This window comes from Aotus nancymaae, unplaced genomic scaffold (genome assembly GCF_030222135.1).
Source record: "Aotus nancymaae isolate 86718 unplaced genomic scaffold, 86718_ANA_hifiasm-v0.15.2.pri h1tg000007l, whole genome shotgun sequence".
NCBI lineage: Eukaryota > Metazoa > Chordata > Mammalia > Primates > Aotidae > Aotus > Aotus nancymaae.
Genome location: NW_026988418.1, coordinates 53,899,385 through 54,187,742, shown reverse-complemented (window position 1 = coordinate 54,187,742; position 288,358 = coordinate 53,899,385). Strand labels below are relative to the sequence as shown.

General features: G+C 37.8%; 3 protein-coding genes, 1 non-coding gene and 2 pseudogenes across 15 annotated transcripts; 3 read left to right on the top strand and 3 right to left on the bottom strand.

The window, feature by feature from the left end:
- Positions 1–36,497: 36,497 nt before the first annotated feature.
- On the bottom strand, positions 36,498–61,683 carry CDC7 (cell division cycle 7). 2 transcript variants are annotated; one of them, XM_012434266.3, is made up of 12 exons: positions 61,579–61,683; positions 60,712–60,889; positions 53,531–53,614; positions 53,076–53,211; positions 49,513–49,606; positions 49,280–49,422; positions 47,849–48,098; positions 47,114–47,209; positions 46,167–46,345; positions 45,276–45,358; positions 41,930–42,079; positions 36,498–38,222 (listed from the first exon to the last, which is right to left on the bottom strand). In XM_012434266.3, exons 2-12 carry the CDS (start codon positions 60,824–60,826, stop codon positions 37,825–37,827), a joined length of 1,728 nt encoding a protein of 575 aa, XP_012289689.2. In that variant the 5' UTR covers positions 60,827–60,889; positions 61,579–61,683; the 3' UTR covers positions 36,498–37,824. The 2 variants fall into 2 exon arrangements, with proteins under 2 accessions (XP_012289689.2, XP_021523999.2); XM_021668324.2 differs by lacking the exon at positions 61,579–61,683 and having other exon boundaries at positions 60,712–61,554.
- On the top strand, positions 61,554–107,803 carry LOC135272293 (uncharacterized; annotated as a pseudogene).
- An 18,196-nt stretch (positions 107,804–125,999) lies between these two features.
- Positions 126,000–126,395, bottom strand: LOC105704808 (excitatory amino acid transporter 1-like). The gene has a single exon (XM_064372621.1). It carries the CDS (start codon positions 126,195–126,197, stop codon positions 126,000–126,002), a length of 198 nt encoding a protein of 65 aa, XP_064228691.1. The 5' UTR covers positions 126,198–126,395.
- A 5,582-nt stretch (positions 126,396–131,977) lies between these two features.
- On the top strand, positions 131,978–132,118 carry LOC135273554 (U4 spliceosomal RNA). Its single transcript, XR_010341333.1, has one exon. It is a non-coding gene; the product is annotated as a U4 spliceosomal RNA (small nuclear RNA).
- Positions 132,119–135,256: 3,138 nt separating this feature from the next.
- LOC135273544 (U2 spliceosomal RNA) lies at positions 135,257–135,416 on the bottom strand (annotated as a pseudogene).
- An 8,032-nt stretch (positions 135,417–143,448) lies between these two features.
- HFM1 (helicase for meiosis 1) lies at positions 143,449–269,184 on the top strand. 11 transcript variants are annotated; one of them, XM_064372612.1, is made up of 39 exons: positions 143,449–143,498; positions 147,027–147,124; positions 152,110–152,222; positions 153,640–153,952; positions 158,488–158,747; positions 159,090–159,131; positions 162,949–163,019; positions 163,910–164,042; positions 164,908–165,059; positions 165,643–165,720; positions 165,941–166,099; positions 168,378–168,578; positions 168,658–168,746; positions 184,121–184,164; positions 184,268–184,369; positions 184,767–184,912; positions 185,127–185,221; positions 185,877–186,010; positions 189,304–189,351; positions 193,630–193,710; positions 211,962–212,053; positions 213,509–213,615; positions 213,708–213,755; positions 217,257–217,354; positions 217,439–217,570; positions 219,869–219,954; positions 220,171–220,254; positions 220,384–220,541; positions 222,365–222,468; positions 222,928–223,074; positions 251,475–251,555; positions 251,797–251,912; positions 253,416–253,495; positions 254,415–254,518; positions 262,194–262,304; positions 263,921–264,011; positions 267,418–267,520; positions 267,628–267,779; positions 268,656–269,184. In XM_064372612.1, exons 2-39 carry the CDS (start codon positions 147,054–147,056, stop codon positions 268,723–268,725), a joined length of 4,296 nt encoding a protein of 1,431 aa, XP_064228682.1. In that variant the 5' UTR covers positions 143,449–143,498; positions 147,027–147,053; the 3' UTR covers positions 268,726–269,184. The 11 variants fall into 11 exon arrangements, 10 of the variants coding, with proteins under 10 accessions (XP_064228682.1, XP_064228683.1, XP_064228681.1 ...); XM_064372613.1 differs by lacking the exon at positions 143,449–143,498 and adding an exon at positions 143,538–143,609 and having other exon boundaries at positions 268,659–269,184; XM_064372611.1 differs by lacking the exon at positions 143,449–143,498 and adding an exon at positions 143,538–143,609.
- Positions 269,185–288,358: the final 19,174 nt, after the last annotated feature.

Sequence of the window (288,358 nt, the reverse complement as noted above, 5' to 3'; positions counted from 1 at the left end):
GCAATGGTGCAATCTCTGCTCACTGCAACCTCTGCCTCCTGGATTCAAGCCATTCTCCTGCCTTAGCCTCCCAAGTAGCTGGGATTACAGGCATGCGCCATCACACCAGGCTAATTTTTGTATTTTTAGTAGAGACGGGGTTTCTCTATGTTGGTCAGACTGGTCTTGAACTCCTGACCTCAAGTGATCCACCTGACTCAGCCTCCCAAAGTACTGGAATTACAGATGTGAGCCACTGTGCCCGGCTGTTTTTTGTTTTAAAGATCTCTCAGTCAGAGTACTTTTATTTAAACTGAACTTGAAGAGAGAAGGAAAAGGGAAAGCAGGAAGTTAAAGTTTTGTGATTGATTTCCTTTTCAAGTACAGAATGCAGGAACCATCAGAGGGGCCTAGTTAGTCAGTACTTCCAGGAGCCCCTGCAGCCCAAATCTAGCCAGACTTAACCCTGGGACTATAACCGGAGCCTACCTGAGAGGCTGACAGTTTGGTGAGGCAGGGAGCAATTTACTTTAGCTGCATTGGTTTTCTTTTCTTGGGGAGGCGGGGCAGGGTGGGGGATGGGAGTCGGTAGAGGGAGGTGTGGAGGAGTAAAACCACACATCCTTAGTTTAATCAAGGTGTTTGTACTACTAAAGATAGAGCAGACATGATTTCCCCTAAGGAGGAATGGTGGTAGTTTGGGGGATGCTGTCTGTTTGTTTGAATTGGGCCAGAACCCTCAAATAGACTGACTCCTTCTGTTACTTGGCAGGAACTCCAATCCACTCATCAAGGAAAAATCAAGGTGTACCTTCAAACAACAGCTTTGAGATAATCTCAAAGATTTTAAAGTCAATATTTGCTTATAGAACCCTGTGTACATTCCAGACACTTCATACTTGGGCCTTTTAAAATACCTTCTTTCCAGTAGGGTCTAGGTTGGAGATCACCACTGGCCAGACGGTCTCCCTTTTCCCATCCTCCATCCTGTTTTTTGGATTAAGCATTATTATATTTAACCCTCTAATGATTGGTATCAGGCTATAGTTGGAGCTCTCTTGATGAGAGAGTGTCTTGGCATGATTTTGTTTATTTGCTTATTATTTTATGAACTGGAGAGAAACAGCACAATTAGACAGTGGAACTTCTAGATAAAAAAGATTTCTTTAAAACACTTGAAATTTAAAAGCCCTTTTTGCCTTGTAATGAGTTCTTTGAAAGATAATCTGTTTGGGGCCCTGTGGGGTTTCCTAAGAAACAGGCAGCTTTGAGGGGAAATGCTCTCTCTCCCCTGGTCCCACGAGTGCACATTTCTCAGCCTGCACTCTAGCTGGACTGCTCTGCTTCCTAATGCAGTAATCAGATATTTTGGTGGAGGAAATTTTAAAGCCTGATCATGCTGTAGTGAGGAAGGTGGGATTTCTTTCATTGCCTGCAACTCAAGGGCATATTTTCCTCAAAAACCATGTATTACATTTTGGCTTCTCACAAGATGCCCAGCCCATTGCTATGAAAGGGCCCCCAGTCTCTGCCCTTGGGGAGGTTACTATCCAGAGCAGAGGAGAGGCAGCCAGCCTAATAATTTACACGTGTGGTAATTGCAGTAAACTTTTACTAGTGTTGTCGGTACATTCAACACATTTATTACATTTATTGAGCTCAGTGACTGGGAACACAAGGACAAATACCAACATGTATCCAATCTATGCCATATGCTTTCATGATCATACCATTACTTTTTTATTTTGGTCTCACCAAGCGAGAAAAAAACAAAACAAAACAACAACAACAACAAGAAAAAACACTGCCAATTGTAACATAAATGCACCCTGATTTCAGAGACACTTAAAGTGGAAATTCTGTATCTTAGAATGAATGAGATACAGCAACCCCTTGCAGATTCACCCTGGAAGACTGGTAGGGAAGCAATCACAAAGCAAGGTAAGAAGCACAGTTACAGAGGTTTGAACAAAGTTAGGAGCTGGTCCAGAGCCAGGAACACCCGATGCTTCCTAAGAAGGAAGGTGGTAGCCTTCACAAAGGAGGAGACATTTGGACAAGGCCTTAAAGAATGAATAAAGGGAAGGAAAGGGTGGGAGGGAAGACAGCCAAAGATTGGTTAATGGATACAAAAATACAGCTAGATAGGAGGAATAAATCCTAGTGTTCTGTAGCAATATAGGGTGAGTATAATTAACGACAATTTATTGTATATTTTTAAGTAGCTAGAAGAGCAAATTTTGAATGTTCTCAACACAAAGAAGTGATAAATGTTTGAGATGATGGATATGCTAATTACCCTGATTCAGTCATTACACATTGCACCCCATAAATACATACAACTATTATGTATCAGTAATAATAAAAGCAAAAAAAAAAAAAAATAGATTAGTGATGCCTAGGATTGGGGAGGGGGAAAGGGAACAGAGAGTGACAAAAACATTTTGGACTTAGACTATAGTGATGGTTGTACAACACTGTGAGTATACCGAAGCCACTGAATTGGACACTTAATGGGTGATTTTTATGGTATGGGATTTATATTTCAATAAAAATCTTCTTTGCAAAATTGAAATTAAATAAAAACAATGAATAAGGATTTGCAGGTGGAGAAGAGAGGGCATTCCAGGCTGAGGAAATTAGATGTGCAAAGGCAAAGAGAAATAATGATCTTATTCAGGACTTCAGCTATATCTCTCAGTTTAATGTTCACAACAATATAAGTGAGGTTGTATTATTACTTCTCTTTTGTAGATAAGGAAACAGGCACAGGTTTAGTAATTTGCCCAAGGTCTCTCGCTGGTAAGCAAGAAATATGACCTACTGTTATGATTTCAGTACAGTCATTTGGGCCATTGTACTAAAGCTGTGCTATTTGATATGGCAGCTTGAAATGTGGCTAGTACAAATTAAGGCATGCACTAAGAAAAAAAATACACACCATAAAGACTTAGTACCTAAAAAGAGGATGTAAAATATCTCACTAATTTTTTAAAAAGTTAATTACATGTTAAAATGACAATATTTTTGATATATTTGGTTAACATGTACATATTTTTAAATCGTTTTATTTATTTATTTTTTGAGACAATGTTTCACTCTTGTTGCCCAGGCTGGAGCACAATGGTGTGATCTCGGCACACTGCAACCTCTGCCTCCTGGGTTCGAGCGATTCTCCTGCCTCAGCCTCCTGAGTAGCTGAGATTCAGGCACCCGCCACCATGCCCGGCTAATTTTTCGTAGAGACATGGTTTCACCATGTCCACCTGGCAGCTCTTAAACTCATGACCTCAGATGATCCACCCACCTCAGCCTCCCAAAGTGCTGGTATTACAGGTGTGAGCCACTGCACCCGGCCACATGTATATTATTAAAGTTAATTTCTTGCTATTCTTTACAGTGTTTTCTGGGAAAAGAGTTAATTCCAACTGTTTCTTTCCATTTTTTTGTAATTGAGTTACCAGAAAGATGTTAAATTACATACATGGTTTAAGTTATATTTCTGTTGTGTTGTTCTGCCATGAATTGGCATGGTGAGGGTAAAAGATATGTGAGGGAAAGGAAAGTATTTGTGCCCACGTTCTCTGCACTCTGCCACTGGCATCTCTATGTGCTCACCTCACATGTGGGTGCCTCACTGTCACCTGGCTCTGAGGTTAAGTAGCTTGCCCCAGGCTCCATGGCCGCAAGTGGCAGAGCTGGCTGTTGAATGCAGGCAGCCCAGCTCCAGAGCCTACCTTTGAGTTCCAGAAATGTGAGTGATTTTAGGTAGTGACATTAAGCACAAGGAAAGTGGGGTCAGCTGGTGAATGTGTTACCCCTTTGAGGAAGTATGCATGTACACATTTCCAGAGCCTCTGAGGAGTGAGTGAAATGCTGGGAATTTCTGGCATTAGTGATGAAGGCTCCAGGAAATACCTTCCATCCTAAAACAGTCTCTTGTGAGATCTGAGTTGCTTGCACATTGCGTTCCAGGGCCACCAAGTTTTGGCCTGTAGTAGTAAAATTCTGCCTGAAGCTAAGTCCCAAGCAAGGATCCCAGCCCCTTTGTACCCAAAACCTGCCTGCCTGTTACAACATCATTGTTCTAACATCTGCCTCACTCTCCATCCAGCCACACACATCCTGGCTTTCATTCTACCCCATGCACTTTTATGCATCCAAGCCTATGCTCTATGCACCCACTCAGCTCGTTTGATATTTCTTGTCTTGCCTACATGGTCAACTCATCCTTGTAGACCCAGCTCACACATCACCCTCTCTATAGCCTTCCCTAACTCCTTTGAGACAAAATCTATCACTCCCTCCTCTGTTCCACATCGTAGTTCCAGTTAACTATTTGTCTATGTCTCTGTGTCTCCAGCTTGATAATGTGCTCCACCTGGGAAGTGGCAGCATCCTCCTTTTCCTTGCCCGTTCTAGCAGTGTCTAGTAAGTGTCTGCACACATCAGATGCTCAGCACCTGCTCTGGAACTGAATTAGATGGAATCACATTTAGACAACTAAAGGAGAATGATGACAGCTCACTCACAATCGAATTCCCCTTTGCAAATCCTCAGGGAGACTAATTGCTCCTGCTCTTTGCCTGTCTGTTAAAATGCAGGATTAAAAAGAGAAACAGGTAGCAGGTTTTTTGTTTTGCTTTGTTTTGTTGGTTGTTTTTTTTTTAACTTCTGAAATGACTATTACAGAAGAAAATCGTGCAAGAGGGAAACCTTGATAACTCACCAGCATGACTCAGCGATGGGGCACACTTCGGAGGAAAGGAAGATTGGTTTTGCTCATAGGCTCTTTATCTGTGAAACTCAATCACTCTCCCTCACTGGTGTTTCATGCTCTGATGTCTTATGGTTTGAGGCACGATCAGGGGCCTATTTCTGTGACACCTGAAGGCTTTACACTTGCTTTCCTCATTCGATTCATTTGCTTCTCACAGCAGCCTCATAGACTGCAGTGAATTTTTTCAATATTTTCATTGGTCTTACAGTTTTGTCTTAGAGATTTGCAACTTGTGACAACTTCTCCCACCTTCACATGGTTTGATGATTTCCTTTCACGCCTACTACTAATGGTTACAGTGCTCTGGATCACACCTCATGAATCATCGGTGTCTGTCCTCCCCTACCACAGCCAAGGTGCGGACAGCAACAACTAGGTGCCAGCAGTATTTTGAAGATGGCAGTATGGCCTGAAGGGTATGCCACAGGCCCTGAAAAGGAACCCTGAGTTGGACCCAAGAGCCAGTCCACCAGAGGTCAGATGCACCAGAGGTCAGGATCTCCCTTGCTTCACAGGGCTACCCTGACCACTCTGCTCCCACTCCCACTCTCTCACTAAAGGATGCATGTCTGGTATGTGTGGATGAGTTATCCTCCCACAACTGAACCTGCCCACCCAAACAAAAGTGACTCATATTCTAAAAAGCAAAAATTTGACCTCACAAACACACTGTTATTCCATCCTAGGAGCCTACCCCATTCTCTGAAATATTATTTTGCAAAAAACTTTCAATTAATTTTCTACAATGTTCAGCAAAGATCCAGCACTTTGAAGCCAAATGACTCAACAGGAAGAGCTTTCAGTTTTCTTCCTGATTGCAAGTTTGTAGCCTAAATCTTTGAGTAGGTAGAATTTAGAGAAGCTTCCTCCTGCTTCAGAGAAGTCTTCCTTCTGCTCAGGATAAACAGGATTTTGCCTATACAGTCAATGTATGAAGAGCTGTGTAGTAGAATGATCTGCCAATATTTAGCTTCTATTATAGTGTTTTCTTCATTCTTCTTTCTCCATCTCCCCCTCCAGTTTCTCTTCTCTACTGAAAAAAGGTGTCAGAAAGTCTGGGAGTACAGACTGTCCTAAAGTACTACAGGTAGCTCCCTCCTCCTGAGGGCAATAGAGTGCCCTAGAGACCATCCGGGTGACCAGTATGAACTGGGTGGATAGCCGTATTTGCTAGAAGTGACAAATAATGAGGACTTTTTATGTTTCAAAGACGGAATAGCAAAATTTGCCAGACCTGCAATGTAATAGTCCCAGGGGATGAAGAGTATACAGAAGTTTTGTGTCTGTAGGGCTGGACAGCCTGATACAATCTGATGCAGCCCCTTTGGATGACTGGATCTTTGCAGAAAGGTCACATAAGGCACTGAAAGTTAGCACTAAGAGCTAACTTTCTGCAGTTCTGGGAACTTAAGCAAGGGGCCGTCTTGGCAAGCTGAACACAAGGTTGATCGTTTTCTTGCAGAGACCTTGCTATGGTTTGAATGTGTTCCCTACAAAATTCATGTGTTGAAGCTTAATCCCCATGTAATGGTATTGAGAGGTGGGTCCTTTTGGGAAGTGATTAAGTCAGGAGAGCTCTGCCCTCATGAATGGATTACTGCCTTGTAAAAGAGTGGGAGGAATTAGCTGAGACCCATGGTGCTCTTCAACTCTTCTGCCATGGGAAGACAGTGCTCCTCCCCTTCAGAGGATAAAGCAAGAAGGTGCCATCTTAGAACCAGACACTGAACCTGCCAGTGCCTTGACCTTAGACTCCTAGCCTCCGGAATTATGAGAAATAAATTTCTGTTGGTAATAAACTAACCAGTCTCAGGCATTCTGTTATTGTAGCACAAACAGACTCAGATAGACCTTCAATAGCCTGTGCAAAGTCTTGGACTTACGTCATCTGAAAGCTCATGTGGGCACTTTCCACAGCCATGTGGCGGTGGTCAGCAACACTTCTCCCCATGGAGTGTGAAACTCAGGCTGACCCTTCTTTCTGAATTATGTAAACCTCTGGGATTTTGGATAAGTTATGGGAAGACAGAGGGTCCCAAGACAGAGATGTTAGACTTTCTGCTAATCCCACAATCTGATAAACCATGGGAACTTAGACTACTTATTTTGTGTAAAGAAACTAAATGTGACAGTATTTGCCCCCTGGGTTTGTGGAGCAGTCCTGTTGATTACACTCAGGGTACATGTATACACAAGCAATTTGAAAACAGGAGGTTTCACCACCAGCCCAAAGTTGAAAGCTGGTGAAGGGGCTGATTCCCAGCCTCTATCTTGATGGTTCTGGGATTCACTGAGTCAAAAACATGCAGCAGAAGCCACTTGATAGATATTTTATGTTTATAATAAGAAGTGGAAATGATCACTCTTGGGGGAAATGATGCTAAAACAAAACAAAATAATAGCCTGAGCTTTGAGACAAGGTTTGCCCTCAGTCATTCTGCATGTAAATAAATATTTCCCTGGTACCTACTCCCTGTCATGCACTGTGCTAAGTACTAGGGAATACAATGAAAAACAAAGCAGACATAGCCCTTGCTCTCTAGTATTGAGGTAAAGAAATACATTAGTCAAATAACTGCTCAAATAAATAACTAACTGCAGCTAGCATTGAGGACTAATTATTATCTATTTTCAGTCCAATTAATTTCCAGCTAAGAAACAAGACAGATGAGTCTCTATGTAAAAAGCTCAAGATAGAAAAGAGTTAAACCCTACATGGGGCCCTGTTAAGGCTGTCCCAGGGGGAAAAGAGGAATCCATTCATCAGTCCTGGGGCAATGGGTTGGTTCTTCCTCTACTGTCATTTCAGAGAACGAGCGCTCCCTCTGGCATCCTGGCTGGCCCGGAAGGTCACTGCAGGCTCAGGATGCCACAAATACAGAATTGTTCACTCTCTTTGGCTGGGGAACTGGGCTGGGGACCAATCTGGCCCACAGACACAGGTTTTCCCACTTTATTTCAAGGGCAGCCAATTTCAGAGCCTTAAAAACGGGCTTATGGCAACACTGAGAGTGATGGTGAGGGGAGCCAAAGTCAATGCCATCAACAGGCCATGTTGCCTTCAGAAAATTTCCCAATCTTTGAAATAACTAGAGTGATTGCCAGAGTAACTCAGAGGGGAGGAGAGTTGGAGTGACTTTGGCTACTAAGGTTGTGTGTTGAAATAATAAAAGGAATTTCCCAGGGATCCCCAATCTAGTCTATTTTTTTTAACAGTGTGGTTTCAATTTCTTCCTATAATTCTTAGGCATACCTTGAAAGAATAATTTCCTTTTAATTAGCTAATCAATTCAATACAGATTAATTCTAGTTCACTCTTTTAATAGATGTAAGATCTTAGGTTACAATTAATCCATCTTTCCTTTAATCTAACTAACAAACATATTTAGTGCCTATTATATATTAGACTGTGCTACAATCGAAGATGGGTACCTAAGCCAGACAGAAGAGGAGAATAACAGAGAAGGGTGGCTTCCTATAGCAGAGACAAAGCTTTGGGGTCACCAAATCTCATGCCATTCATCTCTTCCTAAGTGCATGCACAAACTACATTTCCCAGACACCTTTGGGAGTCCTTTGGTTGGGGCCACATGACCAGATATCCAATAGGATAGAGCAGAAATGATGTATGCTACTCCCAGGCCTGGCCATAAAATTCACTGTGCAACTGTCCATGTTCTCACTTTCTTACCCTTCTGTTGTAACCTCTGAATCCAGATGGCAGCAATATAAGATGAAAACAATATGGATCTCTAAGTCACTGCTTAGAGGAAAGCCAGAGAAGGACTATGGGGCTTATTTGTTATAACCTAGACTTGCTTACCCTAATATGTATTCTGTAAAGGTGGGGACATTTAAGTTTAGTACTGAAGAAGAAATATCTAGGCTAAGTCAGGTAAGATGACCAGCTTTAATGATCTTATTCCAGCTACATGGGGGAAAAAAAAACTTATACCAAAAAATAGCCAGATTACCAAGCAAAATATCTTGATCAAATACCAAAGTCTTGAATGAACCCCAGTTTTCTGCTTGAGAAGAACTGGGTGTTATGCTTCCAGTCACCAAAGTAAAGACTGCAGAAGTCTCCTGAAAAAGTCTGATTCACACCTGAGACAGTTTTAACAAGAAAGAAGGAGGTAGTAAGTTTGTTGAAGGAATCACTTTCTCATAATAAAAATGGATTGTCCAATTCTCAACCCACTGAAATTCACAATTTGATGAAGTAGAATAGAGGAGACAGAGACAGAATGTCAAGTTTATTCAAGCCCTAGAACCTGCGATCCAGAATTTTTTCTTTCAGGAAGTCTCTTCTGCTCAAATGTTAAATGTGTCCCTGCTTAAACGTTGCTTCCTCAGAGAATCTTTCTGATAGCTTGATACAAAGCAGTCATCCAGTTACTCTCTTTTAAATCTCACTATTCTAATTCTCTGTGTAGTGCTTCCCACTCTCTGATATCTTTATGAATTTTGTTTGTTTGATTATCGGCCATCTCCCTTCACTAGACTAGGGGAAGGAATACCTTGTTCACCTCTCTCTCTAGCATGTTGCACAGTGGCTAGCACATAGTAGGAGCTCCATAAATGTTTGTTGAATAAATAAATGACAGGAGGTCAAACAAGACTAAAAAAGCAAACGTTTTGTTTTGAGACAGATAGGTAAATATACTGAATGGCCAAGTTGGGATATGTCTCAAATGAGAACTACAAGATGGCCATATTTGTCATTCTGCATCAAAGAAAAACCAATGTCAATTGGCATCAATATCTTGACTCTTTTAAAATTAAATTTTCTCAAGTGGTCACATGGGAGCAGGTCTATTTCTGGAGAATACGTTTTCTAAACTCAACAAAATCCCAGGGCATTAAGTAGTTTTGATATAATGGAATTTGTATACATTAGACTCCTTTATTTCAATTTGTCTCAAATCACTTGATGCCCTAGATGCAATTATTGCTTTAGAAGCTAAAGTAAGCAAATTCTTTTTTCAAAAGGAATATGAATTCTTGGACTTGGGCCTCCACTACCTGCCCTAACTTCTTTGGACACTGAGGTGTGGGCATTTTAGAACTGAGTTATCAGATTATAAGAGCATGTAGGGGGTCTGTTCAGTGACTTAATATTATCTTCAGAAAATCAACTAAAATTTGTTTAAATATCATGTCTGAAATAAATGCAAAGACTAAAGGGATGTGGTTGCAATCCTGAAACTAGAATCTATAGCCAGAAAATAGGTTATGAAGAAAATAGACAAAAATTGCCTGGATCTTGGCCCTAAAGGTCAAGTATTGCTGGTCACAAAACAAGGAGCAATTTGTCAGGGAAACTGAGGGACTCACATAATAGTTTTAGTAACAATTACTACAACTAACATTTATTTAGTGCTTACTATGTGCCAGGCACTCTGCCAAGTGCTTATCATACATCATCTCATTTAATTCCTTGGAATGTGTGCCGCTGGGGGCCATGTTAGTAATTTCTATCTACCTGTCTGGAAACTTAGGTTAATTACTGTGTTAGTCCATTCCCATTCTGCTATAAATAAATACCTGAAACTGGGTAATTTATAAAGAAAAAAATGTTTAATTGGCTCATGGTTCTACAGGCTGTACAGGAAGCATGATGCTGGCATCTGCTCGGCTTCTAGGGAAGCCTGAGGTAACTTTCAATCATGGCTGAAGGCAAAGGGGAAGCAGACCTGTCTTACTTGGTGGCAGAAAGGGCAAGAGAGAGAGAAGCAGGGAGATACTGCACACTTCTAAACAACCAGATCTTTTGAGAACTCACTCACTAGCATGAGAATAGTAGTAGGAGATGGTGCTAAATCATTCATGAAGGACCACCCCATAATCCAGTCACCTCCTACCAGGCCCCATTTCCAACACTGGGGATTACATTGAGACATGAGATTTGGTGGGGACAGATCCAAACCATATCAATTACCTTGCCTGAGTACAGACAGGTTTTCCTGACTCTAAAATTCAAGCTATTAATCACAATCTCTCCAGCTTTACCATTCAAACTTCCCATTGTGAATGTTTGAAAAATGCTTATACTTCCAGAGTGTCCAAAAAAAAGTGTGAAATAAGAAAATATATAGACATATCTTATTTGAGTCATTTTATAATAAAGAAGATCAAAATGTTCAATTCAGGAGATGGTATGTGATATAGTGGAAAAAGTAAAGCATGTTAAAGTCTCTGCGCCCTGCATCCTGCCATAACCATTAGCATGACTCCAATGCCCTCAGTCACCTTCTGTCTCAGTTTGCTGGATTATAAAATGAAATTAATCCCTACCTTATATTTTGCAGTCCTGAGAAAGCTTTCTGAAAGGCCTACCAAATGAAGGATTCTAATAATTCAGGTGGTCTAAACAGTTTTTGTTTTTTTGAGACAGAGTCTTGCTCTGTCACTCAGGCTGGAGTGCAGTAATGTGATCTCAACTCAGTGCAACCTCTGCCTCCCTGGTTCAAGTGATTCTCCTGCCTCAGCCTCCCAAGTAGCTGGGATTACAGGTGTGCTCCACCATGCCCAAATAATTTTTATATTTTTTTTAGTAAAGACAAGGTTACACCATGTTGACCAGGCTGGTCTCAAACTCCTGATCTGAGGTGGTCTAAACAGTTTTAACACATTTTAGGACTTTATTTCACTGTGGCCCACTCACTCACAGAAAATAGAAATGCCACAATATAATCAAATTCTCATCTGCACCACAGGAAACTTAAGTCAGTCTCTGTGGCCTATATTATACTTTTCTTCTGGCCTATATTATACTTTTTCTCTTAAGAGGAATAGAAAAGGGAAAATCCTATATTTATGCTGAGGAGGCAGCATGAGTAGCTTGGAAGAAGGGTGTGTACCAGGTTCTGACCTCACAGCCATTGTGGGAGGCAGCTGGCATATTGTGGCAGTCTGTAAAACATCAGGAGAGCTGAGGCTGTGCCACATCCATCTATTTAAATTCCTTCAATGTTTTTATCACTGCCATGTAAACTATAAAGCTTCAGGATGTGTGTGTGGGTTCTAGGTAGAAAGCTTGGATCAACTTTATATATATTATACTGCAGACAAGATGAAGAAGGGTTTCTTGGTCTGGCTGGCTGCCCCTAAGAGGCAGGGATAATATAGGGAGGGCCTCAGATGTAGAGTAGGGGCTGGGGGAGCTGTGAGGCAGGAAGATGTGGTGCCCAGAGGTGTTGAGCAACCTCAGGGCTGGGTTTGAGGTGGCTCTGTGGTTGAAGGGTGGAGCCCAAGAGATGGTTCAAAACAATGTCTTTCTTCTCTTCCCTTCCCTTCTCTCCCTCCTTCCCTCCCTCCCTTCCTTCCACAAATGTTGATTGTGTGATACATACCAGGCACTGTCCTGGGCACTGGAGATACAGTGATGAAGAACAGTCTTTTACAGAGCAGTTTAAGACATGTTTGAGGCAGATTAGAGGCTAGGGGACAGGCTAGGGTCTGGAATAGGAGGCAAAGTCAAAATATCAAGAACTAATAAAAGCAGAAACAGGATGTAGAAACAGAATATTCATAGTAAGTAGGTTACTGGGAGGGGGCCGGGGGAAGCCTCTTCATGGGGTGGTGGGTGTGCAGGTGAGCAAGCAATAAAGGCACAGGGTTGTGACAGATACAGGGATTTCCCTATCACACTAGACCCATGGGCTCATTAACACTCCCCCCTGCTCCTGTAAACACACCCTGCCCCACTTCCAGCAACCACTGATGATTACGATAATAACAAAGGCAACTAGCAGGCAGAACAGACAGTTCAATTACTAGATAGTTGTCTACAGTGAAAACTGGGGACAGAAAGATAGGCTCTTGAGACCATATTCCTAAATCATGGTTTCGGAGGGAGAGGACCCCAGATCTGTGGCTGCTCAGATTTCTTTTCACCATCTCCCTAGCCCACCACATTCCATCTCCCTGATAGGATGGGTGACCATAGGTCCAGGTTGCCCAAGTTTAAGCTTGTGTCCCAGAGCAGTCATTAATAAAACAGGGATTCTTACATTTAGTGTATATACCAATCACCTAGAGATCCTGTTAAAATGCAAATTCCTATTTAGTAGGTCTGGCTGGGGCCTGAGATTCTGCATTGCTTAAAAACTCCCAGGTGAGGCTGATGCTGTTTGCCTGAGGACTACACTTTGAGTAGCAAAGATATACCTACCCCCGGTTCTCAAATGTAACTACATCAGCATCATCTGGATTGTTGTTTAAAATTACAGATTCTGGGGCCCCAGTCACACACACACACACACACACACACACCACACACACATACACACACACACACACACGCGCGGTGTGCCTCAAGGGGGCTCAGAAAGACCTGCTGTGAAGTAGCCCCACTTCAATAACTTAATCTGCCTTTCCCACCAAATGTTTTTTTTTTTTTTGGATTAAGGGAGCACAAACGGAAAATCAACCTGTTACCTTTAATGAATACATCTCAGTCTACACACAAGAGAAGGCATCATGGGAGCTGGCAGCTCTCAGAGGGCATTGAGAGCGTAGTAGCTCTTTCTAAAAGAGCCACTCTAGAGTTTTTCCTTCAGACGTCCTGGTGTTTAGTTTTGTGGCACACATCAGGCTTTGTGGCAGTTGGTTAATATACTGTGAGACAAGAACTGAAAACTAGGCACTGTGCGGGACAGGGAAAGATGCACTCTCTGTCTTTAGAAGATTTGAAATTAAATGGTAAGATTTCAGATTCTTTCAAAGCCCGAGCTAAACACATAAAAAAAAAAAATCAAACAGAACACCAGAGTTCTGAAAACAGAATTGCAGTGGATGGGGTTGGAAAAGAAAGGCTTCCTTCCAGTTAGAAGTCAATTTCACACCGTGTTTTGCAGGAGCGGGTCCAGCAGATTCGTGGAAATGGATGGAGGCTGCTGAGTTAAGAGACTGAGAAGTGGAGGTACCTAGGAAGGGCCTCCCTGAAAATACATCGGGTTGTAAATCCCGGGAATAAAATAACCTCCATTTGTCAGGAACTCACATGGCACTCCCCTCTGACAGCTCTGATGTTGACCGCCCAGGGCAGCAGCCAGACCGCGTCCTGTCCTGCACAGGGCCAGCACTGCATGGTCCAGCGATACACCGTGCCTGGAGCTTTAGAGGCCTCCCCAGGAGTGCTACTGCGGTTTTTTTTGCCCAGCAGTAAAATAACACCTAATCAGCGAGTTGCCAGCTGCAACCTGTTCCGACCCACTCCTCCCTCCCCGGCACCATTCCCAGCTATGCCAAAGTGGCCCCACGCGGGCAGAGGCGAAAGACGGACATGAGGTGGGTCAAAACTCGGAATCTGCGCCAGAAGCAGATTTTCCACGCGCCTCAGAGCAGGGTCGGGGAAAGGCACACTTGGGGCTTCTGAGACAGAAGGGAAGGGCAGGGAAAGGGCTGCCCCCCAGCAAGACACAGTTGGGTGAACAACTCAGTCTTTGCCTCGTTGACAAAGGCGAACGAGGGACTCGCGCCAGGCTGGCTGAAACTGACTGGTGAAAAGCGACTTCTGTAATTCAGGGCCCTCCTCGTGCAAAGGAAACTTTGGCAAAGCCGAGAGACAGGCATGCTGTCTCCAGGCGAAAAGACGTGAACCGTGGGACCTGACGGGCTCCAAAGCCTCGGATACAGTTGCCCGAGGCCCCCAGCCCGCCCCCGGAAGGCCAGGACTGCCAGGGACGCAGCGTGAGGGCGCTGACTGCAGCTCCGGGCCTCAGGGTCCACGCTCTCCAGCCGCACCGGCTCACCAAGCTCCCAGCCCACTTCTATGATCACGAGGGCGCAAGGCTAGCCAATCCGGGGTGGCCACTGCCCGGCCCTGCGAGGAGTCGAGGAGCGCTGGGAAACTGCGCGGTGCTGAGAGGTACAAAGAACAGGTCCTAGGGATGGGGGCAGTAGGAGGGGACTCGGCACACCCTATGTCAGTTTGTCAACAAGGATTTGCTGAGAGGTCGCACTGTGCTCAGTATAGCGGCTGAATTTGGCTCCCACTTCCTACCTAATGGGCTTTGGGACATACATAGTGAATAACCTGTCAGTGATAACAGTGTGCTGAAAGACTCGCCCCGACAGCTACTACAGGAACCTCAGAAAGGAGGGGGGCGTCCCTGTTAGTGGCTAATACTGGATTTATTATTAGTGTTCGTGGCTGGCGCCAAGCCAGAGATCATAATATAGAACAAATAAATGTGAAATTTCTTACATCCAAGTGGCCAGGGAAAACCTATACTAATTACATGGTACAAACCTGCTGTGATCATGTGCTAAACTGAGTGGCAGAGTACAGCCGTAGAGATATCTCTGAAGGCCAGAGTGATCAGGAAAGCCTTTGTGGAAGAGGAAGAACTGGAGTTAGGTGCTGAATGACTGCAGGATATGAACAAGCAGAGGAAAGTGGGAAGGCATTCCAGGAGGGAAGGGGCAACATAGCCAAAGCCCTGGGGATGAGCATGGTGGGATTATGGAGTTTTGGAGGGATTAGCCTGTTTGGAGTTTAGCAGGTGTTCTGAAGAGCATGGGAGAGAAGAGAGCACAGGCAGCTGGAGTGTAGAGAGGCGGGCTAATTGCAGAACACCACAGTGCCTAGGAAGGTCTCAGCTGTCAGGGTCTTCTCCTGAGACTCATTTCCAGCTCCTTTTGAGGTTTAGGAAGATCTTTCATCAGAGTTTCAAACACTGTAGTTAATGTTTAATTCTTTCTCACTGAATCCCCATGGAACGGGACAAAAAGCAAGTGCTGCTCCTCTGAGGTACTAAAACTCTGGTGCTGAGGATGAGGCTGCTCCAGAGGGACCTTTGAGAGAGAGATGGGTATCTTATGAGTTTCATAAGTCTTTTAGGCAAGAAAGCAGGAGGAGATGCTGAAGGGACCCACTAAGGAAGCAGAAAAGGTTTTCCTTCTCCTCTCTGCAAGAGGCATCAGGATTCCCTTTGAAAACAGAACATCCAGGACAGGTCAAAAGGACAGGGCAGAAAAAGTCAAGAATATGTGCTCTCACCACTTCTCTTTAGCTTTATACAGGAGATCCTAGCCAGTGCACAAGGGCAAGAAAAGACATTAAAAACATACAGACTGAAGCAGGAAGAAGTAAAACTGTCCTTATTACAGGTGGCATGAGTTTGTATGTAGAAAAGCCTAAGAAATCTATAAAAGTCTACTAGAACAAATAAGTAAACTTAGTAAGGTTGCAGGACACACTATAACAAACAGTCCAAAAATGAAGTTAAGAAAACAACTGCACATATAATAGCATAAAAAGAATAAAATACTTAGGAATAATTTTAACAAAAGAAGTTTAAGACCTATATACTGAAAACCTCAAAATATTGTTGAGAAAAACTTAAAAAGATCTAACCAAATGGAGAGACACACAATGTTCATGGATTGGAAGATTCAAAATTGTTAAGATAGCAATTGTCCCCAAATCAATCTATAGTTTCAACTCAACCCATATAAAAATGTTTTTTTTTGTAGGACTTGACAAGCTGATACTAAAATTTATATGAAAATGCAATGAACCTAGAGAAATCAAAACAACTTTGAAAAAGAACAACGTTGGATTTTAAAATAAAGCTACAGTAATCAAAACAGTGTGGCATTGACTTAAAGATAGGCATATACATCAATGGAATCTGTAAGAATAGATTCCAGAAATAAACTCTTATATTTATAGTCTATTGATTTTTGACAACGGTGTCAAGGTAATTCAATCATCTTCAATAAATGATGCTGGAGCAATGGATATTCCTGTGCAAAAAAAAAAAAAATTCTTACCTCACACCAACCATATGTAAAAATTAACTGAAAATGAATCACAGCCTAAATGTAAGAGTTAAACTATAAAATTCCCAGAAGAAATCATACGAGAAACATGGATTAGGCAAAGGTTTCTTAGATGTGATACCAAAAACATGATCCTTAAAAATTAATAAATTCACCTTTATCCAAATTTAAAACTTTTGTTTTTCAGAAGATACTATTGAGAAAATGGAAAGGCAAGCCACAGACTTGAAGAAAATATTTGCAAATCATATAGCTGATAAGGGACTTATATTCAGAAAATATAAAGAATTCAATAAGGCCGGGCGCGGTGGCTCAAGCCTGTAATCCCAGCACTTTGGGAGGCCGAGGCGGGTGGATCACGAGGTCAAGAGATAGAGACCATCCTGGTCAATACGGTGAAACCCCGTCTCTACTAATACAAAAAAAATTAGCTGGGCATGGTGGCGCGTGCCTGTAATCCCAACTACTCAGGAGGCTGAGGCAGGAGAATTGCCTGAACCCAGGAGGTGGAGGTTGCAGTGAGCCGAGATCGCGCCATTGCACTCCAGCCTGGGTAACAAGAGCGAAACTCCGTCTCAAAAAAAAAAAAAAAGAACTCAATAAGACAAACTGATTTTTTTAAATGAGTTAAATGAGCAAGATTTGGATATTGCACCAAAGCAGACATATGAATGGTCACTAAGCATATGAAAAGATGTTCAACATTATTACTCATTAGAGAAATGCAAATTAAAACAATAATGAACCATTAATACCCACTGACAATATCAACTGTCAACAAGGATGTGGGGAAATTGAAACCATAGAATGATACAGCTAATTTAGATAACTATTTGGAAGTTTCTCAAAATGTTAAATACATGTTTACTATACGATCAAGCAATTAAACTCCTAAGTATCTACACAAGAGAAATGAAAACATAGATTCACATAAGGACTTATATGCAAATGTTAATAGCCATGTTATTCATACTACTCCAAGCTGGAAATAATCCAAATGTCCCTTAGCTGGTGTGTAAACAAAATGTGTTATATTCATACAGTGGACTACTACTTGGCAATAAAAAGGAATGAACTACTGATACATGCAACGATATGGATGAATTTCAAAAACATGCTAAGTAGAAAAAAATCAGACATAAAATATGCTTTGTATCTTTTTTTATGTGAAATTTCTAGAAAAGGCAAAAATATAGAAGTATTCTAAAGTTGAATTATTATAATTGTCATTATTGTACAAGTGTATAAATTTACTTAAAATCAAACTGTATCCTTATAATAGGTAAACTTTATGGCATATAAATTATACTTCAATAAAGCTGTTAAAACAAAGGACAGAGAGACTGCTAGATAGATCTTTGGGGAGAAGGGGTTTGTGTGCGTGTGTGTGTGTATGTGTGTGAGTATATGTATATGTGCGTGTGTGGTTATAGGAGGACAGGAAACACCTATGGGAGACAGTAATGGATTTAAGTGCAATGAAAAAACATAGGGACTCTGGAGCCAGCATGCTAGCTTTGAATCTTGATTCTACTACTTACTAACCATATGAACTTGAGACATTTTAATTACCCTCTTTAAGCCTCAGTTTTTCCCTCTGAAGTGAGGCTAATGGTAAATCTCATGATAGTTGTACCATTAAAAGTAATATACATATTGTCTGGGTGCAGTGGCTCATGCCTGTAATTCCAGCACTTTGAGAGACCTAGGTAGGAGGATTGCTTGAGGCCAGGAGTTCAAGACCAACCTGGGCCACATAGCAAGACCCTGACTCTAGAAAAAATAGCCAGGCATGGTAGCACCTATAGTTCTAGCTATTTGGACTGCTGAAGTTGGAGGATCAGTTGAAGACAGGAGTTTGAGGCTGTGGTAAGCTATGATTGTGCCACTGCACGCCAGCCAGGGTGACAGAGCAAGACCTTGTCTCTAAGAAAAAAAGAAAAATAATTAAAAAAATTAAAATAATATATATTGAGGGTAATGTACGGGATGTGAGGGAAAATTCTGAAACCAATTACTTCTAGAGAAAAGTCAGAGCTTTGTTTTAACTGTAGAACTGTGGTTCTCTGGTCATATTATAGCAGAATTATAAGCCTCTCACTGTACTGAATAAGCTGACTTATTAGGGAAAAAGGCTGGGAATGTGGCCAGAGCCTTAGTTTCCAATACTGTTCTGCCACCATTACACCGTGTGACTATAAAAGGGTTCCTTAACCTCTCTGGGTTCCTAGATATGCCCCCCTCCCAAAAGTGGTTGTTGGGATACTTCAGAAGCCAGAGCTTATTATCAACATTAAAAATGCCGGGTGTAAGGCAATGATGATACAGAGGACAGGGTGGTGGCTGGGGCCCAGCATGAGAGGCCAACATCTCTGTGTTTGTGAACTGGGATATGAGAATAGTAGCTTAGCAGGAGGCCATGGAAATTTTCACAAACCAAACTTGGCATTTGGAGCTGAGTTGGAAAATTGTGAACACAGGATGTTGCTGAAAATGGTGCCCGACAGATCTGCTACCTGAGGTTTTGGCAGGCTTCACCCCCTGCTAGTTGATTGCAGAAGGATGTTGGGTCATCAGGAAATAGGGGTTTGAAATGATCCCACAGGAAGGTGTGAACAAAAACAGAAGCAACAACAACAAAAAAACAGCCTAGTCAAGTTAGCTGGGGGAGGGTGGGTGTTGGATGGGAGACAAGTGAGTTCTCACTTTCTTCAACACTTTAGAAATTTCTAAGGAGGAGCCTTGCTGGCATTCAAGGATGGCACTGTGATAGATCCCCCATTTACCCCTCCATCATCCATGAACACCTCCTGGGGGTGGACAGGAAAGCAGCAGCTTGAGGGGAGGACTCATTTCTGGTTTAGGATGCTGGCAGTCTCCATGTAACAGTTTGCAGTGGACACTGCTATTTTTTTTTTTTTTTTTTTGGATGCCTTGAACACACTCCCACTTTTTTATGGTAAGATCACTTGGATTATTTGGGGGGAATTTCCTCTTTCCCATTACATACAGTCTTGGTGGGGCTGTCAGTAAAGCATTCTGCCCTCCTTTAGCCAATTAAATTCTCTCTCCTGGACTCTGAATTGAGAAGAGTGATGAAAAAGAATGAAAAAAACCTGTTGGAGAAGACCTGATTCCATGGACTTCACTCAGCCTTTACTCACTCCTGCTCCTGGAATCTCAGCTCTGTCCCAGTTTCTTAATTGTTCTTCCATTCTGTGAACCCCTGATATCATCCATTAAACTCTGTTTTGCTTAAGTTATCTGTGGCCCATTTGTGTTACAAAGAACAGACACAGAACATGACTGTGAAACTGCATGGGAGAGTTTTCATAAGGGACTTGTGGGGGAATAGAGGAGCCTGGCTTCAGGTAGCCACTTTCAGTCTTCTGATTTTTCAACTTTCTAGCCATGTGACCACAGGCAAGTCGCTGTATCCCTCTGAGCCTCAACTTCTGTAAAGTTGAGATATTATTACTTTGCATCACTGTCAGGATTAAATGTGTTTATTCAATTATTCATGTAATACTTACCCAGCAGCCACCATTTGCCTGGAACTCTGGGAGGAACCAGAATAGAGATGTAAATAAGACAGACATTGTATAGTCTCTGTCTTCATGGAACATACATTCTAACCGGAAGAGAGATACTGAATATGTTTACAACACTGATGATGTTAAAATTGAAGTTCAAGGCACTATCGGAGTGGTTAACACAAGGACCCAGGAAATCTAGTAGAGAGCCATGTATGGAAGACCCTTAAAAACTGTGACTTCCTTTCCCCCTTCCTTCTCTTGTTTTCTTCTTCATCATACCACTTTACATTTTGCATGTATGTTTTATTTGCCATTTATGGCCCACGTTCTTCTTATACTCGAATTAGAATGCTCCAAAGAAGTCCTGAATTGGTTCAGTGATTGACATCTGCCTGTTGTGTTTGAAGTATAAATTGGAACCTACTCACCCCAATAGAGAAGCAAACTTGGTGGGGGTGCCTTGTGTTGGGCATAAGGGAAGAACAAGGTTCAGAGGATGGGGAAAGAATAGAGTTTAATACCTTTAGAATTAATTGTTTCTCAAGTTAACTAGGTCTAGTAGGAGTCAAGATGAAAGAGGCTTGCCTAAACTTGATATTGACATAACTAGGGTAGGCAATTTCCCTGATCTGCTAGGTAGCTCTAGGTACCCTTCTAGCATTACAATATCCCAGAAGTTATTCACAGAATTTTGGCACTAGAAAAGATCTTAGAGAACATTCAGAAAGGGTTTTATGTAGTGTGAGGAAACCATGGCTCACTAGAGTTAAGCCTTAACCATGTCCTGAGTGTGCAAACTCATGACATCTTTAGACCCCAGCCTGGCAGTCAGAGAGCCCAAAGTGGTTCTTCTCTCATGTGGACAAATTCTGGTAGATGTGCCCCCTGAGAAATAGCCTGTGCTAACAGTTACTACAAAGGATCTCGGCAAGGACCAGAGGAATGTGGCACTGCACTAGGTATGAGGCAGGGACAAAGACAATAAGATACAAGTCCTGTGAGGTTCTTCTGACAGTTTGGGGAGTTGAGACACAAAAAATGCCAGATAATCACACAAGCAACACTACACGAGAACTCCTATTGGACATGGTCACGTCAACATCTCTGAAGCACAACTCATTATTTCTGCCCACTCAACTCTTAAGTCTCCTGTTAGAGATGTCTTCTTTGCAGACACATGTATCTATTAATAGTAGCATTATTCTCCGGTTACAAAGGCTTGAAATTTTGAAGTTGGTTTTTATTCCTATCTCTCCCTCAATACCACATCCAGTATTTACTGGGACCTGTTGATCTGGTCCTTAAATGCTACCCCATCCTGTCCAAAGACACCAGAGTAATATTCCTAATATACAGCTCTTGTATTATTCCTCTGCTCAGAATCCTTTAGGGTGCTCCAGAACATTATTTGCAGAATGAACACCAAACTCCTTAGTTTAACGTTTGTGGTCCCTTATGATCTACACTCAGCTTCCATTTCTTCCTTCTAATCCTGGTACTTTCCTACAGGAATGTGTTAACCAAGTTATTTATTTTTTGTATTATAATGCTTTGACATCTGGGGATTTGCTGACCCTGGAGTGGCTGCCCCTTCCAGGGCTAGCCAATTCCTAGAGACCATAAACAACTTGCCCTTGAGCATACCTTTCAAAGGCAAACCAACCAATCCAGAGCCCACACCTGCAAATACCTTCTCTGTTGGGCTGTCATACTTAGGACCATAATCTCCTGCCCTAATCACTCCAGGGCCAGTTACCAGACAACTAAGGGTAGTCCCTACGCCCCTGAGCTAGCTGAAATTATTCAAACTAGTCAATCCTTAATCTGCTTAATCTGCCTTGCCCATTCTTTCCCATGGAAACCACCATAAAGGCTCTTGCTCATGTTTTCTCATTTCCTTCTGCCTCCTGACAGACTCTGGTGCTTCCTTGAGTGGCCCTGGTGGTATGGCATGCCCGCTTCTCTTGGCATCTGTGAGTACAACTGTCTTTTTGATAACAGTCATCTAATCTGCTGGCCTGGCTATACCTAAATAATAATAAAACCATTACATTTTAAGACAAGAAACCCTATGCTCCAGAGGGGTTCTTTCTACTTTCCAAAGAGGCCCCTGCTTTCCTATGCCCATGTCTTTTCCTGTGCTGTTTGTCGTTCTCAGAATGTACTTTCTCTGCCACATCTGCATCTTACAATTCTATCCCTCTTTCAATATATTCTTGCTGGCATGGTCTTGAATCTCTGTTGATAACATGTATTTAAAGATGACAGTGTGAGGTTCAAGTTGGCTTGTAACTTACCACACAGCAAGTTGAAGGTGGCATCAGGCTCAAAGCCTAGAAGACTTTCTCTGTGCCCCTCCCAATCATTCTATTGGCTTAGGTCAACTGAGTGTGTGCAACAAAAATGGGTATTAGTCAACTTGACAACAGAAGGGATTACCTAGAAGGATGCTGGGGCAGCTCATAGGATTTGAGGAGCTGAAAGACCAGAGATCAGGTGAAGTGGGAACAAGGACAGCCCTAGTGATAAGCTTTTGTTGATTTGCAGTAGCTTTGAAGGTCTCTTAAAAAAAAAAAAGAAGAAGAAGAAGAAAAAGAAAAATGAAAAAATAAATAAATAAATAAAAAAGATAAGCCTTTGAATCTTCTCTCAGGATCCAAGTCTTTACTAGAACTCAGCTTAAGCCCACTCCCTTAAGGTTTTAAATATCTGGAAGTGACAATTTGAGGGACCCAACCTGTTAGGTATATTCCCTGGATCAATTAGCTATGGTAGGATGTGTTGGTGAGACAAGGTAGGGTCCCAGAACACTGATGTGATCACTGGGGACCACTCCTGTGTATTAAGAGTTTCCCCCCCAAAATGCAACTGTTGAGACCTGCTAATCTGAATCCCTTAACAGCCATCCTTCTAATATATAAAATACTAAGTTCTTCTAAATAAAATGAGACAGTGGAAGGGTTAGATAAAAACAGCTTCAAAGCAAAGCTACTTTAATAGTTCAATAAATAGTCATTGAATGCTAACTCTGTGCATTCAAAAGACTTATGCGAGATGCTGGGTGAGTAAAGGGATGAAGTTGGAATGTGAAAATCTGAAGGACCTGGCAGCTGCTCAAGGATAAGATGGGGCATGCAAATCATGACACTGAGAGGCAGGATAAAGGAAATGATGCTCCACAACCGATACAAAATGCTACAAAGTTTTACAGCATGGAGAGATTCTCTAAAATTTATATCCAGAGGAAAACCCAAAAGCTAAAGTCCAGATTTTCCTTCTTATTGCAACTTCCTCATATGCTGGAAAAACTATACATGACTTCACATGCAAAGGAACACAATGTTCTTATTTCCACCTACTGCAGTCCAGCTGCCAATTCAATGTGTGCCACCTGTTAATTGTGCAATTAAGGAAGTATTCGGTTCAGTGGACTCATGTGCCGCTACTAAACTCCTGCTTGGATGGATTGTATAAACATGGTATCTGGGAAGGAACCAAGGCTATGGTGTTGCAATATATTTGAATCCATCTCACATTGCGGTGATGAGAGTAAGAAGAATTTAAACATCTTAGTCTCACTGGGCTTATTAAAACAACTTTTGCTTTATTGAGAGCACCCAGGTGCATCTCATGCCCTCTCAAGGTCAGGGAAGGTGAGTTTAGGATATGATGTGGGGGTAGGGGAATGCAATGGCTTCTTCATTTACTACCCAGTGGTTACCACAGGCACAGGAGGAGGCAGAGGCAAAAAGGATGTAGAGAAAGGGAAGGCTGGAGAAACAAGTGGGCAAGGAAATTAAGGAAGGAGGACGGAGGACGGTGTATGTTTGAGATCAGAGCAAAAGGAAAAGAAAAGAGCTTGGAGTTGTTTAACACTGTTTTCAGTGTCGAAGTTGGGAAGAATGAGTAAAACAGAACCGATCTTTTTTTTTTCTGAGACGGAGTTTTGCTCTTGTTATCCAGGCTGGAGTGCAATGGCGCGATCTCGGCTCACCGCAACCTCTACCTCCTGGGTTCAAGCAATTCTCCTGCCTCAGCCTCCCAAATAGCTGGGATTACAGGCGTGCGCCACCATGCCCAGCTAATTTTTGTATTTTTAGTAGAGACGGGGTTTCATCATGTTGACCAGGATGGTCTCGATCTCTTGACCTCGTGATTCACCCGCCTCGGCCTCCCAAAGTGCTGGGATTACAGGCGTGACCGGTCTTATCTTTAGCAGTAGAGAGTGAGGAGATAGTCAGTTGAACGAAGGAGAAAATGAGCCTGTTAATATTTCTGTAGGCCCACTATGCATCAGGCACTGCTGCATTTTCTTCTTGGGAACTTAAGAACAGAAGCCTCCAGCATTTGTACTTGGAAAAACGTACAAAGATATCTCAGACATTTCCTTCTCCTTAATATATACTATAGGCTTCTCTAGAATTTAGAATTCTAGATTTCAGTTTTCTTTTAGCCCAGTATTCAGTCTCCACCGCTTGGTCAGAGGGCTTAGACCCCTTTTGTTTAGAGGTTGAACATTCACACTTATACGCAGTTGGGATGCCCTCAGTATTGGGAGAGTTGGGATGGGCGGCAGTTCACTTAGCTAGGGCCTCACAGACACTAAAGGCAGGGCCTCAAATATAGACTTCTAACATTTACCTAGAAATGAGGTTGTATTAGGTTGAACTACATGACATCATTGATTTTCTAGGTTAAAAAAATAGTTGAGGCCGGGCGCGGTGGCTCACGAGGTCAACAGATGGAGACCATCCTGGTCAACATGGTGAAACCCCGTCTCTACTAAAAATACTAAAAAATTAGCTGGGCATGGTGGTGCGTGCCTGTAGTCCCAGCTACTCAGGAGGCTGAGGCAGGAGAATTGCCTGAACCCAGGAGGCGGAGGTTGCGGTGAGCCGAGATCGCGCCATTGCACTCCAGCCTGGGTAGCAAGAGAGAAACTCCGTCTCAAAAAAAAAAAAAATAGTTGAATATCAAGTTTCATGTGGCTCAACTTAATACATACATTCATTATAAATTATGTGTTAAAGGTATTAATTTGTTAAATGAAAATATTTAAAAACTATCATTTTCAAAAATCTGCTTTGTCATTCAAAAAAATAACAGAGCTGGGCATGGTGGCATGTACCTGTAATCTGAGGTACGAAGGACGCTGAGGCAGCAGGATCACCTGAGCCCAGGCATTTGAGTCCAGCCTGTTCAACATAGCAAGAGCCTGTGTCTAAAAAAAATATTTAAATATATATATATATTGGGATCCGCTCGGTTTCTGCCGGTCGTCTCAAGATGGCGGACACAATGAGCCGGCGCCGCGCCGGTTGCCTGTGAGGTGGCTGTGAGGACGAACGGTCGGCGAGGCTCCACAGTTCCGCCAGAAGACCGTCGTCCAAGCAGGCGGAAGGGAGGAGGCGGCCCAACAGTGAGCCACTTTCCCGAGGCGCCAGCGCGTCGCCCGCCTCGCCCGGGTTGGCCCCTCGGCATCCTGCCCGCCCCGGCCCTGCACCGCCGCCGCCTTCCCCGGACGCTGACCTACCGCGTGCTGCGGAGCTTCCACGTTGCCAAGGTGTTCTGCGAAAACTCAGACAAGATTAACTGTTTTGATTTCAGCCCCAACGGCGAAACGGTCATCTCAAGCAGCGACGACGACTCCATCTTGCTCTATGATTGCCAGGAGGGCAAACCCTGTTCAGTAAGAAATATGGCGTGGACCGGGCCGGGCGCGGTGGCTCACGCCTGTAATCCCAGCACTTTGGGAGGCCGAGGCGGGTGGATCACGAGGTCAAGAGATCGAGACCATCCTGGTCAACATGGTGAAACCCCGTCTCTACTAAAAATACAAAAAATTAGCTGGGCACGGTGGCGCGAGCCTGTAATCCCAGCTACTCAGGAGGCTGAGGCAGGAGAATTGCCTGAACCCAGGAGGCGGAGGTTGCGGTGAGCCGAGATCGCGCCATTGCACTCCAGCCTGGGTAGCAAGAGAGAAACTCCGTCTCAAAAAAAAAAAAAGAAATGTTTTCATATATCTTGGGGTCAGAGAAAGGAACAAATACAGAAGGACCTTGCTTGCAAGAAGCCATGCAGTTAGTCACTGCAGTTAGTTGTGTGAGGCTAGGTGGTCAGACAGGCCTCAGGCTATAGTGTTGGGTGGGAAAAGGGCCTGAAAGGGAGGAAAGGGGGAGGGTAGCAGGTGAGTTCCTAGGGCTGGAAGGTTTAGCAACAGCCTGGTGCAGTGCCCTGTCATTAAGACAAACCCATGGTCCTCCTGGATGCCTACCAAGCTTGGTTTGTATAAAAGCAAGGTGGGGGTCTATTTTTGTACATGAGATATGTCACACTTTCCTGTGGGCCAGTATTGTGAAGTGAGTCTGAATTGTTTACACTGATGCCTTCCCTGCCCACCACAGATTTTGTACATAGTCTTCAGATGATACCACCCCTTTCCCCAGTTGCCAATCAAGAGCTGCTTCTAGGCCTGTGTTACAGTTAGCTTTTTTATATATGACCTTTGATTTCTGTTGTATTTTAGCACAGTGTATGAACCTTCATTTAAATACATCTGTGTGCATACAGGTATGCATATATGTGTATGCGTTTGCATGTATCTCATCTGTAGTTTCTGAGAGTTCAGCTGAAGCAGATGGAGTCCTGCAGCCCAGGAGACAGACTGCATCCTTGCTGACAGTGTTTGCCACAAGTGTTAGTGAGTTTTCCCTATTAACGTTTTCATTTTGGAGGACTGAATGAAGCAAAGCTTATAGTGTTTGCTGTTTCCATGGCAGCTAAGGGAGGGTCTTGGGATGTCTCCTGTGTTCCTCAAGCCGCACTTTAGGGTCCTCTCTGCAGTATTAGACCCCTTTTTGCTTGGTGGTGCTCTGTCTGTGCCTGTGTGTGTGTGTGTGTGTGTGTGTGTGTGTGTGTGTGTGTGTGTGTGTGATAGTCACTCTTGCATGGCTTCTGTGTCTGGCTTGTGGCATTTGGGGATAGGGTGCTGGAGCAAGAGCATTTTCAGTTTGAGGCCTCGCTGCAAATGATAGATCACTCCCGTTTACCTGGTATGTCTGCTTGCTTGCTGCTTTGCTTTGCTTTCTCTCAGAAGAGGAAGGGACTCTAGTCAGGCCCAGGCTGAGTGAGGAGAGCTGCAGCTGGCCGATGGCCTTCTTAGAGCAGAAAGAGTGGTGGTATGTCATTTTACTAAGTTCCTAAACAAACATTTATGCAGGCAACACTCCTTGCAGATCCAGAAACTGAGGCACAATAAGGTTATGACTTGCTCAAGAATACGTAGCTGCTAGGGAGTAAATCAAGGCATCACAATTTCTGTTCAGCGGCAGGAATAGGCTGTGAATTGCTAGCACTTTTTCTTTTTAAAGCAATTACTTTTTGACTTGTTCCTTCTCAAACTGAAAGTGCAAGAGGTGTACACCTTTCCCAAATGTAGGGTAGAATCTGCAGGATGCTACCCACTGTATAGCTCTGCTTTCCCAGAGAGGAAGGACATTTAGAAACCAAATGATCTTAATTGTTACTGCCCACCCCTGGCTTTTCAGGGTAGAAAATTCATGATAGGAATAATTGCTAAGAGAGAGTGCTTGGAACCGTGAGTTAACAGGAAAGGCTACATAACCTCACATATCTGAAACCAGAGCAGCCACAAAACATGACTTATCCAGCAGCGGGAAAAATGATTTGTATTTGAGTTCCTGTGTATCCCAAACTGAGGCACCATGTTCTTTGAAAACATGCCACCTCATTTTTTGGGCCCTGTGGTTGCAAAACTGCCTCCTGAGTTAAGAAGGAAAGGGAAAAGATAAACCTGGATGTGGGCGGAGATGATGTGGTGGGCGATAAGGCAAAATAAAAGAAGAAGTTCTGAGGGCTGGGGCTGCATGGATTCTCTTAGCAGAGCCAGAGGTGCTCAAGCTCTCTTGGGGGTGGATGGGGAGTGGGGCACCAGTGTTTGCCACCCTCTTAGGAGTCAGGGCCAAAGCCACTGATGTGTATTTGACAGCAGCACTGCACTGCTCAGTCAGAGGGATACTTAAAAAAAATTGTTTCCCATTGCAATTATAATTACTGCTTATTAATGAAAATTTGGGAATTTTAAAAACAATCAGTTTGCCACCCAAATGCTACCACTGTTAATCTTCTGGTGTTAAATGTTCCCCTAGACTTTTCTGTGCATAGATTTTTGGTGTGTTTACATAGTTGTTATTCTACTATATATACAATTTTATGTCCCTTTTGTAGTTACAGTCTTTTTTTTTTTCTTTTTTGAGACAGAGTCTCATTCTGTCACGAGGCTGGAGCACAGTGGGGGCGATCTTGGCTCACTGCAACCTCCGCCTCCAGGATTCCAGCGATTCTCCTGCCTCAGCCTCCCAAGTAGCTGGGACTATCGGTGCGTGCCACCACACCTGGCTGAATTTTGTATTTTTGGTAGAGACTGGGTTTCACCATGTTGGTCAGGCCGGTCTCGATCTCTTGATCTCATGATCCACCCACCTCGGCCTCCCAAAGTGCTGGGATTACAAGTGTGAGCCACTGCGCCTGGCCTTTTTTTTTTTTTAGACAGAGTTTTGCTCTGTCACCAAGCTGGAGTGCAGTGACACAATCTTGGCTCACTGCAACCTCTGCCTCCTGGGTTCAAGCGGTTCTCCTACCTCGAACTCCCAAGTAGCTGGGATTACAGGCGCATGCCACCACACCCAGCTAATTTTTATATTTTTAGTAGAGACTGGGTTTCACCATGTTGGCCAGGATGGTCTCTCTCTCTTGACCTTGTGATCTGCCTGCCTCGGCCTCCCAAAGTGTTGGGATTACAGGTGTGAGCCACCACGCCTGGCCCATGTTACAGTCTTCAACAGAAAAAAAAAGAAAAAACTCATATTGGAATCCTTTAAAAAATGGAAGTGACCTAGGCCCTTCTTGACTCTGAGAGGCTCTGGCTGGAGCCATGTTCTACTTTTTTCCTGGGCCCTTCACAGAGGAGGCCTCATATGTGAACATCATTTGCTGCTCAATACCCTGAGCAAAAATTAGCTGGGTGTGGTGGTGCAGGCCTATAATCCCAGCTACTCGGGAGGCTGAGGCAGAATTGCTTGAACCTGGGAGGCAGAGGTTGCAGTGAGCTGAGATCGTGCCATTGCACTCCAGCCTGGGCAACAAGAGTGAAACTCTGTCTCAGACAAACAAACAAAATGACCCAGAGCAAATCTTGTGTTTCAAATCTGAGTATTTTTCTGTTACATTTCAGCCCGTTTGTTATAGCTGACTGTCTAAATCCATATAAGTTATCCTGTTGCATATTTTTGTATATTTTATATATATATATATCCTGTTGCATATATTTTTTTTTTGAGACAGAGTCTTGTTCTGTTGCCAGGCGCCAGGCATCAGGCTGGAGTGCAATGGCGCAATCTCAGCTCACTGCAGTCTCCGCCTCCTGGGTTCAAGCAATTCTCCTGCCTCAGCCTCCCAAGTAGCTGGGACTATAGGCACACGCCACCTCGCCCAGCTAATTTTTGTAGTTTTTAGTAGAGACGGAGTTTCACAATGTTGGCCAGGATGGTCTGGAGCTCTTGACCTCGTGATCCGCCCACCTCAGCCTCCCAAAGTCCTGGGACTACAGGCGTGAGCCACCGCGCCCGGCTGCATGTTTTTATATCACTGTATCTGTTTGGTCACCTGGTGGCTGCTCAAAAACATCTGTTTTATGTCTTCAGACCTTCTGTGTTCTCCCAAATTCTGCTCTGCAAGCCATGTTCAACTTCCTACAAAGTTTGACATTAATTCTAAATTCATTCATTGAAAATTCAGATCAACATAAAACCTACTTAGCGGACTGGGTGCAGTGGCTCATGCCTGTAATTCCAGCACTTTGGAAGGCTGAGGTGGGCAGATCACCTGAGGTCAGGAGTTTGAGACCAGCCTGGCCAACATGGCGAAATCCTGTCTCTACTGAAAATACAAAAATTCGCTAGGCGTGGTGGTGGGCACCTGTAATCCCAGCTACTTGGGAGGCTGAAGCAGGAGAATTGCTTGAACTTGGGAGGCAGAGGTTGCAGTGAGCTGAGATCACACACCATTCATTGCACTCCAGCTGGGGTAACAGAGCAAGACTCCGTCTAAAAAAAAAGACCTTGGGAAGCCAAGGCAGGTGGGTCACCTGAGGTCAGGAGTTCAAGACCAGCCTGGCCAACATAATGAAACCCCATCTTTACTAAAAATACAAAAATTAGCTGGGCATGGTGGCCTGTGCCTGTAGTCCTAGCTACTCAGGAGGCTGAGTAGTGCTCATTTTTCAAAAATATTCATTGAGGACTGATTCTGTGCCAGGCACTGGAGACGCAATGGTGCATGAAATAGACCTAATTGTTGTCCTGGCACTCACAATCTAGTAGGTGTTATAGAATAGAGGACTGATAATATAGTGCTATAAGTGCCACAACAGGGATGATTGGAAGCTACAAAGTTCTGGGGGAGCAAAGCCATTTCTTAACATAGGGTTGAATGTCTACTTGTCCCCAGCACTGCTCTATATGCCAGAAAAAGAGACAACGAGTCAGAGTAAACTGGGAGGCCTGTGTGAGGAGGCAACATTTGAGCAGGGTACTACTATATGATGAGCAGCGTACTATACAATGAGCAGGACGGGGTCAAGGAAGGATATGGTATTCTGAACTCAGAATGAGACGTAAAATAAGACTTCCTAATGGCAGTGATGCTGAACTGAGACCTGAAGGATGAAGAGGAGTTAGCTAGGTGAAGGAAGCTGGGGTTTGGTGGAGAAGTGCTCCAGGCAGAGGAAACAGGATATGCAAAAGCCCAGAAGAGAAGGAATAGAAGATATAAGAAATCCGTGGTTAGAAAAGATGAGGTGGGTAATAGATTATTACTAGCTCTCCCTTTGTCTGGTAAAATTGTTTTACTTATGTAAGAGCCAGTTTATTTTGTCTACCTTGTTTTCCCTTCTAGCAGTGTAATGTTGGGGTTCAGGGGAGCCCTGAGTTCCCCTGAGAGGACGTTTCTCCAGGTTCTTGGTCTATCATTCCCCCAAGAATGGGAGAGGAGACTACAGCGCAGTGCGCAGTAAATGCCGGACTCAAAAAATGGTTGTAGAAAGTCATTTATTTACGTAGAGAGAAAGAGAGAGAGAAACACCTAACTCTCACACTGAGTGAGAGAAAGAAAAGCTGCTCTCACACTGAGTGAGAAGGCTTACCAGAAGGGGGAAAACCAGAAAAAGAAAGCTCCTCTCACACCGAGTGAGAGAATCCAGGAGAGGAAAGCAGTTTCCACACTGAGTGGAAGAGAATAGAGACATGGAGTTTAGGAGGGGAAGACAGGCTTCCACTAGAGAGTGTGGAAGGGGACTCCAGAGGGGAAAGCCAGGACAGAGAAAGATGGCTTCCACGAGGGTAGAAGGGGATCCAAACATGGAGTCCAAAGGGGTGTGGAAGAAGGGAACTTTTAACCTAGGAGGAATCCCACCTTCTTTAAGACCCCTGGCCAATGAAGGGAGTTCCTTGGAACTTCTGCTGTAGTGATTGACTTTGGTTCTTCCAGCGCCTGCAAAAACTGTTAAATTTCCCGGATGGAGCGAGCTGGGGTGGGGGCATGTTACTGGGAAGTTCTTGCCCTTAAAACTATGCCCCCTTGTGGACCCTGAAAGAGAACACATTCCCTCAGTAGCCTTACTGATACACCAGTCCAAACGTGTTAGGGCAGCTTCCTCAAAGAACATGGCCAAAGGAACTCCTGCCATCTAATGGACAGAGAGAACATCACGATTTGCAGAAAATTAGCATTACTACGGTGTTAGGCTCACAGTATCTCAAGTAACAGCAATTTTCCACTCAATGGTTTAAAAGCCCTAATGTACTAAAACAGGTTAAGAAATATACAAGAATATTCTCAGAGAATGCTCCCCTGTAGGGGGAGATGAAGGCAAACCAGAGGAAGAAAGGAAGGAGGGAAGCTTAACAATTAGGTACTTGTGTCAGCATTGTGTTTAGTGAGTATACTCTCATTCCTCTGAACAATGAGGTAGGCACATAAACCCTGTTTCCAAATGAGGAAACTGCAACACACAATACAGGGAAATTGGCTGACTCTTTTATGTTATGCTGCCTCTGGTCAGGATTTATTTCTGAATCAACAAATGGTGAATAAGGAGGCATTAAAATGTTGCCCAGTTGTGACATCCTTACATTTACATTTAAGACCTCAATGAAAGTACTTAAGATCCCATTTCATTCTCAAGACATTAGAAGAATCTCTGTCTCACTGAGTAATGTACACATCAGCTGGTCCCCAAAGCAGAAGGAGCCTCTGATGCCACATATATTAGAATGGACATATTTTCAAAGCTAAAAAACTGACATGCCTTTTTTTTTAAGACAGAGTTTTGCTCTTGTGGCCCAGGCTGGAGTGCAATGGTGCAATCTCGGCTCACTGCAACCTCTGCCCCCTGGGTTCAAGTGATTCTCCTGCCTCAGCCTCCCGAGTAGCTGGGATTACAGGTATGTGCCACCACGCCTGGCTAATTTTTATTGTTTTGTAGAGACAGGGTTTCTCCGTGTTGGTCAGGCTGGTCTCGAACTTCCAACCTCAGGTGATCTGCCTGCCTCAGCCTCCCAAAGTGCTGGGATTACAGGCGTAAGCCACCACACCTGGTTGAAATGCCTAACAATTTTATACTACTTCTAGTTGAGAGAGACATACTTAAAAATGCAATTTGGATGCAGAAACATTGGCATTCTCAGAACACATCGAGTTTTTGGAATTGAAGCTGTCTCAGAAAAATCCAGATGAATAGGGTTTCACACGTATGAAGATGAATTGCATTAGCAAAGTATAATCAAATGTGTATGTTATGTTTTCCTATAGTACTTTATACATATTTACAAGTCCTTAAATTGATTTTTTAAATTGTTATGGTGCTTGGTACACAGTAGGAGTAAAAACATGACCATAATGGAAAATTGTAAATTTTTGCTCACCTCTTATACAAGGTTGTAAAAAGTTATTACAGATTAAATGTCCAGCAGCTTTTCTCCATCTTCACTGAGGTCAAAGTGATGGGAATGGAGCATCAGCAAATTGGAGTGGAGAGAAATTAGAACTAAGATGGCTGGGATGGGGGTTGCAGGGCTGAGAAGCCTTAGGACACATGACCAAAGAAAAAATGGTATAATAGTTTAGATATTTTAAGAATGATAGGAGCTGCCCTTAGAATGAGATTATTCTGGTGGAGCTTGGAAAACCCCATGGTGTCAGATTCCTGGTCAACTCCAAAGTTTTGACTGAGTACCTGAGTCTCTAAATGCAGTGATGGAAAATGTGGAGGGATATATAACACAGTCTCTGCTTTTCAGCAGCTTATAATCTGTGTATAGAGAAATCAAGGAGATGATCATTTGGACTGATCAGGGAAGGCTCTGTAAAGGGAAGTGGGATTTCTGCTGGCCTAATAATGAATACATTTGGGATATACAGATTGGAGAGAAAGGCATTCCAGGTAATGGTGACTACAAAATCCAAAGGCCCCTTTGGGGTCACTCTGAATCTAAAGCATGGCATTAGAATCTTGGCTTCATTTAAATTACATTTAATGGGGAAGTGTAGTGGTCTAATGTTAAGAGATTATGTAAGAGGAATGAGGCATTTCATTTTTCTTACCATTTGGTGTCAGTCTCAATCAAATAAATTGCACTGAACTTAGGAAAATAGGCACCCTTGTTAAAAGAGGTTTTGGCCTTTGTCAAGAAAGCAAATTAATTTTTTAAAACATAAAAGTGATGTGTTTCCTTTTTATAAGTATACAAGTGATATGACCATTTACCTATGGAGTTTCAAAATAAAAAATTAAAATGACAGAAAGGACACTCACAGAACATCAGGCATTCATTTCACAAACTGTGGGGAAAAGTAAAGATGCATTGTTAATACTTGCCTAAACATTACTCTTACATATACACAGTGTGACTGCTTTTTGTTTTTTTAAATCAGAGCATTTGATTGTAGAGACAGTGGCCAGCAACATGCCAGAAGAAATAAATTTCTACCAGGTAAAAAAGCATGAAGATGAGCGTCTAGAGAGAATTGGAGGTGGCTGGGTTCCCCTGGCCCTGCTCCTTTTTAAGGACAGAGCTAAAATAACAATAACGTGAGGCTACAAATACATCTGTTTCTGATTTATTTTCTTGGTCTTGTCCTAGCTAAAGTCATTTCTAGATCATGTGCTACAGTCTTCAGAGAAGTTATGGAAGGAATTTACACAAAGGGCAAATACATAATTGAATACACGTATAAAAACACATCAATAGAATGTGGATAAAGAACATAGGGAAAAATTCTGATTAGAAGGGAATTGATGGATCTTTCATTTTCTGATTTGTACTACTCACTCCACAGCTGTGTTCAACTACTCTTCTGATTTCAGTTTGTCAAAAGCCCATCCCTTATCTATCCTTCTTGGTTACCTACTGGAGTAACACTGGCATACTCTAAATCTAAAACCAGAGACATATCTATACATTATGTATTCCCTATTTTCCTTCATATGTTAAGTTTTCTAGTGCTATGCCTGTTATTTTTCTTAAAGAATTGCTTCAGTAGGGTCCAAGATAGAATCTGCTAATGGCTAAGACATGATGTGTTAAATTCGGAAGAGTAATTTTGCACATAGTTTATGCTTAAATAGAAATTCGAAACCATTTACATCTGTTTTCTAGTCATTGTTCTAGCTTTATAAAAGCCATGCGTATGCTTTCTAAGTAAGTTTTTATTTTGCCCATTTTTAACTCTTCCATATATGTTTTTTAAAGCACTCAAAATAGAGATCAAGAAAAATTGTGTCCTTTTAGTTCATTGTCTTCTACAGAGAAAAAAAATCAGGTCATATTAAACTCTTGAACTGTTAGAATTACTTTTGTTTTCCAAACTTCAGTTTTATAATTTTCAATTTGTAATCGCTTTCCTAAGATCATGCCTTTTTACTTTAGATATCTAAAACATCAGTTTACTAAATACTTGCCTTAGCACTGACCTTTGTGGTTACTTTGTTGAAAATTGTGCTGTAACTTGACACAGTATTAACTACTTCTGATTACTTATCTGGATGTTTGATAATATCTACCTTTCAAGAAAGGAAGACAGTTCAGACACATAATTTGACAAAATTAGGAAACAGCAACATCAGTTCTATGAACATAGGAAAAAATCTGAACAGAGTTGACATTTCTGCCTGGTGTTAGACAGTGTTCCTTAAAGACCACAGACAACATGCACAAATGTAGGCGGAAACAATACATCTGCAGATACTGGCAGACGGCATTACCCGCCAAATTTGGCTAGTTTCTTAAGATAAATAACTTTTCAGTGACGTGCAGGGCTGAAATTACATAAACAACAGAAAATTACTAAGACTTAAGTCTACAAGTTTTGTGGGTTTCAAGATTTTATGCAATCAATATTCTGACATCTGTAACACTATTTTGTCCCTAAAATGCTGATGCCAGAAACAGTAAGATATTAATGTTTTACTTGATGACTTTTGTTCAAATCTTGAAATAAACTATGATTAATTCTCTGGAATAACCATTATTGAGCCACATTTTTATTTAGGTCATTAAGACAACTATAATCATCTCCTTATAAGGAAAAGTTTCATTAAAAATGCTAGAGAGCTCAGCCTCTTTAAAAAACCAATACTTGTAGCTTGTTATATTAATAGTTCTAAATGTCTAAGGCTTATTAAATGAAAATACCCTTCACAGTTTTATCGAGTCTGAGCACTAAGAATTTTAAAAACTGACAATGAAAAATAGCTGAATATTCTGGAAACTTCCCTAAGAGGAAATGGCATTATCTAGTTACCTTCTTAGTCTATCCCTAGAAATGACTATTTTGCCTAATTCAAATCTTTTAGAGACATCTCCCATTATAAAATGGTCTTCAGAAGGCTTAAAAACCTGAAAAGTACGCAAATAGAAGCTCCCTGCTAATTCTGATTTAGCACATTGGGAATATTTGTCCAAAATTGAGGCAGTATTCTTCAGTGGGATTGAAAATCCCTGATAACTAATTCGTAACACTAAGTATCTTTAAAAATACTAGCTCCCCTTTACTTCCCCCTGAGTATCAACCAAGTTCTGTGCCACTAATGGGAAGTTAAAACAACAGCTCTGAATAAACTTTGTTAGATTCAGAATGTCTCCCTATCTACCCTTTTGGTAAGTTTTTCTTCCTCTTAATTTCTGAGTATATGTTAACCTGACTGTTTTGTTAATATACTACCAGCTTACCAATTGCTGAAGAAATATCATCATTCACCCATAAAGAAAAAAATATTCCCAGTGGTCAATTTAAAAAAAAAAACTATCATTTTTCAAATAAGTAGTCTGACATAAAAAAATATAAAAGGATAACTTTATTAAATATACAAATTCAAGAGCATTCAATTTTTAAAAAAAGATTATGGCATAAGAGCAGATGAATGGTAATGGTTTATATAGATATATCCTATATTTACCAAATAGGTTAGGTACATATACTGACCTATCAGTTCTCAAAATAACTAAATGAATATATGTCTCTAAACTGTATCTGTATTCTATGACTACTAAATAGGAAATATGTCAGCTGACCCACCCACCAGACTTTTTCTCATAGGAAGTTTGATACGCTGTCACTGATATATATCATTTCTGAATATAAACCTCTATCTTGGGTCCTTTTCTACTTTGCCTACTTCATTATGTCTCTTCCCAACCCACCTAAGACTCAGTCAAAACAGGATATAGAGATCTGGATGGCTCTAGGCAGAGGAAAAAATCTCCAACAATATTAGCAACTCTCTATTCACTTTTCCTTTCAGCACCTACCTAGCTATATCTAAGATGGCATGAAAAAACATATTAATTCAAAAAAGAAAAGCATCTGGACTATCAATCTTCACCTTGGTCCTGCAGCTTCCCTTTATCAACCAGTGTATGTATTATTTTACATTCCCAACTGTAAACACATGCAATATTTAATAAAACATCCAGAAACGTGGTCAGCACCATATAATTTCTGAGGAGAATGTTTTAGGTAGGGGCAGAGAAGAAGAAAAATCAAAGAGAAGCCATTAAGAAAAAATGGCAATTCACACTAAAATGCTTTCATAAAATATGTTTTAAAAATGGATAAATTCAATTTTAAGTGATATTTTGCCCCATGACCAACATTTCCTCCTTTAGTGTTCATAAAAGGCATAAAATGTACCTCTAGAAAAGGAAATTATTTTACTTAGAAAATTGTTAGAGCACCAGCACCAGGTTGAGTTTTCCCAAAGTATACATAGCTCGTAACTCTAAAACAACCTACAAACTGTCTTTTGATTCATTTAATCCTCATCACATCCATTAATTTTAATTAATTAAAACTAAAACTGCTATTTTTTCTGCATATGTCAGTGAAAGGTAACTAGGGAAACTAAAAATGTGACCTAAGAGGAACCCACCTAAAATCTACTTAGGTGGGTTTAACTCAAAGAAGATCATGTTAGTCCCAAGAACTATCCCAGGCATTTTAAGTAATCTTAATCTATATTTTAGAATGTGCCACCAAACACTAAAATGTTAAAATAAATTATTCATCCTGCTATGGTCTCTAAACAAGAACTTATGGCTATTACAAAGTATTCTTTTTTATTTTACCCCTTAACAGTCAACTTTAATTGAAGACCCATCATCACAAGCTCATATCTTTAAAAAATGGATGCAACAAAGCTTCTTTTGCTGTTATTCTTGAAGCTGGATTTAGATCTAGAAGTTTATCAAGCAGATCGTAAGCTTCATCAGGTACATCATTCCAGCCTTCTAAACTGCTAGTATACTCATCAAAACAACACCCACAGCTGTTATTATCCCCCTTTTTAAATGAATTCCCTGAGTATTGTCCTGGAGGTGTCTGTATGAGGTGAGAAGCTTTACGGTCAGTCTTCTCTGAAAAAGTTGGTTGATGAGAAGCAGGCCCTTGTAGTGCATCACTTGTTAACTTGGGAGTGTCAGAATCCATACCCCTGAGTCTCTCACAGAGTTTTCTCAAGTCTTGTGCTGGAACTTCTTTGCTACATAATACTGATTTGCCTAAAAGCAAAAGAAGAAAAAAACAACAACAGAAAAAACCGTTTTATTACTTGAATATATCAGAAGCCTCTCTCATGAGGAACATATGCTTTATGGACAGACACACACACATGCACACGCACACAATGTGAGACAAGAGTACCACATGCTATATTTAAGTTGTATTTTAATTGCATAGTGGGAGATAAAGTGGGAGACAGTAAGTAGAAAGCAGTGATTTATGAGCTATGCCAGGCACTCACTTGACTCTGCTAATTTCTCCAGCCTCAACTTACCATTCTATAATCTTTAACTAGCTGCAGCTCCCACACCCCCAACTCTACTTCCTTTCCAGGCTTCTATGCCTTTGACTACATGACTCCTGTCTTTGCCTAGGATGCCCTGCATGCCTTATGTGTGCCCAGGACACTCTCACTGACATCACCACTCAGTTCAAGAATCACCTCTGAGGCCTGACACCCTCAGAGAAAGTTGACCAGTTTCAGCTTCTATCATATCTTGGAAGGAGTTCCATTATTACTTTTGCTATCCTATATATGTCTGTCCACATACTATACTGTGAGCTCTTTGAAGATAGGAACTGTCTTATTTATCTTTGAACTCCCAAAACCCAGCCTATGCCTGGCACATATTACATGCTCAGTTAATGTCTGTTGGACTGGATAAAAAGGCCTTATTCATTACAACAACTCTGTTCAAATGACACATCCTTAGAAATGCTGTTCTTGACCAACCTATCCTAAATGAGCCTCTTCACTACCTTTTTCCTTTTATCTTTCTCAGTACCACTCATTTCTCATAATATTTATTTGTGTTCTCTTCCTCACTAGAATTTAAGCTCTGTGAAAGCAGACTCGCAACAGTACCTGGCACACATAAAGCCCCAGTAAATATTTCTGAATGAACAAATAAACAGTATCACAGTTTTTAAAAATATGTTTTTGAAATAATTTCCTGATGTGTTTATTATCAGATGTACAAAAATAAGTTAATCACACAAATGGAATCATGTATTATTTTTGCCTTGCATTTCCTTATTAAACAGAAATGTACTAAATGTACTAAACAATAAGTACAACAGCATTTAGATGCCTTTCTGGGAATGCTGATTGTCAACAAAGTCATTATTACCTTTACATTTTCTGAACTAACTATTGGATTGGTGTATTAAGCCAAGAAAAAAAAGGGCAGGGGGGAAGGAAACAAAAGGGGGAAGGGAGAAAACAGAAGAAACAAATTACCGAAAACAAAATTTGCTGAGGGTACAATATGCCAATCCTTTTTCACTTTTAAACTGATTCTATCACTCCTATTCTCTTTAGAAAATTATAGCCAGAGGGGAATACTCATAGTTTTATTCCTTTATTAGCTTGTTCTGAAGTCATAAAATAATTAGTAGTATATGTTATAGCATGCCACCAAGTTACACAATATGATTTTTTTGTATGACCAAAAAGAGGGTTCATTTAAAATATTCAGGAAAAATAACTTAAACTAACACGATCAGGCAACATATTTTGCTACAGACTACTATGTGTCAAGAATTTGTTTCAGCTCAAGACTTTTCTTTTTAATTTATTCCACACAATTCGCTGTGTACTAAATGACAACCCACAATGGAGCCAGGTCTAAGGGTTGAGGACAGTGGAGTAGGTTACAGATAAGAGAAGTAAAGGTGCTCTCACTGCTAATCTCAGCCAAGTCATTTCTTTAGGTTACAAAGGGGAACACAGTGGTGTTTGTTGAAATTTTGAGGCTTTTATACTCAGTCCAAAGTTATAGTAAGATCTGACTAAAATAACTATAGATATCATACTAATAGAACTGAGACAAGTGCTATGGCATTATTTATTTGAGATGGAGTCTTGCTCTGTCACTAGGCTAGAGTGTAGTGGCATGATCTTGGCTCACTGCAACCTCTGCCTCCTGGGTTCAAGCCATTCTCCTGACTCAGCCTCCTAAGTAGCTGAGACCACAAATGTGTGCCACCATGCCCAGCAAATTTTTGTATTTTTAGTAGAGATGGGTTTCACCATGTTGACTAGGATGGTCTCAATCTCCTGACCTCATGATCCACCCGCCACGGCCTACCAAAGTGCCAGGATTACAGGCGTGAGCCACTGCGCCCAGCCCTATTTTTTTTTTTTTTTTTTTTTAACATATGAGAACAAGTATTACAATGATAAATCTCTAAAAGCTCTTGCTTGCTGTCATGGTACTTGATCTGGAGTATTTTTGTGTCAGCTGTTGTACTTCCATTGTTGGCCCTGATTATAACTTGGATTACCAATGGGAGAGATTCAAGCTCTTCAATAAAATATTTTGGTGTTGGCTGATAGACTTCATGTTCATAAACATCTCACAAAGTTAGTTAATAGTAGATGAAAGTTTTCTCAGTTGAGAATAAACAAACTTGTTATGATTATTATTATGTAAGAGCACCATTTCTAAGACATCAATCTTGCTTTCCATTCATGGTTACTTTTCCCTTGTATGTCCTACAATAGGTAAAAGATAGTTAAAAACTGTGGACTGACTTTGCTGTAGAAGCATATTTTGGCAAGCCTCTATTAACATGAGGCTTTCTTCACAACCACCACTAATTTTTTCTTGTTATATTAGACCATAGCACTGGTGCCTAAGCAAGGGTAGTAATTTTTGCAGTGGTTCTTAAAACACCAGTAGTTTCTTAGTTGAAATCACTTGTTTTTTTCAAACTAACAAGACTGGAGCCTTCCTAAGTATCTTACTTTTCTGAATCATATTTTCCAAGAATGGGTAGAGTGGGCAGGCATATGTATTTCTTAAAGATTCACAGATAATTCTGACATACAACCCCAGTTAAGACACAATGATCCTGGGGCTGAGCACAAGGCAGCCCAGCTACTCTAGAGGTACGCTGGCTGAAACTTTGTCCCCTGAGGTGTTCCATATTGTGTGGTAGTAAGTTGACTCAATCATACTTATTCCTTGGGACAGTATTAACTATAATTGAGCTTGGAAAATAAACATTAAATGGGCATTTGAGTTCAGGTTGTTGGCCAGAGCAAGGCTGAGATAATTCTCACATGCCCTATGAAGTACACTGCATCTCCCAGTCTTGAAGAACTTGCATGGCTGAGTTGACATCCATGTCCAATATATGCTTACAATAATATTCCATCAGTTGAGACCTTTTATGCATTTTGCTTCTCTGCTACCCTAAACCCACACAACCTGACAACACACATTTCTATTCTCTTCCCCAGTCCTTATTACACTATATTAACAATTAACTATTTACTTGTTAGTATAGCCTATGATCATTTTGGGCAAGAACACTCTTAAGTACCAAGACGTAGTGCATCTGATGCTTAAAATACGATAAAAAAGTAAAACATATTATTAAAGAAATTTATGTAATGGAAGTGAAACCATAACTAAAAGGAGTTAAGATTTTACTCCTTATTCTTTTAAGATTATAAAGGCAAACTTTAAATATAGCAATAGTGTATTAGTTTGTGTTTAAAAAGATTAAATGATTATATGTATAGAGGAGAGGTGATGATTAATTTATTTTTAAGCAATTGAAGAATTTTTTACTTAATATTAGAACTTTATCAAGACTGAATGTTTATTTGTAAAGAGAGTTTCATAGTAATTTATTAAGCAATTTGTAGGAGATAATCAAAGGCATTTGTTTTGTTCTATAACACAAAACTGCTTACCAAAAGTTTTAGCAGCTTGGATAGTTTCTTTGGATCCCCGAATTGTCATAATTTGGGCCAAAGCAGTTAAATCATCACTTGCTTTATAAAATGGATATCGTCCACTAAGCAAAGAAAGAAATATGACACCTGCAGACCACATGTCGATTGCTGTAATAGAAGATAAATTTTAAAAATAAATTTCAAACTTCAAATATATAATTTTATTATCTAAATCAATAGTCCTCAACATTTACTATGCATTAGAATCATCTTGGGAGTCTTAAAAAATTCAGATGCTCAGACCCAGAGATTTTGATTGCACAGTTCTGAAGTAGTTCAATGTTTTAAAAAAGTTCCTCAGGTGATTTTAATGTATAACCAGGATTAAGAATCCTCACTGCAAAATATAATGTTTCCTTCTAGAGCAATATTTGGTACATTTAAAAGGATATTTAGTCATTAAGAAACACTAAGTAAATGCACATTTTATAAGATCAAAAGGAATCCAAAAATAGCTATGTGGGAAAAAATCTGGATGATCCTCGAGTATTACATACCATACCGGTCAAAGTGCTTTCATTTTAGTGAAAAGTAATGAACGTTAGAAGCTCTTCTTCAGCTGACACTAGCACTAACTACTGCTCTAGAAACTTTTAAAAAATTGTATTTTTGTGCAGTTGTGAAGACTTTAATTTTTGTGAGTACAGAGTAGATGTATATATTGATGAGACATATGAGATGTTTTGATACAGGCATGCGATGTGTAATAATCACATCCTGAAAATAGGGTATCCATTCCCTCAAGCATTCATCCTTTGTGTTACAAACAATTCTATTCTTTTTTTTTTTTTTTTTTGGACAGGGTCTCGCTCTGTCACCCAGGCTAGAGTGCAGTGGAGCCATCTCAGCTCACTGCAACCTCTGCCTCCCAGGTTCAAGCAATTCTCGTGCTTCAGCCTCTTGAGTAGCTGGGATTACAGGCACGTGTCACCATGACCAGCTAATTTTTTTTTTTCTTTTTGTAGTTTTAGTAGAGACAGGGTTTTGCCATGTTGGCCAGGCTGGTCTCAAGCTCCTGGGCTCAAGTGATCTGCCTGCCTCAGCTTCCCAAAGTGCTCTTTTAGTTATTTTAAAATGTACAATTAAATTATGATTGACTATAGTCCCCTCATTGTGCTATCAAATACTACGTCTTATTCATCCTTTTTTTTTTTTTTTTTGAGACGAGGTCTGGCTCTGTTGCCCCGGCTAGAGTGTGGTGGTGTGATCTCAGCTCACTGCAACCTCCGTCTCCCAGGCTCAAGTGATCCTCCCACTTCAGCCTCCTCAGTAGCCGGAACCACGAGCGTACAGCTACTTTTTTGTATTTTTGGTATAAATAGGGGCCTACCATGTTGCCCAGGCTGGTCTCGAGCTCCTGAGCTCAAGCAATCCACCTGCCTTGGTCTCCCAAAGTGCTGGGTTATTCATTCTTTATAACTAGTTTCTGTACCCATTAGCCATCCCCACGTCCCCAACACCCTCCCACTACCCTTCTCAGCCTCTGGTAACCATCTTTCCCCTCTCTACGGGTTCAACTGTTTTGATTTTTAGATCCCACAAATAAGTGAGAACATGCAATGCTTGTCTTTTGGTGCCTGACTTATTCCACTTAACATAATGATCTCTAGTTCCATCCATGTTGTTACAAATGACAAGATCTTCTTTTTCATGGCTGAATAGTAGTCTGCTGTGTGTAAGTACATTTTCTTTATCCATTTATCTGTTGGTGGACACTTAGGTTGCTTCCAAATTCTGGCTATCATGAATAGGGCTACAACAAACATGGGAGTGCAGATACCTCTTTGGTACATTGATATCTTTTCTTTTGGGTATATACCCAGCAATGGGATTGATGGATCATGTAGTAGCTCTATTTTTTAGTTTTCTGAGGAACATCCAAACTGTTTTCCATAGTGGTTGTGCTAATTTACATTCCCACTATAGGAAGTTTAATCTTCTGACTTCTGGCAATTAAAGATTATGACCAGCTCAACTTCTTGTTAAAAAGCTCCTTTTTTTTTTCTTTTAAGGGACGTCTCTTCTAATTGTTGACCTCCTAGTATCACCAGGTTATATGCTCTCTATTCCTTTGGCTACTGTATCACTTGCCTGCCTTCCTTTCTTTTCCTTTCTCTCTTTGAGATGAGATGAAGTTTCGCTTTTGTTGCCCAGGCTGGAGTGCAATGGTGGAATCTCAGCTCACCACAACCTCTGCCTCCTGGGTTCAAGCGATTCTTCTGCCTCAGCCTCCCAAGTAGCTGGGATTACAGGTGTGCACCACTCATACTTGGCTAATTTTTGTATTTTTAGTAGAGAAGAGGTTTCACCATGTTGGCCAGGCTGGTCTCAAACTCCTGACCTCAGGTGATCCGCCCATCTCAGCCTCCAAAAGTGCTGGGATTACAGCGTGAGAAACTGCACCCAGCCAAAATTAAACTTTTTTAGTTTCTTGTATGCTGTTTCTTGAGTTCCTTGGCTCATGCCTCTATGCTAACTTCCCAGCCCAATTTCATTCTAAGAGGTCATTGCTTTCATGAATTTCCTTCCATAATCTGTTTGGGTTAGGATAGTTAGATATTCCTTAAATACCCTGTGTAAGTTTTATTACCATACTCAACAAGTTACTTTGTAATTATCTGACGGTGTGTCTTGACTAGAATGTGAACAGATGATCTCATTTGTTTGTTTATTTTATCATTAGCAAGCAAGAACAGACATACAATGAATGAATGCATTTCTTCAAAGCCCAGAACTCAAGTGAATAGCAGGATTCATCTATTCATTCAAGATGTTTCCTGGATTCCAGCTCCATGATAACTTTGTAGATTGTGGAATACTTTTTTCTTTTTTAAAACCTAATTGGTATTATATTGTTTATATAATAACAAAAATTTAATCCAACACAATTGTATCTACATCACAGGAAACTTTTGTAGTATTAAGCAAGCAAATAAAATGCTTTAAGTCTTTGGCTGGCAAAAACTAATGAACATAATTTTTCCCCCACAAAGGTGATGTCAACAAAATTCCACAGTTACATTTTGCATATTTATTTACAAGATGGTAAGATCATCTTGTAAATAAATATGTGAAATGTAATCTATGGAAAAAACTTAAAAAACAGGCAAAATTAGGATTAAAAACCTTCATAAAAAATAGCATTAGTTCAAAAATAGGAATGCCACACTGCTAGAAATGTTTACGTAACTTAATTAAAAGCAGAAGAGCTCAAATATTACTTATAAATAGACAGATATCATAAAATAAAATAAGACTGGGACAATCCATTTTAATTGGGTTCTGTATTTCCAGTACAACATACCTGTAGTTTGATTGGGGCACTTTGTCAAGACCTCTGGTGCTCTGAATCCTGGTGTACCTGCCCTAGGGGCAACCTGCTGACGCCTTATAATGAAATAAGATTTCTCTAGTTATGTTATAGTTGAACTATTTAAGTCTAAAAAATAACATTCATCAATTTAGTTCAGAGTATATTTTGCCTTGCTAACTATATAATAAGTATTACTATAAAGTAATAATCTAGTGTGATAAAAATTCTAGATTTTGCTTCTACTGTTTTTTACCCCCTCTACTAATTCCCTAGACTTATTCCAGAAAGATTTTAAAATAACTTCCAAGAATAAAAAGTATCAGTAGATAATAAGAGCCATAATAGAAAAATAGAACCCAATAGCAATTCGCAGGTATAAAAATTCATTTCCATTTGGGGTAACTGATCACAGATACAGTTATATATTTGAGTTAATCAGGAAAGGCTTTATGAAAGCCAAGTCTTGAAGAAAAGGGAGAAATTTATGAGTCAAAGAGATGGGGGTGGGAGTAAGAGAGGAGCTCTACTGTTTGGTTCTGGTTACCACACATAAGTGAGAATAAAGAGAGAAAACAGGAAAGATCACATCAGCAAGCAAAATGTGTGATTCTAAGCTTCTAAAAAAGACACTCCCTCCCAGTTATCTGCATATAAGAGCAAATGTGCTTTCCAGAGTATATCCATATTAAATGAATAATATATGAAAACTGTTTATCATTTGCTCTTCAAGATACTACTGTTCTGCATCGAGGCCCATTGTAGTTCACTGATCTGTGTTGATCTCCTGCACTCACTAAATCAACTATCCGCCCAAATCAATGCAATTTCTAATCTTGTCTGGCAGCATGCTGGTGATTTTATAACACCATCAAAACACATTACCTTGAAAGGCAAATACTACAAACTTTATCTGTTGCATAGCAGTCACAGGTCAGGCTAGCTGGGCAAGAACTGGCAGTTTTCCTTATCACACCGCTATTCATAACTTTTGTAGAAATGGCCTTCTTTTTTGTTGCTAACTTTCTAGACAGTACATCCACAGTCTTTGACTGCTTCATGAGCTGTAAAAGAAAAGTCTTATTTTTCTATTTTTATGACATTTAACATGATGTCCTAAAATGCTAGCGTGGCAAAAAGCAATAGCGGAAGCATAACTTTAAAAACTGCTGAATGGCTACTGGACTGCAAATAAACAGTTGTCTGTTAAACAGTTGTATATTAAAATATTTAACTTCTTCTTGGGTTTTTTCTGTAAAGTCGCCTTATATTAAAATTTACTAATTAGTCCTGGCTTGGCCAACATTTTACTTATACTTATTAGAACTTTTCCTGATATATTGTGAAAATATAAAAGTTATGTTCTAGTGTCTAACTCCATTTCAGAACTGTAAACTGCACAAGTACATTGGCTAAAATCAGTTTTTATTTGTTGCTCATGCTGTCTAGCTATCACAGATATCATAAGTCAATCTGAAATCATCTACGTTGTTGACAATTTTGTTAACTTTACAAACATCTTTACACTAACAACTATGTGTCAGAAGAGTTAGCTAGATGTAGGGAGCTCACACTCTAGCAATGACAGAAAAGCCCTTAATGTTCTAAATGTTCCTCTAGAGGAAGAGCAGTAATAGCTGACCAAAAATGAGGAAAAATTCCACCAGAAAAGTTCAGAAAAAAACTGGAGAAAACAAGTTTTGACTAAATGCTCACAGCAGCAATAAACTCTACTTTAAAAAAATTTCTGATAATGTTAATCTAATTATTACCTAAAATTCTCTTCAGCGTATGACTGTCTGACCATTGCACTATTAAGCTACATTACTTACTTTCACTGCAGGGCTCTCATGTGAAATGGAGCTGTGTATATTGAAATTTCTTTCTCCAAAAACAGAGCGCTGGACAGAAAGGCCTACAGATCCCTCCTACAATACCAACAAAAACAAGGAAAATAAGGATTATATCTGTTAACACTTTCTGCCAGCTGTACTCTGCCATAGTTTTGAAAGAGTTAAATGAGATGAAACAAAAACAGCTGCATCCAAGTCATTATCAGGCACCAAACCACTTCTGTGAAAGGAGAAATTAGTCTAGACAGAACTCAACACCCATACAATGTTATCATAGTCCACAAATATATATAACTAAAAAAAATTCAAAAACCACCTGCATGGATGTTACATTTTGCTGTGCAGCTAAAATGGAGATAGACACTTCAGAATTTCTCCCCTGTAACTAATCCTTTCTTTTAAAAAGGATAATTAATATGAACTTTTTAACATGCAGGGAAAATGTAATATTTTCCATTTTTGTCATAAAATAATAGTTTCATAATAGTTAAATGTCAGATATTATAAATTGACAAAGTAAATTTTAGTTTTAAAATGGTAAGCAAAATGATTCAGTACAAATCTTAGTGAAAATTTAATCAATACATATAACAAATGTAAAAAGAAAAGTGTTTTAAATTACAAGTAGTATCCTAGTGTTGTATCTCCCTCTGCTGGTTGAAGGAGTACATTTCTAAAACAGTGTCAGTACTTAAGAAGTAAAAGAGAGAGAACCTTTCCATCTTTTCCTTGTTTAATCTGAATTTGTGCATTTGTGTAGGGTCTTTTAACAGAAGCTTTTGTGGTGGACTGCTGATCCAGCTCCTTAGGTACAGGGCCACTCAATGGAATCTTGTTTCCCGTCATTACATGGGATTTGTTTTGTGAACACCTTTCCTGCTGAGCTTCAGACTGGACAAATTTGAGAAGCTCTATTTTCGTATCATGGGTTCCTTGGGCCAAACCAAAGTCTACCAAGGCATACCTAAGAGACAAAATTAAACATTTTTACTTATCTGTAACAATTAAAGCTTAGTAACATAGTAATACTCTCAAGCCATCCTCATAAAAACTGTAATTTTTTGGGGGAATCAATTAGGAATTTATAGCATTCTATTGTTTTTTGGGGGGAGGAATTTATAGCATCTGAAAAAAAGAAAAAAATTAAGTTTTCCAGACAAAGTAAGAATTTAATCGCTAACTAGGATTGAAAATTAAGATGTATCCCACAAGCAATCAAATTTTCTTTTTCTAATGGTCTGTGTTAATAAGGCAGAAGAGGAATACATAACATAAACACAATCCTTTGTTTTGATGGTGGCAGAGATGGCATCATAACAGATAATTTCTAGTTAAGCAAGTTTAAAAAAATTAAAATCATGGTTTTAAAATCTGATTCTATTAAAGAAAATTAAAAAGTCAGGGGTATAAAAGCCCAAGAAAGAAGTTATAATCTTACTCTGTTCAATACGAACCATTATATAAATAGAGGTATTTATGTTGTTTTCAGCTTATAATTTCTCTATAATTATAATCAGCATTAAAAAGTATACATAAAAATAAAACCTTTGTGTTAAAATAGGAAACTGGCTATCATGTGGTCCAATCCCCTCACTTACTAGAAAAGAAAAATGAAGTCCACAGATAAGAGACTTGTCTAAGGTCAAAAATTACTAGACTCTTTCTAAGTCTCTTAGTTCATTGCTATTTCCCTGAACCATGGTACATCTAATAATGTATCTTGTTCCACGAATAAAATTTTAATTATCTTATTCACCACATTTCCCCTCCCCATCACAATGAAACTTTGAAACAGAAATAATGTGTATGGCTGTTGTAGTATGTTATGTTAAGTCTAAGATATAGGTCAGAGGGTACAAAGTAGCAGATATGTAGGATAAATAAATCTAGACCTAATGCACACTCTGAAGACTACAGGTAATAAAACTGTACTGTATATGGAATTCATGCTAAATGAGTAAATTTTAGCTGCTCTTGCCATAAAAACAAAATGGATAACATAAATATTTGCTTCACAATAGTAACCTTTTTACTATCTTTTTACTTTTTTACTAACATCATGTTCAGTACCTTAAACTAGACAATAACATTTTTTTAAAAAAAGAGAAACAGGGTAAATATTTTCTGGTAACTCTTCATACTTACTTTTTCAAGCGCCTATTATACAAAAAATTGCTGGGCTTAACATCACGGTGAACAATACCAAACTGATGAATGCGCTTCAAAGCCTTGAACAGATTAAACATATATTCTCGTACTTCTTGAAAGGAAAGAGAATTCAAAATGTCCTAAAATAAAGTTATGAATGAAATGAGTTATAAATACTGTCTGCAATTAAATATTTAGCTAATAAAAATTCAAGAAATATTAAAACTTACCAAAAATGACTCATGCTCCAGATATGGCATAGCAATAACGACATGATCATTCTTCCTAAAGCAGTATTTAACTCCCATGACATTATCTTGCCCCCTAGTGGAAAAAGGTACAATGAACTTTTAGAGGAAAGGTCAGAGGAATTGAAACATATGCCTAAACAATATAATTTTAGCAATGCATACATATTGGTAGAAAACTGACTTAAAATCATCATCACATAATATAAACACAAGTGACTTGTGTTCTTGTGTTAAAGTTTTCTTTTAAAACAAAAATAGCACCAGTTTTGAGGTTACTATAATAATTCAAATGAGGTAATTATAGTTTTAACTGGGGAAGTAGCAGAGTGAGAAAAAAGGGAAAAGATGAATAAGAACAAATCAATAAGACTTAGCAGATAAGATGGTAACAGTAATAAATAAATAAAGGTCACTAAACTAATAGAGCCAGGATTTGAACTCAGGCATTTTGCTCCAGATATATGCTCTTCATCACTATGCTACACTGCTTCATAAAAGAGGAAAATAGGACAAAGGTGATTTCCATGATTTTGAACCTGAGTATGAAAACAATAGAGATATCAACAAAATAAATAGAGAAACTAGTAAAAGAAGCATCTAAAATCAGACCTTATCATGTTGATAGAGATATCTAGATAAAGGACAAATCTTAAGTGAGAAGAGAATGAGCAGTCAGTATTTGAAGAGAAGTGATACCTAGAGATATGAAAATTAATAGAAAGAAAACTCTCAAGCCTGTAATCCCAGCACTCTGGGAGGCCGAGGCGGGTGGATCACGAGGTCAAGCGATCGAGACCATCCTGGTCAACATGGTGAAACCCCATCTCTACTAATACAAAAAATTAGCTGGGAATGGTGGCGTGTGCCTGTAATCCCAGCTACTCAGGAGGCTGAGGCAGGAGAATTACCTGAACCCAGGAGGCGGAGGTTGCGGTGAGCCGAGATCGCGCCATTGCACTCCAGCCTGGGTAACAAGAGCGAAACTCTGTCTCAAAAAAAAGAAAAAAGAAAAAAGAAAAAAAAACTAAGCTTGGAAGAAGACAAGTTAGAGAGCAAAATAAGAAAGGAATTTTGACGGAAGAGTTATCAGCATGGAAGTCAAAGAGAGTAACAACTGAGGGAAGGTTTTTAGTTTGGCAAAGAGTAATTAACTGCTAATTTTTTCAGAGAGCAATTTAAGTGGAAAGGAAGAAACATAACAGAAGAAAAATGTAACACAGTGGAAGGTGAGCCTAAAGACAATTTGCCTGACTGCATTGTCAGATCAGAGGAAGGCATTTTTAGTGTGTACTTTTTTGAAGCACAGAGAAAGAAAAAGTGGTAGAGGGAGACAGTTAAAGTATGGAAAAACGGTTGATCACATTTAGGGTATAAGAACGTATGCAAGCATTCTTTACAGAGGCCATTTCATTTTCTGGTCTTCTATAATATGCAGAAGGTGAAACAAACAGGTTTATTTATTCATTCAATATTGAGTGGGCACTGTTACTTGCTGTTAGGGATTATAGACATTAATGATGCAATGGTGAATAAAATTTACACAATTTTTGGCCTCATGGAGTTTACTATCTAGTGACAATACAGATAATAAGGTAATTTATAATGACAGATTATGGTAAGGGCTTTGAAAGAAATCAAAAGACGCTGTGACAACAACAAAAAAATAGGAGAATCTAACTTAATTCAGAGAAGACATCTTTCAAGCAGTGGTACTCTTTTTTTCTCCTTAGAGACAAGGTCTCGTTTTGTTGACCAGGCTGGATGGAGTGCAGTAGTGTGATCACAGGTCACTGCAGCCTCGAACTCCTGAGTGCAAGTGATCTTCTGACCTCAGCCTCCCGAGTAGCTGGGACTACAGGTGTGTGCCAGTATGCCTGGCTAACTTCTAAGTTTTCTGTACAGATAGGATCTTATTATGTTGCCCAGGCAGGTCTCAAACTCCTAGCTTCAAATAATCCTTCCAAAGTGCTGGGATTACAAGCATGAGCTACTGAGCCTAGTTTCACTCTTGCTCAGATCAGAAGATGAAGGGTCAGCAGGCAAAGACTGGGAGAAATCTTCCCAAATGAGGAAACAGTCTGGGCAGTGGCCCTGAGGTAAGAAAGCTATTGAAACAAATCTGAGAAACTAGAGAAATGGAGCACAGTGAGGGAGGTGGGAAGATGGGCTTAAGAAAGTTGAATTTTTTTTCAAACTACACAAGGAAACACCATTGAAAGATTTTAAGTGGTGGAATTAATGACCCAATTTAAGTTATATACATATGTATTTTATATTTTGAAGATCATTCTGGCTGCTGTGTGAAGACAGAATTAAGGGGAGAAAGAAGAAGCAGGCTACAGTAGTACTCTACGCTTCAGCTGAGGTAGTGGCAGAGAAGACAGAAAGACATGGATGAACTTCTAGATATATTTTAGAGGCAAAACGGCTAGGACTTAGTGATTAATGTGGTTTAGGAGAGAAATAGAGAAAATGACGATGATTTCTAGGTTTCTGGCCTGAACAAGTGTGTAGATTGGGTCATCTGCAGAGATGAGTAGATAAAATATTGCTGTGGTGGGGCTTTTGTTTTTTGTTTTTGGCATGTTAAGGTTTAGTTTTAACATATTAGGTTTGAGCTATTTATCAGGCACCAAGTGGAAATGTTAAATAGGCAGGTGGATATATACAAACCTGTAGTTAAAAGGTCTGAGATTAACTATATACTTTTGGGAATCATTACTTTACACCATGTGGAAATGGAGGATACTAAAGCGAATACAGAGAAACCCAAGAGCAAGCATGAGGAACTCCAACATTTAGGGGTCAAGTAGAAGTGGAAGAGCTGGCAGACACTGAAAATGAAAGGCCAAATGAGGGAAGAAGAAAGCAAGGCGGGTGTGGCAGTACCAAAGTCAAGACAAGAGTTCAAGTTTGTGTTAAATGATGCTTAGAGTAATGGTTGACTCTATAGTTTCCAATTTAGTATAGAGGAGAGCAGCTGCAATGACTATGTAGTGAAAGGGAGGTGTGGAATGAAAACAATGTATGTAAATAATTTTTGAGAAGTCTGGCTGTAAAGGGGAGCAAAGAAATGATGGAGCATGTGGAAGAAGGAGGGCAGTTTAGGAGGATGAGATACTAGATCATGTCCATATGTTGACAGAAATGACCTAGCAGAGAGAAACCATATCAGATGATTCTGGTATTCTAAATAAAATATTAGATGAGGTTGTCAATAGCTGGGGAAATGTGAAATATGAGTTCCCTACATTTACAAAATAATGTAAACCATGAAAGCCAAGGTTTATGATTTGGCAGGAAGGTTACAAAAAGCAGTGATAAAAGACAGGAAATCAAGCTGATCCTCAAGGGAAATCCAATCTAAAAGAAGTACTATAAATTTAACCATTGCGAGGTTAGAAGGAAAGTGCTAGCAAATTGCAAACGCTTGACTGAAAAATGTATTTAATTCACATATAATTTCATCATCCCTGCTAAGTATCTATTTTAAAATCTTATAAATTATATACAAGTTCAGTTAAAATGTTTAAATTGCCTACCCAGCCACTGTTAGGCACTGAAGTTCAGCTGCAATTCTTATAGGATGACTTGTTGGAATCAAGTGTTTCAGAGCAATTTTCTCTTCAGGTCCTACTTGTAACTGTGCTGTGGCCAAATAAACAGAGCTGAAAGTGCCTGTAAAACGATTTATTAGATTTTCAATATCTGGTTTTTAAAAATGTTAATGAAACAATTCTAGGATAGATTGTAAAAACTGTTTCAATGGCATAATAGATTAAAACAGGACTTCATTTTACTGTAAATGTTTATTATTTATTCTTTCTTTGAGGTTGAAAAAGAAAAGTTGTTATCATAATTGGTAATAAAACTGTGGTCTTAATAATCTAAAAAGTGGTATATATTTTTAATAAGAAATAGTAATGAAAACCAAGAAAGATTACAAAAGGAAAATAGGAGGGGAAAAAAACCTTGTAAAAATAGTAAAGCATATTACCTTCTCCAATTTTGTCCTTAATCTTAAACACATTACTAAGCTGTGGTACAGCTTCATAAAGCTTCTCAATATCTTTTTTAACACCTTTCAAGGAAACAAAAATTTAAACTTTTAATCAATGACAGTGTATTTTATAGTTTCTTAAAATTTAAAAAGCTCAATGAAATAAATTCTAAAACATGAGTAATTAATTATAAATAAGTTTTAATAAAATTGTGATAAGATTAAAACCCTATCAAGTTGCTATAACTCACACACACAACTCTTGAACAGACAAAAAGAACAGTCCCAGAATTAAATACACCAAATTTCTAGTATACTGAAATTATATACTAATAGATACATTGTTACTGTATAAATTACAACACGAAAAAGCAGCTAAATTTTTTAAATAACTAAACAATCTGTGCTGTGATCACTAGATGGCATGCCAAGGACACAATGCGACACTCTTGAAAACTATTTCCCGTAAAGGCACGAAATCTTAAAAGCTTGGTAAAATTTTATGTTTTGAATATTCACACTATATTTTCAGAGAGAAGGCCTACTAAAGCTCTCAAGCTATAAAAAAAAATTTTTTTTAATTTGTCCCAATTGCCAGTAGTATCCTTTATCCTTCACTGCAGATAAATTGCTACTTTTAAATAAATATCAGTTATTTATAAAAATGTACATGGTTAAAATAAGAGAGGCAATAATAAAGACCCAGTAAACTATGGGATACAGAAGAGAACTACCCAAGAGTCTTCAGATTTTATTACAGTACCTAGGCTTTACTAGCCCTACATAGCGTAGGTTTAAGACATTTTCAAAGCACTTGCACAAGCATTATCTTTACAGATCTTCCCAATAGTACTGTGAACTTGGCAGAACAGGAATTATTATCCTGATTTTTCAGATAAGGAAACTCAATTCAGGGAAGTTAAATCATTTGCTCACTTTCACAGAGGTGTTGCTGATGTCTGCAGAACTCATTCTTTTATTTTTATTATATATATTTTCTAGTTTTCTTTTTTTTTGAGACAGTCTTGCTCTGTCACCCAGGCTGGAGTGCAATGACGTAATCTCCACTCACTGTAACCTCTGCCTCCCGGGTTCAAGAGATTCTCAGCCTCGTGAGCAGCTGGAATTACAGGCGTGTGCTACCACGCTTGCTAATTTTTGTATTTTTAGTAGAGACAAGGTTTCACCATGTTGGCCAGGCTGGTCTCAAACTACTGACCTCAAGTGATCACCCTACCTCAGGCTCCCAAAGTGCTGGGATTACAGGTGTGAGCCACCGCACCTGGCCAGAAATAATTCATTTAAATAAACACTGTTTTAAAAAATGCTCGGCAATGGGCATATTTAAAAAACTAATAAATTTGGTGCAGCCATTAGGAGCTTAGTCCTGTAGAGGAAACGTTCACTCTTAATACAAGGTGATACCTGTAATAAAAGAATGCATAAACTATTAGGTTGGGGAGGATTTCTGAAGGTGCTAGGAAGGCTTCAGTTGACAGCTAAGTTTTGTTCTGAACTATTAACCAAGTTGTGAAAGTGGAAGAAAACATTTTAGAAAAAATTAACTGTGTCTGTAAAGACAGAGAAAAAGAAAAAAAAAACGGCTTGGATGATTAGGGTTGGGGAGAGGGCTGAGAGACAATGATATACAATGTGGCCTGGGGTGGTGGCTCAGGCCTCTAATCCCAGCACTTTAGGAGACCAAACGAAGAAGATTGCTTGAGGCCAGGTGTTTTGAGACCCATCTCTTAAAAAAAAAAAAAAAAAAAAAAAAATTTGCTGGGCTTTGTAATACATGCCTGTAGTCTCAGCTACTGAGACTGAGGCAGAAGGATACCTTGAGCCCAGGAGTTTGAGGTTACTAAAATATGACTGTGCCACTTTACTCCAGCCTGGGTGATAGAAGAGCAAAACCCATATCAAAAATAATAGTAATAATAATAATAAATAAATAAAAGAAATAGAATGTGGCTGAGGAAGAGAAGAGCAGAGAATGCAAATGAAAGCTATAGAAAGTTTTTAAGCAGAAAAATGACAAGTGAAGAACAGATGTGAAGGGGAGGAGAAACATTAAGGGTTGGAGAATAAGAGGCCAGGCAGATCTACTCCTGTGTTCTTTCCACTGTATCAACTCGTCAAAGGAAATGGGAAGAACTTATTTAAATCACCCTCTCCTTCCCATGTATTTCATATGTGGACTGGAGAACCTTCATGGATTTCAATGCAAGAGGCAACATAAATAGCAATTATGTGTACTACTTTAGAGATGGGGGCCTAAATTAGAATCCTGGCTCCACTATTTACCAGCTAGTATGACTTTCCTTGAACACACAGCTTATCTCTGTGAATCTGCTTTCCCATCTATAGAAAAGGAGTAGTAATAATAGCCATGCTACAGAGATACTGTGAAGATTAAATGAAATAATATATAAAAGTAAAGCTTTTAATACAATGCCTGGCACACAATACATATTAAATAAATGACAATGGTAACTTATTGTTGTGGTTATCGTTATTTCTGTAGGGCTTTTCCTCTTATTAGGCCCTGTTTGATAATGCTTTTCCCTTATAACTTAATAAACTAGCTCAATTGTCACAGCTTCCTCTGACATCCTACTTAAATTAGCCTTCCTTCCATTGTCCTACTGCCTTCAGAGTACTTATCTACTATAACATTGTCCTCTTTATTTATGTGTTCACTGTCTGACTCCTCCCACTAAAATATAAGCTCCATCAGTACAGGTTCCCTGCTTGTATAAATCACTGCAATTTATATTCAACTCCTACTCAGAACAGTGCCTGGCATACTTGTTGAATAAATGACTTATTACAGTCATTATGGGCATCCAGAGATAGCTGGAGCAAAAAGAGCAAAAGTTCAGAAGTCACAACAGAATGAAGACAAAGTATCAGCTATCTCACTATCAGCTATTACACTACTTCACCCTACAACTAAAATCAAGGCCTGAGAGAAAAGCTGGCTTTCTTGCAGTCATTATGACATTGCCATAGTCAATTACAACCATTCTTAATGAGAGTCAATTCCAAGGAGCTTCAAGTTCCATAAAGTCACAGGAAAAGTACCATGAATGGGCACATGTTCAATTTGATACTACCTTTCTTTGACTCTAAGATACAATTTTAACAACTCTGGAACTGGGATGCATCTTAACAATTGTTGTCAGCCAGCATCAGAACTCAAAGAATAGGTGTCAGTGACTTAAAGAAAATCAGAAAAGCATTCCTTTAACCCCTAGGAGCCAAATGGTTGTAGGGAGGAGCAGAAGAGATGGTGAAGCAGTAACATGCAGGCGAGCTCCAAATATTGAGCTCTTGTTAAAAATCCATTAACACAAGGCAGGCAGATAACCTGAGGTCTGGCTAATACCGTGAAACCCCGTTTCTACTAAAAATACAAAAAAAAAAAAAGTCCATTAACAATGGCTATTTTTTATTGGATTCTTCAAGAAATTCTGCATCACACTAATGTATATAGAACAACACTGTGAGGGAAAAACATAATATTGATGCATCTAAGTAAAAAAAGTAATTCTGAAGAGACAGACCTGAAATATTTTCTTTTTTATGTATGTACCAGAAATATACAATTATTTGTCCAATTAGGTATAAAATCACTCTTTCAATAAGTACAAAATTAAACCAAGTCTAGATGTTATTCTGTTAAAGCTAAGTCACCATGTCACTATTTCGCTCAAAACCTCTAATGATTTCACATCTCACTCCATTTACATCTCTCTTTACATCTTTACATCTTTACATCTCTCTCTGACTTCACTCCAATTACCTTCCCCATTCTAGCCACAGTGACCTCCTTGCTATTCTTGAATGCTAGGCACACTCCCATCTCAGGGCCTTTGTACTTGCTGTTTCCTCTGTTTGGAATGCTCTTCCCCAAATATCTGCACAGCTCACTCCTCACCACTTTGAAGTCTTAGATCAAATGTTACAGAAGGTTCTAACCAACTATACTTACTAAAATTACAATCTTCTTCCCCAATACTTCCTATCTCCCTTTCCCTTTTGCATTTTCTTTGTAACACTAATCACTTTTGAACATAATATTTATTTATTCTGTTTACTGTCTATCTCTGTCTACTAGATTGAGGGTGCTAATTTCTGTTTTATGTTTTGCTTTATCCCTAGGCACCTAGAAAAGTACCTGTATATAATAGACAATAAATATTCATCATATAAATGCAATGTTTTCAATATCTTATCATGGAATAAAACTGACACTCTAGGAATATAGTCATGGTTATTCTGGGGCTTCAGGTACTGTCTGGTTTACACCTCCTGTAACTAGGGGATAATATATAATGTAAGCCCAAACTGGGACACTCCTGAGTGAAAAGAAGGCACGAATAACAATTACATTGTGATAGTAGTCATTAACTAGATTTGTCTCGGGCAAACAAAGACCCTTTAGCCCATGCTTGGTATTGACATCCTATGCTTAATGGGTACTGAGAGCCCATTTTAGAAGCATGGGCTAAGGGCATCATTGTAACATACAGAATGAAGCAAGCCTTCCTTCCAGTAGAGTTCACCAGTATGGAGGAGGCATTCAATATACAGTTCACATGTCATTCTTTCACTGAACAGATCTTTCTCACTTATTAAAACTTGGTGTATAGTAGATACTTAAAAAAATAAAACAAAAGCTTACTGGCCAGGCATGGTGACTCACACCTGTAATCCCAGTGTTTTGGGAGGCTAAAATGGGAAGATTGCTTGAGGCCAGGAATTTGAGACTAGCCTGGGCAACACAGCAAGATCCTGTCACTATAAAAAAATTTTAAAATTAGCTGGCTGTGGCCGCATACACCTGTAATCCAAACTACTCAGGAGGCTGAGGGGGTAGGATTGCTTGGGAACAGGAGTTAAGGCCACAGTGAGCTGTAACTGCACCACTGTACTCCAGCCTGGGTGAGAGAGAGAGAGAGAGAGAGACCGACTATGTTTCAAAAAAAAAAGGAAACAATCTACAGGGTCAACAATAAAAGCTGATTAAATATATTATAATATGCAATGGACTTTAAATCCAGTTGTAGAATATTTACTACATAAGCAATATTCAAGATATATATTAAAAAAATGGAAATCAGAAATAAGATCCCATACTCCAGCTCTCTTTTGGAAAAACACACACACACACACACACACAAACAAGATAGCAATTTAGTTTCTAAAAAATGTAGCTATGTAAGCCTAGGAAGGCTAAAGGAATATAACAAAATGTCAACAGTGGCAGTATTTCAATAATGGGAAAAGATTTTATTTTGGCTTTCTTTCCTTCAAAAATTTCAATAATCATGTTTATCAGAAAAATGTTATAAAAATATGACAAATTTCTCAAAATAAAGAGACATGCTGTTTATCCATTACACTAGGTATTTTACTTTATATCCTTACATTAAATCATTCGTTCGAATACTTTCAAGCACCTACTATGTGCTGAACACTGTTAAGCTCTGGGAGATATATAAAAAATCTAATCAAAAATATAACTTCATAAGGAGTAAAGCTGATGAGCTGCAGGCATATACCTGTCTCATGATCTAATTTGATTTACTTTCCCAATTAGATCACAAGACCGTTATGTGCCTGGACCTCATCAACTCTACTCCTTATTGAAGTTATGTTTATATAACTTTAGTTGTTATTAAGGATCATATTAAAAAAAGAAACATAAGAGTAATGTGTTAGCATGTTTTATAATTTATCATAGGTATTATTTATAATGTCTAATGTTCTGTTACATAAATGCTACAAAACATCTGAAATCTGGAATAAAATTCACCCCATTCTTTATTTTCCAGCAGATTTTCAGAATATTAGAACAGTGGCATTCTTCTGAACACTATGCTAGAACCAAGTCAGAGTCATCCATTCAGATACTCTGCTGAAGTCACAACGTATTTCAGAAACCAGAGGAGATCCTGCCGCCAAGGGGCTTACAAGGAGAGACAAAATGCAGAGTCCTAAGCAATAGAAAAAGAATACTATAACGACTGTGTTGCTGTGCTATGTGTCCAATGACTAGTAAGGGAAAGATGAACTAAAAAACAGCTAACTGCTGAAAAAATGGAAAGGAAGAGGAACAGTATCCATGAAACTAGATGAAAGTGGCATTTTAAGATTATTTTAGCACCAGCGTACAAGATGAACTGGAGAATGGAAAAGTGTAAGCAGGTGGTGTAGTTAAGAAAATCAAGAACAAAATGTAAGGAAATGAATTGACGTGGTAAAAATGGGAATGGAAAGAAGACACAATGCCATACCTATTAAAAAGAAATAAAGTTGGTAACAATACGGGGAACAACTAAAAAGCATCAGCTGAAGATTAAAGTTTCAAGTTTAGGTAACTGGGATAACTGACTTCCATCAAAGCAAAAAGTATGTGATGTCACATTTTTCTAGGGTGGAGTTATAAGGAACATATGGACAAAAGGTCAAAATAAGTATCTTTTGGACAAGCGGACAAAATTCACTTAAGACAAAGATGGAAACGATGATCTGGCTACCTTTTCAGGAAAAAAAAAAAATACAGTCAACTGGAACTCCTCTATTTAAGAAATATTTATTATTAATAAATGCCTACTATGTCCCAGGTCCTGTGCCACAGCAGAAATGAAGATACACATGTGAGTGTAAAAAAGCAGGCACCGCTTGACCTTGTCCTCTTCACCCCAAGGTCTGGGTTATGGTTAAACAACATTTCATGCTGTACAGTTAGATAAGTGCTTTATTATTGCTACAAACATTTCACATTTTTTTTGTCAGTGAGTTTTGCTTTTAAATACTTAAGTGATGATTTCCAATGTCAATTTCCAAATTTAAGTTTAACGCAATACGGTGAGTAGAGATAAGAACACAGGTACAGAAGAGAAATTTAATTTGGGCATCAACAAACTTCTGTGTTCTTAGTTACCAATATTGAGACCATAGCAACTCCGTAAAACAGGTTGTATAACGGTCCTCCAAATTGCAATTCAGTCCTAAAATCTAGATCATACGAAGCTCTGTAACACTGTCCTACGGAAACATACAACTCACTTTTAAGATTCAATCCACTTATTTTTTGAGAGTAATTGAAAACACGGAACTGTTGCCTGAAAAATCTTTGCAACTGCACATCTTTAGAATTAAACACATACCTGAAAGTTTAAAATTCTGCTCATTTTTTGCTAAAGAGCCGTCAGCCTGAAACAAGTCACGCTGGGGAGAAAAAGCCATAGGCTCATCCATCTGAATCCCCAAAGACGCCTCCATCACAAGACAAAAGGGATGCAAAATGCCAGCTAAGGGGTTACATCCACAGGGGGAGCAAAGCAGCTGTGAAAATTAGAACACTGGAGAAGTTTAGATCACTCGCTAAACCACGCACTAAAAACATACCACTGCCCTCAAAGGGGCAAACATTTTTAAACGTACCATGTGTTCAAACCTCCACAGTAGGGCATACTGTGGCCATTTCTAAGGAATTCCATGTGCTTTACTTTCACCTCCCGGAAACACTGGCAGGGGGCTGCAGGGAGAATTTCTCGGTCCGGGCACCCACGCAGCAGCAGCCGCGGTGGGGACGGCGAGTCCGGCGTAGTCTCCGGGACCGCGTGGGGGAGGGGCCGGGGGCAGTTTGAAATCAGGAAAAGGGCTGAGGGAGGAAACCGTTTCGCCACTGACAGGGAGCGCCAGGAGGCTCCTCCAACGCCCCACGCAAGTTGATGGAGAACTGATACGACCCTGGGCCACGAGTACCGGGCGGAGGAGGGGAAGGGGGAATGAATGGGAATCCTTCTGCCAGCCTTGGTCGCGAGCGCAGCCGGGAAGGACCGGTTACCCTCAGGCCCGAGACCGAACCGGATGCTTAGTGCGCAGGCGCGCGACTTTCCCGCCGCAGGTCAGAGGGATCCCAAGGGGATTGAGGAACGGAACTGCACGGCAAGAAAACCGAAGTCACTATCCAGAATTCGTTCCTAATCCCTCACAATCCCGCGACATGGAACATACCGTCGGAAACTCACAGTTTAAAGGAGTACGACTTCTGTGGCCCCCCACATGCCTGGGTCGCCGTCTCCAAGAGCTCCCCACCTACCGAGTCGATAGTATGCGCCTGCGCAACACTTCCCGCCGCCGCTCTGGTTGCACATGCGCACACTAAAGCCCTAGACGCCGCGGATTCCGCTACTGGGCGCTTGCGCAAGAGGGTGGGGCTTCTTTCCCCGGCCTTGACCTGTTAGAAGAGCGGTTACTGGAATGAAGCCCGGGGATGATCTTAAAAAACTGGATGAACCGTAAGGTTAAGGGCCCAACACGATTTCCAGGAAAAAAGCTAGCTCAGAGAAGGAAAAACCTCAGGTGCTGACACATCCCTATATATCGTGAGCGCAAAACACATTGGGCACGCCATGGATAAAAGGCATTTTCTTGACTCTGCTTTTATTTCCTTTTCGTTGAGTGCCCTACTTCCCCGTTAAAAAACATGCAAAAAAATGTAGTTCCTGATTGTTTGTGGCTGTATTAGTAGAAATTAGCACAGTGGCAAGCAGGCAATGTGTACCATTTACTGAGACCTTGGCTATGAGGTAGGCAGGTTTCTAGGGGCTGGGATCATAGTGGACAAGACAAACACCATCCCTGTAGGAAGCTAAATTCCAATGAAGCGATGACAATAAACGGATGAATAAATAAACAGTATTCTTTCCGGTATTGATTACTACTTGAAGGAAATAAAATGAAGAGATGTGATACTGACTGGGAAGGTGGTATCTTGATGAGATGGTCATGGAAGGCCTCTCAAAGAGACCTGGATGAGAAAGACCTGGTAGGGAAACTATTGTCCTGGCAAAGAAAGGACAAGGCAAAGAGAAAGAGGAGCTTGGTATGTTGAAGGGAGAGGGCAGGGAAGGCCAGTGTGGGGGAAACGTAGTGAGCGAGTGGGAAGATAGTCCCAGATAGATGAGGTTGGAGAGTTAGGCAGAAGCCAGACTATGTAGGTCCTTGAAAACCAGGGTAAGAAGTTTGGCTTTTATTCTGAGTACAATGGGAAGCTCTTTGAAACTTTTAAAGCAAGGGAGTGATATCTATGTCTTTTCAGAGAATGGATTGTAGAGGGGCAAGAGTGGAAGCAGAGAAAATAGGATGCACTTCATGTTTAGGAGGAAGATAATGGTAGTCTGGACCAGAACAATGGCAGGAGAAATAAATAAGACAATGGGGTTTGGTGATTGGCTGTGGAAAATGAAAAAAAGGGCATCATCAAAAGTCAATCTTAGGTTTTGGGGCGAGCACATGTGTGGGTGGTAGTGCCGCATGGAAGGGAAGTCTGTGAGGTAATGGTTTTTGAGTGAGGTGGAAGAGAGTAAATCAAGAATTCTAGTGTAGATACTGAGAAAGAGAAAAGCAGACCATGACATCCAGGAGATGGCCTGGTACTACCAGTTTGGCTTGCTGTTGCTTTGAGCTGGCCTGGCAATCACAGCTAGGCATTGGTATTCTTCTATTGAAAGAAACAATTTCACAGAACATCAGACAAGACCACTCTGTGACCATGATAGATCAAGACAAAAGTAAGATCACTCTGTAATCATAACTGAACACAGACACAACATAAACATTGTCCAAGCTGTAAAAATGATCAAATATCTCTTTATCCTGGCTAATAGGCATGCCTGCTGCTTCTTTACCAATTATAGTTTTAGCCTCAGTCTAGTCTTCCTTCTACATAATACTTATTAAAATACCCAATTATAGAATTATCTTTGCTTCCTTATAGCTTCCAATCCAGGCCAAAGTCCCTCTGTCTTGAACCCTTCCATAAATCTCCTAACACAAACCCAAATTCTATAACAAGTCCTTTTTAACAGCCTCTTCCTGAGACATCTCATTGTTCCCCATGGTGTATTCTCACATACTGAGACAAGCAATAAATCCAAGTTGCTGAGCTATAGTTGTGTTCCTGGTGGTCACTGTCTGTAGGTCATTAACAATAATCAAGTCCAAGATACCTATTTGATATGCAAGTGATGATGTCAAATAAACAGATGAATATATTGGTCTGGGGTATAGTTCAGGGTGAAGAAATAAACTTGGCAGCTATGAATTTATAGATGAAACTTAGTCTTGGACTGTATGGTATTATCTAAGCAAAGATTGTAGATAGAGAGCTGGGCTATGATGACTTCCAACATTCAAAGTTGAGCAGAGGAAGAGGAAGAACCAGCAAGAAACTTAGAAGGAGTAGTCTGTGAGGTAAGAAGGCGACGTCATAGAAGTCAAGAGCAGAAGGTTTTACAGTTAGAAGAGAGGGGTCAGCTATAGCAAATGCTTCACAGATGTAGTGAGGATACAGAATTGATCAGAGATAGTCATTAGAGCCTTTAGAAAGAGCAGCTTTGGAGTGAGACAGAAAGACCATTGAAGAATTTATTGAAGAACAAAAGATCTACAAATGGAGACAACTATTGAAATTTTGTTTGTCTCTTAGTTTGGTTTCTTGTCTTTATTTCGGGGGAAGGGGACACAAATAGAATGGTGGCTACAGTATCAGATTGTTTATATGCCTTATACTAGCTATGTAACTTCAGCAAGTTATTCAGTATCTCTTGCACTCAGTCCCTTTATTTCAAAAATGTAAAATGGACAAAATACTTGCTTGGTTTTGCTATAGTGATTAAATTAGATAAAGTGACGTAAGACATGTAAAGTGCTTGGTCCCATAGGCCTGGACATTGTTAGCTTGTATTAGTTAATTTATAGTAGGTATTTTTCCCCCTTTCTCTATAACACACATGGCTGTTCACATAGTATGGATTTAATAAATGGCTGTGGAATTAATGTACAACGAGAAGTTAGGTTTTATTTATTTATTTTTATTATTCCATCATTTATGTATTTACTTAGTAGAGACAGGGTCTCGCTCTGTTGCCCAGGCTACAATGCATTGGTATTATCATGAATCACTGTATCCTCAAACTCCTGGGCTCAAGTGATTCTCCTGCTATAGCCTCCCAATTAGCAAGGATTACAGATTTATGCCGCTCAGCTAGAAATTAGGTTTAAAATGGTTGGTTGCACTTATGTCTCCTGTAAGCAGATTGGAGGTAGATTGTTGATTAAAAATTATTTAGAGATTTTGATAACTACATACACAAAGTTGTCTTTAGGGTTAGACCAGTGCTGTTACCATTTTTCCTTCCTAACATGTTCATTCTACCTCCAGGTCTGTTTGAGCTGCGTTTGTGTGTGTGTGTGTGTGTGTGTTTCTTGTTTTTATCTTTTGTTTCTATCTCTTTGTCCTCCAAAGTCAGTGAAATTTTCATTAAATAGTCTATCCCAGAATCTGTCCCTTCCCTAACTCATAGCTGACCCATTATAGACTAGAAAAAGTTATTAACTCAGAGTTAGCAAGAGAAGCCATGGAACTGTTTGTGCCAGTGAAATTGTGGATCTATGCTGTTGCAAAGGGATCCTGCCCTCCTAAGTGCCCTTCTTTCTTAGAGGGAGCATATGAGAACAATTTTGTTAGTGGCCTTTAAACTGCTTAGGCACCAGGTAATCTGCATTTAGAAGCCAAGTGATTGTAAGAGTTGTCTGGGAAAACCAGGTGCCCAGCTACTGGAGACCTTGGGGCCTGTGGAAATTTGAGTTGGGTGCATGCAACTTCTTACTCTGGGAGAAATGGGGAGTCTCTGGTCAGTTGTACAGTCAACTCAGAATAAGTTCCCAGAACAACTTACAGTTCTGCTCTTCTCTCCATGAAGGTCCCTACTAAAGGACACAACACACACACACACACACACACACACACACACACACAGAGAGAGAGAGAGAAAGAAAGGAAAGAAATGACAAAGGAAAAGTTACTGGAAGTCTTATTCCCCTCCCCACTATTATTTATGTAAATAGCTGACACACTCTTTTAGAACCTTCTGTCTTTGAAGAGTTTATTAACCTAGGATAGAAATAAAGCAGGCCAGGCATGGTGGCTCACACCTGTAATCCCAGCACTTTGGGAGGTTGAGGCGGGCAGATCGCTTTAGTCCAGGAGTATGAGACCAGCTTGGGCAACATGGTGAAACACTGTCTCTAAAAAAAAAAATTACCAAAAAAAAAAAAAAAAAAAGGATTAGCCCAGCATGGTGGCACACACCTGTAGTCCCAGCTAATTGGGAGGCTGAGGTGGGAGGATCTCTTGAGCTTTGTAGGTGAAGGCTGCAGCGAGCTGTGATGGCACCACTGCACTGTAGCCTGGGTGACAAAGCAAGACTTTGTCTTAAAAAAAAAAAGGATAAAGCAAAAACATAGCTTTTGAAACTGAGCAGAAATTATTTCTTAGGGCAATATCCTGGTAAATGAAGAAATTCCCAGGTTGTAAAATGAAATTCTAGCCAGTCATTATAAAGTATACCAGGACAAAACACTTGGAATTTAATGGGGAAAATTTTTATTTCAAAAATAAAATTGCAAATTATTTAAAATCAAAAAGCTATGAATCAATTCTGAAACTACAATGAAACAGTGAGACAATTAGAAATACACAAAGGTCCATATATTCATCAAAGTTCGATTTCTCAGTTAATAATATAGGACAGAAAACAATTGCCTTACAGGATTATGATACAAACCAAATAACATTTAAAGCTTCTGGGAGAACTCGTGGAAAACACCTAACACTTGAATTTATTTTTCATTCAAAAATAAACTAGGAGGAAGAGGCTATATGCTGAGTGACTTAATAAATGTTTAGAGCTGGAGAGTGACATATTCTCACTTGTAAGTGGGAGCTAAATAATCTCTACACATGGACATGAAGTGTGAAATGAAACACACTGAAGAGTCAGGAGAATGGGAGGGTGGGAGGGGTGTGATGGATGACAAATTTCTTAATGGGTACAATATATATTGTATGGGTCCTGGATACACTGAAAGTCCAGACTTTACCACTATGCGATACATCATGTGAAAACACTGTACTTGTACTCCTTAAATTTATACAAATATAAAAAGAGAGAGCAAGCGTGAGAAAGAACTTAAAATAGATGACTTGAAATGGTCTCTTTTGGAAAAGCTTCAATTTTTTTAGTCTTCACTTCAAGAGGCCTTCTGCTGCATATAGGACGTTTCTATTCTGTGTTTATTTCTCCTTAAGAGATGATGAAAAGAGACTAAGCACCTAGTTTGATTATGAAGTACAAAGGTTACAACAAAGCAAAAGTAGCAATCCTGGTCTCTTCATTGCTGATTGACAAGAATGTTCCTTCTAGCATTACCAAATGTGGTCTCTTTTACAAGAGAAAGCAATTGAAATAATAATAACCGGGTCAGTGATTCTAACAAGTGGATCATAGGAACAAATTAACCAATGAAAATACATCCCTTTCCCTCTGATGTAGCTTTTTTGGAGGACGTGGATTAGTGAGCACTGGGTCCCTGTTGGATGAGGGGTTAGGGAAGGGATAGCCTGAGCTCTAAACATAGAAGGACTTCCATGCATATCCTACATGTCTGGATGATGGATTGAGACTTGAGTCTGCCATTTTTGGCTTCCCTCTGAAGATGATAGTCAGTAGCAGTCAAAATCATGGTCCAAGAAGGGTCAGTAACATAGCTCTTGCCTCTAGACACACCTCTTCTTGGAAAAACACCCAAAAGAGTATTCTGCTTTGGGGCCAACAGTGGGAGAGTATGAACAAATAGATAGATACTTCCTGCACACAAGGTATGGGCTCACAACAAGAGCTAGGCAGCTGGTGACGCTACTTTCTTTGTGACCCACTGCTCCTCTAATAAATAGGCCTGTTTGTTTATAGGAACCTGGTGAATTATTGAGAGGGAATTGGGGTAAGCCGTTCTGCCCTCCACCCCTTTCCTCAGGGCACAGCTGGAATTGAGGTAAGTACGTAATATCTAAGTTTAGGCCTATATTAGAATAATGAGGGAAATGGACACTTTTGGCCACTTAATGAGCTAAATGGACACTGAATGAGGTAAAAGAACATAGTACTGGCATTGAGGGACATAAATTCTAGCAACCAAAATGGAGGGCTTCCTTCTCATCCAAGCATCCTCAACAAAAATGAGAAAAGTTCAATAGCAGTGCTAAAAGGGAAAACCTCCGTAATTCCTTCTCAATACCATTTAATGTATTTTTGAATTACTGACATAATGATTGTAAGAGAAGGGGATGCATTTAATGCACACTGCCATAGGCATTGAGTTCGGCACTGTAGTAAGATATTTTTATGTATTATTTTATTAATTCTTTAATTATTGGACGTATTTTATAGATTATGAAAATTAGCTTTAGAAAAGACTGGCCAGGCACAGTGGCTCACGCCTGTAATCCCAGCACTTTTGGGAGGCTGAGATGGGTGGATTGTTGAGCCTGGGCAACAGGATAAAACTTCATCTCTACTAAAAATAGTAAAATTAGCTGGGCGTGGTGGTGTGTGCCTCCAGTCCCAGCTACTTGGGAGGCTGAGTTGGGAGGATCACCTGAGCCTGAGAGGTCAAGTCTGCAGTGAGCCGAGATAAGGCCACTGCACTCCAGCCTGGGAGACAGAGCAACCCTGTCTCAAAAAAAAAAAAAAAAAGACTAAGTAAATTACTGATGACAACCAGCCAGTAAGTGGCAGAAGTGAAATTGGAATCTAGAATTCTTTGAACACAAAGGTCTTCATTTGGATTAGACCTCAACTATTTTTTTCCTTTATTTATTGTGGTAAAATACACATAACATACAGCTTACCATCTTAACCATCTTTAAGTGTACAATTCAGTGGTGATTCAAGATGATTTAAGATTTTGAAAAATCCCTAGAAGTTTCAAGTTCAGGCCCTTCATATTGGTGCCTTTTGCTGGAAAAAAATATGCTTAAGAGCACATTTTTAAAATGCTATATCAATACTGTATAAAATTTTTCATATTCTTATGTGTTTTAAAATTACAGAATAAGTTTGTAATTAGCCAACTTTTATTTTTGAAAACATAAAGATGTGAATGTCCATTATTTAAGACAAATAGTTGTGCAACCATTACCACCATTCATCTCTAGATCTCTTTCCACCTTGTAAAACTGAAAAATTGAACAATAACTTCATTCCCTAGTCCCCCAGACCCTGGCAACTACCATTCTACTTTCTGTCTCTATGCATTTGACTACTAAGGAACTCAGGCAGAATCATACAGATTTGTCATTTTGTGATGGGCGCATTTCACTTAGCATAATATCCTCAAGGTTTATCTGTGTTGCAGCATATGTCAGAATTTCCTTCCTGTTTAAGGCTACATAATATTTCATTGTATTTAGTTGCTATGTGTGCATATACAACCTCTGTATCTGTGGGTTTTATATCTGTGGATTCGACCAACTAAAATTGAAAATATTCAGGGGGAAAAATAGATGGTTGCATCTGGACTGAACATATACAGATGTTTTTCCTTGCCATGATTCCCTGAACAATACAATATAACAACTATTTACGTAGCATTTACATTGCATTAGGTATTATAAGTAATCTAGAGATGATTTAAAATATATGGGAGGATTGCATAGATTATGTGAAAATATGACACCATTTTATATAAGGGACTTGAGCATTTGTGGATTTTGGTATTTGTGGGGTTCTGGTAACCAGTCCCCCATGGATACCAAAGGGCGACTATCACATTTTGCTTATCCATTTGTCTGTCAATGAAGAGTTGGGTTGTTTCCATGTTTTAGCTATTCTGAATAATGCTGCTATAAACATGGGTATACGAATATCTCTTTGAGACCCTTTCAGTTCTTTTGAGTATGTACCTAGCAGTGGAATTGCTAGATCATATGGTAATTCTATTTTTTAATTTTAATGAACTACCATACTGTTTTCCACAGCAGCTGCACCATTTTATATTTCTACCAACAGTGCACAGAGTTCTAATTTCCCCACATTTTTGCCAACACCTTTTTTTTTTTTTAACAGTGGCCATCGTAATGGGTATGAGGTGGAATCTCACTGTGATAATGATTTGCATTTCCCTAGGAATTACTGATGTTGAGCATCTTTTCATGTGTTTGTGGCCATTTGTATATTTTCTATGGAGAAAAGTATATTCAAGCCCTTTGCCAATTTTTTGACTTTTTTTTAAATTGTTGAATTTTAGGAGTTCTCTTATATGCAGGGTATTAATCCCTTATCAGATGTATAACTTGCCAATATTTTCTCCTATTGTGTGGGTTGACTTTTTACTTTGTTTATAGTGTCTTTTGATGCACAAAGATTTTGTTTTGTTTGTACTCCCAAACGAGCCCAAAAGATTTAAATTTTCTTAAAATACAGTTAGTCTATTTTTTCTTTTGTTGTCTGTGCTTTTGGTGTCACATTCAAGAAATTATTGTCAAATCTAATGTTGAGAAACTTTGGCCCCTTGTTTTCATCGAAGAGTTTTATGGTTTTAGCTCTTTGTTTAGATCTGTGATCTATTTCGAGTTAATTTTTGTAGATGGTGTTAGGTAAATGTAAATGTCCAACTTTATTCTTTTGCATGTGGATATCCAGTTTTCCAGGAGACCTTAACTATATATATTTTTAAGCTTTTTAAATTTGGCTAGCAAATAAAAATCGCTCAGGCTGACTTCAATTAGAAATTCCATTTTCAAGTACAGGTAACTTCATGCTCTATTATTGAAAAGAAAATACTAATTTTTTTTAATTGCATTTTAGGTTTTGAGGTACATGTGAAAAACATGCAAGATTGTTGCATAGGTGCATATGTGGCAGTGTGATTTGCTGCCTTCCTCCCCTTCACCTATATGTGGCATTTCTCCCCATGCTATCTCTCCCCAACTCCCCACCCCCTGCTGTCCCCCCAACTCCCCCCTAACAGACCCCAGTGTATAGTGCTCCCCTCCCTGTGTCCATGTGTTCCCATTGTTCAACACCCATCTATGAGTGAGAACATGCGATGTTTGATTTTGTGTTCTTGTGTCAGGAAAATACTAATTTTTGTCCTATTGTCTTGTAGCATAAAGAGATACAAATCTCTCAGGAGTAGATTAAAAACATTATTTTTTAAAAAAGGAAGCCAACCAGTTTAGTGTAATAATTATTTATCTATCTAGCGTTCTTGTATATCTTGTATATATATTCATTTATCCTTTTTTTGTGGTACCTGTGGATAGTTGCAACCCAACTTCAAAAACTAAAAACATGAAAAATGGGAAGCTTTGTAAAAAATAGCTGCAAATCTACCAAGGGAGAAAAAGTATTTATAGTATGAAATAAATATGTTGCACCTGAAGATAACTGCAGCATACAAAGGAAACAAATAACACATATTTTCCTCCTAAAATATACAGATTTCAAACACTCTGAGGAAAAAAAATCCTGCTATTATTACTAAAATTCAGAGAGACTCACAGGACCAAATTCATATTTTAAAAATTAAATGGAAACTTATGAAAATTGAGATTTCTGTACATTCCCAGGGCTCCAATATATAGTAAAATACTATTAGGACTGGAAGGTCAAGGAGCAAGTACTGTGATATGTCAAGTTTCATCTCCAGGGACTGAAACTCTGAAATGTGCTGATTATTTCAGTTCAGTTATGAATGGGAAAAATACCCACTATGATGAAATCATAATGGCTTGACTTCCAATTGTTCATTATCTTTAAAGATTATTGAAGATTTTGAAAAATCCCTAGAAATTTCAAGTTCATGCACTTTGTGTTGGTGCCTTTTTACAGGAAAATAAATAGGCTTAAGAGCACATTTTAAAAATGATATATCAATACTGTATAAAACTTTTCATATTCTTATGTGTTTTAAAATTACAGAATAAGATTGAAATTAGCCATCTTTTATTTTTTAAAGACATAAAGATGTGAATGTCCATTATTTAAGATATTTACTAAGATATAATTTAATACAGCAATATTAATTTGGGTTTAGTGCTAGTGGTTTTTTGATTTAGAACAATTATCTTCTCAGTTTTATGTTTTAAATACAAAATTTTATCCCAAAGAAGAATTTTCCTGTTAGGCTATGTATCACTGCCCCTTCTCTAAAATACTAAAATAAATAAATGTATTTGTTTATTTATTTAATTTTATTTTTTGAGACGGACTCTTGCTCTGTCACCCAGGCTGGAGTACAGTGGTGCTATCTCGGCTCACTACAACCTTTGCCTCCCAGGTTAAGTGATTCTCCTGCCTTAGCCTCCTGAGTATCTGGGACTACCATGCCCCTGTGGGACAAAGCCAGCCTGACACCTGTTACCCACCATTCATGGCCCTAAAATAAATTTAAATGGAGGCATAGGTACAATTAACTTCAAAGCTTTAAACACAGTGATGATAAACAACCTCCCATAAGTTTGAGGTTGGAGCATCACAGGGATCTGAGAACAACAGACCAAATTCCCTATGAGACAAATCCAGCCTGCCACCTGTTTTTGTACACACTACAAGCTAAGAATGGATTCTACACTTCTAAGTTATTGAAAAAAATGTATAAAAGAATATTTGGGACACATGAAAGTTATATAAAAGTCAAATTTTAGTGTTCATAAATAAAGTTTTATTGGAACACAACCATATTCATTTGTTTTGTATTGTCTATGGCTGCTTTCACTCTACAATGGCAGAGGTGAGTTGAGTAGCTGTCACAGTGACGTGTGGCCCACAAAACTGAAAATATTTACTAGCTGGCCCTTTATGGGAAAAGTTTGCCAATTCCTGAGCATCATAATTGCAGCTTGCATTGTGAAGTCAACATGCAAATAAACCAAATGTCACTAAAGCATGCAGAAGAAATTTTTACCATACAATACATCAGTTGTTTAATATGGAGAAAGCAAGCACACAATGTTTACTTAGTATTTGTTAATTACAACAGCTAAGAATTGTGACTAGTGTTTTCTAATGGTTGTTTCTTTTTCTTGACGAGAGAGCATTAGTTTACTCTTTCCTTGTGAAAAATATACTTATCTCATGATCCTCCATGAGGCAGAGATGGAAGAAATATTGTATGAGTCTCTATACCGAAGTCTTTGTTAACAGCATGAGTATGGACGGACTGTGACTGGCATTTAATTTGGACTTGAGGAGGGAGGAGAAGCCAGCAATACTCAGTACCTCTATTGAAGTGAAGGGAAAGACACACAGAGTCTTTTCTTGCTGCCGCTTGTGTAGCTGGAAATGGGTTGTAGTGAAGTCAATAAAATTCTTCAACATCCTTCAATAGCAATGATTCTAGTCCTTCTGAGTAGTTCAAATTCTATGTTGATACTTATGTTTTCTTGCACATTCTTCTCTTGCTAGCCACATGAAAAGGCTAGAGTAGCACAAATATCTAAAAATGTAGAGCTCCAAATTATGACACCTCTTTAGAGAGATGACAGGTCCTCTGGGTATTACAAAACTAGGGCTATATCTTCACTACCTGGAAATATCCCCTTTTGGTCATCTCTCAAAAAGAGTGACTGTATTCTCAGAGAATATGTTATAGGGAGCTAAAAAAGATCTCTTGCCTTCTAGGCACCCTGAAGACTGTGAGCTGTACGTTTTAAGACTGTATAGCTGGCCAGGTGCGGTGGTTCATATCTGTAATCTCAGCATTTTGGGATCCTGAAGTGGGTGGATCACTTGAGGTCAGGAGTTGGAGACCAGGGTGGCCAAAATGGCAAAACTCTGTCTCTACTAAAAATATAAAAATTAGCTGGGCATGCTGGTGAGCTCCTGTAATCCCAGCTACTGGGGAGGCTGAGGCCTGGGAATTGCTTGAACCTGGGAGGCAAGTTTGCATTGCAGCGTGGGTGACAGAGTGAGACTCCATTTCAACCATGGTTTCTTCCAACCATCACATAGCTAACAAAAGGGCTGAGTGTGGCTACCAAAACATAAAAGAGAAGGTAAAACAGAGGCTCAGGAATGAGAATGAATGGTGTCTTCTAGCATGTGATGTATAAAGCATATCATCCCAAATAAATAGCAGTCTTACCAATACAAAATAAAATTTAAAAACAAAATTATATTCAATTTTTAGATATTGTAAACAGACAAAATTATATTCAATTTGTAGATCCTGTGTTTAGATGAGTATTATTTGAACACTCATCTTCTATATAGCAAGAAATCACATCCCTATGATCTATATTAGGTTCCTGTATTTCAATATTTCTGGTATGAAGCACATCTGGAACTTGTCAAGGCAAGTTAACTTTACAGGATAGTTCCTTGTAGCAATACCCCTGGCCAATGAGTTCTTTCTAACACATTTTCTTTGTAGTTCACTCATGAGTAGTCACCATGAATATTAAAAGTGAAGGATAAGTTATCTTAAACTTTACGTTTTGCTTCAACAAATTGAGCACTTTATCATAAAATTGGTCTAACAACATGCATTCCAAAATTTCTTTTCTTTCTTGTAAACCTTGAGTAGACAGTTTTAGAAACATATGTGATCACATGATATGCCCACTTCCCTCTTTCATGCACTTTGTGTTTATGATTTTATATTTCATCGTTTTCAGTATGAGGTTAAGAAGTCCTATGAAATAAATTAACATAGGACCGATAATAGGGACTGATATAATTTGGATGTTGTCCCCTCTTATGTGTCATGTAGAATTGTAATCCCCAGTGTTGGAGGTGGGGCTCAAGGGGAGGTGACTGGATCATGGGAGTGGATTTCTTATGAATGGTTTAGCATTATATCCTGAGTGCTGTCCTCGTGATAGTGAGTTCTCAAGAGATCTGGCTGTTTGCAAGTGTGCGGCATGCTCCCTCTGGCTCTCTTTTGCTCCTGTTGTTGCCATGTGGCATGCCTGCTCCTGCTTCTCCTTCCACCATGAGTAAAAGTTCCCTGAGGCCTCCCCAGAAGCTGAGCAGATGCTGGCACCATGTTTGTACAGCCTGCAGAACCAAGAGCCAATTAAACTTATTTTCTTTATAAATTACCAAGTCTTGGGTATTCCTTTATAACAATACAAGAACCTCCTATAATATGGGGAGTAAACATTCTTCTTAAAGCACCTGAAAAGTTTTGGGATTCTATCAAAACTCAGCATCCCAGACTTTCGATGCTATTCAGTTTTGGGACATCCAGCACTGATGCAGTAATAACTCTTCAAGCATTCAGAATATGAACTTACACTAAAATATGAATTGCTAAAGTTAGGACGTATAAGATAGTGTCTGTCTGGGTTCCCTGAAGGCCAGCGAGATTTATTTAACAATGTGATTCCAGGGAGCAGGCATACAAAACAGGAAGGAGGAGAAGCCAAGATGAGTATGTATTAAATGTTAAAGGGTTAGCCACTCCTGTGGATGGCTGGCACACAATCCTGCGGCGTCTTCTGAGGAAGCTTTTGAAATGTGTTGTTGAATTTTTCATGTCCATTTAAAAGGAGAAGCAAATATTTATCCATTAGTTTCTGTCCCTCCTGGGTCAACTCCCTCCCCCTTGCCAGAATACTGAGTGGGTTCCTATGGGTGTTCCACACAGGGGTGCCAGAGGTTCTGCAGGGCAGACAACTAGAAAGACACTTCACAGGTTGAAGCAAGAATACTATCCAATTACTTCTGCACAAACTTAGTTGAGGTCTACAGGAAACAAGTTGCAGCAGCAGTGGCTGAAGTGAGAGGTTGGCTGGTAGGATTGAAGTGGTGCACTGTCCAGAGCTGGGAAGGGTTTGAATTTTACCCTACTTGCAAGCTAAGAAGTTTGCCTGTCACAGTTTCATGGGCACTGGCAGAAGACATGAAACTGCTGAATCAGGCAAAGGACTTCATTACATGTGATACAGCAGGCAGCCTGAATTTCATGTTCATGTTAGCACCTCTTTCCTCCTACTTCCACTAGGGCAACACAGAGGGGAGTCCAAGTGAATGTGGCGCATACAGTGTGATAAATACCTGAAATATTCCAAGCTTATCCTCAATCTTTTGTATGATGGCCCCAAGCAAACCTGCCTAGCCCTTTCCCTGGTAGAAACTTGGCCTTTATTTTACTGGTGCTATGGTTTAAATGTGTACCCTACAAAATTCAGGTTTTGCCAATGTGGTATTATTAGGTGGTGAGGCCATTAAGAGGTGATTAGGTCATGAGGGCTCCTCTCTCATGAATGGGATTAGGTACTCTCATAAAAGAGTCTGATTAGAGAGCTTGTCCCTTTTGCCCTTCCACATTATGTCATGTGAAAACACTGCATCCCTCCTCTCTGGAAGATGAAGCCCTCACCAGACGCCTAAGCTTGTGTCTTGATTGTAAATTTTCAGCTTCTAGAACTGAGAAAAAATTCTGTTCCTTATAAGTTACCCAGATTGTGGCATTCTGTTATAGCAGCACAAGCAGACTAAGACAACTGGCTAGCAAGCAGATCTATTCTCTGAGCCAGAGATATATATTATCTTATTTTTCCAAAGCTGTCTGCTATGCAAACATCTTCGAAAAGTTAGTCTGGAATAAAAGCTACTCATAAGACATGCATAGATGAGAGAGATCAATAGAGAACAATCTCCCAACATGCACAAGAAGTGTTCAATACCACTGATGTTTAACTGGTTTAAGTAATAGAGTTGTTTAGTCTTTTGACACTGGGCACCTTGCTTAATTAGATACTCTTTGCAGAGCCTCTTGTTCCCAGGTTTGGAGAATTCACACAATAATCTGAGCTATCCTAAACTGTGAAAAATGTAGAAGTTCTATGGGTCTGTCTTGACTCTCATCCATTGTCCATTTTGTTGTCATGATTAACTACATGTACTTATGTCATACTGCCAACTTGTCTCAAGCATATTGTATAAAATTGAGTTTATAGAGATTTATGTTTGACATGAATGTGGGGAGTTTTTAGTGTTTGAGTGGCAGTATAGAAAAGAAGATATATGAGTTTTAGCAATTTTGCCTCACTGATAAAAGTATTTTAACTGCCTATCCTGTACTACCTATAGGTTGTAACTAATTTCACTTTTGAAGTAACTTGAAGAAGGGAATAATATCATGTTCATTTTTCATTGTCATCTAGCACAATACCTGGCATATTATAGATACTCAAAAAGATATTTATTGAATAGATAACTAAAGGAAAACACAAAAGACTAAAGTCATCTACAAGAAAAGACAAAGACCAAAAATAAATGTAAATACCAATATTGAAATATAGCACTCCATGGTATACTTGTTAGGGATATTGCTATTTTTTTTCCACTTGCTGTGGTTTGAATGTCCCCTTCAAAACTTATCTTGAAATCTAATTGCCATTGTAACAGTATTAAGAGGTGGGGCCTTTAAAGAAATGATTAGGTCATGGGGGCGCCACCTTCATAAATGGATTAATGCTATTATGGAAGTAGGCTGGTTATCATAGTAATGGCTTTGTTATAAAAGGAAGCTCTCCCTCACATGTGCTGTCTTGCCCTTCTGCCTATCTGCCATGTGATGTACAGAAAGGCCATCACCAGATATCAGCACTGTGCTCTTGAACTCCCCAACCTCTAGAACCATGAGCTAAATAAACCTTTCTTTATAAATTATCCAGTCTGTGGTATTCTGTTATAGCAACAGAAAATAGACTAAACCACTATTTAAACCCTCCTGACCATATCAAGCGGACAGTAAATATTTATGAGCACTTATATGGTGAAATTATTTTACCTTTATGGGTAAAAGAAGATCCTTTGAGTTTGTTTCAATGTCACATTCTCTATAAAGGGCCATGGTTTGGCCAGGCATGGTGGCTCTTGCCTGTAATCCCAGCACTTTGGTATGTTGAGGCAGGTGGGATCACCTGAGGTTAGGAGTTTAAAACCAGCCTGGCCAAAATGATGATACCCCATCTCTACTAAAAATACAAAAATTAGCTGGGCATGGTGGTGTGTGTGTGTAATCCCAGCTACTTGGGAGGCTGAGGCAGTGGAATCGCTTGAACCCAGGAGGCAGAGGTTGCAGTGAGCTGAGATTGTGCCACTGGACTCCAGCCTGGGTGACAGAGCAAGACTCTGTCTCAAACAACAAAAAAAAACAAAAACATAATTTATTTGGCAGGTAGCATATTACAGTAGATAGCTCACATGAGTTTTATAATCAAACTAATTTAGTTTTAATCTCAGCTCTACCACTCATTAACCAAATGACAGTAGATTTCTCATCTAAAAATGGGCATCTAAATCCTGCCTTACCAGGTGCTTCTGAAGGCTAAATGAACCAACATGTTTGAAGCTCCTAGAAGCGTGCTAGGATCCAATAAATGTTAATTTTTATATTAGTTTCCTGTGGCTTCCATAACAAATGACCACAAATTAGGTGGATTACAACAATAGAAATGTATTTTCTCATAGTTCTAGAGGCCAGAGGTCTGAAATCAAGGTGTTGGCAGAACTGTGCTCCTTTTGAAGACTCTAGGGGGAATACCTTCTTGCCTATTCCACAGCTTCTGAGGACTTCAGGTATTTTTTGCCTTGTGACAGCATAACTCCAATCTCTGCTTCCATTTTTATGTGGCCCCTCCTTTTCTCTCACTGTTTCTACTCTGTGTGTTTCTTATAAAGACATTTGTCATTGGATTTAGGGTCCACTCAGACAATTCAGAATGATCTTATTTTGAGATACTTGGCTTAGTTACATCTGCAAAGACCCTTTTTCCAAATAAGGAAATTTTTACAAGTTGTAGGGGTTAAGGCTTGGACATATCTTTTTTGGGTACCATTCAGCCCACTACAGTTCTTGTCCCATTTCTTCCTCTCCATTTAAATGTATAGAGCAAAAAATCTGAGTACGTTAAAAAGATTTTAGCAAATTATACCTGATGAGTGGGAGCTGAAGTGAAATCTCAACAAAAAGAAAAAACAAATGAGTAAAGCAGTCAAGTGATGAAAGACTACTTGTTATGATTGATAGTAAGAGGTTTCATGTAGACAATTAGGGAAGAAGATAGTATGGAAAAGAAGCAAGAAAACGCCTATGCCTAGTTATGAACCAGACACTGTGATTTGTGTGTTTTTTTGTTTGTTTGTTTGTTTTTTCTGAGACAGAGTCTTACCCTGTTGTCCAGGCTGGTGGAGTGGAGTGGCATGATCTTGGCTCACTGCAATCTCCAACTCCCAGGTTCAACTGATTCTCCTGCCTTAGCCTCCCAAGTAGCTGGGATTACAGGCATGTGCCACCATGCCTGATTAACTTTTGGTATTTTTAGTAGAGACGAGGTCTCACCAGGTTGGCCAGCCTGGTCTCAAACTTCTGACTTCAGGTGATCCTCCTGCCTCAGCCTCCCAAAGTGCTGGGATTACAGGCATGAGCCACCATGCCTGGCTTGTGCTTTGTTTTTTAAATACAGCTTTTTTTTTTTTTTTTTTTTTTAGACAGAGTCTCACTTCGTCACCAGGCATCAGGTTGGAGTGCAGTGGCGCGACCTCGGCTCACTGCAATCTCTGCCTCCCGGGTTCAAGCAATTCTCCTGCCTCAGCCTCCCGAGTAGCTGGGACTACAGGGCGCGCCACCACGCCCAGCTAATTTTTTTGTATTTTTAGTAGAGACGGGGTTTCACCATGTTGGCCAGGATGGTCTCGATCTCTTGACGTCGTGATTCGCCCACCTCGGCCTCCCAAAGTGCTGGGATTACAGGTGTGAGCCACCGCGCCCAGCCTTAAATACAGCTTTTTAAGAGAAATATTCCAATAATCCTATTAGGCAGCAATAAAACAGATTCACAAAATGTATATTTACAAAAATTCAGTTCAGAAGGATTATGGGTCTTGCCTAATATCATACAGCTATCAGGTACAGTGCTCTTTTTATTATATCACAACATCTGACATATTGAAAGAAGTGGGAAAACACTTGGCTTGACATTAGAAAACCCATGTTCACATCTCAAGTCAACCACACAGGAGGGGTAACTTTATGCCAATGCTTGTCTATTTCTGCCCTTTCCGACCTGTTTCAAGTGTTAAAGACAAACAATCTGCAGGCTCAGCCTACCTGGTCCACTGACAGCCCAGCTGGGCAGCATATTAAGAATGTCCCACCTTGTGTCTGATCATTTAGGTGAACTATTGTGATTTAAAATAAATTGCTTAAAATATTTTCCTTTTTAAATTTAAAAATAAGTAATTATATCACTTAGTGATAGAAATAATAATTTATATCCATGTAGCATATCTTTTTCTGCAAAAGTCTTTGAATAGTAACATATTGGTGAGATCAGTATGTTGAACTGACCAGCCCATAGGAACTAAATAATTAATCTTTAAGAGTGGCTGAGTGTGGTGGCTCACCCCTATAATCCCAACAATTTGGAAGGCTGAGATAGGTGGATTGTTTTGGTCCAGGAGTCTGAGACCAGCCTGGGCAACATGGTAAAACCCTGTCCTTACAAAAACATACAAAAATTAGCCCAGCGTAGTGGCGTTTGCCTGTATCCTAGCTACTTGAGAGGCTGAGGCAGGAGGAATGGCTTTGAGCCAGGGAGGTTGAGGCTGCAGTGAACCATAATGTCACCACTGCACACCAGCCTGGTCTATGTGTCTGTTTTTATGCCATTACCATGTTGTTTTGGTTACTATAGCTGTGTAATATAATTTGAGGTCAGATAATGTGATTCCTCTAGTTTTGTTATTTTTGCTTAGGATAGCTTTGGCTATTCTGGGTCTTTTGTGGTTCTATAGAAAAAAATGTTTTTTCCATTTCTCTGATGTAACAGGATTACTTCTGGAGAGAGAACTGGGTTGCACAAAATAGAGTAGAGAGGAAAATTTACCTTTGATTGTATGCATGTTTGAATCTTGTTCCACATAATCATATTTTTCTATTCAAAATAATAGGTGAAAATTAGAACAAATTATTTAAATATTGTTTCCAATTTCCAACTGTGTGGAAGTCTGTGTGTATATATTGAAGGCTAGGAAGAAAATATTACTATTCATAGTGGTTATTTCTATTAATAGTAATGAGATTATTGATAATTTTTAAAAATTATCTTCATTTTCTAAACTTACAATGAGTGAGAATTACTCCTACATTAAAACCATGTAAATGATGTTTTTTCAAAAGAAAATAATTATTTATAAATGAAAAGCTGTGAAGAGAAGCCAGAGGCTACCTGCTAAGGGTAACAGCTTGTAAGAAGGGTAGGTCAGACTTGAAGGGACCACCCATGCTCTTCAAGAAAGTACTGTGCAAGTTATGAGGGCAATGAGGGTGCTGCTGGGGACCCATCTTTGCTGATTGTGTTTACTCAGTAGTTGCAACAGCTCTCAGGATCAAATGGATCATATTTAGTCATGGAGACCCCCAAGGTAAAGGAGTGGAAGCTCCCAGAAGGAATTATCCTTTTATTACTGTTATTATTATTATGTTGAGACAGAGTCTCACTCTGTTGCCCAGGCTGGAGTGCAGTTGTGTTTTCCTGGTTCGCTCACTGCAACCTCTGCCTCTGGAGTTCAAGCGATTCTTCTGCCTCAGCCTCCCGAGTAGCTGAGATTACAGGCATGCGTCACCACATGTGACTAATTTTTGTATTTTTAGTAGAAATGGGGTTTCACCATATTGGCCAGATTGGTCTCGAACTCCTGACCTCAGGTGATCCACCCGCCTCAGCCTCCCAAAGTGCTGGGATTACAAGTGTGAGTCATGGCACCCGGCCAGAATTCCCCTTTAATTCCCAATACTTGATACCAGTAGTCTCTCAACAAATATTGAGTAAGTGAGTGAGAAGGCCAGGGAGGAAATAGAAAGCGCTGGTCTTGTGGCATCAGAAGACATGGTCTTAATTCCCTATCCTGTAATTTAAAAATTGTTCAGTGTTGTACCCTAAAGATACTTAAAATGGTAGGTCTCAGTTTCTTCAGTCTTTAGAATGAAAAGTTTGGACTTGATCAATGATGAGCAAACGAAAGTTTACAAATCAAGTGACTTTTCAATTAACATCTGGTTATTCAGGGTCTTCCCTCCTAATCCATTCACTTCTCAATAATTTTACCTCTTCCATAAGGTTACATCTAAGGTCACAGGACCAAGATTTGCTGACTTGTCAAGATGTGCCTTTCTGTGTGCACATGTACAGATGGTAGCATCTGGTTTTTGTTTATTGTCTACACATGTTGGCATTCACTGAGAGGTGCAGCCTCCCATTCTGCCCTTGGCCAGCAGCCCAGGCAAGACCCTATGAGTCATTCTTCGTTCCCATCCACGGGGTCTCTTTGGGTCCAATAGCTCTTTGTTTCCACAACTATGTCACTTATGGGTACAAAAAGAAAATATGCAGCTTCCCCTGACACCTTGGAGTGCAGGGAAACTCAGTAAACGTCTCTCATCGTCACTAATCTAGACACTACGCAGCTGCTTCTGCCCCAGAGGGTCTGTCACCAACTGGTTTCTCCTTGAGAAAGGAGACCATAGGCACATGTTGCTCCTAAATCCCTGAACCTATTTGCCTTAGATTTCTCCTGTTCCCTCCCTCCTCTTCCTATTTCTTGGCGTTGGAAGAGGGGTTGTTGGATCCTCTTCGCAGACTCCATTTGCATCTAGAACTCTTTGCTTCCGACTTTTCCTCCTCTTGGTCCCAGAGTAACCTTCTTACTCATTCCTCCGAATCTTTTATGTGACAGAGCAATGCAGTGTAGGGGGTAATCACTCAGGCTGCCACTCTTATGTCTTGTGACAATAGCAAAGCTGCATAATACAGTGTGCTTCAGTTTTATTATATGTAAAATGGGGTTAATAATAGCACCCACCTGTATTAGTTTTTGTTTGTTTTTTTTTTGAAATGGAGTCTGGCTCTGTTGCCCAGGCTGGAGTACCGTGCCACGAGCTTAGCTCACTGCAACCTCCGCTGCCCGGGCTCAAGTAATTCTCCTGCCTCAGCCTCCCAAGTAGCTGGGACTACAGGTGTGTGCTGCCACGCCCAGCTAATTTTTGTATGTTTAGTAGAGACAGGGTTTCACTGGCCAGGCTGGTTTTGAACTCCTGACCTCAGGAGATCTGCCCGCCCTGGTCTCCCAAAGTGCTGCGATTACAGGTGTGAGCCATGGTGCCCAGCCAGTTTTCTATTGCTGCTCTAACAAATTACCACAAAACTAGTGGCTTAAAACAACACAAATGTATCTTACAGTTCCAGAAGTCACAGAGTCCTCAGTGTTGGCAAGACTGTCTTCCTTCTGAAGCCTCTAGAGGAGGATCTGTTTCTTTGCCTTTTCCAGCTTCTAGAAGCCACCTACATTTCTTGGCTTGTGATTCCTTCCTCCCCCTCCAAAGCCAGTAGCAGAGCATCTTCAAATCGAGCATTCATGCACACTCTGAGGCCGGTCATCACCTCTTTTTCTCACTCTAGCTCTTCTGCCTTATAAGGACTCTTTTGCCTTATATCAGACATAACTTGGATAACACAGGCTAATTTCCCCATCTCGAGCTCCTTAATTTAATCACATCAGTAAAGTTTCTTTTGCCATATAAGGTAATATATTCACAGGTTTTGGGATTAGGGTATGGATATCTCTGAGGGCCATTATTCTGTCTATCACACCATCTATTAGGATTATTGTGAGGATTAAATAAGAGTATGCATGTAAAATGCTTAATTTGATACAATATTATGTTGTTAAGCCTAGGCCTAGTCTTTTGAAATTCCTGAGCTGAGAATTATTATCTTCAGCCTGTTGTGTTAGTTTTTCTTTGAGGCAATGCATGCTTCATGTTCCATCCACCACCTGAATAAAGAGGACAGTTATAGGGTATGAGGAATTGTGGCATAAAAAATGTTCATTAAGTTGCAAACATCCATTCCTGCCACTTCTGTAAGCATTTTCATGTTTCCTGAATTGGCTCACATGTAAAGAAGTTTACTCACCAGTGAACTAGATGGTCTCCAAAGTCTATTCCTACTCTATTATTTAGGTCCTCTTTTCTGAATGAGTATGAACTTGTCTGGGACCCCCTCCAGGCTTTTCTTTTTACTCTGCTTTCCTCTGTCTCTTCCTTCTCACCGAAATCCCCAAGGAGTTACATAAGTGCCAGGCGGGGGAGTATGTTGTCAAGGTGGGGCGTAGTTGGGACTAGCACCCTAGAAAGGACTGCCTATTTGTTTTGGGCATTGGAAGCCCCACTCCACAAAGGGAAGCAAATATTTTATGGTACTTCATTAGCATCAGAGAGCATGATTGTTTCCAGGTGACAACTGAGAAAAGCTGGAACATGAAATTGAGTTTGAGGGAGTCTTGCTTGGTTCATTTGAGTAGAACCATCTGGTCTTTCACAGGCCTCAGTAGCTGTGCTGGCTTGACTGCTCAGGCAAGGCTGCAACCCATCAACTCAAAACGACAAGCGGGTAGCATTCAGTTCCTTAAGGCCAGGAAGGAAATTCTTTTAAAATGCTGGGAAAAATGTAAGAATGTATTCCCCAAAGTGGGGTCAGGAAGTCCCAGAGGGGAGTTATATCTCATTTTGTGAGATGACCTCCAGAAATTAGAAGCATGGACTTTGTGGGAATTGAGGGATTGCACCAAGGATTAGGATGAACATTGAAGAAAGGAAGTAATTGTCTTCTTCTAGGAAAAAAAGACAAGTCGTTGATTTAAAGTTATGAGCAGCTGTGGTGCATCTGGACCAGCACTGACATATAGTTAAGAGACACTAATAAGCCCTGGCACTTATCACCGATCAATAATTGTAAGGGTCACCAATTATTGAGTTATTGCTATGTTTGGGATTCAGTACTTGTACTTATTTATATTATCTTTAATTTTCAAAAAATTCTGCAAGATAATTTATTATCCTGTTTTATTCTCATGCACTCTCAGCTTTAGCTTTCTTTATCTTTAATACTGGATGATAATGTATATCTTACAATATTGCTAGGAGAACTGCATTTAAAAGTCTATATAGGCTGGGCATAGTGGCTCACGCCTGTAATCCCAGCACTTTAGGAAACCGAGGTAAGCAGATCGCTTGAGAGCAGTAGTGTGAGACCAGCCTGGGCAATATGATAAAACCCCATCTCTACAAAAAATACAAAAATTATCTGGGTGTGGTGGCACATGCCTGTAGTTCCAGATACTCAGGAGGCTGAGGTGGGAGGATCACCTGAGTCCTGGGGAAGTCAAGACTACAGTGAGTTGTGGGCACCACTACACTGCAACCTGGGTGACAGAGTGAAATCCTATCTCAAAAAAAAAAAAAGGCCAGGCAGGGTGGCTCATACCTGTAATTCCAGCACTTTGGGAGGCTGAGGCGGGCAGATTACCTGAGGTCAGGAGTTCTAGATCAGCCTGGCCATCATGGTGAAACCTCATCTCTACTAAAAATAAAAAAAATAGCTGGGTGTGGTGTGAGCGCCTGTAAACCCACCTATTTGGGAGGCTGAGGCAGGAGAATCATTTGAAGCCAGGAGGCAGAGATTGTTGCAGTGAGCCAAGATTGCACCACTGCACTCTAGCCTGGGTGACAAAAGTGAAACTGTGTCTCAAAAAAAAAAAGTCTACATCAAAATGCCTGGCTGGCATTTAGCAGATGCCAATTTATACTTATGAAATTATTGTTGAAACTGTCAAAAAGATGAAGATATTAAAGATATTTTTATCGATTATATTGTTTGTCAGTTCTACAGGGTGGCTGCGACATTTCAGGCCTCAAACAAACAGTATTCAAATATAGCCCTGACTTTAGGATGCTCACAGTGTCATGAGGAAGACAGACCCAAAAACCCTGATCAGACAAGAAAATTGTTAATGAGAATTTAATAGAATATATTTTAGGACAGCGTGCTGAAAAAACTGCTTCCAAAACCAGGATGAACATCAAGTGGACTCTTAAAAGTAAAGAGTGGGAATCGGGATGAATGAGAGACAGAGAGAGAGAGAGAGAGAGAGAGAGAGAGAGAGAGAGAGAGAGAGAGAGTGTGTGTGTGTGTGTGTGTGTGTGTGTGTGTGTGTTGTGTAGTGTCCTACCCATTTATTTGGGGCAGGGAAATACTGCCACTAGTTTTATACTGCCAGGGAAATATGCCTATGGAATAGGACTGAACAAGTAGGCAGGAGCTGAATCATACCTGCTTTTTTACACCTTTCCAAGAAGTTTAAATTTTAGGCTAAAAGTGATGGGGAGCCATTGAAGGATTTTATGAAAGGTGTACTCTGTTCAGACTTATGGTTTAGAAGGATTATTTAGGTAATAGTGTGGAGGGGAGCGACTCAGGATGCAGAAAGAGTCAGGAAACTAAAGAGACAGTAGAGTACAGAGGTTTAAAGTATGAATTCTGGAGATGCACAGCCCAGCCCAGGTTTTCTGACTTCACCATTTTCTGGCATATGGTCATGGAAAGTTACTTTTTTGTGACTCAGTTTTCTTATCTGTGAAAGGAAAATAAAAATAGTACCTACCTTTTAGGATTGATGTGACAATTGAAAGAGTTAATAGAATACAACAAACGCTACTACAATATCTCCCACATGATGAGTCCCAAATAAATGTTAACCTGTTGTTGTTATTATTAATAATATACTAGTGCAAAAGAGGAATGAGAAGGGCCGGGGCTAAGCCAGCGGCCCAGTGGAAATGAAAGGAAGGGGAGAGTGTCAAGGAAATGGAATTGGAAGGATTTGGTAAGTGTATTAATGTGGCTTTAAAAGAAGTGGAAGCACAGGGGGGCTTTTTGAATTCCCTGAATGAGTGGAGGAGTCTGGATTCAAAGCTGTTCTGGTGGATATTCTTTCCCCCCTGTTCTTTTTCAGTAGATGGCACTATAATTCTGTCATCCTGCACGTCCTTATTTCTGTGTACTGGGTTCAAATCTCATCTATAAACACAGATGCAGAAGAAATATAAATTTTTCTGTAGCTCAACTTAAGTTCTGTTTTGAGCCTTCCTCTTGGATGGCAGGAACACAATTTCAATTAAATTGGGGTCTTCCTTTCATTTTTCCCATGATCGTACCTATGTTCTAGGAGTGCCAGGGTTCAAAGTTGGGCCTGGACGTTAGGTCTTTGGTGTCATCTGGCCAAGCCGACATCCCCTGGGACTACTATTGCCTCATTGGGTCCTCAGCCATGTTCCACTTGCACTGTCCTCAGGTCACCTCTCAAGCTCATTCATAAAGCTCTTTTAGGTTCAGGCTCCTCCTCTTGGGAATGCAGTGATTGTTCTGCTTCTCAGTGAGGTGCTCCTATGACACATGGGGCAGTGGAAGCCTTGGAAGGGTGTTAGGGTCATTCTTCATTTCCGTGCCCTCTTGGACACATAGAAGTGATTCCATGCTTTCTGCACCACACTGACATGTGAGTGAAGCTGTCTAAGACATCAGCTCTCCAGGGTCTTGCCACCTGCAGGACATTATCTGTGTTCTTGGATCTCCTAAACCTAGCCAGGGTTTCTGCAGATTCCCTAGGGTCCCAACTCAACCTGAGGGATGGAGTGAGGAAGCCAAGATGCCCTTTTCTCAAGGACCCCAATCATCGAAGCTCTCCTCAGGTCACCATGACTCTTCTTTTACCCTTCAGGCCTGAAGCCTGGTTCTTATCCTATCTTTTCTTCTTCTTTAAAAAAAAATTGCCCGGAGTCTTTTCAGATTCCCTCAGGGCCTAGGTTTTGAAACTCAAAAGCTAGGAAGAGACTCTTTTTAAATCTGCTTTCTTTTGTAACAACCCTTCCCTGAGGCAATGAAGGAGGGGAAGTGCTAAAAGATGAGAAAGTGTCAAAGAAAGATAATCCATTAATACTTCATAGACATTATCCCACCACATTTTCAATAGAGTTATCAGGCAAGACCTACAGTCTCTTTTGTCTTTAGTCTTTGAATGTCTTTTATCTTGTCCCTAGTTGACAGATATGATATAAGTAATTCTGATAGTCATTTGACTTATCGATGCTGGACATGTGGGCAGAGCTGAATTTTACAGATGAAGAAATCTCTTAAAGACTAGATAAAGCCAGTCTCTTTCAATTAGGGGGAAAACTAGGGTAGAAATGAAAGACAGACTTCTCTCTCAATACTACCTTAGTGCCATGGGGGTGGGACAGGGCTGAAATTGGGAAATATTCTGTGAAAAGCTGAGATGGGAGAAGGGATTTATCTCCAGCTAGATGTGGAGGAGCATAAACACTGGTTTGCCTGGGACGGCACCGGTTTATGCCTCTTTTCCTCATGTGCCACCTGGCTGGTGCCCACTTTCTAAAACCTATCACACCTTGGATAGTAAAGTATGTGGCCATCCCATTTCTGGTTTATATAAGCCTGTTCGAATGTTCCAATTTGGAACTAGGCTGGAGACGTCAAAAGCCTTAATTACCAAGATTTCTCTTTATGCAATGAGGTCAGTAAAATCACCCAAAAGCCTGCGATCAAGGAGGGTGTTTGTTTTTAACTCTAGGACTATGTAAGTAGATAGCTACTTTGATATAAAAATTATAATTTCAGTATTACTAAATAAGGGTATATTATGTAGCCATCTCTCCTTTGTTTCATTGTTCACATCTAGTACTATGGTTTTATAACTTTGTAGTAGCAAAGAGAATCTCAAATCGTTTGCTACTATATGTTTCATTCCAACATTTTTAGAGTTCTTAGTTATTATGGTAAAATTAAAATACATGCTGCCTAGATAAAATCATCCTTTTCGATCATTGATGTGATCTTGCATTAAGATAGTTTCTAGCAAAATGGTCAAATTTGTATATTTTGTCCATAGATGAAGTTTAGTAGATTCTGAAGGCCAAAAGTAAGAGGACTGAAGCCATGTTGATTTCCAGTAAACACAAATTCCCTGCTGCAGACCACTATTCTGATCCCCTGAACCTCTCCCTGTCTTCTTAGGAGTTAGATTAGATTTTCAAGAACAGCAGCTGGGTCAACCAGGCATCCTAGAACCTGATGAACAAACTAGAGTCTAGAATAACTCCCTACCTTTTCATCCTTTCCTGTTACTAGAGTGCCTTAGTCCATTTGTGCTGCTGTAACAAAATACCTTAAACTGGGTAATTTGTAAAGATGAGAAATTTTATTCCTCATCATTTTGGAGGCTGGAAGTCCAAGATCAAGGTGCCAGCAGGTTCAGTGTCTGGTGAGGGTCCTGTCTCTCTGCTTTCTTGTCACTGTATCCTCCAGAGGGGACGAACTCTGAGTCCTCACATGGCAAAAGGGACAGAAAGGACAAAAAAGACCTAAACTAGTTCCTTCCAGCCCTTTTATAAGGCACTAATTCATCCATGAGGGTGCAGCCCTCATGACTTAATCACTTTCCAAAGGCCTCATCTCTTGGTATCACCACAAGGGGGATTAAGTTTCAACATGAATTTTGGAGGGAACACATCCAAACCATAGCATTCTACCCATGGTCTACCAAAATTCATTCCTAATACAAAATACGTTCATTCCATCCCATAGCCATAGAAGTCAACCTTAAGGTCTAAGTCCAAAGTCTCATCTATATATTGTTTAAATCAGATATGGGTGAGATTCTAGGCACAATTCATCCTGAGGCAAATTCCTCCTCCAGCTGTGAACTTGTGAAATCCAACAAGTTATGTGCTATCAAACTGCAAAGGTGGGGCAGGCATAGGGTAGACATTCCCATTTCAAAAGGGAGCAACAGAAAAGAAGACAGGAACCACAGGTCTCAAGTAATTCTAACACCCAACAAGGCAAACAACATTAAATCTTGAGGCTTTAGAATGATCTTTGACTCCATGTCCTGCCTTTCGGACACACTAGGGTGGGGTTGGATCACCAAGGCTCCAGGGACGCTGTGGGGTTGGATCACCAAGGCTCCAGGGACCCTGCCCCCTGGCCTCACTGGGCACAGCTCACATGGCAGTTCCGAGGTTAGAGTCTTGTGCCTGTGGCTCTTCCAGGCTAGAGTTACATGTCAGTGGCTCTACTGGTTTGTTGTCTCAGGGGGTGACCCCATTCCCATGGCTCCACTAGACATTCCTGTACTGTGGGGCTCTCTGAGATGGCCCTGACCCCATGGCTCCACTGGGCATTGCCCTAGTAGGGGACCTCTATAGCAGCCCCACCCCAAGGCAGTTCTCTCTCTGGGACCCAAGGCTATCTGAAGCGTCCTATGAAATCTAGGTGTAGATAGGCATGCCTCCATGGCTCTAGTACTCTTGCATGCCTGCAAGGTTAGCACCATGTGGACTCTGCCAAAGCTCACAGCCTGTACCTTCCAGAGGGGCCATCTGAGCCACATCTGGGCCTGCTTGAACTACAGCTGGGACAGCCAAGAAGCACTATGCCTGATGTGGGGAATAGAGATGAGGTGGTGCAAGGCAGTGAATACTAAGATCCTGAGGACACCCGAGGTTCTCTACTTCCCTTTTAATTATGAATTTCATCTTTAAATCATTTATCTCTTTACTAGAAGCAATCAAGAGACACTGTGCAGCCCCTTCAATATTTTGCTTAGATATTTCTCCCATGAGATATCTTAGTTCATTATTCTTAAATTCTGTCTTCCGCAAAGCCCCGGAGCATGAGCACAATTCAGCCAAGTTCTTTGCCACTTTGTAACAAGGATGGCCTTTCCTCCAATTTCCAATGAGATAGTTCTCATTTCCATCTAAGACCTTATCAGAATAGCCTTTACTGTTTATATTTCTACCAACATTCTAATCATAACCACTTAGATAATTTCTGAGACGACTAAGGCCCTTTCTATAGCTCTCCCTTTGTTTTGCTTTAATCTTAGTCCATTTCCTGCTTATTATAAAAAATGCCTGAAACTGGGTAATTTATAAAGAAAAGGAATTTATTTATTACAGTTATAGTCTGAAAAGTCCAAGATGGAGAGGTGGCATCTGGTGAGGGTCTTGTTGTTGCTGGGGATTTTCTGCAGCATCCCAGGCCAGTGCAGGGCTTCACATGGTGAGAGGGCTGAGTGTGTTATATTAGATCTCTCTTCCTCTTCTTGTAAAGCCACCAGTTCTACTCCCATGATAATCCATGAATCCATTAGCCTATTAGCCCATTCATCCATTCATCCATTCATCCATTAATAATCTATGAGTGCAGAGTCCTCATGACCCACTGACTTTGGGGCACTGCCCCAAAGTTTGCAGCACTGCCACATTGGGGGTTAAATTTCAACATGAGTTTTAGAGGGGACAAATATTCATACCATAGCAGAACCCCACCATAATTGCCCTTGATGCTCCATTCATAGCAATATGGGATTTTTCTAGCCTACTCCTCCAGACTCTTCTAGCCTCTGCCCATTACCCAGTTCCAAAACTGATTCCACATTTTTACATATTTGTTATAGAAAATACCCCCCTTCTTGGTACAGTTTCTGTCTTTGTCCATTTATGCTGCTATAACAAACAAAATATCAGACTGGATTATTAATAAACAATAGAAATGTATTTCTCATAGTTCTGGAGGCTGAGAAGTCCAAGATTGAAGCTCTGGCAAGATCAAGATACCTGCAGATTCAGTGTCTGGTGAGGGCCTGGTCTCTCTGCTTCTAATATCCCTCCCTTCCTCCCTCCCTCCCTCCCTCCCTCCCTTCCTCCCTTCCTTCCTTTCTTCTTCTTCTTTTTTTTTTTTTTTTTTTTGAGATGGAGTCACACTCTGTCACCCAGTCTGGAGTTCAGTGCCACGATCTCAGCTCACTGCAACCTGTGCCTCGTGGGTTCAAGCAATTCTCCTGCCTCAGCTTCCTAAGTAGCTGGAACTATAGGCATGCACCACCACGCTTGGATAATTCTTGTAATTTTTAGTAGAGACAGCGTTTCACCATATTGGTCAGGCTGGTCTTGAACTCCTAACCTCAGGAGTTTCACCTGCCTTGGGCTCCCAAAGTGCTGGAATTACAGGCGTGAACCACCACATCTGGCCTATTTCTTTATTTACTTAAGATGGTGCTTTATTGCTGTGTCCTTCAGAGGTGTGATGGTTAATACTGAGTGTCAACTTCATTGGATTGAAGGATGCAAAGTATAGATCCTGGGTGTGTCTGTGAGGATGTAGCCAAAGGAGATTAACATTTGAGTCAGTGGGCTGGGAGTCAGACCCACCCTTAATCTGGGTGGGCACCATCTAATCAGCTGCCAGAGCAGCTACAATATAAAGCAGGCAGAAATACATGAAGAGATGAAACTGGCCTAGCCCTCCAGCCTACATCTTTCTCTGGTGCTGGACCCATCCTGCCCTTGAACATTGGACTCCAAGTTCTTTCAGTTTTGGGACTCAGACTTGCTTTCCTTGCTCCTTAGCTTGCAGATGGCCTATTGTGGGACCTTGTGATTATGTGAGTTAGTACTTAAAACTCCCCTTTATACATATATATATATATATATTTCCAGGCTTGAGTCAGTTTACAGACCCTGAACCCCTTGAATGAAGGTGAAGCTGGGTCCCCATGAGGAAGGAACAACTCTATGTTCCTTCCACCATTATCCCACCCCTTAATATCCATTCCCATACTACCAGCAATTTATGCTGTTAATCTTTCTCCCATCCTTCCCCAAGGAGACCTCTGGCCTTTTACCAGGGTAACTGTGCATTGGGATAAGGGAAATGATCAGAAATTTTGGGGACCACTGGACACTGGCTCTGAGCTGATGTTGATTCCAGGGGACCCAAAACATCATTGTGGTCCTTCAGTTAAAGTAAGGGTTTATGAAGGTCAGGTAATTAATGGAGTTTTAGCTCATATCTGACTTACAGTGGGTCCAGTGGGTCCCCAGACTTATCCTGTGGTCATTTCCCCTGTGCCAGAATGCATAATTGGCATAGACAGCAGCTGGCATAACCCCCATGTTGGTTTTCTGACTGGTAGGGTGAGGGCTATTATGGTGGGAAAGGCCAAATGGAAGCCTTTAGAGCTGCCTCTACCTAGAAAAATAGTAAATCAAAAACAATACTGCATCCCTGTAGGGATTGTGATTAGTGCCACCATTAAGGACTTGAAAGACGGAGGAGTGGTGATTTCCACCAAATCTCTGTTTGACTCTCTTATTTGGTCTGTGCAGAAGACAGGTGGATCTTGGAGAATGACAGTGGATTATCATAACCTTTACCAAGTGGTGACTCCAATTGCAGCTGCTGTACCAGATGTGGTTTCATTGCTTGAACAAATGAAAACATATTTTGGTACCTGGTATGCAGCCATTGACTTGGCAAATGCCTTTTTCTCCATTCCTGTCCTTAAGGCCCACCAGAAGCAATTTGCCTTCTGCTGACAAGGCCAGAAATATATTTTACTGTCCTACCTCAGGGCTATATTAACTCTCTGGCTTTGTGTCATAATCTTATCCGGAGAGACCTTGATCACTTTTTGCTTCTGCAAGATATCACACTGGTCTGTTACATTGATGACATTATGCTGTTTGGATCCAGTAAGCAAGAAATAGCAAACACACTGGACTTATTGGTGAGATCTTTGTGTGCCAGAGGATGGGAAATAAATCCAACTAAAATTCAGGGAACTTCTACCTCAGTAAAATTTCTAGGGGCCCAGTGGTGTGGGGCCTGTCCAGATATTCCTTCTAAGGTAGAGGATAAATTGCCGCATTTGGTCCCTCCTACAACCTAGAAAGAGGCACAACACCTAGTGGGCCTATTTGGATTTTGGAGGCAGCACATTCCTCATTTTGGTGTGTTACTCCAGCCCATTTATTGAGTGACCCAAAAGGCTGCCCGTTTTGAGTGGGGTCCAGAACAGAAGAAGGCTCTGCAACAGGTCCAGGTTGTTGTGCAAACTGCTCTGCCACTTGGGCCATATGACCCAGAAGATCCAATGGTGCTTGAGGTGTTGGTGGCAGATAGGGATGCCTTTTGGAGCCTTTGGCAGGCCCCTATAAGAAGCCTCTAGGATTTTTGGAGCAAGCCCTTGCCATCTTCTACAGATAACTATTCTCTTTTTGAGAGACAGCTCTTGGCCTGTTACTGGGCTTTGGTGGAAACGGAATGTTTGACTATGGGTCATCAAGTTACCATGTAACCTGAACTGTCTACCATGAACTTTCTGACCCATCTAGCCATAAAGTGGGTTGTGCACAGCAGCATTCCATCGTCAAATGGAGATGGTATATACATGATCAGGCTTGAGCAGGTCCTGAAGGCACAAGTAAGTTAAATGAGGAAATGGCTCAAATACCTATGGTCTCCATTCCTGCCACCCTGCCTGCTCTTCCCCAGGCTGGACCAGTTGCCTCAGGGGGAGTTCCCTCTGATGAGTTGACAGAGGAAGAGAAGACTAGGGCCTGGTTCACAGATGGTTCTGCACAATATGCAGACACCACCCAAAAGTGGACAGCTGCAGCACTACAGCCCTTTTCTAGGACATCCATGAAGGACAGTAGTGAAGCCAAGTCTTGCCAGTGGGCAGAACTTCAAACAGTTCACCTGGTTGTGCACTTTGCATGGAAGGAGAAATGGCCAGATGTGCGATTATATACTGATTTATGGGCTGTAGCCAATGGTTTGGCTTGATGATCAGGGACTTGGAAGAAGCATGATTGGAAAATTGGTGACAAAGAAATTTGGGGAAGAGTTATGTGGACTGACCCTTCTGAGTGGTCAAAAACTGTGAAGATATGTGAGTGCTCACCAATGGGTGACCTCAGCAGAGGAAGATTTTAATAATCAAGTGGATAGGATGACCCATTCTGTGGATGCCATTCAGCCTCTTTCCCCAGCCACCCCTGTCATCGACCAATGGACCCATGAAAACAGTGGTCATGTTTGCAGGGATGGAAGTTACGCATGGGCTCAGCAACATGGACTTCCACTCACCAAGGCTGACCTGGCTATGGCCACTGCTGAGTGCCCAGTTTGCCAGCAGCAGTGACCAATGCTGAGCCCTCAATATGGCAGCATTCCTAGGGGTGATCAGCCAGTTACCTGGTGGCAGGTTGATTATATTGAACCTCTTCCATCATGGAAAGGAAGAGGTTTGTCCTCACTGGAACAGACAAACCCATTGCTCTGGTTATAGGTTTGCCTATTCTACATGCAATGCTTCTGCCAAGACTACCACCCACGGACTCACAGAATGCCTTATCCACTGTCATGGTCTTCCACACAGGATTGCCTCTGACCAAGGCACTCACTTTATGACTAAAGAAGTGTGGCAGTGGACACATACTTGTGGAATTCGCTGGTCTTCCCATATTCCCCATCATCCTGAAACAGTTGGATTGATAGAACAATGGAATGGCCTTTTGAAGTCACAATTACACCACCAACAAAATGACAATACTTTGCAGGGCTGAGGCAAAGGTCTTCAGAAGGCCATGTATGCTCTGAATCCGCATCCAATATATGGTACTGTTTCTCTCATAGCCAGTATTTATGGGTCCAGGAATCAAGGGGTGGAAGTGGAAGTGGCACTACTCACCATAGTAGGTCACCTAGTGACCTACTAGCAAAATTTTTGCTTCTTGTTCTTGCGACATTATGTTCTGCTGGCCTAGAGGTCTTAGTTCCAGAGGGAGGAATGCTGCCACAGGAGACACAACAACTGTTCCATTAAACTGGAAGTTAAGATTGTCACCTGGACACTTTGGGCTCCTCCTACCTTTAAGTCAACAGGCTAAGAAGGAAATTACAGTGTTGGCTGCAGTGATTGACCCAGACGATCAAGATGAAAATCAGTCTACTACACAACAGAGGTAAGGAAAAGTATGCATGGAATACAGGAGATCCATTAGGCTGTCCCTTAGTATTAACATGCCCTGTGATTAAAGTCAATAGGAAACTACAGCAACCCAATCCAGGCAGGACTACAAATGGCCTCAGGAATTAAGGTTTGGGTCAGGAATTAAGGTTTGGGTCACTGCAACAAGAGAAAAACCACGACCTGCTGAGGTGTTTGCTGAAGGCAAAGGGAATGCAGAATAGGTAGTAGAAAAAGTCATCATCAATACCAGCTATAATCATGTGATCAGCTGCAGAAACAAGGACTGTAATTGTTATAACTATTTCCTCCTCCTTTTGATAAAAACATCTTTGTGCATGTATATACTTGTACTGAGAAAATATCTTCATTTTATTTCCTTTATCATGTGACATAAGATTTATTGACTTCATATCAGCATTTAAGTATTGTTAACTTCATGTAACAGTATTTGGGTTGGCCATTGGTGGATTTCTGGTTGTATGAAGGATAGTTGTATTATGTTAGGTGTAATTATTATTGTCTTTATTGAAGATTATGCATGATCTCAGGAGTTGTGTATGGGTTCAAGTTGACAAGGGGTGGGCTCGTGGTGGTTAATATACTGAATGTCAACTTGCTTGGATTGAAAGATGCAAAGTATTGATCCTGGGTATATCTATGAGAGTGTTGCCAAAAGAGATTAACATTTGAGTGAGTGGGCTGGGAAAGGCAAACCCACCCTTAATCTGGCTGGCACCATCTAATCAGCTGCCAACTCAGGTAGAATATAAAGCAGGCAGAAAAACATGAAGAGATGAGAGCTGCCCTAGCCTCCCAGCCTATATCTTTCTCTGGTGCTGGACCCTTCCTGCCCTTGAACATCGGATTCTGAGTTCTTTAGTTTTGGGACTCGGACTGGCTTTCCTTGCTCCTCAGCTTACAGACAGCCTGTTGTGGGACCTTGTGATCGTGTGAGTTAATATTTAATAAACTCCCCTTTATATGTGTGTGTGTGTATATATATATATATCTCCTTTTAGTTCTGTCCCTCTAGAGAACCCTAATACAGGGAACAAATGCTGTGTCCTCATGTTGTAGAGTAAATGGAAAGACAAAAGGGCAAATGCTTTGTGAAGCCTCTCTTGTAAAAGCCTTCATCTCATTCACAAGATAAGAACCCTATTGACCTAATAATCTCCTGAAGGCTCCACTTCCTAACATTATTGCATGGGAGATTTATTTTCAACATATATTTGAAGGAACACAAAGATTTAAACCATAGCATGGAGGGTTCCATTGGCTGTCCTTATTGGAAACCTTTAGTTTGGAAACCTTTAGTTTTTTTTGTAGGAAATGCTGTTTTTCAGCTGCATTATTAGAAAATGCAGTTCTTTCCATTTTTGTTAATTTAAATTAGTTTTTTTGTGTATACATGACATTACAGTTCCTCTTTCAAATGTATCACTCTACTTTTATAATAAACTTGAAAGTCAATTTTGATAGAAAAATATATGGACTCCTGTCAAATTTATGCAGGCACATTATTCAAACAATTTTCAGTGATCTCATGAGCTTTATTAAATAATTTTTCTTATAATTTATAACATTTCAAAAATAAAATTTAATTGTTGCTTTGATGAACTTGTGGAACTTGGTAAAGTTGATAAAGTTGATAACTATTTCAAAGTTATAAATAATATTTGCAGTGAAACAGGATAATGTAACTTGTAATCAAAATGCTATCAAGATGAGCATATAAAATGATATAAGAGCAGGTTTTTTTTTTTTTTTTTTTTTTGATGGAGTCTTGCTCTGTCTCCCAGGCTGGAATGCAGTGGCGTGATTTCAGCTCACTGCAAACTCTGCTTCCCTGGTTCAAGCGATTTTCCTTCCTCAGCCTTCCAAGTAGCTGGGACTATAGGCACCCACCACCGTGCCTGGCTAATTTTTTGTAATTTTAGTAGAGATGGGGTTTCACCATGTTAGCCAGGATGATCTCCATCTCCTGATCTTGTGATCCGCATGCCTCGGCCTCCCAAAGCGCTAAGATTACAGGCGTGAGCCACCGTGCCCGGCCAGAGCAGTTGTTTTTTAAAAAGATGTGTATTCATGTAACTTGTTATCTTTTGGTTTCTATTATTAGAAAACATTAGAAACATGCAGAAGCTCAATTATTCCTCCAGGACATATGTGAATTAGATAATATATTTCAGTTCCTAGTGAAGAGATAAGAAAACTGAAGATCCTATTGGGCCCTCATTAAATGTTTCTTGCCAGTATTTCAAACACTTTGGGGAACAGTCTCAGGAGACAGTAGACTCTGCCTAGGGGGAAAAGAATGGGAAATTAGACCAGATGTCATATTTTCCATTGCAAATAAGACCAGAAAATCTGTTTTATTGGCTGAATGAAGCAAAATCATTCTACTGAACCCTTCTGACACTTTGCAAAACTGGAATCAAGTCAGTTCTTTCTCTTCAAAGACAAGGAAGATAATAAAGTAACAAATATGTGGGTAAACAGATGGCAGGTGTGAGGAAAAAGCCTTGTCTTTTGGCTGATCTGTTTATTAACAGGATGAGGTAAACAGGCAAAGAAAAGGTAAAACAGTGCTTGTTAAAGGCAATGGAAAGCAGGTTAGATGACATAGTCTTTGTGATAATATAGCATTGACTTTTCTCATAATAATAACAGCACTACAAAGCATCTTATGTGAGTCCCAACAAAGTACCAGGTGCTCTGCTAGGTGCTTTTCCATGCATTACTTGACTCCTCACAATTGTCCATTGTAATATAACCTGAGTTTTGCTGGTGCTTGCTCTTACCTACTAACATAGGAAATCAGCTCTTAGAAGCTCCCTCCTTCCCGCACAGTATTTCTGGGAGTCCTCAGAAGGGACTTCACGTGCATTCACAGACAGGTTTGGCCACTGACCATCTTTGCTGGGTACCACTGTGTCTGTCATGCACACATTGCTTCAGATTGTGGGCACAAGTACCACTTTCCCTTGGGCTTTGGTGGATGTCATCACTGTCCTGCACTGCCACTCCTAATAGGTAGCATCTGCTGGACATCACTATCAATTTTATTGGTTAACAGTGTTGATAGCTGGAAGTGCTGAGGATTTCACAGTTACATGGTGTTCTGTGGAGATGTGGGGAAGAATGCCTCTGCCACACACTGATAGTGGGCTGCTAATGGAGCACAGCATTTTAAAGTGAATATGATTCTCTCAGTTTTTGACTTCCTGTCTCTATCTCCTCTCTGCCACAGTAGGTTCCATTTGACAGATTAGAAAGTGAGTCTCAAAGGAGTTAAGTAACTTGAGTTAGGTAACTTTCTAGAATTACATGGCTAGTAAGTGGCAGAACTGAGGGCTGGACTTTGATTTGTTTAAAGTCTAAGCTTTTTTGATACACCCAATACACTGTGCTCCCTCTCCATTCTTGAGTTCTCTTGGGTGCTTGATGGTTCTGAGGATTCCTTCTTTAGAACTTGGAACTCTCCCCTTTGCCTCCAAGCCCCTCCAAATTATCTTCCAAATTGGTCCTTCTTTGTTTTCTTCCCCAGATCCTCTTCTTCTTACCTATTAACCTATTGTTCATCCCTCACCCTCTTTCTATCTTTCTTTACACTCCCCTTTAGACTATATAGTTTTGCCTGTTGCCTTTAAAGAGACTTTCCCAACAACATTCACTTAAACAAACATTTATACAGCTCTTATTGCAGACGTTATGTTAAGCAATGGATATAAAAATATATGAAGAAATTTATAGTGTACTATAGAAAATGTGCTAATCATTAATTATAGCACCTTATGATAGGTACTGTGAAAGGGGAGGCACAGGGAGTGATGGGGCAACAAAAGTTAGATTATAAAGGTAAAAAAACTACAGAGAAGGGGCAAATAAATTAGCCTGGGAACTAAAGGAAGTTAGATGAGCAGCCCTTGAACTGAACCTTGAAGAAAAAGTTGGTATTAGGTAGGTAAAGGATGGGGTAAAGGCACAATAGGCTAAACAAAGAAAGCAACACTTAGAAAATCAACGTCTTGAAGTTTTATTACCTGTTGCAGGAGCTGTAATTCAATAAATTAAGGGTGTGTGGGAGGAAGTAAAAGGGAATAGTATGAGGGTATTCACAGGCCAAAAATACTTCCAGAGGCTACACAGATAAAGCCAATGAGTGAAGCAGGCTGGGTAGATTACAACATGGAGAGTGCAGACTGTGACAAACCAGAGAGCACATGTGCTGTCCCCATGAATGACTGCTCCTCCCTCTAGCCTGAGTTGCCACTGTGAATACAGACCCAGATATGATCAGATTTTTTTTTGTTATTTTTCAAGGGAATCCTAGAACATAGTTTTTGCATGAATTTTCCCAATGATTAAAATACCATGTAGCCAAACAAAATACATCTGCCTGCAACATCTGGGCCAAATAATGATGACCCATGTAAATTAAGATAAAGAGATTGAACTTCCTCCTAAACACATTCAGCAGGACATCACTGGATGTTTTAAAGTGGGGATTTACATAATCAGACTTGAGTTTGTAAAGACTACAGTTCACTGATAGAAATATGAAGGATGGATCAGAGACAGGCAAGACTGAAGGGTGAGTGAGCTGCTAGACATCTATGGTAGGAAATCAAATGTAGCCATGAGAGCAAGGGCAGCAGTGGTGGAGAAAAGAGAGCATACACAAGGATGGCTTGGGGTCTGCAGGGCTTGGTGACTGATTATATAGGAAGAATAAAAAGAGAGAGAAGCAGCAGAATAATTTCCTTCCTATATGGGCCTACAGTTTTCTAGAAGCCCAGAAACCTTTCCCCTTCTGCAAAAAGTTCCACAGTTCAGAAAGAGAACAGCAAAATGTTCCAGAAAGTTGAGTCTAGGCTTGTGTAATGAAATAAAACCCAATGAGAGTGTTTACAAATGTGCTTTATGGACCCCACCCAGAGATTCCTGCACTATCTCTTCTGCGTGATATCTGGTTTTAATCATGGATTGGGTTATTATCCATTATACCATTCTTCTTTCAGAATGTCTCTCTTTCTTACAGCAACCCATTTAGTTTACATCTTCAGGCCCTGGTTATTACAATAGCTACCAGGTTAGTCATCCTGATTCTTGATCTCCGTTCTTCAACTTGTCCTCATGATGCTCCCTCTTTCCAACCACAACAAAATTAAACTCTTCTTCCTGGCTTTCAAGGCACTCCACAATTTGGCATCAACCTTCCTTTTGAACTTCTAACTGCAGCCGGATCTGCATCCTATACCCTTTGTGAACTGGTCTCCTCAAAGCTCATTTTTGCCTTCAAGACTTGGCTCTGTTTGGAAAGCCCTAACTTCTCCCCTTGCACACGGGAAATGGTCCTTCCCCCTTGACGTCCTCTATTTTGGTCTTGTTGCTCTTCTAAATTCCTAAAGCAGTTTGGACCTCTGCTAGATGGACCACAGAAAGAGTTCTTGAAGCCTTAAAATGCCTACCACATATAAGGAGTAGCCGGTCCTTTCCTGTGTATGCTGCAATGACTCCAGCAGGATGCTTCTAGTGAGCCCAACTCCGTGTCCTGATCATGGTGGAGTACACTGGATAGGCATTACATGTTCCAGAGGCAACTATATTTGGATTGAGTCATCTCTGAGATTACTTGTCACAAACCTGACCTCAAAGACATGTTTCATATGATGGTTAGTCCTCTTTTTTTGGAAGGATAAAATGTTAGATGAACAAAGTCATTTGTATTTGGGTTGCTATCATGAGAAAAAACAAATTCTTAATTCTCTGTGTAGCCACTACATTTACCAATGCAAGAGGAATACCAGATCTAGGTACACTGAATGACTGATGAAGAAACTCCCTCTGCTACCCCAGATTCCAGCATATTTTCGCTAATAATCTCTATCACTAAAGGAAGTCTGTGCACGTCTTATGCTAAATCGAGGAGTTTTTTTAAAAACTGTAGTATTGTTTCATGGGCTTTAGGCATCTTACCAAGAAGACCTCAGAGATATTTCAAGTGGAAAGCATATGGCTAACGCCAGGCAAAAATCAGTTGGCTACCTTTCAAGCGGCTCTACAGGTTAGATTATCTTGGGAAATTTACCACAGCCCATGATCTGGCTCTTAGTCCTGTGGGTTTTGAAACTGGATTTTATCAACACAATACAGATCTATTTGTCATTAGTGGTTCACATTAACCAACCTACAAAGACTGGTGGAAAAACACAGAACATCTGGTATTAGTAACTGTCCTAAGGACTGGAATATTTTCTAGGAACGTGAAATCTGAGTAAGGATTAGAGTAAGGAGAGTTCCATGTGTCATAACGTTCATGAGAGGAAAATGGGTGAAGGTAATGTTATTGCCAAAAACTGCACATGACCTTGCAGCTGACATTATTGCTGGGGCAGCTGACAGTGAACTAGCATCACTGGTGGGTGTTTATTCCAGATCTGATAGTCTTTCTTCAGCTCAATGTTCGGCAATGAATGGTCTATAATGGAGATATATCCATCCCAGGAACCAGGTACTTCTCTCTGTGGCTGAGGGTACTATTTCTATTAGATGATGACAATTGATAAATCATATCTAAGAAATTGAATGGTTGATGGGATATGATGAATGAGGTGAAAGTAAGAATCATGACCCTCCTCTCCCCCACAGTTACTTTATGACTTGAGTAACTGGATGTGTAATGGAGCCATATGATTGTTTTCTAGAGGGAACAATAGTTATCAGTTTTGGACATATGCAGTTATTTAGGGATGCCTTTGAGACATCCAAATTGAAATGTCCTATAGGCAGTTCTATATTCAGGTATGTTTGCTCAGAAGCTTGATCTGCACCAGAGAGATAAATTTGGGATTTGTCAGTGTATAGATGATTAAAGCCATGAGAATTGATAATATTTCCTAAGGAGAAAGTATGAAGAACAGAGAGTAGAGGGCCTAGGACAAAATTCTGAGGAATATCAACATTTACTTGTTGGTTAGAGAATTAGAGACTGACATGAGACTTAGCATAGCCAAAAACGTAGAAAGAGAATGAGGAGTGTATGCTAACATGGAAACCAAGACCAGAGACTATTTAAAGAAAAGTGTGTAGGCGCTTCCTGAATGGTGAAGTAAATTCCAAGGATAAAATGGCTGTGGCTCTGCATAGAGTTAAGTGTCTCAAATTTAGCAAGGTTCTACCTGAGCAGACATGGTCACTGGCAGCAGCGTAACCTGTTAGGGAACTTAAGGAGCCTTGGAAAAATCCTCTGCATCTATGCAGTGTCTGCCCTGCCATGGCAGGGGGCACTATGTTTGGTCTGAATTTATGTATAATTTGCTATATAAATAAGAGAGTGAATAACTTCATTGGATTAACAACTATAAAACTAAAAAATAATCTTAGTATTCAGCAATATCTGGATCAAATGTCTTTGGTGAACTTCAGCATAGCAATGGGCGTGGAATAAGAGTGGGCTGAGAAACCAAAGACTTGCTCCTGAAAGAAGGGTGTGTGCATTTGTGTGTGTGTGTGTGTGTGTGTGTGTGTATAAGGCAAATATACGCTACTAAACATTAGGGGAAGAACTGGATCAGAGTATTGCAAAATGCCCTTTGAAAAGTTATTTTATATTGTCTTAAAAATTTTACTTTGGTATGCTAGTTTGGTCTTTCTTTTCAAGAGCCATTAGTGATGGCTTTAAAAAATTAAGTCTGAAAATGCTGGAGTGTTTCTGGGAATATTTGATGCCCACAGAGTATAGCTTGAAACCTTGATGCCAGAGGAATGTTGCCATCATTGATTAAAAGTGAGTAACTGCATATGACCTGTCCACATTAAACTAAGGTCAAAGTTCAAAACTCAGAAATATTAAACACACATTTAAGATGACATCTGACAACCTCAGTCTGCAGGATGGAACTCTAATAATTCCAGGACCATGTGCTTCACTCAGCCACACACTCAACTCCCACTGCCATTGAGAGACATCATTCTTGGCTTAAACCAGCAAACAGGGATATAAAGGCATGCCATTCCTTTGTACTCCCTTTGGGAACAAATTAACTTTGAAGAATTCCCAGAGATGTCTGATTCATGAAGGACCAGGTAAAAAGGAAAATCTAGATCCTTCCATGAACAGTAGGGTAGTAGATATTTTCTCCTCTTGCGGTGAAGAGGATTGGAGAGGGGGGGTGGTAGGGGGTGATTCTCCTTAAACAGTCATCCCCACACCCACATGCTCAAAGCAATTTAAAATGGGGCCCTCCAGGCTTCATATTCTCTTTCATCTGAAGTCATAATTAAGAATGGCTGTTTTTAATTCACTTTCCAAAGAACAAGGGTGCAGTATACCAGGATGTGGCAGCTACTGCAGTGCTATAACCCTAGAATTGCCGTAGCTACTCATCTATTTTCCTCTTGTACAATTTTCATTCATCTCTGGCAAGCAGGCAAATACTAATCTATACTGAGACCTGTAAGTATTCCAAAGGAATCAATCTGCTTCCATGCCTTGCCTCTCTAAAATATCCCTAAATGGGACCATATTACTGGTAAGATGTCATCATGATTTTGTAGAGGACCAGAAGCTTTGCCATCACACAGATCTGGTTTCAAGTCCTAGCCCTGCCACTTGCCCTCTGTATGAGCACTTTGCTTTGCCTCAATTCCTGTTTCATTTGAATAACAGGCACAAATAGGGTTAATGTGAGAATTAAGTGAGATAATTCACGTAGAATCCCAACACGGTATCTTACTTAGAGTACGAGCCCTAAATAAATGGTAACTGTTAGATATATTAAAAGGGCTTGAAATTATTATAAATTTAGCACAATTGGAAATAATATTTCAAGTGAAAGGCTATTGGATGCATAGGTTTCTTCAATGAGCCTCATATATAATAGAAATCCTTTTCTAAAATTTAGAGAAACTTTAAAGAGACTTTGATTATGATTTCTAAAAAGGCAAGGATTGAGAGGCTCTTTAATGAGACAGCCCTTTATCATGACAAAACCAGCCTAGGAAAGCTTCATCCAAGAATTATCACAGCATCAATTTTTAGGAACCCAGGTTGAAACACCATGCCTACCCTGTCTCAACCCCACTTTGCATACATGATAATTATAAAATGAAATAAAATAACAAATATAATTATGCTATGATAAAAACATTTCAAAACACAGTACAGAAATAAGTAAGATTTGGGCCGGGCATGGTGGCTCATGCCTGTAATCCCACCTACCCAGGAGACTGAGGCAGGTGAATTGCTTGAACCTGGGAGGCAGAAGTTGCAGTGAGCACCATGGCACTGCACTCCAGCCTGGGCAACACAGTGAGACTGTCTCAAGAAAAAAAAAAAAGAAGTAAGATTTGAAATTTTATATGATAATGTATATCATTCAGCAGGCCAAAATTTTTCAAATACAACTTTCATTTTTAGAAAAAAGGAAAGGGAGAAAAATAGTTATAAAATAAATAAAATGAAATACATTTAGTTAACTCTACTGGATATTTTAATTTCTTACAAAATTAATTGACCTATATCTAACTCTGCTTAATACTGTTGTTATTGACTAGAAATGTATAATTTTCTTACTTTCCATTTTTATTCATTCATTCACTTAATATTTTTAAAAACCTACACTAAAACTTGGTTTTTGTAGTGAACTATACAGCCTGTTTAGTAGTAAAACATCTCTTTGACAATTGAATATTTCCATACACTGATTAAAAATGTCTATGCTTAAATCACATTTTTGGTATTTGTAATTTATTGTGACCTTTCAAAAGACAGACATTAGAGAATGAAGGTTAAAATATTTGTATCTATGACACAAAATAGTGTGAGACCAGACTGTAAAGAATTTAACTTCAAGTAGTTGCTCTTACAGTGTACAAAACATGCCTGTCTCATTTTACTTGGCTAAGGGCGATAAAGAGAATAAGTAACAGTATTGTCCAGAGGCCAAAAAAGCCTAGAGGCAAAAAATTACAGATGGCTTCATAACACAACTCAAGTTACTGGAATCTAGTAAAGGATGAATTTAGAAATACAGTAAATGTTTGTTTATCTTGGAATTCAAACAACCAGCATATGCAGATAATGAGAAAGTTCTTCCTTCCTATTCTGCACTCCAGTTTTAGGAAAGGAGACAAGTAGGAAATATGCTGTTGCCAGAATTTTGGTTTAAAAACCAAAACCAGGGTGTGCCATAGGGTCAGGACAGGTTTGGTATAATTTTTCACACCTTCCATATAGCTATACAGTGAAAATTGTTCAGGGTTACATAAAACAGGTTTAACCAGGCCAACATTTCCTGTGCATTTAGTCCAGTTAGTCATGCACGCAATAAGTATGTGTGTCCCCACCACCACCCATATATCAGATATACAACAGGCCCATGGTACAATTCTGTGCAAACTATTCAGAGAATATGCATGAATGAGAACTTTCATGTAAGGAAATAGTGAAAAATTAGGTTGGGAAAGTAGTTTGGAGCCTGACTCCAAAAAACTTTGAAGATCAGGCTAAAGGATCATGGAAGAATTTTTGTGACAAAGAATGATATAACCAAAGGAAGGCTTTGTTGCACTCATTTAGAAATGGGTTGCAGGCTAATGTTCTCCCTCTTTCCTTTCATGGGCCCACAACTGAAGTAGGCAGAGGGTGGGGAGTGAGCTGTTAGTGGCTATAACAGGACCCTTTATCTGAGAGGGTCAGTGGGATTTGCTGGGGCAAAAAGAGTAAGCGCCCAGCCATAAAGAAACTTTTGAAAGACAATGAATATCTTTCTAATAATGAAGCTATAAGTATGTGATTTAAAAAGGTGTATGATAATGGGAATTAGAGAGCTTATTCCTAATCAAGACCATAGCAAGATAGTCTAAAAAATTTAAAAGGCAATTGTAATAAATAGCATATACCATGTGGGAAAAATATAAAATGGAGAGATATTAATTAAAATATATTAGCAGAAGTGAGAATAATTTTTAAAAAATCAGGGAAAGACAATTAAAGCTTATTTGTTGCAATGAAAATATTTCAGTTCCATACACTTACTTGAAATAGTTCTTTCCACTTTAAGGCAATTAATGCCAGAATCATCACTATTAAATTGCATTCATTTTTTGAGAGGAGTAGGCCATCTAGTGGTAAAGAGACCTATCACAATGGGCAGTATAAATACCTTGTGGATTACATAGGATGTTAAATGAGGGTGGGAGTTATTATAGATAAATTACTTATCTTTTTACAACAAAGAACTGTCACATAGTGATATCAGGTTAGCCTCAGACAGTATTTTCTAAAAGTGTATTTTTTTTTAATGCAGAGAAAATTCACCACAAATACTGAAAAACAATACAAAGGGAATAACTAACTCAGTAATAAAAAAGTTAAAATAATTACTTTTATAATCAAAACTATGATTCATATAGTTGAATTTCTTTGATCAAACTAAATATTGGAGCATCAATGTTGCTTCCTAATGGCTAAGATTTAGACTTGACAGATTTTTAAATTTGAATTATTTACTCATATCAACTGAAAGTTATAATTCCAAATAATTAAGGTTTATTTGTTGGCTAATTTAGTAAATAGGTTTTATGTACTGGGGACTCTGTGTTGGGGGATAGAAAGGTAACAGTTAATCTGGCAGTTTGAACTTACTGGAGAATAAACTGAATTAGTTTTATTTTTCTTCAGTTACTGCTCTCTCAACAGAATCCTAGGCAGATACATAACTTGCCTTCAGTTATTAAACAGTGTCTAGCCATTTATAAGCTCTATTCTCATCTTTCCTCCTTCCCCAGCCCCTGCTTGATTATAATTCAACGGCAGGGAGACAGGAGCTATTTGTTCACTCTTCTTCTTCTTCTTCTTTTTTTTAATTGTACTTTAGGTTCTGGGGTACATGTGCAGATCATGCAGGATTGTTGCATAGGTACATACATGGCAATGTGGTTTGCTACCTACATCCCCCCATCACCTATATCTGGCATTTCTCCCCATGTTATCCCTCCCCAACCTCCCCACCCTTGCTGTCCCTCCCCTATTCCCCCCCAACAGACCCCAGTGTGTGATGCTCCTTCCCTGTATCCATGTGTTCTCATTGTTCAACACCCACCTATGGGTGAGAACATGTGGTATTTGATTTTCTGTTCTTGTGTCAGTTTGCTGAGAATGATGTTTCCAGATTCATCCATATCCCTACAAAGGACACAAACTCATCATTTTTAATGGTTGCATAGTATTCCATGGTGTATATGTGCCACATTTTCCTTGTCCAGTCTATCATCGATGGGCATTTGGGTTGGTTCCAGGTCTTTGCTATTGTAAAATCTGTTCTGTAATGTGTTCACTCTTCTTATCTCCTTCTTCCTTTCCAAGCTCTCTTGGGTTTGAGGGCATGAAGGAGAGACTAAAAAGAAAAGGCACCAGTCTTTTTAACTAGTTGAGCTCATTACAAAAATTGCTATGCATCACTGCTTCTCTGGCAAGTGTTGATTAGACATTTGTACCCTCTCTGTGGCAGGTTTCCTACTGCTGGTTCTGGTGGGAGCACTTGTGAGGTTCTTCAGGGGAACCATTTCCTTGACACCTTTAGGGGTGGTGTACCCCATTGTCTCTTGCTACTGGAGAAACTTCAACCAGCAGAATGCCTACTAGCTGGGGCATGAGAAACATGGCTAAAGTCCTGCTACTCTCCTGGTATTTGACTCAAGGAAACATTCATTCTTGCAATGGTTATTTCCAACAACTGCTTCTCTCTGCCTCTCTCCAATTTCCTTTTCCTTGAAATGTAGTTGCGGGACAGGTCAATAACAGTACTGCCTAGGAAGTTGTTCACCTGGAGAATGAAATTTTAGTCTCCCAGTATTGTCAGCACTCAAATCTCTGTAAGTTATTTTCTTGGTGCTCGGTTTATGGCTTAGGGGTGGGGTATGTCTAAAGAGAGTTTCTAGGCCGCGGCGCAGGAAGGCGGAGCCTAGATGGAGTCTTGTAGAATCCCTGAGTTGAGTGAGGCCTTAGAGTCCAGGGAGACCAAAGCAGATACAATTTAATATAAAGAATTTCAGAGAGAAGAGAGATGCACAGAAAGAGCAATCGAGAGATCTGCAGAGGATCCCCTCAAATATTCAGATGTGTACTGATAAGTACAACCATGTAAGGAAAGACTCTTGCCATTAACCAGGAAACATGTCCTATTGGCAAGGAAAGACCCAAATGAATTAAAAGTAACAGGGCCAGAAACAATGCCTGTTCCTCACCAACCAGACAGAAAAACCTCAAGGTTTATGGAGCTCTGGTAGAGTATATAAAAGCTTCTGCCTCAATAGTTGGCAATAATTAGGTTTAGACTGACCTGCTTCCACCTAACAATCTTAAGAGCAAGACACAAAAGGATTGAACAGCTTCCAAATAACTTAACTGTCTTCTGGAATGAAGGCCAACAATGTTTATAGAACTACAAAAACATCTAGCACCCAACAAGTTAAAGTTCACTATTCCTGGTACCCAGTAAAAATAACCAGGTATACAAGAAGCAGGAAAATATGACCCATAAGTAGGAGAAAATTAATTGATTGAAACTGAACCATAACTGATATAGAGTTACAATGAGTAGATAAAGACAGTAAAACGATTGTTAGCTGTATTCCATATCATCAAAAAGCAAAATAGAGACATTGAAGATAGATATTTCCAAAAGACCCAAATCTAATTTTAGAGGTGAAACAATAGTTTATGAGATAAAAATATACTGGAGAGAATTAGCAGCTTATTAGACATTACAGAAGAAAAACTTAGTGAACTTGAAGATAGTAATAGAAACAATCGAAAACAAGACAAAAGAAAGGGAATAGAAAAAACAACAGGCAAACAGTCACGCAGTCTAACAGACATCTAACTGGAGTCCCTGAAAGAGAGGAGAGAAAGAGAGAAATAGAAAAAAATTTTGAAGACATAATAGCCAAAAATATTCCAGATTTGATGAAAAGTATAAACCCACAGAACAAAGAAGCTTAATGAACCCAAAGAAAGCTGCACAAAGGAGCATCATCATATTAAAATTGCTCAACCCTAGTGAGAAGATGGTGAAACAACATCTTTAAAGTATTGAAACAAGAAAAATCCTCTGTCAACCTGAAATCACTAGAAAAAAATCGTAAAAGCAGCCAGAGGGAGAAAAATCACCTTATGTACAAGGGAACAAAAATTAGAATGACAGCAGATTTGTCACTGAAATCAATGCAAGTGAGAAGATGGTGAAACAACATCTTAAAAGTATTGAAAGAAAAGAAAAAAAATCCTGTCAACCTGAGGTCTATATCCACTGAAAATACCTTTCAAAAATGAAAGCAAAAGTAAATGCTTTAGCAGACATACAAAAGCTGAAAGATATTAAAAGAAATGGGGAGAAAAAAATCTGAAAGAATTCATCACCAGCAGAACTTAACTGCAAGAAATGCTAAAGGATGTCTTTCAGGAAGAAGGAAAATGATATCAGATGAGAAACAGATTTGACGTCATGACAAATGATGATGTAAGGAGCACGAAGGTTATGAAAAAAGAAACGGAAATATATTATTATAAGTTTCTTTTTTTTCTTGGTGAATTCTGCTTCACAATGAATTATGTAAGTTTCTTATACTATACATGAAGTGGCAAAACATCACTTGAAGATGTATATCACTTATTATAAACCCTAGAGGAACTTTCAAAACAAAAAAGATGCAGCTAACAAGTTAACAAAGGAAACACATTATTATAATACTAAATGTTCAATTAATACAAAATAAAGCAGAAAAGGAAAAAGGGAATAACAAATAGATTTAAAAAATAGAAAACAAAATAGCAAGATAATAGATTTAAACCTAATTATATAAGTAATTACATCATTGTAGTTTCTTACTTATGTATGAAAAATCTTAAATCTTAAATAATGGAGTTTATGTAGTCATGTGATACCTAACAAGGTTTCTTTCAGTCAGTGATAGACCACATGTACAACTGTGGTCCCATAAGATTGTAGTATCATATTTTTACTGCACTTTCTCTATATTTAGATATGTTTAGATACACAAGTAATTATCGTTGTGTTACAGTTGCCCACAGATTCAATACAGTAATATGCTGTACAGGTTTATAGCCCCAGAAACAATAGACTATAGCCTCAGTACATAGCAGACTATGTATTCTAGGTTTGTGTAAGTACACGCTGATGTTTGCACAATGACAACATCACCTAACAAAACATTTCTCAGAACATATGCCTGTTGTTAAGTGACTGCTGACTATGTATGCTGCATATTTTGTAAGGAAAAGACAAAAGGAAGGATTGCATTAAGCCAGCCTATCTGAGTAAGAAAGAAATCTAGGTTTTAGGTCAATAATGTGCTGGGTTGATATTAGACAAGGAGTTCCAGAGAAAACATGGCAAATGTTGGATATAAGGTAGAAGCAAAGTGGTACAAGAAGAAGAGGAAGGGGTGAAGATTTAGATTTTTCTAAAAAAGATAACTTGAGATGAGGCAAGTTTAATTACAAGTAAGAAAGAGTTGAGTCAGTGTATTAAAATCTCTAGATAATATTATAAACTGGAATAGTGCTTACTATTGATATGTATGTCTTAGGAAGACATTTTTAAACTTGTTTTTTGCTTTACTCTGAGATTTTTTTAACCTTGTCATACTGATTCATTTCATTTAATTATCAAGTGTATAGAATATTATTAAAATAAAAAGTATTAAAAAGTGTGATATGACCTTCATGTTGGCTCTTTCCAATGGCTACCTTATTACATCTGATAACAGTGAGAATGTATTACAGGGCAACTTTTTAAAGCAGGGAAAAAATTAAACTAGTGCTATTTAATCTGGAACCCCTAGAAGGACTGAAAAGAATTACATAAGGCACAGGTTTTTTGATTTTGCTATCCCCTTCCCCCGCCCCCAGTATTGTCATGGTTCCATACGCACGTAAATAAAAACTAATTTTTGATAATATTGATAAAATCTGGTGCTTCAATATCTTCTCCAGAAAATAACAGTTTTCTCATGTTCTTCATATCACATGTAGAAAGAGATAATTTAGTACAGACAGGTGCTAAAGACATATCTTTATAAATACATTAAAACTTATGTTCTTTGTTTTTCTCCTGACACATCAAATATTTGATAATAAAATTTCATATCAATTTTGGGTTATAGACCAGGTGTGGAAGCTCATGCCTGTAATCCCAGCATTTTCAGAGAGGCTGAGGCAGGAGGATTGCTTAAAGCCAGGAGTTTGAGAACAGCCTGGGTAACAAAGCCAGACCTTTTCTCTATAAAAAATTTTTAAAAAATTAGGCATGGTAGCATCTGCCTATAGTCCCAGCTACTCAGGAGGCTGAGGCAGGAGGACCACCTGAGCACAGGATTTTGAGGCTGCAGTGAGCTATAATTGTGACATTGCACTCACCGTGACAGAGTGAGACTCTATCTATATTTTTTTAATGATAAAAATTATAATTATCAAAATTATAAAGAAGGCAATTACATATTATAATTATGTTATAATTATAAATATTATGAAGAAGGCATGCATACTTCTCATATTAAAGAAGTAATTATCAGCCAGGCACAGTGGCTCACACCTGTAATCCTAACATTTTGGGAGGCCAAGGCAGGCGGATCACTTGAGGTCAGGAGTTCAAAACCAGTCTTGCCAACATGGTGAAACCTCATCTCTACTAAAAAAAAAAATACAAAAAAAAAATAAACCAAGCATGGTGGCAGATGCCTGTAGGCCCAGCTACTTGAGAGGCTGAGGCAGGAAAATTGCTTGAACTCAGGAGGCAGAGGTTGCAGTGAGCCAAGATCATGCCACTGCACTCCAGCCTGGGTGACAAAAGCAAAACTCCATCTAAAAAAAAAAATCCAAAAATAAATAAAATGAAAACTAGAAAAATAAAGAAGCAATTATCACCAGGGATTAATAAACACATTTTTAGAAAGGCATTGTATTCTCAGCTTTGTTACTAGCAACAAGTCTTATATCTTAATATACACTGTGGCTTTGGGTCTGGCCAGAATTAACAGAGTGTTCATATTGAGTGCTCAGTTTCATCTTCAAAATGATCCTCAGAGAGAAAAGCCCAAAACATCAGTGCTAGCTCAGAGTGGTGGAAGTTGAATTTTATTCTTAAAAATAAAGCAGAGTTAGAGGTCAGAATTCTTTAATAGTAAAAGATTCTTCAAAAGAGAGCCTTCAATTGAATATGGCCCATCTAACTATCTTATTTATATTTGATGATGTTAGGGGGAAAAAGTGTTATCCCAGGAGAAATATTTGAAAGCTGTCATAATATTACTGTAAAAATGTTCATATATACATATATTAGTATCCAAAATGTAAGTGGAGTATGTTTAGTAGAATCAGATCCTGTCTTCTAAAAATTTAAATGTTAAAATTGCTTATTGATGCAAGCTAACAAGTAACATAAAAAAGTGTCCTATACACAAAAGGATTAAATAGCAAAATATTTATAGTTTACGTAAGTTCAGTGACCAACTCTGAGTTTTTGTGATGTGGGAATATGCTATAATTTTCTGACACCCACTGTGGAGTTAAGTCTTCTACAGCACTCCCTTGCAGAGAATTAGCTAGCATTTTTAAGATTGTGATGTCCTAAAAGCTTTGAAAAAATAGCCTCAGCTATAGGCCTTCTAAGTATTTTACCCAATGCTGCATTAGAAAAGAAACATCTTTTTTTATTCCTTCCTGAGAACACTCTTGAAAGAAACCTATAAAAGTTGAACAAGGCATACTTATTGGAAATTGCTCTTGATCTTAAAAAATAGTGTCTATTACTTGTAAAAATATGACCAACTTGTGAACATGTCTCTAATACAAAAATAAATACAAGGCAAGTATTTATAAGGAAGTAAACACTCTCATAATCACATTGATTCAATTAATAAAACTTGCCATCAATCTAATTAAATATGCTACATAACCCTAATCTAATTTTGTTGAAATGAAAGTATTCTAAAAGGAATTGAGGCCAGACGTGGTGGCTTATGTCTGTAATCCCAGCATTTTGGGAGGCAGAGGCAGGCAGATCACTTGAGGTCAGGAATTTAAGACCAGCCTGGCTAACATGGTGAAACGGCATCTCTGTTAAAAATACAAAATAATTAGCCAGGCGTGGTGGCACTCACCTGTAATTCCAGCTACTCAGAAGGCTGAGGTGGAAGGATCACTTAAACTGGGGAGGTGGAATTTGTGGTGAGCTGAGATCTCTCCACTGCACTCTAAGCTACTCAGGAGGCTGAGGCGGGAGACTCTCTTGAGCCCAGGAGTTTGGGGTCAGCCTGGGCAACATAGCGAGACTCTGTCTCTTAAAAGAAAAAAGTTTGAAACTACAAATAATATAGCTCTACTTTAGACATCTCTCAATAGTCTATAAAATATATTTTAGGATAAAGGAAACTTGTTAAGATCGTAAGTGTTAAAGAGAAATGTGCTTGCAAAAGATTAGAAGTCATACGTACCCTGTGGATGACATTAGTTATATTTCAGATTTTTTTTTTAAAGACAGAGTTTTGCTCTTGTTGCCCAGGCCAGAGTGCAGTGCCACAGTCTTGCTCACTGCAACCTCCATCTCCCAGGTTCGAGCAGTTCTCCTGCCAAGTAGCTGGGATTACAGGCACCAGCACCACGCCTGGCTAATTTTTATTTTTAGTAGAGATGGGGTTTCACCTTGTTGGCCAGGCTCGTCTTGAACTGACCTCAGGTAATCCTCCTCAGCCTCCCAAAGTGCTGGGATTACAGGTGTGAACCACCGTGCCCAGCCATATTTCAGATTTACTAGTGATTGTTTTGATAATGGCTTTCTTATATGTAACTTATAAGTAATGTAATTTTTTTCTGTTTCTGTGAATTTTAGTAAAGAATTGATCAATTAAACATTTATTTACTTTTCTTTATGCCAGGAATTGTATTATGAATATGACACATGCCTTCAAAAAATAGATATGTAAACAAATGGTAACAGTACAACAATATGAGTGCTACAAGCTAGTATAGATTTATGCACAGGCCGCTGTGGAAACACAGAGGAAGAAAAGCCTCTCTAATTCTGGGAGGTAGAGTGGAGGTTGGAATACCAAGGCATTGTTGGAGAAGGCTTCCCAGAGCAGGTAAGGAATATTGAAGAGAACAGAATATTGAAGAGAAATTATTTGCCAATCAGGTAAATAGGGGAGAAAAGGGCATTTAACCAGAGAGTTCAGTAAGTCTAAAAGCTTTGGACTCTAGCTCTCATGGCAAGTATGATGGTAACAGGTGTTTAGTGTGGCTGGGGTAGAGAGATCTATACTGAGAGGGTGGTAATTGATTTCACTTTGTCTCTCATCCTTTACATCAACATTTATTAAGTCCTCTTGTTTCTATCTCAGAAATATCTCTGGCATATGGCTACTATCTCTGATTCTATCTCCACTGCACCCGCTCACTCCAACCCAGTATCATCTCTAACTGGAACCATTGCAATAGCTTCCTTAATAGGTAAGCTATTTTTACTTTTACTCCTACTGAGAATAATCATTTAAAAAAATCAGAAGCCAGGTGTGGCGGCTCATGCCTGTAATCCCAGCACTTTGAGAGGCCAAGGCAGGTGGATCATCTGAGGTCAGGAGTTCGAGACCAGCCTGGTCAACATGGCTGAAACCCCGTCTATACTACAAATACAAAAATTAGCCAGGCATGGTGGCACGTGCCTGTAATCCCAACTACCCGGGAGGTTAAGGCAGGAGAATTGCTTGAACCCAGAAGGCGGAGGTTGCAGTGAGCTGGGATCGCTCCATTGCACTCCAGCCTGGGTGACAGTGAGACTCCATCTCAAAAAAAAAAAAAAAAATCAGATACAGTTATTTCTTACTATGTCTCTGTGTCACATGGCTTCAGGCTGTCTGCTGCTTATGTCCTTCATAGCATGTATCTTAACTATATTAATCAATTAGTTAATGTTTTCATTTTTAGTTTTACTGACTATTAGGCTGTGAACTTTAAGGAAAGCCATATGTGTTTATATTCCCAGTGTTTAGCACAGAACAGAAAAAAACAAATGAGAAAAGAAGGAAGGAAAAGGAAAAGAAAGAGAAAGATAAAAAGAGGTATAAGCATTAATGTAATGTGGTATTTTGAATGAGATTCAAGGACAGAAAATAGATTAAAAACTAAAGAAATCTAGATAAAGTATGGACTTTAGTTAATAATAATGTGTCAATATTGGTTTTTTAACGGTGATAAATGTGCCATACTAATGTAAAATGTTAATAATAAGAGAAAACTGCATTCAAAATATATAGGAATTCTCTATAATACCATTGCAACTTTTTTGTAAATGTAGAACTATTCTAAAATTACTAGTTTATTTAAAAGAAGGAGGAAAGATAGGAGAAGTGGCAATATACAGCTGAGGAAGTTGGCAAGGGTCAGTTAAGAAGTTTCTCATGTGTCATGCTAATAAGTTTGACTTTTTGCTGAAGTGAGGGAATGAAATGATTAGATTTGTATTTTAGAAAATGTAACTTTAATGCAAGGATTGGTGTCGTTTCTCTTAAAGGTCCAGGTAGTCAATATTTTAGAACTGTGTGCCGTATTAGTTCCCTAGCCTGCTTCAATAAAATGACCACGACCTTAGTGGCTTAACCAACATTTATTTTCCCACAGTTCTGGAGACCAAGAGTCCAAAATCAAGGTGTTGGTAAGGCAGCACTGCCTCCAGATGCTCTAAGGGAAGACTAGATTCCTTGTGTCTTCCAAGAATTCCTTGGCTTGTTGCCACATGACTCCAATCTCTGCCTTCATCTTTACACTACCTTCTACTCTGTATGTGTCTTGTGTGTTTATTTGAAGGACATTTGTCGTTAAATTTAGGGCCTATCTAGGTTATCCAGGATGATCTCATCTCAAGATTCGAATTAATTATATTTGAAAAGACTTTTTTCCAAATAAGTTAACATTGTGAGGTCCCAGGACTTGGAGGTGAACATATCTTTTTGGGGGTCATCACTCAACCCACTTCACATGCCATGTAGTTACTGAGTTGAAACTACTCAGTACAGTAGCACCAAAGCAATCATAGACAATACATAAATGAATGAGTGTGACTATGTTCCAAAAAACCTTTATGGCCTGGCTTTCACCTATAAGCCGTAGCTTGTTGATTCCTAACAGCAGTATGAAGGAACAATTGGAAGACAGCAAATGAAGGCAGTTAAACAAGTCAGGAGTGAATTACAATGGAAGCCATTAAGGATGAGGAAGATTTGAATAAAAGACAATGGCAATAGAGGAGAGGGAAAGGAATTGAGACTTAGTGAATAGAATCAACAACAGTGGGTGATAGATTGCAGGGGATGGATAAAGTTCATTAGAGAGGTGGGAATTATGAGTCACATAGTAGACTAATACTTCCAGCTTTTCAAAAGAACAACTTGAGACTTTCTACTTCCAATGCTTGAAAAATATTACTTTTATCAAGACAAGTTTGTGAAACCCACACAGATGAGTACTGAAAAATAGAAAGGCTAAAAATGTGTTAAGATATTTTATTGTATGGTCAGAGATACTATAGGATATTTTGAATTCAGCAGAGGAGATAATAATTAGCCAGTTGGTTTACTTCTTTTTTTTTTTTTTTTTTGAGATGGAGTTTTCCACTGTTGCCCAGGCTGGAGTGCAGTGGTACAATCTCAGCTCACTGCAACCTCCACCTCCTGGACTCAGGTGATTCTCCTGCCTCAGCCTCCCAAGTAGCTGGGATGACAGGCATGCACCACCACACCCTGCTAGTTTTGTATTTTTAGTAGAGATAGTGTTTCACCACGTTGGCCTCGCTGGTCTCAAAATTCTGACCACAGTTGATCTACTGGCTTCAGCCTCCCAAAGTACTGGGATTACAGGTATGAACCACCACGCCTGGCTGGTTTATTTCTTAGAAGGTACAAGACAGATCTGGCAAGATGACCAAATAGGAACTGCTCCGGTCTGCAGCTCCCAGAGATACCAATGCAGAAGGTGGGTAATTTCTGTATTTCCAACTGAGGTACATGGTTCATCTAATTGGGACTAGTTAGACAGTGGGTACAGCCCATGGAGGGTGAGCAGAAGCAGGGTGGGGTATCACCTCACAAGAAAAGTGCAAAGAGCAGGGGAGCCTCCTTCCCCCAGCCAAAAGAAGCTATAAAGGACTGTGCTATCAGGCCCAGATAATATGCTTTTACCACAGTTTTGCAACCTGCAGACCAGGAGATTCCCCAGTGTGCCTACATCACCAGGGCCATGGGTTTCAAGCACAAAACTAGGAGGATGTTTGGGCAGACACTGAGGTAGCTGCAGGAGTATTTTTTTCATACCCTAGTGGTGCCTGGAACCCCAGTGAGACAAAACTGTTCACTCTCCTGGAAAGGGGGCTAAAGCTAGGGAGCCAAGTGGTCTCGCTCAGCAGGTCCCACTCCCGTGGAGTGTAGCAAGCTAATCACTGGCTTCAAATTCTCGCTGCCAGCACAGCAGCCTAAAGTTTACCTGGGACGATTGAGCTTGGTGTGGAAAGGGGCGTCTGCCATTACTGAGGCTTGAGTAGGCAGTTTTCCTCTCATAGTGTTAAGAAAGCCATCGGGAAGTTTGAACTGGGTGGAACTCACTGCAATATGGCAAAGCGGCTGTGGCCAGACTACTTCTCTAGATTCCTCCTCTCTGGGCAGGGCATCTCTGAAAGAAAGGCAGCAGCCCCCGTGAGGGGCTTATAGATAAAACTCCCATCTCCCTGGGACGGAGCACCTGGGGGAAGGGGTGGCTGTGGGTGCAGCTTCAGCAGACTTAAACATCCCTGCCTGCTGACTCTGAAGAGAGCAGCAGATTTCCCAGCATAGCATTCGAGCTCTGCTAAGGGACAGACTGACTCCGCAAGTGGGTCCCTGACTCCTGTGCCTCCTGACTGGTTGACACATCCCAGCAGAGGTTGACAGACACCTCATACAGGAGCACTCTGGCTGGCATCAAGTGGGTGCCTTTCTGGGACAAAGATTCCAGAGGAAGAGCAGGCAGCAATCTTTGCTGTTCTGCAGACTCTCCTGGTGATACCCAGGCAAATAGGGTCTGGAGTGGACGTCCAGCAAACTCCAGCAGACCTGCAGAAGAGGGGCCTGACTGTTAGAAGGAAAAATAACAAACAGAAAGCAATAACATCAACATCAACAAAGAGGGCACCCACTCAAAAACCTCATCAAAAGGCCATCAGCATCAAAGATCAAAGATAGATAAATCCATGAAGATGAAGAAAAACCAGTGCAAAAATGCCAAAAATTCCAAAAAACATAATGCCTCTTCTCCTCCAAATGATCACACTTCCTCTCCAGCAAGGGCACAAAATTGGACAGAGAGTGAGTTTGACAAATTGACAGAAGAAGGCTTCAGAAGGTGGATAATAGCAAACTCCTCTGAGCTACAGATGCATGTTCTAACCCAATGCAAGGAAGCTAAGAACCTTGATAAAAGGTTACAGACACTGCTAACTGGAATAACCAGTTTAGAGAAGAATATGATGGAACTGAAATACACAGCACAAGAACTTCGTGAAGCATATACAAATATCAACAGCTGAATCTATCAAGTGGAAGAAAGGATATCAGATTGGAAATCAACTTAATGAAATAAAGTGTGAAGACAAGATTAGAGAAGAAAGAATGAAAAGGAATGAACAAAGCCTCCAAGAAATATGGGACTACGTGAAAAGACCAAACCTACGATTGAAAGTGATGGGGAGAATGGAACCAAGGTGGAAAACACACTTCAAGATATTATCCAGGAGAACTTCTCCAACCTAGCAAGACAGGCCAACATTCAAATTCAGGAAATACGGAGAACACCACTAAGATATTCCTTAAGAAGAGCAACCCCAAGACACATAATCATCAGATTCTCCAAGGCTGAAATGAAGGAACAAATGTTAAGGGCAACCAGAGAGAGAGGTCAGGTTACCTACAAAGGGAAGCCCATCAGACTAACATTGGATCTCTCTTCAGAAACCCTACAAGCCAGAAGAGAGTGGGGGCCAATATTCAACATTCTTAAAGAAAAGAATTTTCAACCCAGAAATTCATATCCAGCCAAAATAAGCTTCATAAGAAAAGGGGAAATAAAATCCTTTACAGACAAGAAAATGCTAAGGGATTTTCTCACCACCAGTCCTGCCTTACAAGAGCTCCTGAAGGAAGCACTAAATAGGGAAGGGAAAAACTGGTACCAGCCACTGCAAAAATATACCAAAATATAAAGACCAAGAACACTATGAAGAAATGGCATCAACTAATGTGCAAAATAACCAGCTACATCATGATGACAGGATCAAATTCACACATAACAATATTAACCTTAAATGTAAATGGGGTAAATACCCCAATTAAAAGACACAGAGTGGCAAATTGGATAGAGTCAAGACCCATTGATGTGCTGTATTCAGGAGACCCATTTCATGTGCAAAGACACATATAGGCTTAAAATAAAGTGAGGGAGGAATATTTACCAAGAAAATAGAAAACCAAAAGAAGCAGGGTTGCAATCCTAGTCTCTGATAAAACAAACTTTAAATCAACAAAAGTCCAAAAAGACAAAGAAGGGCATTACATAATGGTAAAGGGATTGGTGCAATAAGAAGATCTAACTGGCTGGGTGCAGTGGCTCATGCCTGTAATACCAGCACTTTGGGAGGCCAAGGCGGGAGGATCATGAGTTCAGGAGATGGAGATCATCCTAGCCGACATGGTGAAACCCCACCTCTACTAAAAATACAAAAATTAGCTGGGCGTGGTGGCACATGCCTGTAGTCCCAGCTACTGGGGAGGCTAAGGTAGGAGAATCACTTGAACCTGGGAGGCAGAGGTTGCTGAGATCATGCCACTGTACTCCAGCCTGGTGACAGAGTGAGACTCCATTAAAAAAAAAAAAAAAAAGAAGAGCTAACCATCCTAAATACACACACACACACACACACACACACACACACACACACACACACACACACAGACAGATTCATAAAGCAAGTTTCTGGAGACCCACGAAGAGACTTAGACTTCCGCACAATAATAGTGGGAGACTTTAACACCCCACTGTCAGTATTAGACAGATCAACAAGACACAAAATTAACAAGGATATTCAGGACTTGAACTCAGCTCTGGACCAAGTAGACGTAAGAGATATCTACAGAACTCTCCACCCCCAATCAACAGAATATAGATTCTTCTCAGCACCACATAGCACTTATTCTAAAATTGACCACATAATTGGAGGTAAAACACCTCAGCAAATGCAAAAGAATGGAAATCATAACAAACAGTCTCTCAGAACACAGTGCAATCAAATTAGAACTCAGGATTAAGAAACTCACTCAAAATCACACAACTACATGGAAACTAAACAACCTGCTCTTCAATGACTACTGGGTAAATAATAAAATTAAAGCAGAAATAAATAAGTTGTTTGATAGTAATGAGAATCAAGACACAACGTTCCAGAATCTCTGGGACACAGATAAAGCAGAGTTAAGACGGAAATTTATAGCACTAAATGCCCACATTAGAAAGATGGAAGGATCTAAAATCCTTTAATTGTGTCCTAACCACACAATTAATTAAAAGAACTAGAGAACCAAGAGCAAACAAATTCCAAAGCTGGCAGAAAATGAGAAATAACTAAGATCAGAGCAGAACTGAAGAAGATAGAGACAAGAAAAACCCTTAAAAAAAAATCAATGAATCCAGGAGCTGGTTTTTTGAAAAGATTAACAAAATAGATAGACCACTAGCCAGACTAATAAAGAAGAAAAGAGAGAAGAATCAAATAGACACAATAAAAAAATGATAAAGGGGATATCACCACTGATCCTATAGAAATACAAACTACCATCAGAGAATACTATAAACACCTCTATCAAAATAAACCAGAAAATCTAGAAGAAATGGATGAATTCCTGGACACATACACCCTCCCAAGACTAAATCAGAAAGAAGTTGAATCCCTGAATAGATCAATAATGAGTTCTGAAATTGAGGCAGTAATTAATAGCCTACCAACCAAAAAAAAGCCCAGAACCAGAGAGATTCACAGCCGAATTCTACCAGAGGTACAAAGAGGAGCCGATACTATTCCTTCTGAAATTGTTCCAAACAATAGAAAAAGAGGGACTCCTCCTTAACTTATTTTATAATGCCAGCATCATCCTGATTCTAAAACCTGGCAGAGATACAGCAAAAAAAGAAATTTTCAGGCCAAGATCCCTGATGAACATCGATGTGAAAATCCTCAATAAAATACTGGCAAACTGAATCCAGCAGCACATCAAAAAACTTATCCACCACAATCAAGTCGGTTTCATCCCTGAGATGCAAGGCTGGTTCAACATATGCAAATCAATAAATGTAATCCATCACATAAACAGAACCAATGACAAAAAACACACGATTATCTCAATAGATGCAGAAAAGGCCTTCAACAAAATTCAACACCCTTTCATGCTAAAAACACTCAGTAAACTAGGTATTGATGGGACATATCTCAAAATAATAAGAACCACGTATGACAAACCCATAGCCAATATCACACCAAATGAGCAAAAGCTGAAAGCATTCCCTTTGAAAATCAGCACAAGACAAGGATGCCTCCTCTCACCACTCCTGGTCAACATAGTATTGGAAATTCTGGCCAGGGCAGTCAGGCAAGAGAAAGAAATAAAGCGTATTCAAATAGGAAGAGAAAAAGTCAAATTGCCTCTATTTGCAGATATCATGATTGTATATTTAGAAAACCCCGTTGTCTCAGCCCAAAATCTCCTTAAGCTGATAAGCACCTTCAGCAAAGTCTCAGGATACAAAATTAATGTGTAAAAATCACAAGCATTACTATACACCAATAATAGACAAACAGAGAGCCAAATCATGAGTGATCTCCCATTCACAATTGCTACGAAGAAAATAAAATACTGGCTGGGAGCCGTGGCCCATGCTTGTAATCCCAGCACTTTGGGAGGCTGAGGCGGGCAGATCATGAGTTCAGGAGTTCGAGACCAGCCTGTCCAATATAGTGAAACCCAGTTTCTACTAAAAAATACAAAAATTAGCCGGGCATAGTGGCGCATGCCTATAGTCGCAGCTACTCGGGAGGCTGAGCAGGAGAATCACTTGAACCCGGGAGATGGAGGTTGCGGTGAGACAAGATGGTGCCATAGCACTCCAGCCTGGGTGACAGAGTAAACAAACACACCATCTAAAACAAAAATAATAATAATAATAAATAAAATACCTAGGAATACAACTTACAAGGGATGTGAAGGATCTCTTCAAGGAGAACTATAAACCACTGCTCAAGAAAGTAAGAGAGGAAAGAAATAAATAGAAAACCAATTCCATGCTCATGGACAGGAAGACTCGATATCATGAAAATGGCCAGACTGCCCAAAGTAATTTATAGATTCAATGCTATCCCCATCAAGCTACCATTGACTTTCTTCACGGAACCAGAAAAAATGACTTTAAACTTAAAAAAGAGCCTGTATAGCCAGTCAAGACAATCCTAAGCAAAAGGAACAAAGCTGGAGGCATCATGCTACCTGACTTCAAATTATACTATAAGGCTATAGTGACCAAAACAGCATGGTACTAGACCAATAGAATAAAATAGTGGCCTCAGAAATAACACCATACTTTTACAACCATCCGATCTTCAACAAATCTGACAAAGACCTGCAATGGGGGATGGATTTCCTATTTAATAAATGGTGCTGGGAAAACTGGCCAGCCATATGCAGAAAACTGAAACTGGACCCATTCCTTACATCTTATACAAAAATTAACTCAAGATGGATTAAAGACTTAAACATAAAACCTAAAACCATAAAAACCTTAGAAAAAAACCTAGGCAATACCATTCAGAACATAAACATGGGCAAAGACTTCATGACTAAAACACCAAAAGCAATAGCAACAAAAACCAAAATTGACAAATGAGATCTAATTAAACTAAAGAGCTTCTACACAGCAAAAGAAACTGTCATCAGAGTGAACAGGCTACCTACAGAAGGGGAGAAAATTTTTGCAATCTATTCAACTGACAAAGGTCTAATATCCAGAATCTACAAGGAACTTAAACAAATTTACAAGAAACAAACAATCCCATCAAAAAGTGGGTGAAGGATATGAACAGACACTTCTCAAAAGAAGACATTTATGTGGACAACAAACATATGAAAAAAAGCTCATCATCACTGGTCATTAGAGAAATGCAAATCATAACCACAATGAGATATCATCTCATGCCAGTTAGAATGGTGATCATTAAAAAGTCAGGAAACAACAGATGCTGGAGAGGATGTGGAGAAATAGGAATAGTTTTACACTGTTGGTGGGAGTGTAAATTAGTTCAACCATTGTGGAAGACAATGTCACGAATCTAGAACCAGAAATACAATTTGACTCAGCAATCCCATTACTGAGAATATACCCAAAGGATTATGAATCATTCTAGTTATAAAGGCACATGCACACGTATGTTTATACTACTCACAATAGCAAAGACTTGGAACTCACCCAAATACTCATCAATGTTAGAGTGGATAAAGAAAATGTGGCACATATACACCATAGGATACTAGGCAGCCATAAAAAAGAATGAGTTCATGTCCTTTGCAGGAACATGGATGAAGCTGGAAACCATCATTCTCAGCAAACTAACGCAAGAACAGAAAACAAGCACCGCATGTTCTCACTCATAAGTGGGAGTTGAACAATGAAAACACGTGGACACAGGGAGGAGAACATCACACACCAGGACCTGTCAGGGGGTGGGGAGCAATGGGAGGGAGAGCATTAGGACAAATACCTAATGCATGCGGTGCTTAAAACCTAGATGACAGGTTGTTAGGTGCAGCAAACCACCATGTCACATATATACCTATGTAACAGACCTGAATGTTCTGCACATATATCCCAGAACCTGAAGTATAATAAATAATTTTTTTAAAAAAGAAGGAACTAGACAGTGCTAGGAAGAATGTCCTTTGTTATTAAAGATGACAGTGTCTAAACTGTTCCCCCATCATACAAAGAGTAAGATGGCTGAGGTTATTATTTATAATTAATATGTATATATCCACTTATAGTTTATAAAGTTCTGGCATAATACATTATGTCCTTTGATCCTCATGTCTCTGATGTAAGAAGGACAGATATTATCATTATACCTTCATGTCTCTGATGTAAGAAGGACAGATATTATCATTATACCTGAGGTGAAGAGAAGTTAAGTAACATTTTCAAGGTCACACAGATAGCAAACAATTGTGTACAGATGCATTCTGATTTCTTTATTTCAAATCTTGGGCCATTTCCTTTGCACTGTTTCTGAAGTTGGATCAGAGAGCTGTACAATGTGTGGCCCATAAAGCTGGGGTAGTCAGCATGACCAGGAAGATAAAGACGAGATTAATGAGCTCCTTAACTAGGCAGCTGGGGTGGCCTTCCAGCTGTCCTTAAAGGGCAGGTGGCCAAAGAAAAAAATGCAGCCTTGAGAGCAAAAGCAGAACACAGCATTGACCAGAATGATGAGAGAAACTGGGCCCAGAGTAGTGTCACAAAAATTATGGAGTGCAGAGATAAAGCAGCAATGTCATGAATGTAACCCAAAAGAGTGAGTGCCAAACTCGTCAGTGCAGGAGTTACTTGCAGAGCCTGTTAGCAATGTAGCTTCTCCAGCTCCAATTCAGGACTTTGGCTTAGAACTGATTCAGTCAATCTGGGGTCGGGGTGGGAGGACTTGAAGAACCCTCTTTCCCACCTTAGAAAATCTGATAGAAAATATCCATTAAATAATCCAGAGCATAAAAGCAGCAGAAAACATCTAGAAAGGTTTTTGATGTTAGGGTAGCAAAATGTTGGCAATGTAATAACATATTTTTAAGAAATAGCAGAGGGGGTCTAGGCATCTTTTAGAAAATAATTTAATAATATTTGTTGACACCTGCCTTGTGCACAGTAACAAGTTAGATACTAGGAGTGTAGAAGTAAGAAATTAAGGCAGACTTAGTCTTCATTCTCAGGGAGCTTAGACTATAGATGGAAGATCAATATTGAATAATTATATAGTTACTGTATAATGTTTTTTTAAAAAAACAAAACAAAACAAAATTATTTTATTAGTACAGATTACTGTCAACCCTGCTAAATTAGTAACAGATGAAAATGTTTCAAGAAAGGTATAGCTGGTTATGGCAGGCTCTGCAAAGCAATGAATGAAAGAGATCTGTGTTAACATTTTCCCCAATCCATCTTTCCCAGTTGCTGGGTGAGAGAGTGCAAACACATAGAAGATTTGGCCTCTGTGTCTAAGCACTGACATTCAGCTTCAAGTCAGCACCAGTTAGACTATAATTACTATTCAGAGCCAACATCTCATTTTAGGTGTACTAGTTGTATAAATTAGCTTCAAGTGCAACTGACATTGTATATAATTACATTTTGGTCAAATGTAGCATGCTTGATTTGTCATGCCTAATAATTAAATTATCACTTCTTTATCCTTACATGAAATGGGAAAATATTTTATTTTCCTTCCTCATACAATTGATTTGTATAATGCCTAATGATGCCTAATGATGGGTTTACCATATAGTGCTCCAAACATGCCAAAACAGTCATTTTATGGAGAAAAATCATCAAGTTTAGAGGAAAGCCTGGGCTATCATTTTGATACCTACAAGTAGTTCGTCTGATGATGTTCCCGTAGCAGCCAGATGCCCCAGAGAAACAAGACACAGGTTTGTTTTTAATCAAATGACTCACCCACAATGACAGCGGTGACAGTGAGCAGCACAAAAGCATTCCGAAACAGGTAACTTTTAACATCCTCCTTCGTAATGTTCTGCACTTTCTTCTTTGCCAAAAGTGTGCGTTTACGGACTCCCTGCTGGAATCTCTCCATCCTGCCCCCGGTCTTGGGCTCTTCTCCATTGGTTTTAGTCATATTTTACTTTTCTAGGAGTGTCTCTTCTTTGCACTTCAGTGTCTGGGAATCACCCACAAAAAGCCAAACCTCCTCTTTGGTGTTAGAAAACACAACTTTTCTGATTTTGTAAGGGGTGGAAGATATAAAGCAGTAACAAGGTGAATTCCCCAGCAGGTCCAGCGGAGTAACAATCCGCAGCGCGCATGAGCGGGCAGGCTAGCCTGTATAATGTTTTATTATGTAACAGTATGAATTTAAGAATAGAGAATGTCAAAACAAGGACAGATAACAGGGGAGCCTGACTCTGTCTGGGAGATCAGGCAAGGATCATCCCCTGAGGAAACAGCATATGATTTCAGATCTGAAGAATTAGTTGGACTTGTCAAGAAAAGGGGGTGAGGAGGACAAAATAGGTACCCCAGTAGAATATTAATTTGCTGCTTTAAAAAATATTTACTGAGAACCCACAATGTGCCAAGTATTCTTCAGTTCTGGAATGCAGCATTAAATAAGATGAGCAAACATTGAACTTTATATTCCAATTTATGAAACAAGAAAAAATTAAAAAAAATTAATAAACAGGAAATCAGCTGATAATAACAATATTGTAAAATTTCAGTTCTCCCCAAATCAATCTATTGACTCAATGCAATGCCAATAAAAATCCCAGTGAGACTTTTTCTGGAATTTGACAAACCAATTCTAAAATTTATATGGAAACTCATATAAAAAGGAAGTCTTAAAGAATAAGGTTAGAAAACTTCTGTTACTAAATACCAAGACTTATTTTAAAGTGATATTTTAGACAGTGTGGTATTGGCATAAGTGTAGAAAAATAGATCAATGGAACACTATAGAGCTCAAAAACAAACTCACCATATGACAAAGCTGCCACTACAGTTTTGTGAAGGAAAAGATGGTCTTTTCAATAGTGCCAGACTAATTGAATATTCCTATGGAAAATTAATACACAAATCAGTACTTGTGCAAATCAAGCAATAACACTTCTAGAAGATAACATATAACTTTATGACCTGGGGTTGGCCAAGATTTCTTAAACTAAGAGCTAATCAAAAAGAAAAATATTGATAAATTGAGCATTGCTAAAATTAAGAACTTCCATTTATCAAAGGACCTTATTAAGAGGAGGTAAAAATTGGGAAAGGCATTTTGTATATGCCCCCCAAAAATGTGAAAAAGTGCCCAGGCTTCTTGGCAATAAAAGAAATACAAATTAGGCCAGGCACGATGTCTCGTGCCTGTAATCCCAGCACTTTGGGAGGCCGAGGCAGGCGGATCACTTGAGATCAGGAGTTCGAGACCCTCCTGGCCAAAATGATGAAACTTCTTCTCTAATAAAAATACAAAAAATTAGCCTAATGTGCTGGTGCCTGCCTGTAACCCCTAGCCTGGGTGACAGAGAAGACTGCATCTCAAAAAAAAAAAAAAAGAAAGAAAAGGTAGGGGGAATACAAATTAAAACCACAATGGGATACTACCTCACACCTGTCAGAATGGTTGACATTTAAAAAGTTAACACTACCAAGAATTAGGTAGGGATTGGGTGTGGTGACTCACATCTGTAATATCAGCACTTTGGGAGGCTGTGGCAGGGGGATCACCTGAGCTCAGGAGTTGAGACCCTCCTGAATAACATGGTGAAACCCCACCTCTACCAAAAATACAAAAATTAACTGGACATGGTGGTGTACACCTATAGCACCAGCTACTCTGGAGGCTAAGGCAGGAGAATCGCTTGAACGTGGGAGGCAGAGAGCCGAGGTTTTGTCGCTGCACTCCAGCCTGGGTGTCAGAGCAAGACTGTCTCGGAAAAAAAAAAAAAAAAGGAGGAATTAGCTAGGTGTGGAGCAATTAGCGAAAGCGTAAACTGGTATGACCACTTTGAAAGATAGCCTGGGCATATCTGCTAAAACTCAACATGTGCATATTGTATGACCCAGATATTCTGCTTTCAGTTATAAACCAAATAGAGATACATACATAAGTGCACGAATAGATATGTATATGAGTGTTCACAGCAACATTATTTGTAATAGCTCCCAAACAGGAACAACCAAAATACCCATTAACAGAAGAATGCTTAAACAAATATGGTTCATTCTTAAAATGGAATACTAAACAGCAATGAAAGTCAACAAATCTACTACATGAAACATTCTTAACCATGATCATAATATTGAGCAAAGGAAGTCAGTAACAGAAGAGTACATATATGATTCAATTTACATAAAGTTCAAGTAGAGGCAATACTAATTTATGGAAGTTGAATTTGGAAGGAGATTATTTTATTTCTTGATTATGGGATGGGATGGGAATACAAGAGTGTTAACTTTGTAAAAAATCATCAAGCTATATACTTAGAGTTTTCGTACTTTTCTGTATGTAGGTGTGTTATAACTGAGTTAAAGTATTTGCTTAAGAATTAAGACCATCCAAACCTCTAAATCTCTCTCCTTAGTGAGAAGGCATTGATGGCTATAACCTAAATAGCAACTTATTAAGAAAAATTAATAGCAGAAATTATTAGAGTTAAATGTTTCAGAAAAAAAATTAAAATTTATCTTTTGTGTGATTTAATTAGTTTCATACAATTACTTTTATTCTATCATCAAAATTAGAGGATATTCAGGTATAATTGAAGAAAAATTACATGGTGTATTAGGGCAGGCAAAGCTACAATGTGGTAACAATGTTGTCCCCTCCCCTTTACCTCCCTGCTCCAAAATCTCAATGGCTTAAAAGAACGAAAGTTTATTTCTTGTGCTTAACACAGTCTAATGAGATGTTTGACAGGCGGCCTTCTACTTGACAGTTCAGGGACTCAGGCTCTTTCTGTCTCATGGCTCTGCTTTCTTCTAGGATCTTGAGTTTCTCCTGGATCCTCTCTATCTGACAGCCAAGGAGCAAATATAAAGAAAGTGGAAAAGACATATTATCTGTTAACTGCCTTGGCCCCAGGATGACACATCCCTATAATCATACAATAAGAATTTGTCTCTTGATCCTGTAAAAGACAGTGGGTCTGGGAAGGAAATGTAGTAAACTCTGTGCACAGGAAGAACAAACATATTTAGTGAGGCTCCAGATATCTCTGACACATTTGGAACCCAAGACAGACCATGAGGTCACTATAGAAGTGTTCAACAAGGAGCTACCAAGGAATGGGCATTCTAACAGAAAGAGTTACAAAATGGCGTCTTAATCAGGAATCCTGCTGCATTCAGAGATTTTAAAAAGAAGTTGGAAAAGGAACAGCCTTTCATGATTTGAGAGAAAGAGGTTTTTTTGAGGGAGATATTAATTAGAAGAAAAATTGAGAAGGAACCTCTATTATATTAGAGGATGAAATATATCAAGTTTAATTATTTGAAGCCGACTATTAGGAAGTTAGTGAATTCATGAGATATTGTACAGGTCAGTGAGACTTTAAGGAGACGGAAACAAAACAGAGAGACAAAGCAGGCAGGACTATAAAATAGTTTGCATTCTTTTGCCCTCAAGAGTAAGGAAGTCAAGAATATAGTACATATTTCACCAAAAAAGAGTTAAATTCTCACAGGAAAACCTTAGACTTTTACCCACTTCCCAACATCCCTGACAATGGAAGCTGTACTTTAGGCTAATAATTAATATTATAATATAGAAAAACATGTAGGAAACAGTAATTAGATTCTGATGTGAATGCGACCTTCTGGGGTTGTTCAAAATGGTGTTCCTGATCACTTAGCTTCGCTTTGGGAAAAGACTGGGGACAAGTGGGTGGGGTTTGTGTCCCAGAAAATAAGGACGGGAGGTGAAGAATGTGAATTATTTTAAGACAGTTAACTTTGGTCTTCTCATTTAAGAGAGCTATTGGCAATTATGCGTATCTGTTATTTCTTCTGTTGACCTTGGTCAAAGTTGCTGTAGACAATAACTTGTATCTACGTTGTCTCTCTGCCCAATCAACTCACATAGCTGCCTGGAAGAAATCTTACACTTGGAATGACAAGTGCACATTCTGCTGGTGCCCTGTGTGAAAGGACATGGAACTGTAGAATCTGCTGCTTTGACTATTCTCCCTGTCCTTATTATTCTCAGCACCTAGAAGTGCTGAGACTAAACTCAAGGTATGTTAGGATAAGGCTAGCCTGCTGAAACAAAGACACCTAACTAACAAATTCAGTTTTTTGAAAGAAGGTATATTAGTCCACTCTCACACTACTATAAAGAAATACCTGAAACTGGGTCATTTGTAAAGAAAAGAGGTTTAATTGACTCAGTTCCACATGGCTGGGGAGGATTCAGGAAACTTACAATTGTGGAGGAAGGCAAGGAAGAAGCAGGTACCTTCTTCACAGTGTGGTAGGATGGAGTGAGTGCAAGCAGGGGAAATGCCAGACACTTATAAAACTATCGGGTCTTTTGAGACTCACTCACTATCACAACAACAGCAAGGGGGAAGCCTCACCTATGATCCAATTACCTCCACCTAGTCCCGTCATTGACAAGTGGGGATTTTGGGGATTATAATTCAAGATGAGATTTTGGGTGAGGACACAGCCAAACCATATCAGAAGTAAAGCTTTCTTCCACCCATGTAATAGTCTGCTGTGATTGTCCCAGACTGGCAGACAGCCCTTCTGGTGGTGATAATTTAAGGACCCATGTTCCATCCATCATCTTGTATATTGTCATCCCTGGGGCACTGATGTCATCTGCATGGTTAAAACTGGCTCATTCTGAGTTCTCACGGGTGGGAAAGAGAATATATCTGAACGTCTGAATCAGAAGTGACGCACTTCACTTTCATCACATTTTATTGTCAGGAACTCAGTGTGTTATTCCATCTAACTCTAACTGCAAGTTGGAGGCATAAATGCTGTTCCTAGTGAGATAAGCTCAGTTATAACTTCATTCACATGAAAGATGAGAAAAATGGATTTTGGTGGATATCTGGCAGTATCTATTCAGTAAGAATAAAGTTAAATAGAATCACTCAAATTACACCTATCATGAAAGCAAAATATAGTTGAACTTTGTTCATACTACAGTTATATACACCATTTATTGTAAAATATTCTCAAATTCTGAAAAGTATGATTTTTGAAACTACCTTTATACATTACAGTTGCAGAGAATTTTTATCACCAATTTTGACTTATCTTTAAACAACTAAGATTTCTAAGTCTATATCTTTAAGATTTTCTGCTCCTTCCTTTCCTGAGTCAAATTATTAATGATAAATAAGCAAACACTTTGAAAGTTGGGAGCAATGTAGTTACTAAAGACATGAAGGCAGAAGTTCCTTTTTGCAGTAAGTTTATAAAGCAATAATCCTAAAAATATTTTGAAAGTTCATATTAACACACTGAAAGTGTAGGCTTTCTGGTTACAGAATATGAGACTTCTGTGATTTAGAGTGCAGAGAGTAACATACTGAAAGACAATCTTATTTGCTGGTTTTGGATAAGGTTGGAAAGAAAGTTTTATACAAGTCTTGGTGTATTCAAGGAAATCACCTATCTGGGCCCAATATTTTAGTAATATACAAGACTTAAAATAAATACTGTTCTGTATTTTTTATTAAGGTAGTGATTTTACTGATACATACAACTATCATAACTCATTAAATGGTATCTTTTAAATAGGTGCAGTTTATTGACATAAATATTGTACATACCAATTTATTGCTTCTGGTATGGAGGAAGAAATGAGAAAAATGAGAAATGCTAAATATGTGGGTAACTGTGGAAAACTATTTTTTCTATTAATTTATTTAAAATATATATAATTTTAGCTTTGCACAGTGGCAGTATTGTAGCCAATGAGGTTTAGCCAAGGCGCGATTATTGCTAATTGAAAACTATTCCCAATACCCTGCTATGACGACTTGAAATATAGTCGGCGTTGGCAATTTTTGGCAGTCTCTACGGAGACTGAGTCATAAAATAAATAAATAAAAAATAAAGTATATATAATTTTGAAAAGCAAAAATTAAAACATTGCCTTGAAGGTTTTAAAATATTATGTAGAAGTAATGTAGAGAACTATAACATAAATTATGGCAGGAATGAGGGCAAATAGACCTACATTGCTACAAAAAGTGCTATTTTAACTCTAAGCAGACTGTGAAAATTTAAGTATATATATATTGCAATACCTAAAGCAACTACTTTAAAAACTGTGAAAAGGTATGATTAAAAAGCTAAGAGAGGCCGGTCATGGTGGCTCACACCTGTAATCCTAGCACTTTGGGAGGCCGAGGCGGATGGATCACAAGGTCAGGAGTTCAAGACCAGCCTAGCCAACATGGTGAAACCCCATCTATACTAAAAATAAAAAATTAGCCAGGCATGGTGGTGGGCACCTGTAATCCCTGCTACTCAGGAGGCTGAAGCAGAGAATTTCCTGAACCCAGGAGGCGGAGGTTGCAGTGAGCCAAGATCACGCCACTGCACTCCAGCCTGGGCAAGGTGGCTTATGCCTGTAATCCCAGCACTTTGGGAGGTCAAGATGGGCAGATCACCAGGTCAAGAGATCGAGACCATCCTGACCAAAATAGTGAAACCTCATCTCTACTAAAAATATGAAAATTATCTGGGTGTGGTGGCTGGCACCTGTAGTCCCAGCTACTCAGGAGGCGAGGCAGGAGAATCACTTGAACCTGGGAGGTGGAGGTTGCAGTGAGCTGAGATCATGCCACTGCATTCCAGACTGGTGACAGTGAGACTCTGTCTCAAACAAACAACAACAACGACAAAAAAGCTAAGGGGTAAATTCAAATAAAAATATAAGAAATATTTAATAATTTGAAAGAAGGCAGGAAAGGGAGAACGAAGAAATAAAAACTGAGATGACAAATAGAAAATTAATAAAATAGTAGACTGAACCCAACCATATCAATAATTACATTAAATATAAATTGACCAAACACTCCAGTTAAGAAACAAAGATTATCAGAATAGATTTAAAAGCAGACCTGACCACCTGCTGACTACAAGAAAATACTCTAAATATGAACATACACTTTAAATATAAAAATAAAAATAAGATAAAAATATAGATATTTACATTAATGGAATTAGAGTCCAGAAATAGAACCACACATGTAGGGCTGATTGATTTTTCAACCAAAGTGCCAAAGCAATTCAATGAGAAAATGTAATCAACAAACTGCTGGAAAAACTGGATATCCATCTGGGAACAAAAAGAAAAAAAGAACATCTACTCTTACCTCACATAATATGGAAAATTAACTGAAATATATAACAGACCTAAAGATAAGCTAGAACTGCAAAACTACTGGAAAATAAAATAGGTGAAAATCTTTTCCTACTTGACATAGGCAAACATTTCTTAGATGGGACACAAAAAGCATGAATCATGAAAGAAAACATTTATGAATTAAACTTCATCAACATGAAATATTTTCTCTTTGAAAGACACCATTAAGAAAATGAAAAGGCAAGCCACAGTATGGGAGAAAATACTCTCTGTCATGTATTTGACAAAGGATTAACTGGTATTTAGAATAGATAAGGATCTCAACTCAACAATAAGAAGACACTTCAATAACATTTCATGAAAGATATTGAGTACATGAAAAGATGCTCAACTTTATCAGCCATTAGATACCATTACAATCATTAGAAAGGATAAAATGAAAAAGACTGACAAAAGCAAGTGTTGGCAAAGCAGAAGATTAACTGGAACTCAAATACAGCTGGCAAGAATGTAAAATGGTAGAACTACTTTGAAAAAGAATATGGAACTTTCTTAAAAAGGTAAGCATACACCTATTGTATAATCCAGTAATTCTACTCCTAGGTATATAAGCAAAATAAATGGAAACATGACCACAAAACTTTTACACAAATGTTCATAGCAATGTTATTCACCGTAACTAAAAACTGAAAACAACCCGAAAGACCATCAGCCAGTGAATAGATTAAAAAGTGTATTATATTCGTATATTGAATACTATTCCCCAATAATACTAAACTATATTGAACAACATTCAGCAAAAGGAATGAATTACTCATTTATAAAACAATAGGGATGGATCTGAAAATCATTAGACTAAGTAAAAGAAACCAGACACGAAAGAATACATGATATATGATTGTTTATATAAAATACAACTACTATATAGTGATAAAAAGCAGATCAGTGTTTGCCTGCAGCCAAGAGCAGGTGGAGCAATTGACTGTAAAAGAAATGAAGAATTTGGTGGGGGGGGCTAGAAATGTTCTGTGGTTTTTTTGTTAAGGTGATTTCACAGATATATACAACTATTGTAACTCATTAAATTGTATCTTTTAAATAGATGCAGTTTATTGTACCTAAATTATTCATCAATACATTTTATAAGGAAAAAACGGAAAACCTTTTTTATATAATTCTTCATGGCTGAAATCTATTTCTCACTCAGTAACAACCCTAATTCAGTGGTCTTGGTTTAGCCTTCAAACCATACATATAAAAGCAAAGAATATTTATTCTACTACAAGAGTTCCTCAACTATTTGAAAAGAGTCAATTATTTTCTTTTAGTCTTTTCTTCTCTATATTATATACTATCCTTCCTCAATCCCCCAGCTTAAACATATTATTTAAGTTCTAGGCTTTCTAACTTTCTTATTTTCCCACCTTTGAAAACACTTTGTTGTCAATATTTCTTATAAACGGAATGCAAAATTCCAAGTGTTATCTGCTGAGTCTTGTCCAGTGAAAAGAGTATGGTTTGTGGAAAGAGCAAGAGACCAGGTATACAGAAATTTGAGTTTGCTGGCTCTGCCAATGTCTATTTTTTTTTTTATCTTAAGCAAAGCAATAACTGTATATTTCTCAGTATAATGAGGGAGTTGGAATTATTTATTTACCTAAGATTTTATTCATTTTTAGTATCCAGAAATGAAAGTATAGGTAAGAAGCTTTTGAGAAACTTTCTCAATTAGGAAATATAAATCAACTGAGACATTCTGATTACAAGTTACTGAGGCTTAGAAATATTTTTTGGTTTAGATGTTGGGGTATTAATAGAAAATTAAAAAAATTTTTTTGGGTATGATTCGAAAAGAATCATTTAGCTTTGTACTTAAGTCGTATCCATTTTTCTATTTGCATACATATCAATAGCCCCTAATTTCTGACGTTGGAGATTTTCCAGTCATGTGCTTTAAACTGATAAGAACAAATACTGCACTTGATCTTAGCCAAAAGGCTGAGAAGTGATCCAGTCATGTGCTATCAGACCATACAGGTTTGTGATCTGCTACAAAATCTCCCTAAGTTCAAAAAATTCAAAACATATGGCAGCACAGCTGTTAGGTTGGGGAACATAAAATATTTAAAAATTTAGAGCTGTTAGAGGATGCTTTGCTGTATATATTTTTAATATGACTTGTGTATATGAGTATGTTAGGAAAGATGCCATTTGGAAGTTAAGTTGAAAGAAAAAAATATTTATGCCTTAAGTCCACTCTGGATAGCAGTAGATGTTACAAATAAAATGAGAATTTGTTCAAAGCTAGATATTTCAAATATATACTTCTAATTGTAACGTTTAAGTAACAATAAAAATCAGTGTTAACTGCTATTCAAAGAAAATAGTGTGGTTTGTAGAAAGAGTGGGAGATCATACATAGGGAAGTTCAGGGAGAATCACCATATTAGATATCAAATATTCATGTCTGGGATACTATTTCCTCCAATTTGGGGAAAATATCAGCTAAATCATGTAAATGGTACTTTTATCCAGAAAAAACTATGTTTAAACTTTCCAGTATTATATCTTATAGCCTACAGAATAACTTATTTTGTCAAAACATCCCCCAAATGACTTGTGATACAAAGCATCCTGTGGAAAAAGAAACTTCCTACTACTTGAGTGAGCTACTTGCTCATTCCTAATGTGTGGTTGAAATAGACAGTCTGAGCACAGGTTGCGGGATTTGGCAGGACTTATTTTTCGAGCTAATGCTGTAATTTTTTTTCTAGGGTAGCAAATTTTATATTTTCTGTTAATTAAGAAACAAAATAGGTGAATAAAGTTCCTAACGTTCAGTGATACTTTACAATTGGTTAGCCGTTTTACTTCACAGGTATCTGAAAGATGTCCAACATACGTTAACTCATTTGACTCTTACATTAATCACTCTCATATCTTACTTGTTGTTTTCTGGGCTTATAGGGTTTTAATTCCCACTCAGTCTCCATGTCTTTTCTTAAATCCTCAGCCTTCACCTTTTAAGTTGTGTTCCTGGGCAGAATGCTTTCACTGGGACTTGCTGTAACCCACACTACTCTACTTACTAGTGGAAGGACAATGTTCTAATACATCTAATATATTTATCTAATCTGTTCTCTATCTGCTTGGTTTCATGCTATTGTCCTTCTCTCCCCATAACACATGCATACAAGGCACCTACCCTCAGCCACTCACTCAGACATGCACACACACCATTTTTATGAATTCTCAGAAAATTTCCCCATCCATTAAATGAACAAATGCTTTTAAACTGTAGAGTGCTACTAAATTTTGTTGTGACACTGATGATTCATAAGCCACTAATCTGAGTTAGACAAAGCAAGATAACAATGCAGGTAACTCATTTCCTGCCAAAGACCATGAAAAATTATTACTCTGAGACCATGCCCCCAGTTGTTGGAATCCTAGATTCTCTGACACTCCCTACTTAATAGTCCCTCTGGTTTCTCAGCTGACAACTAGGGAAAGGGGCTTGACAAACTCTCCTGGCTTTAGCAATCAGTTCAATTAATCATCATACTAGCATACACTTTCATAAACCAGGCTTACATTCCTGGTTGATTTCATAGCTCTTAGTTCTGGAGCTGCCCCCGAAGCCATGGTGACAGTTCTGTTGCCTGCTTCACTGTTTCTACCCCGGTAACACGTTCTGAAGCTAGCAGATCTTGCCCAAGGCAGGATTCTCAACTCTGGAAGACTTACTGGGGCCAGGCCCAGGGAATGGTCTGTGGGTATTGCTTAAGATGCCTCTCCTCCATAGCCTGGTCCCTGCAGCTTCTCTTGCTGCTTCTTGCTCCATCTGCTGCTCCCTGGATTAGAATGTGTCTCCCTTAGGGCACTTGGGCACTGGGCTGAGCTGGTCCTAACCTCACCACTCATTCCCTACTGAAGAGCTACTCTATTCCTTTTGCACTTCAACATCCCTCTCTCCTTCCAGAAAGCTATTTCATGTTCTCAGGACTGGTGGAAGCCATGAGCAGCCAGAAGTTCTAGAGAACATGTTCACATTTAGCCCCTTTTCCTTCTCTAGTGATTATTGGTGGTGGCAGCTGTTGTATAAAAACTGATGTGTCTATTTCCCCTTGTAGTGGCTTCAGATTCTGGGTAGACATGTATACAGCACTCACAACTTTGTTCCAAGGATTACCCAAAATGCTAAAATACATGCTATTGTATGTACTGTGGTTTCTCAATGCTTTGATGTAAACATGAGATAACCTGTGCTTGAGTGCATCCTAACTCAACATATATCACAAATGAATAATCATCTGCCAGTTGTGATAGCATCTCTTCCTTCTCCCCATTTCCTGGAAGAGATTCTAGACAAATGCATTATTCCTGCTTCTACATAGTGTTTCTTATTTCTTATTCTGTCTATACCTCAATTTGTCCAGTATCTTAACTGGTTATTTGTACCACTGCAATATCTCTTGATTACAAAATTATATCACCTGTAGAAACTATCTTATTTCCGGACAACATATGTATAATATTAACTAATCTTTGATCATATTGTTGCAAGATTCTGCCAATTACTTTTTGTCCTGAGATAAAAAACAAAACAAAACATAACAAAAATGCTTATTTATTTATTTAAAATTTATTTATTATACTTAAAGTTCTGGGGTACATCTGCAGATCGTGCAGGTTTGTTACATAGGTATACATGTGCCATGGTGGTGGTTTGCTGCATCCATTGCCCCGTCATCTACATTAGGTATTTCTTCTAATGCTATCCCTCCCCAATCCTCCCATCCCCTGCTATTCCTCCCCCAGCCCCCCAGCCCCTAGGCCCCTGTGTGTGATGTTCCCCCCCTGTGTCTGTGTTTTCATTGTTCAAAACCCACTTATGAGTGAGAACATGCAGTGTTTGATTTTCTGTTCTTGTGTCAGTTTGCTGAGAATGATGGTTTCCAGTTTCATCCATGTCCCTGCAAAGGACATGAACTCATCCTTTTTTATGGCTGCATAGTATTCCATGGTCTATATGTGCCACATTTTCTTTATCCAGTTTATCACTGATGGGCATTTGGGTTGGTTCCACATCTTTGTTATTGTGAACAGTGCCTCAATAAACATACATGTACATGCGTCTTTATGGTAGAAGACATGGGATTTATAATCCTTTGGGTATATATCCAGTAACGGGATTGCTGGGTCAAATGGTATTTCTATTTCTAGATCCTTGAGGAATCACCACATTGACTTCCACAATGGTTAAATTAATTTATACTCCCACCAAGAGTGTAAAAGCATTCCTATTTCTCCACATCCTCTCCAGCATCTGTTGTCTCCTGATTACAAAAAATGCTTTTTTAAAAGTATGTTTTCTACTCTGATTCCTGAAATTTAAATATCTTTTAAAGATATCTGTCAGTGGAGTCTAAAAGTTTCTTTAAATAATCTTTTTGAAGATATAATGTGTTGCATCTTTCATTAAGACAATCTTATATAAAATTCTGGATGCCAGAATCTTAATTATGATGGTCAGGTAAAGTCTACTTCATACCAACCACCTGAAGGAATATGTTAATCCTTATTTATACAGGGACTTTATAATAATGGCAATAGAATTTGCTAAGAATGACTAAACCTAGTATACTCAATGTGAAGTATGTATAGTTGCCTCACAAACCTAAATACAACTAACCATAGAACACCCATACACCAGTTATGAGTCCCCACATACTCCTCCTGAAGAAACTGGCATTAATTTTTACTTCGGAAATAATTCTATGCTGGTGTAGAATATTTCTCTTTGTCCTCAAGTTTCATTCCTGGGATGTTTGCTTCCTACTTCAGAGTTTGTGTTAACACATTTTGGAATCTACTTATAAAGTCAAGTACAACAAACAGCCATTGAATGCTGAGTCTTTCTCAACTGATTTCTATGGAAAACTTATGTTCTTTGTAATATACCTTAGCTGTCTGTGGTTGTATGGTGCATTGGTTCTAGGTCTAATTGGAACACTCTGTCTGGCAGTTCTATTAGGATCAACATTCTTGACTTTGGAGAACAGAAGATATTTTAAATTCATTTTGGTACGAGGAGTCAATTTCTGCCTGAAGAGAAAAGAAAAACAGATTTCCTGAAATATGAGTATAGAATTTTATACAACACCATTAAACACTCTCCTTAGCCAGCTGTAACTCAAGGAATTGCTTTCTAATCAATTTAAGTCTATTATGTTCTTGGTTACATAGATATTTACTAAATCTTTCCTAAAGAAAAATTATCCTGGCCTGGCATGGTGGCTCACACCTGTAATCTCAGCACTTCGGGAGGCCAAGTTGGGTGGATTGCTTGAGGCAACCACTTTGAGACCAGCCTAGGTAATACAGCAAGACCGCATCTCTACAAAAAATAAAAATAGTTTTTTAAAAAATTAGCAAGGTATAATGTGGTGGTATGTACCTGTGATCCCAGCTACTTGGGAGGTTAAGGCAGGAGGATTGCTTGAGCCCAGGAGATTGAGGTTGCAGTGAGCCATGATCACATCATTGCCCTCCAGCCTGGGAAACAGAGCAAGACTTTGCCTCAAAAAAAATAAAAGAGAAGAATTTATTCTTTTGGTTTGTGCTCAATTTGGTCTTCCTTTTGCTATTTAAATATCTACTGAATTGGGCCTAACTCCCTAAACTTTTCTTTCCTCCCAAGAATCCCATCATATCAAATTACTTTTATTTCCTTTTTTCTTTTCTTTTGTTTTCTCAGACATTAATTTTGTAATTTTCAGATTCTTGCCAATGATCTCTTTACTGTTTCTTGTCAAAATCTGACAATAAAAAACACAACACATTTCTGGCTGTCACCTGCAGAAAAATAGTCTTGAAATCTCAACATTTCTTGGTTCTTGCATCTCTAGAGCCATCAACACTAATTTTTCTTTTTCTTTCTTGCTTTTTTAGATACAGAGTCTTGCTCTGTTGCCTAGGTTGGAGTGCAGTGGTGGGATCACAGCTCACTGCAGGCTGGAATTCCTTGGTTCAAGCCTTCTGCTGCCTCAGCCTGCCAAGCAGCTAGGACTACAGGCACACACCACCATATCTGGTTAGTTTTTAAAATTTTTGTAAGGATGAAGTCTCACTGTGTTGCCCGGGCTGAGATTAATTTTTTAAATATCAATTCCAATTGACTAATCAGTGTGTAAAGAAGTAAAGAAAATTTTGGTTATGTTGGCTATATCAGCTAGAACTCATGGCATTGGCTGTAATAACATTACCATATGTCCCAGCAATTCCACTACTAGGTACATATACAAAGGAATTGAAAGCAAGGACTTGAACAGAGATATTTACACACCAATGTTCATAGCAGCATTATTCACAATAGCCAAAAGGTGAAAACATGGAAACAACTCAAATGCCCATCAGACAGGATTATTAATGGATAAATAAACTGTGGTATATACATAAAATGAAATATTATTGAGGTCTTAAAAAGGAGTAAAATTCTGATCCATGCTACAACATAGATGAACCCTGAAAACATTATGCTAAGTGAATAATTCAGAAACAGAACAAATATTGTATGATTCCACTTATATGGAGCACTTAAAATAGGTAAGCTCATAGAAATAGAAAGTAGAATAGAGGTTACCAGGAATTAGGGAAAGGGGAAAAGAAGGAGTTTCTGTTTAATGGGCACAAATTTCTTATTGGGAATAATGAAAAAGTTTGAGTATGGATAAGAGTGATAGTTATACAACATTGTGAGTGTATTTAATGCTCCTGAATTATATGCTTATGTATGGTTAAAATTATAAATATTATGCATGTTTTACTACAAAGAAAGAAAGAAAGAAAGCCTGCCTTCTAGTGGGAGCTGGGTGCAGAGAGAACTCTGTATTCTTGGCTGCAGCTGTCTAGAATGGAGCCTGTCTCCCTAAGCTGGGACTGGGGAATCTTGGATAAAATACCACAGACTCTTGCCTATCTTACCAAATATTTATATCTCTTTCTTGAAGAGATGTTTCTTCTCTTGCTGTTTGCCCTGAGGATCATCTCCAGAGAGTCTGAATTGTTTTTCTATAATTTTCATCAGTTTCACTGAGAAGTGAGTTAGCAGAGCTCTTTATGCAGTCATGCCAGAAGTTGATCCAGAAGACTATTATTTCAAATGTTAGTTATGTTACTCAATTTGGAGGACTGCTTATAACGTTTTGCACTGGTTTTAAAATTAAATTTTTAGGATTATAATGTTTTCTTGAGAAATGTGGCAACATTACTAAAAACGATGGCAACATATCACCCTAACATAGGATTTTTAGTAACTTTATCACTGTACCGAGGTTTCCTTTTAAAAATTGAAGCGTTGACATTTTTATGGCATGATTTTAAGAGAAAGATAAGGCTCTATAGGTTCCCCACATATTCTTGAATTAATGAGTGAGTGAATGAATGAATGATTTTGTTTATGAACATGGTGGCCATTTGCTGCTGTTTGCTTTGACAGTAAGACTCCCCCTGTACCTGCCTGTTGCTGAATTCTGTAATTTTATCACTCAAACCGAGTCTTAGTACAAACTGCTATAACAAATTACCACAGGCTGGGTGGCTTAACCAATAAACATTCCTTACAATTCTGGTGCCTGAGAAGTCCAAGATCACAGTGCAGGCAGATCTGGTATTTGGTGAGGGCCTGCTTCCTGGCTTGCAAATACCATCCTCCTGTGTCCTTACATGGTAGAAAAACAGCAAGATAGTTTTCTGGCCTCTTACAAGGGCACTGATCCTGCTCATGAAGGCTCTACCCTGATGAGTTAATTACCTCACAAAGGTCCCACCTCCAAATATCATCACATCAGGGGTTAGAATTCAACATACGAATTTCAACACATTGCGGGGTTCACTATAACAAATGCACTGTTTTGTTAAGATAATTTCCTCTATGCAGTCTTTGGAAAGTAACTTTCCTCTCCAGTATTTTTTAGAGGAATGATAATTCAACCTTTCTATTAAGAATAGTGTATGCAGTCAAAATGTTATTTTCTCCAAGAGACAAAGACTTGTTATTTTACCACTATCCAAATAACTGGCCTATCCAATTACTGGAATAATTTTACATTTTAGAGGTGAAAGAAATTAATATTCATGAGCATTTACTGTGTGGTAGGACTATTGCAAATATTATTTTATCTAACCCTTGCAGCAATATCTAGGAGTTAAGAGCTTATTAGTATCACTGAGGATGAAGAATTAAGACTTAGAGGTTGGGTCTTTTCCAAGGTCATACAGCTAATTAACAGTAGAGGTGCAAGGAAACAAGAGAACAGGAATAGGGCAGTGAAACAGCAGTAGGTTGGCCCTAGATGTCACAGGTGTGGGTTTCCAAAGGAAGGATAAATATCTGCAAGAAAAGCGTCATTGATTCGATGCTATTTTATCATCTACAAAACATTCCTTGTCAATCTTCAGAGGACAATTCTAAAGACACTTAAAAGGATTAATTTATAGTTTTACAGCTTAAGAACACATTACTGCCCTGTTTTTTATAAATTCATGTTGGCTAAACATATTTAAATGTCATTGTGTTTTAGAGCACTTATTTCTGAAATTTAACTTTATTTCTGAATCAAGTTTCTCAGTAATACCTACCTCATGAGCACCATTGGGATATTTTATAAATAATACAGGTAAAACACTTTTTAGGTTAGTAGAGACTGGCAGTACCAGAGCTGAGGCCCGGCTAACTTTTATGAGAAAGGCAGGCCAGGGTATGTTTGTGGAGTCGTGGTTGTAGGGGTAGAGAAGCAGGCTAGCTTAGTGAAAGGGTACCACTTAGTAGACCCGTAGAACCCAGATTAGGAGCTGTATTTAATGAGAATAGACACAGTAACCTGTGAGAGATATAGTCAAAACCAGTTATAAACTTTTGGAGAAAAAAAGAGGCAGGAAGTGGGAGGTAGGGGGCTCGAGCGATCCATTGCTTGGAGCTCGGCTTAGCCAGGCTGGGGGTCCTCCGAGTGGCTGATGAATCGGCGCTCGACTGGCCTCGGAGCTGCCCGCGGGGAAGTGAAGACTACGGCTTGGACGCCCGCGGGTTAGGTGGGGACCGGGGTCAGACGCCCGTGGGGAGGTGGGGACACAGCCGAGCCGCCCGAGCAGCGGTTGAGCTCTGGAGCCGTCTGCGGGGCAGGCAGTGGACGGACGGGCGCGGTGAGTTGTTGGTCGCCAGCCGACCCCAGGCTGCAGGCCCGCGCCCGACGCATCAGCTGCGTTTCCAGTCAGAAAGGACGCGGCCTGAGTTTCGCTCGGCTGCAGGCCGGACCGGACTCCCGCCCGGGTGGGACCTACTGGGCGTCTGGCCCGCCCCCTTGAGTCGGCTAATTGGTGTTTGGTTCTTGTGTCTGTGTTCTGGTGTGTGGCGCACCCTGAGCGAGCGCTGTGTGCGCGTCTGAGTCGCCGGGTTTCACAGCGGTGGGAGGAACCGGGACCCCGGGGTTGAAGTGAGGCGCCCCAGCGCCCCGAGCTTGCGCCACTCTCGGGGCCCTAAGGCCTCTGCCTTGGATTTAGGATATTCCTTGGGGACTCCACAAAGTTGTTTTCGGTTCTCAGCCTGACCCTTCCCGCCCGGTTGGAAACTGGGGAGAGGGGGTGAGATCTGGGGCTCCGACAGTTGTGTGGTCCTTTTCCCTGGCCAAGCCTCCGAGTAATTTGTTCCCGTTGATTTTTCCTTCTTAGTCAAGTTCTCTGCAGTTTTTTGTGACGGTCGGTTATTCCCGTAAATGTTGGTCCCGAATTCTTCCTTCACTCACAGAAATTTCTAGCAAATCATCTGAGTTTCTGTACTTTTAAAATAAGGAATATATTTCTGTGTAAAAATTGTAAGAAATTAATGATAGACCTGAAATTTTATACAGTAAGTAAAGATGATAATAGACAAAATGGTGAATGGTCATTAATATAACTAGAGAAAGTACAGATCGGCACCACAAATTAATGTAGTGTGAAAAAAAAGTATTTTAACAGCGATTGTAGTAGAGCAGACACTTAAAACTACTTGGAATGATATTGTTTATTGTGTTTGGCAATCTAATTTTGTGCCACATGCTGAAACTAAAACTTTAATAATAAATAATAGGAACTTAGAAAATCTGAATCTAAACCTAGAACTTTAACTTAAATAGCATTGGCTCACATCACAAACTCATACTCAACTGTAGCAAGGTCCCTTTTAGGATCTTTTTTTTTTTTAAGATTTATTTACATAATAAAAGTGCTAAATCCATCATCTTTTAGAATCTTCATGATTTCATTTACATAAATCCTGAACTAGAAAAATTTTTCACACTTTTAAACTGAAGGTTGAAGATTGGGGATCAAATTTTAAGTTTCTAAGTTAACAGAAAAGTATTTTTATTTAACATTATTTTTATAAACTGGTTATTGTTTATGCATTTATTCCACAATAAATAATTATGGACCATTTACTGTGTGCCAGGCACTGTTCTGGGTTATTGGAACACGTTAGTGAGCAAAAAGTCCTTGCTTGCTCTAAAGGGAGAAACATGATAAACAACTAAGCATATACTATAGTGTTAGTTATCAGTTCATGCTATGAAGAAAAATAATGCAGGATGAGAGGATGCACACTTTTAGATAAGGGGTGTTTTTTTTCCCATAGGAGTGTATCAGAACTAAAATATTTACCTGATGTTTTTATTCTGAACCAAAACAAGTTATATTCTTGTATGCTAGAACTAGAAATCAAATCAAAGATTCTTTTGAAAATATTTACTGTTTGTATAGGAGGTTTTTGTTAGTTTATGCAACACTTTTCTTCCCAAATGTTTTAAATTTGTAGTTTTATTGTCTATTTGTAGCTGCTTTGGAAAGAAAGAATTCAGGTATATAAATGTTAGCCTTAAGATTTTTGACTTAAATTCTAAGGTAGCAAAGTTGTACAAAAGTGATCTGGTGAGTTTTATTTTGGAAAAAGTTTGTTTTGTTTGAACATAGTTTTCCTAAAACTAGAAAGGGAACATTTTATTTGTTACTTTTTGAGCAATATAAAAACATGATTAACATTTTCATTTATATTTTTTCAGGTAATTGTTTTCAAGTTTTGAAATTGTTTACTTAAAGTTGTTAAAGACTTTACATATTTCTGAATGACTACTTCCTTCCCTGTTATCCTAGGCTTCTATTTTTTATATAGTCAAATCGTTTTAGACATTTATAGAACCACACTAATTTGTTTCATTTTTACTATTTGTTTTTGTTGGTAACTGATTAAGAGATAGAGAAAAATGAAGAGGACAATCATATTAAACAGATGGGAGGGGGAAGAACCCAATAATGAAAGCAAATATTCTGTAGCAATAAGAACAGCTCTAAAGTACATATACAGGTTTAGTTCTCTTACCAGTAGCATTTGTCGAGTGGTGTATGTGGAAACATTCTCCCTTCCCCACATCACTGCCACTTACTTGTATCTCATGCCCACATCAAGGAGGATTCAAAATTGGAGAGACATAATCTGACTTGGTAATGCGTATTTCTCCACTAGATGGCATTAATACAATTTCTTTTATTGTAGTTTCTATCTTGAGGATATATTTACAATGTATTAACTATAACAGAAGAAACAGAAATGTGATTTATGTTTTACAGTTTGTTCATCTGATTTTATGTTTTGTCATATAGAATGTTCTATCATGTTTAAGAGTTTAGAAAAAATTGGGATATGCAGGGAAATAATAATTCTAATGTGAAGGGAGCAATAGATGTTTCTAGAGAACTAGTTTTCTACCACGTTTCAGTCTTTGTTCAGCCTTAGATTTTTGTTATGTTCCAAAGTTGCCAATGCTGAATGTTTTTATCCTTTATGTTTAGATATTATCTCTGAGTCCAAAAATTATCTTTTAAAAAAGAATGTAAACATATGTGGTATATATATTATATAGTATGAATGTAAATATACATACATATGTTAAACTTGTAATTTTTCTATTTTGAAAAAGTTCAAACATACTTAAAAAACCATATTATAATGAATTCTATGTACCTATTACATAGCCTTAGCTGTAATCAACTCGTTGTCAATATTGCTTCAATACTCCTTAATCTCTCCTCTTTATTTTCAAGCAAATTCCTGGATATGTACATAGTATATTGTTAGAGGCGCACACAGTCACAGTAAAATAATGCTGTCCTGACTCAAAAATAATGGTATGAACAAAGTATTAAGAGCCCAAGAAGACTGATTAATTCTGCCTTGAGGAAGAGGACAAATTTAGAAAAGCCTTTGAAGAAAAAGTGACATTTGACCTATACCTTGAGGATGGATAGGAATTTGCCAGTTGGAGAATGGAAGAAAACACATTCTAAGCATGGGTGCACTATTAAGAGAAGGGAGCAAGTGTGAATCCATGAATGAGTGGAAAACAGAGAATAATGTATTAAATATTGAAGTGCTTTAGAGGAAGTTGCAGACGATGAAGCTGGAAGGATAGTCTGTGGTTATATTTTACAGGAGTCTGTGGAAAATTAGTGATTATCATTGATATATGCAAAAATATTTTTCTACATTTTTATAAATAAAATATAAACTACTTTTTCTGTGTTTTGTAGATTTATGACAAAGTCCAGCTTTCAACAATGCTGAAATCAAATGATTGCTTGTTTTCTTTGGATAATTTGTTTTTGGAAAAACCAGATGAGGTTGAAAAGTAAGTCTTCCTTAAAGATTGATAACATAGTGTATTACTTTAGGATTTTTTGAATTTGGGGGAATTTTAATTTTCTCTCTAGTAAATATACAAATAAAAATGAGGAATCAACAGAACGATATTTCAGTTATGTATAAGGTAAACATGGAGTACTCTTACCAGTAGTATAGGGGAGTAACTGAAATTTAACATCTTAAATGTTATAATTTTTTTTTTTTTTGGAAACAGAGTGTTGCTCTGTCACCCAGGCTGGAGTACAATGGCACACTCTTGGCTCACCACAACCTCCGTCTCCTGGGTTCAAGCAATTCTCCTGCCTCAGCCTCCCAAGTAGTTGGGATTACAGGTATGCACCACCATGCCTGGCTAATTTTTGTTTTTTTTTTTTTAAATTAGAGACGAGGTTTCACCATGTTGGTCAGGCTGGTCTCAAACCCCTGACTTCATAATCCACCCGCTTCAGCCTCCCAAAGTGCTGGGATTACAGGTGTGAGCCACCGTGCCCAGCTGAGTATTATAAATTTAAAAATAGAATAGATTTGAGCCGGGTGCAGTGGCTCACGCCTGTAATCCCAGCACTTTGGGAGGCTGAGGCAGGTGGATCACTTGAAATCAGGAGTTCAAGACCAGCCTAGCCAACATGGTGAAACCCTGTCTCTACTAAAAGTACAAAAAAATTAGCCAGGCCTGGTGGCGCCTGCCTCTAATCCCAGCTACTTGGGAGGCCAAGGGTTGAGAATCACTTGAACCCAGGAGGCCGAGGTTTCAATGAGCCAAGATGGCGCCACTGCACTCCAGCCTGGGCAGCAGAGAGTGAAATTCCGGTCTCCAAAAAAAAAAAGAATAGATTCTTGCCTATTTGGTTTGCATTTATTTGCATTTCTGGTTTGTTCAGATTATTTTTGGCCAAGCTAAAAATGGAGAAATAATGCTCAAAGAATAGCTCAGGACAAATGATGTCACCTTTTGGAAACAGAATGGACAGTATGCCAAAGGCAGAGTATGATAGGCACGTTAAGTGCTGGCAGGAAGTAGGGGTGGGAATAGAGATGTGAGACCAAAGAAAACAAGACTAGAGAGTAGGTATTATGTTAAATACTTTTATGGATTTTCATGTGCATTGTTCAATTTTGAATTTTCTATGTGTTTTTAGTGTATGGTATTATCCTATTTTAGTGTATGGTATTATCCTATTTTAATGAGGTATATTTATTGCCTCATTCTTTTCTTGCTCATGCAAATATTGAAAGCTGAAATGGTTATAAAAGAGGATTAAACAGACTTTTATTTGCAAAATACTTAAAATTGAGGAGATTAAACACACAAATGGAAAGGCATTAATAAGTAACATGACCATGTAAATAATCATCTATACTTGGATACTTTTAGGAGTGAAAGAGTACATCCAACTGGGGCAACTTGTTAATCAGGACCGGCCAATGCACATTTTGTAACATATTGTTGTCCTTCTCAAAATACAGTAAAAAATACGTGCAAAGCAAATGACAAGCATATGTTCATGCAATGAAATTTCAGACTTGGAAGGAAGGTTGTCTTGGACTACACAATCAGATCAGGCTTTTGGGTAGTCGGGGGAGACTTCAGGAGGCTTTGAAGAATTTGATAATTCCTATAGGTAGAGAAGAAGTAGACATTTGAAGGCAGAGTATTAGAGCAAGAGAAAAAGAATGGAGATAGGACAATCCATGATTCTTTTGTTTTTCTTTTTACCTCAGTACAGTGGTAAATCCATGGTACTTTTAAGGGAGAATGTGTAGTAAAGTTTCCTTCAGTAGACAATTCATGAAGGAGAAACATTGGGACATAAAATTAGAAATTCTAAGTTGAGGGTAGATCATGTTGTGCATTAAATGCAGGAATAAGGATTTTGGACATAATTAACTATGTTTTAAAAGCCATGGAATTAACAAATATTTTTTGAATAGTATATGTAATTATGTAAAGGACTGTGCTAAGTACTGCTGATGTAAATGCACATAAAAACGAAACTCTTAGGTGTTTACAATCTAGAGGGAATATCAAATACCTATCTGTCATATCTATCCATCTACTTAACAGTTTATGTCTATTATCTATCTATACATTCACACAACTAAAGGCAGACTATAATACATATTATAGGTTCCCTCTATAAGAAGAAGGGAGGGAGAAAATCTTTGGGAACCTAGGGAGATTTCTTGGAAAAGGTAGTATTTCACCCAGCCTTTGAACATAAGCCCTAGTGCCTAGAACACTACCTGGCACATAGTACTCAGTAAGTAATTACTGAATGGATTAATGAATGAATAAAATAGTAGAACTTCTATAGGTGGATATTGGAGTGGGGCAGGGCTCAGGGGCAAGCTGAGTAAATACCTTTGAATGAAGGTGAGGAGTGACCAGGTGTGATGGCTCACACTTGTAATCCCAGCACTTTGGGAGGTCAAAGTGGGTGGATCACTTGAGCCCAGGAGTTTGAGACTAGCCAGGCCAACATGGCGAAACCCCATCTCTACTAGATACAAACATTACCTGGGCATGATGGTATATGCCTGTAATTCCAGCTACTGGGGAGGCTGAGGCATGAGAATCACTTGAACACAGGAAGTGGAGGTTGCAGTGAGCTGAGATCTTGTCACTGCACTCCAACCTGGGCGGCAGGGTGAGACTCTTGTCTCAGAAAAAAAAAAAAAAAAAAAAAAGAGGAGCGATAGAATGTATTATCTATTTGTTATACAACAAGGAGTTCAGTTTAGTTTGGACTATAAGGTATGTGTAGGAGAGTTAAAACTGTAAGGTGGTCTAAGGCCACTAGGAAGTTTGGCAATCTTTGAAAGTCACTGAAGAATTTTGAATGGATTAATATAATGAGAACAATTCCAAATGAATGTAGTAGGAACTTGTAAAATATATTAGATAGAAAGCCTGGAATCAGTGAGGGCAGTTAAGACAAATTAATAAGAACCTTGTTTATGATAATGACAGTGGAAACACAAAAGAAATGATTAAGAAATGTTATAAGGAATATACAATAAGACCTAATATGTATCTAGATATAGTTAGTAAAAAAGATACTATGGTTTGGATTCTGGGTGACTGGGATGATGATGTTACCTCTGGAAAAACAATTGGAAAATCACAAGGAAGATTTGATTTTATTAAGAAGCGGAATAGTAGAGCTATTATCCTCTTTCTTGGATTTTCTGAAATAGTCCTTGGGCAAAACAGAGTTAACATAGCAGGTTTAAACTGCTGTTCATGAAAAGGTCTGCTTGCAAGGTTGGCTTTGACTAGAGTCTGAGAACTTAGATTTCAGGAAGATCCCCTCCATTAACTGACAACAGTGGCTTACTAGGTGTAAACTGTTTATACAAATAATATGGTTTATGTTGAACACCTGCTTTTTTTCTGAGATTCTGGAATTTAGGTGTGTCCCAAACAGGGGATGCTTGTGTTAATGTTAGACCCCAATAAAAGCTCTAGGCATTGGGTCCCTGAAGAGCTTCACTTCTTTCAACATTTCACTGGTATTGTCCTAAGCTTGCTAGGAGAATTAAGTGCCTCCCATGTGAGTCTGCTGGGAGAAGACTCTTGAACGCTTATGCGTGATTTTCCTTGGGCTTCATCCTGGTAGCCATGAGTAGGGCTATATGCTGAGTCTTATGAGTCATTTTAGGGAATTATGGAATTGGGGGTGATCTTGGGGACCCTCTGACATTGTCCTAAATTTTAAAAGATCTGGCCTGTTATTAAACAGTCTGTTAGACATTGTCAGATAATGTGTTAGAGATTTTTTGCTTGGAAAATATGGCCGGAGTGGCTGTGTGCTAGGTGCTCTGAGAGACAGAAAAGTAAAAGACTGAATCTCTCACTTTAGAGATCTTAACATCCTAAATGACTAGATCATAAAATCTTTGGGACTTGTAGACAGAATGTATCATGCTCTTCCCAACTTTATTTCCTGTCACCTAACACTTAATCTTTTTGTCCTAATGAAGAACAAGTCAACTTTGATGGGATAGGAACCATTAAAGCAGTATCAGTTAACAGGATCACAGTTGAAAGATAAGGAGGAGTAGTTAATGATGCCAACAGGGTGGCAAAAATATCAATTACTGTAGGTTATAAAGAGATTGTCAATTTTAAATGATTTCTTGGATTTTCTGTAGTTTGTAGATGGTTCTGCATTAGAAATATTTATGTTAGGACATTAGTTTGTAATAATGTTATAGCAAAACTATACTCTAGAACTACAGTCCCCAACCTTTTTGGCACCAGGGACGGGTTTCATGGACAGTTGTTTCACGGATGGTTTCGGGATGAAACTGTTCCACCTCAGCTTATCAGGCATGAGTTAGATTCTCATAAGGAGCATGCAACTTAGAAGCCTCTCTTGTGCAGTTCACAATAGGGCATGCACTCCTGTGAGAATCTAATGCCGTTGCTGATCTGACAGGAGTCGGAGCTCAGGCAGTAAGGCTCATTCGCCCGCTGCTCACCTCTGCTGTGCAGCTGGGTTCCTAACAGGCTGTGTGGATCAGTACTGGTCTGCGGCCCAGGGGTTAGGGATCCCAGCTCTAGAATACCAGTAATGGTATCATTTACACGTATGACCCATGATTAGTTGTGAGGTATGTCAAGTAATTTGTTACTTGTAATAGTTAAATGCTAAAGTTTGAGGATGATTTACGACTTGTTTTTATATTGGAGCAGATTTAAGATTCCTGTTACTGGCATTTGAATCGGAGAAAAGGAGATAGAGTTATTGCCGTTAGTTAGGTAGCACATCTCACACAGCAGTTTCATTAATCCTATGATACATAAGGGTGAGAGCTTGAACACTGCTGTATAGAGTTAAAGTCCTGACAGAAAGTTCATTTATAGGATGTTTAAGAGTCTATAATTGAGTAGTGTTTAATAAATACGTAGTTTCTCATGTTACTTCTCTATTAACATATATACTCACATTTTTATATTCTATATAGCCATCTAGACAATGAAAAGTCATTGGATTGGTTTCTCCCTCCTGCTCCATTGATTTCAGAAATTCCAGATACTCAGGAGTTAGAGGAAGAATTAGAAAGTCATAGACTATTAGGTAAATTATCACATATTTATTATAAAGCCAAACCCATACAGTTGATGGCAATATTTTTTTAAAAACTCTGATTTGATCATTACATATTGTGTATGCACATATCAAAATATCATATATACCCCCAAAATATGTATACTCATTATGTATCAATTAAAATTTATTTATTTTAATGAAATAAAATGAAAGATCCTTCTTTTATTAAAAAGAGTGCTCACCAAACTGGATGCAGTGGCATTTGCCTGTAGTCCTAGCTACTTGGGAGGCTGTGAATAGTCACTGCACTCCAGCCTGGGCAACGTAGGAAGACCCCATCTCTAAATAAATAAATAAATAAATAAATAGACCCCTCCCCCATCTCTACATACATACATACATACATACCTCCAAAAACAAAATAGTGCCCACCAAATCTTAAAATTCAAAACATTTTCCTTCTCTATATATAATGCACATACATATGCACACATAACTGCATACAATATAGTATAATACACACATATTTTGATTTTTGTTCTATGAATATTTTTTCTTTTACTATCAAAACTATCACTGCTGTTCAGTTTTTGTCTTGCCATTTACTAAAGGTAAGACCTGATAATCAGATCCCAGAAATACTGAGTGAAAAAAGCAAGATGCAGAAGATTAAATACAGTCTGATACTATTTTTAAAAAGTTCAAAAACAAGCACACCCCAACAATGTATATGACATAATGTAATAATATTAATAACATTTTAATTTTTAAATTGGGTCATAGGTTCATGCATATATATTTTATTATTAAGCTTCATAATTTACATATATGTCTTATATACATATACTTGTTTCAGATATATAGCATAGGGTGTAATGTACATAAATAGATGCTAAAGCAAATTTAAGTTCTAGTCAGACATCCAAACTCCCCCTAACCCCCTAAACTTCCCTAAAAATTCTTGTAAAGCCTCTAAAGAAACCTTTAAATTTGTGTTACTCTGATGAAAACATTCCTTTAGTTTGATTTTAGAAGCAAAATTACAAACTTAAAAGCATTAGATATATTAATAATGAATTGTGTTTTGTAACATTTTATATAATTGGTCATTGTATTTCTGGTGTAAATCATATAAAATTTAAATCTTCATAATCACTCATAAAATCATTTGTTATGGGTCAGAAATAAACCTATTAAACTTCAAATTTAATTCAGTAATTCCACATTCATTTCTTGAGTGTCTTTCAATGATGTAATATGCCATAAGAGTAACAATCACCTGTATTTTAAAACCATATATGATATAACAGATTATCTTACTATTGTATTAGCGCTTTGCTTTTGGCTTTCATATTTAACTTGGAATTTTAAAGTTTTTCATTATCATTTTGAAAATTATCTTTAATGGAGAGCTTATAATAATTAATACATTCCTTTTTCATAGGTCAGGAAAAGAGGCCAAAAATGTTAACATCAAATTTAAAGATAACTAATGAGGACACAAATTATGTTTCACCAACACAAAAATTCCAATTTGCCTTTTCTTCTAATAAATGTGAACAGGATGGTCTAAATTTAGAAGGGGTAGGTAACAATGACTTATCACATGTTGCTGGAAAGCTGGCATATGGTTCTCAGAAATGTAAAAATCACATTGACACTGAGAAAGCACCTGAGAAGAGTGTTCCTGATGATACAAAATTAACAGTTAAGTTTGCAGAAGATGAAGGAGAGAGCACATCAGTATTCCGGAAAAGGTAATTATTATAATTAAATTAAATATTATGTGAATAAAGTTGAATATTTGTTTGTACATCTAAATTAAATATAATAGAATGTGAATGAGAAAAACAGAAAATTCTATCTCCTAAATAATTCCTGACTTTCTCCATTCCTGCTGTTATAGTCCTAGTCCTACATGTAAAAATAACCATAATTGTAAGATTTAACTATTTTATCTACTACAGATGATACCACAACAGTCCAGGAAGGACACAGGAATCTTCATTTTTAACAAATTTTCTAGGTGAATATTAATGCACACAAAGTTTGAGACCCGTTTTCCTATTTACCCAAATGCCTTGGGTTTTAAACAGAGGAGTGAAATTAGATTTTTTTTTAAGAGTTCATTATTGGCACCAGAATGGAGGATGAATTATAATAGAAGGGAGTTAAAATAAATTGTGAAGGTCCACTTGAAAGGTTATCTTACTAGTCTAGATGGAAGAAAATGGTAACCTGACCTAGGACTATGGAATCAGGAATGGAGACAATCCAGAATTATTTGGGAGATACAATCCCACAGGACTTAAGTGATTATTGGATATAAGATCTGACTCCTAGGTTTATGGTTTGAGTCAGAATTATGAAGGTTGGTAGTACCCTTTTATGATATAGAGAACTACAAAGTAAGAAGAGGTTTGGGGGATGGTGATGAGTAAAGATCTGGACATACTGATTTTAGATATTTATAAAGAGTCCAAGTAGACAATTGGGTATATGGATTCAACATTCAGAAGAAGTTTAGTTGATAGTTTTTGTTTTCTCTATGATATAGTAGATGTGGTTATCTGTGGAGTTTGAGGGAAAAAGAGAATTGAGCAAGAATGAAAAGAGTGGAATAAATTATGGAGAATGGTAAAGCAGTCTAATTAGAATAACGGTAGGATTGATGGACACTGTAAAGGGTCCAGCTGAGGTTGATCTCTATAGTGTTTTTAATAACAGCTTTATTAAGCTATAATTCACCTACCATAAACTTCACCTTTTTGAAGGGTAGAATTCATTGTTTATTTTCTTATTTTTTTCACTCTTATGTATTTATCCACCTTGGTTTTTATAATACATAGTTTTGCAAGCATCATTATTAACTAATTTTAAAACATTTTCATCTCCTGCAAAATAAATTCCTTACTAATTAACAGTTACTCTTCATTCCTCCCTTTCCACAGCACCTGGCAACCACTAATCTACTTTCTGTCTCTATGGATTTACCTATTCTAAACATTTCATATAAGTGGAATTATACAAAATATGGCTATTTGTGGCTGGCTTCTTTCACTTAATATAACATTTTCAAGGTTCATACATGCTGTGTTATGTATCAGTATTTCATTTTTTTAATGGCCAAATAATAGTCCATTGTATGGATATATCACATTTTGTTTATTCACTTACTGGTTGATGAACATTTGGGTTGTTTTCACTTTTTAGCTATTGTGAATAATATTGCTATGAAAATGCATGCAAATTTTTATGTGAATGTGTGTTTTCAGTTCTTTGGATATAAGCCCAGAAGTAGAATTGCTGGGTCATATGGTAACTTTATATTTAACTTTCCTGAGGAATTGCCAAGTCATTTTCCAAAGTGGCTGCATCACTTTGCTATCCCATCAGCAATATATGAGGGTTCCAGTTTCTCCACATTCTGGCCAGCACTTGTTATTGTCTGTCTTTTTTATTATAACCATCCTACTGGGTGTGTGAAAAGATATCTCATTGTGGTGTTGATGTGCATTTTTGTAATGACTAATTGTCTGAGTTTGGGCTGCTATAATGAAATACCATAGATTAGGTGGTGTAAATAACAAACATTTATTTCTTATGGTTCTGGAGGCTGGAAGTCAGAAATCAGAGTGCCAGCATGGTTGGGTTCTTGATGAGGACCCTCTGCCTAGTTATGTTCTCACATGGTTTTTCTTTGGTGTGTGTATAAACAGAGAGAGATCTCATGTTTCATCTTTTTTATGAGGACATTAATCCCATCATGGGGAGCTACCCTCATGACCTCATCTAAACCCAATTGCCTTCCAAAGTCCCCACCTCCAAATACCATAACATTGGGGATTAGGACCTCAACATATGAATTTGGAGGGAGGGACATAAATATCCAGTCCATAGCAGTAGTGTTAAGAATCTTTTCATGTGATTATTGCCATTTGTATATATTCTTGGGAGTAATGTCTTATTCAGATCCTTTGTCCATATTTTAACTGGGCTATTTGTCTTTTAATTGTTGACTTTTAAGAGTTCTTTATTCTCAATAAAAGTCCCTTATCATCTGTATGATTTGCAAATATTTCCCTCTATTCTGTGGGTTTTCACTTTTTTGATGGTGTTCTTTGTAGCACAAAAGTTTTACATTTTGATAGAGTCCAGTTTATCTAATTTTTCTTTTATGCTTATGCTTTTGCTTTGGTGTAATACTCATTTGGCATCACTTTGGTTGCGTTTGTTTTTGGTGTCATATCTAAGAAACTATTGCCTAATCCACAGTCATGAAGATTTACTCTTAAGTTTCCTTCTAAGGGTTTCAGAGTTTTTAGCTCTTATGTTTAGGTGTGTGATCTATTATGTTAATATTTTAATATTTGTGTGAAGTAAGAATCCATCCTCTTTCTTTTATGTTGAAAATTTCCCTACTGAATGTCATGGCACCATCATTGGAAGTCAGTTGACCATAAATGTAAAGACTGGGTATTGACTGACACTGACCGATTCTCTGACAGCAACTTAGTGTCTAACAATTTAAATCAGTTTGACACTTAACTCCTGGAATTAGTGTCAGACCCCACAGGTTAGAGGCTCAGTTCTATAAGACTGACCCTACTTTGAATGCCAGCTGAAAATGGGATTCCCAGACTACCCACATTTCTGTTTGGCCAACTACAAATATGAGGATTCCCATGACCTCATCTTAGGTTTAATTATTTGCTAGTATGACTCAGAGGCCTAAGGGAAACACTTTACTTACATTTACCAGCTTATTATAAAGGGTACCACTCCAAATGAAAGAGATACATAGGGCAAAATATAAGAGAGGGGGTACAGAGCTTCCATAACTTCTCTGAGCATGCCACTCTGTCAGCACCTTGATGTGTTCACCATTCCAGAAGCTCTCAGAACCCTGTTGTTAAGGCGTTTTAGTGGAGGTTGCATTTCATAGATAGGATTGATGAAATCACTGGCCATTGCTAATTAAACTTGATCTTCAGACCCTGAATGGATAAGTCATCTCTATTACTTACTCTATAAGATGTGAGTGTTGTATTAGGAACCTTAACGGTTACTTCATCCTTTAAGGATAGTGTGAACAAGTTACTTTGATAGACTGTCTTTTGATCAGTCAAATATAATACAGTGTAGTCATAAAGATAGTGTTTTCTTGTTTATAGAACTTTGCAAAGAAGTAGTTCTTTGTTTGGGATGATTTGATTTGCTGATATACTTAGTTTACATCTTTTCCTTTTTTAGGGGGTACACAGTGCTGATTTGATTGACTAGGAAAACTGTTTCTTATCTAGTAGCTTCTGTGGTGTGAATTACAGTTGCTGACAACTTTTAATTCATAACAAATCTTAATTTATTCCTATACATTTATTATGTTAATATAATTCAGTAACTTGAATCACTTTAGTTAAATTTAACTACTATTAGGTGTTATAAATTTTACTATTTACTGTGAGTGTATTTAGTGGCTTTTTCTCTCTCTAAAGCACTTTACTGACTTTAAATGGAATATTAGTTATCTGTTGTTTTGTAATAAAATTATCACAAAACTTAGTGTCTTAAAACAATAATAAACATTATTATCTCTCACAGTTTCTCCAGGCTAGGAATTTAGGAACAACTTTGGCTTAGCGTCTCTTGTGAGAATGCTTAAAGATATTGGGAGCCTCTCACAAGAAGACCACAATCAAAATGTTAGCCATGCTGCAGTCATCTGAAAGCTTGACAGGGGCTATCAGGTCTGTCTTCAAGGTGGCTTGCTGTCCTTGACTGACAAATCAGTGCTGGTGTTGTCAGGAGACCCCAGTACATCTCCTCCTGGGCCTCTCCATAGGGTTGCTTGAGTGTTCTCTTTATGTGGTGACTAGCTCTCCACAGAGTGAGAGATCTAAGAGACCATGGGAAAGGGACAATGTCTTTTATTACCTAGCCTTGTAAATCAAACACTTGCACTTCTGCAGTACTCTGTTAGTTACACAAGCCAGTCCTGATTCAGTAATTCAATTTGTATGAAACTGTAAAAGGGTGAGGATCAGGCAAGGATCATTGGGGCTGTTTTGGGGGCTATCACAAATGGACTTATCTGAGTTTTAGGAAAATGAAAAGACATACTCAACACTGGTAAACTTATCAAGATCTATTTTAGGAGAATGAATTTAGCTTGTTTGTTTGAGTAAACCATAATCTATGAGTGTTTTTAAAGGGACCAATTTTATGCTAGTTTTTCATATTTCAAGCAAGTGTTACAAGTGAGAAAATACGTGGGTCTTTTTTTTCCCTGCAGATTATTTAAAATATCTGACAGTATACATGAGAATGCTTATTCTAATGACAGTGAATTGGACTCTCACATTGGCTCAGTGAAAATTGTACAAACAGAAATGAGCAAAGGGAAATCAAGGAACTGTAGCAATAGTAAGCAGAAATATCAGTATTCTACAAATGTGTTTACAGCAAATAATGCTTTTTCTGCTTCTGTAAATGGAGAAGCCATGTTCAAAGCACCGTCTTTTTCAGTTGCTTTCCAGCCTCATGATATTCAAGGTAATTTCTTGCTTTTTCAGTTCATTTTATGAGTACAGACTAATCTGCATTTCTTAGCATAGGGGAAAATATAAAAATATAGTAAATTTGACTAGGTTTTCTCTCTGCAATTTCTGCATTTCTTTATTATGTTGTGTTATTTTCTAAGCTGTGCTGCGTATTAAAATATTTTATGCTGTGTGCTAAAAATATTTTTAACTTTGCTCTCAATAAAAAAGTTATATTAGTTTTATTGAAGCAGTTTTCATGAAAAGGTTAAAAATATTCATTGCAAGTCCTAGCCTCTGACCATAAAATTTATTTTTAATATTTATATAAATATGTTAGGATTTTTTTTTTCAGAGGTAACAGAAAATGGTTCATTGAAGGCCGTCACAGAAATTCGTATCCTTTAAATTATTTACAATAGCTGCTTTGTATTTATGAAATCATAATTTTAAACATTTTGTTTAATTGTGTTCCTGTTTGTTTTGGTTGATAGAGAAAAAGAGGGAAAAGTTAATCTTTTTGGTTGTGTAAGAGGTACGTGTGTGATAATGCTAGTCAAAATGTGGTTGCAGACTGGTGCCAATTTGTGAACTGTTTGTTATCAGTTTATGACAGGTTAAGTACGGAAGTCAGATTTGTATTATTGGCAGAACTCTGAGCGTGTTTACTTACAAATAGGTACAGATAATTTCTCATTCTTTGAGACAGAGCAGCCAAATTGGGTTGAACTAGCCAGGGGAAGTGGATGAGAATGGGACATTGTGTGGATTAGGAGCATTTCTATAAATCTAATATTTTTGAAAATCTAATTTGGAGTTTGTACATATAATCAAATTTTCATATCTGGACATTTCCAGTGTGAATATTTTGAGTATGTTTGCATGTTCTGGAGGTCACATCGTCTTTGCTTTTTTAATACCCTGTGTATGCCTATAACAGTGTACTTATTCTGTTTTAATTCACCAGCAGTTTAGTGACTATTTTCTCATGCTCTATGAACTCTTTGAAGGCAAGGATCATGACTTATTTATCTATTTCCAAATATAGTGAAAGGAAGATAAAGTAAGGCAGGTAAAGTAAGGAGATTTTTCTAGCAAAAGTATAGCCATAGCAAGGGTAAAGGTAAAAAATTATGAAATATGTTTGGAAGGAATAAGCTTTCCAGTTTGGCTGAAGTGAAAGATATGATTAAAGAAGTAATAAGAAATAATATTAGATAGGTATCTTAGGATCATATCATTTAATGTCATGAATACCAAGGTCAAAGGTTTTTTGCTTTTATTTTTATTTTTTCCCCGGCTTTGTTGAGGTATAATTGACAAATAAAAGTCATATATATTTAAGGAATACAACATGATTTTTTTATATGTAAACATTACAAAAATAATTACCACAATCAAGCTAATTAATGTATCTGTCAGCTTACATAGTTACTTCTTTCTTGTAGTAAAAATACTTAAGATCTCTGTAATGAGGAAAAACCTTGTAATATTTTTGAGCATGTTAAATATCATCATTACAGCTATGTTTTAGGAAAATATAATTCATGGGTCAATGCTTGGAAGTGCCCTAGCATCCACAAAAGTTATGGTCTAGTTGACAAAATGAAAAATGAATTCCAGATATTGGGTAGCTGTGCTAGAGAAATCTAGGCAACAATAATTGTAATCTTGGGTACTTTGGGGATCATCAGGTAATTCTGAAGTATGGTTAGAAAATATTTGCCTGACTTCTCATGAAAAGTTGCCTCCAATGCAGATAGCTGATTTGAGTTAAAATGGGGTAGAGTGATCGATAAGAGAGTTGTACGTGTTGATACAGTAACTATAAACATAGCCATTGTTTAGCACTTTATTGAGCATGGTGTCTCAGTGCTGCCACACTTTCTCTTCTCTGGTGATCAAAATAGGATAGAAGCATAGGAAATATATTAGCAGTAAGCTGTTAAAGAAGTTCATCTGTACAATGGCTTCTTATCCTTTACTGGAAAGCCTTTCTTTGATGACACTGCCTTTTGAAGAATTTTGAGGATCTTTACACTATATTAGCACAGCTGAAGTGGTTCTGTTGTTTAGGGGTCTTTATTAGTTAGGTCTACTGCCTACACTTGTGTCCACTGATTTATTGTCCAAAATGTTCATTTGCTGTAAAACCCATTGTACTATACCTTATTGTTTCCAAGTATGTATTTAAGGTGGAAGACTGAATGCTATTTGTGATAATTTGAGAGTTTGTAGATTACTTGGACACACCTTATTTTCTTATTCTTTTTAATACATTTGAATCCTCAGGGCAGTAGAAGTTTTGTCAGTAGTCTTGTCATTTTCAGTTCTGCAGACGTTTTTCCGATTATAACATTTAATTTCAGTGACACTGCTGAGAATTTGTTGAATGAAAAGAAAAAAGTTGATTTCAAGTGTTGATAGTTATGATAAATGGTGTTAGCAGTTGAGTTTTCTTATGAGCTGTAACACTGATTCTATATCTACTCTGAATCAAAGATTCATTTTTGTGAATATAAATTGATGTGGAACTATCTACTGAGAGAAAAACCAGCATGATGGCCCACTTGTGGGCTTGTTACAAATAAATATTTGATAGAAAGAGACATATTTTGAAGGAAAATGAGATTCCTTCTAAAGTTGATAGATTTTCAAATGCAAAATTACATTTTTGTTTTGGCACAGATACGACACTGCACATCAGAAAGTAAACTGAGGATTTATAAATTAATTGCTTGATGTAATAATTGCAAACCTATATTAGCTGAGTACTTACTATGTGTCAGGCACTGTTCTAGGTATTTGGGATATGTCGCTTAGGAAAACAGATGACGAATCCTTGTTTTTGAGGAGATGACATTCTTGGGATGAGGGTGTGGAAGAAGCTGGATCTCAACAGCTGTAATAGCATATAAATAAGTCCGATAGTATTTTAGAAAGTGGTGACTATTATGGGAAAAGAAAAAAGTAGAGCAGGGTAAGGAGGTTAAATTGGGGCTGCTGGGATTCAGGGATCAGGGTATAGAATTAAACAGTACTTAGGGTAGACCTTCTTGAGAAGGTCAGATTTAAGCGCTTAATGGAAGGAAAAGAGCCAAGGCAGTACAGAGGAAAGAACAATCTAGGCAGAGAGAAGGCCTCATGGCAGGAACATGGCTGATATTTTTGAAGAACAGCAGAGTTCAGTATAGCTAGAGGAGATGAGTCAGGGAAAGAGTAGTAGGACATGAAGTCAGAGAGATAAAGGCAGGCGGTATTAGAGGGAGGGAGTGACAGTGGAGAGACAAGATCATGTAGGGCCTTACAGCCATATACTTTGAGAGAAAGTGGGGAATTTGATCAGAGAAGTAATATGATCTAAGTTTTAGCAGGATCACTACAGCAATCCATCAGTTCTTGTATATCTTTGTAAAAATCCGGTTGTGTGTGCTTGTGTTCTCAGATGTATTATTAACCATCTTATATCTTCTAATAGATTATAACAGTCTCAATTGTAGGAACTCATTTTCTTCTTTATTTACAGCTTTCCACAGCTTTCTAAATCTACTAATATGTTTTGTATATAGTGTTCAATAAATCTAGTTGATATATTGTAAGAAGAATACCATATAAATACAAATATCTCCCAATCTGTCAATAGACCCTCACCTTGGAGAGGGGACAGTTTATTCTTCATATCTATTAATATTTTTGAACTTCCTTACGGGGGAAGGATGATTTAAGTTCTTCCTATCAAACCAGTATGTTGATAATTAAAATTAAACCCACCATTTAACACAACTAAATTATCAAAAACAAAGAGATTTAGTATTAGGTAACCAGAAACACACCAAGAAGAGATAAAAATCAAGTGACCTTCTCAGGTAACTAAGAAAAAGTACTACTTTGGAAAAAATAAACTACAAGTGTAGCTCTGATTTACTTGCCATTATGTACTTGCATTTCTTCCATCATATTTAGCACTCAAGTATAACCCTTATATAATCTCTTATTTCCCTATACGAACTCTACAAGTCCTTTTCAGAATATGGAATGTGACTGGAGATTAGAATAATTTCTGATATAATTGCTTTCTTAAGATACCAAATAGCAACTATTAAAACCTCATCATTAAATATTGTCAGAATCGATATTAATGTAACTGAATTTTAAAATTAAAGTAACCAATTTTTAAAATTCTGAAATATTTGACTCCTTAATGTTACTGCAAGCGGCAAAATTTAGAAGTATTTTCAAAGAATTTCCATATTTCAACTATATACAGTCCAAAGCCTTTGATGATGTAAGTATTTTATTTTACTTATTTATTTTTCTACCTTTCACTAGATTATGATCACTAGATTGAGATCTACTAGATCCCAGAATTTATTAGATCTTTATGTCTGCACTGCCACACTCAGTGTCTAGTACATTATAGGAGCTCAGAAAATACTTGGTAAATAAATACATGTGATTTTCAGAGGTGGATTTGTTTGTATTTGAATGCAGTTCTTATTAAGCATTTTTTTTAACAAATTGAGAATGTGTGTGAAAAATTTTATATATTACATGATTGATTAATTATTATTTTTTAGCTTCTTTATACAGATACGAATTTTGTGATTTGTGCTCCAGCTGGTTCTAGAACAACTGTAGTGTTTGAACTAGTTATAACAAGATTAACCAAAGTGCCATTGCCATGGTTGAATATTAAAATTGCAATCTCAGCTCACTGCAACTTCTACTTCCCAGGTTCAAGTGATTCTCGTGCCTCAGCTACCCAAGTAACTGGGATTACAGACATGAGCCACCACACCTGGCTAAATTTTGTATTTGTAGTGGAGACAGGGTTTTGCTATGTTGGCCAGGCTGGTCTTGAACTCCTGACCTTAAGATATCTGCCTTCCTTGGCTTCCCAGAGTGCTGGGATTACAGATGTAAACCATCACACCTGGTCAGGAATGATTTTCTTCTAGATCTAGCATTGAAAAATAAAACAGCATGATAAAATATTAATAGTATTATTTTTTGAGAGTGGAGGTTCTGGAGCAAAGTTACAGGTTTTATAAATTTAGAGGAAAAGTGTTTGAATTGTTAGTCCTTAGATTCTTATTAAGGCATATTTTTTAATAAATTGAGAATGTGTGTGAAAAATTGTATATATTACATGATTGATTAATTTTTGTTTTTTAGCTTCTTTACACAGATAGGAATTTTGTGATTTGTGCTCCAACTGGTTCTGGAAAAACTGTAGTGTTTGAACTAGCTATAACAAGATTGTTAATGGAAGTACCATTGCCATGGTCGAATGTTAAAATTGTTTACAGTAAGTATTTGCTATAAGAGTGATGACTAATTATAATAATGAAAAACCACTGAAGCAAAATGAAGAAATAAATTCAGTTTCTGGCCATAGAAATTATTTGGTTTTCTATACGTTTCTAGTAAAGTCTGGTCTTATTTGTCATTACAGTTAAAACACACTTTCCAGAATTATAAATAAAAACTGATATTTGAATTGAGAATTTGACTTTTACATGCTTATTTTTTAAAGGACCAGCAAAATGAACAAATAAAATCAAACGTTTTGTAATTCTAGGAATTTGCATAGAAACTTTACTCTCCTTTTTGAGATGTGTATTTTTAAACTTTTTAAAATTAATATATGCATATGGCTTAAAAATCAAATATCACTAAAGGCCTTATAATGAAAAGCAATAATCTTCTGCCCTACCTTTCTCTACTTTTAGTTATACTTGCCTGAGAAATCATTTCTATTTCTATTTTTAGTTCTTTTTGGTTATTACCTTGATATTTCTAAATCAAGCTTGTCTGACTTGTGATCTGCAGGCCGCATGCAGCCCAGGATGGCTTTGAATGTGGCCCAACACAAATCTGTAAACTTTCTTAAAACATGATGAGATTTTTTCTTTTTTAAGCTTATCAGTCATCATTAGTGTTAGCATATTTTATGTGTGGTTCAAGACAGTTCTTCTTCCAGTGTATTGCAGGGAAGCCAAAAGACTGGACACCCCTGCTCTAGGTAATATGCCTATATTGTTGATTTTTAATTTATCAATATTAGGATTATGCAGATGTGTATTTTTTATTCTAACTTTATTGACCAAAGTTTGTGAAAATAATTTTAAAATTGAACTGATGTTCAAAGTGAATATTTTGTATTGTTACAGTGGCACCAATAAAAGCCTTGTGTAGTCAACGTTTTGATGACTGGAAAGAAAAATTTGGACCAATAGGATTGAATTGTAAAGAACTTACTGGAGATACAGTAATGGATGACCTATTTGAAATTCAGCATGCCCATATTATTATGACAACTCCAGTAGGTATTATACTTTATGATTTTGTTAGTTTGTTAGAAAATACCTATTTTTCTTTACCAAGACAAAATGTTTAAAAAATACAAACTAGAAGCATATGTTTATAATATAAACAAACAAACATTAAAAAAATACTACAATTCAAGGTACAGAAAGAGTACCTGCAAATCAGTAAGTAAAAGACAAATGACCAAATAGGAAAAATTGACAAAGAATAGACAGTTTATTATTGTAGATGCTTTGTAATCATATTTGTTGCTTTTTTTTTTTAACCTAAGTAGTATGTATTGTAGAGGGAGGACCTTGGTAGAATTTAAAAATAAGTAATAAAACTTGAACTTAGAATATTTTGTGGTTCCGTGTAAAAACAATTGAGGGCCCAGTTTTTAAAACACCTGTAAGACTGTAAAAATTCATTAAATATTTTTTAATATATAAATATTTTTCAGGATTCTCTTAAAGGATCAACCAGAATTGCTCATTATTTGTAGTATGTCATGTTAAAAATTTTATTGATATCTTAAATAATATTTATTATAATTCCTTATCACATTAAACTACTTGTATGCTTTTTTTTTTCTCTAGGAAAAATGGGATAGCATGACTAGGAAATGGAGAGACAACTCTTTGATTCAGCTGGTTCGACTGTTTCTCATTGATGAGGTAATGAATGCATTCACTTTCAGAGATAAACATAAAAAGATAATTAGAATAGATAGAAAGAAAAAAAGACATTTCAACCAAACTATATGTTTGTTTTATCCCTTCAAGTGAAAAATGCTCATTTTCTCAAACAAGAATGTTAATATTATTGAATATTTTAATTGATTAAACATATTTTTAATTGTATAGCTAATGATTTTTTTCTTGATTTCCTGCTTAGGTACATATTGTAAAAGATGAAAATCGTGGTCCAACTCTTGAAGTTGTAGTCAGCAGAATGAAAACTGTACAGTCTGTTTCTCAGACTTTAAGAAATACCAGCACTGTTATTCCAATGCGATTTGTAGCTGTATCTGCAACAATTCCAAATGCTGAGGATGTAAGTTACAATTTTAGCTGAGCTCTCAAGTTTTTTATGACTTGTGAAATATTTAGTCATTTCGATCTTAGAAAAAAGTGAATTTTTTTGTCCTTTCCTTTAATAGGAAAGTATGTTGTAGAAAAAGGTGGCTAAATCTCATAAATATGACAGTATTAAAGGCCATAAAATTTGGTTAATAAGGTTTAATAAAACATTTTTTTGTGGAAATTTTTTGTTTGCTAGTATCTGAAAGTCTTAGTTTCATGTGCCTCATAATAACTTCACTAATAATATGTGATGGTTGTTGTAACTAGCTGACTCTAGTTGTGTAGCAAAGTGTGGTGGAAAATAAAAATAATTGCTTAGATAATTACCAGTTGCTCTTCAATTCTGTGTGCTTGGCATTGTGGTAAGCACTAATAATAGATGCAAAAGTGAATGAATATACGACTTAATTTTTTCTTCAATTTTTAAGTAAACTTCCTGAAAAATAATAGTCTGACTCTACTTTCTCACTCCTCCTCACTTCTCAGCCTACTATAATATTGCTTTTCCCCTACTACTACTTAGAAATTGTTTTCACAAGTAGCCACTATATTGTCTATTCCAATAGAATATTTTATCTTTGTCTTTAATTTGGCACAATTAATCATTTTCTTGTTCTTAAAGTGACAACTTGTTTTGCTCATATTTGTCAAGAATGATATAGAAAAATTTAAAATTTATTAAAACAACAAAACTAAATCCTAGTATTTGTCCTTCTACATGTAGGAAGCATAATGTACTTACTCTTTTTTTTGACATGCATTTTACCTATAAACATTTTCATATCATTAAATATTCTTCAATATCTGTTTTTGTGGTTTTATTGTAATTTATCAAACACTATAATAATGGAAGATTAAGTTATTCCCAATTTTGCTATTGTAAACAGAGTGAAAGTAATCTATCTGAAACATCCATGATTATTTCCTTAGGATGAACTTCTAGAATAAAATAACTTGAATCAAAGGATATATAAAACTCCAAGGAAACACTTCCTTCAATAAATGTTATATTCATTTACACTTCTACCAGAAGCTATTTTCATGTATCCTAACACTGGATAGTATAATAATGAAATTATTATTGCTATTATCATTTTTAAATACAGGATTTATTGTTTAGTGTAATAGCTCATTAAAAATTTTTTACTGCTTTTATTTCTAGTCAAGTAAATATTTTAAATATATTTATCAACTACTTTAGTTCTTTTTTTGCAGTTTGCCAGATTTTTTTCATTTTTCCTTTTTTCACATTGAGATATTAAATTTTTCTTACTTATTTGTAAGTGATTATTATGTACTAGTACTCTCTAATTCTTGAAACTTTTCCCCTTTGTGGTAAACACTACTTCTGTGAATGCTGTTTTTCTGTCTCTTTGGTCAGATCTTCTTCCTCAGTTTTTCTCTAAATTAAGGTCTTTATCCTTGGCCTGTTCCCCTATGACTATAAATTCTTGTGTAATATCCCTACTCATGATAACCTTGAGAAAACAGTAAGTCTGTTTCTCAGACTTTAAAAAATACCAGCACTGTTATTTTAATGTGATTTGTAGCTGTATCTGCAACAATTCCAAATGCTGAGGATGTGCATTAGTATTTTTTTCCTTTGCAATATATAACTCATTTATCTTACCTTCTTCCTGTCAAAACAACAGTCACTTTCATAGCAGGGCATGGAGCCTGATTATTAACTGGGCTATGTAAAGATAAGGATTGCTTACCATAGTTCCAGAAACTAGTGACTCTAGCATTGAGTATGAAGTGTGCTTTTGACACTGCTATCTCTCAAGTGTTTGTTGTTTACTTAATAACTTGTCAACCCTTGTCAGCGTAAGCCAACCATTACTTTGATACTATTCATCTAATATTTAGGACAACACAAAAGAAATGTCAGCCATTTTGAGGCATAGTTTTCAAAAATAGTGAATAAGTTAAAATGACAGTGATAAATTTAGTCTCTATGACAAAATTGATTTTAATTTTTCTTTGGATTCTTATGAAAGAAAATAAAACAAAATAACTAATTGGAAGTTTACCATGGTGAAAAGTGGGTATAATCTTGAAATAGTGCTATTGGTAGTGTTGGCCATTGTATCAACAGAATAATATTATTGGAATATGTAATATTGAAAAAGTCTACTTGATTAAATACTTTTATAGCTTGACCTTAAAGTAATCTGTAATTGGGTTGTTTTTAGCAATAGAACTTTACTAGAAGAAAATTTTAATGCACATGTTTTTGTGTTTTAAAGGTTGCAGAATGGCTTTCAGATGGTGAAAGACCGGCTGTATGTCTGAAAATGGATGAGAGCCATAGACCTGTGAAACTTCAGAAAGTGGTCCTTGGATTTCCCTGCAGTAGTAACCAAAATGAGTTTAAGTTTGATTTAACCCTCGACTACAAAATTGCCAGTGTTATACAAATGTACTCTGATCAGAAACCCACACTTGTGGTATGGATTGTTGATGCTTATTTTTTAGTATATTCAGTTTTTAACATGATTAATACAAAAGTTATGAATTTATTTTCAGTTTTGTGCAACAAGGAAGGGTGTGCAACAGGCTGCTTCTGTTCTTGTGAAAGATGCTAAATTTATTATGACTGTGGAACAGAAACAGAGGTATATTTTTTCATTTTTTCATGGAAGTAGATGAACTTTTAGGGCTTATCTAGATGAGAGGAGAAAACTAGGTTTGTCCCTTAACCTTGGGTTAAAGCTCAGTGTCCTCATCTATAAAATAAGGATAATGATAATTTTGAGGATTAAGTGAAATAATGAATCTTAGTGCAGGTATGACCCAGATTTCTTGAATGATAAAGATTATCCATACTGATAATCTGATAGTCAGATTTCTTGAATGATAAAGATCCATACTGCTGTTTTTTTTTTAACCTAATTTCAATCCAGCCTCTTTTGTAGTCTTTGAATAAAGCTGATCTTGTGAATTAATCTTTAAGGACTCTAATGTATTTGGCCACTTCTACCTTACTTAATCACTCTGAACTCTGTGCTTCCATGATTATCTCTACTGATTTTCTTCCTACTTTCCAGGCTGCTCATTCTCTGTCCCCCTTTCACCTCTTCTATCCAACTCTTAAATGTTGACATTTGAATGAGTGTATCTGAGGTTCATTCTTTCTAATTCCACACTCTTAGGTGTTTGTAACTATTCACATGAAGTTCAAATAATATTTATGCATGTCTATGAATTCCCGTTTATGCCTTCAGCCCAGACTTCCCTACTGAACTCCAGGCCTGTAAGTCCATCTGTGTAACTGAATCCAATTGTATGTCTATTGATAGTCATCTCAAACTCAGTATGTACAAAATAGGACTTGGTTTTTGCTCTCAGAGCAGCTCCTTCTCCAGTGTTCCCCATCTTAATTATACATTATCTCCCTAGTTACTCATAGCAGAAAACTATCACTGATATTTTCTTCACCTTATACCCCATAGGCAATCAATTATAAAGTCCTGTTTATTCTTCTAAATATATCTCAAATATGTCATTTTATCTCCATCAACACTGCCAGTTCCCTAATTCAAGTCACTATTAATCTCTTGCCTGGGTTTTATCCTTTTCTCTATTGACTACACACACACTCTCTTATTTCACTTTATTGTCTACATAGCATAGATTGTGTAAGATTACAAATCTAAATGTCAGTTTCCTACCTAAAACCTTTAATAGCTTTTCATTGTCCTTGGTATTAAATGCTAAATCCTTAGTGTAGCCGGTAATAGCCCATATAAGGTGATGCCTAGCCAGTTCAACAGACTTATCATGACCATTCTCCCCCTTTACTCACCACGGTCAAGCTGTATTGGCCTCTATGTTCTGTGTATACACCAGATTGTCGCTCTGTACAGAGCTGGCTTGCATCGTGCTTTCTTTTCCTGGAATGGTTTTTACCTAACTCCTATTCATTCTTCATGTCTAAACTTGAATATCAGTTTTCCATAGTCATCAGTTTCCCTGCGTTTACTTTTATAAGCAACCTGTACTTTATTTCATAACACTTACTATAATTATAGTATCCTTTTGTTTAATAGTTATTTTAGTATCTGTTCCATTCATTAGATTATCAACTTCTTGAGGAAAGGGGGACTTATGTTCATCCTGCTTACCACTCAATCTTAGCAGGTGTGTTAGGTCATTCTTGCATTGATATAAAGACATTTCTGAGGCTGGGTAATTTATAAAGAAGAGAGGTTTAATTGGCTTACAGTTCTGCAGGCTGTACAGGGAACATGGCACCAGCATCAGCTCAGCTTCTGGTGAGGCCTTGGGCTGCTTACAGTCATGGCAGAAGGCAAAAGATTAGTTGGTGTATCACATGGTGAGAGCAGGAGCAGGGGGTTGGGGGGTGCTATACACTTTTAAGCAACTAGATTTCACAAGAACTCACCACTGTTGTGAGGACAGCGCCAGCCATGAGGGATCTGCCCCCATGATCCAGTCACCTCCTACCTGGCCTCACCTCCAACCCTGGGGATTACAATTTAGCATGGTGGACAGCATCCAAATTATAGCAGGTCTCAGCAGAATGCTAGCATATGATTAGTACCTATTGAAAATTTATTATTGTTAATAACTTCTGGAAATCAGTAAATATGTTTAGTGATAGACCTCAGACTAAAATTGGACATGTGGATATAAGCAGATACTTATTTTTCTGCCTAATTTTGTATGGTGGGGGAATATACTTCTCTCCGCTTTGGGTCAGATCAGCTTTCTAATTACCAGTCTGTTCCTTTGCTACCACCTGTGGTTGCTTGTCAACCAAAGACATGTAGCAAGCCTAGGGGAACCACTTTAGTCTTCTTTGCATTCTTTGTTTTTTTTTTTAAATCCACTAAAAAGATAGACTATAAAGATAGTCTATTGAAGAATTACAAACAGCCACGTATTTACCCTCTAGATACTATTTTTATACTTTTCCTTCCATTTAAAGGATTTAACTTGATCTTCTTAGTTACTACCAGATGAAAAAAGAATCTCTAGGGTGTGAAGCATTCAGAGTAGCTCTTTTGTTATACACATCAACAAAGCAAGATTAAGCAATAGGAAACAGTAGAGAGACAGACAGAATGAGAAAAACCAACAAAGAGCTTATAGCCTAAAGGTAGATGAAGTCTGAGAGGAAGATAGAAAGGGAGAAAGTGAAATTATTGCTAATAAGATCAGAATACTATCAAATAATGATGAATAGTTTTCATACCAACTGCATGTAGTTTTATAGCATTCTTACTAATTTTCTAAATTTTTATAACAAAGGTGGGGTTTCAGAAACATTGACCAGTTCATTATAAAATTAGTAATAGAATAAAGGTAAATTAGGATTTTTAAAAAAGTATGGGTAGAGGGTAGAGAGGCTGTAAGTAGCTATAAACAGTCTGAAGCCTTCTACTTGTTGGGTAAATAAACTAGATGATCAAATTGGATTATATTTCTTTTTGTGAGAAACAAGATGTGGGGATCAAGTAATGAGGTTTGTTTTTTTGCTCATAAACTTAACTCTGAAGGCAGTTTTGAAAGACTTATGCAATTCTTTGTGCAATGGTGGCATCATTCAAGTAGAATATCTGGCGTCCTAAGGTGAATATATAATAATTAACATTTTTGAGCTGAACTTATCTATAGAGTAAGGAATTGAAATAGACTATAAGTTCCCTTAAAGCTAATGTACATTTCATCCTCTCCCTTTAGTTGCACACAAATAAGCTAATTTTGTTTCAGATAATCACTTTTCTTGTAAACATATATCTGAATACCTTTTTTCATTTCCCACTGTTACTAGTTACTAATGGAAAGTTTCTCTCTCCTTTAACTCTCTTCTTTCTTCAGTCTTTGCCCCTTATTTTTTCTTTATCTCCTTTTTTATTTGTTTTTTTTTTAGGAACATACTAGAGTTAAAGACTCAGATTTGAATTACAGTGCTGCTACTTTTACTAGCTGTGTACGATTGGGCATGTTACTTAACTTCTCTCAGCTTCAATTTCTTAATCAAGATTATATATATGGGAATCAATCATCTCACCATGTTTCTATGACAATTAAATAAGGCAACATTTCTAAGATACCTAGCAGTGGGTAGCAGAGTTTGTACTTAATAGTAACGCGTCCTTTCCTCTTGCCTTATCTTCATTTCATTGTGAATCCTTAAAAAAAAGTCATGAGTGTTATAAAAATAATTCCTCCTAGTGTCATATCTGCAACAAGGAAATAGAAAAACACTAGATTAATTTTTTATATACTTAAGAACCAAGCCTACCAAATTCCAAAATCTTTTAACATACCCAGAATTCATTTTCAGATTATCAACACACCTTCTTAACTTCCTCTTCTCTTTTAACTTAACCTAGTTTGCTTTTTTAAAAAATAAATTTTATATGGCATATTTGAGGTTTACCACATGATGTTATATGATACATATAGCTAGTAAAATGGTTACTATAGTGATGCAAATTAATATATCTCTCATCTCGCATACTTTTTTTTACAAGAGCTGCTAAAATCTACTTATTTGACAAGAATCCCTAATTCAAAATAATTTTATTAACTGCAGTCTTCATGTTGTACATTAGATCTCTAGACTTGTTCACACTATTTATCTGCTATTTTGTGTATCCTTTAACCTGTATCTCCCCGTTTATTCTCCTGTTCCCAGTCTTCCTGCCTCTGATAACTACTGTTTAATTCTCTATCTGTTGTTTTTTGACTTTTTAATAATTGTCATTCTGACTGGCACAAGATGGTATCTCATTGTGGTTTTGATTTACATTTCTCTAATGATCAGTGATGTTGAGCTTTTTTTCATAGTGTTTGTTGGCTGCATGTATGTCATCTTTTGAGAAGTGTCTGTTCATGTCCATTTCCCACTTTTTAATGGGATTGTTTTTTTTCTTGTAAATTTGTTTAAGTTCCTTGTAGACTCTGGATGTTAGACCTTTATTGGGTGGATAGATTGGAGAAATTTTCTCCTGTAGGTGATCTGTTTACTCTAATGATAGTTTCTTTTGCTGTGCAGAAGCTATTTATTTTAGTTAGATGCCATTTGTCAATTTTTGCTTTTGTTGCAATTGCTTTTGATATTTTCATCATTAAATAATTGCCCATGCCTGTGTCCTGAATGACATTGCCTAGATTTTCTTCTAGGGTTTTTATAGTTTTGGGTTTTACATTTAAGTCTGGAATCCATCTTGAGTTAATTTTTATGTAGGATGTAAGGAAGGGGTCCAGTTTCAATTTTCTGCATATGGCTACCCAGCTCTTCTAGCACCATTTATTAAATAGGGTGTCCTTTCCTTGTTGCTTGCTTTAGTCAGATTTGTTGAAGATCCATGTTTGTAGGGGTGTGGTCTTATTTCTGAGTTCTCTATTCTGTTCCTTTGGACTATGTGTCTGTTCCTATACCAGTCTCATGCTGTTTTGGTTACTGTAGCCTTGTAGTATAGCTTGAAGTTGGGTAGTGTGATACCTCCACCTTTGTTTTTTTGCTTAGGATCTTCTTGGCTATTTGGGCTCTTTTTTGGTTCCATATTAATTTTAAAATAGTTTTTTTTCTTATTCTGTGTAGGTAGTTTAGTGGAAATAGCATTGAATCTATAAATTACTTTGGGTAGTATTGCCATTTTCACAATATTGATTCTTCCTATCCATGAACATGGAATGTTTCTCTATTTGTTTGTATCCTCTTTGAATTCTTTGAGCAGTGGTTTGTAGTTCCCCTTTAAAAGGTTCTTCACTTCTCTCATTAGCTGTATTCCTAGGTATTTTATTCTTTTTGTAGCAATTGTGAAGGCAAGTTCATTCACTGTTTGGCTCTCTGCTTGCCTGTTGTATAGGAATGCTAGAGATTTTTATACATTGATTTTGTATCCTGAGACTTTGCTGAAATTGCTTAATAGCTTAAGAAGCTTTTGGGCTGAGATGATGAGATTTTCTAAATATAGGATCATGTCATCTGCAAACAAAGATAATTTGACTTCCTCTCTTCTTATTTAAATACCATTTATTTCTTTCTCTTGCCTGATTGCCCTTGCCAGAACTTCCAATATTATGTTGAATAGGAGTGGTGGAGGAAGGCATCCTTGTCTTGTGCCAGTTTTCAAGGGGAATGATTCCAGTTTTTGCCCATTCAATATGATATTGGCTATGGATTTGTCATATATGGCTCTTATTATTTTGAGGTATGTTCCTTCAATACCTGGTTTGTTGAGAATTTTTAACATGAAGGAGTCTTGAATTTTATCAAAGGTCTTTTCTGCATCTATTGAGATAATAATGTCTTTAATTCTGTTTATGTGATGAATCACATTTATTGATTTGTGTGTGTTGAACCAACCTTGCATCCTGGGGATGAAGCCAACTTGATCATGGTGGGTAAGCTTTTTGATGTGCCACTGGATTCAGTTTGCCAGTATTTTTTGAGGCTTTCTGCATCAATGCTAATCAAGGATATTGGCCTGAAGTTTTCTCGTTTTGTTGTATCTCTTCCAGGTTTTGGTATCAGGATGATGCTGACCTCATAAATGAGTTAGGGAGGAGTCCCTTCTTCAATTTTTTGGAATAGTTTGAGTAGAAATGGTGCCAACTCTTCTTTGTACCTCTGGTAAAATTCAGCTGTGGATTTGTCTGGTCCTGGGCTTTTTTTGGTTGGTAAGCTAGTTATTACTGCCTTAATTCCAGAACTCATTATTAGTTTATTCAGGGATTCCGTTTTTTCCTGGTTCAGTCTTGGGAGGGTGTATGTGTCCAAGATTTTATTCATTTCTTCTAGATTTTCTAGTTTATGTGTGTAGAGATCTTTATGGCATTCTCTGATGGTCATTTGTATTTCTGTGGGGTCAGTGGTGATATCCCTTGTATCATTTCTGATTGTGTTTATTTGATCCTTCTCTCCTTTCTTCTTTATTAGTCTAGCTAATGGTTTATCTAGTGTATTAATTTTTTCAAAAAACGAGCCCCTGGATTTGATGATTTTTTGGAAGGATTTTTCATGCCTCTATCTCCTTCAGTTCAGCTCTGATCTTTGTTATTTCTTGTCTTCTGCTAGCTTTGGGGTTTCTTTGCTCTTGCTTCTCTAGTTCTTTTAGTTGAGATGTTAGGTTATTAACTTGAGATCGTCCTGGCTTTTTGATGGGGGCATTTAGTGCTATAAATTTCTTTCTTAATGCTGCTTTAACTGTGTTCCAGAGATTCTGGTACATTGTCTCTTTGTTTTTATTAGTTTCAAAGAACTTCTTGATATCTGCCTTAATTTCATTATTTACCCAAGAGTCATTCAGGAGCAGGTTGTTCAGTTTTCATGTAGTTGTGTAGTTTTGAGTGTATTTCTTAACCTTGAGTTCTAATTTGATTGCACTGTAGTCTCAGAGACTGTTTGTTATGATTTCCATTCTTTTGCATTTGCTGAGAAGTGTTTTACTTCCAATTATGTGATCAGTTTTAGGGTAGGTGCCATGTAACTATGAGAATAATGTATATTCTGTTGAATTTCAATGGAGAGTTCTGTAGCTATCTATCAGGTCGACTTCATCCAGAGCTGAGTTCAAGTCCTGAATATCTTTGTTAATTTTCTGTCTCATGATCTAATAGTGTCAATAGGCTGTTAAAGTCTCCATTATTATTGTGTTGGAGTCTGAGTCTCTTGGTAGATCACTAATAACTTGCTTTATGAATCTGGGTGCCCCTGTATTGGGTGCATATATATTTAGGATAGTTAGCTCTTCTTGTTGAATTGAACCTTTTACCATTATGTAATGCCCTTCTTTGTCTTTTCTGATCTTTATTGGTCTTTGTTGGTTTAAAGTCTATTTTGTCGTAAACCGGGATTGCAACCCCTGCTTTTTTCTGTTTTCCATTTGCTTGATAAGTTTTCCTTCATCCCTTTATTTTGAGTCTGTGTGTGTCTTTGCATGTGAGGTGGATCTCTTGAAGACAGAATAACAGTGGTTCTTGGCTCTTTGTCTAGCTTACCATCCTGTGCCTTTTAATTGGGACATTTAGCCCATTTACAATTTGAGTTACAATTAGTATTGTTGTGTGTGAATTTGATCCTGTCATCATGATACTAGCTGGTTATTTTGCAGATTTGTTCATGTGGTTGCTTCACAGTATCACTGGTCTGTGTACTTCAGTGTGTTTTTGTAGTGGCTGGTAATGGCTTTTCTTTCCATATTTAGTGCTTCCTTCAGGAACTCTTGCAAGGCAGGCCTGTTGTTGACAAATTCCCTCTGCATTTGCTTCTATGAAAAGAACCTTATTTCTCCTTTACTTTTGAAGTTTAGTGTTTGGCCAGATATGAAATTCTGGGTTGGAAATTCTTTTCTTTAAGAATGTTGAATATTGGCCCCCAATCTCTGCTGGCTTGTAGGTTTTCTGCTGAGAGGTTTGCTGTTAGTCTGATGAGTTTCCCTTTGTAGGTAACCTGACTTTCTCTGGCTGCCCTTAACATTTTTCTTTGATTTTAACATTGAAGAATCTGACAATTATGTCTCTTGGGGTTTATCTTTGTGTGGAGTATGTTACTTGGGTTCTCTGGATTTCCTGAATTTGCATGTTGGTCTGTCTTGCTAGATTGGGGAAGTTCTCCTGGAAGTTCTCTTGAAGTGTGCTTTCCAATGTGGTTTCATTCTCTCCATTTCTTTCAGATACCAATCAGTTGTAGTTTGGTCTCTTTACTTAATCCCATATTTCTTGGAGGTTTTGTTCATTCTTTTTCAGAAAGATAATCTTCTAGCCCAGAGATTCTTTCCTTTACTTGGTCTATTCTGCTATTGATACTTGTTATTTGCATTGTGAAGTTCTCATGTTGTGCTTCTCAGCTCCATCAGATCAGTTATGTTTCTCTCTAAACTGGCTGTTCTGGCTATCAGCTCCTGTATTGTTTTATCATGATTCTTACCATTTTTGCATTGGGTTGTAACATGCTCCTTTAGCTCAGTGAAGTTTGTTATTACCTACCTTCTGTAGCCTACTTCTGCCAATTCAGCCGTCTCAGTCTCAGCTTAGTTCTGTGCCCTTGCTGGAGAGGTGTTGCAGTCATTTGGAGAAGAGACACTATGACTTTTGGAGTTTTCAACCTTTGATCTTTGAGGTTGCTGACCTATGAATGAGGTTTTCTTGGAGGTCTTTTTTGTTGATGTTCTTGTTTTCTGTTTGTTTGTTTTGCTTTTAACAGGCCTGTAGGACTGCTGTAGTTTGCTGGAGGTCTGCTCCAAACCCTAGTTGCCTCAGTTTCTCCTTTCCCTGGTAGTATCACCAGTGAAGGCTGAGAAACAGCCAAGATGACAGCCAGCTACTTCCTCTAGAAGCTCCATTGCAGGGGAGTACTGACCTGTTGCCAGTCTATCTGTACCCGTAGGAGGTGGCTGGAAATCAGTTGGAATGTCTCACCCAGTCAGTGGAATGGGATCAGGGACCTGCCCAAAGAAGCAGTCTGACTGCTTTTTGGTAGAGCAGGTGTGCAGCATTGTGGGGGACCCTTCCTTGTCTGGACCACCTGTATTCTCCAAAACTGGCAGGCTGGAGCAGCTGAATCAACCAAAGCACAGAGATGGTGGCTGCTCCTGCCCACGGGAACTCAGACCCATCTCTGGTGGACTACAACCCACTGCCATTGGCTGGCTGGGATTCCAAGCCAGTAGATCTTAACTTGCAAGGTGCCATGGAAGTGGTGCCCACAGAATGCTGTTTCTTGGCTTCCTGGATTCAGCCCCCTTCCTAGAGATATGTACCAATGGATTTCTTGTCTTACTAGGGATCCTGTGGCCAGAGTGTGTAAAACTCCTGGATCTCCGTGTGTGCCTGAATGTCTGCTCTCTCAAGACTCCACATAGCTCTGTGTATCAGACCCAAGACCCTGGTGGCATGGGCACACTAGGGGATCTCCTTATCCATGGACTGCAAGGATCTGTGGGAGAAGCATGGTTTCTCGAGTGGGGTTGTACCATCACTCATTGGTTCCCTTGGCTGAGGATGGTGGTTCCTTTGGCTCTATGCCGCCCCCGGGTGGTCCATAATGCCCCCCACCCCCAATGCTTTTCTTCATTATCCATCAGTTGTGTTTGCCTAGTCAGTCCCGATGTGAGAATTTGGATATTTCAGTTAAATGTGCTGAATTCACTCACCCCTTTTCATTCCTCTCTGTGAGTGTTGTAGGCTGCAGCTACTTTTAATAGGCTATCTTGGATGGATCAACTTTTATGTTTTCTTTGGAGAAATGTTCTTTCAGATCATTTGCTGACTTTTCAATTGGCTTTTTAATGCTGTTTATTTGTAAGAGTTCTTTATAAATTTTGGATATTAACCCCTTATCAGATATGTGGTTTCCAAATTTATTTTTCTAGTCCATAGATTGTCTTTTTATTTGGATAATTGCTTCCTTTGCTTTGCAGAAGCTTTTTACTTTGATGTATTCCCATTTATTTATTTTTGCTTTTGGTATGATATCCCAAAATTTCATCGCCAAGGCCAGTATTGAGGTGCTTTGCCCCTATGTTCTCTTCTAGGAGTTTTGTGATTTCAGGTCTTATATTTAGATCTTTTGTCAATTTTTGAGTTGATTTTTGTGTATGGTATAAGATAAGGGTACAGTTTTATTCTTTTGCAGATGGAAATTATTTTTCCAGCCTCATTGTGGAAGAAACTATTGTTTTCCCATTTTTCTTGGTGCCCTGATGGAAAAACTAGTTGACTGTATATGTTTGGACTTATTTCTGGGCTCTCTATTCTGTTCCATTTGTCTATGTTTCTGTTATTATTCAAGTGTTATATTGTTTTAGTTAGTCTAGCTTTGTAGTATAATTTTTTTTTTTTTTTGAGATGGAGTCTTGTGCTATCACCCAGGCTGTAGTGCAGTGGCGCAATCTCAGTTCACTGCAACCTCTGCCTCCCAGGTTCAAGCGATTCTCCTGTCCCAGCCTCTCGAGTAACTGATAATACAGGTGTGTGTCATCATGTTTGGCTAATTTTTTTGTATTTTTGGTAGAGACGGGGTTTCACCATGTTAGCCAGGATGGTCTTGATCTCCTGACTTGATAATCTGCCCGCCTCAGCCTCTCAAAGTGCTAAGATTACAGGTGTAAGCCACCATGCCCAGCCTGTCGTGTAATTTAAAATCAGAAAGTGTACCTCCAACTTTCTTTTCCTTCTCAGTTTTGCTGTTGCTATTCAGGGTTTATTTTAAGTCCATACTAATTTTATGATTTTTTTTTCTATTTCTGTGAAGGATGCCATTGGAATTTTGATAGGGATTTTATTGAATCTGTACTGCTTTGGGTAGTGTGAACATTTTAACAATATTAATTCTTTTAATCCATGAGCACAGGATATCTTTCCATTTATTTTTGTCTTCAATTTCTGTCACCATTGTGTTATAGCTTTCAGTGTACTTTACCTCCTTAATTAAACTTATTCCCAAGCATTTTATTTTTTGATGGTATTATAAACGGGATTGTCTTCTAGATTTCTTTTTCAGCTAGATTATTTGTATTTAAAAATGCCACTAGTCTCTGTATGTTGATTTTGAATCCTCGAACTTTACTGAATTATTACTTCTAACAGTTTTTAAAATGAGTCTTTGAGTTTTTTTACATGTAAGATAATGTTATCTGCAAATAAAGATAATTTTACTTTTTCCTTTCGAATTTGAATTCCTTTTTTTTTCTTGTCTGATTGGTCTTACCAGCACTTCCAGTACTATGTTGAGTAGAAGTGGTGAAAGTGGGCATCCTTGCCTTGTGCTGTATCTTAGTGGAAAAGCTTTCAGTTGTTCCCCATTGATTATGATGTTGGCTGTGGGTTTTTCATAAATGGGCTTTGTTATGTTAGTTGAGAAGTTTTCCTTATATGCCTGCATGTTAAAAGATTATATCAAGAAAGGATGTTGAACTTGTCAAATGCTTTTTCTGCACCAATTGAGATGATCTTGTGTTTTTTATCTTTTCATTTATAATGTGATATTTCACAGTAGTTGATTTGCATGTATTAAACCAGCCTTGCTTGCCAGGAATAAATCCACTTGGCCGTGATGTATAATCTTTTTTGATATGTTGTTGAATTAAATTTGCTTATATTCTTTTGAGAACTTTTCTATCAATGTTCATCAGAGATACTGGCCTATAGTTTTCTTGCAGTGTCTTTATGTGGCCTAGGTATCAAAGTGATAGTAGCCTCAAAAAATATGTTTGGAAGTATTCCCTCTAGCTCTTTTTTTTTTTGGAATAGTTTATGAAGTATTAGTAGTAATTCTTCTTTGAATATTTGGTAGAATTCAATTGTGATGCCATTTGGTTCTGGGCTTTTCCTTGTTGAAAGATTTTCATTACTACTTCAGTCTCATTATGTGTTATTGGTTTGTTTAAGCTTTGTATTTCTTCCTGATTCAAATAGCAGGTTATATTTTCCTAGGAGTTTATCCATTTCCTATAGGTTATTCAATTTGTTGGTATTAATTCATAATACTCCCTTATGATCTTTTAAATTCCTGAAGCATCTGTTGTAATTTCTCCAGTTTCATTTTTTATTTTCTTTATTTGTGTCTGTGTCTTTTTTTTTTTTTCTTAGTCTAGTGAGGGGTTTATTTTATTTTTTCAGAGAACCAAGTTGGTTTTATTGATCAATTTCTATGTTTTTTTGATTGTTTTTCTCTCTCTCTGATTTATTTCTGTTCTGATCTTTACTATTTCCTTTCTTCTGCTAACTTTACATTTAGTTTGTTCTTTTGCTAGCTCCTTTGTTATAATGTTAGGCTGTTTATTTAGGATCTTGTTTTTTAATGTAGACACTCGCTGCTTAAAAAAATTCTTCTCAAGTTCAAGACCAGCCTGACCAACATGGGGAAACCCCATCTCTACTAAAAACACAAAATTAACTGGGCATGGTGGTGCATGCCTGTAATCTCAGCTACTGGGGAGGCTGAGGCAGGAGAATCAGTGAGGCAGGAGAATTCAGTGAGCTGAGATCACATCATTGCACTCCAGCCTGGGCAACAAGAGTGAAAAAAAAATTCTCTTATAATCACTTTTGTTGCATCTCATAGGTTTTGGCATGTTGTCTTTCCATTGTTACTTGTGTCAAGATATTTTTAAATTTCCCTTTTGGTTTCTTTGACCCATTAATTGTTTAGGAGCATGTTGTTTAATTTCCACAGATTTCTGATTGTTTTCAAGATTTTTCCTGTTACTGTTTTCTAGTTTCATATTGTTGTGGTCAGAAATGATACTACATATGATTTCAATCATCTTGAATTTAGACTAATTAAAAATAGTTAAGTTTAGTTTTGTGGCTTAATATATGATTTGTCCGGTAGAATGTTTCATATGCACTAGAGAAGCATATACATTCTGCTGCTATTGAATGCAAAGTTCTGTATTTATCTGTTAGGTCCATTTGACTAAAAGTACAGTTCAAGTTCAGCATTTCTTTGTTACCTTTCTGTCTGCTTAATCTATCATTATTGAAAGTGGGATATTGAAGATCCCTACTATTATTGTATTGCACACGCTCTCTCTCTCTCTCTCTCTCTTTCTTCGTGTCCTTTAATGATGTTTTATATATTTTGGTGCTTCAGTGTTGGGTGGTTATATATTTATAATTCCTATGTGCTCTTGATGAAGTGACCCCTTTATTATTAAATGATGACCTTCTTTGCCTCTTGTAACAGTTTTTGACTTGAAGTCTATTTTATCTTATGTAAGAATAGCCACCCTGCTCTCTTTTGGTTACTATTTACATAGAATGTTTTCTTCTACCCCTTCACTTTCAGCCTATGTCCTTATAGCTAAGATGGATGGATCTGTGGTAGGCAGCATATAGTTAGTTCTTGTTTTTGTTTCTTTTCTATCAATTTAGACACTATGTCTTGACTGGAGAATTTGATTCATTTACCTTCAGGGCTATTATTGATAGATAAGGACTTACTCCTGCCATTTTAATTGTTTTCCAGTTTGGTAGATCTGTTGTTCCTTTCTTCCTTTTGTTGTGTAAGTTTGTGATTTGTCATTTTTCTGTAGTGCTGAGCTTTGATTCCTTTCCTTTCTCATTTGTATCTCCTGTAGCTTTTTGCTTTGCAGTTACCACAAGGCTTACATAAAATATCTTATAGTTATAATAGACTATTTTAACCTGATAACAACTGAACCTCAGTCACATACAAATACTTTAGATTTTTGCCCTTCTCCTATAATTATGTTTGTTGACACAGTTTACATCTTTTTATATTCAGTATTCCTTAACAATTCATCGTAGCTCTATTTTTAACCATTTTGGCTTTTCACCTTCATATTAGAGATTTGAAAGACTTACACACCACCATTACGGTAGTTGCACATTCTTAATTTGACTATGTATTTACTTCTACCAGTGTGTTTTATGCTTTTATATGTTTTCATAATACTGATTATTATTCTTTTGTCTCTAGTAGAATAACTGCTTTAATCATTTCTTACAAGGCAGGTCTGTTAGTGAATTTCCTCAGCTTTTATTTATGTGGCAGAGACTTTATTTCTCCTCATTTCTGATGAACAGCTTTTCTTTATATGGTCGTGTTGACTGGCAATACTGTCTTCTTTTAGGACTTCAAATATATCATCTCATTCTCTCCTGGCCTGCAAGGTGTCTGCTGAGAAATCCACTGATATTCTAATGGAGATTCCCCTATAAATCACTTGACACTTTTCTCTTACTGCTTTTAAAATTCTCTTTTTGTCTTTGACTTTTGATATTTTGATTATAATGTGCCTCAATGAGGACCTTTTTGGGTTTGAACATGTTTGGGGATTTTGAGATTCATGGAACTGGATGTCCATATCTCTCCCAAGACTTGGGAAGTTTTCAGCAATTATTTTGTTAATTGCTGAACTTTCTATGCCTTTTCCTTATTCTTCTCCTTCTGGAACCCCCATAATGTGAATACTTGTTTGTTTAATGGTGTCCCATAAGTCCTGTAGGCTTTCTTCACTCTTTTTTATTCTTTTCTTTTTTTTCCTCTGACTAGGCTATTTCAGAAACCTAACTTTATTTCACAGATTCTTTCTTCTGCTTGTTCTGGTGTGCTGTTGAAGCTCTCTGTTTTTTATTTCATTAATTTAATTCTTTAGCTCCAAGATTTCTGTTCGGTTCTTTTTGAATGACTTTCCTTTGCAGATAATGAATTGTTTTCCTGATTTCATTGGGCTGTATATTTGTATTCTCTTGTATCTCATTGAGTTTCCTTAGGATCATTACTTTGAATTCCTTTTTAGGCAATTTACAAATTTCTGGCTTTTTTGGAATCAGTTACTGGAGAATTATTGTGTTCCTTTGTGGTTGTGTTTCCTGTGCGCGCGCGCGTGTGTGTGTGTGTGTGTGTGTGTGTTTTCCATGTTTCCTGTGTCTCTGTATTGATATCTGCACAACTAGTAGAATAATAACTCTTTCAAATTTATAGAGATGCACTTTCCTTTAGTCAGTCTGGTCAAAATGTAGTTAGTTGTTCTTTCATTGTTTTGCTCCTTTTTTGGGGGGTAGGATGAGCATTAGGCATCTCTAGTTGATCATCTTGCTTCCTCCTAACCTAGTTTTCTTAAATGCCATGTCTCACAGCACTGCAAACAACTATTGTTTAATACCATTTTGTTTTGTTTTGTTTTTGGCTTACTTACTAGTGATATAGTAGTTTTAGAAATTGTTACTTTCTACAGAATTTTTTTAGGGAAATTATGAGAGTAGACATATCTGACTCAAATCACCAATTATGTTTTTTTCTTATGGAAAGTGAGTTTTCCAAATTCTTGGTTTAAAATTGAGCTTTAATATTACAGCTGATAAGTTTAGGGACTTTTGAATATGAAACAGATATTTTCTATTTCTTAAAGATAGTTTTCAGATATTGATATTGAGAAAGTTTTTTGATATCTCTTAAGTTTTAAAATAATTAATAAAAACATTTCAGAGTTCTCTAATGTTATTAGGAGTAACCCAATAATTTTATGGTATTTTAAAATAGGTTACAGAAGTATGCATATTCCGTAAGAGATTCAAAACTGAGAGGTAGGTTTAGAGATAATTTTTGAATAGCATTTTCACCTATAGATAAAAGGTGACAATTATTGATAAAATATTAATAGTAACAGGTGATACATTTCTGTTGCAGATATCTTAAAAGATGGTGCTGCATATCATCATGCTGGTATGGAGCTGTCAGATAGAAAAGTAGTTGAGGGAGCTTTTAGTGTTGGAGATTTACCAGTTCTTTGTAAGTAAAACATATTTTTTGTGGATACTACAGAATATTTTGGAAAATTATTTCTAAGAGGAAAAAAAAAGCTCAAGTATACTGCTTGTTTCTGCTTTTCTTCTGATAATCTAAAATTAAGTGGTTACCTATGCATGTAGATACTACAGTAAATTCTCTGGCAGTATTTAGTTGTTTATCATATTATTGAACATAGTGTAATTTGAAAAACAATAATTTAATAGGTTTTTGGATTTAAGGTGTGTTACTATTTTAACTTGTAATGTTCTTTTTTCTTTTCTAAATTTCTTACATATGAGTTTTTATTACATTTATAAGAATGTCTTTTATATAAAAAAAGTCTTCCTAAAGCAGTAAAATTAAATGGATTGAAATTACTTGTCTTAATCTGATGCAGTTACTACCAGTACTTTAGCTATGGGAGTAAATTTGCCTGCTCACCTAGTAGTTATAAAATCTACAGTGCATTATGCTGGAGGACTGTTTCAAGAGTACAGTGAAACAGATATTCTACAAATGATTGGTAGAGCTGGTCGACCTCAAGTAAGTGACAATAACTTTGCTTTTTATACTTAAAAACGTGATAAAAACAAAAAGCCATTTTTGGTATTTTTTGATTAGCATGTCATAATTATATCAGGCTTAAAAGTAATATTAGTGAGAGACTATTTAATATAAAATGAAAGTCTTGAGTTATTGCAGTGGACTGGTACCAAGATGTGCTCTTCTTCACTAAATTTATCTGTTTTTTCCCCAGTTTGACACTACAGCCACTGCAGTTATCATGACTCGATTAAGTACAAGAGACAAGTACATTCAGATGTTAGCTTGTAGAGACACTGTAGAAAGCAGGTAATATAGAAAATTTTCCAAAAAGATACTGATGCTAATATAGCTTATTTTATTTCCTTTTAAAATATCAAAAGAAAATTTGGTTTGGAGATTTTTTTTAAGGCCATCTTCTGGAAAGTTTTCAACAATTTAACTAGAAAGTTTATATATTTTTTTAAAAGGTAGTAGTTTTATTCAGTGGTATTTCTTGGCAAGCATGTATTCTTGTTTATAACAAACCCTAATTTGTAATAAAGCTTTAGTAATTATTATTATATTATAACATATATGAAATTATATAAATATAATTACTAATTTGTAATAGAGGAGAAATATCATTTTCACATCTGATTTTAATTTAATAATTGAGGCAATCCAGGACCTATTAGTAAGGTATTTAATGTATTCTCTTTTGGAGAAAGTAGGATATAATTTACGCTTTAACTTTTGTTAAAGTAATAGTCTGTCTTCTATAGCCATAGAGTAGAGAGATATATCTGAAGCCTTTTTAAAAGTTGAACTGACTTTTTAAGGTTTTCTTTTACATTTTCGGAAATTAAGTTATATTTCATGAGTTAGTAAAGTAGCAATGGCTATATTATATATTATTAGCGTTGAAAAGTTAGAGTTATGGCATTGAAATGCATATTGTAATGCAAAGTGTTTTTTTCATTAGTTTGCACAGACATCTTATTGAGCATTTAAATGCAGAAATAGTACTGCATACCATCACGGATGTGAATATTGCTTTGGAATGGATACGATCAACTTTGCTTTATATCAGAGCCTTGAAAAATCCGTCTCATTATGGTTTGTTACTTTGACTTGGAAAAGTAGTAATTTTTTCAAGCCAGCTAGGCCTGTATTTATATTAATAAGTTACAGAATAGATAGATTACAGAAACTAATAGAAAATAAAAATGAAAGGTAACAACAGTCCCAAATACATTTAGAGACAATAGTAGGCAAACTGAGAAATTTTTATCTGTTTTACTTCTAGTGTTTCAATAAGGTTTGAAATCAGCAACATTAAAAATAAACCTAGTAGAAAAAAATACAGTTCTGATAAAAATAACAGAAATGAATAAATCATTGAAAATAAGTTAAAGTTACAAAAAGTTTTGAATTTTGTCTGTATTTGGTGTTCAACTAACTTATTCTGAGTTTATGACTGTTTAGTTTTTAATTTATAAGAAATGAAAGTATATAGTACTATTTTTGCTGCTGCAATTTTCATCTTGCTTCTAAAGGTAACCCACATCTGGTTATGTGGCTACCAGAAGGTTTTTTCATGTGTTATAGGTTATAAAATAACCTATACCTGGGGTTGTTGAGTACCAGATTAAAGCCTAACTCATTACAGTATCATTCTAATGCATGAGGTTCAAAACTTTCAGATCTCAAAGAGTAATTAATATAAGCCTATATTAAAAGAATATCTGTATAAATATTCATATCACTTGAAAATTTATATTTCAACTAGGTAATGCATTTACTTAGCTCAGAAATCATAAAGTAAAGGAATATATACAGCTAAAAGTCTTCCATGAGTATTCCCACCCACACAGTTGTTCAATTCCCATATCTCCCCTTTCCCTCCCCTAGTTCTGTAATCATTAGTATACCCTTTTTTGTATAATATTTTTTTGTATATAAAAGTAAATAAGAAAATGTAATTTTATTTTCCCACCTTTTAAACACAACTGGTGGCATACTGTATTAGTTTTCTATTGCTTTGTAACAAATTACCCCAAAACAAGTCATCTAGAAACAACCAGAATTTATTATCTCACACAGCTTATGTGGGTGAGGAATCTGGGAGTGTCTTAAGTGGCTCTGGGTCAGAGGCTCTCTTCAGATTGCAACAAGATGTCAGCTAGGGCTACAGTCATCTGAAGCCTTTCCTGGGGCTTGAAGGTTCACTTCTAAGTTGTCTCACTCGCAGAGCTATAGGTTAGAGGCCTCAGTTTCACAGCTGTTGGCAGGCCTCAGTCTTTTGCCAGGTGGATCTTTCCTCATAGCATAGCAGCTGACCTTCCTCAGGATGAATGACCCAAGAGAGAAAGAGAGAGGGAGAGACAGAGAGACAGGGACAGAGACAGACTAAATCAGAAGCAGCAGTACCTTTTTATAACTTTGTCTCTGAAGTCACACATCATTACTTCTGCTTTATTCTGTTTTTTAGAAGCAACTCAACTGAGTCCTGATCATATGAAGGCAAGAGGGATTAAGTTCATCTCTTAGAGGGCAGAGTATCAAATAATTTGTGGAAAAAAAATTTTTTTTTGAGACAGTCTCGCTTTGTAGCCCAGGCTGGAGTGCAGTGGCACAATCTCGGCTCACTGCGACATCCGCCTCTCAGGTTCAAGCAGGTCTCTGCCTTACCCTTCTGAGTAACTGGGAATACAGGCATGTGCCACCACGCCTGGCTAATTTTTTGCATTTTTAGCAGAGGTGGGGCTTTGCCATGTTGACCAGGCTGGTCTCGAACTCTTGATCTCAAGTGATCCACATGCCTCGGCCTCCCAAAGTGCTAGGATTACAGTCATGAGCCACTGCACCTGACCTTGTGGGCATATTTTTTTAAACCTCCGTTATTTTAGTCTTCTGCGTATTCATTTTTTCTTAGTATGTCTTGAAAGCTTTTTTGAGACAGGCTGTTGCTCTGTTGCCCAGGCTGAAGTACAATGGTGTGATCACAGCTTACTGCAGCTTCAACCTTCTAGGCTCAAGTGATCTTCTCACTGCAGCCTCCTGAATAGCTGGTACTACAGGCACATGCCAGCACACTTGGCTAACTTTTAAAAAAAAAATTGTAGAGGCAGGGTCTCCCTGTGCTGCTCAGGCTGGTCTGGAACTCCTGGGCTCAAATGATCCTCCTGGCTTACCCTGACCCAAAGTGCTGGGATTGTATCTGTAAGCCACCATGCCTGGCTGGAAGCTTTTTTTAATAGCTAAATAATATTCCACTTACTTATGTATCGCCCATTTAAATGATCCCCAATTGATGGACATTTATAGTTTTTCTAATTGTTTGCTATTACAAACAATGCAGCAAAAAATCCCTGCATTTTTTACATGTATGAATCTATCTATATGATAAATCTCTAGAAATGAAATTCCTGTGTCAAAGGATATTTGCATTTATAAATTTGATACCTGTTGCTAAATTGCTACTTTAGTAGTTTATATACCTACCAGCAGTGTTCAAAAATGCATATTTTGTTTCTCCAGCCTTTCCTTCAGGGTGTATACTTGTGTATTTTTATCAATATTATATATGAATATTGATTTCATGTTTTAATTTTCATTTCTTCTTTTTCATAGTTACTTTATTTTCTGTAGTTACTTTTTTGTATTGAGAGATGACTTACAGTAAACTGCACAAATATGAGGTATACAGGTCAGGGAAGTTAAGTATATGTGTGTATACACACATGTAACAACAGCCCAGATTAAGATATAGAACATTTTCTAGATATTCCCTTATGCTCCTTCTCTGTCAGTTTTTGCCCCCAGAAGTAAATGCTGTTCTGACTTACATACCATAGGCTAGCTTTATCTATTCTTTAATGTCATATAAATGGAAAATATTTCATTAGATTTATTTAAATCTTTTGACGAAAGGAAATTATTAATTTTAAATAATCTTGCTGTGAACATTGTTATATATGTTTTTGGATACATATGTATACATGTATCTGTGGGTATGTGCCTAGGAGTGAAGTTATTGTGTTAAAGGGTATGTTTAGTTTCAACTTTAGGAGTAGCACAAAATGGTTGTATTACCAAACATGTTTTCATTGGAACATTCATGTTATAATGAAAGTTCATTAGAACATGTTAATCACTTGACAGATATTTGTTATATGTAAAACATTTGGGAATTTATTCCATACCATTGTTGTTAAAATATGATATTCCTGTTTGCTATTTCTATGGATAATTAAGCCTTGTTTGAACTCACTAAGCTGAAATTTTTTTTTTCTTATGTATGATTTAATTAGACTACTCTTCTCTAGTTAACGGGGGTATAAACTGAGCCTGTAAAGATGAATTAAATTCATTCTATTTTACTCTTTGTAAATTTTCATGACATTCAGGTTTTGCATCTGGATTGAATAAAGATGGAATTGAAGCAAAATTACAAGGTTAGTTGCATTTCATTCTAAAAATTAGATTGTATATATTTTAGTGAAAAAGCTCAGTTATTGTGAAAGTAAGAATATGCTTTTGTAAATCATTTTTTAAGAAGAAAACTTGCATGCAGAAAAATAATGAGAACTATTTCTTTTTTACACATAAATAAAGCTTGGCATATGTACTTTTTTGCTGAATTAATGAATTTATTAATTCTGTCAGAGCATCTTGTTTTGTATAAAATGTTAACTTAGTTTATTTGGTTTTCATTTCTAACATGACCCTGGTCTTTGAAAATGTGCCTACAGATAATACAATCTGTATTTTTTTCTTTTTTCTTTTTTTTTAAGAGACAATCTTACTCTGTCACCCAAGATGGAATGTAGTGGTGTGATCATAGCTCATTGTAACCTTGAACTCCTGAGCTCAAATGTTCCTCCTGCCACAGCCTCCTGAGTAGCTGGGACTATAGGCATGGGCTACCACAACTGGCTAATTTTGTATTTTTTGTAGAAAGCAGGTCTCACTGTGTTTCCCAGCCTGGTCTCAAGTGATCCTCCCATGTCTGCCTCCCAAAGCACTGAGATTATAGGTGTGAGCGACTATGCCCAACATGTATTTTTTCTTTTCTACTTAATTGAAAAATATAAGCCTAGACTGATTATGGGCTTCATATTCCAACCTGTGCCAAAGATATATTCCTACTTAATCTCAGCTTTGTTATTCAGTTAATCACCTGGTGTTTTTTACTTATTTTTAAAAGTATCAAAATATTGGGCTGGGCGCGATGACTGACGCCTGTAATCCCAGCACTTTGGGAGGCTGAGGCGGGTAGATCACGAGGTCAAGAGATCGAGACCATCCTGGTCAACATGGTGAAACCCCATCTCTACTAAAAATACGAAAAATTAGCTGGGCATGGTGGCGCTTGCCTGTAATCCCAGCTACTCAGGAGGCTGAGGCAGGAGAATTGCCTGAACCCAGGAGGCGGAGGTTGCGGTGAACCAAGATTGCGCCATTGCACTCCAGCCTGGGTAACAAGAGCTAAACTCCATCTCAAAAAAAAAAAAAATCAGAATATTGTTAGGCATTTATTTGGATTAGAAATTGCTACCTTTTCATTGTGTTGAGACTCTCTCTTTAGTAAAAGAAAAAATGTTAGATCCACTAAAAATATTTAGCCAATTTAAATTTATTCTCTACTTGGATATACATGTATGGCAAATAAAAATGCGGAGATAAAGATGAAGCAGTAAAATTGTCTTGCTTAAAGAATAAATATGTTGTTAAAACATGGTCATGGCCAGGTGCACTGGCTCACACCTGTAATTCTAGCACTTTTGGAGGCTGAGGTGGGTGTATCACAAGGTCAGGAGTTCAAGACCAGCCTGACCAATATGGTGAAACCTCGTCTCTACTAAAAATACAAAAATTAGCTGGACATGGCGGCATGTGCCTGTAGTCCCAGCTACTCAGGAGGCTGAGGCAGGATAATTGATGGAACCTGGGAGGTGGAGGTTGCAATGAGCCAAGATCATGCCACTGCACTCCAGCCTGGGTGACAGAGGAAGACTCTGTCTCAAAAACAAAAAACCATGTCATAACCAATAGCATATATTCATAATGCTGCTGTATTCATGTTGAAATACAGGTTATAAAATAGTTATTTTATAGGTATTGTGTTATTTTAAAGGTATTGATTAATTTTGTAATGGAATTTTTTAAATGAAATATATTTTGAAAATAGTGATCGAATACACTCAAGCAATTAGACATTTCAAGAGATATACTGCTATATTTGAATAACTTTAATGTTTTATCTTTTATTAAATTAGCAGAATCACAGTTCATATTTGCCTTATCTTCAGTCATTATAGGGTTAGCAGAGTTTTGCCTTTTAAACAAGAATAGCTAAATATAACTGAATATTAAGGTTTTGGTATTGTAGGAGAGAAAAAAGTAACATCTTTTTCTCATTCATTGCAAGGTTCACAGCTGACACTCTTGTAACAAGACAGATAACAAAAGAAAAGCATAACAAATTTATATAATCAAAGTTGTATATGACATGGGAGCCTTCAGAAATTAAGACCCAAAGACCCAGGGAAAACTGTATTTCTATGGCAAGTTTGATGGAAAAAAAAAAAGGATAGTTGTCAGGAAACATGACTGGACAAAAAGGGTATTATCTAATGTTAATAAACTGGGAGGAACTTATCAAGGCCTATTTGTTCAGATTCTTATTGGCCTCTCTGTGTAGCATTCTTTCTTTCTGGGTATGAGACAGGACCATCCCATACCCTGGAACTAGGGTCTTAGACTTTTAGACAAGGTAGGTCAGAGAATTCCTTTATGACCATGCTTCACACAGAAAGGCAGGGAAAGGTCAGAGTGACCTTTTTGTTTCTGAGGTCCTCTCAGTCTCCCTCTTTTATTCTACTCTCACAAGATTGGCCTCTTTCTATGCCTTAAATACACCAAGCTTGTTTCCACATCAGGTCCTTTGCACACTTTGTTCCTTATTTTTGGAACACTGCTTGCATATTTTACATGGTGTGCACCTTCATTTTATTCAGATCTCTGTTCAAATATTAACTTCTTAGAGAGGTCTTCCTGTAGTATCTTATTTACATCCACCTTTACTGAGAGGAAGACAGAATGATTCTATAATGTTATTATTGTTTTCTTTGTTTTTAGAAAAGGTAATATGTTTATTTTGACAATTAGGGTGAGGATAGCCTTACTCTATATTAGAAAATATATCGCATTTATGAGAAATACATATAGGTTAGGCATGGTGGTTCATGACTGTAATCCCTTTGGGAGGCCAAGGTGGGCAGATCCCTTGAGCTCAGGAGTTTGAGACCAGCCTGGACAACATAGGGAGATCCCACCTCTACAAAAAGTTTTTTTTAAAAAATTAACTGGGTGTGATGGTACATGCCTGTAGTTCCAGCTACTCAGGAGACTGAGGTGGGAAGATTGCTTGGGCCTAGGAGATTGAGGCTACAGTGAGCTGTGATCATGCCACTGTATTTTAGCCTGGGTAACAGAGTGAGACCCTGTCAAAAAAGAAAGAAAGAAAGAAGCTTTAGTTAAAAGATTTTAATACTCTACACAATCATTCTATATTGGTTCTTTCTCAGCCTTATGTTTCTTTATAGTATACGTGAAACTTTATTATTTATTTGTATGTTGATTGCTTTCTTCTGTAAAATTTAAGTTCTAAAAAAGAAGAACCTTATCTTGTTAACTACTGTAAACATAGAGCTTAGAATCATGCTCAGCATAGAATAAAGTAAGCATTTTTCATTGACTTACCGAGTCATGGGTAATGAACTGATTTAATAGTGGATAATTAAGAAAATTAGAAAAGACTTCAAAATCTTTACTTAATCAAACACTTAACACCATCAAGCTGTCTGAACAGTGTTGTTTACACTACAGTATTTTCCAAAGAACTCTGAGGGCATTTTTGTGAGTGGCTGCTTGATTTAGGATTGAACTATTATAGTATTCCCAGTGTCTGCTCCGAACTGTCTTATATCTCCTGGACTGTAGCATGAGGCAGGGAAGGAACTGTAAGCAGCGGATTACTACAATTGCTCTGATCCCCATCAATAGTGAGCGTGAACTAGCATTGCTTCCTGTCAGAGAAACAAAAGTAAACACCTAAAAGCATCATTTAAAACAGTTTGAAGTTGTTGCTTCAAGAAAGTGGCAAACAGGGAAGAGGGGAAGAACTGGTGATTTTTGGAATAATCTTTGCAGAACTATTTGACTTCTTATACTTTGTGCACATATTAATATGTCTTTGATCGAAGTTTCAAGACAAAAGAAAAAGAAAACCACTGCCTTAATGGAAGGCAGATAGCAAAGTGGTTACTTAGACCTGCAGCAAGTTTCTTAGCCTCTATTCTTTAGTTTCCTAACCTGTATATGAAAATATCAGTGTCTACCTTATTGTGATGTTTTGAGAATTAAATTAATACATGTGTATATTTAAATATTCCAAGTTTTAAGTGTTATTTCTACCTACTGAATGTTATTTTTATTACATGTATTCTTGTTACTATTAGAAAATGTTTTTAACATACTAGTTAAATTTTTAAATTTTTTAAATTTAAATTTTTTAATTTAAATTAGGGACTATGATTTATTTAAGTAGGGATCATGGTTCTTCTAGAACAATTACATGGTAATAACACAACTTTAGCATATTTAATAAGTCATTTTGCCCTACTTCCCTATTTTACTAAAATTAAAATGTGTTTTCTATAATTAAACAGAATTATGTTTGAAGAATCTGAATGATTTATCATCCCTGGACTTAATAAAGATGGATGAAGGTGTTAATTTCAAACCAACTGGTAATTTCCTATCATTGTTAGTAAATTTAGCAATTATTTACTTAAAACTAAATTAATAATTTGTTTTACTAAAATTTAAATGATAAAACTAAATCGTGATCTCAGTTCTCAACAGTGTAGCATCATTATTAGCCATAAGGCATGATAAATTTAACCAAGTCCTGTTTGTAAAAGTATAAAGGCACACAGAATTGTCTTCACTGATTCTTGTGACTTTTGGCAGAGGAATGAAATGCTTGAATCTTTGGGTGGCTTTAAACCTGTTATAACTATTATAGATATACTTTTATTGGTATGCTTTTATATGCTTTTTTATATTCTTAAATATTCAACCATTGATAATCTGGTGGTTAGGCGTCTGTAAGGTTAGGAAGAATATCTTTTCCTTCTACTTATCTTATGTTCATTGACTGGGATTTCTATAACAAAAGATATTAACAAGAGAAAAGCATACAAATTTATTTAATATGTTTTATGTTACATGGGAGCCTTTATAAGGAAATGAAAAGCCAAATAAATGGTTAAACCTGAATATTTTTATGCCAGGTGTGATGGAGAAATACAATAGGACAAAGGGGATATAAACTATGCGTAATACATTTGGGGAAATTTAGCAAAGCCTGTTCATTCACATTCCTCTCTGTGTCTATGGAGATAAAGATGCTCCATTCCTTAGGTATAGGAAGGGCACCTCTCACATGAGGGTCTTATGACTTGCTTCAGGGGAAAGCCAGAAAAATTCTTCTTGTACATGCTGTTTCTCAAATTCTTAAAGCTTAAAATATTCAGTATGCCAAGATGCCACATTTTGGGGTAGCATGTCCTGAGCCCTGTCACTCTATGTTCTGTTTAGAGTATAATAGAAGAGGAAAAGGATGTTTTGTGGTTTTTAGCATTCATGATTAGAAGTTTTTGGAGAAAATAACTTTGTTATTCCAATTTATCTTTTTAAGTAAAGGTAATTTATTGTTTGAAAGTTGGGTAATAGGAATTCGTCTTTGAATTCAGAATCTATCTGTTAACATTTGGCATGTACTGTTCATTTTTAATGCATTTTTTACTTACTTGCAACCATACTATAGAAATATATGATTTTGTAACATGTTAAAATTTATATTAATATAAGGGTAAGTTTTAAAACTATTTGCTGCCCTGACTCTCAGCCCTACATTAATAACATTTTTTCTCCTTCTTCCTTGGTCCTTACTCTGATAAGCCTAATTTTATTTGTGAGAATTGTCTTCTGTGTGTTCTAAGACACTTCACTAGAGGGGGCATAAGAATCACTAAGGCTTCTTCATCTGTTTTTATATACTTTGATTCTTATCAAGAATCTTATTCCCACTGTCACTTCTTTCTTATGGTACTTCTTGAATCCACTGATACCATTCTTTCTGTCTTTAAACATACCCAGTAATGGAATTGCTGAGTTGAATGGTAGTTCCATTTAAAGTTCTTTGACAAAAATCTTCAAAATACTTTCCACAATGACTGTACTAATTTACATTCACACCAGCACTATGTAAGCATTCCCTTTTCTCCATAGCCTCACCAACATCTATTATTTTTTGACTTTTTAATAGTAACAGCCATTCTGACTGGTGTGAGATGATATATCATTGTAGTTTTGATTTGCATTTCACTAGTGATTAGTAATAAACATTTTTTCATATGCTTGTTGGCCATGTGTATGTCTTCTTTGAGTAATGTCTGTCCTTTGCCCATTTTAAAAGTAGAGTTGTTTGTATTTTGCTTATTAAGTTCGTTATAGATTCTGGACATTCGACCTTTTGTCAGATGCACAGTTTGCAAATAGTTTTTCCTATTCTGTGGGTTGTCTCTTTACTCTGTTGATAGTTTCTTCTGCTGTTCAGAACTCTTTAGTTTAATTAAATTTCATTCAACAATTTTTGTTTTTATTCAAATTGCTTTTGGAGTCTTTGTCATGAAGTCTTGCCAAGACCTATGTCCAGAATGCTATTTCCTAGGTTTTTTCTAGGGTTTTTTTTTTTTTTTTAATCATTTTAGGTTTTACATTTAAGTCTTTAATCCATCTTGAGTTTATTTTTGTATATGATGAAAGGAAGGGGTCCAGTTTTAATCTTCTGCATATGACCAGCCAGTTATCCCAGCGTTGTTTATTAAATAGAAATCCTTTCCCCTTTTGCTAGTTTTTGTTGACTTTGTCAATGATCAGAGGGTTGTAGGTGTGTGGCTTTATTTCTGGGTTCTCTAACCTGCTCCATTGGTCTGTGTATATGTTTATATAGTACCATGCTGTTTTGGTAATGTGTTCTTGTAGTATATTTTGAAGTGGGGTAGTGTGATGCCACTGTCAGTGGGGTGTTGAAGTCTCTCAGCATTATTCTGTGGGTATCTAAGTCTCTTTGTAGGTGTCTAAAAACTTGTTTTATGAATCTGGATGTTCTAGTATTAGGTGCATATATATTTAGGATAGTTTAATCTTCTTGTTGTGTTGAACTTTTCATCATTGTCAGGGTCCTTTGTCCTTTTGGTATAAAGTCTGTCTTGTCTGAAATTAGAATAGCAACCTTTGTTTTTTTTTTTTCCACCCCATTTGCTTGGTAGATTTTTCTCCATCCCTTTACTTTAAGTCTGTGGGTGTCACTGCATTTGAGATGGGTCTCTTGAAAACAACATACAGTTGGGCTTTGCTTCTTTATCCAACTTGTCACTCTGCACCTTTTAAGTGGGGTATTATAGTCTGTTTATATTCAAGGTTAATATTGATATGTGTAGATTTGTCATTGTGTTGTTATGTAGACATATTATGTAGTTGCTTTATAGTGTCAATAGTCTAGATACTTAGGTGTGTCTCTGTGGTGGCCATTAATGATCTTTCATTTCTATGTTTAGGATTATTAAGGACCTCTCATAAGGCAGGTCTGGTGCTAGCTTATCTGAAAGGGATTTTGTTTCTCCTTCATTGATGAAGCTTACTTTTGCTGGATATGAAATTTTTGGTTGCAGTTTCTTTTCTTTAAGAATGTGAAGGCTGGACATGGTTGCTTATACCTGTAATCCTAGCACTTTTGGGAGGCCGAGGCAGGAGGATTACTTGAGCCCAGGAGTTTGAGACCAATCTGAGCAATATAGTGACACCTTGCCCCTGCAAAAAATTTTTAAAAATTAGGTGAGCATGACAGCATGTGCTTGTAGTCCCAGCTACTTAGGATACTGAGGTGGCAGGATCACTTGAGCCTGGGTGGAGGAGGTTGCAGTGAGCCAAGATTGCACCACTGGCATCCATCCTGGGTGACAGAACAAGACCCTGTCTCAAAAAAAAGAAAGAAAAGAAAAGAAAAGGAAACATTGCTTAATACAGGCCCCCAAACTCCTCTGCCATGTAGGATTTTTGCTGAAAGATCTGCTTTTAGCTTTATGTGTTTCCCTTTGTAGGTAACCTACCCCTCTGTCTAGCTGCCCTTAATATTTTTTCTTTCCAGTTGACGTTGGAAAATCTGATAACTGTGTCTTGGGGGATGGCTATTCTATATAGTATCTTACTGGGGCTCTCTGAATTTTCTGAATTCGAATGTTGACCCCTCTAGCAAGGTTGGAGAAATTTTTTGGACAGTATCCTCAATTATGTTTTCCAAGTTTCTTGCTCCCTCTCTCTCTCCCTCTCTTTCTGGGTTACTGATGAGCTTTAAATTTTTTTTTTTTTTTTTTTTTACATAATCCCATATTTCTTGGAGGTTTTGATCATTCTCTTTCATTATTTTTTCTGTATTTTTATCTGACTGAGTAGATTTGAAGACCTAAGTTTTGAGCTCTGAGATTCTTTCCTCAGCTTGGTTGATTCTGCTGTTAATACTTCCAATTGTATTTCGAGATTCTTGCAGTGAGTTTTTCAGCTCTATCAGATCAGTTTAGTTCTTTCTTAAAATGACTATTTTGTCTTTCACCTTTTGATCATTTTACTGGATTCCTTAGATTTCTTGAATTGGGTTTCAACTTTCTGCTGAACCTTGATGATCTTCATTGCCATCCAGGTTCTGAATTCTAGGTCTGTCATTTCAGCCATTTCAGCCTGGTTAAGAACCATTGCTGGGGAGCTGTGTGGTTGTTTGAAAGAAAGACAACACTCTGGTATTTTGAGTTGCCAGAGTTCTTGGTTTCTGGCAAGAACGTCAGCCCAGACGGATGAATTGTTTTTCCTCTGTCTGGGTTCCTTTAATATTTGAAGTTGCTGTCCTTCAAATGGGGCTTTTTCTTTTATATTCCTTGATGCCATTGAGGTTTACTATGGCGTAAGTTGGGTTTAGTTGACTGGCTTTGTTTCTGGATGATTTCAGAGGACTCAGGCTCAGCTCAGTGCTCCTGGGCTACATGCTGTAACTGTGGGGGACTGGGACCAGACTCATCGCTTTGCTTGCTGGCCTCTTGAGGTTTAGCACCTGCTGCACTGGAGGGTTTGAGGTGTTCCTGGTTCACTGGCAACCATACTTCAATGGGGCAGTGGCAGAAGAGTTTGCACTCATGTGTACATGCCAACAGTGGCTGAGTAGTAGCATGGTGAGGTCTGGGCATGTGCACCAGTGGTGGTGGCACAGCAGGGTCCATGTTTGCAGTGTATTGGCAGTGGCAAGACAGCAGCATAGTGGGGTTCACATGTACCGGTGGTTCACTGATGGGGATGGGGGTGGAGCTCTGGTGCCAAGGCCATGCACCATGTGCATACTAGGAAAAGCAGTGTGGGAAAGCCATAGTTGAGTACATGCCAGCAGAGTGGCTGGGGGAGGATGCAGTGCAGACAGGTGTGCGCTGGCAAAGCAGTGTGAGGAGGCTATTGGTGGGTGCACATTGGCAGGGTCCGTCTAATGGTAAGATGGCATCTGCTGGCCAAGGAGCTATGTTGGTGGCCACTAGGAAGTGCCCCAGTTGGGCATCTGGGGCCACACTGCAAGTGACCTTGGCCGTGGAGGGACCCCAGAGGAGTCTGGCAGACAGGGGGCACTCAGATAAGACTGGCCCCATCATGTGGGCAAGACTCTCCTGCTCTGTCCAGGTCCAACAGTCAATGAAGGCCAAAGCCACTTAGAGGAACACAGCAGGTCTTGGGGAGATTGGTGTTCCTGACTGTACTCCACTGTAGCCATTCCTGTGCCAAACCTTTTGGGCTCTATACAGGGTAGAGTCCTGTTCCTGCCACTTTTCCAGGCAGTTCTCTTTGCCAACTTAAATATCTGTGGGGGTCATGAGGTCTTCTGCAGCTAAGATTCCAGAGGTCAATGGCAAGAGTGGGCGACTCCTCACCTGTTTAACTCACCCCTTCCCAAGGAGCCACTGGGGGCTGAGAATGAGTCATGGTGCTTGGCAGCCCAGTGCAGTGTTCCCAGCTTCTACCCAGGGTCTGTGTACTCCCTCCAACCACCCTCAATGCCTTCCTTCTGAAGATCTGCTTAGAGTGTGCCGGTCTTCCCGATGGTCTGGTCTTTTGGTGGAAGATGCTCTTCCTGGCTGCGTCTAGTCAACCATCTTGGTTCCCTTCCTTCTTTCTCAGTTCCTGGAGGATGGAAGTCTGAGTTAAGTGTGCTGACATGGTCAGATTCTGTTGAGGGTTATCTTCCTTTGCACACAGTCACTATCTTGCTGTGAGCTCACATGATTTCTTATTTGTACATCTAATTTCTTGGCTTTTCTGGTGTTCTAGAGTTCTCCCTATGGATCTCCTAATATCTGCAGGCCACAGAATGACAGAGGCTGCAGCCAAGTCACCCGAGGCCTCCCAGAAAAAAGGGGATACAACACTGGAGATGGGTCTCTGAGCTTGGTGCACACACAAAGTCCCTGCCAAATTGTGGAAGATGCTGCATGGTGCTGAGTTTGTAATTTGTTAGCGTGTTATTAAGGTAGATGTAATGTTCTTACATAGTATTTCTAATTACTTTATTTTTATGACTTATTGTTTCTTCATATTACTAATACTTTCTTTTTTCTCTTTGAGTTTATTTTTTATATATCTGTTTTTAGTTTGTGTGTTCCTATAATTCTGCTTCATATAGTTTTTGCTTTTTAGGTTGTAATTATAATACTCAAGTATCTTAAGTATTTTCATCTGTATGTTTGAATTGAGGTTTTTGCCTGTTTTACCAGGTAATGTATACTGAGAAAAGGGCTCAAAAGACCAATTTTTTCTTCCCTTAACTTTTATGTTAAAGTTCTGGTACATGTGCAGGATGTGCAGGTTTGTTACAGGTAAACATGTGTCGTGGTGGTTTGCTGCACAGATCATCCCATCACCTAGTTATCAAGCCCAGCCTCCATTAACTATTCTTCCTGATGTTCTCCTTCCCCTTGCCCTCCCCAGCAGGTCCCAGGGTGTGTTGTTCCCCCCAATGTGTCTACATGTTCTCATTGTTCAGCTCCTGTTAGTGAGAATATGCAGTGCTTGATTTTCTGTTCCTGTGTTAGTTTGCTGAGGATAGCAACTTCCAGCTCCATCCATGTTCCTGCAAAGGACACGATCTCATTCCTTTTCATGGCTGCATAATATTCCATGTGTATATGTACCACATTTTCTTTATCCAGTTTATCATTGATGGGCATTTAGGTTGATTCCACGTCTTTGATATTGGGAATAGTGCTGCAGTGAACATATATATGCATGTATCTTTATAAAAGAATGATTTATATTCATTTGGGTATATACCCAGTAATGGGATTGCTGTGTCAAATGGTATTTCTAGGTCTTTTGAGAAGACCTAGGAAGAATCGCCACACTGTCTTCCACAATGGTTGAACTTATTTACACTCCCACCAACAGTGTAGAAGTATTCCTTATAATTTGCAACCTTGCCAGCCTCTGTTGTTTAATTTCTAATGCGAATTTAAGAAAGATTAACCTTCTGAAGATAGATGGTAACTGCAAGAGGCTGGAATGGTCATTAAACTGGGATGCAGATCTTACCTCTTTGAAGGATAGGGATAGAGGGAAAGAAGAAAGGAAGAGATGGAGAGAAGTAGGAAAGGAAGGGATGGAGGTAAGAAGAGAAAGGAGAGGAGGGTAGGAAGGAATGTGGGGGGAGGGAGGGAGGGAACGTAGTGGGGCAGGGAGGGAGAAAGTACAGAAGGTAGGAAGGATGGGAAGGTAAGAGGGATGTTTTTAGACAACTTATAATTGAATCCAGTAACTCTGGAAGGAAGGTGGGGAGGGAGAGAGAGAGATCTTAGCCTGCAGGCAAGAGGGGAGGGAGGGATCTTAACTTGTAAGAAGGGAGAGAGGAGGGGCAGGCAGGAGGGATTTTAGCCTCCAAGAAGTGTGTGAGAGATGCCCTTGCAGGATCTTAGCCTGGAAGGAGGCAGGGAGAAACACAAGGAGGGAGGGAGAGAAGGGGTCTTAGTCTGCAATGCAATCCTAAGAACATTTGGAAAAGTTGATAGGAAATCTCATAGATCTACTTTAGCATCCCTGCCATGCTCAGTCATTGGTTGGGATCATCTCATGAAAGTATGATCTCTGTGTAAACATGACGATTATTCAGAGTATGGCAGCTGGGGCCATCGATCACTGACACTTCTTGCAGTGGGAGGTCTGCAAGGTACATTCTCATGGCCTCCATGCTCCCCACCACTCTATTTTGTTGCTTTACTTTGAAATATCCTGAATTTCCTATGAGAATATTAATCATTCAGTAGCTATATTAATAGCAAATTGTTCCTTTATTTCTTCTCTTTACTTGCAAATCTTTTTTGTTTTGTTTTGTTTGTTTGTTTGTTTTATTGTACTTTAAGCTCTGGGGTAGATGTGCACATCATGCAGGGTTGTTGCATAGGTACACACATGCCATGGTGGTTTGCAGTCTCTGGCCCCCCATCGCCTATATCAGGCATTTCTCCCAGTGTTTTCCCTCCCCAGCTTCCCCACCCCTGCTGTCCCTCCTCTAGCCCCCCACCCCCCAACCTACTCTAGTGTGTGATGTTCCGCTCCCTAAGCCCACATGTTCTCATTGTTCAACACCCGCCTATGAGTAAGAATGTGTGGTGTTTGGTTTTCTGTTCTTGTGTCAGTTTGCTGAGAATGATGGTTTCCAGATTCGTCCATGTCCCTACAAAGGACACCAACTCATTGTTTTTTATGGCTGCATAGCATTCCATGGTGTATATGTGCCATATTTTCCTTGTTCAGTCTATCATCGATGGGCATTTGGGTTGGTTCCAGGTCTTTGCTATTGTAAACAGTGCTGCAGTGAACATACATGTGCATGTGTCTTTATAGTAGAATGATTTATAATCCTTTGGGTATATACCCAGTAATGGGATTGCTGGGTCAAATGGAATTTCTGTTTCTAAATACTTGAGGAATCACTGCACTGTCTTCCACAATGGTTGAACTAATCTACAGTCCTACCAGCAGTGTAAGAGTGTTCCTTTTTCTCCGCCTTCTTGCCAGCCTCTGTTGCCTCAGAATTTTTAATGATCACCATTCTAACTGGCATGAGATGGTATCTCAACATGGTATCTCAACGTGGTTTAGATTTGCATTTCTCTAATGACCAGTAATGTTGAGCATTTTTTCATATGTTTGTTGGCCACATAAATATCTTCTTTAGAAAAGTGTCTATTTATATCCTTTGCCCACTTTTTGATGGGGTTGTGTGTTTTTTTCTTGTAAATCTGCTTTAGTTCTTTGTAGATTCTGGATAGTAGCCCTTTGTCAGACAGGTAGATTGCAAAAATTTTTTCCCATTCTGTTGGTTTCTGGTTAACTCCAATGATTGTTTCTTTTGCTGTGCAGAAACTCTTAAGTTTAATTAGACCCCATTTGTCTATTTTGGCTTTTGTTGCCAATGCTTTTGGTGTTTTAGTCATGAAGTCCTTGCCTATGCCTATGTCCTGAATGGTATTGCCTAGGTTTTCTTCTAGAGTTTTTATGGTGATAGGTCTTATGTTTAAATCTTTAATGCACTGGGAGTTAATTTTAGCGTAAGGTATAGGAAAGGGGTCCAGTTTCAGCTTTCTGCACACGGCTAGCCAGTTCTCCCAACATCATTAATTGAACAGGGGATCCTTTCCTCATTGCCTGTTTTTGTCAGTTTCTCAAAGATCAGATGGTTGTAAATGTGTGGCATTGCTTCCAGGACCTCTGTTCTGTTCTGTTGGTCTATATCTCTGTTTTGGTACCAGTACCATGCTGTTTTGATTACAGTAGCCTTGTAGTATAGTTTGAAGTCAAGTAGCGTGATGCCTCTAGCTTTGTTCTTTTTGCTTAGGATCGTCTTGGCTATGTGGGCTCTCTTTTGGTTCCATATGAAGTTTAAAGTGGTTTTTTCCAGTTCTGTGAAGAAGGTCAATGGTAGCTTGATAGGGATAGCATTGAATCTGTAAATTACTTCGGGCAGTATGGCCATTTTCACAGTATTGATTCTTCCTAACCATGAGCATGGGATGTTTTTCCATCTGTTTGTGTCCTCTCTTATTTCCTTGAGCAGTGGTTTGTAGTTCTCCTTGAAGAGGTCCTTTGCATCCTTTGTTAGTTGTATTCCTAGGTATTTTATTCTCTTTGTAGCAATTGTGAATGAGAGTTCACTCATGATTTGGCTCTCTGTTTGTCTGTTATTGGTGTATAGGAATGGTTGTGATTTCTGCACATTGATTTTGTATCCGGAGACTTTGCTGAAGTTGCTTATCAGCTTAAGAAGATTTTGGGCTGACATGATGGGGTCTTGTAAATATGCAGTCATGTCGTCTGCAAATAGAGACAATTTGACTTCCTCTTTTCCTAATTGAATAACCTTTATTTCTTTTTCTTGCCTAATTGCTCTGGCTAGAACTTCCAATACTATATTGAATAGGAATGGGTGAGAGAGGGCATTCTTGCCTAGTGTCAGTTTTCAAAGAGAATGCTTCTGGTTTTTGCCTATTCAGCATGATATCGGCTGTGACTTTGTCGTAAATAGCTTTTATTTATGTTAAGATACATTCCATCAGTACCTAGTTTATTGAGAGTTTTTAGCATAAAGGGCTGTTTAATTTTGTCAAAGGCCTTCTCTGCATCTATTGAGATGATGATGTGGTTTATTCTTTGGCTCTGTTTATATGATGGATTATGTTTACAGATTTGCATATGTTAAACCAGCCTTGCATCCCCAGGATGAAGCCTACTTGATCGTGACGGATAAGCTTTTTGATGTGCTGTTGCATTTGGTTTGCCAGTATTTTATTGAAGATTTTTTGCATCGATGTTCATCATGGATATTGGCTTGAAGTTTTCTTTTTCAGTTGTGTCTCTGCCAGGATTTGGTAACAGGATGATATTGGTCTCATAAAATGAGTTAGGGGACGATTCCCTCTTTTTGTATTGTTTGGAGTAATTTCAGAAGGAATGGTACCAGCTCCTCTTTGTATGTCTGGTAGAATTTGGCTGTAAACCTGTCTGGACCTGGACTTTTTTTGATTGGTAGGCTATTAATTGCTGCCTCAACTTCAGATCTTGTTATTGGTCTATTCAGGGATTCAACTGGTTTAGTCTTGGGAGAGTGTAAGTATCCAGGAATTTATCCATTTCTTCCGGATTTGCTGGTTTATGTGTGTAGAGTTGTTTGTAGTAATCTCTGATGGTGTTTCGTATTTCTGGGCTTCGGTGGTGATAACCCCTTTATCATTTTTTATTGCATCTATTCGAGTCTTCTCTCTTTTCTTTTTTATTAATCTGGCTAGCGGACTGTCTATTTTGTTGATTTTTTCAAAAAACCAGCCCTTGTTTTTATTGATTTTTTGAAGGGTTTTTTGTGTCGCTATCTCCTCAGTTTTGCTCTGATCTTAGTTATTTCTTGTCTTCTGCTCACTGTTGAGTGTTTTTGATCTTGCTCCTCTAGCTCTTTCAATTTTGATGATAGGGTGTTGATTTTAGATCTTTGCTCGCTTCTCATGTGAGCATTTATTGCTATAAATTTCCCTCTAGACACTACTTTAAATGTGTCCCAGAGATTCTGGTACATTGTGTCTTCATTCTCATTGGTTTTGAAGAACATCTTTTTTCTGCCTTCATTTCATTGTTTTATCTATTTGTCATTCAGGAGCAAGTTGTTCAGTTTCCATGTAGTTGTGTAGTTTTGGGTGAGTTTCTTAATCCTGAGTTCTAATTTGATTGCGCTGTGATCTGGATATGATTTCCATTCTTTTGCATTTGCTGAGGAGTGATTTACTTCCAATTATGTGGTCAATTTTAGAGTTAGTGCGATTTGGTGCTGAGAAGAATATATATTCTGTGGATTTGGGGTGGAGAGTTCTGTAGATGTCTATTAAGTCCCCTTGGTCTAGATCTGCTTTCAAGTCCTGGATATCCTTGTTGATTTTCTGTCTCATTGATCTGTCTGATATTGACAGTGGAGTGTTAAAGTCTCCCACTGTTATAGTGTGGGAGTCTAAGTCTCTTTGTAGGTCATTAAGAACTTGCTTTATGTATCTGGGTGCTCCTGTATTGGGTGCATATATATTTAGGATAGTTAGCTCTTCTTGCTGCATTGATCCTTTTACCATTATGTAATGTCTTTCTTTGTCTCTTTTGATCTTTGTTAGTTTGAAGTTCATTTTATCAGAGACTAGGATTGCAACCCCTGTCTTTTTTTTTTTTTTTTTTTTTTTTTTTAATGCTCTTCATTTGCTTGGTAAATCTTCTTCCATCCCTTTATTTTGTTACAGGTTGGTTGTTTTGCCTGTTAGTTGATGCAGTTTCATTGCATCATTGGTCTTTACCATTTGGTACATTTTTGTAGTGGCTGGTACTGGTTGTTCTTCTCATGTTTAGTGCTTCCTTTAGAAGCTCTTGTAAGGCAGTCGGTGGTGACAAAGTCAGCAGTTGCTTGTCGGTAAAGGATTTTATTTCTCCTTCACTTATGAAGCTTAGTTTGGCTGGATTTAAGAGTCTGGGTTGCAAGTTCTTTTCTTTAAGGATGTTGAATATTGGCCCCCACTCTCATCTGGTTTGTAGGGTTTCTGCCAAGAGATCCACTGTGAGTCTGATGGGCTTCCCTGTGTGGGTGACCTCACCTTTCTCTCTGGCTGCTCTTAGCATTTTTTCCTTCATTTCAACCCTGGTGAATCTGATGATTATGTGCCTTGGGATTGCTCTTCTTGAGGAGTATCTTTGTGGTGTTCTCAGTATTTCCTGGATTTTAATGTTGGCCTGCCTTGCTAAGTTGGGGAAGTTCTCCTGGATAATATCCTGGAGAGTGTTTTACAGCTTGGATTCATTCTCCCTGTCACATTCAGATATACCAATCAAGTGTAGATTAGGTCTTTTCACATAATCCTATATTTCTTGGAGGCTTTGTTCATTTCTTTTTACTCCTTTTTTTCTCTAGTCTTGCCTTCTTGTTTTATTTCACTGAGTTGATCTTCAATCTCTGATCTTTTCTTCTGCTTGATTTATTCAGCTATTGAAACTGGTGTACGCCTCCCAAAGTTCTCGTGCTGTGTGTTTCAGCTCCATCAAGTCGTTTATGTTCTTCTCTAAGCTGTTTATTCTAGATAGCATTTCATCTAACCTTTTTTCAAGGTTTTTAGTTTCTTTGCATTGGGTTAGAACATGTTCCTTTAGCTCAGAGAAGTTTGTTATTACCCACCTTCTGAAGCCTGCTTCTGTCAGTTCGTCAAACTTACTCTCCATCTGTTTTGTTTCCTTGCTGGTAAGGAGTTGTGATCCCTTGGAAGAGGAGAGACATTCTGGTCTTTGATGGTTTCATCCTTTTTGTGCTGGTTTCTTCCCATCTTCATGGATTTATCTAGCTTTGATTTCAGGGAGCCGCTTGATCATGCAGTGTTTCTTGTCTGCCTGTAGAGGTGCTGCTGGGCTGCCACCAACTCAGTCTGGCTGCTGAGTAGGCCTCCTGTGTCTTTTGTTTACACAGGGAGATTAGGCCTGCCTCTGTAATGGCGGATGCCCTTCCTCCCACTGAGCTCGATCCGTCCGGGTCCAGCTTGAACTGAAGTGCTGGCTGCGAAACCCTCAAGCAAGAGGGCTTCGCCCTGCAGGGCTTTGTGCAGGGAGGGACCCACCTAGCCTATCGCCGGTCTCCCTACTTTGTAGCACCCCCTCTCTCTGGGGGGCCGGTAGCTCCGTCCCGCAGGCTCTCCTGGCGAGCCAGTGTGTCCGCCTAGATGTGTGCCGATAATCCGCAGCATCGGCTGGGGCTGCTATTCAACTCTTTGCAGGTAACTCGGGTGCCTTTTCAGCCTGGCGAAGGTCTCCTGGTCTGTGGCTTGCAGAGGCTTTGGGAGAAGCACAGTATCTGGACCGATGTGCCGATGGGGGAAATCCCCCGATCTTCCAGTCAGATGCACTTCCCGGGTGGAGCAGCACCCTTCCCTGCCTCAGTTTACCCTCTTTGGGCTATGCCCACTGTCCAACCAGTCCCTTTGAAATGAACCAGGTACTTTATTTGTTTCTGTTCGGCCAGCTTGGCAGAAGTCCCTGTCTTTTTCAGATTTTTTTTTTCGTGTACTATTTTTTCATTTTTTGGTGTCCTCTTCAATTTCTTTTATCAGTGTTTTATAGTTTTAATCACAAAGACCTTTCACTTTACTCCTTAATTCCTAGATATTTAATTTTAATTGTGGCTATAATAAATGGGATTCTTTTTTATTTCTTTTTCAGATTTTTCACTGTTAGCATACAGGAATGCTACTCAATTTTGTATGCTGATTGTGTATCCTGCAATGTTACTGAATTTGTTTGTTATTTCTGACAGTTTACTTGTGGAGTCTGTGTGTTTTTCCAAATATAAGATTATATCATCTGCAAACAAGGATAATTTAACTTCTTCCTTTCCAATTTGAATGTCCTTTATTTATTTCTCCTATCTGATTGCTCTAGCTAGGACTTCCAATACTATGGTGAATAATAGTGGCCAAAGTAGACATCCTTGTCATATTTCATATCTGAGAGGAAAGGCTTTCAGTTTGTCCCCATTCAGTATGATACCAGCTGTGGGTTGTCATATATGGCTTTATTATTCCTTCTATACCCAATTTTTTGATGGTGTTTATTGTGACTGAATGTTGAATTTTATCCGATGCTTTTCAGCATCAGTTGAAATCCTCATATGGTTTTTGTTCTTCATTGTCTTGATATGCTGTATCACACTGATTGATTTGCATACATTGAACACCTCCTTACATCCCTGGGATAGACCCCACTTGGTCATATTGAATAATCTTAAGTGTGTTGTTGAATTTGGTTTGCTAGTATTTTGTTGAGGGTTTTTACATTAATACTTTGATCAAAGATATTGGCCTGTAGTTTCCCTTTTTTGGTATGTCTTTTTCTGGTTTTGGCATCAGGTTAATACTGTCCTCGTAGAGTAAGTTTGGAAGTGTTTCATCGTTCTCTATTTTTTTGAAACAGTTTAGGATTTGTGTTAGTTCTTCTTTAAATGTTTGGTAGAATTCAGCAGTGAAGCCATTGAGTTCCAGGCTTCTCTTTACTGGGAGACTTTATTAGGGCTTCTATCTCATTACTTGTTATTTTTCTGTTCAGGTTTTGGGTTTCTTCATGGTTCAATCTTAGTAGGTTGTATATCTCTAGGAATTTGTTCATTTCTTTGAGATTTTCCAACTTATTGGCATATAGTTGCTCCTAGTAGCTGCTAATGATCCTTTGAATTTCTATAGTATCAGTTGTAATGTCTCCTTTTTCATATCTGATTTTATTTACTTGGATCTTCTCTTTTTCTTCTTAGTCTAGCTAAAGGTTTTTCAATTCTGTTAAACTTTTCAAAAAACCAACTTTTTTGTTTCATTGGTCTTTTGTATTGTTTTCTTCATTTCAATTTTATTTCTGCTCTGATATTTATTTATTTATTTTCTACTAATTTTGTGTTTGCTTAGTGCTTGCTTTTTTAGTTAAGATGCATCATTAGGTTTTCTATTTGACATTTTTCTTCTTTTTTGATGTAGGCACTGTAGCTATAAACTTTTCTCTTTATACTACTTTTGTCTCGTCAGTTTTGGTATGTTGTATGTCCAATATCATTCATTTCAAGAAATTTTTCAATTTTCATCTTAATTTCTTCATTGACCCACTTGTCATTCAGGAGCATGTTGTTTAATTTCCATGTATTTGTATAGTTTCCAAATTTCCTTTTGCTATTTATTTCTAGTTTCCACTATGATCAGAGAAGATGTTTGATATTATTTCAATTTTTAAAAGTGTTTTAAGACCTGTTTTGTGAACTAACATATGGTCTTTCCATGTATGATCCATGAGAAAATTGTATATTCTGCAACTGTTGGATGAAATGTTTTGTAAATATCTGTTAGGTCCATTTGGTCTACAGTGCAGATTAAATTCAATGTTTCATTGTTGGTTTTCTGTCTGGATGATCTGTCCAGTGCTGAAAGTGGGGTGTTGAAGTCTCCAGCTCATATTGGGGCCTATCTTCTTCTTTAGCTCTAATAATATTTGCTTTATATATCTGGGTGCTCCTCACTATAACCTCCACTTCCCAGGCTCAAGCGACCCTCCTATCTCAGCTCCCCGCCAACCCCAAGCAGCTGGGACCACAGGCGTGCGCCACCATTCCTGGCTAATTTTTTTGTATTTTTGGTAGAGATGGAGTTTTGCCATGTTGCTCAGGCTTGTCTCAAAATACTGAGCTCAGGCACTCCTCCTGCTTTGGCTTTTCAAATTGCTGGTATTATAGGCATGACCCACTGTGCCCAGCCTCACTCTTTGTATTTTTATTAGAGAGTTTAGTCCGTTTACATTCAATGTTATTATTGATAAGTAGGAATTTACTCCTGCCATTTTGTTATTTGTTTTCTGGTTGTTTTACATTCTTCTCTTCCTTCTTTCTGTCTTTCCTGTCTTCCTTTTAGTGCAGGTGGTTTTCTCTGGTGGCATGCTTTAATTTCTTGCTTTTTATTTTTTGTGTATCTGTTGTATGTTTTTCAATTTGAGGTTACCATGGGATTTGTAAATACTGTCTTACAACCCATTATTTCACACTGATGATAACCTAACACTGATTGCCTAAACAAGCAAACAAAAATGCAAAAAGAAAACTGATAAACACTCTACACTTTAACTTCATCCCCATGCTTTTTACCTTTTTCTTATTTCCCTTTACATCTTATTATTCCTTGTCCTGAAAAGCTGTTGTAGCTATTATTTTTGATTGCTTCCTCATTTAGTCTATTTAAGTCAAGAGAAGTTTACATACCACAATTACAGTGTTATAATATTCTGTGCTTTTCTGTGTGCTTACTATAACCCGTGAGTTTTGTACCTTCAAATGATTTTCTTCTAGTTCATTAACATCCTTTTCTTTCGGATTGAGGAACTCCCGTTAGCATTTCTTAGAGGACAAGTATGGTGTTGATGAAATCCCTTAGCTTTTTTTTGTCTAGGAATGTCTTTATTTCTCCTTCATCGTTAAAGGATATTTTCACCAGACATACTATTCTCGACTAAAAGGGTTTTTTTCTTTAACACTTTAAATATTTCATGCCACTCTTTCATGGCCTGTAAGGTTTCAACTGAAAAATCTGCTGCCAGACACATTGGAGCTCCATTGTATGTTATTTGTTTCTTTTCACTTACTGCTTTTAGGATCCTTTCTTTATCCTTGACCTTTGGGAGTTTGATTATTAAATACCACGAGGTAGCCTTCTTTTGGTTAAATCTGTTTGGTATTCTATAACCTTCTTTAACTTGAATGTTGATATCCTTTTCTGTGTTTGGGATGTTCTCTGATATTATGCCTTTGAATAAACTTTCTATCCCCATCTCTTTCTGTACCTCTTCTTTAAGGCCAATAACTCTTAGATTTGCCCTTTTGAGGCTATTTTCTAGATCTCATAGGTGTACTTCATTGTTTTTTAAAATTATTTTTTCTTTTATCTCCTCTGACTACACAGTCAGAGGCTATTTTCAAATAGCCTGTCTTCAAGTTCACTTATTCTTTCCTCTGCTTAATCAGTGCTGCTAAGAGACTCCAATGCATTCTTCAGCATGTCATTGCATTTTTCAACTCTAGAGTTACTGCTTAATTCTTTAGTTATTTCAATCTCTTTGTTATTTATCTGGTAGAATTCTGAATTCCTTCTCTGTGTTATCTTGAATTTTTTGAGTTTCTTCAAAACAGCTATTTTGAATTCTCTGTCTGAAAGGTTATCTATCTCTCTTTTTCTAGGATTGGTTCCTAGTGCCTTGTTTGTTTAGTTCATTTGGTGAGGTCATGTTTTCCTGGAGGTGCTCTTTGGTGTCTGAGCATTCAGCAGTTATGTATTTATTCTAGTCTTCACAGTCTGGGCTTGTTTTTGCCTGTCCTTTTTGAGAAGGCTTTCCAGGTATTCAAAGGGACTTTGGCCAAAAGCCCAATTATGCTGTGGTTTTTGCAGATTCATAGACGTACTACCTTGGTGGTCATGGGTAAGATAAAGAAGAATTCTCTGGACTACCAGGCAAAGACTCTTGTTCTTTCCCCTTACTTTCTCCCAAAAATACAGATGCTATCTCTGTCTCTCTGTGCTGAGCCACCTGGAATTGGGGCTGTGCTGATGCAAGCACTCCTGTGGCCACCACCACTGAGATTGTGCTGGGTCAGATCTGAAGCCAGCACAGCACTGGGCCTTGCCCAAGGCCTTTCCCTTCAGGACGGTGAGTTCCCCCAGGTCCTGGGTATGTCCAGAGATGCTGTCTGGGAACCAGGGATTGGAGTCAAAAACCTTAGCAATTTGCCTGATATTCTGTTCTACTGTGGCTAAGCTGGCATTCAAACCAAAATACACATTCCTTTTCACTCTTTCCTCTCCTTTCCATAGGCAGAAGAGTCTCTGCCTGTGACCACCACCTTCACTTATCCTCGGGGTTGTGCCAGGTCATCACTGATATTCACTTAAAGCCCAAGGGCTCTTCTGTCAGTGTATAGTGAATGCTCCCAGGCCTGGGATTCATCCTTCAGGGCAGTAGGTGCCCCTCTGGCCCAGGGCAGTTCCAGAAATGCTGTCTACGAGCCTAGCCCTGGACTTGGAGACCCCAAGAGCCTCCTTGTTTCTCTGCCCAGCCATGGCCAAGATGGTACCTGATTTTTGATTCTTGTGACAGTGCTTTTCTGTGTGCAGATTCTTGTTAAAATTTGGTGTTCCTGCAGCAGAGACCAATGATCTAGGCTTCTGTTCCACCATCTTGCTTCTTCTTTCTTCAGGAAATGTTTGTTAAACATACAAATACAAGTTGTTTCAGTCAGTGAGGGGACTGTTCATTTTTCCATGTTTTCTTACAGAAGCAGGAAGATTGATGGCTTGGTATTATGTTACATTTGAGACGGTGAAGAAATTTTATACAATCAGTGGAAAAGAAACCTTATCAGATCTGGTAAATTAATTTTCACTAGAAAATAAATACATAATGATGTATAAAATAATATTTGAGAAACAACTAATTTGTATATCTCATATAATTTAAGAATTAATGAGCAGAAATGAAGGCATTTCTAAGAATGCATATGTCTCCTCCGGTATAATTCTGATCATGAGATATGGAATTGTCCTTCTTAGAATATATTTTCTGTTTTAACTCTTATCAGAACTAAGAAAATTTATGTACAAAACCAAAGTAGGTATGGCAACTACTTTACAACTTAGGCGATAATGCTAATTACCTTGGTAGTGGCTATAGAATGTAATAACATGTAAGAAAGATTCCAAGATGATGTGGTGTGATGTATTAGGAAAGTCTGCCATGAGTGAAGGACAGTGAGTTGCAGCATGTGTGCCATGTACTTGCAACCTCTCCTTAAATCTTTGCATCAGAATAGTGAGAACAATGGGAATAGAATAGTATTGGTGATGACCCAGATCAAATACTGGTTGTAGAGAAAATGGGAATAATAACAGGTTATGCTAAAATATCAACAGTGGGGCAACTTCGCAGCTGCAGCAGTGAACAGGACCTTAGGCATCTCATTGGTGCATGGTAACTGCATTGGTCTTTTCTTCCTTCACTCAGAACATGAATATGAAACAATATTTATAAAAGAAAATATTTACTCTCAAATTTAAGCCATTCATTTTTATTTAATTTGATTACTGTGGTAAGATTATTATAGTAAAAATTGCACAGCAGGATTCCAGTTGTGATTGAGGAGTCACATAAACAACAATTGATGAAAAATAGAAGGTTTGTATTTTTAGGTAAACATTCTTAACTAAGGAGAAATCAAGAGTAGAAAACACCCACTATTAACATTAACTCATCTGATCTTGAGTTCAGCAAGTGTATAAGAAAATTAAAACAAGGGTTAGTTCCATTTTAGATATGTGGAAAATGAAAGCACAGAGACTCCTTTTTTTGTTATCTGGCAGAAGTAGGCTCTAGAATCCAAATTTCCTAATATCTAAAACATTCTTTCTGTGACTAAGTTATCCTCAATTGAGACAATGATTTGCAAACTATAGAACAGTAGAATAATAGTAGTAGTAGTATTAACAGAAGCAATGTTTATTGAGGACTTATTTATTACTATATGGTAGGCACTGGGCTAGATATTTTAAATTGTATCTTGTTAATCTTTAAAATCTTATTTGTATAGTCCCGGTGTCTAATGTAATGTCTGGTATATAATAGGAGTTTGTAAGCATTTGTTAGTCAATGAATGAATCCTTAAAGAAGCAAAATGTATAAAGCGGGTTTTTAACTCTTGTTACGTTAATTGATAAAACTATGATGATTTAAAGCAGTATAAAAAATAAATAAATTTTGAGAAAGAAGATGAGAGGAAAGAAACAAAAAATAGACTTCATTAAATGGACAACTTCTGAAATGTTATAGGTTACAATGATAGCTGGCTGCAAGGAATTTCTAGATATACAGTTAAGAATAAATGAAAAGAAAACACTGAATACTTTGAACAAAGATCCAAATCGGATAACTATCAGGTACAGAACTTACATATGTTTTAAATAATTTTAAGAGGTTTTATTTAATTAAAATAAATAATACATGTCTTACCATGTGGTTTTATTTATAGATTTCCAATGGAAGGAAGAATTAAAACAAGAGAAATGAAAGTAAATTGGTAAAGATGATTCATACTTATGAATGTTTTATTTTTTTGGTTTTGAAACATTTTACATTTGTTTTTCTTAATACAGAAAAATATACATAAAAAGGAGTCAGAATGTAGATGTGAAATTAATTTCTTAGAACTCTCAGACTTTAAAATTGATGATTTGTGAATACTTTTTCTTAAACATTTGTTCAGAGTAGATTCTGTTGAAGCAAGGTGGACGGTTGAAAGAAGACATGCTTCTTCTGTTTCTCATTGTCAGGAGTTTTCAAGTTAGCTTGAATGAAAACAATATATATAAAAATAATGGACTGTATGAAAACCTGTGTAATAAATGTCTATTGAATGGTAGTGGCATTCTGGGAGAGACAGAGTAAAAGCAACATTATGAGTAAAGGAGTGTATATTGACAGTGGATGACTATTCTGCCATAAATAGGGAGTTTATATGGAGATTAGTAATTGAAAGAGTAATTAAGGCTACACCATAACTTGTGTCTTTTAGCAGTTTGCAATCACAAATACAATGATACTGTCTTCTGCCATGCTAACTGCTTGGTTTTCTGAGTATGCAGGTCTTAGTGTTATGTAATTTAAGGTGAAATGGTTTTTTTAATGTGGCTCAATAAAACCAATTAGCCAAATAATTTCTTTTCCTCCATAGCTAGAGGAGGCCATCCTTTCTTTGGGATTCTTCCTGACATCTTATTAAATTTTATCTTCCAAATACCTTTAAGTCTATAAAGCAATCTTCTCATTGTTTTTTACATCTCATCAGGCAGATTTATAGCTTGTACCACAGAAGTTAATGTTTATTTTCTTAGGTTTATTTCTATATTCAAATATTTATTTCCATAAATTCATATAACCTTAGAGATCATATAGCCCAATCCTTTCATTTTACAGATGATGTAAGTGATCCACAGATAAGTTATGACTTCACCAAGGTTTTGTTGCTATCTAGAACTCTTGATTTTCTCATTTTCCCCCGAGTATACTGTGTTGCATAAATTATTGAGTCAAATTAAATCAAGTATTTTTCCACACTCATTTTCTTGGGAACACTTTATTTGCAATTTCAGTGCTTCTATTAACTTGGCCTTAAATTGGGTAATATATTATGTTGATTGAAGCTGTCAGATTTTAAAGTTAATTATTATACTTTATAATTTTTTAATACATATCATAATTTAGATTCCCATGATCGTTTCCTGCTTTTGTACATCTTAGTTAAGCATAGCCAAGAAAAGAGAGAGTGTGTATATGTGGGCTGGAAGGGCCTTAATCAAACATTTATAGTCTATTTGTAGGCAATGATGGCTAGTAGTTAACTTTTTCATGGCTTTGTCATGTCCCTATTACTTTGCTGAACTTCACATCTGTTCTTCTCCAAGTAGATGTTAATTCTCTTAGTTTTAGAATTCTATCCTTCAAGTTTCTGCCCTTTTAATTTTTTTTTTTTTTTTTTTGAGACAGAGTGTCACACTGTGGCCCAGGCTTGAGTGCAATGGCATGATCTTGGCTCATTGCAACCTCTGCCTCCCAGGCTCAAGTGATTCTCCTGCCTCAGCTTCTGTAGCTGGCATTACAGGCACATGCCATCACACCTGGCTAATTTTTGTAATTTTAGTAGTGACAGGGTTTCACCATGTTGGCCAGGCTGGTCCCGAACTCCTGACCTCAAAAGTGATCCACCTGCCTTGGCCTCCCGAAGTGCTGGGGTTACAGGTGTGATCCACCATGCCTGGCTCTGCCCTTTTAATTTAAGGCTATTTTAAAATTCTTCCTCGCTTTAATTCCTAGATCTTCCCTCTTCAGCACTAGCTCTGTTTTTTTAACTGGTATTTTTCAGTGAACTGACAGGGTATGATATGGAGCCACCAAACGAAGCCCTGAACTTCCCAACTCTGGATTTCTTTTACACATGAGAATAAACTGTTTGTATATAGACTGATATGGTCTGGTCATGGTTTAATCTAATTCTAACTGAATCAATACCTTATCTCATTTAATTCTTATACTAACCCTGGGTTAGTCATAACTACCATGTAACTCTGCCCCATTAGTTGAGGTGGTAGAAGTGCCACCTCACCTGAGGCTGTGGAACTTCTGTTTCTACTGAGGACAAGCTCAGGGGTAAGATTACAGGAAATCACTTCTTGCCTTATCTGGTGCGAGAAACCAAGAGTCCTGCCGTGGTTCTGTACCTACTAGCATAAATCTCTGTCCTTTCTCCTATCCCTGTTTTATTACTGCTTCTTGAAATAAGATTTCTGACAGGGAAGTATGATGTTGAAAAGTGTCTTATTTATTTATTAGAAATAATTGCTTTTTAATATAGATAAATATTTCTTCAAAAGTCTTATTTTTACTCCAGCAATTTTGTACTCCACATTTATGTATCCCTAGGTAGCTTAACAAGTTTTATTTACCCAGCATTTAAAAGCACACTATTCACATTTTTCCATCAGTTCCTTCTTTGTTAGTAATTGTGTATCTTTATAACTATTTCTTAATAGATGATATAAAATAATTTTCAGAACCATATACCATAGCCAAAAAATGTTAATAGCTTAAATTTCAGCTGTATGGATCCATTCCAGGAAGTGAGTTGATTACTTCTTTCAGTTTTCACATATCTTCTGCTAATCTAAATCATGAAATATAACTATTCTGTCCTTTTTCTTTGTGTAGCTGACTGTTTTGGTTTTATCAAGAGACCTCCTTCTACTGAGCAGTTTAGGAGGAAATTTGTTTTTTAAAAAGAGATTCCCTCAGGAGAGTAACAATATGTGTAATTTTAGTTAGAACCATCAGTGATTTGCATATCAATGTCTGATTAGGTAAGTTTATGGGCAAAACAGGTAGCAGAGAACCTGGGATATAGTAGGCACATAGGCACTAGTGTCTTTTTCCCCCTCATAACAACTATCACCTCAAATTTAGTAGCCAAGCAGCTGCTGGTTTTCAATAACCAGCTAATATGCTACTGACCTTCATACACTGAACAGAATTATCAGCACATAATACTATGCCTGGCATTTAATAACATTTAATAAGAATTTGTTGATAAAACACATTGTATTATTTTTGTATAATTCCTTGAAAAGAAATAAATAGTAGAGCTGAAAGACAGAACTGTCTTGGAGGAGAATATGAAAACAATTTGAGATGTGTTGAGATTAAAGTAACAGTCTAAGTGAAAGTCTCCTATAATTCATCAATCTAGAAATTATAATGAAAGTCTGAGATGAAATGAGATTTTTGAGACAAAGAGATTGAATAAAGAAGAGCAATAAATAATAAAGACAACTTTGAGGAGTCGGGAAAACAGGAATGAACTTTTATTGTTGACCTGCAATAATAATTATGCAAGATAGAGAATCATGTAGTATTGCAGAAATAAAGGCAGAGAAATGTTTTAAGAAGGAATACTTCAGTGAGTGATATCAACTACTATGAGATAGATAACCCTTACAAAGGAGTAACAGATTTTTTTTCTTTCTCCAAGTCTTATTCAGGCTCAACTAGGATGTATTCCCATACAAGATTTTGCTTTGACACAAGATACCGCAAAGATTTTCAGACAAGGCTCCCGAATTACAAGATGTATGTTACAGAATTAGTGGATTTTAAATATTTTTTCCCAATAAACTGATATACTAGATTTAATATTGGAAATTTTTTTTTTAGGGTTGTCAGATTTTGTAGCCGCTCAAGAAAAGAAGTTTGCTGTACTATTGAATAGTTTGATTTTAGCTAAATGTTTTAGGTGTAAACTTTGGGAAAACTCTCAGCATGTATCCAAACAACTGGAAAAAATTGGTAAGTACTGATTGGTAAGGCAGGGAGTTTGGCAGTGTTTGTCATTTATTTTGTTTTCACTGTTAGTAAAATTATTCTGTGATGATTACAGACCTTTAAAGAAGATATGTGTTTGTAGGCTTAAATAAGTGCTGTACTCCACTTTCAGAAATCTGATTTTCATTTGCTCCTCCTTAAAGGATTCCATTTGAAATCAACTGAATGATACATGAGTACATGAGAAATCTAATAAAAATTAATGCTCTTATCTGAAAATTTTTTCTCATACCATGAGTGAAATTTTGTTTTAGTGATTAGGTAACTATGTGATGCCCTCCCTTCCACTTTTATGACTAATATTTTGTTTTGATCTCAATTACAAGGTACAGGGTTAGCAATCCCAGCCATTCCTAATTCATTATAGAAAATTATGTCACTTTTTTATGTCTTAAATTTTTTTTTTGGTTTTCAATAACAGTAGAGTATTCATACCAATTTTCATAGAGATTCTGTACACAAAAGATTGTGCCTGATTATTTTGTCTATAGGGACCTTGTGTAGGGTGTGCTCTGAGACTGTAGGGAGTACCATTTACAAAGGATTTTCCTGTTTGGTACCTGTGACCTTGTGACCCTATTCCTTCTTAGATAGCTAGAATTCTAAAAAGAGAGCTACTATCTCATGACTGATAGCCTTGTTAGTTTTGCAATTTTGTCTACATCTTGGGAGTATCAACAAATTAAATAATGGATTTTTAGGGATTGTCTTGTTATTTATTTGAACAAAGATTACCAACTGTTTTATGAACTCTTACTTTTTTTATCTGTGAAATTTGAAATCAATGAGGTGACAGAGGGCTAACTAGGAAGTCATAGGAGCTGGGGTGAAGGGGGGTTGGCTGGTGAAAGTAAGGGGAGAGATTCCTGATGGAAAGGCTTACCTTCTTACAGAAGTTCTGGCAACCAAATACCACATCCATCCCATAAAGGCAAAAGTTCTCAATTGGAAAAGTGGTTCCATACATTATTTATAAAATTTTAAAATTAGGCTAAGTGATTACTAGTAAGTTTCATTATACCTGAAAAAGCCAATCTTTCTGGCTTTCTAGAGTATCATCAATATGGGCATTCATTGCATTCTGTCCCTTCCAGAATGTTGAACTAACCTTTTTTCACACATACTCATTACAGCTGAACAGAAAAAAACAAATATTGCCCAGAAAACTATCATATAATAGAAAAGTGAGAGAATCCAAACAAAAAGTCAAATCCAAGTTGTTACTGAGCATCTTGAAAAAAAAGTAATGCATACAAATTGATGTTAATGGTGGCTATAAACTAAAAAGTTAAAAGACAAACATTTTGAGGGGAAATGGAAATGAACATTAGGAATTATGAATACTAGAAGCTGTGTCTTAAGAAGAACTAAGAGAAAATCCCAAGAACAAGTAAATATATGAGTAAGGAAATAGTGTTATACCTTCACCAGTAATATATGTAATATATGTGCCTTAGACAAGGTAGTAATATTTTGGAATTTTATACTGCTCACGGTGTCTTTTATTTGGGGATTTGGATAAATACATTCATAAGCCTATAAGAATTTTAAATTCTGCCTTCTGAAAGTATAAGGAAATAGGAAAGGTCCAAAGATGAAAATGAACTTGATGTATTTAAGAAACAAAATAAAAGCCAGAGTGGCTGGAGAGTAGTCAGCAACAGGAGAGTGAGAGGAAATTAGATTAGAGAGATAGGCTGTAGTCAAGTCATATAGGTAAGAAAATTTGGCCCCAGTAAGGAAATTGCCACTTTATTCTAAATGCAGTGGAAAAGCAGTGGAAGTTTAAGGCAGTAGAGTAAAATAGTCTGGTTTAGGTACAGAAACATAGAACTGTATTTCTAAGACAGAAATGCTCAGAGAGCCATAACTTCATGAAGCAGTGTTCCCTTGCTTCATTTAAGCATGAGCCTTGAATCATGTTGCTTTTCTTTCAAGCATAAGTACAAAAGTACATATCTCTTGGTGCTTGCCCTAAGGATGACATATAGTAAAACTAAAGTGTGAGTCATCATGTGGACCAGAGTTTCTCTTTCTTTTATAAAGCAAATGCATATTTTATTTCAGTCGGAATAAATATCAGTAATTGAATAATGTCACAACCCAAATAATCCAATTGAAAACTTTTTACAAAAACTTTAAGTTAGTTATTTGACTGGATCTTAAATATTTTTTAAAACTAATTTAGTTTTTAAATATTTAAATATATATTTTATTTAAAGTTGATTATTTTTAAGTTGTTGTTTGATTAATTTTCCACAGGTATAACATTGTCAAATGCAATCGTAAATGCTGGTTTGACTTCCTTTAAAAAATTAGAAGAGACAGATGCAAGGAAACTTGAATTGGTATTTATATTCACTTATTCCTAATTCCTGAATTCTGTCTAAATTCTGAGGCCTACCTTTATTTCTATTTAAAGTTATTTTCCTTCTCATAATCATAAGTATTTTAACTTACCAAGGTTTTGGGTGATAAGCATTATTAAAGCTATTTATTCTAAAAAATATTTTACTAGAATTTCAAGTGTTATGGTAAGAATATAATGATGTAAATGTTTTTAGATTTTAAATAGACATCCCCCCTTTGGAACCCAGATAAAAGAAACTGTGATGTATCTACCAAAATATGAACTTAAAGTGGAACAGGTAAATATTTTTTGTTTCTTAGATATTTTATTGTCTTTTCAGGAATAAAGCTACCCATAAATAGGCTTCAGCTGAGTATGAGAAGTAAGATTTTTTTAAAACACTTTTTATGCTTGTCCTTTTTTGAAGATTTCAAGATACGACGATACCACGGCAGAAATATTAGTGACTGTTATATTAAGAAACTTTGAACACCTACAAACTAAAAGAACAGCATCAGATTCTCACTATGTTACCTTAATCATAGGTGACGCAGATAATCAAGTAGTTTATCTGCACAAGATTATGTAAGTGTGAAATTTCTGATGTTTGATTTTATTTCTAAGCATATACTGTAAAAGAAAGATTCCACTGGAAAAAAAGTAACAAGATCATTATGGGATCAACTAAATTACATTTTCCTGACACAATAATGGGATAGTTTCTCTATTTTCCTTTTAAAGAAGATATTAACATTGGGTCTGTTGGTTTAAACTGTGACATTTAGTACTCAAATGAACAAAGTATAAAATCTATCACCATGGTCTGAAACAAGTGAGTAGATGACCTCTAGGAGGTCTTTCTTATTTCACTGCTTTTCTCCAGTCATTCATGGTCCTACTACTGTTTGAATGCAGTCTTTCTCCTACTGACCTCAAAATATATCTTCTACTTTCAAATTAAAATCTAACAAATTACTATAGCTCCATTGTAGGATCCAAGCAATCAGAGCAAATATATAGAGGAGGTACCCTCCCTTATGTCTAGTTCTGTAGCATGCCATTCTGTAATTTTTTACTTCAGCATTTTTCCAGACACTATTATTTTCTCCCGGGATGTCATAAGCAATCTCTAAGGATATCAGTTATAGCTATAGCTATTTTTTTCAACACTTAGTAGGTTATAGCTATAGCTCATTTTTTTAGCACTTAGTAGGTTCCAAATACTGAATTATTTAATATCTGTATGAGACAGGTGCTATCCATATTTTGTAGAGGAGGAAATTGAGACAAAAAGAGTTTAATGAGTTTGATTTATGAGTAATCAAACCTTAATCATGGTCATATAGCTAGTTAATAGCAAAGTCTAGATTTTAACCCAAACAGTTTGACTCCAGAGCCTAGACTCCCGACCATCTTGCTGTACTTGTAAGTTCAGGAATGGCAGTGGTTCTGAAATGAAAATCTCCTAATTGCTGCCAGTATGTAGTAGAAGATTCTTTCCCAAAAAGTCACATGCAAGGTTTCTGAAGGGACTGCAGTGATCAGTATAACCCTTTCACTGGTAACTGCTCTCCTGCAGCTAACCATGACACACTTATAGAGAGTATGCTATTGTACAAATCTTTGTTCTCTGTGACTAATAAATCTGTGACTACATGAGACTAAAATAAGTTCAATCATGAAATTGGTTGCTGGTTTGTTTATGATGTTATTAGATGCAGACTATATTTTATGTCAATTTAAAAATACAATTAAAGTTGTTCTCATAATACACAAAACTTATGTATAGCCAGTTTTAAATGGTAGTAATTTAGGGGCAAGATCATGCATTATTGATAGCAAGTATATATTCTTATTGGGACTGAAATGAGTAAATGCAACTTGGAAACAGCTGTAATTGAGAAAATTATGGACTAGATGTGGTAACTCATACCTGTAATCTCAGCACGTTGAGATGCTGAGGCAGGAAGATCACTTAAAGCCTGGAGTTACAGACCAGCCTGGGCAACAAAATGAGACCCTATTTTTACAAAAATAAATAAATAAATAATCTGGGCATGGTCCAACGTGCCTGTGGTCCCAGCTACTCAGGAAGCTGAGGCAGGAGGACTGCCTGAGCCTAGGAGTTTGAGGCTTCAGTGAACTATGATTGCACCACTGTACTCCAGCTCAGGCAACAGAGTGAGACCCTGTCTCAAAAAAAAGAAGAATTAATTTTAAAAAATCATGGTCAAGAGATTTCCATTGATACTTTATTCTCCCTCATGAAAAGTTGAGGAAAGCAATTTTCAGTAAATTATTTCAGTTTACTACTAGAGAATATTTTTCTTAAGAACGATTAACCCTTGAAGATTAATGTATATTTCATTCAGTGTTTGGATCACTACTTAAACTATACTACTTTTCAGGGATTCTATTTTGCTAAAAGCTGGAAATTGGGCCAAGAAGATTTCTGTGAAGAGAGCTCTTAAATCTGAAGATCTTAGCATAAATCTAATAAGTTCTGAATTTGGTAAGTTAATTGAAGTGATGAAGACATGAATGTAAAGAATATAATTGCATTTAAAAATTACATCCTTTATGTTGGTACAGAAAAGCGGTATAAATGGTATTATGCAAAAATAATATATTTAGATAATGTGAATAAACTTTAAAGGAAGTTTCGTGTATTTAGATATATAAAAGCATGGACCAGGATGACATTTATAAAAGTTTATCTTTTAATTTATAGATTTTTTTTTCCTAGATAGTTAAATTACAATTATTGTTAGAAGATTGAGTTTTATTTTTGTAACAATAAATATGTAATTTTTTAGTTGTCATATTTTTTAACCTTTCAAAAATATTTTAACTTTCTGGACTTCTTAGCTCTAGAAGCTATAAAAATGTAAGAGAGATAAAAAGAAATAAATGTTCTCTTGTGGATTTATATGACTTAAATAAGCATTTGTATACTTTTTTCATTTTCCAGTTGGGCTTGATATTCAGCAGAAATTTACAGTCTTTTACTTAGAACCCAAGAGGTTTGGAAATCAAATGACTATGAGAAGAAAATCTGAAACACAGATTTCCCATTCTAAGCATTCAGATGGATCTACCGTAGCAGGACCTAATAAAGGTAAATAGCTCTATTAATCCCTATTTTATATTAAAGCAAAGATATGGCTAGGGAGGAGTATTCACTGTTATAATACTGCAACACTTAGATTGAGGACACTCTGGAATAAGATATTTAAGCTTCATAGTAATTGCATTGATAGGATATAGTAGAAATTCTCTCTTATAGTTAATATTTGTCAAATTAGGGTGATAGGGGACAAATTTTTTGATTCATTTTTTTGGTATATGTATAAGTCCATTTTCACACTGCTGATAAAAACATACCTGAGACTGGGAAGAAAAAGAGGTTTAATTGGACTTATGGTTCCACATGGCTGGGGAGGCCTCAGAATCATGGCGGGAGGTGAAAGACACTTCTTACATAATGATGGCAAGAGAAAAATAAGGAAGAAGCAAAAGCAGAAAATCCTGATAAACCCATCAGATCTCATGAGACTTATTCACCATCACAAGAATAGCACGGGAAAGATCGGCCTCTATGATTCAATTACCTTCCCTGGGTCCCTCCCACAACACATATGAATTCTGGGAGGTACAACTCAAGTTGAGATTTTGGTGGGGACACAGCCAAACCATATCATTCCACCCATGGCCCCTCCAAATCTCATGTCCTCACATTTCAAAACCAATGATGTCTTCCCAGCAGTTCCCCAAAGTCCTAACTCATTTCAGCATTAACCCAAAAGTACACAGTTCAAAGTCTCATCTGAGACAAGGCAAGTCTCTTCTGCTTATGAGCCTGTAAAATCAAAAACAAGCTAGTTACTTCTTTGATATAATGGGGGTACAGGTGTTGGGTAAATACAGTCATTCCAAATGGGAGAAATTAGCCAAAACAAAGCGGTTACAGGCCCCATGCATGTCTCAAATCCAGTGGGGCAGTCAAATTTTAAAGCTCCAAAATGATCTCCTTTGACTCCAAATCTCACATTCAGGTCATGCTGATGCAAAAGGTGGGTTTCCATGGTCTTGGGCAGATCCATCCCTGTGGCTTTGCAAGGTACAGCCTCCCCACTGGCTGCTTTCACGGGTTGGTGTTAAGCATCTGCAGCTTTTCCAGATACACAGTTCAAGCTGTCAGTGGATCTACCTTTCTGGGGTCTGGAGGATGGTGGCCCTCTTCTCACAGCTCCACTAGGCAGCACCCCATTAAGGACTCTGTGTGGGGGCTCCAACCCCACATTTCCCTTCTACACTGCCTTATCAGAAGTTCTCCATGAGGGCCCCACTCCTGTAGCAAACTTTTGCCTGGGCATCCAGGCATTTCCATACATCTTCTGAAATCCAGGCAGAGGTTCCCAAATCTCAATTCTTGACTTCTGTGCACCTGCAGGCTCAATACCATGTGGAAGCTGCCAAGGCTTGGGGCTTCCATCCTTTGAAGCCGCAGCCTGAGCTGCACATTGACTGCTTTCAGCCACAGCTGGAGCAGCTGGGACACAGGACACCAAATCCCTAGGCTGCACACAGCACAGGGACCCTTGGCCCAGCCCATGAAACCACTTTTTCCTCCTGGGGCTCCAGGCCTGTGATGAAAGGGGCTGCTGTGAAGATCTCTGAAATGGCTTGGAAACATTTTCCCTATGGTCTTCAGAATTAACATTAGGTTCCTTGCTACTTATGCAAATTTCTGCAGCCACCTTGAATTTCTCCCTGGAAAATGGGCTTTTCTTTTCTATCACATAGGCTGCAAATTTTCTGAACTTTTTTTTTTTTTTTTTTTTGAGACAGAGTCTTAATCTGTCACCCAGGCTGGAGTGCAGTAGCATGATCTTGGCCCACTGCAACCTCTGCCTTACTGGTTCAAGCAGTTCTCCTGCCTCAGCCTCCTGAGTAGCAGGGATTACAGGAGCCTGCCACCACGCTCGGCTAATTTTTGTATTTTTAGTAGAGATGGAGTTTTACCATACTGGTCAGGCTGGTCTTGAACTCCTGACCTCAGGTGATCCACCCATCTGAACCTCTCAAAGTGCTGGGATAAATTTTCTGAACTTTTATTCTCTGTTCCCCTTTTATAACAGAATGCCTTTAGCCTTTAACAGTACCCAAGTCACATCTTGAATGCTTTGCTGCTTAGAAATTTTTCCACCAGATACCCCAAATCGTCAAGTTCAAAGTTCCACAAATCTCTTGGCCAGGGGCAAAATGCCACCAATCTCTTTGCTAAAACATAACAAAATTCACCTTTGCTTCAGTTCCCAAAAAGTTGCTCATCTTCATCTGTGACCACCTCAGCCTGGACGTATTGTCCATATCACTATCAGCATTTTGGGCAAAGCCATTCAGCAAGTCTCTAAGAAGTTATAAACTTTCCTAACATTTTCCTGTCTTCTTCTGGGCTCTGCAAACTGTTCCAACCTCTGCCTGTTACCCAGTTTCAAAGTCGCTTCCACATTTTTGAGTATCTTTTCAGCAACACTCCATTCTACTGGTACCAATTTACTATATTAATCTGTTTTCACATTACTGATAAAGACATACCCAAGACTGGGAAGAAAAAGAGGTTTAATTGGACTTAAGAGTTCCACATGTCTAGGGAGGCCTCAGAATCATGGTGGGAGTTGAAAGGCACTTCTTACATGGTGGTGGCAAGAAAAAAATGAGGAAGAAGCAAAAGCAGAAACCCCTGATAAACCCATCAGATCTCATGAGACATATTCACTATCATGAGAATAGCATGGGAAAGACTGACCTCCATGATTCAGTTACCTCCCCCTGGGTCCCTCCCACAACACATGGAAATTCTGGGAGATATAACTCAAGTTGAGATTTTGCTGGGGACACAGGCAAATCGTGTCAGTATACGTTTTTCCTTTTCCATACTTATGCCATTGTTACAGCCATTGTCAGGGGAGAGCAAGTGATACACAAGAATCAACAGGTTTGTTAAGGCAAATCAGAGTGATAATGAATTACTATTTTTTATTATGGGAATTTTTCAAATATATACAAAAGTAGATGTATATGATGAACTTTCATTTATTCATTTTCCACTTTAAACAGTGATCAACTCATGGCTACTACTGTTTCATCTATACCTCTCTTTAGTTTTTTTCCATCCATATTTTGAAGCAAATTTTAGATATCATAGTATTTCCTCTGTAAATGTTTCATTATATATCTATCTAAATGGTAAAGATTTTTTGAACTACATTACTTTTATAGATAAAATCTATTTGATATCATCCAATATTAAGTCAGTGTTCAAATTGTCTCATAAATATTGTAGATATATTATCATCTTGATGCCATCTAGATATACCAGATTAACTCCTGAGGCCTTTTGGCATTTCTAGTAGTTTTGACAGCGTCTTTGCTATGCAGAGTAATATGCTGTTCTAGGCTCATCTCATATATGTCTAGCTTCAGACGCATACATAGATAAACCCTTTGTCCAGGAAGCCTTTTTTTTTAATGATAGTAGTTTCTAGAGATCATAATCTGTGTCCTAGAGGAGCTCATTGCCATTGAGTGATCATGATCTCTTAGATTTTTTTCATGCATAGAGTTAAGTATTATGTGACTATTTTTTGTTTTAAAAGATATAATACATCATGAATTCATACTTATATGTACAAATCAAATTCAGAGATATAGAATTTATCCTTAAACTCAATTATCTATATAGGCCTTCTATCATGCTGAGAAACTTGGTTCTCGATGGCTCCAAAAATGATAGAACATCATTGATTTTCTATCCTTTATATACATTACACACAACAAACAGTCTGAGAATAACAACACCAGATTATCACTCTTAATGTGATCATTAACATTTGAGAATTATTTTGCATGTATTTTTGTTCTTAGACTGTATCTTACTATCTTAGATTATATCTCAGTAGTCAAATTAATGTGTTTAAAAATCACTTGGAATAGATCCTCTGGATGTGGCCATGCCACTCTGAATATATATACTTTCATTTGTTTTATTTTATTTTATATTTTTAGGAATAGCTTTCAAAAATTAATTTTGTTTTATAATAATATAAAATATTTACATAGCTCTGTAAAATCTACAAAACAAGCACTAAATATGTAAACACTTGCATCATAGGCAGTCTACCTTGCAGCTCTTATTCAGTTGGTCCTATTTTCACTCTTTTGACCGATAAGGGGAGCAGTTAACAGATACTGGGGAATGTGAGAGCAGCAGCGTGATTAGTCATGCTCTTTGAAGAGTTCTGGCAATTATGATAAATAGTAACTGCAGTGAGTAGTGGCAGGAAGAGCACATTTAGAACTATTTTGTGAGCGCATGAGCATTTATCTTCTTCCTTTTTGAAGAACACAGAAGAACTTCCATTTCTGTGTAGGATATAGTTTTGTGGTAGGCCAGTACTTCCACAGCTACAACTATGAAAACCTTCATACCTTATAAAAATTACATTTTTTTAGGGCATCAGAGATTTGTGGAAGCAAGGACTAAAGGAACTAAAATTCTAGAGAGGGGAAAACCATTCCAGGCAGAGCTGAAGACTCAAGGACCCAGCAGTTCTTAATAAAAAGGCTAGGTAGGCCATCCCCTATAAAGGGGTTTACATGATCAGCCACTCACCATGTTTGCCTGACAGAGGAAAAGGGAAACCTCTTCTGGTAAAATATAATCTGGAAACCACAGACACAATGTCTGTCATAAGATAAATTATGAGGCCTGCAAAGAGACAAGACTATATGACTGATAATCAACTGTGTAAAGAAAACACGCGAGACACGGTGACACATACTCATAGTCCTAGATATTCGGGAGACTAAGGCAGGAGGATTTCTTGAGCCCAGGAGTTTGAGGCTGTAGTGCACTATGATCATGTCTGTGAATTAGCCACTGCACTCCAGCCTGGGCTACATAGCAAGACCACATCTCTTTAAAAAAAAAAAAAGTGTAAAATAATTATGATTAATATTTTCAAGAAAATATAGAAAAAATAGATAAATGCATGAAAAGATGGAAACTTTTACCAGAAAATTAGAATCTATACAGAGATTTAAGTGGACTTTCTAAATTGAAAATACAATATATGAAGTGAAGAGCTAGTTTGGTAGGTTTAACATTAGATTCAATGTAACCAAATATAGGATTTGTGGGCTTTGAGACATATCATTAGAAAATATCCAAATTGAAGCTCAGAGATAAGAGACTGGAAAAGATACAAAGGAGTGTAATTTTAAAAAGGCCTAATATATGCATAATTAAAGTCTCAGAAGCAGAGTAGAGAGAGAATGGGACAAAATTAACATTCAAAGAGACAATGGCTCAGTCCATTTCAAAATAATAAAAGACACCAACCAACAGATATAGAATTTTGGTAAACTCCAAACACAGATAAATACAGGGAAAACCACACCTGGACACATTGTAGCAAAACTGCTGAAAATGTTAATTAAGTACATCACTTATGCATTGCCTTCAAAAGAGGAACAGTGAAACTGACAGCTAACTTTTCAACAATAATGACAGAAAACAGAAGGCAATGGAATGTCATATTCAAAATGCTACCAACCTAGATTTCTGCCCAGTGGAAAATGTCCTTCCTGATGAAAGTGAAATACAGACATAGAGAAAGAAAATAACTGAATAGCTGTCACTACTAGTAAATGTATCATCCTAACTTAAATACTAAGGCTGGGCATTCACTACTAGTAAATGTATCATCCTAACTTAAATACTAAGGCTGGGCATAGTGGTGCCTGCCTATAATCCCAGCACTTTCTGAGGTCAAGGTGGACAGATCACTTAAGCCCAGGAGTTCGAGACCAGCCTAGGCAATGTGGTGAAACCCTATCTCTACAAAAAAAAAAAATTAAAAAAAATTAGTGAGTGTGCAGTGGCCCCAGCTACTTGGGAGGCTGAGGTGGGAAGATCATTTGACCCTGGAAAGTTGAGGCTGCATGTGAGTTGAGATCACGCCACTGCACTCCAGCCTGGGTAACAGAGTGAGACCTTGTCTCAAAATAAAAAATGAATTAAATGCTAAAGGGAGTTCCCTAGAGGAAAATGATCACAGATGAAAATGTGGACATGCTGGGGGGGAGGGAATGAAGAATAGTAGAAAGGATAAATATATGGCTGTATATAAATTGACTATATAAAACAATAATTGAAATGACTTGCAGAGTTTAAATATATGTGGAAATAAAATGCAAAGCAAAAAAATAGAAGCTTGCATCTCAAGAGTATATCATATCAAACATAAATAATGTAACTAGAAAAAAAGAGAAAAACAGAAATCAAGGATACGCAGAATGTAAATATAGCACAGAGAAAAATCAACAAAGCTGAGATTTGGTTCTTAGAAAAGATGAATAAAATTAAGAACCCCTTGTGAATAAAGACTGATAAGAAAAAAAAAGAAAAAACAATATCAAGAATAAAAAAGAGAATATTACATTGTACATCAGAAATGTACTAAAGATATTCAAAGGCACAAAAGAGATATTAACTATTTTATAATGATAAATTTGACATCGTTTGGGCTAAAATGAAGAAATTTATTGAGAAGCCAAGCTTACCAAAACTGACAGAAGAAAATAAAATCTTGAGTAGTCTGATACTAGGAATGAAATTGAAGCAATTGTTAGTAAAAATTTGTCCACAAAGAAAACTTGAGGCATGGATGACTTTACTGTTAATTTTTCTTAATTAAGAAGAAATAATATCAAACTTTACTTAAACTTTTCCAGAGAATAGAGAAAAAGAGAATATTTTCTAATGTTTTATTTTTTTAATGAGGCCAGTATGGTCTTAATTTCAAAACCTGGCAAGGACATTAAAAAAAAAGAGCAATTATTTAGCAATGTATCTTATGAAAATAGCTCCAAAAGTCTTTAATGAAATATTTACAAGCTGAATTTGGCCATATTTTCAAAAAGCACAATATAGCACAATTAAGTATGGTTTATTGCATGTATGCAAGAGTGGCTTATCATTCCAAAGTAGATCAACATAATTCACTATGTTAACAGAGAAAAGGAGAAAACCATGTGATACTCTTGATGGTTGTCAAAAAAAATTTGACAAAATTCAGTGCTCATTTATGATTTAAAAAACTCTTAGCAAACTAGAAATAGAAGGGAGCTTCTACTAGAAACAGAAGGGAGCTTCTATTTCTGGTTTGCTAAGAATATAATATAAAGAATATCTACAAAAACTATAGCAAAGGTCATACTCAGTAAAATATTAAACACTTTCCTATTGAGTTGGAGAATGATACAAAAATCCTTTCTGTTATTATTTCTATTCAACATTGTGCTGGGAGTCTTAGTAATAGAATAATATTTAAAAAAGAAAAAAGCGGGCTGGGTGCAGGGGCTCATACCTATAATCCCAGAACTTTGGGAGGCCAAGGTAGGAGGATCACTTGAGTCAAGGAGTTCAAGACCAGCCTGGACAACAGTGTGAAGCTCCATCTTTTCAAAAAATAGAAAAATTAGCCAGGGGTGGTGGTGCATGCATGTAGACACAGCTACTCTGGAGGCTGAAATGGGAAGATCACTTGAGTCCAGGTGTTTGAAGTTACAGTGAGCTATGATTACACCACTCCACTCCAGTCTAGACAACAGAGTGAGACCTTGTCTCAAAAAAAAGAAAAAAGAAGAAGAAAAAGAAAAAAGGGATGGGATTGGGAAGAAATAAATAAATTGTCACTATTTCTAAGTAACATGATTATTTATAAAGAAAATCCGCCAAGATGACCGATTAGGAGGAAGTCGGGATCGCAGCTCCAAGAGAAGGTGCAGAGGGACTGCAGGGAAGTTCACACGGAAGCTGGGCGGAGCCCACAGCAGCTCAACGAAGCCTCTGTAGGCTGAGTGTGACTAGGCTGCCACCTTGTAGGCAGGGAAAACGGTTGCAAGACAGTGGAAAATCATAAAGCCCTAACTCCCTGGGACAGAACACCTGGGGGGAAGAAAAGGGGGTTTATGCGTTCAGCTACTGCAGACTTAAAATTACCAAAATCAGAAAGACAACAACTACAAAGTCGATAGGTGGATAAATCCACAAAGATGGGAAGAAACCAGCGCAAAAAGGATGAAAACACCCAAAACGAGAACACCTCTCCTCCTACAAGGGAGCACAACTCCTCACCAGCAAGGGAACAAGACTGGATGGAGAATGAGTGTGATGAAATGACAGAATCAGCTTTCAGAAAGTGGATAATAAGAAACTTCCGTGAGCTAAAAGAACATGTTCTAACCCAATGCAAAGAAATTAAGAACCTTGAAAAAAGACGAAATGTTAACGAGAATGGACAACTTAGAGAGGAATATGAGCGAATTGATGGAGCTGAACAACACAACACGAGAACTTCATGAAGCATGCACAAGTTTCAACAGCCGAATTGACCAAGCAGAAGAAAGGATATCAGAGGTCGAAGATCAACTCAATGAAATAAAACGAGAAGGCAAGATTAGAGAAAACAGGGTAAAAAGGAATGAACAAAGTCAACAAGAAATATGGGACTATGTGAAAAGACCTAATCTACGTTTGATAGGTGTACCTGAATGTGACGAAGAGAATGCATCCAAGCTGGAAAATACTCTTCAGGATATTATCCAGGAAAACTTCCCCAACCTAGCAAGGCAGGCCAATATTCAAGTCCAGGAAATACAGAGAACACCACAAAGATATTCCTCTAGAAGAGCAACCCCAAGGCACATAATCATCAGATTCACCAGGGTTGAAATGAAGGAGAAAATACTAAGGGCAGCCAGAGAGAAAGGTTGGGTTACCCACAAAGGGAAGCCCATCAGACTCACAGCAGATCTCTCAGCAGAAACCCTACAGGCCAGAAGAGAGTGGGGGCCGATATTCAACATCCTTAAACAAATGAACTTTCAACCCAGAATTTCATATCCAGCCAAACTAAGCTTCATAAGTGAAGGAAAAATAAAATCCTTTGTGAACAAGCAAGTACTCAGAGATTTCATCACCACCAGACCAGCTTTACAAGAGCTCCTGAAGGAGACACTACACATAGAAAAGAACAACCAGTACCAGCCACTCCAAAAACGCACAAAATGCTAAAGAGCATCAACACAATGAAGAATCTGCATCAACCAATGGGAAAAACAGCCAGCTAGCATCAAAATGACAGGATCAAATTCACACATAACAATATTAACCCTAAAGTAAACGGACTAAATGCCCCAATCAAAAGACACAGACTGACAAATTGGATAAAAAGCCAAAACCCATCAGTGTGCTGTATCCAGGAAACCCACCTCACATGCAAGGATACACAAAGGCTCAAAATAAAGGGATGGAGGAAGATTTGCCAAGCAAATGGAGAGCAAAAAAAAGCAGGAGTTGAAATTCTCATCTCTGATAAAATAGACTTTAAAGCAACAAAGATCAAAAGAGACAAAGAAGGACATTACATAATGGTAAAAGGATCAATGCAACAAGAAGAGCTAACGATCCTAAATATATATGCACCTAATACAGGAGCACCCAGATACATAAGGAAAGTTCTTAAAGACTTACAAAGAGACCTAGACTCCCACACAATAATAGTGGGAGACTTCAACACACCATTGTCAATATTAGACAGATCAACGAGACAGAAAATTAACAAGGATATCCAGGACTTGAACTCAGACCTGGAACAAGCAAACCTAATAGACATTTACAGAACTCTCCACCCCAAATCCACAGTATATACATTCTTCTCAGCACCACATCACACCTACTCTAAAACTGACCACATAATTGGAAGTAAATCACTCCTCAGCAAATGCAAAAGAACAGAAACCATAACAAACAGTCTCTCAGACCACAGTGCAATCAAGTTAGAACTCAGAATTCAGAAGCCAACCCAGAACCGCACAGCCTCATGGAAATTGAACAACTTTCTCCTGAATGTTGACTGGATAAACACTGAAATGAAGGCAGAAATAAAGATGTTCTTCGAAACCAACGAGAACGAAGACACCACATACCAGAATCTCTGGGACACATTTAAAGCAGTCTCTAGAGGAAAATATATAGCAATAAGTGCCCACATGAGAAGAAAGGAGAGAACTAAAATTGACACCCTATCGTCAAAATTGAAAGAGCTAGAGGAGCAAGATCAAAAAAACTCAAAACCTAGCAGAAGACAAGAAATAACTAAGATCAAAGCAGAATTGAAGGAGATAGAGACACGAAAAACCCTTCAAAAAATCAATAAATCCAGAAGCTGGTTTTTTGAAAAGATCAACAAAATAGACAGACCACTAGCCAGACTAATAAAAAAGAAAAGAGAGAATAACCAAATAGATGCAATAAAAAATGATAAAGGGGATATCACCACAGATTCCACAGAAATTCAAACCATCATCAGAGATTATTACAAACAACTCTATGCACATAAACTAGAAAACCTGGAAGAAATGGATAAATTCCTGGACACTTGCCTCCTCCCAAGCCTAAACTAGGAAGAAGTCGAAACCCTGAATAGACCAATAACAAGGTCTGAAGTTGAGGCAGCAATTAAGAGCCTACCACCCAAAAAAAGCCCAGGTCCAGATGGGTTCACAGCCGAATTCTACGAGACATACAAAGAGGAACTGGTACCATTCTTACTGAAACTATTCCAAATAATCCAAAAAGAGGGAATCCTTCCCAAATCATTTTATGAGACCAACATCATCCTAATACCAAAACCCGGCAGAGATTCAACAAGAAAAGAAAACTACAGGCCAATATCCATGATAAACATAGATGCAAAAATCTTCAATAAAATACAGGCAAGCTGATTGCAACAGCACATCAAAAAGCTTATCCACCATGATCAAGTAGGATTCATCCCGGGGAATGCAAGGCTGGTTCAATATACTCAAGTCTATAAATGTAATTCACCACATAAACAGAACCAAAGACAAAAACCACATGATTATCTCAATTGATGCAGAGAAGGCCTTCGACAAAATTCAACAGCCCTTTATGCTAAAAACTCTCAATAAACTAGGTATCGACGGAACGTACCTCAAAATAATAAAAGCTACTTATGACAAACCGACAGCCAATATCATACTGAATGGGCAAAAACTGGAAGCATTCCCTTTGAAATCGGGCACTAGACAAGGATGCCCTCTCTCACCACTCCTATTCAGTATAGTACTGGAAGTTCTAGCCAGAGCAATCAGACAAGAAAAAGAAATAAAGGGTATTCAATTAGGAAAGGAGGAAGTCAAATTGTCTCTATTTGCAGACGACATGATTGTATATCTAGAAGACCCTATCATCTCAGCCCAAAATCTCCTGAAACTGATAAGCAACTTCAGCAAAGTCTCAGGATACAAAATCAATGTGCAAAAATCACAAGCATTCCTATACACCAATAACAGACTTAAAGAGAGCCAAATCAAGAACGAACTGCCATTCACAATTGCTACAAAGAGAATAAAATACCTAGGAATACAACTAACAAGGAACGTAAAGGACCTCTTCAAGGAGAACTACAAACCACTGCTCAACGAAATAAGAGAGGACACAAACAGATGGAGAAACATTCCATGTTCATGGTTAGGAAGAATTAATATCGTGAAAATGGCCATACTGCCCAAAGTAATTTACAGATTCAACGCTATCCCCATCAAGCTACCAATGACCTTCTTCACAGAACTGGAAAAAAACCACCTTAAACTTCATATGGAACCAAAAGAGAGCCCGCATAGCCAAGTCAATTCTAAGTAAAACGAACAAAGCGGGAGGCATCACACTACCGGACATCAAACTCTACTACAAGGCTACAGTAATCAAAACAGCATGGTACTGGTACCAAAACAGAGATATAGACCAATGGAACAGAACAGAAGCGTCGGAGGCAACACAAGATATCTACAACCACCCGATCTTTGACAAACCTGATCAAAACAAGCAATTGGGAAAGGATTCCCTGTTCAATAAGTGGTGCTGGGAAAACTGGCTAGCCATATGCAGAAAGCAGAAACTCGACCCCTTCTTGACACCTTACACTAAAATTGGATGGATTAAAGACTTAAACATAAGACCTAACACCATAAAAACACTAGAAGGAAACCTAGGCAAAACCATTCAGGACATAGGCATAGGCAAGGACTTTATGACCAAAACACCAAAAGCATTGGCAACAAAAGCCAAAATAGACAAATGGGACCTAATCAAACTCCACAGCTTCTGCATGGCAAAAGAAACAGTCAATAGAGTGAATCAGCAACCAACAGAATGGGAAGAAATTTTTGCAGCCTACCCGTCTGACAAAGGGCTGATATCCAGAATTTACAACGAGCTAAAAAAGATTTACAGGAAAAAAACAAGCCCATTCAAAAATGGGTGAAGGATATGAACAGATACTTTACAAAAGAAGACATACATGAGGCCAACAAACATATGAAAAAATGCTCATCATCACTGGTCATTAGAGAAATGCAAATCAAAACTACATTGAGATACCATCTCACACCAGTTAGAATGGCGATCATTAAAAAATCTGGAGACAACAGATGCCGGAGAGGATGTGGAGAAATAGGAACACTTTTACACTGTTGGTGGGAGTGTAAATTAGTTCAACCATTGTGGAAAACAGTGTGGCGATTCCTCAAGGACCTAGAAATAGAAATTCCATTTGACCCAGCAATCCCATTACTGGGCATATATCCAAAGGATTATAAATCGTTCTACTATAAGGACACATGCACACGAATGTTCATTGCAGCACAGTTTACAATAGCAAAGACCTGGAACCAACCCAAATGCCCATCAATGATAGACTGGACAGGAAAAATGTGGCACATATACACCATGGAATATTATGCAGCCATTAAAAACGAGGAGTTCGCGTCCTTTGTAGGGACATGGATAAACCTGGAAACCATCATTGTCAGCAAACTGACACAAGAACACAAAATCAAACACCACATGTTCTCACTCATAGGCGGGTGTTGAACAAGGAGAACACATGGACACAGGGAGGGGAGCACTATACACGGGGGTCTGTTGGGGTGGAGTGGGGGGGGACAGCGGGGGGGTGGGGATTTGGGGAGGGATAGCATGGGGAGAAATGCCAGATATGGGTGAAGGGGAGGAAGGCAGCAAATCACACTGCCACGTATGCACCTATGCAACAACCTTGCATGTTTTTCACATGTACCCCAAAACCTAAAATGCAATTAAAAAAATAATAATAATAAAAAAAAAATCCAAAAGACTCTGTAGACATGCTGTTAGAATTAATATGTTTAGAAATATCACTGAATGCAGTCAGTAAACAAACAATTGTACAATAGCATCAAAAAGAATAAAATACTTAGGAATAAATTGAACAAAAAAGCATAAGGAATGAACACTGAAAACTACAAAACACCATTGAAATAAATTAAAGAAGTCCTAAAAATATTTCATGTTCATGGGTTGAAAGACATATATTTTTTTAAACTTTAAGTTCTGAGGTACATGTGCAGATAGTGCAGATTTGTTACATAGATATACACATGCCATGGTGGTTTGCTGCATCCATCCCCCTGTCATCTACATTAGGTATTTCTCTGAATGTTATCCCTCCCCAATCCCGCAACCCTCTACTATCCCTTCCCTAGCCCCTTACCTCCCAACAGGCCCCAGTGTGTGATGTCCCCCTCTCTGTGTCCATGTGTTCTCATTGTTCAATACCCACTTACGTGTGAGAACATACAGTGTTTGGTTTTCTGTTCTTGTGTCAGTTTGCTGAGAATGATGGCTTCCAGCTTCATCCATGTCCCAAAGACAATATTGTTAAGATGGCAGCATTTCTCATATTAATTCACAAATTCAACAAAGTCCATATCAAAATTCTAGCTGTATTTCTTGCAGAAATTCACAGGTTGATCCTAAAATTAATGTGGAAATACTAGGGAGCCAGAATAGCTAAGTCAACCTTCAAGAAAAAAAGAGCAAAGATAAGAGGACTCACAATTCTTAGTTTCAAAACTAGTTACAAAGCTGCAGTAATCAAGACAAGGTGGTGCTGGCATAATAATAGACTTAGAGATCAATGGGCTATAACTGAGAGTATAGAAATAAACCTATACATCTCTGCCAATTGATTTTTGACTAGGATGCCAAAACAATTTGATGGTAAAAGAATTTGAAAATAATTTTTCAAGAAATAGGACTGGGCAACTGCATAGACACATGCAAAAGGATGAATTTAGATTCCTACCTCATACCATCTACAAAAATTAACTCAAAATGAATCAAAGACCTAAAGGTAAGAGTTAAAACTATAAAACTCGCTGGATGGGGTGGCTCATGCCTGTAATCCGAGCACTTTGGGAGGTCAAGGTGGGTGGATGCCTGGGGTCAGGAGTTCAAGACCAGCCTGGCCAACATGGTGAAACCCCATCTCAATTAAAAATACAAAAAAAAAAAGAAAAAAATTAGCTGGATGTGGTGGCAGGAGCCTGTAATTCCAGCTACTTAGGAGGCTGAGGCAGGAGAATTGCTTGAACCTGGGAGGGGGAGGTTGCAGTGAGCTGAGATTGCACCATTGCACTCCAACCTGGGCAACAAGAGCAAAACTCCATCTCAAAAAATAAAAATTAAAACAACACAATAAAACTCTTAAAGCATAGGTGCATGTCTTCATTACCTTGTACAAGGCAATAGTTTGTTAGGTATGACGTGTAAAGCTCATGCAAAGTTCCAATATATGGGATGGCTGATAGTAGATTTGTAATTACTGTAGTGCCTCCAAATGATAAGTTGGCCAAAGAAAAAATAGATGGATTGGACTTAATCAAGATTTAAAACTTTTGTGCTTTAGAGGACACTATTAAGAAAGTGAAAAGACAACTTACAGAATGGGAGAAAATACTTGCAAATCATATATATCTGGTAACAAACTAGTATTGAGTATATATAAATAAATCTTAACTTCAACAGTAAAAAGAGAAATACCCCAATTAAAACTAGTCAAGGGGTCAGGCGCAGTGGCTCACGCCTGTAATCCCAACACTCTGGGAGGCCAAGGCAGGTGGATCACTTGAGATCAGGAGTCTGAGACCAGCCTGGCCAATATGGTGAAATCCCATCTCTACTAAAAATACAAAAATTAGCCAGGCACAGTGGTGCCTGTAATCCCAGCTACTCAGGAGGCTGAGGTGGAAGAATCACTTGAACCCAGGAGGCAGAGGTTGCAGTGAGCCGAGATCATGCCACTGCACTCCAACCTGGGTAACAAAGTGAGACTTCATCTCAAAAATAAAATAAAAATAAAACTAGTTAAGGGATCTGAATAGACATTTTCCAAGGAAGTGATACAAATGGTCAACAACACATATGAAAAGATGCTCTACATTGTTAGTCAATGCAGAAATGCAAATCAAAACCACAGTAAGATACCACTTGCCACTCAGTTGGATGGCTTTAGTCAAAATGATGGCTAGTAACAAGTGTTGTTAAGGATATGAAGAAGCTGGAACCCTCATACACTGCTAGTGGGAATGTAAAATTATGCACTGCTTTGAAAAACAGTTGATAGTTCCTCAAGAAATTTAACGTAGAATTAACATATGCTCTATCAATTGTACTTGTAGGTGTATATCCAAAAGGCTCTATCAATTGTACTTGTAGGTGTATATCCAAAAGAATGGAAAACATATACAAAGACTTAGACTTGAATGTTATTGCTGCATTATTTATAATAGCCAAAACTGCAAACAACCAAAATATTTATCAACTGATGAATAGATAAGGAAAATGTGGTATATCCATACAATGAAATATTTTTCAGCCAAAAAAAAAAAAACTACAATACATGGTACAGCAGGGATGAACCTTAAAAACATGCCAGATAGAAACTAGTCACAAAAGACCAGATATTGTATGGTTGAATTTCTATGAAATGTCTAGAACAGGTAAATCTGTACAGACAGAAAGTAGATTAGTGGTTGCCAGGGGCTGAGGGCGGGAATAAATGAGGAATGACTACTAATAGATATATGGTGGGATTTTTGTGTGTATGGTGATGATAGTGTTCTGGAATTATATGATGACTGTTGCACAACTTTGAGAATATACTAAAAGCCTACTGAATTGTGTAGTTTAAAAGTGTAAATGGTATAGTATGAATTATAATTTAATTAAGAAATTTGAGTCAATTGTATTCCTATATACCAGCAAAAACAAGAAGTTATAATTTTTAAAACAGCATTTACAATAGCATAAAATATCAACCTAGTAATAGAATAACAAAAGATACTCAAGACCACTACATGAAAACGAAAAATTATTGTTTAAAGGAAATTAGTGAAAACATACCTTAATTAAGATACCATTTCAAGAACTAAAAAGTTTATTATTTTAAAGATGTCAGTTCTCCTCAAATTAATCTTTATATTCAGTGCCATCCCAATCCCAGCAGGGTTTTGCCATTGTTGTCATATTTTTCTGAAATGAATTATAAAATTCATATGAAAATTCAAAAGAACAGGGTAGTCAGGGCGAATTTGAAGGAAAACATATTTGGGCAACCTACATTACTAGTTATCAAGAACTGTTGTTAAACAGTAGATAATTAGGTGTTTATGTGTAGAGAATGTGATATAGGCATAAGGATAGACAGTAACCAATGCAGTGGACTAAAGGTCAGAAATACACCTACAAATAATACAGTCATTGTTTCTGACAAAGGTGACAGTGCCATGCAGTGGAGAAAGGACAGTCTTTCAATAAATGCTGCTAGATCAATTGGATGTCCATATTTTAAAAAAATTGTATGTCAACCCTGACCTACAAACTTATTTCCAAATAGATGACTGATTAAATGTGAAAGAGAAATAATAAAACGTTTAGAGTAAAAAAAAATAGGTATTCAAGACCTTGGGATAGGTTGACTTTTTTTTAAACAGGGCACAAAAAGTTCTGATAAAAACATGATGAATTTGACTATGTTAAAATTAAGAACTTCTGTTCATCAGAAAGATACCATTAAGAGAGTGAAAGATGCAACTCACAGAATGTGAGGAAAAAATTGAAATACATATACCTGGCTGTTATGGGCTGAATTGTTTGTACCCCAAAATTAGTATATTGAATTCCTCAGAATGCGACTGCGTTTGGAGATATGGTCTGTAAAAAAAAATTGAATTAAAATGTAGTCCTTTGGGTGAACCCTAATCCAATATGACTGGTGTTCTTATAAGAAGAGGAAATTAGGATGCAGACACACATAGAAGAAAGATCATGTGAAGACACAGTGAGAGATAGCCATTCACAAGCCAAGAAGAGGCACCTCAGAAGATGCCAACCCTACCAACACTTTGATCTTGGACTTGTAGCCTCCAAAATTCTGAGACAATAAATTTCAGTTGTTTGAGCCACTCAATCTGTGGCATTTTGTTATGGCAGCCTTGGCAAATTAATATCCTGTAAAGAACTATTTTACATAATATATGAGGAACTCCTATGTGTATAAGTAAAAGATAACATTTAAAAAATGGGTACCCAATTGAACAGACACTACAAAATAGAGGATATCCAAAAAGTCAAGAGCATATGAAAGGGTGTTTAAGTTTATTAAACAATGCAATAATGAAAATCTACAATGAGATACCACTGTATCAGTGTGCAGCCATCAAAAGGACTTAAGTGCAAAAGAAAATACCAAGTATTGATAAGGATATGTAACAACTATTACCCTTAATCATTAATGTGAGTATATATTGATACAACTACTTCAGAAAATTAGCAGTATTTATTAAAGCTTAACATATGCATTCTACGATAGAGCATTTCCCTTTGCATATTATATGATAAAGTATTTCTTCTTCTAGGTATATACCAGATAGAAGTATGCATATATGTTCACCAAAAGATGTATTTTGGAATATTCATAGTGGTACTATAATATTGGCCCTAAAATGGAAACTGGCCAAAAGCTCCCCAGCAGTTTGATGGACAAATAAATTGTGGTATGTTGACCCAATAGAATTCTACAAGGGTCAGCAAACTTTCTTAAAAGACCAGATAGTAAATATTTTTGGTTTGCAGACTATAGATTTTCATAGCCATGCAATTCTATTTGTAGGTCTTTGCAACCCAAAAGCAGCTGTAGATAATATGTAAATGAATAGACATGGCTGTATTCCAGTAAAACTTTATTTACAAAAATAGATGGCTGGCCCATGGACTGGACTATAGGTTCCAACTCATGCTATAGAGCAAGGAGATTGAATTACCTGTGACTGCATACAACAATATAAATGAATAACACAAACATAATGTTAAGCAAAAGAAGCCAGACACAAAAAGGTAATACTGTATGATTCCATTTATATAGATAACAAAAATAAGCACTTACAAAACTAAGCACTACTAACTCTCATGGTTTGAATTGTGTTTCACAAAAACATACGTTGATGTTCTAATCCCTGGTACCTGTGAATATGATCTTATTTGGAATAGAGTTTGCAGATGTAATCAAGTTAAGATGGACCCTAATCCAATATGACTGGTGTCCTTATATGAAAAGGCAGAGACACAGACACACAGAAAACTCCTTATGAAAACTCCATATGAATACTGATAAAGAGGAAAGACAGCGATACAAAGACAGAGGCAGAGATTATAATTATATTCCCACAAGCCAAGAAATGTCTGGAGCTGTCAGAAACTGAAAGAGTCAAGGAAGGATCCTACCCTAGAGGATTCAGAGGGAGTATGGCTCTGCCAACAACTTTATTTCAGACTTTTAGTCTTCAGAACTGTGAGAGAATACATTTCTGTTGTTTTAAGCCACTCGGTGTGTGGTATTTTGTTATAGCAGCCCTAGCAAACTAATATACTAATCTGTGCTGTTAAAAGTCAAGATAAAGGTTACTCTTGACAAAGTTGACTGGAATAGGACACAAAGATGGTATCTAGGGGTGCTGATATTTCTCTGTTGCAGGTAGTACTGAACTCTGTATATATTATTTCCTTATTAAGTTGAGAACTTTCACCTTTTCACTTAAAGGAAACACTTTACAGCTTCTTTTTGGCATATCCAAATTGCCAGCATCACTACTCTTGTGCTTTGGGGCCATTATTAAGTAAAATAAGGGTTACTTGAACACAAGTACTGTGATACCATGACTGTTGATTTGATAATTGAGACAGCTACCAAGTGACTAAGGAGTAAGTAGCATATACAGCCTGAATATGCTGGACAAAGGGATGAGTCACATCCAGGGCAGAATGAAGTGAGACAGCATGAGATTCCATCATGCTACTCAGAATGGTGTGCAATTTGACACTTATGAATTATTTAATTCTGAAAATTTTCATGTATTATTTTTGGACCAGAGTTGACCTTGGGTAACTGAAACTGTGGAAAGCAAAATCACGGATGAAGGGGGCTACTGTATGTAGTCATCCCAAATCTTAGGAACTTATGCACATCCCAATTGTACAATTCAATTTTTTATGCAAGTTTATATATCCCCAAGTAAAGATACACAATTATATCTTTAAACATAACATACATACACTATTTCTCAGTAACTTACACAATGAAGGTGCAATAGATTATCCTACTAAGGTTGTGACACTAAATTTGGGCCTTTTTAAAACAATTCAAATTTCAGTTGTTCTAATCCTTTGTTAGATGGTGTTATTAAATGATACAAACTGATATTTAGTTCTGAGAAAATAATTGCAAAATGGCTATTTCCAAATATGCTTTCAAGTTAAACAAATGTGTCAATATTGTATATCATCAAATTATAGGAGTATATATAAAAACAAAAATATGCACTTTAGGGAACATAAAATAATTGAAAATTCTTTTCATTCTTTCTACATCTTGTATTAGTCTGTCTTCATGTTCCTGATAAAGACATACCTGAGACTGGGTAATTTATAAAGAAAATGAGGTTTGATGGACTCACAGTTCCACATGGCTGGGGAGGCCTCACAATCATGACAGAAGGCTAAAGGCATGTCTTACATGGTAGCAGACAAGAGAGAATGAGAGCCAGGCAAAAGGGGAAACCCCTTGTAAAATGATTAGATCTTGTTAGACTTATTCACTACCACAAGAATGGTATGGGGGCAACTGTCCCCATGATTCAGTTATCTCCTACGAGGTCCCTCCCACAACACCTGGGAATTATGGGAGCTGCAAATCAAGAGATTTGGGTGAGGACACAGCCAAACCTTATCAAACTTTTTGAAAACATTCTTTTTTTTTTTTTTTTTTTTAATGGAGACGGAGTTTTGCTCTATCTCCAGGGTGGAGTGCAGTGGCACAATCTCGGCTCACTACAACCTCTGCCTCCTGGGTTCAAGTGATTCTCCTACCTCAGCCTCCTGAGTAGCTGTGACTACAGGCACCTGCCACCATTCCTGGCTAATTTTTTGTATTTTAGTAGAGACAGGGTTTCACGATGTTAGCTAGGATTGTCTTGATCTTCTGACCTTGTGATCCACCCTCCTCAGCCTCCCAAAGTGCTGGGATTACAGGCGTGAGCCACTGCACCCATCCAAAAACATTCTTTTAGCTGCAATTTCTCACATATAATTCCAGGAGATAAAATTCTTGTAAAATTTGAGGAAGAACATTTTTGTTATTTTTAAGATAGGGCAATGTGAAACATATTTTTAAGTTGTAAAAACAAAAATTTAAAAAATTTTAGGCCCGCTCTTAGTATAAGAAGATTAGGGATTCAACCTTCTTTTCCTTTAAATACATTCTAAATAAGAATTATAGGCTTTGCTTAATTTGAAGAAAATCAATTTGACATTAATAAATTTATTTTCATTTGCAACGTCATTCTGAGTATGAAAATTTAAGGTACTGGGGCTGGGTGCAGTGGCTGATGCTTGTTATCCCAGCACTTTGGGAGGCCAAGGCAGGTGGATCACCAGTGGTCAGGAGTTCGAGACCAGCCTGGCCAACATGGTGAAACCCCGTCTCTACTAAAAATACAAAAATTAGCCGGGCATGGTGGCAGGCACCTGTAATACCAACTATTCGGGAGGCTGAGGCAGGAGAATCACTTGAACCCGGGAGATGGAGGTTGCAGTGAGTGGAGATTGCACCACTGCACTCCAGCCTGGGCAAAGAGGGCAAAACTCTGTCTCAAAAAAAAAAAAAAAAAAAAAAAAAATTAATGTACCTGAATGAATACAAGGATAAAGCCAATCCTTAGGCACATTGTATGTACATTTAAATATTAGTCAAAAAGCAGTCTACTTTTCTTTATATTCTTTGGTATATATGTGCATTAAGCTGCAAAATCAAGGACTCCAGTTCAATGTATACCTTTTCTTCATAAATAAGTAACAAAATGGTAGTAAAGTATTCAGCAGAAAAATGAAAAGGAAATTCTCTCATCATTTAAAAAAAAGTAAAACCATGAATTGCATATACTATGATTCATGTAAATGGAGAACTGCAAAAGTCAAAGTAATATTAAAAAAATACTCCCGTAGCTTCTGCAGATACCAAATTATTTGAATTTATAATTAGAAAGTTACACTAAGCATGTGAGAGATTCTTGATATTTTCCATTTATTGTCTGAAATTTTTTTTTTAAAAGAAGTGATCTTTGCCCCCCACCAAGCTGTTAATAACCCTGTTAATTTTAAGTATTTTCTTTCAATACATTTATATTTGATATTATTAATTTACTGTAGATACTTGGAACTGGGGACTTCATAACATATAGGTTAATATAATATGTGACAAAACTATGAAAATATTTGCATCTCAGATTAGACAGTGATGGAATGTGGACTATGCTATCTTAGAGTATACCTAAGAGTACAGCTAGGCTGGGTGCGGTGACTCACACCTGTTGTCTTAGCACTTTGGAGGCTGAGGCGGGTGGATTGCTTGAGCTTACAGGTTCGAGACCAGCCTGGGCAACATAGCTGGTCTCTACAAGAAAATACAAAAAACGGCCAGGCTCAGTGGCTCACGCCTGTAATCCCAGCACTTTGGGAGCCCGAGGCAAGCAGATCACGAGGTCAAGAGATCGAGACCATCCTGGCCAACATGGTGAAACCCCATCTCTACTAAAAGTACAAAAGTTAGCTGGGTGTGATAGCCTGCACCTGTAGTCCCAGCTACTGGGGAGACTGAGGCAGGAGAATTGCTTGAACCCAGGAGTCGGAGTTTGCAGTGAGCCGAGATGGCGCTACTGCACTCCAGCCTGGCGCCTGGCGACAAGACAAGACTGTCTCAAAGAAAAAAAAAAAGTAAAAAAAAAATAATAATACAAAAACTAGCTGGGTGTGGTGGTGCATGCCTGTAGTTCCAGCTACTGAGGAGGCTAAGATGGGAGGATAGCTTTAGCCTGGGTGGCCAAAGTTTCAGTGAGCCAAGATGGTGCCACTGTACTCCTGCCTGGGTGATAGAACCAGACAGTTTCTCAAAAGAAAAGAGTACAGCTTAGATTAATTTTTTTTTCAAGAACCTTATCTTTCTATTTATCAATATTTATGAACTTATATTTGCTAATAAGACAAATTCAGACAATTCTCAGGAGGTAGGGAGGGTGGCAGGGTAGAGGGAGCACTTATTTTCTAAGTACCATTCATAACAAAAATATAGCAAAAAGATTTTTTCAGGTAGTATATATATGCTAGTATTCTCAAACAAACAAACAAAACTTTCCTACAGTCCTCATTCCTGACAAGATTTGCCAACTTTGCCTTGAAATTTTTGGGAGCCCTCAGAATATCTCCAATTAGATTCCCAGATCCTAGTTATTGTAACTGGGAGCAAATGTGTATAGTCATTGTGCACCACCTTGTGGCAGCGTTTAGATATGCATCTTTTTAGAAGTTCTTGTATTTAAGAGACAAAGGCAACTCTATTCCTCATTGCAAAACAGCAACTTGTAAAGCTTTTCCTCCTAGACTTCCCACCTCAAAACAATAGGTCCCTTCTCTAAATAGCTTAAACGAATCCTTTGGGAGAGCTAAAGCAACTGGTACAACTAGAGAGAGAATTGTTGAGAGATCAAGCTCTGGAATTTAGACTACCTTGAATTAGAATCTCAAATTTGCTACTTATTAACAGCATAATCTTGAGCATCTTACTTAACCTCTCCCAGAATTAATTTTCTCATATGTGAAATTAAGATATAATAGGAACATTATAGGCAGACAACCAAGAGTGATTAGACATTGAGGAAAATGTATAATGTGTGAAAGTCTAAAATAAGTAAATAGAAAATGGATGAAAGAGCAACAGGATAATTCAGGAATGTCATAAAACTTAATATAAAACTTTAGTAACCTCAAAGAAATTAAATATTAAATTGCAACCATAGAACTCAATAGGATGCCATTTTATTAAAAAAGGAACCAGAGCAAGCACAGAGAAGTAAAAATTATGTTTGGAAAGAAAACTGGAGGGCTTAAAGATAAAATCAGTACCTGCTCAATGAAAGCAAAAAGTCAAGGAGACAGGAAATATAAGAGAAAAAGGAAGCAATTTAAGAGCCTAATATCTAACTTATAAGTGTTCAGGAAAGAAAGAACAAACAAATCGGAAAAAATAACTTGAGAAAACTTTTTAGAACTAAAGTGAGACAGAAATCTTTGCATTAAAAAGGCTTACTTAATGCTAGTTAGGATGAATGAAAGGTCTATAAATAAAGCATAATTGCAATATTTCAGAACATTGTGGATAAAGAGAAAATTGTAAATGCTTACAAGGAACAAAAATTAAAAATTGGAATAGTCTTTTTTGTGAGCAACGTTGGATGCTAAAAGTCAATTGACTTAAAATTCCAGGGGGAAGCCAGGCACAGTAGTTTGTGCCTGTAATCCCAGCTACAAGGGAGGCTGAGGCAGCAGGATTGCTTGAGCCCAAGAATTCAAGGCTGCGGTAAGCTATGATCTCACACCTGCACTCCAGCCTGGGTGACAGAGCGAGACCCTGTCTCCAAAACTGTAATAATAAAAATTAAAATTCCAAGGGAAAAATGATTTTCAATCTTATGTTCTATGCCCAGCCAAACTACTAAGTATGAAAGTAACATAAAGATACCTTAATACATTCAAAGAAAGATTCAGAAAATTTTATTCTCACACATCCTTTCTTAGGCAGTTGCTTGAAATTGAGCACCAGTAAAACAAGGTGTTAACCAAGAAAGAAAAAGCCCAAGAATCCATTTTTAGTAGATTCAGGCCAGGAGCTTAAGGAAAGGAAGTTCAAAGATGACAGTTACAGGACAGGTCTAGATTGCATTAGGAGGCAGATAGAGGGTTCAAGGAAAGCGGCATCTATGAGGAGAGAATAAATGGGTGAGGTATTCTATGTATTTGCTTTTACCCTTGAACTATTGAGTGAACTTAAATAAACTTAAGGTGGATATTGCTATACTAAAAGGAAGGCTGCAAAACTTCAGGGGAGGCAATGTGCTGCTCAAGAAAGAAAACCACTCCTCTTGATTCTGCATGAAAAATATTTTTACATTCTATCTGTCTCTCAAATCAGTCTATTCTCTGTAACCCTGCTACCACCACCACTCTAGAATTACCATCATTTCTTGTTTAGACTTCTCAGCATCCTTTTAATTGGTTTCTTGCATCCTTTCTGTATTATCTCAAGTCCGTTCTCCAGATTATATTCCATATAGTGATGTTTTTCAAAATGCAAATCTGTTTATGCCCCCTGTTTGGTTAAAACACTTCAATGGCTTCCCATAGCTCTTAGAATCTAAATCATTAGCATCCCCTAGAAGGTTCTATGTTGTCACATGGTCAGCCAGTCCCTAAGCAGCAATGTAGTGGTAGCTGCTATGTAGTCTTGCCTCACTTCTGTAGATTTGGCTGGTAAGGACACCCTAATGGATTTAGACAGTTTATTATTTGCACAGATGGCAAAGCAAGATCAGCATGGTATTAGCTGCTTACATCCTCAATTCCACAGGATGATACCAAACTAGAGGGGTCAGATGACTGATGACATGAATGGTGGATTGCTTTGTTTTTGAGAAGTGAACTCTAGGCTGCAGCTAAGCAGTTTTATCTGAAAGGGGCAAAGTGAAAAGTTCCATGCCTTATTGGAATCAGGTAGGCAGATGAGAAACTGCCTCATGGCAAGTCTTCTGCAAGATAGGGGGTCTTCTGCAAGGTATAGAGAAAATGTGAAATGGCCTTTGATAGCTCCTCATAAGACTGCCAATCTTGCCAGTTTAAGGATGACCACAGGACATTCTGCCAACAGTTGAGTCTGACCTACATGGCCTATGTGGAGACATGCAATTGCCATGGTGCCATGGTGGAACTGTTCCCCTACAAACATAGGCTGCCTTTGCTACCACTATAGTCTCATCTTATGTACTTTCTCTTATTTACTAGCATCAGTCATACTGACCTTTCAGTTTCTCCAATGTGCCATGCTTTGCCTTGTCATAGAGCTTTAGCATATGCTATTCCCTCTGCCTGAACCCCACTTTCTCCTTCTTTTCCTTGTTAACGTCCCCTCTTTCTTCACTACTCAACCCAACATTCCTGACCAGAACAGTTCCCCTGTTATCACATAGCATGGTGTACCTCTCCTTCACAGCATCCAGAACAACTTTAGTTTTAAAATTATTTGTATAATCTTGAATTGATGTAATAGCGTACATTAACATATTTGTCTATCACTTAATTTTCAAATGTTTTTATATACTTAATTGCATTCTATCTTTTCATCCCTGTGAGATAAACAGATATTATTTTTAATCTTTTTTCCCAAATAAGAGTCTGTGTTAGAGCTCATTTTTTTACTCTATTCTAGTGTTCCTCTGTTTCACCACTGTTTTTCCTGTAAATACATTAAATATAAGGGAGCATACAATAAGCAAGAGGCACAAAGAACATGCCACAGGGGCCCAAAGGAGAGGGAAATCAGATCAGGTGATGACCATAGACCTCCAACCCAGAGGTGCCATTTGAGTTAGACTTGAAGGTTGGTAGGCATCTGGTGGGCAAGGAAGTGAAGGTCTTCTAAGACAAGAGATAGTATCGAAACTACAGTTATAGAAAGGCATGGGACTATTTGAAGAATGACAATTGAATGTGTTTAGATGGATGTAGGGTTAATACGGGTGCCAGGAAGGGAAGCTGGAATTGGATAGTGCAGGACCTTGAAGATGGAATTGATTTTTGTTGGTAGTAGGAAATAACTCATGTTTCTAAGTGGGCAAGTTGATATGATCAGCATTGAACTTTTAAAGTATTAAATAAGTAACAATGTGTAGAATAAATTGTAGCATGGAGGACTGGATTCAAAGAAACCAGTTCTGGTTTAAGTGAGCAGTAACAGGATCATGACTTGGGACAAAACACCTGAAGCAATGTCATGACACACCTTACAAAGTTTAATGTCAAAGCCTTTCAGTCGGTGACGAATAGGAACACACTTGTATTTGAGGAATGTTAGGTTTATTTAATGTACTGCAGCAAAGGAGAGCACCATAGCAACAGAACTGTGGGTCATCTCAGGGAGCTGGGAGAATTTTCTTCTTACAGGATTTCAGAATCTTATTACAGGATTTCAGTGTGTGCTGGGTGACTCTTAGGAAAGGTTTAGGGAAAGCAGAGGTCGGTTCTAGATTTGATGCTCTCAAGAAGTGAGATATTGGGTATTTTGGTACCTTTTATTTTGGAAGTGAGAGGATTTAAAAAATACTAGTTGTCTGTGCTAGCCAGAAGAGGGGGATGTTTCATTATTTTTTATTGTTCTTGAGGGTTGTTTTCTCTAGTTTCAGAAATAAATACATGGTAGTTTTATCTCTGTCTTCTACTGTGGTTACAGAGTGGCCTTATCTGGGTATTTATATTCTCAAAATTATTTGTTCACTTGGGAATGCTGTGGTTTAGCTGTCAGCTTCCAGCCGCCAGGTGTTTTCTTTTTACTTTATCAGTACCCAATACATTAATCTGCTCAGCCCTAAGGACCAGCTGTTGCCTCATATGTTGAGCAGCCTCATCCATTCACCCCAGGCTGCTATATGTATATTGTCGTTATCTAGACATGCCATGAATTGGAAAAGCTCGATTGAACAATGGGACCAAAAATGAGGAGTAAAGGACCAAGAAATGTTGTAAAGATTTTCAAGCTCTCCACTACCTCCAACATTTCTGGTTCACTTAAAATCTATGCGCAAGCAAAAATAAGCTGATTTCAGCTCCTACAATCTGTGATTTGCTGCCTTTGGGTATTGTGCCCTCTACCTGGAATATCTTCCCTTGGACTCATTCTCGTGTTCGTATTTCTGTCTGTCCTTCAAGGACCAGTTCAGACATCTCTCTCCTTCCCCATGCTACTGTTGAAAGCTAAGATCAAGAAAAAGCTGATGTAAAATATAATAAATAAAGAATAAATTACATGTTTGGAGATATTAATTCTAACTTAGAGGAGTCAAGATGGAAGCAATCTCTCTTTTCTGTGAATTCATATAGCAAATTCCCTAGATCCCTAAAGCATTTAATTCTAATATTTATTAAATATGTATTATATGCTGTTTACTAACTTCTGTCAGCAGTATCATCAAAATGTCATGTTTGCTGCTGCTTTTTTTTTTTTAGTATGTGGCAGGGTGCTAGATCCACAGGAGAGTCAAGGTCAATGTTGATTTCCTTCTTTATATATATATATGTATGTGTGTGTGTGTGTGTGTGTGTGTGTGTGTATGTAATTTTTTTATTAAAGAGAAGTTGGCCAGGATGGTCTTGATCTCCTGACCTCGTGATCCACCCACCTCGGACTCCCAGAGTGCTGAGATTACAGGTGTGAGCCGCTGCACCCAGCCGATATTTGCTTCTTTCCAGGATTTTCAAGCTTAAGTACAAAGCAGCAAAAGAGGTTTTAAACTTCACCCTCATTCTTACCTCATTTAGTATAAAAGTTACTGATATGTGGCCATATTTGGCCCTGTTTTATACACACACACACACACACACACACACACACACGTAAAATATATACCAGGGAGGTTGAGAGTATTAAGTTTTATGTATATATATATGTGGTATAATATATATATATATATATCAGGGAGGTTGAGAGAAGCTTGTAGGTGGCTAGATGTTTCATGTTGGGACTAATAGTGAGGCAGGGAGCAACTTATTGAAAATATATTTTAAAAATTACCAGGCATGGTGGTAAGTGCCTTTAGTCCTAGCTACATAGGAGGCTGAAACAGGAGGATCTCTTGAACCCAAAAGATTGAGACTGCAGTACTAATTATTGTGCCTGTGAATAGCCACGGCACTCCAGCTTAGACAACATAGCAAAACCCCATCTCTTTATTAAAAAAAAAAAAAAATTACATGGATTATAAAACATTTGAGGAAGTGTAAAAATCAATATTTTGTATTATCTGAAAGGAAGGAAACTGGATAAAAATTATATTAAATTAACAATAATAAATGTAGTGACAAAGAGGTTTGTTTTTCTTATATTAATTTAGGAATGACTGCCAGCAAAAAACCTGGGAACCGAGAATGCAATCATCCTTGTAAAAATAAACATACATGTGGACATGACTGCTGTGAGTTCCTTAAAACAAGTTTATTTCAAGTGTTCAAAATTAAAAGGTCTTTGGTGGATAGTAATGACATCCTAATTATCTGTGTATGATATTTATATTATGCAACTTATAACTCTCAAATAATTTTCTTTCTTTTGTGGGCAACATGAAAAAAGTAAATACTAGATTTGAAATTTTAAAGAAATTGGACTTTATATGAATAAGATCTGAAGTTTAAAAAATCTAAAGTTTCTTTTCATAGGTAAAATTGGAGTTGCATGGAAGTCAGAAATTAAAGAGTCAACAGTTTCTTCATATTTATCTGATTTAAGAAACAGGAATGCTGTTTCATCTGTTCCTCCAGTTAAACGTCTGAAGGTTAGTTTTAATAACATTTTCCCCTTTGTTCTGTAATTAAATGTATATAAATATTCTTTGTTCTGTATATCAATTAGGTAGGTATCCACAGTGTACTTTAGAATTACTTGTGGGCTTGACTAAGAATATTACCATTATTCATAATTCATCTTCCCTTCTTTCTTCCTTCCTTTTTTTCTTCTAAATCTTTCTTCTTTCCTTCCACCTTCATTGAGCACCAAGAGTATGCCAAAGTGCTAAGATGCAGTGATGAATAAGACAGTCTTATTCCCAATCATAGAATTTGTAGTTGAGTGAGAGATACAAATAAGTAAACATGCTTTTTAAATATAGTGTGATGAGTGATTCTGTGATAGAAGTCTAACACACTTAAGTTTAGATAGAAAATGTACTCAATCCACATTTGATGGAAGGATTCCTAATAGATATTGAGACCTAATAGATTGAGACCTGAAGAATAAGCCAAGGATGGAGGGGCAGGCACCAGAATGATAGTAGGAAGGGATAGCTAAATATTCCAGACATAGAGATTATACAAAGGGCCAGAGGTAATAAAGAAAGAGAGAGAGGGAGATCTTTAAAGAAACTCTTTCTCAGTAATACAGTATGTCTAGAATTCAATTACAAGTAAAGGAGTAGAGAGAGATGAGGTAAGTAGGAGCTAGATCATGCAGACCTTTTTGCTATTTTAAGGAATTAGACATTATCATGAAAGTACTGGGAAGCCAATGAAAAGTTTTAACCAGTGACATGATCAAAATTGTATTTTATAAAGGTCAGTCTGGCTGCAATGCAGAAAAGGGATTAGAAGATGATAGAATAGGAACAAAGGGACTCATTAGGTGGCTTTTACAATAATCTCAGCAAAGTAGTGGCTTAGTTTAGGGTAGTGGCAATAGCAATGGAGAGAAGTGACTGGGTTAAAATATTTTTCAGAGGTAGAATCACTACCTTGCTACTTCATTGGTTATAAAAGACAAAATAGAAGTAGGAGTTAAAAATGATGCCCAGCTTTCTGGTATTAGCAACTGGGAGAAAAGCTTAGCCCCATTCTGGTAGGTATTCTGAAGGAAAAGCAAATTTGCTGGAACAGGATAAGTTCGATTTGGGAAATGTTGAATTTAGAGGGCCTGCAAGATGTCTAGATAAAGATGTCCTACAGACCAGTTGGATATAACTGTTTGAAAATCGGGAGAGAGAGCTAAGCTAGAAATAGAGATTTGAGAGTCATTCACACGTAGATGATAATTGAAGCCACAGGAATAAATGAGATCTTTGATTGAGAAGGTGTAGTGTAAGAAGAGACCTAGTAAAGAACCATGAAGAATGCCAACATTTAAGAAGGGCCTGAGTGAAATATTCGAGTTGGAAACTAGCCTGAGTTTCTCCTAGTTCATTGATTTGGGGACTTCATGTACCAGCAGGAATTTTGTTGTTTGGCTCATGTGTTAAAAGTTCTTGATGTGAAACTGAGAGTTGAACTTATTTTTGTTTCATTAATAGATTCAGATGAATAAGTCTCAAAGAGTGGACCTTAAAGAGTTTGGTTTTACTCCAAGACCTTCCCTTCCTAGTATATCAAGGTACAAATATAATGTTAATATCTAAGGTAAAATATTTATCATAGACTTTGTTCCTGCAGGTAACTACTTATTCAAGGGAAGATAGTCACTGGCTACCATCAAATCACAGTTATCATTTAATTCCATAATGAAGCAATAAGATCATAATGGTTTCATTTTCTTTGCTACCCTAAATTTATTTAGAACTCCACAGTTAGGGAATAATATTCATTAAATCATCTCTTTCCTAGGAAACTTCCTATCCTATGTCATTCCCTTAGGTTTTCTCTTTATAGGGAATATAAATTAAGTGACAAGAGTATACTTTAAAAATGGAAATCATGTTGGTGTACAAAGTCTAAATTTCCATTTAGAGGCTCAGTCCATATTAATAATATCTCAGATTTATAATTTGAAAATTACACATTTGCACATTATCTTTTCTGACTTAAAAACATGGCCCATAAAATGAGCCATAAAATTTTTTATCCCATTGTATAGATGGAAAAACTGAAGTTCATATTCCTAGTTAGCAAGCAGAAGGCCTTAGGTGATAACTCAGTGTTCTTTTCCTGTATCATGATGCCTACAGGACAATCATATATGTAATTTCCCTTTCAGATAAGGGCATTCTCTATGCAGGAATGACATTCAATATATTTAACAGCTAGTACAGAACAGGAACTGACTCATCAGAATAGATGCCAGCACTACTTCTAGAGATCCTGGCTTTTGTTATCTAACTAAGGACATGTAAAGATGACTAAGTATTGGTCACTTCCATTAAACACCTATTTATTCGCTGTCCAGGCTGGGTACAATTTATTATAGAAACATTAAAAAATAAATCATTATTTTTGTTTATATGAATAAATAGTTTTCAGGCTTAGATCAATTTTTGTATTTTCTTTAACATTTTTATGGTTTTATCTATATAAAGGTCAGAATATTTAAACATATCTGAATTGCCTATAATGGAGCAGTGGGATCAGCATGAAATCTGTGGAAAATTTAGACAAGAACCATCTGAATATCAAGACAAAGGTAAGTTACCATTGATACTTACTTGAGGAGTAAATTATTTGAATCGACAAGTAATGTTATTGAAACACCAACATCTGAAATTATTATAATTATTAACTTGGCAACATTTTTCTCTTAGATTACTGAATTATTTTCAGATTCTTGGGTCTGTTATTCAGATGGTCTTACTATGTTTGTCATATTTAAAAAAAAATCTCTTTCCTACATAATGTTGACTATTTTAATGTAAAGATACTATAAGGAAAATCTTAGCAAATAAGAGATCCTTGGGTATAAAGAGTATTAAATGCTGAATGATTACATTCATATATAAAATTATTTAAAATAGTTTTATGTTTATAAAACTAGTCCAGTTTTACAAAATATCAGTGTGACCTTGGGCAAGTTATTTAATCTCTTTGGGCTTTAGTCTTACCTTTAAAATGAAGGTATTGAACTGGGTGACCTTTAGTGTCTCTCCAGTTCTTAAACCTATGATTCTTAAAACTTCTATGTTAGTATGAGAATATAACTTAGGTTATGGGATATAGCTAGTGTGTAATCTAGATTTGCTTTTTGTCTGTCATTAATGAGATAATGCATTTTATCTGTGTCTGTCATTGAATTAATGAGATAAATTCAACACTGTGTTTGGTTTATCATTACTCTGGTTCCTGCCATTAATATAGCATAATTTCCCTGGATCATGCTATTAACAGTCAGTATGTTAAAACATATGAGATGATCCTGGCCATTGAGTTATTTCTTCAAGTGGCTGTATGTAGAAATGGTAAGCTTGGAGATTTCTGAAAATCATTTCATGTGTTCAGCATTGGCTTCTGTTGACATTCTTTTCTTCATGCTGTCACTTTTTTTTCCTCTAGTCATAATTTAAGATTTTACGGAGGCAAGGGCTGGAATATTCGCTACCTCTTATGATACTGTGGCAGCCATTACGTTCAATATGAGATCAAGAAAAGTTCCCTAATCTCATCTGGAGAATCAGAGCATTTATCCAACTTATTCAAAGCCTGAATATCATTGCAAAGTAGATAGGAAGTATAAAATTGTCACGCCTCTTATATTTATCTCTGTTCAGTATGTAGCCCTCTAACTTATTTCTTCCTTTTACTACTGCACTGTTACCTGTCCTTCTGCACACATGAGTTTATCTTTCCTTCTGCTTACTTTTGTGTTATATTTACATGGTTTTCCTACTTTTCTTTCCCACTCACTATTCCAAATCTAATTTATATTATGATATTAAAGCCTCATCTAGATACTTTAACTCCCAATAATAATTGTATCCCTGTTTTATTGAGTGGGCCACATTTTTTTTTTTTTTTGAAAGAGCTGTATGGTATAGTAGTTAAGTTCACAGTATCTGGAAACAATCTGTCCAAGTCCTAGCTCTGACTTTTAGTGTAACCTTTCATAGTCTTTAACCACTTTGTGTAAATTCCTCATCTGGTTATATTTTAGGGGGTTTTAGGGTTAAATGAGATAATGTATGTAAAGCTGTTATAGTTTCTGGTACTGTTAGTAATAGTAATTGGGTATATTTGTTATATTTTTCGCATATTAGTCTTTGATGGCAAAACATACTTTAAATGTATTCAAATACTGCTTTTGAGAATGTTTTTTAAACTGCATGGCAGTTTTATCTTCTGTATTCCAATTTCAAGAAGGGAAGAAGAAAAAATGTTAAAAATTATGTGAGAAAGCATGTTGAATCATAAGGTTTAAATTAGAAGGGACCTTTGTGCAATTTCTCATTTTACAGTGAAAGAAGCCAAGACTCCAAGAGATTAAATGACTTGCCCAAAAATTGTGTGTCTAATTAATGGCAAGGCCAGAAATAGATTCCATATCTTTTGATTCCCAGCCCAATGCCATTTATATAAAATGAAATTGACTTTTAGTCATCAGTGGAGAATTGAAAATTGAACCAGTAGTATATGAACTCTTTCAGCTTTTCACCCCACCACTCAATTATATATTTCCCTGTCTCTGTATCCATCTAACCATCTATTTGTCTTAAAAGAAAAATTATCTTTTCTTCAATTCAAGGCATATCTCTCCTCCTGTAATCTTAATTCTATCCAATCCTGCTTTCCCTGGGACTTTAGATGATCATTACCCATCTCCTTTTTCTTGTATTTTCATTCTTTCCTCGCCACTGTGTCTTTCCCTTTAGCATAACAATATGCTGAAGTCTCTTCCTTCTTCAACTTCATGTCCTTATCTGGCTGGTCATGACTTTTTTTATTATAAATGATAAAATTCTACTCAAAATGACTTAGGCACAAGAAAGGGAAAAAATTGTCTCATGTAAACTGAAAAGTATCTGGCTTAATTCTGACTAAATCAAGGAACTCATGCCTCTGGCTTTCTCTCAATCTTTTAGCTATGCCTGTTGCTAATTGGCTTTACTTTTTAAATAGGGTCCAGTTTAGCAGCCTCAGTGGAAAAAGGTAGTTCTCCCTGTTAGTTTTGGCAGACCAGAGCTCATTCTAACTGGCCTCATTTGAGTCATGTGTTTATCCCTTGATCAATCTCTGTAACTTGAGGATTGGGTCATTATGTAACTGTGGCCCCAGGGAAGGCACGGTACCATGAATGATGATCCTTACAAGGATCACATGGACTTGTAGAAATAATTTCCCCAAAGGAAAGGGAGGGTACCTCCACTGAAAGAAGGGAAAGCATACCAGGCAGACAAAACCCGGAATTCTCGAGTCCCTGTACCCTCTATCTCTTGCTTTCTCATCAAAATAATAATTAATTGAAAGAGCACCATCCTGGCCAACATAGAGAAACTCTGTCTCTACTAAAAATTAGCCAGGCTTAGTAGCATCGGCCTGTAGTCCCAGCTACTCGGGAGACTGAGGCAGGAGAATTGCTTGAACCAAGGAGGTGGAGGTTTCAGTGAGCTGAGATTGTGCCACTGCACTCCAGCCTGGCAACAGAGCAAGACTCCATCTCAAAAAAAAAAAAAAAAGGAGGCCAGGCATGGTGGCTCATGCCTGTAATCCCAGCACTTTGGGAGGCTGAGGCAGGCAGATCATGAGGTCAGGAAATCGAGACCATCCTGGATGACTCAGTGAAACCCCATCTCTACTAAAAATATAAAAAATCAACCAGGCGTAGAGGTGCATGCCTGTAGTCCCAGCTACTCAGGAGGCTGAGGTGGGAAAATCACTTGAACCTGGGGACGAAGTTTGCAATGAGCTCAGATTGTGCCACTGTACTTCCAGCCTGGGCAACAGAGCAAGACTCCATCTCAAAAAAAAAAAAAAAATCTACAAAGAACTAAAACAAGTATACAAAAAAAAAAAAACCATCAAAAAGTGGGCAAAAGATATGAACAGACACTTTTCAGAAGAAGATATTTATGTGGCTAACAAACATATGAAAAAATGCTCTTCATCACTCGTTATTAGAGAAATGCAAATCAAAACCACATTGAGATATCATCTCACGACAGTTAGAATGGCAATCATTAAAAAATCAGGAGAAAACAGATCCTGGTGAGGATGTGGAGAAATAGGAACGCTTTTACATTGTTGGTGGGAGTGTAAATAGTTCAACCATTGTGGAAGACAGTATGGCAATTCCTCAAGGATCTAGAAATAGAAATACCATTTGACCCAGCAATCTCATTACTGGATATATACCGCAAGGATCATAAATCGATCTATTATAAGGACACATGCACACGTATGTTAATTGTAGTATTGTTTACAGTAGTGAAGACTTGGAACCAACCCAAATGCCCATCAAAGATATACTGGATAAAGAAAATGTGGCACATATACACCATGGAATACTATGCAGCCATAAAAAAGTTCATGTACTTTGCAGGGGCATGGATGAATCTGGAAACTATCATTCTCAGCAAACTGACATAAGAACAGAAAACCAACACCGCATATTCTCACTCATAAATGGGTGTTGAACAATGAGAACCAATGGACACAGGGAGAGGAACATCACACACTGAGGTCTGTTGTGGGGTGGGGGGCTCGGGGAGGGATAACATTAGAAGAAATACCTAATGTAGGTGATGGGGATGGAGGCAGCAAACGACCATGGCACATGTATACCTATGTAACAATCCTGCAAGATCTGCACATGCACCCCACAACTTAAAGTAAAATTTTTTTTAAAAAAAAGAGCAATTGACAATATGCTCACTTCATTAAACCCTAGTTACTCTTTATTCATTAAAATTTGGGTTTTCTCTGCATCACTCCTTTGAAACTGCTTTTGTTCAGGCCATTTAGTGACTTTCTAAGTTCTGAATTCAGTGAATTGTTTTCAACTGTTACTCTCTTTGACCTCTGTATTACTTGATACTTCTGGTCTTCCCTTTCTTTTGGAAATCTCTCCTTTGGTTTCAATTAAACCATTATACTGGTTTCCTGTTACTTCTTAGACCGCATGGGCTTTTCTTCCTGTTGACGTTGCAAAACGATTCTTTTTTCTTTCTTTTTTATTCTTCTCACTTCAAAAACTTTTCCTAGACAATATCACCCAAGCCTATGTCTTTAATCACTATGTCTTGATAATTTCTAAATCTGTATCTCCCATGTAGATCTTTCTTTCTAACTCCAAATCCATCTATATAATCACCTTCCTGGACATATCCACCTAAAAGTTAACATATCAGACATGTCAGCATCTAAACTCTGTCTTCTTTGTACCTCACTCTGCACCTTCTCTTTTTTCCTTAGCTCAGTGAATAAACTCTTTTCTTTGTTAAGCTGCTAAAGGCAGAAAAAGCATCCTTCTAAATAGCTCACCCCACATGTAAATAATAACCAAATCTTAATTATTTTGCCTCCTGCACATCTCTCATATTTGTTATTTCCTCTCTATCCTTTCTGCTGATATTCTAGCTTAAGCATTCATTGTCTCATTCACTGCAATAACTTACTTTTATCTCTGCTTTTGTCTCATTTTCCTTCAATCCATAATATTCCAAGTGATCTAATGGGCAAATCTGGTTGTGTAAACCTTTTGCTGCAACATCTTCGATAGTTATCCTTTGCTTTTAAGAAAAAAGCAAAAGAATCTCCTCAGTATGACAAATAAGCTTCAGAATGATCTAGCACTTAACTACCTGTGCAGACACAGTGGACCCTGCCTTCTCCTACTTTGTGCTCCAGAAATCCTGAAAACTTAAAGTTACCCCCAAATTCTCTTTCCTCGCATATTGGTGTGTCTTTTACATGGTGTTCTCCATTCATGGAATAGGTTGCCTTTCCTCTTACCCTGCTTCTCAACCACAGCTCTATCAAGCTGAAATTCTGACTACTCTTCCTTCATATGTTATCACCCTAGGAGTCTGTCTGTCATGTGGTATCACCTTAGAAGAGTACGTCTCACTTCCATTGCAGGTTTAGATCCTTCTTCCTCTACATTCCCATTGCATTCTGTATCTACTTCCATTTTTAGTACATATATACATTGTGTGTCTCAGTGTGTGCGTTTTAACATATAAAAATAGAATAATGTGAACTATAGTTATAGGTACAGTTGAAGAATAAAGAAGGGTTTGGTTGGGGGAATAAATGGATAAAGAATATTTAAAGTGGAGGAAACTCAGTGATATGTTGGAGCAAGTTTATACTTTATGAGAGATGATTATTAAATTTTCAAGAATCAGCCATTATTAAAAATTTAATTACATAAACTTTGAATTAAATTATAAAGGCAAAGGCCAGGTATGGCCTGTAATCCCAGCACTTTAGGAGGCTGAGGCAGGTGGATCATGAGGTCAGGAGTTTTGAGACCAGCCTGACCAACATGGTGAGACCTCGTATCTACTAAAAATAAGAAAAAATTAGCCAGGTGTGGTGGCACATGCCTGAAATTCTAGCTACTCAGGAGGCTGAGACAGGAGAATTGCTTGAACCCAGGAAACGGAGGTTGCAGTGAGCCAAGATTGTGCCACTGCACTCCAGCCTGGGCAACAGAGTGAGACTCTGTCTCAGAAATAAACAAAGGCAAAAATACTCAAAACTCATCACTCCCTAATTGCTCTACTTCGTTTTACTGTTATCTATGTTCTTGAGGTTATTTATCTATATGGTAGAAATACTATGTAATAGGGTGCTATCGTGCATTTTCTCGGCTCACCGCAACCTCCGCCTCCTGGGTTGAGGCAATTCTTCCTGCCTCAGCCTCCTGAGTAGCTGGGATTACAGGCATGCGCCACCATGCCCAGCTAATTTTTTGTATTTTTAGTAGAGACGGGGTTTCACCATGTTGACCAGGATGGTCTCGATCTCTTGACCTCGTGATCCACCCGCCTCGGCCTCCCAATTCCCCAACTTCTTAATCTATTATGTCACATTAATAGCTTGAAATCAGTTATGGTGGGAAGATTTATACCATTGGAATCAGCAAACACTTCAAATCTGGGTTTGATTTATTGTTTTGCTTATTTTTAGACCTGAGAAACTGATAGATAAAATTTTAATAGTGTAGATTAAACAACTGCGTGTTGTACTGTAGCCGTTACATTGTGAATAACACAAAAAATTGAGAGAATATTCTTCTAGTATTTGAAAATTACTATCTAATTCAGGAAAGAAGTTACTCAAGTTGATGAATGAGTAAAATCCCAACAGATGTCTTTGTTGTTTTATTAATACTTTCATCTTACTTGCTAGAGTCAACAAAAATGTCAAACAACATTCACATGAGAGCTACATTTGTCACTTGCAACTACAGATTGACAACAGATAGAAGAGTGGCAAAACTTAATGAAAATATTCAATGAGACTCAATTAGATATGTGGAATTTACATTTAAGCATACCATATATGTTATTGTTATTTGTAAATTATGTGCTATATAGCCTTTACATTAGTAAAGTTTATAATAAACATATATGTATTAATATGCATATGCTTTTTGTAGAGGTAGTTATTTAACATTTATTAACACAATACTATGTAAAATTGTACAACTAAAGGCATTTAGCTCCCCTTAACAGTCTTTTGAGGTAGATACTGTTGTTGTCTTATTTTGCAGAATCAGGAAGTTTCAATTACTTGTCTACGACCATACAACCAATAAATGAGAGAGGTGGAATTTTCACTTAGGTAGTTTGGCTCTAAATCCAGGCTGTAAACAGTCAATAACACTGAGGATTTTTTAGCAGGAGAAAAATAAATATTATTTATTTTGGACAAATACATTTTATAGCAATACTGAAAATTAACTTTAGGGAGAAGATCTGGAGGAGGAAGACCATTTTGGAAACTATTATAATCCAATCTTGAAGTAGAGTTATTCTAATATCAGAATTAAGAGGAAAAATTAATTGCCTAAAAATGTTTTTGAAAATTAAGTTTAGTGCAACTGTCAGCACATGTAATACAGTTAACAGAATTGGCTGAATACCGTATTCAACAATGCTTGACACAATGCTTTTGAAAACTGCTACTCAAGAACTCTGTTTAGTAGTTGAAAAATGTGTTTGATATATCAATAGACTATGATGCTTGTGGTTTAAAAAGTACCTATAGTCTTTTATACATACACATAACAGATTTTTCCAGATAAAACTATTCTACAACTTCAAATGAGAAAGTCCCTTAAACAGTGTTCTTCAACAGAAATCTTAATATATCTGGAAACCAAAATTTGACAGATGCAGATAAAAGCAATTTTCCATTTTCAGAAGTTTTGAATGTGAACTTTGAATTGGGAAATGAAGTTTGGGATGATTTTGATGATGAAAACTTAGAAGTGACTAGCTTTTCAACTGATACTGAGAAGACAAAAATATCAGGTAAAATCGTACTTAGCATGGAATCATTTCATTAGAAATTCTTGGAATATTTTTCATTTCAGCTCCTGGAATGAAGTCTCTTTGCCTTTTTTGTGTGTGCTTGTTTAGTTAAATTTGGTTTGTTGAAATTGTAATTTTTAGCAAAATTGAAAATGTGACCCTTCTACAAAGAGCATTTGCCCCCCTCAGGACAGAAATCAAGGTTATTCCATGATGATAATGTAGCAATGAGCATTTTCTATTCTGTTGCTCTTATCTTGTAAAATTCAAATTGTTTATTCAATTTTCTGTCATGAAACAGACTATTTTATTCTCCATTGTAAGATCACAAATGGTCTGCTAATATTTGTGAAGAACAAAAAATTCATTTTTAAAACTATTCATCTGCTTGCAAAGAAAATAAAATAACTTTCATTTCTAGTTAAAATATGGACTTTCCAGCTATACCTAAATAAATAAGTAAATAAGAAAGAAAGGATTAGTTTCTTCTGTATTAGAAATTCTATTTAAATTATATACAATGCCAAAATAATGAGATGTATTAGCTCTTTGAGTGGAAGGCAAGTTTACTCTATTTTACAAAACAGAAAATTGAAAATCTGACAAGTATATGACAAGATAGCAATGGAGATACTGTCTCCCATTAGGGCTGACAGAAAGAAATCAGTCCCTCAGCCTTCTCACTGCAGACTGGTATTCCCACAATTATAGATACCTCTTACTATACCCCACCTCATGATTTTAAAAGAGTATTTCAAAGGGAAGCAGTTAGAAGTTGAAATGTTACTGTATTGGGGCCCGTACAATTACCTAGAGAACTAATACTGCTTCTGAAAAGAACAAGATTTGACTACCTTCACAGAATAGGCCAGGACAATCTCCAAGATATGGAGTCATTAGGCACAGTTTTTTGTATATCAGTGGACAACTACTGTTCCCTACCTCAAGCTTAAATGTCATTGGATACTGCAAGTTAATAGGTAATGTGTACTGATCCTTTGAGGTAGTCTAGTACTATGAGGGCATAGCTTTGTCACTGGGACAATCAGTTTCAATAAACGCCATTTTCCCCCATGTATAGAGCACTTTAAATGATTATGAGCAGGCCATTGAAAATACTGAGTGACCTTTAACGCCATCATTTATGTGAACTGAAATGTAAGTATATAAATAATAAGGGTGAGTGGAAAAACAAACAGTTTTTCCTCACTCTCACACCATGATCACCCCAGAAGACATCTGTGACCAAAGGTTTGTGGGTTTTTTCCCATACACCAAGCAAGCAGTCAGTTCCGCAGTGAATACCAGCTGGGTGTCCTCCAAGCCAGTGGAGTTAGAAACAGGAGTCAAAGACCAAATATGTATTTTGAAACAACACAGGTGGCTTGAGGACCTTTTAATATAGTTAATAATAAGCTAACCTGTGTGTTTTATAGGTTTACTCCCTTAGCTTTCTGCCCTTAATTTTCTATGCAAATTAAATTTTGTTGTTGAGAGTTATTCATTCCTTCCTTAACCAGATCATATCTGTTGGGGAGAGCCCTTGTAGAACTTGTGAAAAGCTTCATTCAGCTGTTACTTGGCATTTTGTTTCAAAATGTTGTCTCTTCACACAGGATTTGGAAACACTTTGGGTTCAAGTACCAGGGGAAGTAAGCTACCCCTTCAAGAGTCAAAGGACAAATTCCAAAGAGAAATGTCAAACAGGCAAGTTTTAGAACTTTGGTTTGTAATACTTACAACTTTATATCCTCTTGACACATAATTGGAGATAGGATCAAGTTACTAGAGATGCTAAAAGGTATTAGCCAACCTAAACCCTCTTAATCTTAGAGTTGTGTTTCTCAAAGTGCTGTTGTCAAACCACATGCATCAAAATCACTTTGGGATGCATATCAAAAATGCACATTCTTGAGCCCCACATTAGACCTACTGAATTTTTGTCTCTGGGACTGGAGCCCAGGAACCTTCATTTTTAATGAGTCTTGAAAACTGAATAGGAGTTTTACAACTAGAACAGAGATAGATAGGCATTCCAGGTATAAGGAAGCATCTATAAAGGGATAAGGCTTGAAAAGGCATCCTGTGCTCAAAGATCAGTAAAGTGTGGTACATGTGGCAACAGGATAAAGACTGAGATTGCTGAGGTCTTATTGTAAGGGCTTTGAGTGCTGTGCTTCGACACCTGCCCTGTACTCAGACAGTCAGGGGTCACAAACCCAAATGCCTTCAAAATTTGGTGGGCCAAGGCCAACTGTGGAGTGTCTCATCCAAAGGGAGCAGCCACTGCTCAGCTCCAAATAGTTGTTGCTCTGCAGGCAGTGTGAGTTGTGTTATCAAATGTTCTGATTTTTCAAGAAAAGCTAGGAATCTGAAATTTTATATGGTATCACGATTTTTAAATTCTGACAACTAATTCAAAAAAAAATGTGATATACTCTATGGCACTCCCCTCCAAATAGCAATAATAATATCTGTAGGCCAGATGTATCCTAGAGCCCTCTAGTTTTTACCTGTATGGTAGGCAGTGAGGAGCCATCCAAAATATTGAAGCACAGGAGAAACAATTTGATTTAAAAAATAATTCTAGCAGTAGTTTGCAGAGGGAATCGTAGGGAGTGGGACTGCCAGAGGCATGGTGACCGATGAAAGACAGACTCTAATGAGGTCTAAACTAGGGCAGAGATGATGGTAAGAGAGAGGTAAGATTTGATCTTTTTTTTTTTTTTGAGACAGAGTTTTGCTCTTGTTGCCCAGGTTGTAGTGCAGTGGACGATTTTGGCTCACTACAACTTCTGCCTAACAGTTTCAAGCGATTCTCCTGCCTCAGCCTCCCAAGTAGCTGGGATTACAGGCATTCACCACCACACTGGGCTAATTTTGTATTTGTAGTAGAGACGGAGTTTCACCATGTTGGCCATGCTGGTCTCGAACTCCTAACCTCGTGATCTGCCTGCCTCAGCCTCCCAAAGTGCTGGGATTACAGATGTTAGCCACCGCACCTGGCCCAGGGTTGGATTTTAAAAACATTTCAGAAATAGAGCAGATTCAATGTGGCAATTGGTAGGATATGACAGTTGAGGAAGAGGGAAGAATAAATGGCACCTAGGTAGATGTTATTTGCAGATACAGGAAACATAAGAGATTTCGAATGGAAAACATAATTTTATAAATGTTCAATTTGAAGTATCTTTACAAAAGATGCAAAATGCATTGGGGAATATTGGACTTGATTAGAAGTCAAGGGAGAGAAATTTTGGCCAAAGTCAAAATTTCCAAAACTGAAGAAATACTAACAACATTTTATTCAGGGTCTGATTTTCTCCTTAAGGATTATTTATTTCTCTGCTTTAAAAAACTACTAAATTTGTGGTATCCGATGGAATTTTTGCTATTATTTAGCCATTACCAATAATAGCATCAGCATCATAGACTTGTAGTTTTCATAGAATTCCAGAGCTAAGCGGAGCTTAAGTATTGTTTAATCTCCCACTCACTGGATCCTTGAATCACCATTCAACATCCCTGGCAAGTAATCATGCCGCCTCTACCAAGACAGTTCCAGTGACCAGGAGCTCATTCACCCTTGTTCCATGTTAGGATTTCTCAGATCATTGAATAGCTTTCAAAAATATTTGCTTAAAATAGGTATTTTTATCACTTCATTTCGTTGGTTATAACTCTGAGTCACATAGAATAAATGGATATAAGCATCAAAGTGAGACAAAGCTATAGGTGTAGAGAAGCAAAAAGTTGATAAATCATAAGGAGAAAGATAACAAGACACATGAACAATTTTTGTGCACCACACCTTTAAAAAGCAACACATAATTTTGGAAGAGTTTAGAAGTGACCAGCGGAAGATGTGTGGGTTTAAGAATGGACTCTTAACGAGAAGCCACTGAGAACCTGGTGTAGAAGTTGCTGCTGGGAAAAAGGCGTGTGAGACCTGAGGATTTGCGGTGGAAAGGAGATTTGCTTTTTTATTTATTTAAGCTAGAGTACAGGAGCATAATCATGGCTCACTGCAGCCTCAACCACGTGGGCTCAAGAGATCCTTCCACATCAGCCTCCCAAGTAGCTGGGACTACAGGTACATACATACCACTATGCCTCACTAATTTAAAAATGTATTTTTTTTTTCTAGAGGTGGGGGTCTTGCTATGTTAACTAAGCTGGTCTCAAACTCCTGGACTCAAGCTGTCCTCCCATCTCAACCTCCCAAAATGCTGGGATTACAGATGTGAGCCACTGTGCCTGGCCTTTTACTTTTATACACTTTTTACTATTTTAATTCCTTGCCATTTATATATACTTATTAGTCGGAGACAGAATGATTCAATCCTATCAGTATATGTGATTCTTCCCTGTCCACCCACATTGCTCATTGCTCCTTACATGGCTGTCACATTTTAGCCTTCAGATATCAGCTTAAATGGTTACGTCACCAGAGATGCATTGATGATCATGTTTTAAAAATAGGTGTATGCCTCCACACTGTTATTTCTTATGATATTACCCAGTTCATTTTCTTTTTATAATTTCAGGATCTATATTTGTTTGTATTCATTGTCTGCTTGATGGTAACTCCCTGAGGTTTTATTTATCACTTTATACCCAGCTTCTGGTACAATATCTGGCATATGGTAGTGGATAATAAATGTGTTTTAGTGAATGAGTTAATACAAAAGATTCAGAGTGAATTCTTGTATACAGTTATATATAAGAAGATAACTAGAGATGTCTGTCTACAGTGAGACCAGAATAAAGAAAGGAGATTAAAAGTTAAGCAAGTAGAATTTCAAAAAAATTTATAGGACTCTATGTAATGGACAATTAAGCATAAGACCCAATTTTAAAGAAAATTGTTGAATAATTATTTCTATAGTCCCTTAAAAATAGTATTTTTTCCTAATTTGGGATATATAAATTATGGTTTGGTCTAAAGGAAAGGAAATACACCAAGTTCTCCATGACTATTAGAAACAGTGCTTTACATTTTGTGATAAATGTGGTAAACTTTGCATATTTCCCAAAATCATTATGATCCAAATTAAAACGGTTCGTTTTTCTTGTTTGTCGTATTTTACAAATAATTAATTTTAATTTTTAGTTTTGTTTCATCACATGAGCTGTCAGATGTTTCTTTATCAAATTCTGCTATGCCCAAGTTCAGTGCATCCTCCATGACAAAATTACATCAACAAGGTGTGAAGGTACGGAAATGCAGTTATTCTAAGAAGAAGCACTTCTTTGTTATTATTTTAAATTTTGCCCAAATGCTTAAACTTTCAGTGATTGTTATTTCTTATCTCAAATATAGGTACATTTTCAAGAAAGAAAACAACAAAATCTATCACCAGAGATTGAGAGGCAATGCTTTACTTGCTTTAAAAAAAAGCCAAATTCTTCAAATTATAAAAAAGTGGATTTTTTTATTAGAAATAGTGAATGTAAAAAGGAAGTTGATTTCAAGTAAGAACCTTTTAAAGACACTTTAAGATTATATCAGTAAAATTTTTTTCACAAAGAAATTCAACATTCTCTTATCCTTGGTTCATTTTTAAGATCAGAGCCTAAACATTTTATTTATTAAAAAACATGAAAATTTTCAAGCCTTAGTGAGCTAAGCTCCTAAAGATGTTTCAAATATCATATATCTGTTTTTGAAACCCATATGTTTGATGCTGTTTATTCAAACATTATATTGCGTTGATAAACTTACTTTTATTGATTTGAATACAGAATGTTAATTTTGTAAAGTGTAAAGTCACTTGAGAAATCCAGTTGAGATCAGCTAATTTTTCAAAAGTTGTAGTTGTATTTTAGCCAACCAGTTATTTCACAATCAACAGGTTCAATGAAAATGTCAGATTAAATCTCATCAGTTCCCCTACTGCTGGCCATTTTAGAAAAGGAAACTCCATTGCAGTTCCTCTCTCCTTGAAGAGTCAAAACATTTGGGACCTGTTCACACTGTTTTGTTTTTATTTGTTTAAGACTAGTCAAGTGAAGCAGTGGGAGTGCAGAAGATACAAAGAAATCTGTAACTGGTTATGATCATTAGTTGTAAACACCACTTCCCTTAGACAAGGCTATTCACAGTTTTATTAAATGACATAACTTTTCAATATGTTTAAAGAAATACCTTTACAGTTCCTACCATTTGCAGTTTATGAAGTCTAATTTTCTCCAACAGACTTCCTACAAAGTTATGCATACTGAAGTTTGATACATTAACTTCACAGCAATCTTTGTTTTACTGTATTTAGTATTACATTATTTATTGTTTATTTTAAAATAAATTGTTTTACAAAAATAGTTATTTTTACTTTTGCTTCTCTCTCCCGGTAGGTATCATCCTGATGATGAAACTGATGAAATGAAGTCTTTACTGGGAATATTTGATGGTATTTTCTAAAACAAACAAATACTTTTTATATTAGTAAGAGAAAGAATAAAGACACCTAATCACAAAGCATGCTTTTTGTTTTTAAAAAATAGTTCTTAGTTCAGATTTTTTTCTCCTGAATTTGATTAGCTTTGTTCACTTTTTGCAACAAAATATATGGACTAATTTATTTTCCCATTATATTGTAACTTCTCAAAAAGCACTTTTACAGTGGCTTTGTTTCAGTAAGCCCATAATTAAGTTGTACTTAGAAATAATTATTTGGTTGTTAATTGGATTTTGACAAGAACCAATGTAAAATTTTATTTTTATGTTTTCTTAAGAAGAAAAATATTCTATGAAAGCAAAATAATGCTAATTTAATGAATCTGCTTATTGTATGGATTAATCACTAATATTATTCCCATGTATTTTGTTTTACTAAAGATTTTTAACTTTGAGCAACAATAAATGAAACATTAATCAGTATAGATTGTTGTTTTCATTTAGCTTGTTTTTCAATGTTGTGAATTCTAAAACTCTGTTATGTAGACTTTTACTGTAGTAAAAAGATATTTTATATTTTTTCCAGTGAATTATATTTCAAATTCATTATTGATAAGTATTACATAGGTACCCTAAGCAATGTTTATTATCAGATTTATTTTTAGGAACCATGAGAAGTTAAAGCCACTTAAGAACTTTTAGAAAATATTTTTTCCTTTTTTTAAAAACTTTTATTTTAGGTTCAGGGTTATCTGTGCAGGTTTGTTATGTAGATAAATTCATATCATGGGGATTTGTTGTACTAATTATTTCATGACCCGGGTACTAGGCCTAGTACCCAATAGTTATTTTTCCTGATCTTCTTCCTCCTTTCACCGTCCACCCTTAGGTAGACCCCAGTGTGTGTTGTTTACTTCTTTGTGTCCATGAGTTCTCATCATTTAGGTACTATTATAAGTGAGAATATGGAGTATTTGGTTTTCTGTTCTTTTGTTAATTTGCTAAGGCTTCCAGCTCCATCCATGTTCCCGCAAAAGACATGATCTTTTTCTTTTTTATGGCCACATATGTAAAGCATGGTGTATATGTAAAATATTTTGTTTATCCAGTCTACCATTGATAGGCATTTAGGTGGATTCCATGTCTTTGTTATTGTGTATAGTGCTGTGATGACCGTAAGTGTGCATGTATCTTTATGGTAGAATAATTTTTATTCCTTTGGCTGTATATTCTGTGATAAGATTGCTTAGTCAAATGGTGGTTCTGTTTTTAGCTCTTTGAGGAATCACCACACTGCTTTCCACAATAGTTGAACTAATTTACACTCCCACTAACAGTGTATATGTTCCCTTTTCTCTGCAACCTTGCCAGCATCTATTATTTTTTAACTTTTTAATAACAGCCATTCTTACTGGTGTGAGATGGTATCTCATTGTGGTTTTGATTTGCATTTCTCTAATGATCAGTGATATTGAGCTTTTGTTTCATATGCTTATTGGCCTCATGTATATGTCCTTTTGAAACATGTTTGTTCATGTCCTTTGCCCACGTTTTAATGGTTTTTTTTTTCTTGTAAATCTAAGTTCCTTAAGATGCTGGATATTGGACCTTTGTCAGATGCATAGTTTACAATTTTTTCCCATTCTGTAGGTTGTTTTTTCACTCTGTTGATAATTTCTTTTGCTGTGCAGAAGTTTTTAAGTTTAATTAGATCCCATTTGTCAGATTTTCCTTTTGTTGACATTGCTTTCGGCATCATTGTCATGAAACCTTTGCCCATTCCTGTGTCCCAAATTGCCTATGTTGTATTCCAGGGTTTTTATATTTTCGCAGTTTACATTTAAATCTTTAATCCATCTTGAATTGATTTTTGTATATGGTGTAAGAAAGGGGGCCAGTTTCAGTCTTCTGCATACAGCTTGCCAGTTATCCCAGCACTATTTATTGACTAGGGAGGGAGTCCTTTCCTTATTGTTTGTTTTTGACAGCTTTGTGAAAGATCAAACGGTTGTAGGTGTGCAGCCTTATTTCTGGGCTCCCTATTCTATTCCATTGGTCTATGTGTCTGTTTTTGTACCCATACCATGCTGTTTTAGTTTTTGTTGCCCTGAGTACAGTTTAGTTGGGTAATGTGATACTTCCAGCTTTGTTCTTTTTGCTTATGATTGCCTTGGCTATTTGGGCTCTTTTTTGGTTCTATAAGAATTTTCAAATAGTTTTTTCTAGTTCTGTGAAGAATGTCATTCATAGTTTGATAGTAGTAGTATTGAATGTATAAATTGCTTTGGTCAGTATGGCCATTTTAATGATGTTGATTATTCTTATCCCTGAGGATGGAATGTTTTTCCATTTGTTTGTGTCGTTTCTGATTTCTTTGAACTGTGTTTTGTAATTCTCTTTGTAGATATCTTTTACCTACTTGGTTAGCTGTATTCCTAGGTAATTTATTCTTTTTGTAGCAATTGTGAATGGGATTATGTTCCTGATTTGGCCCTTGACTTGGCTGTTGTTGGTGTGTAGAAATGCTAGTTATTATTGTAGATTGATTTTGTATCCTGAAACTTTGCTGAAGTTGTTCATCAGCTGAAGGGGCTTTTGGGCCAAGACTATGGAGTTTTCTAGATATAGGATCAGGTAATCTGCAAACAGCGATAGTTAGACTTTCTCTCTTCTTATTTGGATGCCCTTTATTTCTTTCTCTTGCCTGATTGCTCTGGCCAGGACTTCCAATACTATGTTGAATAGGAGTGGAGAGAAAGGGCATCCTTATCTTGTGCTGGTTTTCAAAGGAAATGCTTCCAGCTTTTCCTCATTCATTGATGTTGTCTGTGGGTTTGTTATAGATGGCTCTTAATATTCTGAGGTATATTCCTTCAGTACCTAGTTTGTTAAGAGTTTTTTTTTTTTTAACATGAATGAATATTGAATTTTACCAAAAGTGTTTTCTGCATCTCTTGAGAAAAATATTGTGGTTTTTGTCCTTAGTCTGCTTATGTGATGAATCACATTTATTGATTTGTGTATGTTGAACCAGCCTTGCATCCAGGAATGAAGCCTACTTGATCATGGTGTACCAACTTTTTGATGTGCTGCTGGATTTGGTTTGCAAGTATTTTGTTGAGGATTTTTGCATCAATGTTCATCAAGGATATTGGCCTGAAGTTTCCTTTTTTGTTGTCTCTGACAGGTGTTGGCATCAGGATGATACTGGCTTCATAGAATGAGTTGAGGAGGAGTCCTTCTTCCTCGATTTTTTGGAATAGTTTCAGTAGGTATGGTACCTGCTCCTCTTTGTACATCTGGTAGAATTTGGCTGTGAATCTGTGTGGTCCTGGGATTTTTTTGTTTGGTAGGCTTTTTATTACTGATTCAATTTTAGAGCTCATTACTGGTCTATTCAGGGAATCAATTTCTTCCTGGTTCAGTCTTGAGAGGGTGTATGTGTCCAGGGATTTATCCATTTCTTCAAGGTTTTCTAGTTTGTGTACATAGAGGTGTTCACAGTAGTTTCTGATGGTTATTTTTATTTCTGTCGAGTCAGTGGTAACATCCCCTTTGTAATTTCCAATTGTGTTTATTTGAATTGTTTCTCTTTTTTCTTTATTGGTCTAGCTAGCAGACTATCTATCTTATTAATTTTTTAAATAACCAACTCCTGGGTTCATTGATCTTTTGAATGGTTTTTAGTTTGCTCTTGCTTCTCTAAGTTTTTTCAGTTATGATGTTAGGTTGTTAATTTGAGATCTAACTTATTAATGTAGGCATTTAGTGCTATATATTTCCCTCTTAACATAGCCTTAACTGTGTCCCAGAGATTCTTCTATTTTTATCTTTGTTCTCATTAGTTTCAAAGAACTTTTTAACTTCTGCCTTAATTTCATTATTTACCCAGAAGTCATTCAGGAGCAGGTAATTTAATTCCCATGTAATTGCATAGTTTTGAGCAATTATTTTAGTCTTGACTTCTATTTTTATTGCACTGTAGTCCAATAATGTGTTTTGTATGATTTCAGTTCTTTTGCATTTGCTGAGGAGCGTTTTATATCCAATTGTGTGGTTAATTTTAGAGTATGTGCCATGTGGCAATGAAAAGAATGTACAGTCTGTTGTTTTGGGGTGGAAAGTTCTGTAGAGGTTTATTAGATCTGTTTGGTCCAATGTTGAGTTCAGGTCCTGAATATCCTTGTTAATTTTCTGCCTTGCTGATCTGTCTAATACTGTCAGTGGAGTGTTGAAGTTTCCCACTGTTATTGTGTGGGAGTCTAAGTCTCTTTGTAGGTCTCTAAGAACATGCTTTTTGAATCTAGGTGCTCCTGTGTTGGGTATGTATATATTTAAAATAGTTAGGTCTTCTTGTTGGATTGAACCCTTTACCATTATGTAATGCCCTTCTTTGTCTTTTTAAATCTTTGTTGATTTAAAGTATGTTTTGTCTGAAATTAGGGTTATAACCTCTGCTTTTTTCTTATTTCCATTAGCATGGTGATTTTCCTCCATCCCTTTCTTTTGAACCTATGGATGTCACTGTGTGAGAGATGGGTCTCAAGACAGCATACCATTAGGTCTTGCTTTTTTATCTAGCTTGCCACTCTTCCTTTGTTTGTTTGAGACATATTCTCACTGTGTTGCTCAGGCTGGAGTACAGTGGCACAATCTCAGCTTACTGCAACCCCCACCTCCCAGCTGTAAGTGACTCTTATGCCTCAGGCTCTCAAGTAGCTAGGATTACAGGCATGTGCCACCATGCCCAGCTAATTGTTAGTATTTTTAGTAGAGATGGGGCTTCACTATGTTGACCAAGCTGGTCTCAAACTCCTGGCCTTAGTGATCTGCCACCTCAGCCTCTCAAAATGTTGGGATTACAGGCATGAGCCACCACGCCCAGACTCTTTGCCTTTTAAATGGGGGCATTTAGCCTATTTAAACTAAACGTTAGTGTTGATACGTGTGAATTCAATCCTGTAATTGTGTTGTTAGCTGTTTATTATGCCAGCTTGTTGGTGTGGTTGCTTTATAATGTCACACTAGTCTTTGTACTTAGGTGTGTTTTTGTATTGGCTGGTAATGGTTTTTCCTTTCCATATTTAGTGCTTCTTTCAAGATCTCTTGTAAGGTAGGTCTGTTGGTAATGAACTCTTTCAGCATTTGCTTATTTGAAAAGGATTTTTATTTCACCTTTGCTTAGGAAGCTTAGTTTGGCTGGATATGAAATCCTTAGTTGAAGATTTTTTTCTTTAAGAATGGCCAGGCATAGTGGCTCATGCCTGTAATCCCAGCACTTTGGGAGGACAAGGTGGGCAGATCACCTGAGGTCGAGAGTTCGAGACCAGCCTGACCAACATAGAGAAACCCCGTCTCTACTAAAAATACAAAATTAGCCAGGCGTGGTGGCACATGCCTGTAATCCCAGCTACTTGGGAGGCTGGGAGGCTCAGGCCTGTAATCCCAGCTACTTGAACCTGGGAGGCAGAGTCTGCAGTGAGCCAAGGTCAAGCCATTCCATGCCAGCCTGGGCAACAAGAGTGACACTCAATCTCAAAAATAAAACAAAAACAAAGAATGTTGAATATAGGCCCCCAATCTCTTCTGGCTTGTAGGGTTTCAGCTGAGTGGTCTGCTGTTAGTCTGATGGTTTTCCCTTTTAGGTGGTTTGCCCTCTCTCTCTAGCTGCTTTTGACATTCTTTGTTTCATTTTGACCTTGGGAAGTCTGATGAGTATGTGTCTTGGGGATTATTTTCTTGTGCAGAATCTTGCAGGGATTCTCTGTATTTCCTGAATTTGTTTTTTTTTTTTTGAGACAGAGTTTCGCTCTTGTTACCCAGACTGGAGTGCAATGGCGCAATCTCGGCTCACCGCAACCTCTGCCTCCTGGGTTCAGGCAATTCTCCTGCCTCAGCCTCCTGAGTAGCTGGGATTACAGGCACGCGCCACCATGCCCAGCTAATTTTTGTATTTTTAGTAGAGACGGGGTTTCACCATGTTGACCAGGATGGTCTCGATCTCTTGACCTTGTGATCCACCCGCCTCAGCCTCCCAAAGTGCTGGGATTACAGGCGTGAGCCACCGTGAATTTGACTGTTGGCTTCTCTAGCAAGGTTGGGGAATTTTCATGGATGATATCCTGAAATATATTTTCCAGTCATTTGCTTTCTCCCTGTCCCTTCAAGAGATGCCAATGATTTGTAGATTTGGCCTCTTTTCATAGTCTCATATTTCTTGGTGGTCTTGTTCATTCCTTTTCATACTTTTTTCTTTATTTTTGTCTGACTTTTTGTTTTGTTTTGTCTTGTTTTCGAGATGGAGTTTCACTTTTGTTGCCCAGGCTGGAGTGCAATGGCGCGATCTTGGCTCACTGCAACCTCTGCCTCTCAGGTTCAAGAGATTCTCTTGCCTCAGCCTCCCAAGTAGCGGGGATTACAGATGTATGCCACCACATCCAGCTAATTTTATATTTTTAGTAGAGACGGGGTTTCTCCACGTTGGTTAGGCTGGTCTCAAACTCCCGACCTCAGGTGATCTGCCCACCTTGTCCTCCTAAAGTGCTGGGATTACAGGCATGAGCCACCACGCCCAGCCTTGTGTGACTGTCTTATTTCAGAAAGCCAGTCTTCAAGTTCTGAGATTCTTTCTTCAGCTTGACCTTTTCTGCTGTTATTACTTGTGATTGCATTGTGAAATTCTTGTGTGGTGTTCTTCAGTTCTATCAGATCAGTTAGGTTCTTTTTTTATATGAGCTATTTCGTCTGTCAGCTCCTGTATCCTTTTATAGTGATTCTTAGTTTCCTTGGATTGGATTTTGCCATTCTCCTGAATCTCAGTGATCTTCATTCCTATCCACATTCTGAATTCTATTTCTGTCATTTCAGCCAACTCACCCTGCTTAAGAATCCTTGTTGGAGAACTAGTGTGGTCATTTGAAGGACATAGATACTCTGAGTTTGAGTTGCTAGAATTCTTGCATTGCTTCTTTCTCAAATCCGTGTGTGGGTGTTTCTTTAACTGTGGTGTAGATTGAGTATGGTCAATAGATCTGTTTTCTAGATGTTTTCACAGGGCCAAGGCTTTGTGCAGGGTCTTTATTTGTAGCTGACTTCTTGTCTTGGTTTCACAGTGGGTGTGTTAGCAAGGTATTTTTGGTGTTGAAGCTTTGGGGCATAATCCAGTAGGTGGTGCTTAGCAGTATTGGTCAGTTTGTAGGTAGTCTTTTGCTCAGTTATGTGACTCCCTTATATTTCCACAGCTACAGCTGTGCTCCTCCTCAATGCTCTGAAAGTGTGGGTTCCTCTCCCACTTGAATACTGGCTGTAGATTGTTGCTTGGCCCTCTGCCAGGCTGCCCACCACAGCTCTGGGGTGATCTCAGGGTTTATGATTCCTCCTCAACTTGGAAGTAGCAGAGGAAGGGAACTTCATAGTGGTTGTGACCAAGGATCTTTTGCTTGTTTCCTGTGGGCTCCACCCCCAGAGAGATGCAGGTCAGCAACTGCTCAGTGCAGTGAGCCCAAGATGGTTTTGGGTTGGGGGTTTCTGTGCTGTGGGCCCAAGTCAAGGGTTCCCTACCTGGTGATGAGCAGAGGATGTAGGTGGGACCCATAGGAGACAGACTGGCCTCTTCTCCTTCAGTTGACTGCAGCTTGTTGGAGGTGTGGATAAGTCACTTAGGGTCTTCATTAGTCTGAGAGTAGCAGGGGTAGTACCACTGCAGAGGCAATGGCAGAGCGACTTTGGGTTGCCCTTGGAGGCTCTGCCTCCAAGAAATGTAGAGCTACTGTGACTGGAGTGTTCAGCCAGTGGGGTGGGATAGCTACACTGCTGGCATGAGCTTGAGGCTCTGCTTGTTGAGGAGCAGGGGATTGAGGGCTCATCAAGGAGAGAGGCAGGTATTTGTTCCATATAGTGCCTGTGGTGTGCTGTAAACTAAGGTGTATCCCTCAGGCTCTGGTGGAGTGGATCCATGAGAGGATCTCCTGACCCGAGGGTTGCAAAGATTCGTGGGAGAAGTGTGGGTACCAGGGGTCACTCACTCACCACTTCCCTGGGCCAGGGAGGCTCTCCTGGCTCCATGTCACTCCTGGGTGGGCAGTCATCCTGCCTTGCTTTTCTCCATTCTCCATGCGTCAGATTGTTTCCTTGATGAGTTCCAATGCATGTACTTGGATGTTCCCGTTGAAGGTGCTGTATTTATTCACCAATTCCATTTCTCTTCATGAGAGTGGCATACACTAGCTGCTTCTATTCAGTCATGTTGGACAACCCCATATCAGTATTTTTTTCTTTAGGCATAAAAACCTTGGAGATAAGAGAAGTAAAGAGGAGAAACTTCCACATGAAATTGTTATTGTTATTATTGGTAAACATTTATGAGGCATCATATGAATTAAACTTAGTTAAAAAGCTTTGAACTAGGCCAGGCACCGTGGCTCATTCCTGTAATCCCAGCACTTTGGGAGGCTGAGGCAGGCAGATCACAAGGTCAGGAGTTCAAGATCAGCCTGACCAACATGATGAAACCCCGTCTCTATCAAAAATACAAAAATTGAGACAAATATTTGTTGCTCATGGACCAAGAGATTCCCAGCGGAGGAGCCCCACGGGTCTCCAGAGCGACTCTTGTGGCCGGCACGGCGGTTTTGCTGGTGCCTTAGTGCAGCAGTTCTTGGTGCAGAGTCTGGAGATTCCCAGGCAGAAAAGCACCATCAATCTTAACACCGCTGTTTTGGCCGGCGCAGTGGATTGCTCAGATTTCGGCGCTGGGAATCAACAAGTTGGACGTCCGCTCAGAGACCTAGTTAGAAAGCCGGTAATTACAAAGACGACAGAGGGATAAATATATAATGAAGGGAAGAAACCAGCCTAAAAAGGTAGAGAATACTCAAAATCAGAATGCCTCTCCCTCTACAGGGGATCGCAATTCCTCATCAGTAACGGAACAAGGCTTAATGGAGAACGAGTGTGTTCCAATAACAGAAGCAGGTTTCAAAAGGTGGGTGATAAGAAACTTCTGTGAATTGAAAGAACTTGTTCTATCCCAATGCAAAGAAACTAAGAACCTTGAAAAAAGGTTTGACAAAATGTTAACAAGAATGGACAATTTAGAGAGGAATATAAGTGAATTGATGGAGCTGAAAAACACAACACGAGAACTTCGCAAAGTATGCACAAGTTTAAACAGTCGAATTGATCAAGCAGAAGAAAGGATATCAGAAGTCGAGGACCAGCTCAGTGAAATGAAACGAGAAGATGAGATTGGAGAAAAAATGATAAAAAGGAATGAGCAAAGTCTCCAGGAAATATGGGACTATGTGAAAAGACCTAATTTACGTTTGATAGGTGTACCTGAATGTGACGAAGAGAATGAATCCAAGTTGGAAAATACTCTTCAGGATATCATTCAGGAAAACTTTCCCAACCTAGCAAGGCAGGGTAATATTCAACTCCAGGTAATACAGAGAACACCACAATGATATTCTTCAAGAAGACCAACCCCAAGGCACATAATCGCCAGATTTATTAGGGTTGAAATGAAGGAGAAAATACAAAGAGCAGCCAGAGAGAAAGGTCAGGTTACCCATAAAGGGAAACCTATCAGACTTACAGCAGATCTCTCAGCAGAAACCCTACAAGCCAGAAAAGAGTGGGGACCAATATTTAACATCCTTAAAGAAAAGAACTTTCAACCCAGAATTTCATATCCAGCCAAACTAAGCTTTATAAGCGAAGGAAAAATTAAATCTTTTGCGAACAAACAAGTACTTAGAGACTTCACCACCACTAGGCCTGCTTTACAAGAGCTTCTGAAAGAAGCACTATACATATAAAGGAACAACCAATATCAGCCTTTCCAAAAATATATCAAAAAGAAAAGAGCATTAACACAATGAAAAATTTACACCAACTAATGAGCAAAACAGCCAGCTAGCATCAAACGCCGGTATTAAACCTATATATATTCTAATTGGACAAAAAGCCAAAACCCATCGATATGCTGCATCCAGACCCATCTCACATGCAACCATACACAAAGACTCAAGACAAAGAGAAGGAGGAAGATTTACCAACCAAACAGAGAGTAAAAATAAACAAACAAAAAGCAGGAGATGCAATTCTCGCCTCTGATAAAGTAGACTTTAAAGCAACAAACGTCAAAAGAGGCAAAGAAGGACATTACATAATGGCAAAAGGATCAATGTAACAAGAAGAGCTAATGATTCTATAGATCAACGAGACAGAAAATTAACAAGGACATCCAGGACTTGAACTCAGACCTGTAACAAGTAAACTTAATAAACATTTATAGAACTCTCCACTTCAAATACACAAAACATACATTACCACCTCATACCTATTCCAAAAGTGACTACATAATTGGAAGTAAATCACTCCTCAGTAATCGCACAGCATTTCATAGGTTTAAATGAAATATTGGTTAGCTGCTTGTTTGTTATTTTCTTCCCTTATTCCTTCCTGTCTACATCATTAAGTATAATTACTGGTATAAAACAGGTTTTCAATACCCATTACTAAACTGCATTCTAGCCTGGGCAAGAAAGCAATACTCCCATTCTCTCTCTCTCTTTTTCTTCCTCTTCATTCTTTTTCTTTCTTTCTTTCTCCCAAAAAAAAAAAAAAAATAGATGCTGGCTGGGCACAGTGGTTCATGCCTGTAATCCCAGCACTTTGGGAGGCTGAGGCGGGTGGATCACTTCAAGTCAGGAGTTTGAGACCAGCCTGGCCAACATGACAAAACCCCATCCCTAAAAAAAAAAAAAAAAAAAAAAAAAAATACAAAAATTAGCTGGATGTGGTGGTGTGTGCCTGTAATCCCAGCTACTCTGGAGGCTGAGGCAGGAGAATCGCTTGAACCCGGGAGGCAGAGGTTGCAGTGAGCCGAGATCATGCCACCGTACTCCAGCCTGGGTGACAGAGCGAGACTCCATCTCAAAAAAAAAAAAAAAAAAAAAATCTTAGAACAAAACTAAGTCTTTGTCCCTGTGTTGAAAAATAAGGGCAATCAGTCCCTTTATTTTAGTCCTCTTTACAATTGGTGTGTTTGTGCATCTGAATCAATCATGCTACAACCTTTAAAGGTTCTTAAACACCATTAAAATGAAAAATTGGTACACTACAGTCTGCTCATTTTACATAAGTAGATGTTAACACTAAAGAAATAGCAATTTAATTCACTATGACTTATTGTGATATGCTAAGTGAAAAACACTGTACTTGGTACTGTAAAGGATGAAAACACTTTCTTTTCTTGTGGAGCTTAGTTTACATTCTGGTAGAGAAGTCAAGATACATAATAAAGTACTAATAAAATATAGAATACATCACAGCAACACCCAAAGACTGTTTGCTAAAGAGATTAATATGGCTGAAAGGGAACCTGGTACTAATGAAAGACCCGAGGCTGCTCCTCCCCTCACAGTCTGGGAATGTTAGGATGTTGAGGGCAGCAAGGGCTTGCTATCTTGAGCCCTAGGGTCACTCTGCTCTCTGCATTCTGGAACAGCACTCCTCAGTCAGCTGTGGCTTAACTGACCTCAGGTACAGCTCAATCTGTTGCTCCAAACAGTACAAGCTGTGTTTACACAGCCAAGGTTTCTTGGCAGCACCACACCATAGTTCAAACAGGCCCAGATGTGGCTCTTGCTCAAACTGCAGAAGATGCAAGCTGTAAGCCTTGACAGTTCCATGTGCAGAATGTAAGGACTATGGAGGTGTGGCTTCCTCCACTTTATCTGAGGGTGATTGAAAGGGTAGTGATTTGTCACAGGGTGCAACCACTGCTGAATTCTCTTACGAGGGTAGTGCTTAGTAGAGCCACAGGGGCTGGGCCACCCTTGAGACCCCAGAATTGTAGAGTCACTGGCAGAGGGTAATGCCTGCCTGGGAAAGCTACAGGCACCACACTCCAACCCATGAGAGCAGCCATGTGGGCTGCACCAGCAAAGCCATAGGGGCAGCACTGTCTGATGCCTTGGGGGCTCTACCTCCAACCCTAGTGTGCATGGAGTTTAGGGAGATTATTCTCCAACTTTAAAACTTAATGTCTACCCTGCTGTGTTTTGAACTTGTTTTGGGCCTGTTACTCCCTTCTTGCCTGTTTCACCCTTTTGGAATAGCAATGTATACCCTATGCCTGTTCCATCATTATATCTTGGAAGTAGATTAACTTGTTTTGATTTCACAGTTTCCCAGATGAGACTTTGGGCTTTGGGCTTTTAAGTTGGCACAGGACAAGTTAAGATTTTGGGGATTTGGGGGATGGGATGATTGTATTTTGCAAGGTAAGAAGGACATGAGTTTGGGGAGTGAGGGGCAGAATGCTGTGGTTTCTTACTCCTAAAACTCATGTTGAGATTTGGTCCCCAGTGTGGTGGTGTTGAGCAGGAAGTAAAAGCATGGAAAAGTTAGGTGATTAGGTTGTTGAGAGGAATTAATGCCATTCTCAAAGGAGTGAGTTCTAACTCTGTAGGACTAGTTAGTTACTGCGAGGCCAGGTGGTTATATAAAGTGAGGCTGCCTCTCGTCTTTGGTCTCCTTGCACTTGCCTGCTTCCCCGTCTGCTTCTTTGGCATTTTATGATGAAGCATGAGGCCCTTACCAGAAGCCAGCCAGATGTGGTTACCTGATCTTGGACCGCCCAGCCTCCAGAATCATGAGCTAAAATAAACCTCTTTCCTTTATAAATTACCCAGCCATAGGTATTCTAATATAGCAACAGAAAATAGACTAAGACAATCTCCTAAATAATCAAAATGAATAGAAAATTAGCAGTATTATTGTAGACAAGTCAAACTTTTTGCAAGTGTTTACCTGGAAAATTATGTGTACATTAAATATATGTAACTCAAAAAAAAAAAAAAAAAAAAAACCCTGTTACATATACTAACCACTTAAGTCCAATCACTGGCTATTCTTTTCATGAAATGAATAATAACCCTAAGTTTTCCTATTCATATGTTGTTTTACATATATTGAATTTATTTATTAATATAGGATAAACCATACAATGGAGCTTTTCACAAACCTCTCTGTTGGGTAAAGTTTTTTCAAAAGATTTCCCAATTAAAAAGTTCCTCAATAGGCTATATTTTCTTTCTTTTTTTTTTGATTGTATTTTAGGTTTTGGGGTACATGTGAAGAACATGCAGAATTGTTGCATAGGTACACACGTGGCAGTGTGATTTGCTGCCTTCCTCCCCTTCACCTATATCTGGCATTTCTCCCCATGCTCTCTCTCCCCAACTCCCCACCCCCTGCTGTCCCTCTCCTGTTTCCCCCCGACAGACCCCAGTGTGTAGTGCTCCCCTCCCTGCGTCCGTGTGTTCTCATTGTTCAACACCCGCCTATGAGTGAGAACATGCGGTGTTTGATTTTGTGTTCTTGTGTCAGTTTGCTGAGAATGATGGTTTCCAGGTTCATCCATGTCCCTACAAAGGACACAAACTCATCGTTTTTGATGGATGCATAATATTCCATGGTGTATATGTGCCACATTTTCCCTGTCCAGTCTATCATTGATGGGCATTTGGGTTGGTTCCAGGTCTTTGCTATCGTAAACTGTGCTGCAATGAACATTCGTGTGCATGTGTCCTTATAGTAGAACGATTTATAATCCTTTGGATATATACCCAGTAATGAGATTGCTGGGTCAAATGGAATTTCTATTTCTAGGTCCTTGAGGAATCGCCACACTGTCTTCCACAATGGTTGAACTAATTTACACTCCTACCAACAGTGTAAAAGTGTTTCTATTTCTCCACATCCTCTCCAGCATCTGTTGTCTCCAGTTTTTTAATGATTGCCATTCTAACTGGCATGAGATGATATCTCAATGTAGTTTTGATTTGCATTTTTCTAATGACCAGTGATGATGAGCATTTCTTCATATGTTTGTTGGCCTCATGTATGTCTTCTTTTGTAAAGTGTCTGTTCATATCCTTTGCCCACTTTTGGATGGACTTGTTTGTTTTTTTCTTGTAAATCTGTTTTAGCTCTTTGTAAATTCTGGATATCAGCCCTTTGTCAGATGGGTAAACTGCAAAAATTTTTTCCCATTCTGTTGGTTGCCGATTCACTCTAATGACTGTTTCTTTTGCCATGCAGAAGCTGTGGAGTTTGATTAGGTCCCATTTGTCTATTTTGGCTTTTGTTGCCAGTGCTTTTGGTGTTTTGATCATGAAGTCCTTGTCTATGCCTATGTCCTGAATGGTTTTGCCTAGATTTTCTTTTAGGGTTTTTATGGTGTTAGGTCTTACGTTTAAGTCTTTAATCCACCTGGAGTTAATTTTAGTGTAAGGTGTCAGGAAGGGGTCCAGTTTCTGCTTTCTGCACATGGCTAGCCAGTTTTCCCAACACCATTTATTAAACAGGGAATCCTTTCCCCACTGTTTGTTTTTGTCAGGTTTGTCAAAGATCAGATGGTTGTAGATATGTTGTGTTGCCTCCGAGGCCTCTGTTCTGTTCCATTGGTCTGTATCTCTGTTTTGGTACCAGTACCATGCTGTTTTGATTACTGAAGCCTTGTATTATATTTTGAAGTCCGGTAGTGTGATGCCTCCTGCTTTGTTCTTTTTGCTTAGAATTGACTTGGCTATGCGGGCTCTCTTTCGGTTCCATCAATAGGCTATATTTTCTTATTGGCATAATGGCACCTAGCACATAGATATATAGTGAGAACTTACTAAGCCACTGCATAGAGATTTCTTAGTTTAGATGTAGATACATAGTATGTGTTCAATACATGGTAGATGTTTGTACCCCCAAAACATCCTTAATAGCACTTTAATCCATTGAGAAGGGGGAAAATAATACAATGTCCATTTGTATTATTTAGGTTGCATTGAGTTGCATAAGAACTTGACAGATGAAATCTTGACTTTCCACATATGTATTATGCATAAAAACAATTTATCCCAGGCTACTCTCCTACATATACTTCCTCGTGCTTTCAAGCAGACTCCCCTCTCCTTATCTCCTCCTCACTAACACTGTTAGTTGGTGTATGGTCAGAGCATACAAATAGATTTTATTTACCTTAAAAAAATGTAATTAGTAAATAAACCTCCTGCAAATTCTATTATAATACATTCTAAAGCCAAATTGAAATGATTGCAGAATTATTCACTGTCCTAAGTTTTGGCACAATTTACCCCTTAGTAGAGTCATTTCATTCAGAGTCTCTTTACCATGATCCTATTTCTAGAAAACATTCTCATCAAGCACAGTAGGGAACCAGTCTTTGAGGACCCTTGGCCTATGGGTCACATGGATAATATTACCTATGGCATGCTAGATAGTAACAGGTGTGTGTATTTAAGAACTTTTCTTTTGTGGGAATAGAGTAGGCACCAGTGAGGAGAAAGTGAAAGCATGGAAAAGTAAGCTAAGAATTAAGCTAAGTAAGTAAGCTAAGAATTTCAGTTGGGGTTTTGAGTAAGTAGTAGAACAAAACTGAAAGGAAAACCCTGGCACTTCTTATCTTTTGTCATTTCGACTCCTGGCTGCCCATAGTTAAGGGCCTTGCCACTCAGAAGACTAGTAACATGGGAAACCCCTGGGAGCTGGTTAGAAGGTTAGCATCTCAGGCCACACCCCAGGCTTTCTGAGTAAGAATCTGCATTTTAACAAGATCCCCAGGTGATGATGTCCATATCAAAGTGTAAGAAGCACTTGTTTAAGTTGGAAAGGAAAGGAAAGGAGGCACTATCAGAATTTTAAGAGAATTCATTCCAGGAGACAAATATGAGTAATGATAATTACTTGGTTTTCTGCACATATATTTCCTATTTTAAATATAATGTAATATAGCTCTTTTTTAATTGCCTTTCAGTATAGGTTGTTTCCTTCACCAACTGTGTAAATTATCTTTATAATTCCCATGCATCAACTGGATATTTTTTTTTTATGTAGCTTGAGAGGCACTTAGACGCTCTATAAAGTTTTGCTTTAATTAACATAATAAAAGCAGATAATTCAAAAGATAATCTTTGTTTCAATTTGGAAACCTTTTCATAAACTAACATATGTCTTAAAAATTCCTACATGCTTTAGCAAAGCAAAATGGAAACAAACAAAAAACACTGATAATATTCTATTCTGAAAGATTTAGAAAAATATGCATAAAGCTGCACTTGTATATTATGTGTTGTAGCTATAAAATTTATACTTTAAAAAGGAATTAAAATTAAGCCAACAGCATGTTGCCTGAAATACCTCCTTATGACAGTAGATGGCTTCAATTCTTTAGAAATTACATACATAATAAAGTCTTTTTTTTTTTAAGTTTCTATATTTATCAGTTTGGAAACTTAAACCTTTTACCATTTAGAAACTATAAAAATAGTTTTAAAGCTAAAATGGTTTTACCACAATTTTTTACATGACTGATTTACTCTGCGTTTTTTAAAATTTCTGTAATTTTGTTCTTTCTGTTATCTGACTGTTTTTAAACAAGGGAAATAATTGAATGGTACAATGAATGAACCTTAGAGATTCTATTTCAAAATTTCAGCTTATAAAAGGGAAAACATAGCCCCCCCAGAATATTAAATGCCTTGCCCGTAGTTTCTCAGCAAGTAACTTGTAGAACCAGAACTGGAACCCAGGTTGGTTTATTGCTTTTCCTACTTCAATTCCTAGTGTTGAGGGCTATACCTCCATGCCATCTTTTAAAAAACTTATCTTTTTTTCAGAAATATAAAATATACTTCATTGTCTTCTTCCTTAAACGTGTTAAGGAGCTCTTTTCTGCTATGAACTTATAATAATTACCCATAATTGTTGCTACACTTATACTTTTGTTATATAGTAGACATATAGTGTATGGTATGTGGCAAAGCAGAATGGTCTTAATATGCATTACTGTTTGAAAACAGCCAACTATCTTACTATTCTTTTACTTAATGGTGATTGAAGAGCTGCTCTCTATTACCCATTCTATCATGAAGAAGTCCTAGAAAGATGAATATGACCATATTGTATTTCACAGGGGCTCATTGATGACCTAGGTAACAGTGATCAAAATGCCATACAAATATATGGGTTTTTGAAATTATCAAGAGCTTTAAAAATTAATATTACCACCATCAAATTATATTACCATATGTTGCTGTTTTCAAGTTTCCTCTAGACTCCTCAGATTTATTGTGTCTGAACTTCTTAAGGAGAAAACATGCAGACATGATCAAATTTTACATAAAGGAAAGCTACACATTTTTTTGGATTGTAGATTACAAAAAGAGGATGGAGTAAATTTGGAGAATAACAAGACGTCACTGAGGAACAGATCAACCAGAGATGGTAGAAGGAGATAAAGAGGCAAGGATAGGAACTGAAAACACTGAGAAATCCTCCTCTGGCAAACTGATGTTAGAACCATCTGCATGCATGTAACAGCTATAGTTGATATTTGCAATTTGGGCTGAAAGGAAATTATAAAATCCAGCACTTTTCAGTAATATATGAAGAAATTCATGTTTTTAACTAAAAGAAAATATTTTAATTGGAAGACTATTTATTTTTGAAAACCAAAGTATTTTACTTATATGTATATAAAATGTAGTTTTAGATGAAAAGAAAAAAACAGATATCCCTCCCTATTTTGATGTATTTTGAGATATTAATCAGTATTTTTGTTTGTTTTGTTTATTTTTTTCCCTATGTCTTTACTCATTGAGGCAGCTAGACTATGAACTAGACATTCCTTTTGGAAGAGTTTTCAAATATTTGATTTTTTTAAATTTTAAAAGCCAAGATCCAGCCTTGAGACAAAAAATTAGAAAAACAACTGACAGGTGAAAGCTAGTTTTTCCTGCCCCCAAGATTGAAGATTCTCTATACTTGTGGAAAAGGAGAGAAGTCAGAGGAAAAGAAAAGAGCCTGGATGCTGGGTACTTGAAAAAGGACCTGTGCCCAGCTTTCTCTTGGATTCATTCTGAAGGAGTGTGGGGTATAAGTTTAAGGGATAATAGAACATCTCCCTCTGCATAATTTTGGGGAATTCAAGAACAGAAGGAACATCATTTTTTTCTATTTAATCTGGAGTTCACCCTATGTTCACCCTATGCTAGAGTTCACCCCCAGAGTTCACCCTATGCTAGCCCAGGAACAATATAGTAAAGATGGCGGTATGGTATATTAGACTTACAAAGGGGACTCAAATAGCCTCACAGCCTACCTTTGTGGCCCAGCATAATGGTTGGAGGAGCAGCAGATCATTTCCCATAAGCCAGAGGCCAGTAGAGGAATGGGTAGGGACTTTTAGTGTCTCATTAATTTTATCACTCTCCCAAAAATTACAGAAACTAGTGTCCAATACAAGGAGGACACAGCTGTCAGCTTTGTGGACTGGCAACCAGAGCATACGTCTCAGCAGATAGTAGGATGGTCAGATATTGACAACTAACAATAGATGATAGCCCCCAGAACATATATGTAATCCCAATGTAACTGGGTTTGGGAGAGGGAACCTTGAGTTGACTGAGATTACTTTTCCAGCATCTAGTGTAATGGGGGCTTGAAATAGAAATTAAAACAACATTTCTTGCATACCTGAGTTTGTGGACTAAGATTTCTACCTTCTCTTGTCAATAGTGATAGACCTGTGCAAGTTTCATATCTTAATATTAGTAAATAAAGTCTTCTTTAGATTCAATATGATCTATCAAAAACATTATAGTATAACAATTTTAATTGATATATAAATTCAGATCTCAGTCCCAGGCAGATAGATACTCAAATGATACTTCTACCAGCACTAGCTAACATTTACTAAATACATGCTATGTGCCAGAACTTGTCCTAAGCCATTTAGAAGGCCTATTTTGTTTAATCCTATTAATAATGCTATGAGGTGAGGAAGCTAAATAAATTGCCAAAGTTTACAAAGTTTGAACTTTGTGAGATACAAGAATCTTTAGCATAACCATTATGCCTAAAAATGAATGAAATGCTGACTGCATCTTTAAAGTTACATCAACTCATAAAAATACATGATTTTCCTAATCTTTAATGTTTTTGTGTTAGAAAGTCTAAAGTAAATTCAAGAGGCCTCTTACTCAAGACACATCCTATAGTCCTAGCTTCTGTTTAACTTGAGTTTCCAGAGAAATCAAGACTGCTGTGACCGTTTCCCTAGATAATCTGGTCATTGTGCTGGGCCTTTCCCCTCAGTCCTTCCCATTTGGCCCTGGACTCCCAAATCACTATTTTATGTGTTGTTTTCACACTTAAGCTTCTGTACTTTAATTTGTTTTTCTGACCTGGCTCTGGGTCCCTGAAAACTATTTGTTTATTTTTCCTAGGTCAGTTACTTCATTCTGAAACCCAATATTCAGGAAAGTGGTAGAAAAAGGAGGCCTGGTTTTCAACAAAATACTCTTATTAAGAGTAATTTGGTTTTGTCTTCTAATGCTGTGTTAGAAACCTTCTCAACTAGTAAAAACTAGCCTAAAGAAGAAAGAAGAAAGCTTTTTCTGACCTTTACTTGACTTACAATACTTCAGTAACATCTGCTTTGAAATATGACTCTCATCTTACCATTTCCTCTCATAGTATATAGTCATGCAGTTTTCTTTCATACCTCCCACCTAGGAATATGATATTGTTTTGAAGAAAAGTTTGAAAGTTAAACAGAAATCTTTACTGAGAG

Bases quoted from the DNA above. Each gene is read 5' to 3' on its own strand.
- CDC7 (XM_012434266.3), bottom strand. From the start codon at position 60,826: ATGGAGGCGTCTTTGGGGATTCAGATGGATGAGCCTATGGCTTTTTCT. The intron at 45,359-46,166 runs GTAATGTGTTTT...TTTCATTATAAG, and splicing joins TGTAGTATTTGCCTTTCAAG to GCGTCAGCAGGTTGCCCCTA. The intron at 38,223-41,929 runs GTAAGCAGTTTT...TTTTGCTTTTAG, and splicing joins CCAAGCTGCTAAAACTTTTG to GCAAATCAGTATTATGTAGC.
- HFM1 (XM_064372612.1), top strand. From the start codon at position 147,054: ATGCTGAAATCAAATGATTGCTTGTTTTCTTTGGATAATTTGTTTTTG. The intron at 185,222-185,876 runs GTAATATAGAAA...TTTTTTCATTAG, and splicing joins AGAGACACTGTAGAAAGCAG to TTTGCACAGACATCTTATTG. The intron at 213,756-217,256 runs GTAAAGATGATT...TCTTTCTCCAAG, and splicing joins AGAGAAATGAAAGTAAATTG to TCTTATTCAGGCTCAACTAG.
- LOC105704808 (XM_064372621.1), bottom strand. From the start codon at position 126,197: ATGACTAAAACCAATGGAGAAGAGCCCAAGACCGGGGGCAGGATGGAG.